Consider the following 268,283-nt stretch of genomic DNA (forward strand, 5'->3'; position numbering starts at 1 on the left):
CAAAGGGGGAAATGGAAAGAACAAATGAGTTTATATGGCTGTGAGTCTCCAAAAAGAGCCAGGAGGTTATCAGAGGGGTTGCCCTTATGCACACCTCAGCAGAGTCCCAGAGACAGATAAAGTAGATACAACCCTGAGTATTGGTTCTTCTGAGGGCTACAGAGACCCACAGGTTCTATGGTCATGGCAGATGGAGTTCAGTGCCATGTCATTTGGCCCAACTTTGGAGTTTGTGTTTCTGTGTGATGGAGCTGGACTCAGATGTGATCTTTGTTCACAAGCCTCTCCTGTTACTTTTACCAGAACTGTAGTTGGTGCTGGGGTTTAATATATACCCAGGGGACCTGAATCTCTGAACTGACCATGTGATAGCCAGGCCCTGAGCCTCAACAGACTTCAGCTCCTACAGTCTGGTTTATTGGACTTACCCCACTCAGGTAACATGGAGTTGAAGAAAGTCAACCACCACACCAGGGAGCCAAGAGTGCCTACAGCTGAAAGCAGGAGGATTGCATCCAGCATCCATGTGGAATCTAAGGCCCCTCTTGATATAGAAGTGGAGTGGACACAACCATTCCAAGGACCACAGGATGGAGGAATAGAGTATGGATTAGAGTGGACTTACTGATATTCTATTCATGAACTATTGTGATTAGTAATTGAAGAAAATGTGGCATTGGTGTGGAGAAAGTGGCCATGGTGGCTGCTGGGGGTAGGAAATGGGAGGAAGAGATGAGATGTGGGGGCGTTTTCGGGACTTGGAGTTGTCCTGGGTGGTGCTGCAGGGACAGTTACTGGACATTGTATGTCCTCCCATGGCCCACTGGGTGGAATGTGGGAGAGTGTGGGCTATGATGTGGACCATTGACCATGAGGTACAGCAGTGCTCAGAGATGTATTCACCAAATGCAATGAATGTCTCATGATGATGGAGGAGATTGTTGTTATGGGGGGAGAAGTGGGGTTAGGGGGGTGGGTGGTATATGGAGACCTCATATTTTTTAAATGTAATATAAAAAAACAAAGACAAAAAAATAAAATAAACAATAGAGAAAATCAACAGAAGCAAAAACTGGTTCTTTGAGAAGATCAATAAAATTGATAAAACCCTAGCTAGACTAACAAAGAAAAAGAGAGGACGCAAATAAAATCAGAAATGGAAGGGGGGAAGTTACAACTGATCCACAGAAATAAAAAGGATCATAAGAGGATATTATGAGAAACTGTATGCCAACAAACTAGACAACCTTAGTCATCTATGACAAAGTCCTAGGAATGCACAAACAATCTACACTGGCACTACAAGAAATACAAAAACTTAACAAACCAATCACATTTAAAGAGATTGAATCAGTCATCAAAAATCTCCCAGCAAAGAAAAGTCCAGGACCAGATGGCTTCACAGATTTTTTCAACCAAGCATTTCGAAAAGAATTAACACCAATCCTGTTTAAATGCTTTCAAAAAATTAAACCTGAGGGAAAATTACCCAGCACATTTTAGGAAGCCAACATCACCCTAATACCAAAGCCAGATAAAGACACTACAAGTAAAGAAAATTACAGACCAATCCCTCTAATGAGCATAGATGCAAAAATTCTCAACAAAATAGTTGCAAATAGAATCCAACAGCAAATCAAAAGACATACATCACAACCAGGTGGGATTTATTCCTCGTACGCAAGGCTGTTTCAACATAAGAAAATCAATTAATGTAATATACCACATTAACAAATTGAAGGGGAAAAAAAACACATGAGCATCTCAATCGATGCAGAAAAGGCATGCAACAAAATCTGCATCCTTTCTTGATAAAAACACATTGAAAGATAGGAATAGAAGGAAAATTCCTCAATATGATAAAAGGCATATATGAAAAAAACCACAGCCAACATCATACTCAATGGAGAATGGTTGAAAATTTTCCCTCTAAGATCGGGAACATGACAAGAATGCCTACTGCCACCATTGTTATTCAACACTGTACTAGAAGTTCTAGCTAGAGTAAGTAGACAAGAAAATAAAAGGTATTAGGAAAAGAGGAAGTAAAATTCTCAATATTTGCAGATGACATGATCCTATATTTAGAAAATTCTGAAATATCTACAACAAAACTACTTGAGCTAGTAAATGACTTCAGCAAAGTGGCAGGATTCAAGATCAACACGAAAAATCAGCAATGGTTCTGTCCACTAGTATTGAAGAATTTGAGGAGGAATACAAGGGAAAATTTTCAGGTACAATAGCAACAAAAGGACTCAAATACCTAGGAAATCAATTTAACCAAAGAAGTGCAGGACCCATACTCACAAAACAATAAAAAATGCTCAAAGAAATCAATGAAGACCTCAACAAATGGAAAGATATTCTGTGTTCATGGATTAGAAGACTAAATATCATGAAAATGTCAATCCTACCCAAGTTGATTTATAGGTTCAATGCAATACCAATCAAAATTCCAATAGCCTGCTTTACAGACATAGAAAAGGCAAAAACCAAATTTATTTGGAAGGGAAAGTGCACCCAAACAGCCAAAAGCATTCTAAAAAAGAAGAGTGATATGGGAGGACTTTCACTGCCTAACCCTGAAACATATTTCAAAGCTACAGTGGTCAAAACAGCATGGTTTTGGCATAAAGATAGACATGTTGACCAGGGGAATCAAACTGAGAGTCCAGAAGTAAGCCTTCACCTCTACGGAGAACTGGTTTTCAACAAACCTACCAACTCCATGTTAATGGGGCAAAACAGTCTATTCAACAAATGGTATTGGGTAGCAGATGTGGCTCAAGTGGTTGAGCACCTCCTTCCCTCATGGGAGGTCCAGGTTCAGTTCCCGGTGCATCCTGAAAACAGACAACAAGCAAACAGATGAAAAAACCAACTCAGGGGAGCTGATTTGGCTCAGTGGTTGAACACTGGCTTCCACATATGAGGTCAATCCCTGGCCCCAGTACCTAAAAAAAAAAGTGCAGGGAAAACTGGATATCCATAACCAAGAGAATGAAAGAGGAACCCTATCTTATTCCCTATACAAGAATCAACTCAAAATGGATCAAAGGCCTAAATATAAAAGTCAGGACCATAAAGTGACTAGAAGAAAATGTAGGGAAACATCTTTAAAAGCCTTGTGGTAGGTGGTGATTTCTTGGACTTATACCCAAAGTCCAAGCAATGAAAGAAAAAAATGGATAAATGGGACATCCTCAAAATTAAACACGTTTTAAATGGAAAAAATTTAAAAACAAACAAAAATTAAAAAAACAACAACAATGCTTTCACTGTTGCCATATTCAAAAGATCACTTAAACTATCTTAAGTGGGTTTTTTGCCCTCTTAAACCAAAAGTGTATGGACTAATGTATTCCTTATTTGTCGCTTTAAAATTCCTTACATACACTAACATCAAACCATTAAATTAAAAGAAAATAATCTAATAATTGTAAGTGCTTATAGTTAAACAGTATGCTATTTGATTGATTCTAAATGATTTTTTAAAGGAACATATACTTTGAAATAAACTTTTTGATTTGCTAAAAAAAAAAAAAATTAACACTTTTGCACCTCACAGGACTTTGTCAAAGGGTGAAAAGGCAACCAACTCAAAGGGAGAAAATATTTCGAAATGACATATCTGATAAGGTTTTAATATCTATAATCTATAAAGAAGAACTGAGAGCAGGAACATGAAAAGACATCTGCACACAAATGTTCATAGCAGGTTTATAAACACAATTGGCAAAAGATGGAAACAACCCAGGTGTTCATCAACCAATGAATTGTGGAATATTATGCAGCTGTAAGAAATGAAGTCATAAAACATATGACATCATGGATGAACCCGGAGAACATTATGTTGAGTGAAGTAAGCCAGACACAAAAGGACAAAGACTGTGTGATTGCACTACCATGAACTAAATATATTGTGTAAACTCATGGAGTTAATAATTGAATATGGATCATCAGGAAATAGAATGGGGTTAGAGAATGGAAAGCTGTGGGTTAACTTGTGCAGAACTGGTTTAAAAAGGATGTGTGTTAATCTTTGGAAATGAGTAGAAATGGTGAAAGCCCACTATAATGTCTGTAACTAGCAGTATTATTACATGGGTAGGAAAGGTGTTTAAATGGAAAATCTAAGGTCATGTATATTACTAAAGGAAAAGCTAAAAAATATAACATGGAAATGTATAGCATAGCAAAACCTCATGTGAAATGTGAATATGGGTAAAATTGCATATATAAGATTGTTTTTCTTTGAAGTTGAAGAAATGTATGTTAATACTACAAGATGTTAATATCAGACAAAAAATATGCTAAGTGAAAGAAACCAGACATCAAGTACTACATATTGTATGACTTCACATATATAAATTGCAAATATAAATCAATTTATAAAGATGAACTTAGACTAGTGGTTATGTAGGGCTGGGGAAGGACTGGTAAGTGGTGTGGAGATTTTGTTTCTGGAGTAATAAAATTGTTCTAAAACTTTTTGTGGTTGATGAATACACAACATTATGATTATACTAAAGGCCATTGATTGTGCACTTTGGATAGTTCATATAATCTATGAATATACCTCAATAAAACTTGCATACCAAATAAATAAATAAGTAATTGGGCAAAAATAGCCAGAAATAGTGGCTTTGTACAGAAGGGGAAGCATAGAGATTGACAGATGAAGAATTTTCTTGTTTGATTGTTTTTGTTTTTTGATTATTATTATTAATATTGAAATAGTGAAAATGTTTTAATGATGACTGGGTGATGTGAGTATTCCAAATACCATTGATCATATACTTCATATGAATTGTATGCTTTATTAATATGAATCAATAAAATTGATTTGTTAAAAAAAAATACACTGAGCCAGTACAAAGAATTTGAAAACCTGAACAGAAAATAATAGAGCTTATGGCAATGAAAGACACAATAGGTGTGATCAAAAACACATTAGAGGACAACCAGCAAGATGGTGGCAAAGAGCTCCTAGAGTCAACTCGTGCTACAGGGCAGTTAGTAATCACCCAGAGCTTTCTAAAGCACCTGTTTGGGGGCTCCAGGAGACCAGAAGAGCATCATGCAACATCCTTGAGAGAATGGAAGGAAGAAACTGCCCACCTGCAGAGAAGATTCATGAGTAGAGCACTCCACGCCACAGAGGCCAGTTACCCATCTTCTACTGGCAGCACAAGCTGGCTCCGGATCTATTCCACTGCTGGAACTGGAAGCTCCACTTCCCAAAATTGGGGGAGGAAGAAACATTCGGGCACCAACTTCAGCTACTGATTAGTAAACTCTGCTGGTTAAACTTTAACCCTAAGAACAGCTAAAGTTTGACCTGCACAAGTCAGAAAGAGACCAGTAGCTACCATTTTAACTCCATATCCAGCACGAGGGGAAGCAGGCAGACTGTTGGTAGGGACCAGTTTCTTTCCATCTGGATCAGATTGCAGTTCTAGCCTAAGGCCCAGCCCCACCTCCAGCAGGGAGGAACCTGGGGTGACTTGCACCAGCCTCTTTGGGAAAATACAGACCACACTACAGAGGCTGGTGATCTTTCTACTCTGGCAGTGCAAGCTGCCTTGGGAGCTATTCTGTGACTGGAGTTGGAAGCTCCATTTCCAAAAAACAGGGGAGGGAGAGACAGTTGGCCACCGACTTCAGCTACTGAAATTTGGCTGGCTGACGTATAATCCTAAGAACAGCTAAAGTTTGGACCTATCTGGTTCAGAAAGAACTGTCATTTTGACTCCACCTCTTATATGAGGGGAAGTTGGGCTGATTGAAAATCACAGTGACAGTAGAGAGCGGCTTCTTTCACCCAGATTGGCCTGCAGCCCTAGCCTAGCTTCAGCCCCATGTCTACCAGGGAGGAAGCTGACAGGTCCTGCACAAACCTCTTTGGGTAACTACAGGTACATTCAGCTGGTGCAACTGAATATTTGGAAATCTACTGGGGCAACTGTGGTCATTTTGGACCCACATGGCATAGACTCCTGCCCACACCTGCAGCTCCATCCCCGCCCCAGGCAGAGGAGGAAGGAGCATGAAGCTTCATCAGACTCTCTGGGCAACTACAGTTTAGGGCTGCATGACTTGGATTATTACATACAGTTGTGGTTCTGTCCCTGCCCCTGCCAAAGGAGAAAGTTGGAAGAATCTTCATCTGTCCCTTGGGCAATGCGGGCAGCTTGAGCCTCCACAGCTTACAGCACCAACTACATCCTTGGCTCCTACTGCACAACCAGCAAGGGAGAAAGGGCAAGAAAGCCCTAAACTAAAGAGAGAAACTGCACCCAGAATAAATACATCTAGTAAGCCAGATGTCAAGATGCCAACAAAAAATTACAATCCAGGGAAGCAGATGTGGCTCAAGAAATAAGGCCTTCTCCACCTACCATATGGGAGGACCCCAGTTCAATCCCTGGGGCCTCCTGAGGAAAAAGAAGGAGAGAAAACATGCCTGTGTGGCAAGCCAGTCCCCATGCAGCAAGCTAGTGCCCACACAGCGGGCCAGTGCCCTTGTGGCTAGCCGAGTGCCTATGCAGCAAGCTGAGTGTGCAGTGAGCCAGTGCCTGTGCAAGTGAGTCACATGGCAAGATGATCACACAACAAAAGAGAGATGAAGAGGAGAGTCAAGGTGAAGCACAGCAGAGACCAGGAACTGAGGTGGCACAAATGACAGGGAAACTCTCCCCATATTAGAGGTCCCCAGGATTGAATCCTGGTGAATCCTAGAGGAGAAAGACAGAAGACAAAAAGAGAAATAGACGAAGAAGATCACACAGTGAATGGACACAGACAGCAAAAGCAGCAGGGTGGGGGAGGGGGAGGGGAAGAGAAAAAAGAAAAAAATAAATCTTTTTAAAAATTTCAATCCACACCAACAAAGAGGAAGATATGGCCCAGTTAAAGAAAAAAGATACACCTCCAGGGAAGCAGACTTGGCCCAATGGATAGGGCATCCACCTACTACATGGGAAGTCCACGGTTCAAACCCCAGGCCTCCTTGACCAGTGTGGAGCTGGCCCATGCACAGTGCTGATGCGCACAAGGAGTGCCGTGCCATGCAGGGGTGTCCCCCACATAGGTGAGCCCCACGCGCAAGGAACGCACCCCGTAAGGAGAGCAGCCCAGCGCGAAAGAAAGTGCAGTCTGCCCAGGAATGGCGCCGCACACACACAGAGCTGACATAACAAGATAATGCAACAAAAAGAAACACAGATTCCCAGTGCCGCTGATAAGGATAGAAGCAATCACAGAAGAACACACAGTGAATGGACACAGAGAGCAGACAACTGGGGAGGGATAGGGGAGAGAAATAAATAAAAAATAACTCTTTAAAAAAAAAAAGATAAGCCTCCAGATGACATAAAGGAGTTGAGACAACTAATCATAGATTATTTCAATGAGATGGCTAAAGAGATTAAGGATATTAAGAAGACATTGGACGAGCACAAAGAAGAATTTGAAAGCATGCATAGGAAAATAGCATATCTTATGGGCATGAAAGGTGGAATAAATGAAATTAAAAATACACTGGAATCATATAATAGCAGATTTGAGGAGGCAGAATAAAGGATTGGTAAGCTTGAATAAATGGCCTCCAAAAGTGAACATACAAAAGAACAGATGAAGAAAAAAATGGAAAGAATTGAACAAGGTCTCAGGGAAATAAATGACAGCAAAAGATGTGCAAATATGTGTGTCATGGGTGTCCCAGAAGGAAAAGAGAAGGGAGAAGGGGCAGAAGAAATATTTGAAGAAATAATGGTAGAAAATTTCCCAACCCTATTGAAAGACATGGATATCTATGTCCAAGAAGCACAACATGCTCCCATCCAAATAAATCTCAATACATGAACTCTGAGACACATACTAATCAGAATGTCAAATGCCAAAGACGAAGAATTCTGACAGCAGCTACAGAAAAGCAATGCATAACATATGTATTAGTCAGCCAAAGGGGCGCTGATGCAAAATACTAGAAATCTGTTGGCTTTTATAAAGGGTATTTATTTGGGGTATAAGTTTACAGTTACCAGGCCATAAAGCAAAAGTTACTTCCCTCACCAAAGTCTTTTGCCACATGTTGGAGTAAGATGGTTGCTGATGTCTGCAAGAGTTCAGGCTTCCTTTTCCCCTCAAGGTTCCATGGTCCCATCTTCTTCCAATATCAGCAGTAGGCTGGGATAAGTCTCATCTCTCTCCTGGGGCTCATTTCTCTCTGGGCTCAGCTGCTCTGCTCTCTCTCTCTACTTGGCCAGCTGAAAACTATCAGGCAAATGGCTTATCTCTCTTCCTGGGGCCTCTGCCATGTCTAATGGAGCCTTCTCTCTTTCCTCAGGTATCTACTTCTCTGTGCATTTACTTCCCAGGTTTCCAGCATTAAAACTCTAACTTTCTCTTCTGCCATGTCATTTTCTCTGTAAGTCCCTGCCCCCTTGTGCTGAACATCCTACTTACATGGCCCAATTAAAGCCTTAATCATTACCTAATCAAGTAAAAGTGAAACTTCTGAGTCCAGTCTAATCTAATATGCCCAGGGGAACAGACCAGTTTACAAACATAATCCAATGTCTATTTTTGTAATTCATAAACAATATCAAACTGCTACAACATATAAAGGACACCCAATAAGATTAAGTGCTGAAACCATGGAGGCAAGAAGACAGTGGTATGATATATTTAAGATACTGCAAGAGAAAAACTTCCAGCCAAGAATCTTATATCCAGCAAGATTGTCTTTCAAAAATGAGGGTCAGTTTAAAATATTCACAGATAAACAGAAACAGAGAGTTTGTAACCAAGAGACCAACTTTTCAGGAAATACTAAATGGTGTGCTACAGTCTGAAAAGAAAACACAGGAGAGAGAAGCTTGAAAGAGAGTCTGGAAATGAAGATTATATCAGTAAAAGTAAAAGTGTGAAAAGTGTGGTGAAAATAAAATATGAGAGATAAAACCCAAAGATCAAAATGGGTGAATTAAGAACTGCCTTTACAGTAATAATATTGAATGTTAATGTAATAAACTTCCCAATCAAAAGACACAGACTGGCAGAATGGATTAGAAAATATAAGCCACTTTTATGCTTTCTGCAAGAAACTCACCTTAGACCCAAGGGTATCAATAGATTGAAAGTGAAAGGCTGGAAAAGATATTCCATGCATTCAGTAGCCAAAAGGAAAAAAACAAACAAACAAAACCAGAATACCTATAATTATATTATATGAAATAGACTTTTTAAAAAAGATTTATTTATTTCTCTCTCGTATCCCCCCCAGTTGTCTGTTCTCTGTGTCCATTTGCTGTATGTTCTTGTTTTTGTCTGCTTCTGTTGTTATCAGTGGCATGGGAATCTGTGTTTCTTTTTGTTGCATCATCTTGCTGTGTCAACTCTCCGTGTGTGTGGTGCCATTCCTGGGCAGGCTGCATTTTCTTTCGTGCTGGGTGGCTCTCCTTATGGGGCGCACTCCTTGCACATGGGGCTCTCCTATGTGGGGGACACCCCTGCATGGCAGGACACTCCTTGCATGCATCAGCACTGTGCATTAATTCCAAATGGCTGAAATTATACAAAGCACCTCTAGCAGTTTAGCATTGTTTATTAATTCCAAAAATAGATATTGTATTATGTTTGTAAACTGGTCTGTTCCTCAGGATGTGTTCTCCTTAGATTATATTAAGTTCAGAGATTTCACTTTTACTAGAGTAAATTATGATTAGGGCTTTGATTGGGCCACATCAGTAGGACATAAAAACTACACAGCAGAGGAGTTAGAGTATTTGATGCAGGAGCCCTGGGAAGTAAATACACAGGAGAACACAGAGGAATAGAGATGGTTCCATAGAGTCCCCAGGAAGAGAGAAAGCCTGATAGCCTACAGCTACAGCCCAGAAAGAGTTCTGGGAAAGAGCTGAGACTTATCCCAGCCTACAGCTTAGATAGGAAGAAGTTGGGATCACAGAGACTTAACAGGAAGAGGAAGCCTGCAACACTTGCAGAGACTGGCAGCCATCTTGCTCCAACACCTGGCAATAGACTTTGATGAGGGAAGTAACTTACCCTTTATGGCCTTGTGACTAAACTTCTACCCCAAATAAATACCTTTTATAGAGGCGAACGTATTTCTGGTACTTTGCATCAGCACATCTTTGGCTAATATAGCACCTTCTCAGATGATAATGTAATAAAACTAGAAATCAGTAATATATGGGAAATGGGGAAATTTAAAAAATGTGTGGAAGATGAACAACACACTCTTAAACAATTGGTGGGTCAAAGAAGAAATTTTAAGTGGAATCAGTAAATATATTGAGATGAATGAAAACAAGGACACAACTTACCAAAACTTATGGGATACAATGAAGTCAGTGCTGAGAGGGAAGGTTATAGCCCTAAACACCTATATTAGAAAAGAAGAAAGAGCTAAAAGCAAAGATCTAACTTAAAAACTGGAGAAAATAGAAAAAGAACAGAAATCACTCCCAGAGCAAGCAGAAGGAAAGAAATAATAAAGATTAAAGCAGAAATAAATGGAATTGAGAACAAGAAAACAAACAGGGAAAATCAACAAAACCAAAAGCTGGTTCTTTGAGAAGATCAATAAAATTGATAAAACCCTAGCTGGACTAATAAAGAAAAAGAGAGGATGCAAATAAAATCAGAAATGAAAGGGGGACCCACAAAAAGGATCATAAGAGGATATTATGAGAAACTATATGCCAACAAATCAGACAACCTAGATGAAATGGACAAAATCCTAGAAATGCACAAACCATCTACACTGATGCTACAAGATATACAAAAACTTAACAAACCAATCACATTTAAAGAGATTGAGCTCATCATCAAAAATCTCCCAGCAAAGAAAAGTCAAGGACCAGATGGCTTCACAGGTGAATGCTACCAAGCATTTCAAAAAGAATTAACCAATCCTGTTTAAACTCTTCCAAAAAACTGAAGAGGAGGGAAAATTACCCAACACATTTTATGAAGCCAGCATCACCCTAATACTAAAGCCAGATAAAGACACTAGAAGAAAATTACAAACCAATCTCTCTAATGAGCATAGATACAAAAATCCTCAACAAAATAATTGCAAATTGAATCCAACAGCATATCAAAAGAATCATACACCACGACCATGTGGGATTTATTCCTGGTATGCAAGGCTGGTTCAACACAAGAAAATCAATTAACATAATACACCAAACTAAGGAATTGAAAGAAAAAAAACAATATAATCATCTTGATTGATACAGAAAGGCATTTGACAAAATCCAGGATCCTTTCTTGATAAAAAACACTTCGAAAGATAGGAATAGAAGGAAAGGTCCTTCATATAATAAAGAATTTATAAGAAAAACCCATACCCAACATTATAGTCAATGTGGAAATGTTAAAAGCTTTCCCTCTAAGATCTGAAACAAGACAAGATGCCCACAGTCACCATTGTTATTCAACATTTTGCTAGAAGTTCTAGCTAGAGTAATTAGACAAGAGAAAAATAAAAGGCATACAAATAGGAAAAGAAGAAGTAAAACTCTCAATATTTGCAGGTGACATGATCCTATATTTAAAAAATACTGAAATGTCTACAACAAAGCTACTTGAGCTAATAAATGTCTTCAGCAAAAAGGTAGGATACAAGATCAACATGCAAAAATCATTAATATTTCTGTCCCTGGTATTGAAAAATTTGATGAGAAAATCAGGGGAAAAAAATCCATTTACAATAGCAACAAAAATACTCAAATAACTAGAATCAATTTAACCAAAGAAGTATAGGACCTAACTCAAAAAACAATAAAAAGTGCTCAAAGAAATCAGTGAAGACCTAAATAAATGGAAAGACATTCTGTGTTCATGGTTGGAAGACTAAATATCTTGAAGGTGTCAGTCCTACCTAAAATGATTTATAGATTCAATGCAATACCAATCAATATTCCAACAGCCTACTTTACAGAAATAGAAAAGGCAATTACCAAATTAATTTGGAAGGGAAAGTGCACCCAAATTGCTGAAAACATTCTAAAAAGAAGAGCATACAGTATAGGAGGACTTTCACTGCCTGACTTTGAAATATTTCAAAGCTTCATTGGTCAAAACAGCATGGTATTGGCATAAAGAGAGATACACTGATCAGGGAATAGAACTGAGAGTCCAGAAATAAACCTTTACCTCTACAGTCAACTGGTTTTCAACCAACATACCAAGTCCATGTTACCAGGACAAAAGAGTGTCTTCAACAAATGGTGCTGGGAGAACTGGATATCCAAACCAAAAGAATAAAGGAGGACTCCTATCTTACTCCCTCTACAAGAATCAACTAAAATGGATCAAAGACCTAAATATAAAAGTCAGGAAAGTAGATGTGGATCAACCAGTTGGGTACCCACCTACCACACGGGAGATCTCAGGTTTTGGACTTGGTGCCTCCTCAAGAGGATAAGCAGACACCACACCTGCCTCAATGAGCTAGATGCCACACCACTGCAACAAGTGGTGATTAGAGGGGTTTTTCTTTTCAGAATAATGAAATTTTTAAAAAAATTTATGTTGATAAATATACAACATTGTGATTATTCTAAAAGCCTCTGATTATATACTTTGGATAGATTGTACAGTATGTAGATATATCCCAATAAAACTGCTTCTTAAAAAAATGGGCACTAGACACTAACTTGAAGCCACGAAAAGAAATAAAGAACATTAGTAAAGGTACTACATGGGTAAATATAAAATCCTTTATTCTTGTACTTTTGAATTATAACTGCTTCCCCACACACAGGTGGCTTAAAAAACAAATGTGCAAAACAATAACTTAAAATCTATGTTAATGAGTGTATAATGTATAAAAATGTAAACTGAGCCAATATCATTATAAAAGGAGAGGGGTGGAGATGTGTGAATGTAGAGCATTTGTATACTACTGAAAGGAGGTTGGTATTATTCAAACTAAGCGGTTATTAGTTGAAGATGTTAATTTTAAACATAAGATAATGACTAAGAAAATAACTAAAAATATAGAAAAAAGGAAAGAAGAAAGGAATAAAAAGGCATACTATGAAAAAGCAACAAAACACACACACAAAAGCTAGTAATGGGGTAATTAAGGAAGAAAAACATATAAAACATACAGAAAACAAATAGCTAAATGGCTGAAGTAAATCCTTCCTTATCAGTTATTACCTTAAATGTAAATAGATTAAACTCTTCTATTAAAAGACAGAGATTGGCAGATTGAATGAAAAAACCATGATACATATTTCTACATGCTGTCTATAAGAGACTCATTTTAGATACAAAGACACAAAGAGTTTGAAAGTTAAAGTATGGAAAAAGATATTCTATGCAATTAATAAACAAAAGATAGCCAGGACGACTATATTATTGCCAGGAAAAAAATAGACTTTAAGTCAAAAAACTTATAAGAGACAAAGGAGGACATTACATATTCATAAAAGGTTAAATTAAGCAAGAAGATAAAACATTTATAAACATATGTGCACCTAACAACAGACCCCAAACTATATGAAGAAAGCATTGACAGAATTGAAGGGAGAAATTGATAGTTCTACAATAATAGTTGGAGACTTCAATACACCATTTTCAGTAACTGATAGAATATCTTGACAGAAGATCAATAAGGAAATAGAAGAACTGAAAGAATTCTATAAATTACACCTAATGGACATAAATAGAACACTCCAACCAACAAGAGCGTAGTACAAATTATCCTGAAGCTCACATGAATCATTCTCTTGGATGGACCATATGTTAGTCACAAATGAAAACTTTATAAGTTTTAAAAGATTGAAACCATTTAAACTATCTTTTCTGACCACAATGGAATGAAGTGAGAAAACAATAACAAAAGGAAAACTGGAAAATTCACAAATATGTGCAAATTAAATGACACATTTTAATACACTAATGGTCAAAGAAGAAATCACATGGGAAATTAGAAAATATCTTGAGAAGAATGAAAATGAAAATAAAATTTATGTGATGCAGCAAGGCCAGTGATCAGAGGAAAATTTATAGCTCTATATGTGTACATTAAAATAGAAGAATGATGGAGTGGGAGGAGCTCAATAGTTGAGTGCCTGCTTTGCATATGCAAGGTCCTGGGTTCAATCCCGAACTTTCTAAAACAAATAAATAAATAAGAAAAATGGTCACAAATAAATAACCTAACTTAACACCTAAAGGAAAGAGAGAAAGAAGAGCAAATTAAACCCCAAGTTAGCAGAGGAAAGGAAATAGTAAAGATCAGAGCAAAGTAAACAGAGAATAGGAAAACAATAGAGTCAAGGAAGCCAAAAATTATTATTTTTTAAATGATTAAGAAATTTGACAAAACTTTAGCCAGACTGACAAGGAAAGAGAGATAAGAACACAAATTCTAAAATAAGGAATGAAAGTAGGGCCATAACTACCACCTTGCATAGATAAAAAGGATTACAAGAGAATAGTAATAAAAATTGTATGCTAACAAATTAATTAACGTAGATGAAATTCACAAATTCTTAGAAACACACAAATTACTGACATTGACTTAAGAAGAAATACAAAATCTTGGATGTGGAGATTTCCAGGAAGATGATAGACTAGAAAAACACAGGACTCTCTTATCCAGAAAAATAGCTAGAGGGCAGCTGAAACAGTCTGGAAAAAGATCTTCTAAGATTTACGACGTCAGGCAAAGGTTGGACAATGCCCAGAGAGGGAGGACAATGGAGGGGCATCATGACAAAAGAACTGCGAGTTGAAACCAGCGGCTGCTACTGCCAGCACCCTCCCCAACACTAAAAACACTTTGAAATACTCAGGCCTCTGGGCCTGAGGCAACAGACAAAGGGGGCTCCAGGGATCCACCACCCCAGGGAAGGGGAGAAAGAGGGACACAGCCTAAGGCTGACTCGGCCTCTGACCCACCGATTTGGTCTGCAGTGTCCCAGGAGTCCTTCCAGGCTGGGTGAAGCCATGCCCTGATTTCCCCTGGGAGCCAGCACAGGAATGCAGAAATCCAACCCTCTCAATCTCCCTCTTTTCCAGCTGGGACTGATTGTGAGGACACACCTCCCCAGGAAAAGGGAGAGAGAGGAACACAGCCTAAGTCTGACTCAACTTTTGACCCATAAATTTGGTCTGCTGTGTCCCAAGAGCCCTTGCAGGCCAGGTGGGGCCACACCATTGTTTGCGGTGGGAGCCGGCAAGGAGCTAAAGATATACGACCCTCCCAATCTCCTTCACTACTAACCTGGACTGATTGCTGAGGACACAGAGGGCAGTGAAAATATTTCCTACCTGGGAAAAGGGACAGGGCTGCCACAGAGGACTGGAAAACTGTCTCTGAGAAAGTTTGAATTACAAGGCTCTTAGCCTCCAGGTGGGAACTTATGTCTCATTGATCCTGACTGTGTTGCAACAAACACTCTCCAACCAGTCATTCAACTGAAAGGGCTGCCAAAGAGCACCATCCACTGGCAGACCAAGGAAGTGCACATGAGAAAATTAAAAGTAAGAAAATTAAAAATAAGTAAGGCTTTCTCTGGCTTTTATAAACTCCCTCCCCAAGGCCCTAGGAAGTCGGTCTGCAACCAATTACTGGGTCCAGAGCCCAGTTTTGAACAACTAGTAGGGATAATCCTAATGATCCATGTTGAGCCAAGAATCAAAGAGCAGCAGTAACACAGAACCTCCTGCCAATAAATCCCTACAAAAGAAAAATAAATTGAGCATCTGAGTAAACTACTCTTAATCGGATGCCTAGACATCAGCAAAAAATTGTGAGCCATACTAAGAAGATGGAAGACATGACCCAAGAAAAGGAATATATCAAAGCCCCAGTAAAGATGCAGGATTTGAGAGAACTAATTAGTGAGATACACACAAATTTCTAAAATCAAATTAATATGTTGAAAGACAATATAGCTAAAGAGATAAATGACACCAAAAAGACAACGAAGAATTTGAAATCCTGAACAGAAAAAGTAAAACAGATCTCATAGAATGAAAGACACAATAGGTGAGATCAAAAATAAATTAGAGGGGGCAGACTTGGCCCAGTGGTTAGGGCCTCCGCCTACCACATGGGAGGTCCGTGGTTCAAACACCAGGCCTCCTTGACCCGTGTGGAGCTGGCCCATGTGCAGTGCTGATGCATGCAAGGAGTGCCCTGCCATGCAGGGGTGTCCCCCACGTAGAGGAGCCCCACGCATAAGGAGTGTGCCCCATAAGGAGAGCCACCGAGCGCGAAAGAAAGTGCAGCCTGCCCAGGAATGGTGCCGCACACATGGAAAGCTGACACAACAAGATGACACAACAAAAAGAAACACAGATTCCCATGCCGCTGACAACAACAGAAGCGGACAAAAACAAGAACACGCAGCAAATGGACACAGAGAAAGACAACTGGGGTGGGGGGAAAGGGGAGAGAAATAAATAAATAAATCTTTTTTAAAAATTAGAGGCATACAAATGACAGAAGAAAGAATAAGTGATGCAGAAGCAGAACAGCTGAAATTGAAGCAAGAAAAGAACAGAGAAAGAAAAAAATGGAAAAAATTGAGCAGGGGCTCAGATAGTTGAATGACAACATGAAACACAACAGCATATGTGTCATGGGAGTTCCAGAAGAAGAGAAGGGAAAAGGAGCAGAAAGAGTATTTGAGGAAATTATAGCAGAAAATTTCCCAACTCTCATGAAAGAAATGAATTTATATGTCCAAGAAGTGTACTGTACCCCAATCAGAATAAATCTGAATAGAACTACTCCAAGACACATACTACTCAAAATGATAAATGTCAGCAATAGAGAGAAAATTCTCAGAGCAGCAAGAGAGAAGCAAAACATCACACATGTGATTTCTCATCAGAAACCATGGAGGCGAGAAGACAGTGGTATGATACAATTAGGATACTGACAGAAAAAAATGCCAGCTGTGAATTCTTTATCCACCAAAGTTGTCCTTCAAATATAAGGTGAGTATAAAATATTCACAGAAACTAAGAGAGTTTGTAAAAAAGAATCCACCTTTGCAGGAAATAGTAAAGGAAGACTTAGAACCTGAAAGAAAATGATAGGAGAGAGAGTCCTGGAAGAGAGTATAGAAGAAAGAATAGCAGAAATATTAACGAAAAGAGTAAAAAGACAGACAAAAATATGATATGACAAATGAAAACCAAAGAATAAAATGGTGGAAGTAAATATTGCATTTAGAGTAATATCATTGAATGTGAATGGATTAACCAAAAGATACAGACTGACAGAATGGAGAGAAAAACGTGATCCATCAATATGCTGCTTACAAAAAACTCACCCTAGACCTAGGGATAAAAACTGGCTGAAAGTGAAAGATTGGAAAAAGATACTCTATTCAAATAGTAACCAAAAAAAAGAGCACAGGTAGCTGTATTAATAGCAGAAAAAACAGACTTTAAAAGTAAAAAATGCTATAAGAGATAGAGAAGGCCATTATATATTAATAAAAGGGAAAATCCACTAGGAATATATAATAGTCATAAATATCTATGCACCTAACACCAGAGTGCCCCAAAATACATAAGATAAACTCTGGCAAAACTGAAGAGAGAAACAGACATCTCTACCTTAATCATTGGAGATTTCAACACCCCACTCACATCATGAGATAGAGAAAGAAAATAAACAAGGAAACAGAACTTGAACATTATGAAATGACTTAGACCTAGCAGACATATACTGAATGCTGAATCTAAACTCAGTGGGTTATTCATTCTTCTCAAGTACCCATGGATCTTTCTCCAGGATAGACTACATGTTAGGGCACAATGCAGCTCTCGAAAAATATTAAAATTCTTAAATTACACAAAGCACCTTCTCAGATCATAATGGAATGAAACTGGAAATCAATATCAGGGAAAAAGTAAATTTGCAAATGTGTGGAGGCTAAACAACACACTCCTAAATAATCAGTGGGTCAAAGAGAAATTATAAGTGAAATCAGTAAATATATTGAGACAAATGAAAATGACTTACTAAAACTTATGGGATAAGGCAGTCCTGAGAGGGAAATTTATAGCCTTAAATGCTTATATTAAAAAAGAAGAAAGGCTAAACACAAAGATTTAAATGACCAGCTAGAGAAACTAGAAAAAGAAGAGCAAACCAATCCCAAAGCAAGCAGAAGGAAAGAAATAATAAAAATTAGAGCAAAAATAAATGAAATTGAGAACGAAAAAACAATGGAGAAAATGAACAAAACCTAAAGCTGGTTCTTCGAGAAGATCAATAAAATTGACACAACCCTAGCTAGACTAACAAAGAAAAGAGAGAAGATGCAAATAAATACAATCCGAAATGAAAGGGGGAAGCAGACTTGGCCTAATGGATAGGGCGTCCGCCTACCACATGGAAGGTCCGTGGTTCAAACCCTGGGCCTCCTTGACCCATATGGAGCTGGCCTATGTGCAGTGCTGATGCGCACAAAGAGTGCAGTGCCACACAGGGGTGTCCCCCTTGTATGGGAGCCCCACGTGCAAAGAGTGAGCCCTGGAAGGAGAGCTGCCCAGTGCGAAAGAAAGTGCAGCCTGTCCAAGAATGGTGCTGCACACACTGAGAGCTGACACAAGATGATGCAACAAAAAGAAACACAGATTCCCAGTACCACCGATAAGGATAAAAGTGGTCACAGAAGAACACACAGTGAATGGACACAGAGAGCAGACAACCGGGGGGGGGGGGGGGGGAGGAGGAGGGAAGGGGAGAGAAATAAATAAATAAATCTTGAAAAAAAGAGAGAAATGAAAGGGGGAAAGTTATGACTGACCCACAGAGAAAAAGAACATAAGAGGATATTATGAGAAACTCTATGCCAACAAACCAGACAATGTAAAAGAAATGGACAAAGTCCTAGAAATGCACAAACCATCTACACTGACACTACAAGAAATACAAAAACTTAACAAGCCAACCACATGTAAAGAGATTGAATTCATCATCAAAATCTTCCAGCAAAGAAAAGCCCAGGACCAGATGGCTTCAAAGGTGAATTCTACCAAGCATTTCAAAAAGAATTACACCAATCCTGTTTAAACTCTTCCAAAAAATTGAACAGGAGGGAAAATTACCCAACACATTTTATGAAGCCAACAATACCCTAATACTAAAGCCAGATAAAGACACTACAAGTAAAGATTATTACAGACCAATCCCTCTAATGAGCATAGATGCAAAACTTCTCAACAAAATACTAGCAAACTGAATCCAACAGAATATCGAAAGACTCATATATCACGAACAAGTGGGATTTATTCCAGGTATGCCAGGCTGGTTCAACGTAAGAAAGTCAATCAACATAATACACCACATGAACAAATTGAAGGAGAAAAATCACACATGATCTTCTCGATCAATGCAAAAAAAGCATTTGACAAAATCCAGCACACTTTCTTGATAAAAAATACTTTTAAAGATAGGAATAGAAGGAAAAGTCTTCAATATGATAAAAGGCATATATGAAAACCCACAGCCAACATCTTACTTCATGGGGAAAGATTGAAAGCTTTTCCTCTAAGATCAGGAACAAGATAAGGATACCTACCGTCACCATTGTTATTCAATATTGTGCTAGTTTTAACTAGGGCAATTAGACAAGGGAAAAAAAGGCATCCAAAAATGAAAAGAGGAATAAAAATATCCCTATTTGCTGATGACCCAATCCTGTATTTAGAAAATTCTGAGTATCCACAACAAAGCTGCTTGAGCTAATAAATGAGTTCAGCAAAGTGACAAGATACAAGATCAATATGCAAAAATCAGGAATGTTTTTGTACACTAGTACTGAACAATCTGAGGAGGAAATCAGGGAAAAATTCATTTACAATAGCAAAAAAAGGCTCAAATACCTAGGAAATAATTTAGCCAAAGAAGTACCGGACCTATATGCAGAAAACTACAAAACAATACTAAAAGAAATCAGTGAAGACCTAAACAAATGGAAAGACATTCTGTGTTCATGATTGGAAGACTAAATACCATGAAGATGTCAATCCTACTAGAACTGATTTATAGATTCAATGCAATACCAATCAAAATTCCAACAGCCTACTTTACAGAATAGAAAAGGTAATCACCAAATTCATTTAGAAGGGAAAGTGCACCTGAATAGCCAAAAGCATACTAAAAAAGAAGAACAACATGGGAAGAATTTCACTGCCTGACCTTGAAACATATTACAAAGCTACAGTGGTCAAAACAGCATGGTGCTGGCATAAAGATAGATACATAGATCAGTGGAATAGAATTGAGAATCCTGTAATAAACCCTCACCCATACATTCAACTGTTTTTTGACAAATCTACCAAGCCCATGTTAATGGGACAAAATAGTCTATTCAACAAATGGTGCTGGAAGAACTGGATATCTATAATCAAAAGAATGAAAGAGGACCTCTATATCACTCCCTATACAAGAATAAATTCAAAATGGATCAAAGACCTAAATAAAACTACTAGAAGAAAATGTAGGGAAACATCTTAAAGACCTTGTAGTAGGTGGTGGTTTTTGGACCTTACACCCAAAGCACACCCAACAAAAGAAAAAATAGATAAGTGGAACCTCCTCAAAATTAAACACTTTTTCACCTCAAAGGACTTTGTCAAAAGGGTGAAAAGGCAACCAACTCAATGGGAGAATATATTTGGAAATCACATGTCTGACAAGGGTTTAATATCCAGGATATATAATGAGATGTTATAACTCAATAATAAAAAGACAAATGACCCATTAAAAAATGGGCAAAATAATTGAAAAGACATTTGTCCAAAGGAGAAATACAAATGGGAAAAAAAAGCAAACGAAGAAATGCTCAACATCACTAATGATTAGGGAAATGCAAATCAAAACTACAATGAGATATCATTTCACACCTATCGGAATGGCCACTATTAAAAAGACAGAACTACAAGCATTAGAGCGGCTGTGGAGAGATAGGAACACTTATTCGTTGTTGGTGGGAATGCAAAATGGTACAGCCACTGTGGAGGACTGTTTGGCAGTTCGTAAAGAAGTGGAATATAGCCTTGCCACGAGACTGTCCCCTGCTCCCACCCTGCTCTACGCTTCCCTATACTTTACCCGACTGTTCTTCGTAACCTCTCTGTATTATGGCCCTTCTCAGCAGCAGCTTATGCTGCTGCCTCCCTCCACCCCTCCTCCCAGCCACTGTTATCTTCCCCCTCCCAGCCAATCGCTGTTCTCCCCACCTCATTCCAACCGCCCTCATCCCGTATCCGCCCCGGCACAACCTCCGAAACAACCCCCTCTGCCATCAATGGCTTACGTCATAAACCGCAGGTCCGCCCTTGCCTCTGCAGCCAATCCTCAGCTGCCCCGCGGACATGCCCCTCCCACAACCTCCCCGCCTCCACGAGACTATAAAACCCCATGTACTTCCCTAATAAAATCAGACCTGTGCATAGACCTCGTCTCCGTGGTTCTTCTTCCATCGAACCGTGCGTCCCCACCAAGCCTTGAGCCGCCCGCTGCCGCCCCAGTCCGGCCGTGGGCTCCGCCCGACTCCCGGCAGCGACCCGCCCGCGCGGCAGCGACCTGCCTGCGGTGCCGCAGCGGCGGCCACAGGAATATAGCCTTGCCACGAGACCCTGCAATACCACTGTTGGGTATATGCCCAGAAGAACAGAGAGCACAGACATGAATAGACATCTGCACACCTATGTTCATAGCAGTTGTTTCCAGAAGTTGGAAACAACCAGGTGTCCATCATGTGATGAATGGAGAAACAAATTGTGGTGTATACACAAGATGGAATATTATGCAGCTGTAAGAAGAAATGAAGTCATAAAGCATGACAACATGGATAATCCTGGAGGACATTATGTTGAGCAGAGCAAGCTAGACACAGAAGGACAAATCCTATATATTTCGTTACTGTGAACCAAATATATTGTGTAATATCGTATGATTCAAAAAAAATTATATGTACCCAGTATTTAATTGAGAAATGTATGTTTTCATTCAACTGTATTTTCTTTTTCTTTTTAATTATTGTTTATATTTTCAATTACTAAATGTACGAAATAGAGTTAAAAAAAAAAAAAAAGAAGGAAAATCTCAACAGACCTAAAACAAATAGAGATTGCATTGGTAATCAAAAATCTCTGTACAGGGAAGTAGATGTGGCTCAACCAGTTGGACACCTGCCTACCACATGGGAGGTCCTGGGTTCAGTCCCAGTGCCTCTTAAAGAAGACAAGCAGACGCCGTACCCACTGCAAAGAGCAGACACCTAAACAAGCTGATGCCACAAGCCAGCAGACGCTGCAGCCCACGGGGAGCAGATATGGCTTAGGCCATTGGGCACTTGCCTCCCACGTGGGAGGTCCCAGATTCAGTTCCCTGTGCCTTCTGGAGAAGGCGAGAAAACAACGAGCAGACAGATGAGAGAACTGTCTGGGGAGGGGGGAGATAAATTTTTTTAAAATAAAGTAAATAAATAAATCTTAAAAAAAACAACCAACTCTGAACAAAGAAAAGTCCAGGACCAATGGCTTCACTGCTAAATTCTACCAAACATTTAAAGAAGAATTAACACCAATTCTTCTCCAACTCTTCCAAAAAATAGAAGAGAGGGAATATTTCCTAACTCATTCTGTGAGGTCAGCATTACCCTGTGTGGAGGCTTGGATCTATATGTGCCCCCAAAAAACATATTCTTAAACTTAATCCATTCCTTGAATGTAAGCCCTTGTAAATAGGACCTTTCAATGAGATTACTTCAGTTAAAATGTGGCCCAGCTGAATCAGGATGAGTGTAATCCTATTCCTGAAGGCCTTATGGGTCATGGAGAAAGAGAAAGTCACAGGAGCACAGGAGCAGCCAGAAGCTGGAAGTCAATGGAACCCAGAAGAGAAAGGAGAAGCCAGGGGAGGCCGCCATGTGCATTGCCATATGATATGGCAGAAAAGCCAAGGACCAAGGATTGCCAGCAGCCAGCCCCAGATGCGACAGTCTTCTGGAAGAAACGATCTCCTTGATGTCACCTTGATTTTGGACTTCTCCTGGTCTCAAAGCCATGATCCAACAAATGCCCACTGTTTAAGCGAACCCTTTGTATGGCATTTGTTTTAGCAGCTAGGAATGAAAACATGTATATTTATTTTTCCACAGTAAATTTTTAGAAATGAAAAGTTGGGGAGATTTCTTCAAGACCTTGGATTTGGCAATATGCTTAGATATGACATCAAAAGATAAAAATAGATAAATTGGAATTCATCAAAACTAAAAATGTTTGTGTGTGGATGGACATTACCAAGAAAGTGAAAAGGAAACCTACAGAATGAGAGAAAATAGTTGCAAATCATCTATCTGGTAAGAGTTTAATATCCAGAATATAAAGAATTCCTAAAACTCAACAATAAAAGACAAACAACCCTATTTAAAAATGGGCAAAGGACTTGAATAGGTTCTCCAGACAAGATACACAAATTCAACCATAAAAAGATATGAAGTTCTGATACATGCTACAACATGGATGATCCTTGAAAATATTTCTAAGTGAAAGAAGCCTGACACACAAGAATAAATAAGGTATGATTCCACTTATATGAAATATCTAGAACAGAAAAATTCGTAGAGAAAGGAAGTTGATTAGAGTTCACCAGAAGCCAGGAGTAAGTGAGAATAAAGAGTTACTTCTTAATTAGTACAGATTTTCTGCATGGGATGATGAAAAACGTGTGGATAATGGATGTAATTAGCACCAATGGCTCTGAATTTTAAACTTAAAAATGTCAAACTGGACTATTTTGTGTTTATATATATATGTTACTACTATAAAATTTTAAATTAAAAAATATTGCAAGCTGTGACTTGGTGCAAAGGGGAAAGAGAAAGTAGCCTCTGACAGCCAGTAGCTGCCCTGGCACTATCATCTAAACCTTGGGGTTGATAGGAGCTAATGTGACACTCACACGTAGGTGGTCTTTTGCTCTTGATGAATAGAATACATGTTCATCAGACAAGGTCAGCTTCAGACAAGGCCACTGTGGGAGTGAAACAGATCAAGGCAAATTAAAACTACTCCATAATCATGTCTGAACACAGACAAGAACAAGAACATTTTCTGAAACCATATAAATGACCAAATATCCCACCGTCCTGGCTAATATAAAGGCCAGAAGGATCCTACTGCTTCTTCATCAAGTAGAGCTTTAGTCTTGTTCCTTTCTTCCCATCATTTAGATAAAAATTATAATACCCAATGATAGCCCCATTCCTTGAATCCTCCCCTGCATCACCTAACATAAGCCAAAATCCCAAATCAGTTCTAACAAGCCCTTATTAAGAGGCCCCACAATTCCCCATACTGTGAGTTCCCTCATTGCAACGAGTCAACAAACCCAATTATAAATAAAGTTTGGGTGACCTTTCGTGGGAAGGCTTTGACATTGGAAATTTGTGATTTCTTTAAAGGTGACCCAAAAAGAAGTTTAAACACTCTGAAATCAGACGAAAGAGGGCTTTGGGTTAGATTTGACTTGAGAGCTGCCAGTTTGCAATAGTTGTTTCTCCCTTCCAGATGTAAAGATTAATATTGTTATGAGCCCTTGACAGCCATGGAGTAACTGAGTTGCAACAGAATAGAAGCCAAGCTTTCACATACACTATTTATTTCATGTTCTTTTCTACTAAGTCATTCAGAACTTTCTGAATTCTATTCACACTGTGCCATTTGCAAGGTCACCTACTGCATCGTTGACTATAAGTGAGGTCAGATTTCTGTGTTACAGGATGATGTTGATGTATATTCATTCCCTTCTTATTGTGAGCCTGTAGCCATGGGAACTGTGACCAAGTACACAATAACACCTCCACGAACAAATCCTCAGGGAACGAAGTTCTGCTTAATGCAGCTACCTGACCACAGAGGAAGCCGGGTACAGTCTGGGCGTCTCAGCATTGTGCCAGCTCCTGCCTTTAAGCTGGCTCTGGAGGAGGAGAAAGTGGAACTGTCTCAGGTATGGGCTTCTTACTGGGAGCTGGGACTTGGTCAGGTAGAGAAAGGGTTGTGGGGACAAATTCTCCCAGACCTGCTTCCATGGTCTCTAGGAGCTTTTCTAGTCCTGCAAGCATATGAATTGAGCCTAGAGTATAGCAAGATTTCCAACATCATGTGAGACATTATCTAGCAGGTCTTTACAAATTCTTCCAGCCCTGGAATTATAGGAGCAAGGAATTTAATTCTATGATATCTGTTTTGGCCTGTGAAAATGGGAGGGATCCGGAAAAGCTTTAGGCTAAGAGATGGAGCTGTATACTCCACTCACCCACCATCCTTTCTGCATCCCTGCCATTTCCCACATAATATGTCCTCCATTCTGTTCTCCCAAAAGCCCAGTGACCTTGCCTTCCTCTGACTGCCTGAAGTGAGAGCCCTTGGCCCCCTTATGTCCGCCAAACTCTGCTTTGTCCCTATCCAAGGTTTCTGCCTCAATTTCTCTGCTTGATGACAACATTTCCCCAGGATTGGAGGTAGCTCTGACTCCCTGGCTCCCCCTGGCCAGCTCGGGCCGCTGGAGTCAGCACCATCTTCTCACACTCGTAGCTCCAGGCTGGGCCTCGCTGTGGAGGAAGCTGCTCACTCAGAGCCCCCATTCTGCATATCACCACTGCCAGGAACCTCTCCCTGGCTGCCTCTTATATACCATATTGATCTTAACAATAGCCTGAATCAAGCGTCCTGGGACAGCGTCCAGTTGGCCATGGCCTCATCCATCAAGAAGCGGCTCTGTTGGGTCCCCTGTCCAGGCCTCCAGTCCCAGTCTTGTCCCTTCTCTCACCAGACTGTACTTCTGAGATCCCAGTCTGTGACGCTGGCCAACCTGCCCATTTGAAAGCAATGGCCAAAAAGGATTAGAGAGAGATGGAGAGACAGACAGACATAGATAAAACAGAGGCTTCTAAAAAGATTAGAGAGAGAATCAGAGCTGTAGATACAGAGATAAAATAGAGAGCGACAGGCGGACAGATTATGGCATAATGGAGGGCTGAATTTCTTTCCTCCATAATCACCCAATATGCATCTTTTGTTATTTAAAGACTTTAATTACTATCAAAGAGATAATGCATATGATAAAAACTCAAACAGTAACAGAGTATACAGTACAAAATAAGATCTCCCACCCACCCATTCTCTAGAGGCAACCACTGCTTGGAGTTTTATTTATCTTTCCAGAACATTCTATGCATATATAAGCATGCATGTATTTAATTACTGCCCTTTTGTAAAACACAAATATTAGCATACAATATATGTTTTCCTACCTTTTATTGTTTCCACTTGATATATCTTGGAGTTTGGTCCACATATGTGCATGTAAAGTATTCTATTATCAATATAACAATTTGTTAAGGCCTTAAAGATGGAATGATTAGGTTGTTTCTGGTATTTTGCAATTACACACAATGATGTTATAAATACCTTTGCATTGTTTCTCAAAACACATGAATAAGTTTGTCAAATAAATTCCTAAAAGTGGAATTGCTGGGTCAAAGGGAATTCCATACAATTGATAGATGTTTTTACTTTGTCCTTCAGAGAGATTGAATAAATTTACTTTCCCATCAGCCATGGGAGTGCGCCTGTTTTCCCACACTCTCACCAACCGTTTGCAGATCTTTTAATCTTGGTGCAGCTTTAAATTTATCAAAATCATCATACATGTTTTCGGTGCCAAGCTGGCACTGAGCACAAAGGTTGTCGAGATGAATCAGACAAATCCCGACCCTTGCCCTCACCATCTGGACATGCAAATTGTAAATTGTGATGTCTTCTGGAAAATGCAGCAAGGTACACAGGTGGCACAAAGGGGGCTAATTTCACCTGTGTGGGGGAGGGCAGCGGTGGGGCTTGTTCAGAATAGAGGAAGACTTTGTGAAGAGCCTGATGGCTGAGGTCGCCTTTGAAGGATTCATTTATTTAACAAGTGTGCGTTGAGTGCCTACTATGTGCCAGGTACTGTTCTGGGTTCTTAGGATACATCAGTGAACAAAACAAAGATTCCTGCCCTAATGAAGCTTCCATTCTCGTGAGGGAGCAGTCAATAAACAATAGAAGTAATAAATAAATAAATTACATAATACGGTAGAAGACGATGGACACGGTGGAAACATAGGAAGCAGAGCAGAACAAAGGGTCAGGAGTACCAGTGGTGGAGGGAGATATAAGTAGCAATTTGAAGGGATAATGCCTTATTTGCCAGGGCTTCATGACAAATACCACAGACTGGTTGCCTTAAATATCAGGAATTTTTCAGCTCACAGCTTGGAGGCTAGAATTTCAAACTCAAGATATTGGCAGGCCCTGCCTTCTCTGAAGTCTGTAGTATCCAGCGGTCAGTCAGTCTCTGCCTCCATCACATGGCCATCTGTCTCTTTCTGAATCCTCCCATGGCTTCTACTCCTCCTGCTCAGTCCTCTGTGTCTATTATGATTTCCCCTCCTCATAAGGATTCTAGGCATAATGGATTAAGGCCCATACTGAGTCAATGGGTTCATCTAAATAGAATCTTTGAAGACCCTCTTTCAAAGAGGCAGGGGTTAGGACTTGAGTATGTCTTGTGGGGGACTTTATTCAACCCCCAACCGGTAGTCAGGTATGTTTCATCAAGCAGGTGACTTTCTTTTTTCTTAAGATTTTATTTATTTCTCCCCCCTCTCCGCCTGTTGTTTGTACTCGCTGTCTGCTCTCTGTGTCTGTTCATTGTGGGCTTGTCTTCTTTTTCAGAAGGCACCGGGAACTGAACCTGGGACCTCCCACGTGGGAGGGAGGTGCCCAATGGCTTAAGACACCTCCACTCCTGTTTGTTGCGTCTCTCACTGTGTTTTCCTCATTGTGTCTCTTTGTTGCGTCATCTTGCTGCATCATCTTGTTGCATCAGCTTGCCTCACCAGCTCATCACACTAGCTCTGTTTTACTCATCTTCTTTAGGAGGCACCGGGAACTGAACCTGGGACCTCCCCTGTGGTTGGCAGGCACCCAACTGCTTGAGCCATATCCACTTCTCAAGCAGGTGACTTTTGAGCAAAAACTTGAAGAAAGCAAGAGAGTTAGCTAAGCACATATCTGAGGAAAAGCCTTCCAGGCAGTGAAAATAGCCAGCATGAAGGCTCTAAGGCAAAAGTGGGCCTGGCATATTTGAGACACAAGGAAACCAGAGGAGTAGGGGCTGGGGTAGGAAGAGAACAGTAGGAGATGGGGTCAGAGCTTGGAGGGCCTTGGAGGCTTTTGTTACTCCAGGTGAAATGAGGAGGCTTTTACAATGGGGATTTATTATCTCATAAGCTTGTAGTTCTGAGGCCGGGGAAGTATCTAAAGCAAGGCTTCATCGGGGGTGCGTTCTCCCAGAGCTGCGGTTGGGAGCAGTCAGGCTCGTGGTGGCACCTGCTGGTCTCTGCCTTCTCCTCCAGGCTCCATGGCCTTCAGCTTCTGGCTGCTCCTTCTGAGGCTTTCTCTTGCCTGGGTTCCATTGATTTCAGCTTCTCGCTCTGGTGGCTTTCTCTGTCAGCTTCTGTGGGTTCCTCTCTGAACTCCTGGGTGTCTCTATGGTGACCCCCCTCTTTCCACATTCATCCATTTATAAAGGTCTCCAGGAAGAGGATTGAGACCATCCAGGGTCCTGCCTTACTGAAGTCATCTAATTGAAGGCTCCCACTTATGACTGGTTCACACCCACAGGAATGGATCAGTTTAAGAATACAATTTTCTGGCATCCACAAAACTTTACCCTGTTCTAGTCAGTGGGAGAGAAGTGACCACACTGGCGTTCTAGGATGATCACTCTGCAGCTGGGAGGAGTGCAGGAACACAAGTGTGGAGATGGCTTCGACAGTCCAGACAAGAGGAAGGTGGAGGTCCTGCACCAAGGCAATGACCGTGGAAACAGAGAGGAAAGGGTGGCTTTAAGAAATACCTGTAAGGACTGAAAATGGGAGGATTGCATCCAGCATCCAGGTGGAATCTGAGCCTCCTCTTGACATAAAGGTGCAATGGACACAACCAATCCAGTGTCCACATAGAAGAGGTGGCATTGGATTGGGAAAAGTGGACATAACGGACAAAGGGTATGGGGAAAGGCAGGAAGAGATGAGAGGTGGAGGCGTCTTCGGGACATGGAGCTGCCCTGGATGGTGCTTCAGAGGTAATCACCGGACATTGTAAATCCTCACAGGGCCTACATGATGGAATAGAGGAGAGTATGGGCCATGATGTGAACCAATGTATATGAGGTGCAGAGGTGCCCAAAGATGTACTTACCAAATCCAATGGATGTGTCATGATGATGGGAACGAGTGTTGTTGGGGGGGGGGAGAGGGGGGGTGGGGGGGTGGGGTTGAATGGGACCTCACATATATATTTTTAATGTAATATTATTACAAAGTCAATAAAAAATTAAAAAATTAAAAAAAAAAAAAAACCTGTAAGGTAGGGAAGTTTCAGTGACTGATGAGGAATGAGGAACAGGCAAGAATGATTCTTAGGTTTCTGGCTTGGGTGATAATATAGATGGTGGTGTCAACCATTCAGGAAACAGTGGAGGCAGAGGGGGAGCAGTGCAGATACAGTATGAGCTTATTGTGAGTCCTGTTTTGGAGGTAGTCATGGATTTGTCCACCAGGCAGTTGGTAGTTGGATACATTGACCAAAAAAGTTTGCGCTTGAGATTCTGGATCCATTACAATTTGATCCACTAGCATTAGTCATCAGGGGATAGTTAAAACCATGGGTGTAGATGTGTTTTGGCTGAGGGAAAGGAACCAGCAGAGATGAATCCTTCATTTCTTTTTTTTTAATGCCCGCCCCCTCCCCCCCCACACACACACAGCCTTGCGGCTTTTTGTGTGCTGTCTGCTCTCTGTGTCCATCCGCTGTGTTCTTCTGTGTCTGTATTTATTTTATTTATTTTCCCTCCTCCCCACCTTGCGGCTTGCTTGCTGTCTGCTCTCTGTGTCCATTTGCTGCGCTCTTCTGCGTTTTTCGCTTGTCTCCCTTTTTGCTGCGTCACCTTGCTGAGCCGGCTTTCCGTGATGCTTGTGGGCTAGGCAGCTCTCCTCAGCGTGTGGGCAAGCCTGCCTTCACAAGGAGGCCCCGGGACACAAACCCAGGGCCTCTCGCCTGGTAGGCGGGAGCCCAACTGATTGAGCCACAGCCACTTCCCATCCTTCATTTCTTTTTTTCCCCTATGCCTACTTCTGTCACTGTTTGAGGTTTGCAATAATTAACAAGCTATAGCTCAGTTTCCCCTGATATGCACTGGGAAAAGGCTAACCCCATCCCCCATAAGCCTATGTGTCCAAGGGCATGGCGCTTCCCCACAGGTTAAATAAAGAAACCACATAGAGATGGGAGTAAAGGGAAATGGAAACCTTCCCAGCCTGCATATCAGAGGGAGATAAAATTCCTACAAAACAAAGAAACATCTGCTCCTGCAGCATTCCGAGAAACCATAACTCCCTAACCCACTATCTTCCAGTCACTATCAGGAAAAGTTCCACCTCTAAGGGCTTCCCATTGGCCCCTGCACTTCACTTAGACCCTCAACCCCCTCCCACCAACTATCATTCCCCTGCCTAAGACAGCTCTGTATAAATTCAAGTCCCCCCTTCCAGGAGTGGGCTGAAGTCTCTCTTCAGACCCCACCATGCTGGTGGGGGGACTGAAGTCTGTTCTTCTGACCCCCTCCATTGGGAGAGCTTCTCAATAAATCTTTGTCTATAGTCAGTCAGTCTCCGTGTCCCAGTAAGCGCTGCATTTTCTCCAACAGTCACCAAGCCTGGTTAGCTCTGCCCTCCACCAGGCATCTTCAATTCTTCCACTTTCCCCAACTCCACTGCACCCACCCTGGTCCTCTTCCCTGCACTTTGGAAATTGTTCCTAACTAGTTTCCTCTCTCCCACTTTGCTCCCTTTCAGCCCATTCTCTAGGTAGTAACCAGAGTAATCTTTTACAAATGCATATCTGATCATGTTATTTCCTCCTTTAAAATCTCTGTTGGCTTCCCATTCCTCTTTATAATAAACTCAAATCTCTTTACCATTGTTACACAGCCCAGGATTTTGGATCTGCTCTCCAACCTCTTTTCACAGTGCTCTCCTCTCATTCATAGGCCCCTACAAGTCAGCCCTTTCCTCTCTGGATCTTTTTTTTAAATTTTATTGTGGTAATTTATATATCTGTATATATATATATGTATATATAAAATTGACCATTTTACCATTTTCAAGTATGCAATTAAGTGGCATTAATTACATTCACCATGTTGTGAAATGATCACCACTATTTACTACCAAATGTTTTAATCACTGCAAACAGAAACTCTTAATACCCATTAAGCGATAACTCCCCATTCTCCCCTCCCCACATCTCCTGGAAACCTCTATTTTACTTTCTGTCTCTTTAAATTTATGTAGTCTAGATATTTCATATAAGTGGATCATACAATATTTGTCCTTTTATGTCTGGCTTATTTCATTTAGCATAATGTTTTCAAGGTTCACCCAAGTTGTAGCACATATCAGAACTTCATTCCTTTTTATGATTGAATAATATTCCAGTGTGTGTACATACCATACATTTTATTTATTCATTTGGGTTGTTTCCACTTTTTGGCTATGTGATTAATGCTGCCATGAACACTTACATAAAAATATGTGTTTGAGTCACTGTTTACAATTTTGGGAGGTGTATACATGAGAGTGGAATTGCCATATCATATCTTAATTCTATGTTCAACTTTTTGAGGAACTGTCAAACTAGTTTTAATAGCAGCTGCACCATTTTACATTCCTACAACAGTGTACAATATCATCACATCATCATTACACTTATTTTTTTCCATTTTTGAAAAAAATAATAGCCATTCTAGTAGGTGTGACGGGGTATCTCACTGTGGTTTTGGTTTGCTTATCCTAATGGCTAATGATCTTGAGCACATTTTCATGTGCTTTTTGGCCATTTGTGTATCTTTTTTGCCCAGTCTTTTCAAGTCATTTGCCCATTTTTTAACTGGATTGTGTTTTTCTTGTTGAGTTGCAGGAGTTCTTTATATATTCTGTATACCAAACCATTATCAGCTATATGATTTGCATATTTCATATTTCATATTGCATATTGCTATATTTCCTCCAATTCAATAGGTTGTCTTTTCTTTTTTACTTTTTATTTTGAAATAATTTCAAATATATAGACAGTCGAAAAAATAATACAAATACAGAGAACACCAATATACTCCTATCCAGATACCCAGATTTACCAATGTTTAACATCTTGCTACATTTGTTCTATCATCTATCTATCTATCTATCTATCTATCTATCTATCTATCTATCTATCTATCATCTATCTCTCTAACTTTGAAATTTTAAGAATTAGGTTGTAGGGAGTGGGAGTAGCTCAGTGGTTGAGCTACTCAAGTTCAATCCCCAGACCTACTTAATAAATAAATGAATAAGTGTAGGTTGTATGCATCATGTTCCATGAACACTTAACACTTCCATATATCTTTACTAAGAAAAGTACAGTTAAGAAATTTCAGAAATTTAATATTGATATAAAGCTGCCAGTCTAGCTAAGGGTTTGTCAATTTTGTTGATCTTCTCAAAGAACCAACTTTTGGTTTTGTTGATTCTCTCCATTGTTTTTGTTGTTCTCAATTTCACTTATTTCTCTCTGATCTTTGCCATTTCTTTCCTTTGCCTTAGTTTGGCATTAGTTTGCTGTTCTTTTTTTAACTCCAGGTATGCAGTTAGACCTTCAATTTTAGCTCTTTCTTCTTTTTTAATGCAAGCATTGAGGGCTATAAATTTCCCTGTCAGCATTGCCTTTGCAGATTCCCATAGGTTTTGATATGTTGTGTTCTCATTTTCATTTGTCTCAAGATATTTACTGAATTCTCTTGTGATTTCCTCTTTGGCCCACTGATTATTTAAGACTGTCTTGCTTAATCTCCATATATTTATGAATTTTTCCTTTTTTCCATCCATTATTGATTTCCAGCCTCATTCTGTTATGATCAAAAAAGTGTGCTGTATAATTTCAATGTTTGTAAATTTATTGAGTCCTGTCTTTTGACCCAACATATGGTCTATCCTGGAGAAGGACCCAAGAGCCCTTGAAAAGAATGTATATCCTGCTGTTTGGGTTGTAATGTCCTATAAATGTCTATTGGGTCTAGTTCATTTATCATATTATTCAAGCTCTCTGTTTCTTTATTTATCCTCTGTCCAGATGTTCTATTCAATATTGAGAGTGGTGTATTGAAATCTTCAACCTTTATTGTAGAGACCTCTATTTCTCCCTTCAGTTTTGCCAGTGTGTGCCTCATGTAACTTGGGGCACCTAAGTTAGGTTCATAAATATTTATTATAGTTACTTCTTGGTGAATTGCCCCTGTTATTGATATAGAATAACCTTCTTCATTCCTTATATTAATAACAGTTATTCATTTAAAATATATTTTGTCCAATATTAGTGTTGCTATTCCAGCTCTTTTTTGGTTATTATTAATATTTATGTGGAATATCTTTTTCCAGCTTTTCACTTTCAACCTGGTTGTGTCCTTACAGCTGAGGTGAGTCTCTTGTAGACAGCATATAGATGGCTCATATTTTTTTTATCCATTCTATCAGTCTATGTCTTTTGATTGAGAAGTTCAAGCTATTAACATTCAATGCTATTACTGTAAAGGCATTACATACTTCATCCATTTTGTCTTTTGGTTTTCCATTGTCATAGCTTACTACTGTCTGTCTTTTTACCCTTTAATTTACCCTTCCTAATAAATTTTATTTCAACACTCTTCTTCAAGTCTCTTGACCTTGTTTTTTCCTTTCAGGCTGTAGCCCTCCCTTTATTATCTCTGGCAATTCTGATCTTTTGGCAGCACACTCTCTCAGTGTTTGTTTGTTTGTGGAGACATTAAACTCACCCTCATTTTTGAAGGACAGTTTTGCCAGATACAGAATTCCTGGCTGGTAGTTTTTCTCTTTCAGGATCTTAAATCCATCATACCACTTTCCTCTCACCTCCATGGATTCTGATGAGAGGTTGGCACTTAATCTTATTGAAGTTCTCTTTTACCTTGTACTTGATGCTTTGCTTTTCTCTTGCTGCTTTCAGAATCCTCTATCTCTGATATTTGTCATTCTGAATAACAGGTGTCTCAGAGTATGTCTATTCAGATTTATTCTGTTTGAGGTGTGTTGTCCTTCTTGGATATTGATATTTATGTCTTTCATAAGGCTTGGAAGTTTTCAGTCATTATTTCCTCAAATATTCTTTCTGCCCCTTTTCCATTATTTTCTCCTCCTGGGACACAAAAATGCATATGTTTCTGCACTTTGCATTGTCATTCAATTCCCTGAGACCCTGTTCCATTTTTTCTGCTCTTTTCTCATTCTGTTCTCCTGTGTTTTTCCAGTTCAGATGTACTGTACTTGAAATCACTAATTCTGCCTTTGAGCAATTCAGATCTCTTTTATGTACCTCTAATCCCCAGGGATTGAACAAGGGACATCATATATGGGAAGCAGGTGCTCAACGACTGAGCTACACCTGCTCCCCTCTATTGTATTTCTTAATTTCATCCGTTGTGTCTTTCATTCCCATAAGCTCTGTTACTTTTCTTTGCAGGTTTTAAAATTGTTCTTTATGCTCACCCAGTGTCTTCTTAATATCCTTTATCTCTTTAGTCATATTTCTCTTCAGTTCTTTGAATTACTGTAGTAGATTTGTGGGATTATCATTGATTTGTTGTCTTAAGTCCTATATCTTTTCAGGATATCTGGTTTGTTCCTTTGGCCAGGCCATCTCTTCCAGTTTCCTAGTGTGGCTTGTAATTTTTTGCTGATGTCTAGGCATCTGAAGATGCTGGCAAATTTATTGTCGGTTTCTCTCTCTTGCCTAGTGGTTTGTTTTTGTTTTTGTTTTTTTTCACAGCTTTTCTTGATTTTTGGTTCAATGTGTTCTAAGTCTTTAAAATCTCAGTCTAAGTTATCAAAATCATGCCAGGGACTCACCAATGGGCACAAATTTCCTCCCAGGGTGGAGTAAAGAGAGACCTAAAAGCAGTTTTTCTCCTTGCAATTTCCTGGCTGGCCAACAGATGGCACTCATCAGCAAACCTTTCCATGGAGGTGTTTCTTTCAATCTTTGCTTTCCCATGTTTCTGGTCTGACCAGAGCCCAGATTCAAAGAGGACTCTGCTGGCCAAATTCATTGAAGAGAAGCCCTCTGGTTCACCCTCCCTCAGCTGACAGGGAGGAAGACACTGTTCCCCTCATAGTTGACTGCAGTGAGCCAGGGGGTTTTCCCAGCTTAAAATCTTGAAGGGAGGGGATGGGAGTCCTTCCCCACTGCCATAGGGGTTTAGTAACTGACATTTGTTGTTTTGGGTTCTTCATTGCTCTGTCCCTCACCCTCCTGGGAGTTGTGCAGCACTGTCCTGGTCTGCTGACCCCAAAGCAGGTCCCTGGTCAGCATTTGGCCATTTCTCCATTGTTTTTATGAAAGGGTTGAGCCCTACCTGCCTATTCTGATGCCATCTTCTCAGAACTCTTTGTCCATTTTTTAAAAAATCAGTTTGTTTGTCTTTTTGTTGCCAAGTTCTAGGACTCACATATATTATGGATATTAAACCCTTATCAGATATGTGATTTCCAAATACTTTCTCCCATTGAAGACATTGTCTTTACATTTTCCTCATGAAGTCCTTGATATACGAAGTTTTAAAATTTGATTAAGTCCTGTTTATCTATTTTTCTTTTGTTGCTTTTGCTTCTGGTGTAAAGTCTAAGAAACCAATGCTTAACACAAGGTCCTGAAGATGCTTCCCTATGTGTTTTCTTCTAGGACTTTTGCAGTTTTGGTTCTTGTGTGTAGGTCTTTGATCCATTTTGAGTTATTTTTTGTATATGGTATGAGGTAGGATTCCACTGTCATTCTTTTGTATATGGATATCCACTTTTCCCAGCATCATTTGTTGAAAAGACCATGTAATGGACTTGGCACTCTATCAAAAATCAATTGGAAACTTCCAGGAAGATGGTGACCAGAAAGACACAGAACTCGCTCTCAGCAAAATAGCTAGAGGACAGGCAGAGAAGTTCTGGAAAAATCTTTTCTAGGGGTTAGAACACCAGGGGGATGACTGGATATACTACCCAGAAGAAGGAGGGGCAAAGAAAACTATGAGTTAAAAGCTGCAGCTGCAGCTGCTGGCACCCTCCCCCACTCTGGAAAATTTTGAATTCTCAGGCCTTCATCCAGCAACTACGAACAAAAGGGACTGCAGTGATCTACCTCCCCAGGAAAAGGGAGAGAGAGGGACACAGTCTAAGGCTGGTTCTACTCTTGACCCACAAATTTGAATTGTTTGTCCCACAAGCCCTTCCAAGTTAGGTGGGGCCATGCCATTGTTTGCTTTGGAAGCCAGCATTGGACTAAAGTAATCCAACCCTCTCAGTCACCCTCTCTATTGACCAGAACTGTTTTTTGTTTTGTTTTGTTTTTTAGGAGGTACAGGGGTTGAACCCAGAACCTTGTACATGGGAAGCAGGCACTCAACTACTAAGCTACATCTGCTCCCCAATGACAGTTGTTTTTTCATTTGTTTTTGTTTGTTTGTTTTGTTTTGTTTTTTAGGAGGTACTGGATCAAACCCAGGACCTCATATATGGGAAGCAGGTGCACAACCACTTGAGCCTACATCCACTTCCCTCAGGATGGTTATTGAGGACACAGAAGGGAATGGAATTATTTCCTTCTAGGGAGAAAAGAGAGGGGGCTGCCAGAGAAGGTTGCAAACCAACCTCTGAGAAAGTTTGAATTATCAGGTTCTTAGCATCCAGGCAGTATCCTCTATCACACTGATCCAGTCTATGGTGCAGCAAACACACTCTGACCAGGCTTTGAAATGAAAGAGTTTCCAAAAAGCACCATCTCCTGGCTGATAAAAGAAGTGCACATGAGGAAACTAAAGGTAAATAAGTAGAGGGAAGCAGAAATGGCTCAACTGATAGAGCATCCTTCTACCATATGGAGGGTCCATGGTTCAATCCCCAGGGCTTCCTGACCCATGTGGTAAACTGGCCCATCCACAGTGCTGCAGCATGCAAAGAGTGCCATGCCACTCCGGGGCACCCCTGCTTTAAGAGTGCCCCATGTGCAAGGTGTGTGCCCCACAAGGAGAGCCATCCTGTGTGAAAAAAGTGCAGCCCATCCAAGAGTGGCGCCACACACACAGAGAGCTGATGCAAGATGATGCAACAAAAAAGAGACACAGTTTCCCAGTGCCACTGGATAATGCAAGCAGATGCAGAAGAACACATAGCAAATGGACACAGAGAGCAGACAATGGGGGGAGGGGGGAAAGGGGAGAGAAATAAAATAAACCTTAAAAAATAAAAAAAGTAAATAAGTAGAGAGCAGATGTAGTTCAAGTGGTTGAGAGCCTGCTTTCCATATATGAGGTCCCAAGTCCAATCTCTGGTGGTCTTAAAAACAAAACAAACCAACAGACTCTCATTGGGGACCAGATGTAGGTCAGTGGTTGAGCACCTGCTTCCCACGTACGAGTTCCTGGATTCAATACCTGGTACCTCAAAAAAAAGTTAATAGTAAGAGGCTTTTTCTGGCCTTTATAGATTTTCTCCCCAAGGCCCTTTGAAGTGGGTCTGCAACACATTACTGGGTCCAGGGCCCAGATTTAAGCAATTAACAAGGACAATCCTAAAAACTCAGAATAGGTTTAAACAAGAATCAAAGAACAACAGTAAAATAGCTTCCCACCAATAAATCCCTATGAAAGAGAGAGGAATTGAGCATCTGAGTAAACTCACCATCATAATCAGAAGCCTAGACATCAGCAAAAATTTAAAGCCATACTAATAAAATGAAAGAAATAGTCCAAGAAAATGATTATATCAAAGTCCCACATAAGACACAGGATTTTAGACAATGAATCACTGAGGGTCATACAAATCTCCTAAATCAATTCAACAAGTTGAAAGACAATATGGCCTAAGAAATAAAGGACATCAGTAAGACACTAAGGGAAGCAGACTTGGCCAGTGGTTGGGGCATCCATCTACTACATGGGAGGTCCGCGGTTCAAACCCCAGGCCTCCTTGACCCATGTGCAGCTGGCCCATGTGCAGGGCTGATGTGCGCGGGGAGTGCCCTGCCATGCAGGGGGGTCTCTCGCGTGGGGGAGCCCCATGTGCAGGGGGTGCACCCCGTAAGGAGAGCCACCCAGGGCGAAAGAGGGTGCAGCCTGCCCAGAAGTGGTGCCACACACACAGAGAGTTGACGCAGCAAGATGACGCGACAAAAAGAAACACAGATTCCCATGCCGCTGACAACAACAGAAGCAGACAAAGAAGACACAGCGAATGGACTCAGAGAACAGACAACAGGGGCAGGCGGGGGGAAGGGGAGATAAATAAATAAATAAATAAATAAATAAATAAATCTTTTTTAAAAATAAGACACTAAATGAGCACAAATAAGAGTTTGAAAACATGAATAAAAAGTGACAGAGCTCATGGGAATAAAAGACATGATAGGTGAGATCAAAAACATATTAGAGGCATACAAACAACCACTCAAAATGATAGAAGAAAGAATAAGTGATACAGAAGACAGAACAGATGAAATTGAAGAGAGAAAAGGACAGAGAGAAAAGAATGAAAAAAAATTCAGCAGGGTTTCAGGAAATTGAATGATTAACATGAAACACAACAACATATATGTCATGGAGTTCCAGAAGAAAAGAAGGGAAAGAGTATTTGAGGAAATAGTGGCTGAAAATTTCCTAACTCTCATGAAAGAAATGAACTTACCTATCCAAGAAGTACAGCATACCGTAATGAGAATAAATCTGAACAGACCTAGTCCAAGACACATATGACTCAGAATGTCAAACATCAGTTATAAAGAGAAAATTTGAGAGCAGCAAGGAAGAAGCAAACCATCACATACAAGGGAAGCACAGTAAGACATAGTGTGGATTTCTCATCAGAAACCATGGAGGTGAAAAGACAGGGTTATGATAATGTGATTAGGATACTGAAAGAGAAAAACTGCCACCTGAGAATTCTTCATCCAGTAAAATTGTCCTTCAAATATGAAGGTGAGTTTAAAATCTTCACACTTGAAAAAAACCAGAAACTAAAAGAGTTCATAAAAAAGAATATGCCTTTGCAGGAAATACTAAAGGGAGCCTTACAGCCTGAAAGAAAAAGACATGAGAAAGAGGCTTAGAGGAGACTATGGAAGGCAAGAATTGCAGAAAGTATATCTAAAAAGTAAAAAGATGAAAATAAGATAAGACATATGAAAATGAAAAAATAAAATGGTGGAAGTAATTAATACATTTACAGTAATATCATTGAATGAGAATGAATTTAACTCCCCAAACAAAATATATAGATTGACAGAATGGATGAAAAAACATGAGCCATCCATAAGCTGCCTACAAGAGACTTACCTTAGACCCAGGGATACAAACCAGCTGAAAGTGAAAGGCTGGAAAAAGATATTTCACACAAAGAGTAACCAAAAAAGAGTAGCGGTAGCTGTACTATTATCAGACAAAACAGATTTAAATGCAAAAAAGTTGTAAGAGAATGCAGAAGGCCATTGTAACAGTTTGATATAGTTATGAATTCCAAAAATAGATATTGGATTATATTTGTAAACTGGTCTGTACCTGGGCATGATTAAACTATGATTAGGGCTTCGATTGGGCCACATCAGTAGGGCACTGAGTCCCCGCCCCTTGGTTGGTGGGAAATCACAGATAAAATGCATGGCAAAGGACAGAGTTGGAGCTTTTCGATGCCAGAGATTTTGATATTGGAGTTTGATGCTGAAGTCTTAAGCTAGAGCCCCAGAAAGTAAGCACACAGAGGAAAGAGAAGCAAGACCCAGGAAGAGTGGAACCTAGGAAACCTGAACCCTGGCAGATGTTGGCAAATGTCAGCAGCCATCTTGCTCCAACACATGAAAATAAACTTTGGTGAGGGAAGTAATTTATGCTTTATGGCCTGGTATCTGTAAGCTCCCACCCCAAATAAATACCCTTTATAAAAGCCAACAGAGTTTTTCTGGTATTTTGCATCAGCACCCCTTTGCCTACTAATACAGCTATTTTATGTTAATGAAACAGACAATTCACCAGGAAGAAATAACAATCATAAATATCTATGTACCTTTAAAAAAAGACAACAAAAATAAGAAACATTCTTTTAAAAAGCTCATTTAACTCTCCCCCCTCCCCCAAAAGAATCTATGCACCTAGTTCAGGTGCCCCAAAATATATGAGGCAAGCTCTGGGAAAACTGAAGGGAGAAATAGACATCTCTATAATAATAGTTAGAGACTTCAACATATAGCTCACATCATTAGAACTACTAGATATAAAATTAACAAGAAAACAGAGAACTTGAACAATATGATAAATGAGCTAGACCTAATAGATGTATACAGAATGTTGCATGCCACATCAGTGGGTTATACATTTTTCTCAAGTGTTCATGGATCTTTCTCCAGGATAGACCTCATGTTAGAGCACAAGGCTAGCCTCAATAACTATGAAAAGATTGAAATTGTACAAAGCACCTTTTCAGGTCATAATGGAATGAAACAGGAAATCAATAATAGATGGAAAAGGAGGAAATTCACAAACGTGTGGAGCTGAACAACACACTCCTAAACAATCAGTGGGGTAAAGAAGAAATCATAAGTGAAACCAGTAAATATATTGAGATGAATGAAAATGAGAACACAACTTATGAAAACTATGGGATACAGTGAAGGCAGTGCTGAGAGGGAAATTTATAGCCCTAAATGCGTATGTTAAAAAAGAAGAGCTAAACTCAAAGATCCGACTGAACAAATGGAAAACTAGAAAAAGAACAGCAAACCATACCCAAGGCAAGGAGAAGAATAATAAAGGTAGAGCAGAAATAAATGAAATTGAGAACAGAAGAACAACAGAGAAAATCAACAAAACCAAAAACTTGTTCTTTGAGAAGGTGAATAAAATTGAAAAGAGAGAAGCAAATAAATAAAATCAGAAATGAAAGGGATGAAACTATGACTGACCACACAGAAATAAAAAGGTTCATAAGAGGATGTATCAGTCAGCCAAAGGAGTGTTGATACAAAGTACCAGAAATCTGTTGACTTTTATAAAGGGTATTTATTTGAGGTAAAAGCTTACTGCTAGAAGGCCCTAAAGAGACCAACTCAAGGTTGCTTTCTCATCAAAGTCAGCTGCCATATGTTACAGCAAAATGGCAGGTGATCTCTGCCTGGTCTTGCCTTTCTTCCTCTTAAGGGTCCGTGGGCCCAGCTTCTTATCTCAGCTGTAGGCTGGCATAGAACTTGTCTATCAGAACTTGCTTAGCTGTTAAGCTGCTTTGTTGGCTTTAGTCAAATGACTCATCTCTCCCCAGGCCTTAGCTTTTTTATCCTACTCTCCTCTGGCATCTATGGCACTCTCTCTCTCTCTACCGTGTGTCTTCTTGAGTGAGTGTCCATTTATATTAGCCCACCAAGAGGTCAGGAGTCAACCCTGAGTCATGGCCTACTAAAATGGTCTAATCAAAGCCCTAATCCTTTATCAAATAAATTTAAAACCTTTGAATTTTCTTTTTAAGATTTTTTAAAAAATTATTTCTCTCCCTTTCCGCCCCCCATCCCACCCTGTTGTCTATTCTGTGTCCATTTGCTGTGTGTTCTTCTTTGTCCGCTTGCATTCTTGTCAGTGGTGCTGGGAATTTGTGCTTCTTTTTGTTGTATCATCTTGCTATGTCAGCTCTCCATGTGTGTGGCACCACTCCTGGGCAGGCTGCGCTTTTTTGCGCAGGGTGGGTTTCCTTGCAGGGTGCACTCCTTGCGTGTGGGGCTCCCCTATGTGGGGGACACTCCTGCATGGAATGGCACTCCTTGTGCGCATCAGCACTGCGTGTGGGCCAGCTCACCACACAGGTCAGGAGACCCTGGGTTTGAACCCTGGACCTCCCATATGGTAGGTGAATGCTCTATCAGTTGAGCCAAATCTGCTTCCCCCTTTGAATTTGATACAATCAAAGGGTATCACACTTAGAGGAATAGACCAGTTTATAAACATAATTTTCCTCTTTCTTGGTGAGTCATAAAGAATATCAAACTGCCACAGAGGATATTCTGAAAAACTGTTTGCCAACAAACTAGACAACCTAGAAGAAATGGACCAATTCCTAGAAATGCACACACAACTATACTGATGCTACAAGAAATACAAGAACTTAACAAACCAATCACATTTAAAGAGACTGAATCAGTCATCAAAACTCTCCCAATAGACAACCAGCAAGATGGCAGCAGAGTAAGGAGCTATCAGAGTCAACTCGTGCTACAGGGCAGTTAATCATCACCTGTTTGGGGGCTCCAGAAGACCAGAAGAGCATCTTGCAATATCCTTGAGAGAATGAAAGGAAGAGACTGCCCATCTGCAGAGAAGATTCATGAGTAAAGCACTCCATGCCACAGAAGCCAGTGCCCATCCTCCACTGGAGACACGAGCCACTTTGGGATTCGACTTCGGGAATTGGAAGCTCCATTTCCCAAAAATGGGGGAAGAAGAGATGGTTGGGCACCAACTTCAGCTACTGATTAGTAAACTCAGATGGTTAAAGTATATAATCCTAAGAACAGGTAAAGTTTTGAACCTGTCCAAGTCAGAAAGAGGCCGGTGGCCACCATTTTAACTCTACTCCCAGAAGGAGAAGCAGGGCAGACTGAAAATCACAGTGATAGTAGAGACCGACTTCTTTCCATCTAAATTGGACTACAGCTCTAGCCTAAGCCCCAGTCCCACCTCTGGCAGGAAGGAACCTGGGCAAGGAACCTGTACCTTCCTTTCTAGGAAAATACGGGCCATGCCACATAGGCCTGTGATCTTTTTACTCTGGCAGTACAAACTACCTCAGGAGCTGTTCTGCAGCTAGAATTGGAGGCTCCAAATCCCAAAAACGGGGGAGGGAGAGATGGTTGGCAGCTGACTTCAGCTACTGATTGGTGGGTTTGGCTGGTTGGAATATAACCCTGGAAACAGCACTGGTTTGAGCCTGTCTGGACCAGAGGGGGCTAGTAGCCACCATTTTGATTCTGCCCTCAGCATGAGGCGAAGAAGGGCTGACTGAAAATCACAATGACAGGAGGGACTAGCTTCTTTCACCCAGATTAGACTGCAGCCCTAGCCTAGGCTGCAGCCCCATATCTAGCAGGAAGGAGGCTGACAGACCCTGCACTAGCCTCTTCAGGTAACTGCAGGTGCCCTTGGCTGGCACAGACTGAATAGTTGGAAGACTACCAGGTTAACTGTGGTCATTTTGGTATAGATTGCTGCATGGTATAGATTGCTGCCCCCACCTGCAGCTCCATCCTCACCCCAAGCAGAGGAGGAAGGGGCATGAAGCTTCATTGTCTCTCTGGGCAACTACAGTCTAGGCCTGCACAACTTGGATTATTCCACACAGCTGTGGCTCTGTCCCTGCCCCTGGCAAAGGAGAAAGTTAGGGGAAGCTTCATCTGTCCCTTGGGCAATGCAGGCAGCTTGAGCCTCCACAGCTTACAGCACCAACTACATCCTTGGCTCCTACCAAACAACCAGCAAGGAAGAAAGGGCAAAAAGCCCTAAACTAAAGAGAGAAACTTCACCCAGAAAAAAATACATCTAGTAAGCCAGATGTCAAGATGCCAACAAAAACTTAAAATCCACACCAAGAAACAGAAAGATATGGCCCAGTTAAAGGAAAAAGATAAGCCTCCAGATGACATAAAAGAATTGAGACATCTAATCATAGACATTCAAACAAATCTCCTTAATATTTCAATGAGAGAGATTAAGGATATTAAGAAGACATTGGATGACCACAAAGAAGAATTTTTAAAGTACATAGAAAAATAGCAGATCTTATGGGAATGAAAGGTGTAATAAATGAAATTAAAAATACACTGGAATCATATAATAGCAGATTTGAGGAGGAAGAAGAAAGGTTTGAAGAAATGGCCTCTGAAAGCAAACATAACAAAAGAACAGATGAAGAAAAGAATGGAAGGAATTGAGAACAAGTTCTCAGAGAACTAAATGACAGCAAGAGATATGCAAACATATATGTCATGGATGTCCCAGAAGAAGAAGAGAAGGGAAAAGGGATAGAAGGAATATTTGAAGAAATAATGGTAGAAATTTTCCCAACCCTATTGGAGGACATAGGTATCCATGTCCAAGAAGCATAACGTACTCCCATCTGAAAATCCATATAGACCAACTGTGAGATACATACTAATCAGAATGTCAAATGCCAAAGACAAAGAAAATTCTGAGAGCAGCAAGAGAAAACAATGCATACATACAAGGGATACCCAATAAGATTTTGTGCCAATTTCTCATCAGAAACCATGGAGGCAAGAAGACAGTGGTATGATATATTTAAGATACTGCAAGAGAAAAACTTCCAGCCAAGAATCTTATATCCAAGAAGATTGCCTTTCAAAAATGAGGGTGAGTTTAGAATATTCACAAATAAACAGAAACTGAGTTTGTAACAAAGAGACCAGCTTTGCAGGAAATACTAAAGGGTGTGCTACAGTCTGAAAAGAAAAGACAGGCAAGAGAGACTTGGAAGAGAGTCTAGAAATGAAGATCATATCAGTAAAATAGCTAAAAGCCTCAAAAGAGTGGTGAAAAAAAAATATGACAGCTAAAACCCAAAAGTCAGGGTGAAATAAGAGCTGCCTTTCCAGTAATAACATTGAATGTTAATGTATTAAACTTCCCAATCAAAAGACACAGACTGGCAGAATTGATTAGAAAATAGGAGCCACCTATATGCTATCTGCAAGAGACTCACATTAGACACAAAGATACTGTATTAGTCAGCAAAAGGGGTGCTGATGCAAAATATCAGAAATTGGTTGGTTTTTATAAAGGGTGTTTATTTGAGGTAAAAGCTTTACAGTTACCAGGTCATGAAGTGAAGTTACTTCTCTCACCAAAGTCTTTTGCCATATGTTGGAGAAACATGGCTGCTAACATCTCCTAGGGTTCAGGCTTCCAGGGTTCCTCCTTCCCAAGGTTTATTCCTCTCTGGGCTCAACATCTCTGTTTTCTCCACAAGGCCAGCTGTAGACTATCAGGATAATAGCTCTGTCTCTCTCCCCGGGGCTTCTGCTGTGTCTAAGGAGCTGTCTCTATTCTTCTGTGTTCTCCTGTGTGTTTACTTCCTGGGCTCGAGCTCAAAACTTCAGCATCAAAATGCCAACATCAAAATGTCCAGCATCAAAAAGCTCCAACTCTGTCTTTTGCCATGTCTTTTATCTATGAGTTCCCACTCACCAAGGGATGGGGACTCAGCACCTTACTGAGGTGGCCCAATCAAAGCCCTAATCATAATTTAATCATGTCCAGGTACAGACCAGTTTACAAATATAATCCAATATCTATTTTTTAAATTCTTAACTATATTAAAGTACTACTGGTACCAATAAATTAAAAGTGAAAGGCTGGAAAAAGTTATTCCACACATTCAGTAACAACAACAACAAAAAAAAAAACTAACAAAAAACCCTGAGTACCTATGCTTATATTAGTTAAAATAGACTTTAAATGACATTAGTAATATGCAATCTGGGGAGGAAGTCAGGGGGAAAACATTCCATTTACAATTGCAACTAGAGGAGCCAAATATTTGGCAATAAACTTAACTGACAATGTAGGGCACTTGTATTCAGAAAACTACAACCCCTTGTTAAAATAAATTTTACAAAGACCTAAATAATTGAAAGGAAATTCCATGCTTATGGGTGGGACTAAATATCATTAAGATGTAAATTCTACCCAAATTGATATACAGATTCAATGCAATCCTGATAAAAATTCCACCAGAATTTTTTTAATTAATGGAAAACAAGATTATAAAATTTATTTGGAAGGGTAAGGGATCCTCAATAGCCAGAAACATCTTAAAAAGGAAAAGTGAAGTTGGAGGACTCTCACTTTCGGACTTTAAATCATATTACTTAGCTACAGGGGTAAAAACATCATGGTACTGGCATAAAGACAGAGACATAGGTCAATGGAACTGAACTGATGGTTCAGAAACAAACCTTCACATCTATGGTCAAGTGATATTTGACAAGCCTGACACACCACCCTTCTTGGGCAGAATAGTCCAGTCAACAAATGGTGCTGAGGAGAACTTGATATCCATAGCCAAAAGAAGGAAAGAGGACCCCTATCTCACATCTTATCCAAAAATTAACTCAAAATGGATGAAAAACCTAAATATAAAAGCAAGAACCATAAAGCTTCTAGAAGAAAATGTAGGAAAATATCTTCAAGAGCTGGTGGTAGGTGGTAAATTCTTAAATGTATGTAGAAGTTTTTATTAACTTTATTGTAAAAGTACAGAATGTATAGAATTAATGGTAACACATTAGAGTAACAGCTGGTTTATAAATCAGGATGTGGCTGAAAAGGATAGTCTAGGTATGTAAATGCCAACTGAAAGAAAGCTAGAGATTAATCTAGGGACTGAAAAACACAGTAAACCCAGAGGTGGTTGAGAATTGTGGCTGATGGCACAGATGCTAGAGTGTCCTTTGTGAGCTAGAACAGATGTACATCACTATTGCAGGTGGAGGAAATGTGGAGATGCATGGGGAAAATATAAGTGAAATGACCTATGGACTGTGATTAACAGTAATAATGTAATATTCTTGCATCTAAGCCAAAGATGTACTGTGTTGATAATGGCAGAGTATGGAAAAAATGTGCCAAATGTACACTATTGCCCTGGTAATAGTTTGATGATATTATCTCCTAATCTGTAACAAATGTTCCACTATAGTGCAGTGTGTTGATAGAGTGTTGTATGGGAATCCTGTACATGTGCATGATTGTTTCAGAAGTTTACAACTTCTGTCATAAAAATATTTTAAAAAATAATAATAGGGTGAGTTGGGGGAAAATACACCAAATGTAAGATAAGGACTATAGTTAGTAGTAATATTTTGATGATATTCTTTAATCATTTGTAACAAATGCCTCACAATAGTGCAAGATGTTGGTAGTGGGTTGATGTATGTGACCCCTGTATGACGTTATACATGCTTCCTTTGTAAGTTCATACCTTTTACTATATACTTATTGTTAATATATGTTCATATATAAGTTATTTTTACAAAATAATAATAAGGTGACTTGGGGGAAAATACACTAAATGTAAGATACTTTGATTGGTAGTAATATTTTGAGGATGCCCTTTAATCACTAGTTAAAAATGTTTCACATAATGCAAGGTGTTATTGGTAGGGTGGGTATTGTTGATATCCCTATATAATGTTATGTATGTTTGTTTTGTAAGTTCACAACTATTACTATACACTTACGGTTTTTTAATTTCTTGCACATTTTATTAATTAATCAATTTATTTATTTATTTATTTCTCTCCCTCCCCCCCCATTGTCTGTTCTCTGTGTCTATTTGCTGCATGTTCTTCTTTTGTCCGCTTCTGTTGTTGTCAGTGACATGGGAATCTGTGTCTCTTTTAGTTACATCATCTTGCTGTGTCAGCTCTCCATGTGTGTGGCGCCATTCCTGGGCAGGCTGAACTTTCTTTTCGCACTGGGTGGCTCTCCTTATGGGACACACTCCTTGCATGTGGGGCTCCCCTATGCGGGGGACACCCCTGCACGGCAGGGCACTCCTTGCATGCATCAGCACTGCTCATGGGCCAGCTCCACACAGGTCAAGGAGGCCCGGGGTTTGAACCGCAGACCTCCCATGTGGTAGACAGATGCCCTAACCAATGGACCAAGTCCGCTTCCCTACACTTATTGTTTATGTATGTTTATGTATGTGTGATATACTTCAATAAATTTTTAAAAATGCAAAAAACAAACAAACAAAAACTTTCCCAACAAAGAAAAGTCCAAGACAGATGTCTTCACATGAGAATTCTATGAAGCATTTCAAGAAGAATTAGCACCAATCCTGTTTAAACTCTTCCAAAAAATTGAACAGGAGGGAAAATTACCCAACACATTTTATGAAGCCAACATCACGCTAATACCAAAGCCAGATACAGGCACCACAAGAAAAGAAAATTACAGACCAATATCGCTAATGAACATAGGTGCAAAAATTCTCAACAAAATACTTGCAAACCGAAACCAAGAGCATATCAAAAGAATCGTATACCACGACCAAGTGGGATTTATTTTGGTATGCAAGGCTGGTTCAACAGAAGAAAATCAATTAACTTAATAAACCACACTAACAAATTGAAGGAAAAGCCACATGATCATCTCGATCGATACAGAAAAGGCGTTCGACAAAATCCAGCATTCTTTTTAATAAAAACACTACAAAAGATAGGAATAGAAGGAAAGGTCCTCAATATGATAAAAGACATATATATGAAAAAACCCACAGCCAACATCATATTCCATGGGGAAAGGTTGAAAGCTTTCCCTCTAAGATCAGGAACAAGATGAGGATGACCTCTGTCACCAGTTATTCAACACTGTGTTAGAAGTTCTAGCTAGAGCAATTAGACAAGAGAAAAAATAAAAGACATCCAAATGGGAAGAGAGGAGTGAAACTCTCATTATTTGTAGATGACATGATCTTTTTTTTAAAGATTTATTTATTTCTCTCCCCTCCCCCCACCCCAGTTGTTTGTTCTCTGTGTCTATTCGCTGCGTGTTCTTCTTTTGTCCACTTCTGTTGTTGGTGGTGGCACAGGAGTCTGTGTTTCTTTTTGTTGCATCATCTTGTTGTGTCAGCTCTCCATGTGTGCGGCACCATTCCTGGGCAGGCTGCACTTTCTTTTGCGTTGGGCGCCTCTCCGTACAGAGTGCACTCCTTGCACGTGGGGCTCCCCTACACGGGGGACATCCCTCCGTGGCAGGGCACTCCTTGCGCACATCAGCACTGCGCATGGGCCAGCTCCACACGGGTCAAGGAGGCCTGGGGTTTGAACCGCGGACCTACCATGTGGTAGACGGATGCCCTAACCAGTGGGCCAAGTCCGCTATATTTAGAAAATTCTGAAATATCTACAACAAAATTACTTGAGCTAATAAATGATTTTAGCAAAGTAGCAGGATACAAGATCAACATGCAAAAATTGGTAATATTTCTGTACACTAGTATTGAACAATCTGAGGAGGAAATTAGGGGGAAAGTTCTATTTACAATAGCAACAAAAAGACTTAAATACGTGGGAATCAATTTAGCCAAAGAAGTTCAGTCCTATCCTCAGAAAACTATAAAACAATACTCAAAGAAGTCAACAAATACCTAAACGAATGGAAAGACATTCCGTGTTCATGGATTTGAGGACTAAATATGACGATGTCAATCCTACCCAAACTGATTTATAGATTCAATGCAATACCAGTCAAAATTGCAATAGCCTACTTTATAGGAATAGAAAATGGCAATTGTCTTTTTTAAAATTTTCCAAATAAATTTTACCAGATAAATTTATTTGAATGAAAGTGCACCTTTCATACTTATTAGAATGGCCACTATTAAAAAGACAGAAAACTACAAGTGTTGAAGAGGATATGGAGAGCTAGGAACACTTATATAATGTTGGTGGGAATGTAGAATGGTACAGCCACTGAGGAGGACTGTTTGGCAGTTCCTAAAGAAGTTGAATGTAGATTTGCCATGTGACCCAGCAATACCACTGGCGGGTATATGCCCAGAAGAACTGAGAGCAGTGACATGAACAGACATCTGCACACTGATGTTCACAGGGGCATTATTCATGATTGCCAAAAGATGGCAACAACCCAGGTATCCATCAACCAAGGAATGGATAAACTAACTGTGGTGTATACACATGATGGAATATTATTCAACTGGAAGAAGAAATGAAGTTTAAAGGATATGACAACATGGATGAACCAGTAGGACATTATGTTGAGTGAAGCAAGCCAGACACAAAAGGATAAAAATTGTAGAAGTTCTCTCTTATGAACTGAATATATTGTGTAATTTCCTGGAGTTAATAACTTGAATATGGGTCAACAGAAAATAGAAGAGGGTAGAGAATGGAAAGTTGAGGGTTCACTTGTGCAGAATTGATATAAAGGATGTGTGTTAGTCTTTGGAAATGAATAGAAAAGGTGAAAGCACCACATAATATTTGTAACTAGCAGTACTATTATATGGGTATGTATTTTTTTAAAAAAGTACAAATATAATAGCATTATATGGGAAAGTCTAAGGTCATGTACACTGTATTAGTCAGGCAAGGGGGTGCTGATGCAAAATACCAGAAATTGGTTGGTTTTTATAAAGGGTATTTATTTGGGATAGAAGCTTACAGTTACCAGACCATAAAGCATAAGTTATTTTCCTCACCAAAGTCTTTTGCCACATGTTGGAGAAAGATGGCTGCCGATGTCTGCCAGGGTTCGGGCTTCCTGGGTTCCTCTCTTCTCGGGGTTCATTTCTCTCTGGACTCAGCACCCCTGTTTTCTCCATAAGGTCAGCTGTAGACTAGGAGGCTCCCTAGGCTTTGCCCCTCTCACAAGGCCAGCTGTAAACTATCAGGCGACCAGCTCCATAACTCTCCCCAGGGCTTGTTTCTCTCTGGGCTCAGCTGTAGTTGTAGGCTATCAGGCTCATCTCTACTCCTGGGGCCTATCTCTGGAGCTGTCTCTTTTCCTCTTTTCCTGTGTGTCTACTTCCCAGACTCCAGTTCAAAACTCCAGCATCAAAACTCCAACTAACTCCTCTGCTCTGTCCCCAACCAAGGGGGTGGGGACTCAACATCCTACTGATGTGGTCCAATCAAAGCCCTAATCATAATTTAATCATGCCCAGGTAGACCAGTTTACAAACATAATCCATATCTATTTTTGGAATTCCTAAATCATATCAAATGGCTACATACATTATTAAGAAGGAAAGCTAAAAAATGTAAAATGGAACTGTATAGCATAGTAAAATCTCATACGAAATATGAATATGGGTAATAAAAGACTTTTTCTTTGAAACTTAACAACTGTATGTTTTTTTTTTGTGAAAACATTTTTTAAATTGACTTTGTAATAATATTACATTAAATATATATATATATGAGGTCCCATTGAACCCAGCACCCCAACCCCACCTCTCCCCCCCCCAGCAACACTCCCTCCCATCATCATGACACATCCATTGCATTTGGCAAGTACATCTCTGGGCACCCCCGCACCCCATGGTCAACGGTCCACACCATGGCCCACACTCTCCCCCATTCCATCCAGTGGGCCCTGTGAGGATTTACAATGTCCGGTGATTGCCCCTGAAGCACCATCCAGGGCAGCTCCATGTCCCAAAGACGCCTCCACCTCTCATCTCTTCCTGCCTTTCCCCATACCCATCAGCCATCATGTCCACTTTTCTCAATCCAATGCCACCTTTTCTATGTGGACATTGGATTGGTTGTGTCCATTGCACCTCTATGTCAAGAGGAGGCTCAGATTCCACATGGATGCTGGATGCAATCCTCCCACTTTCAGTTGTAATCACTCTAGGCTCCATGGTGTGGTGGTTGTCCTTCTTCAACTCCATCTTAGCTGAGTGTGGTGAGCCCAATAAGTCAGATTGTAGGTGCTGGAGTCTGTTGAGGCTCAGGACCTGGCTATCACATTGTCAGTCCAGAGATTCAAATCCCCTAAATATATCTTAAACCCCGACACTAACTGCACCTCCAGCACATTAGCATGAAAGTCTTATGAAGAGAGATCCCATCTGAGTCCAGATTCATCACACATAAACACCAGTTCCAAAGAGGGGCCATCTGACCTGGTAGTTAACCCCATCGGCCATGACCATAACTCCCATGGGTCTCTTTAGCCCTCGAAGGAACCGATATCTGGGGGTTGTATCTGCTTTATCTGTCTCTCAGACTCTGCTCAGTTGTGCATAAGGGCAATCCTTCTGACAGCCTCCAGACTCTTTTTTAGAGACTCGTAGCCATATAAACTCATTTCTCCTTTCCATTTCCCCCTTACATTAGGTCAAACAGCATTTTAAAGTCATGTTATTTTATGTAGACAGGGATATTCCGCTGATCCGCGTTGAACCTTCCGTATGAGGTCATTTTCCAGTTGCATCATCAGTTGGTAGTTGATAGTGGTCCCTCGGTGCCAGGGAGGCTCATCCCCGGGTGTCATGTCCCACGCTGGGGGGAAGGCATTGCATTTACATGCTGAGTTTGGCTTCGAGACTGGCCACATTTGAGTAACATGAAGGCTGACAGGAGGACTCTACTCTTATATTCTTATCAGAATTTTTGTTCTTGGCAGATGAGACAAGCTGAGGTTATTTATTTCATATGATGGCTAAAGCTTTCCCAACGTAATTGGTAGAGGAGACTTTTAAGATTTTCTTTGCCCTGATATGTTATCTTACAGAAACTTTGCTCTATGTCTCAGGCCTATGTGACTCTCAGATTTACTGTGTAAAGAGGGATTTTGCAGGTACCTTTCTGTGCCACTCCAACTAACTTTTGCCATCTAGGATTTAGCATCTGAGCTTCTGACCAACATGTGTACAAGCTAATATAAGTCAAGTGGCACCCCAAAAGAATTCTAAATTCTTCTATGAATATTTGTTGGCCCTGTTTGGGGCCTCTTTAATTCTAGTTCTTAATTCTGGACCAAGGTTTAAATTCTACTCTAGCAGGAGCCAGGTTCCTTCATCTTTAAGGGAGCCTGGACTATATCATTTTCCCCAGCGGGTTAAGAGAAAGAAGTTAGGGCAGCTGTGGGGGAAGGGGTAGTGGTACAAGAAGATGGGGAAGCAATAGGTTTGGTTTGGAGTTGATTCCCCTTGGTTGCTTTTGGCCTTTTCCTTTTCTAATGAACCTTTAAGTGAAGTTATTGTGGGGGCCAATTGCCCTCCAGCAGCCTCCAAGTACCAGTCTTAGAAGAGCTCATTATGTTGTGGTTAGAGGAAATGTCTCTTAGGCCCCTGGCCTTTTAGCTCAGCTACTCAGATACCACTCTGATCTTGGCAGGTGTCTGGAACTGAACACAGGCAGCATAATGGGTAGAAAAATAGGCTCTCTGCACAGCAGTGAGGACTGGTAGACTAGCCGTTTGACCCAGGTAAGGAATCAGCCTTTCAAACCTCATGGATTCCAAAAACTTAGTCTCTGAGAAAGACAGAAAATTAGAGAGCTAGAGGGAAAAATGAAATGAAACCAAATGGAAGGTCTGACAATAGAACTGAAACCAAATCCAAACCAAAGGTACCTAATCCAAAGACCCAAATAAAAGGGAATTGAACCCGATGCAAATTGAGATGTTCAGATATAGGAAGGGTTAAGTGGGGGATGCAGGGTCTCAGCAACTGGACAGCAGACCCAAAAATGTCTGTCATGGGCATCTCACCTGGCTAGTCAACAGAGCCTGCATCACCAGAGGAAACCTCCTGTATCTCACTGGGGCCTCCAAACTTGTCAAAAGACAAATCCAAGCCAAGTCTGCAGACTAAAGAATTTCATTCTGGACGCCAGTTTTGCTGCAGCATAGGAAGCCAGATCACCTGCTCCAGGTACGGAGAACGTCCGGAAACCACCTGCCTCCATCGGTGCTCGGGCCATTCCACCAACAACTGTATGTTAATGTTACAAGATGTTAATGTCAGACAAAAAACAAGGGAAACGGACTTGGCCCAGTGGTTAGGGCTTCCGTCTACCACATGGGAGGTCCGCGGTTCAAACCCCGGGCCTCCTTGACCCGTGTGGAGCTGGCCCATGCGCAGTGCTGATGCGCGCAAAGAGTGCCGCGCCATGCAGGGGTGTCCCCCGCGTAGGGGAGCCCCATGCGCAAGGAGTGCACCCATAAGGAAAGCCATCCAGCATGGAAGAAAGTGCAGCCTGCCTGGGAATGGCGCCGCCCACACTTCCCGTGCTGCTGACGACAACAGAAGCAGACAAAGAAACAAGGCGCAGCAAATAGACACAGAAAACAGACAACCGGGGGAGGGGAGGAATTAAATAAATAAATAAATCTTTAAACAAACAAAACATTATGCTAAGTGCAAGAAATCGAACATCCAGAGCAAGGGGAAGGGATGGACTTTGGGCTGGAGAAGGGATGCATTTTCCTCTGTGAACAGAGGCAAGGTAGAAAGTTTGAGTGAGTATGCAGGTAAATGGATATGGGATGTGGAGTGGGTTGAGGATTTCATGGGTCATGACTTTTTTTCTGGGCAAGGTCACATGCTGACCATTCAGATGGAAGTTGGAGAGGTTGAGTAAAGGGTTTGAGCAGAATGGGAGACGTTTAGAATAGCTGCTGAAAGGAATGAAGAAGGAACTCACCAACATTTTGAGCCTACCATGTGTCAAGGACTGTGTTTGGGGCTGAGGTTATAGAGATGAGAAAGGTGCAATGCAGTTTTTGTCTTTCAGGAAATCACAATCCAACTGAGATGGGTTTTCTCCAAGAGAGTTAAAATCCAGGGCATCAAGTATTGTAATGGATGGACTATTGTAGAAGCAGGACAGGGACGGGCTCCATCCTGAGAGCAGGGAACAGCAATGCAGAGGCATTTGAGGTTGGTCTTGAAAAAAGAGTAGGAACATACAAGACAGAAGAAAGGAGGTAGAAGTGTTGCATGACGAGAAACAGTGCCGGTCAAAAATACGGAGGTGTAGAATTGCTAGAACTGCAAGATGTTTATGTGGCCAGAGTGAAAAATCCAGGTTGTGAAATATCTTATATGTACCAGGAGTTGGAACTTTCTCCTGGGAGTCAGGAGAGATCCTTAGGCAGAGCAGCAGAATCTTGAGATTGTTATTTTAGGAAGCAATTTCAGTAGTAACTCTGATGATGTTTAGTTCCTAGGCTGCTTAAAGCAAATACCATGGAATGGTTTTATTTGAACAATGGGAATTTATTAGCTTTCAATTTTGATACTGAAAAAATGTCCAAATCAAAGCATCATCAAGGTGCTGCTTTCTTCCTGAAGACCATCTGCTGGTGATCCTTGCCTCCTCTACCACTTGGCAAAGCACATGGCGGTATCTGCCAATCTCTCCCTTCTCTTCTGGGTTTCGTTGATTTCACCTACTTACTTTTATGGCGCACGTATGCTCACTCTCTCTCTTTCTCTCTCTGGATTCATTCTGTTTATAAAGGACTCCAGTAATAGAATTAAGACTGTCCTGAATGAGGTGGGTCACACCTTTATTGAAGGAGCCTCATCCCAAGATCCTAGTTTCAATGGGTTTATATCCACAGGAATGGCTTATATTTAAGACCATATTTTTCTGGGGTACATACAGCTTCAAGCCACCTCAACTGGATTGAAGGGAGGGGAAACTGGAGGCAGGGAGAGAGGTTAGGACACGCTGCAGTAGTCCTGATGAGTGACAATGAGAGCCTGAAGTAGGCAGTGGCAACAAGAAGGAGGGGAGGGGAAGGATTTCAGAGACATTTTTGAGGATGGATGGAATGTGTGAGGAAGAGGAAGAGTGGAGTCAAGGTTGACTCCAAGATATCTTGCTTGGTTGACGAGGTGATACTGTCACCTGAGATGTAGATACAGGAAAAGAAGCAGATACCAGGGAAACATAACTCTGTTTAAAACATACCAGGTGAGGTACCAGTAGGACACCAAGTGTAGACAAATTCATAGGAGCTCATAGAGATCGGTTGTGAGGTTCACTATTGGGTTCCCAGTGCTTGGAACAGTGCAGGGCATGCAGGAGGTACTCAACAAATATTTGTGGAAAGAATGGAGATTTCCATAAACATCTGAAAATGGGCCTTAAACATGACTTTAGTGTACGGCCTAGAATATGGATTTTTGAGTCATCAGTGTATAGATGGTACTTCAAGACCTTGATGAAAAAGAAATTGTTTTCAAACTACATTAGCAAGTTCCTCTTTAGAATTGTACAAAATGATTTCTGCCGCTTGCCTCTCTAAAGTTAACCTTTTACTATATATATACACACACACATAAATATAGGTTTTTATGCTTTTTAAATACATAAATAAAATCATAAACATGGATTGCTTTGCAGACTGCTTTTTTTCCCCACATAATATGTCTTGGTGATCCATGCTAGTCAAGATTGTTATATAGCCCTTAATAGATTCAAGATATTATCCCAGACACAATGTACCACAGAAGTTAAAATCACAGATTAGATTTAGGCTGCCTCAGTTTAAGTCTTTGCTCCACCACTTAAGTAGATGTATGACTGCAAATTACTCTGATTCCTCGTTTAGAAAGGGGGGCAGTGGTAACAGCACGTTTCTTGAGGAGTTATTTGGGATTTAAATGAGCTAATCCCTGGAAAGCACTGCGCCCCACGCGTGGTGCTGTGAGCCATCATTAAACGTTAACTCTTGGGCGATAGATAGTGGGTGCCTGGGGGAGCGAGGAGGCAGAGAACGATTGGGAGAGACATGGGGGCAGTTACTGCAGTGAAGAACACATTTCAAGTCTTGATTGGGGCTGTGCCCACGGAGTGAGGGGCCGTGGGGTGGCTGGGGCCGTGGGGGCAGCACGGTGGCCGCCGCTGCTCCCAGCCGCTGTGTGTGGCGCTGGGGAAACTGAAGGCCGTGGGAAACCCAGCCCCTTCCAAGAGAGGGCTTCAGGAAATCCAAAAGGAAGTAAAAAAAAAAAACAAAACAGCAAGTAATTGGCTTCAACAGTGTGACAGATGATAAGAATTACAAACTGGGGAGGATCCTAACAAAACGGCTCTTTGAAATAGTCCCTGTAGACACTGAAGGAAAAGGCAATGTTCAGCAAGCTAGAAAGAGGGCACCCCAGGAGACAGTCTTCTTAAAGCAGGGCAGCAGGACCCACCCCACGCCCACCGGATGGAAGTACAGAACGTGGTTAAGGAAGCCAGTACCTCATGAAAGGGAAGATTGTGCCCTTCCATAGCGGAGGCCACTGTGTGTGATGAAGTTCAAGAAAGCAGCCAGGCTGTCATTCTCAGGCTGACAGCCACTAAAACCTCATGGCGGAAAGCAAAGTATCACACTTGAACTAAAATCTGTGCAGCGCAAGAGATAATTGAAGACTGCGTGAAGAAGCAGCCTTCCCTGACAGCTTTCCAAAGATGTCCATCCTTCAGTCTCCAAATTTAACTCTGATGTGTGACATTAACACGGCTGGAGGCACGCTGATTGCGCTTCTGATGGGACTGAACAACCACGAGGCTTGCAGCCTCTTACCCTGTGTGCTGTCAGGGTTGATAGTGGATCGAGATGCTTTAGATGTGTGCGAAGGTTCAGAAATCAGGAATTATCCCAGAGAGGTAGTGGAAGATAACAACAGGTTATTGAAATATTTGGATTTAAAGGAGGAAGCAGACACTACATATGCATTTCCCTGGGACAGAATCATTCCAGTTTAAAAATAGAAAAGGTCCTCAAGAGAATGAGAAAAATAAACGAACTTCTTCAGGCACAGAATCCTTCTGACTTGTACCTGATCTGCAGAAACAGAATTGCAGGGTTTGATTGGCCAGTTGGACAAGGTAAGTCTTAGGAAAAACAACAACAACAAAAACAAAAACAAAACACTCTGTATTCAAGAAGCCAGGAAAAGAGCTGGCATTGAAGTGAAAACTGTTATAACTTAACACTGATGTGAAGGAAGCCCTTGAGAAAAGAAAGTTGTTTGTGAGGAGCACCCATCAAATAGAGCAGTTTGCAATGTCCTTGGAAACGTGTCAGATCCAAGTTTGGTGAAAATCGGACTGATATGAACTACGTCGGGCTGGGAGAGCTGCTCACCAAACAGCTGTTTGCCCTAGATGCGGTCAACCCACAGGGAGAGGAGCACAAGGCTGCCAGGAAGCAGGCGGTGAAGCTTGCCCAGATTATTCTCAGCTACCTTGCTCTGAAATCCGATGAATGGAAGAACTAAAATACCCCAGGCCTGATATTGCTTGTTTTGCACTTTGTACATACTTTTATGTAGTTATACAGAGCTTTCAGTTCATTGAGCCTAAACATGATTTTTTTAAAGATTTATTTATTTATCCGCCTCCCCGCGTTTGCACTAGCTGTCTGCTCCTCTTTTTAGGAGGCACTGGAACTGAACCAGAATCTCCTGTGTGGTAGGGGAGCCCCAACTGGCTGAACCACATCTGCTTTCCCTAAACATGATTTATACATGCATATTTCACCCTCCGTATTTATGATTTAAACAAATTATATTCAGTATCTCTGCTCCTTCTGATGTTGCAAAACAAATATTACAGCACATTAACTTTTCAATTTGAGTGCTTATCTGTATGATTTTGTTTGTTTGATTTTGGTTTTAGGGTGTTTTCCTCCTATTATCAAAATATGAAGGAGCAGATGTGGCTCAAGCATTTGAGCCCATGGGATGTCCTGGGTTCTGTTCCAGGTGCCTCCTAAAAAAAACATAAACAAACAACAAGCAAAACAAATGAAAAAACCAACTCAGGGAATCTGATGTGGCTCTGTGGTTGAGCACCAGCTCCCCACATAGGAGGTCCCAGGTTCAATCCCCGGGCCCCCGTACCTCAAAAGAAAAAATAGAGGCAGCTTTTGTAATTAATTTTTTAAATGCCCAAGCATTAAAATGTAGATATTTCATGAATATGGGTAATATTGCATATAAAGACTGTTTTCTTTGAAACTGAACAAATGTTATATATGTTAATTATACAAGCTGTTAATATCAGGCAAAAAGAAACCACACAAAATATTATGCTAAATGAAAGAAACCAGACACAAAGTATTACATATTTTGTGATTCCATTTATATAAAATATAAATATAAATCAATTTATAAAGATGGGATTAGATTAGTGGTTACATAGGGCTGGGGAAGGATAAAGGGATTGAAAGGATAAGGGATATGGACTTTTTCTTTTTGAGTAATTAAATTGTTTTATGTGATCATGCTAAAAACTATTGATTTTACACTTTGGAGACATTGTAAAGTATGTGAATATATCTCAATAAAACTGCTTTAAAATGCAGATGGGGAGCAGCTATATGTAGTTCAAGTGGTTGAGCCCTTGCTTCCCATATATGAGGTCTTGGGCTTGCTCCCCAGTACCTCCTAAAAACAAACAAAAACAAACAAATGAAAAAACCCAACTCTCACTGGGGAGCAGGTGTAGCTCAGTGGTTGAGCACCTGCTTCTTTGTACAAGGTCCTGGGCTCAATCCCTGATACCTCCTGTGGCATTTTATTTATGAATTTCAAAAAAAGAGATACAGATTAATTTATAAACTGGTCTGTTCTTATGGGTGTGATACCCTTTATTGTATTAAATTCAAAGATTTTATGTTTACTCGATTATGTTAAGATTAGGGTGTGCACAGTTGAGTCCCCGAGCCCTTGGTGGGCTATATAAACTGACACTCACCCAAAAACACAGAAGCAGATATGCAAGAAAAGAGAGAGCGCTCCTTAGACACGGCAGAGGAGAGAATTTGTCAGCTTTGATACTGTGGCCCTGGGATAAGATTTGAGCCGTTCACCTGACAGTTTACAGCTGACCTGTGGAGTGAACAGAGCAGCTGAGCCCGGAAAGAAACGAGCCCTCCAGCCTACAGCTGAGATCGGAAAAAGCTGGGCCCATGGAGCCTGAAGAGGAAAGAGGAAGGCTGACCCCTTACAGATATTGGCAGCCATCTTGCTTCAACACGTCGCAAGAAACATTTGGTGAGAAAGTACCTCTTATGGTACTTGAGTTGGACTCTAATTAGGGCCTTATAACTGTAAGCTTCGACCCTAAATAAATACCCTTATTAAAAGCCAACAGATTTCTGGTACCTTGCACCCACACCCCTTTGACTTACTAATATGCCTCCTAAAAAAAAAAGGCAGGTATTTCACAGTCTCAAAAAACAGATACAGGGGAGCGGATTTGGCTCAACTGAGAGAGCGTCCACCTACCACATGGGAGATCCAGGATTCAAAGCCAGGGCCTCCTGACCCGTGTGGTAAGCTGGCCCAAGCACAGTGCTGATGCACGCAAGGAGTGCTCCCCGTAAGGAGAGCTGCCCCACGCAAAAAAAATGCAGCCTGCCCAGTAGTGGCACTGCATACACAGAGAGCTGACGTGGCAAGATGACGCAACAAAAAAGAGACACAGATTCCCAGTGCCACTGACAAGAATACAAGCGGACACAGAAGAGCACACAGCAAATGGACACAGAGCAGACAATGGGGGGAGGCCAAGAAGGGGAGAGAAATAAATAAAAAATAAATATTTTTAAAAAAAACAAAAAAATAGATATAATTTTACACAATACTAGGAAAATTATGAGAAAAGGGGAAATTTTTCATTAGATAGGAGTAAGGTCCATGCACAAAGGCAGTACAATGATATATGTTAATATGCTGAGTAAAGGGAAAGGATCTCTTTCATTTAGAATCCTGATTTGGTCCCACCCAATATAATAGGGTGGAATTTGTTCATTGGATGATTTTGATTGAAGGTCTGTTTCTTTTGTAAATGATTTTCGTTTGAAAAAGTATCTGTTTCACACACACACCCTTACACTGTATTTAGAGGGGGGCTATCTCATTTGTGTGTGTGACATAAGAAAATGATGAAAACTAATAGGAAAAAAAAATTCCATGAAATGGGAGTAATACCAATTTTGTTTCTTTATTGGCATGGTTGAACAAAGTAACATTTAAAAGCCACTAAATCCATGATCCATTTAGAAGGTATTCAACAGAGGGTAGCTATTGTTATTAATATCTATCATATTAATAGGTAGCTATTATAGTACCTGACACTTTGTATCATATTTTTACTATAGTAAAATAAGTAGAACATAAAACTTGCCATTTTAACCACTTAAAAATGTACTGCTCAGGATACAGATGCAGCTCAACTAATTGGGCTCCCATCTACCATATAGGAGGTCCAGGGTTCACAGCCCAGGGCTTCTGGCGAGTGCAAGCTGGCCAACGTGGAGTGCTGGCCCACATAGGAATGCCACCCCATGCAGGAGTGCCGCCCGGTGTGGGAAAGTTGCCCTGCGCAGGGGTGCCGGCTGATGCAGAGAGCTGGTGCAGCAAGATGATGCAACAAGAGACACAGAGGAAAGAAAATAAAAAGATATAGCAGAACAAAGGAGTTGAGGTGGCACAAGAGAGTAATCACCTCTCTCTCCACTCTGGAAGGTCCCAGGATCAGTTCCCAGAGCCGCCTAATGAGAAGACAAGCAGACACAAAAGAACACACGGTGAATGCACACAGAGAGCAGACAATGGGGGGAATGGTGGTGGGAGGGGAGAAATTTTTTTTAAATAATAAAAAAAGAAAATGTACAGCTCAGGGACATTAGTACATTTACAATATCATGAAACCATCACCACTATCTAATTCCAGAACATTTTCATCATTCCAAAAGGAAACCCCATGCCCATTAAATGGTCACTCCCCATTCCTCCCTACCCCAGGCCCCTGGCAACCACTAATCTGTTTTCTGTCCCTGTGGATTTATTTATCCTGAATATTTCATTAAAAGGGAGTCATATAATATGTAGTCCTTCGTGTTTGGCTCCTTTCACTTAGCATAAAGTTCAAGGTTCATCAATGCTCTAGCACGGATCAGTATTTCATTCCTTTTTATAGCTGAATAATATTCTATTGCATGGATATAGCACAATTTGTTTATCCATTAATCAGTTGATGGACATTTGGCTTTTTATCCACCTTTTGGCTATTGTGAATAACACTGCTATGCCCATTCCTGCACAAGTATTGGTTTGAACAGCTGTTTTCTGTTCTTCTCAGTCTGTTACCAAGAGGGAATTGCTGGGTAATTCTGTTTAACTTATTGAGGAACCGCCAAAATGTTTTCCACAGCAACTACACTATTTTCCATTCCCACCAGCAATGTATGAGGGCGTATCATAATTTTTTGTTCATCTGTCTTTCACTAAAGCTTTTCAGTGGTAGGAAATATGGCTTCCCTCAGTGCCTATCCAGGTGCCTGTAGGAAGTGTTTATAATAGAAAATTTATAAGTTTGTTGAATGAATTGGTTGATTGAATGGATGAACAACAAAAGATAAGAACCTTGTACTAAAGGCAGGAAGGAAGAAGTAACTATACCAAGAAGTTCTGATATGAAACCAAACACAAAACTGAACTCTAACTAGGGCAGAAGGTAAATATCCACAGGTTCTTGTTCAAGGATAGACTCCAGAAGGACTGAGGTCCCACTGATTGAAACTGCACATAGAAGTTGAGGTGAACTTGTGTTTTTCTAGGAAGAGGGTGCATAGCCAGACTGCAGGTTCCCAGGAGACAGCAATCTTGTATAACTTGTCCACTATTGTATCCCAAGTCTGCAGAAGAGAAGCTGGCAACCAGGAGATGTAAACTGAATGATTACTGAATGAATGTTAGACTGATGAATGAAAAGTTTTCATCAGATTCTCAAGGGATCTGCAACCCTAAGGAGTTTTTTTTATATATATATTTTTATTACAGAAGTTGTGTACTTATAAAACAATCATGCACATGGGTAGAATTCCCATACAACCTCCCTTCAGCAACATACCATACCATTGTGGAACATATGTTACAGAGTATGAGATAATATCAGCAGACTATTACCACTAACCAAGGTACATAGTGTATATTTGGCATATTTTTTCCATACCCCCCCTCATTTATTAACACAGTACATCTTTGGCTTGGATGCATGAATATTACACTACTCTTAATCACAGTCCATAGGTCACCCCAGTTGTATTTTCCCCATGCTTCTCCACATTCCCACCACGCTGCAATAGTGACGACACCCACTCTAGCTCACAGAGGGACATTCTTGCATTTGTACTATTAACCTCCAAGGAGTTATAAGACTCTAGAAAGAGGAAATGGGACAGATCACTAGAAGAAGTTTTATCCAGAGTGGTGAGAGGAATGGACCAGCATGGAATGACTGAGGAACCCCACCAATCTTCTCAGCTGGCTTTCTATTCGCACACGCGGCAGCCTGTAGCCAGGTCTGAATTCTAAACCAGATTCTGTCACTGACCATCTGCGTGACCGCGGCTAAATCGCTCTCCCTGCCTAGGCTCGGGTTTCCACAATAGCATCCCTTTAAGGGCCTGCTGAGTGGATTAAACCAGAATGCTGACATAATGCTGAAGCGCTATATTGAAAACCACTTTTGTTTCCTCTCCTGCTCTCCTCCCTTCATTTCTGCGTATGTTGTTTGCTCACACCCAGCTTGGGGCAGCTCCTTGCCCTAACCAGTTTGCCTCCACTTGTCCACAGAACTGCTTGGTTTGGCCGTGTTAAGAATCAACTATGGTCATTGGCAAGAACTGCTTTCCTAACACTCACATGTGTTGAACTCCTGTTGTGTACCAGCACTGTGCAGGGCACTTTCATGCCTTATCTAATTCTACAAATTAGACTTATCGTTAAGTAAATGCACTGGCCAAGTTTCTGCGTGGCCTGTGCAAAGCTGTTTTGAATAAATTGACCAACAAATGTTTATGCAATGGTGCCTGTGGGCTCGAAATGTTGAAAAGATCTGGATATCCTGATATCATCCCGAGGCGCTGGCCTTAAGCTTCCCATGCAACCAGGAAGGGTAAACTGAGTCTCCGGGAGAGCACGGTCCGGCTTCTCCCAAGGGCACGGGACCGAGTCAGGCTTTGAACCCAGGGTGCTCTCCAGGTAAAACTGGACCTCCGTGTTGTCAGCCCTACAGGGGGGAGAGATGAGATCGTCACTGCTGAGCAGCTCGCAGTTTTAGGAGCCTGTGCATTGGAGAGACGTTAAAAGCCTGGGTCAAGCGTGAGGTGTAGACAGGAAATACCACCGGGCCGCACAGAAGAGCGGAGCGCAGGGCCCACAACTCGCTGCCAAGGCCAGAGTCCGAAGGCTAGAGCCCCGCCCCCGGGCGGACCCCAAGTCCGTACCCGGAACCTGGGCGCGGCTGGGCTGTGCTACTGGCGCGGGTGGGGGACGAGAGGCAGAGAAAGGCTTGCGAGGAGATTCTCGAGGGAGCGCCCCTTCGGTCTCTCCGGAGGAAGCACCGTGATTCTGCACAGTCTCTAGGAGTAGCTCCCCTCGCCCCTCTCCCTTCGACTCACCCCGCGCGAAGCTGCCTCTGCCTGTCGCCCCTTCACGGGTTTCCTCTTGGTACGCCCCCACCCTGACTCGGGCAGGCCGGGCGGCCGCCGGCGAGAGCACTGCGCATGCGAGTCCGCGCCGAGGGGTGGGTGGGCTGGGGCAGAGCGGAGCGGGGCGCGGACCCCGCCCCTGCGTGGCTCCACGCGTGACGTCGCGGGGGCGCCGGCCTCCGCTGGGCTCCGAGCGGTGAGAGCCCGCGCTGGGCGGGCCCCACGCGGCAGGGCGCGGGCGGCGCGCGGGGCTCGAGTTCTGGCAGGAGGGGCTCTGGGTGGGGAGCGCGGGGTCCGGGCGCGCGCCGCCGCTGACCCGCGGGCTCTGCGCTCTCGCCGCCTCTTCCCGCTTCCAGATGTCCGGGGGGCAGGCAGGGCAGGGGCTGTGCCTTTGCGTGCCCGGCGCCTGCCTCCTCCCGCCTTCCAGGTGTGCCTTTTCGCCGGGCTGTGGCTTCTCGCGTGGGATGGATGGTGGAGCGGAAAGCGCGCCCTGCGTGGAAGCAGGAGGCAGGTTTCAGACCTTGGTCAGAGCACTCCTGTGTTCAAGTCCCCGAGCCTTGGTTGCCCTCGTCAGGTGGCTTTGAGGATCGGTATGACACAGAGAAAGAGAAATGACATTTGTTGCGTTCCTGCTTGGCCAAGTACCGTGCAAGGTAGCTTTATCTGCCACATTTGAGCCCCATTACGTGGTGGTCTTAGCATTCCCAGTTCACAGATTGAGAAGCGGACAAAGGTTAGCTGACTTGGTTGCACATAGCCAGTGAGTAGCAGAGGAAGATTCAAACCCAGCAGTGTGGCTACGAATCAGAGCTCTTTTTAACTCAGATAGCCTTCTCTGCGGTCGCCGCGACTCTGGCTGGAACTGTGCTTCTGTCAAACGCTAACTCCCCAACAGCTGCTGCCTATTTCTCCCTCTGAGAATTCTCGCTTTTGAGTTCTCTACCATAGGGCTTTCTGCTCTGCTTCCACCTCGATTACCTCAGAAATGAAACGCAGGGAGCATCTATTGAGTAGTGCAAGGAGATGAACACTCCAAGAATCCAAGGAACCTTGGATTCTTGTCCGGGCTGGGTCACTAAACTGGCTGTTGGGTCTCGGGCAAGTTCCTTCCTTATCTGCACTTCAGCTTTCCTTTGAATGAAGCGGTGAGCCTTTCTGACTGGCAGCCTCTCACCTCTTCCTCTTCTCTGTTTCCCAGCAGGCTCTCCACGGAGGCCCAGACTCCTCTGCTCCCCATGGGCAGCTGCCAGGCAGGGCACAACCTGCAGCTCTGTCTGGCTCACCACCCACCTCTGGTCTGTGCCACTTTGATCCTGCTGCTGCTTGGCCTCTCAGGCCTGGGCCTTGGCAGGTTCCTCCTCACCCACAGAACTGGTCTGCGCAGCCCTGATATCCCTCAGGTAAGTAACCTGTAGCCCATCCTTCCGGTTCTGGCCTGTTCCAGCTGCTAATCTGCTCTCACCCCTCTCTCACCCTCCTTTTGCACACAGGATTGGGTCACCTTCTTGAGGTCTTTTGGCCAGCTGACCCTGTGCCCGGTGAATGAGACGGTCGTAGGGAAGAGGCATGGCTCTCACGTCGTGGGCTTACTGACCACCTTGAACTTTGGAGATGGCCCAGACAGGAACCAGACATTCCAAGCTACAGTCCCAGGTAGTCAGATGGGACTGAAAAGTGAGATGCAGGAGGACATGGGACGGGCATTGGAGCACTGGGACCTTGGGTACCTCTCTGGGCCTTAGTAGATACTTTCAATGAAAGTGCTGCCCTCAGTGTATAGTGAAGCTGCTCTATACATGTTATCTCTTAACCTTTCCAGCTCTGAAGTTGGTTTTTTTTTTGGTTGGTTGGTTGGTTGGTTTTAAGGAGGTACCAGGAATTGAACCCCAGACTTTAGCTGCACCCACTCCCCTTGAAGATCTTTGATTCTTTTCTTAGAGGTGTGATGGGGTGGGCAACATTTAACCCAATGTCCCTTCTCACCCCTTTACATCCCTCAGCTTTCTCTTAAAGAAGAAATTAAATGTCAGAGAAGCATGTCCTGTTCAATTAAATGTGTATCTTTAGAGCCATCTATGTTCTTAGCACAGAGCTATGTGCTATGGAAGATACAGAAAAAATTAGACATTGTCCATTTCCAAAGAGCATATAGTCTTCTAGGAAAATAACGAGTGAGAGAGAGTCGGAGCACACCATGAATTCCTGTGTAAAATTTGGTCTCAAGTTCCTTAACTTATAAATGGAGAGATGAAGAGGGAGGAGGGAAAGGTGGAATTCCCTGACATCTAAGGTCCTTTTTAACACTATCCTGAGTTGCATATTTACATTTGTGCGTATTTGAAGGGAGGGGGAACTCCTGCCTGCCCAGGTCAGGTGTACGTAAGTACATATATGAAGAAAGCACAAGAATAAAGGACTGTGTCTGATACACAGACTTGGAAACTTTTTTTTTTTTTTTTTTTTTTGTGGTGCTGGGGCCAGGGCTTAAACCCAGGACTTCGTATGTGGGAAGCTGGCACTAACCACTGAGCAACATCGGACCCCCTAAGTTAGTTTTTTTGGTTGTTTTCTTTTTGTTTTTGTTTTTGCTTGTTGTTTTCTTTTTGTTTTTAGGAGGCACCAGGAACCAAACCCGGGACCTCCCATGTTGGAAGCAGCCATTCAGCTGCTTGAGCCACATCCACTCCCCAGACTTGGAGCAATTTTGATTATTCTTTTTACTCTTTTAAAAAGATATATAACACCTTTATTGAGAAATAATTCACATACCATACAATCCAGTCATTTAAAGTGTACAATTCATTGGCTTTTAGTATATTCACAGAATTGGGCAGCTGTCATCACAGTCAATTTTAGAATATTCTCATTGCCCCCAAAAAGAAACCCTGTACCCAATAGTAGTCACTCCTCTTTTCCCCCAACCCCCAGCCCTGTGCAACCACTAATTTCTGTCTCTGTAGATTTACCTCTTGTGGACATTTTATATAAATTGAAGCATATAACATGTCATTTGTGACTGCTTCTTGCACTTAGCATAATGTCCACAGGTTCATCTATATTATAGCATGTATCAGAAATTCATTTCTTTTTAGTGCTGAATAATATCCCATTGCATGGATAGACCACGTTTTATTTATCCATTCATCAGGTGAGGGACATTTGGCTTGTTTCCACTTTTTGGCTATTATGAATAATGTTGCTATGAACATTAGTGCACAAGTTTTTGTTTTTTATTTTTTATTTGAAGTGTTTTCAAACTTACAGAGCAGTTATAAAAATAATACAAACCCTGTACAGAGAACTCTGACATATCTCTACCCTACCTCCACATACCCAGATCCACCAATTTTAACATTTTCCCACATTTGCTGTATCATTTTGTCTAGCTATCCATCTAGCCATCTATGTCTTTATCAATACATTTTCTTAGTACTTGAGTGTCAGTTGTATACATCATGCTTCTTGAACACTTAATACTGCCATGTACATTTTCTAAGAACAAGAATATTCACTTATATAACTACCTTAAGTACACTTATCAAGTTCAAGCAATTTAACATTGATCTAAAGCTTACAGTCTATATTCTAATTTTTTCATACATCCTAACAATGTCCTTTCGAGGTTTTTCTCCTTCCTTGCAAGATCCCATCCAGGATCATATCATGTATTGCATTTAATTGTCCTTGTCTCTTTCCTCTCTTTTTTTTCTTTAATTGTGGAACCATATATACAACATAAACTTTGCCATCTCAACCTCTCCCGGGCATACTATTCCGTGAGATTACTCACATTCACAATAGTACCCTGACCACCTTCCATACTAAAACTTTCCCATCTCCCTAAACAGAAACCCTACATCCATTATGTATTAACTCCCATTCTCCCTTCCCTCCATCCCTGGCAACCTATACTCTAATTTCTGTCCCTATGAGCTTACATGTTTTCCAATAGTTTCTTTATAGTTACTATGGGGCTCAAATTTAACATCATAAATCTAAAAGAATTTCATTTGTTTTGATGCCAACTTCAATAGTTTACACAATGTTCCTATACTACTTTGTCCCCCACCTTTATGTAGTTCTTGTCACAAATTGTTTATACATTTGGGTTCAAAACCACTGATTTATCATTACATTTTATAAGTTTGCCTGTTAGATCCTATAGAAAGTAAAAAGTGGGCATAAAAACCAATTTATATTTACCCATGTTGTTACCTTCACCAAACAGCTTGATTTCTTCATATGGCTTCAATCTATTGTCTGCTGTCCTTTACTTTCAATTCAGAGAATGGTCTTTAGCATCTGTTATAGGACCTGTCTAGTGGTGATGCACTCCCTCAGCTTTTCTTTATTTGGGAATGTCTTAATCTCTCCCTCTTTTTTTTTTTTTTTTTTTTTTAGGTACTGGGGCTGGGGATTGAACCTGGGATCTTATATGTTTGTATGTGGGAAGCCAGCAGTCAACCACAGAGCCACATAGGCTCCCCTGAGTTGGTTTTCTCCTTTGTTCGCTTGTTGTTTGGTTTTGTTTGTTTTTAGCAGGCACCAGGAACTGAACCCAAGGACTCCTATGTGGGAAGCAGGCACTGAACTGCTTGAGCCACATGTGCTGCCTCTCGTGCATTTTTACTTTCTTTATTTTATTTTTGTTTGTTTGTTTTTCTCTCTTTTTGGGGGGGGGGTTCTCACATTTTTGAAAGACAGTTTTGCTGGATATAGAATCCTTGGTTGGCAATTTTTTGCTTCCAGCACTTTAAATTTTCCTTCCTACCACCTTCTTGCCTCTAGGGTTTCTGATAAGAAACCATCACTTAGTCTTATTGAGACTTTCTTGCACGTGACACATTACTTCTCTCTTGTGGCTTTCAGAATTTTCTTTATCTTTGGCTTTGGCAGTTTGGTTTTATTTTGTGGCTTGGGTCTACTAAAGTTCATTCTATTTGGAATTTGTTGAGCTTCTTGGATGTGTGTATTCATGTCTTTCCTTAAATTTGGAAAGTTTTCAGCTGTTGATTCTTTGAATATCCTCTCTGCCCTTTTCTCTCTTTCCTCTCCTTCTGAGACTCCCACTATATGTATATCAGTATGCTTGATGGTGTCCCACAGGTTCCTCAAGCTCTGTTGACTTTTCTTCATTCTTTCTTTCTGTTCCTTAGATTTGATGACTTCAAATGTCTTAGCTTCAAATTCTCCAATTCTTTCTCCCCCCAGTTTCAGTCTGCTGTTGAACCCTTCTAGGCAATTTTTAATTTCTTTTTCTGTGGTCTTCAACTTTGTTTGGTTCTTTTTCATAGTTTCCATCTCTCTATTAATAGTCTCTTTGTGTTCATCTATAATTTTCCTGATTTGCTTTGGTTCTTTTTTAAAATCAATTTCATTGATACATATAAATAAAGCATACAATCCATCTAAAATGTATAATCAGTGGTATTTGGTGTAATCACATAGTTGTACATTCATCAATTCAGTCATTATTAGAGCATTTTCATTATTCCAGTAATAATAATAATAAGTAAAAAACAAACTCATCACCTCCATCTTTCTGTGCTTCCCCTGCCATACATAGCTGCAAATCTGTTTCCATCTCTCTAGTTTGTTTGTATTTATATTTTATACAGATGGAGTCAAGCAATATGTAGTATCTTTTGCTTAGTTTCTTTCACTTAGTACATTTCTTTTTTTAAAATACTTAATGGAAGAATATCAATATATTACTATACACTACTGTCCATAGTTCGCTTTGAATGCATTTTTGCCTGATATTAATACCTTGTAATATTAATGTACATTTGTTTAGTGTCAAAGAAAATGTCTTATATATGCAATATTACCCATATTCATATTTCACATGAAGTTTTACTATGATATACAGTCCCATGTTAAATTTTTCAGCTTTCCTTCTAGTAATATTCATGACCTTAGACTTTTACTTTCAACCACTCTCATACCCATATATTAGCACTGCCAGTTATAATCACTATGATGTGCTTTCACCATTTCTATTCATTTCCAAAGATTTACAAACAAGCTTTTTACCAATTCTGCACAGATTAACCATCTGCTTTCCAATCTCTAGCCTCATTCTCTTTTCTGGTGACCTGTATTCTAGTTATTAATTCCACGAGTTTACACAATATATTTAGTTCATAATAGTGCAATCACATAGTATTTGTTCTTTTGTGTCTGGCTCACTTCACTCGATGTAATTCCTACAGGTTCATCCATGTCGTTATATGCTTCACAACTTCATTTCTTATTATATAGCTGTATAATATTCCAATACACCACAATTTGTATTATCCATTTATTGGTTGATGGACACCTAGGTTGTTTCCATCTTCTGGCAATTGTGAATGATACTGCTGTGAACATCAGTGTGCAGATGTCTGCTCAAGTCACTGCTCTCAGTTCGTCTGGGTATATACCTAATATATACCAGGTCATGTGGCAGCTTCTTTAGGAACTGCCAAACAGTCCTCCACAGTGGCTGTACCATTCTGTGTTACCATCAACAGTAAATAAACATCGCTATCTCTCCATATCCCCTCCAACGCTTGTAATTCTGTCTTTTTAATAGTGACCATTCTAATATGTGTGAAATGATATCTCATTGTAGCTTTGATTTGCATTCCCTAATTGCTAATGATGCTGAACATCTTTCATGTGTTGTTTTTAGGGTTTTTTTTTTTTCATTTTGTTTTTTTTTCCATATGCTTTCTTCTTTGGACAAATATCTATTCAAGTCTTTTGTCCATTTTTTGAATCAGGTTGTCTTTTTATTGTTGAGTTGTAACATCTCTCTATAATATCATGGATAATAAACCTTTATTGCATATGTAATTTCCAAATGTTTTCTCCCATTGAGCTATATCTGCTGCCCAATACTATCCTGTTTTGATCACTGTAGCTTTGCCATATGTTTCAAAGTCAGACAGTAAGAGTCCTCCACCCTTCTTTTTTAGGATGTTTTTGTCTACTTGGGTGTCTTTTCCCTTCCAAATAAATATGGCAATTGCCTTTTCTATTTCGGTAAAGTAGGCTGTTAGAATTTTTATTGGTATTTCATTATCTCTATAAATCAGTTTGACACTTCGTGATATGTAGTCTTCCAGCACATGAACACAGAAAGTCTTTCCATTTGTTTAGATCTTCTTTGATTTCTTTTCATTGTGTTTTATATCTTTGATTAATTGATTCCTAGGTATTTAAGTCTTTTTGTGCTATTATAAATGGAATTTTTTCATGATTTCCTCTTCAGATTGTTCAATAGTAGTGTACAGAAAGATTACTGATTTTTGCATGTTTATCTTGTATCCTGCCACTTTGCTGAACTCATTTTTTAGCTCAAAGCTTTGTTGTAGACATTTTAGAATTTTCTAAATGTAGGGTCATGTCATCCACAAACAGAGTTTTATTTCCTCTTTTCCTATTTGGGTCCCCCTTTTTTTTTTCTTGTCTTATTGCTCTAACGAGAACTTAGAGCAAAATTTTGAAAAACAATGGTGACAGTGTGCATCCATGTCCTGTTTTTCATCTTAGAGGGAAAGCTTTCACCATTTCCCCATTGAGTATGATGTTGACTGTGGGTTTTTCATATATACCCCATATCATATAGAGGACCTTTCCTTCTATTCCTATCTTTTGAAGTGATTTTATCAAGATATGACACTGAGTTTTGTCAGATACCTTTTTTGCATCGATCAAGGTCATGTGGTGTTTTCCTTCAATTAGGTAAGGTGGTATATTACATTAATTGATTTTCTTGTGTTGAATCACCCTTGCATAGCAGGAATAAATCCCACTTGGTCATGGTGTATACTTCTTTTAATATGCCGTTGGATTCTGTTTGCAAGTATTTTGTTTAGAATTTTTGCATCTATGTTCATTAGTGAAATTGGTCTGTAAATTTCTTTTCTTGTAGTGTTTTTATCTGACTTTGGTGTTAGGGTGATATTGGCTTCATAAAATGTGTTGGGTTCAGTTTTTTGGAAGAATTTAAACAGGATTGGTTTTAATTCTTCTCAAAATGCTTTGTAGAATTCACCTATAAAGCCATTTGGTCCTAGACTTTTCTTTGTTTTTTGTTTTTGTTTTTGTTTTTGTTTTTGGTTTAAAACAACACAAGTTTATTCTCTTAAAGTTACAGAGGTCAGAAGTCCAAAATGATTCTCACTGGGCTAAAATCAATATGTCCACAGGGCTGTGTTCTTTTCCAGAAGCTCTGGAAGAGAAGCCATTTCCTTGCTTTTTCTAGCTTGTAGAGGCTGCCTACATGCCTCATCTGGCCCAAGTCCTCCTTCCTCCATCTTCAAAGCCAGCCATGGTGGGTTGAGTCCTGCTCACATTGAATCACTCTGACACTCCGGCTTTTCTTCTGCTCCCTCTTCTGCTTTCAAGGACACTTGTAATTCCATTGGGCCCACCCAGATAATCCAGGATAACCTCCCTATTTAAGGTCAGTTTATTAGGAATCTTTTTTATTTATTTTTTTTAATAGACTTTTCTTTGTTGGGAGATCTTTGATGACCAATTCAATCTCTTTTTTTTTTTTAAGATTTATTTATTTAATTCCCCCCCCTCCCCCGGTTGTCTGTTCTCTGTGTCTATTTGCTGCGTCTTGTTTCTTTGTCCGCTTCTGTTGTTGTCAGGGGCACAGGAAGTGTGGGCGGCGCCGTTCCTGGGCAGGCTGCACTTTCTTTTGCACTGGGCGGCTCTCCTTACAGGGCGCACTCCTTGCACGTGGGGTTCCCCTACGCGGGGGACACCCCTGCGTGAGGCGGCACTCCTTGCGCACATCAGCACTGCGCATGGGCCAGCTGCACGGGGGTCAAGGAGGCCCGGGGTTTGAACCGCAGACCTCCCATGTGGTAGACGGACACTCTAACCACTGGGCCAAGTCTGTTTCCCCAATTCAATCTCTTTAAATGTGATTGGTTTGTTGTAGTCAGTGTAGATTGTGCGTTTCTAGGAATTTGTCCATTTCACCTAGGTTGTCTAGTTTGTTGGCATACAGTTTCTCATAATATCGTCTTATGAACCTTTTTATTAATATTTTTGTGGGGGTAAGTCATAACATCCCTATTTTCTGATTTTATTTGTTTGCATCTTCTCTCTTTTTTAATTTGTTAGTCTAGCTAGGGGTTTGTCAATATCTTCTCAAAGAACTAGCATTTGGTTTTATCAATTTTCTCTTCTTGTTTTTTTGTTCTTAATTTCATTTATTTCTGCTCTAATATTTAATCTTTATTATTTCTTTCCTTCTGCTTGCTTTGAAATTGGTTTGCTGTTCTTTTTCTAGTTCCTCCAGGTATTCAGTTAGATACTTGATTTTGGTCTTTCTTTTTTTAAAATATAGGCAGTTAGGGCTATAAATTTTACTCTCAGCAGTGCCTTCACTGTATCCCATGGTTGTGGTTTATTTTTTGTTTTGCTTTGTTTTCTTTTGTTTTTAGGAGGTATTGGGGATTGAACTCAAAACCTCCTACATGGGAAGCAAACTCTCAACCACTGAGCCACATCTGCTCCCCAGTCGGAGTTGGTTTTATCGTTTGTCTATTTTCAGGAGGCACCGGGGATCGAACCCAGGATCCCGTACATGGGAAGCAGGCACTCAACCACTTGAGCTACATCTGCTCCCCTTCCATAGGTTTTGATAAGTTGTGTTCTCATTTTCCTTCATCTCAAGATATTTACTAATGTCTCTTACAGTATCTTCTTTGACCCATTGATTGTTTAGAGTGTGTTGTTCAGCCTCCACACATTTGCAAATTTTCCCCTTTGCTGGCTATTATTGATATCCAGCTTTGTTCCATTATGATCTGAGAAGATACTTTGTATATTTTCAATCTTTTTGTTTTTTGAGACTTGCTTTGTGACCCAACATGTGGTCTATCCTGAAGAAAGATCCATTAGCACTCGGAAAGAATGTATAACCCGCTAATTTGCAATGCAACATTCTGTATATGTCTGTTAGGTCTAGCTTGTTTTTCATATTGTTCAGGTTCTTTATTTCCTTGGTGATGTTATGTCAAGTTGTTTTATATAGTGACTGAGCGGTGAGTTGAAATCTCCAACTGTTATTGTAGAGATGTCTATTTCTCCCCTCAGTTTTGCCAGACTTTGCCTTATATATTTTGGGGCACCCTGGTTAAATACATAGATATTTATGACTGTTACTTCTTTTTAGTGGATTGTCCCTTTTATTAATAAATAATGGCCTTCTGCATCTCTCATAACTTTTTTGCATTTAATGTCTCTTTTGTCGGATATTATATGCTAATAACTAGCCCTGCTCTTTTTTGATTACTGTTTGCATAGAGTATCTTTTTCCAGTCTTTCACTTTCAGCCAATTTGTATCCCTGGGTCTAAGGTGAGTCTTTTGTAGGCAGCATATGGATGGCTCATGTTTATTTGTATCCATTTTGTCAGCCTGTTACTTTTGTCTGGGGAATTTAATCCATTCACATTCAATGATACTACTGTATATGCATTTAAAGTCTGTTTTGTCTCCAATATTAGTATAGCTACCCCTGCTCTTTTTTGTTTACTGTTTGCATGGAGTTTCTTTTTCTATCATTTTACTTTCAGCTGATTTGTATTCCTGGCTCTCAGGTGAGTCTCTTATAGACAGCATATGGATGGCTCATGTTTTTTTTATTCTTTCTGTCAGCCTGTTACTTTTGTCTGGGGAATTTAATCTATTCATATTCAGTGATTTGCTATAAATGCATTATTTACTTCCCCCATTTTATTCTTTGTTCTTCATATGTCATATATTATTTTTGTCTGTTGTCTTACTCTTTTGGTTATCCTTTCTGAGAGTGTTGCTTTCTATACTTTCCTCCAAGCTTCTCTCTCCTGTCTTTTTGGGAGCTGTAAGGCTCCCTTTTAATGCTTCTTGCAAAGCTGGATTCTTTTTATGAACTCTCTTAGTTTTTGTTGATTTGTAAATATTTTAAACTCACCTTCATATTTGAAGAGGAATTTTACCAATAAAGAATTCTTGACTCACAGTTTTTCTCTTTCATTATCCTAATTATATCATATAATTAGGTCCACACTAAGAGCCACACTAAGTCTTAATGGTAACATATATTACCTCATATGTTTGCTTTTTCCTTGTTGCTCTCAGAATTTTCTCTTTATCTTGGGCTACTGACATTCTAAGTGTTATATGTCTTGGAGTAGTTCTGTTCAGATTTATTCTGTTTGGAGTACATTGTGTTTCTTGGACATGTAAGTTCATTTATTTCGTGAGAGGAAATTTTCAGCCATTATTTCCTCAAATCCTCTTTCTGTCACCTTTACTTCCTCTTCTCCTTCTGGAACTCTGTATTAGTCAGCCAAGAGGGTACTATTGCAAAGTGCCAGAAATCTGTTGGCTTTTATAAAGGGTATTTATTTGGAATAAAAGCTTACAGTTACAAGGCCCTAAATAATCCAGCTTAAGGCTGCTTTCTCACCAAAGTCAGTTGCCACATATTGAAGCAGGATGGCTGGCAGTCTCTGCCTGGTCTCTTCTTTTTTTTTTTTTTTTAAAGATTTAGTTATTTATTTCTCTCCCCTTACCCCCCGCCCCAGTTGTCTGTTCTCTGTGTCTATTTGCTGCGTCGTCTTCTTTGTCTGCTTCTGTTGTTGTCAGTGGCACGGGAATCTGTGTTTCTTTTTGTTGCATCATTTTGTTGTGTCAGCTCTCCGTGAGGGCGGCACCATTCCTGGGCAGGCCGCACTTTCTTTCGGGCTGGGCGGCTCTCCTTATGGGGTGCACTCCTTGCGCATGGGGCGCCCCTATGGGGGGGACACCCCTGAGTGGCACAGCACTCCTTGCGCGCATCAGCACCGTGCATGGACCAGCTCCACATGGGTCAAGGAGGCCCAGGGTTTGAACTGCAGACCTCCCATGTGGTAGACCAACGCCCTAACCACTGGGCAAATCTGCTTCCTGCCTGGTCTCTTCTTCCTTCTTCTTCTTAAGGCCCAGCCTTCTTCTTATTTCAGTTGTAAACTATCAGGTAAATGTCTTATCTCTCTTCCTAGGCAGCAGGATCAAAGTTCTCTCCTCTGCTTTGTCTATGGAGCTCTTGCTCTTCCTGTGTCTTCTCCCATTTTTGTCCATTTTTATCAGCCCACCAAAGGGGCAGGGACTCAACCCTGAGTCACACCCTACTGATGTGGTCTAACAAAACCCTAATCTTTTATCCAGTAAACTTAAAACTTTTGATTTTTGTTTGTTTGTTTTGTTTTTTCCAGGGGCACCAGGAACCAAACATGGGACCTCCCATGTGAGAGGCAGGTAGTCAGCCGCTTGAGCCACATCCACTCCCCAAACCTTTGAGTTTGATACAGTCAAAGGGTATCACACCCAGAAGAACAGACCAGTTTACAAACATAATTTTTCATTTTTGGGGGGATTCATAAATAATCTCAAACTGCCACAAACTCCATGACACATATGTTGTTGCACTTCGTGTTATCAATCAACTCCCTGAGCCCCTGCTCAATTTTTTATTCCACACCCTGTTGTCTGCTCTCTATGTCCATTCGCTGTATGTTTTTTTGTGTGTCTGCTTTTCCTGTCTTTAGGCAACACCAGGAACCAATCCACAGACCTTTCAGAATGGGAGAGAAGTGCTCAATCTCTTGCACCACCTCAGCTCCCTGGCCTGCTGTGTCTCTTACTGTCTCTCCTCTGTGTCTCTTTATTTTTTATTTTTTTAATATATATATTTTTAAAGATTTATTTTTATGTATTTATCCCCCTCCCTTGCAGCTTGCTCACTCTCTGCTTTCTGTGTCCATTCGCTGCGCATTCTTCTGTGTCTGCTTGTCTCCCTATGTTGCATCATCTTGCTGCACCAGCTCTCTGCAGGCATGGGCCATCAGTTCTCTGAGGGTACAGGCCAGCTTGCCTTCCCAAGGAGGCCCTGGGAGGCAAACCCAGGGCCTCCCATATGGTAGACAGGAGCCCAGTTGGCTGAGCCACATCAGCTTCCCTGTGTCTCTTTTTCCTGCATCATCTTGGTGCACCGTCTCTCTGCTTGGGCTGGCTCACCATGCAAGCCAGCTCGCCTTCACCAGGAGGCCCCAGGAATCAAATCCTGGACCTCCCATATGGTAAATGGAAGCCCAATCGCGTCAGCCATTCTTTTCTCTCACTGTTCTTCTCTCTTCAATTTCAGCTGTTCTGTCTTCTGCATCACTTATTCTTTCTTCTGTCATTTCAAGTCTGTTGTTATATACCTCTAATGTGTTTTTTATCTCACCTGTTGTGTTTTCCATTACCATAAGCTCTGTTATTTTTCTGTTTATGTTTTCAAATTCTTCTTTGTGCTTGCCCAGTGTGTTTTATTCTTATCTGGTTGCATCATCTTTTTGGAGCATTGCTTTGCCATGCAGGCGCCTCGCACCTCTCTGTGCAATTGTGGAATGCCTTCTTTCTTTTTTTTTTTTTAATTTATTGAAGTATATCACTCATACATAAACATACATAAACAGTAAGTATATAGTAATAGTTGTGAACGTACAGAACAAACATATATAACATCATACAAAACTCTCGTCCCTTACCCTACTGTCAATAGCTTGCATTGTTGTTAAGCATTTTTAACAATGATTAAAGAGCATTGTCAAAATATTACTACTGACAAAGTATTTTTCACCCAACCTGCCCCATTATTATTATCTTTATATCATTTATATATGAACATACATAAACGATAAGTGTGTAGTAAAAGTTGTGAACTTAGAAAGCAAACATGCATAACATCATAGAGGGATCTCATACATCAACCCTCCATCAACACCTTGCATTGTCGTGAGACTTTTGTTACAAATTATGAGAGAATATTGGCAAAATCTTACCACTAATTATAGTCTTTATCTTACATTTGTTGTATTTTTCCCCAAACCCACCCTATTATTATTTTTGAAATATATTTTTTATGACAGAAGTTGTAAACTTATAAAACAATCATGCACATGTATAGAATTGCCAAACAACACCCCTTTATCATCATACCACTCTGTTGTGAAACATTTGTTACCGATAATATAATCTCTGATTGTTACCATGTCGGTACTTATATTTGGCACATGTTTCCACCCTGCCCCATTATCAACATAGTACATCTTTGGCATAGATGCAAGAATATTATATTACTGCTAACCACAGTCCATAGGTCACTCCAGTTGTATTTCTCCCATGCTTCTCCACACCCCTACCACCCTGCAATAGTGATGTAAATTTGCCCTACCTAACAAAGCACACACTTACAGCTGTAACCCCAGTTCTCATCCACCTCTTGGTTTTCTGGGCTGTTCAGTTCCTAGACCATTCTCTAGTGTTCTGTCAATTGGCATTTATATACCTAGACTACCATTTTCAGCCACATCCCCATTTATAAACTAGCTGTTACTCACTTTGTGTACCATCCACTCTATACATTTCCATACTTTTACCATAAAGCCAATTAAACCTTCTACATATATTAAACATCAGTTGTCCATCTCAGTCCTCCTCCTATCTCCTACCACCAGCTCTTGAAGATATTTTCCTACAATTTCTTCTAGAAGCTTTATGGTTCTTGCTTTCATATTTAGGTTTTTGATCCATTTTGAGTTAATTTTTTGATAAGGTGTGAGATAGGAGTCCTCTTTCCTTCTTTTGGCTACTGATATCAAGTAGCTATGTGGGCTTGACAGGCTAGTCAAAAATCACTTGACCATACATGTGAAGGTCTATTTCTGAACCATCAGTTCAGTTCCATTGGTCCATGTATCCGTCCTTACGCCAGTACCATGCTGGTTCCACCACTATAGCTAGGTAATATGACCCAAAGTCTGGAGATGAGAGTTCACTTTTCCTTTTTAAGTTGTTTCTGGCTATTCAGGACCCCTTACCCTTCCAAATAAATTGGATAATCGTGTTTTCATTTTTTTTTTAATGCTAGTGGAATTTATATTGGGATTGTATTGAATCTGTATACCAATTGAATAGAATTGACATTTAATGATATTTAGTCTTCCAGTCCATGAACATGGTATGTTCTTCCAGTTATTTAGGCCTTTTAAAATTTCTTTTATAATTGAGTTGCAGTTTTCTGAATACAAGTGCTTTTCAAGGTTGGTTAAGTTTAATCCTGACTGAGTTTTACCTGTCATATTTTATTTTCACCACTCTTAAGATACTTTGTTACTTTTATTGATATGATCTTCATTTCTAGACTCTCTTCCAGGCCTGTATCTCCTGTCTTTTCTTTTCAGGCTCTAGCAAACCCTTTAGAATTTCCTGAAAATCTGGTCTCTTGGTTAGAAATTCTCTCAGTTTCTGTTTATCTGTGAATATTCTAAACTTGCCCTCATTTTTGAAAGGCAATCTTGCCAGATATAAGATTCTTGGCTGGAAGTTTTTCTCTTGTAGTATCGTAAATATATCATACCACTGTCTTGCCTCCCTGGTTTCTGGTGAGAAATCAGCACTTAATCTTGTTGGGTATCCCTTATATGTTATGCATTGCTTTTCTCTTGCTGTTCTCAGAATTCTCTCTTTGTCTTTGGCATTTGACATTCTGATTAGTATGTGTCTCAGAGTTGGTCTATTCAGATTTTTTCAGATGGGAGTACATTGTGCTTCTTGGACAGGGATATCTATGTCCTTCAGTAGGGTTGGGAAATTTTCTACCATTATTTATTCAAATATTCCTTCTGCCCCTTTTCCCTTCTCTTCTCCTTCTGGGGCACCCATGACACATATGTTTACACATCTTTTGCTGTCATATAATTCCCTGAGACCTTGTTCAATTTTTTCTATTCTTCATGTCTTCTTTTGTGTGTTCACTTTCACAGGTCATTTCTTCAAGCTCACCAATCCTTTCTTCTGCCTCCTCAAATCTGCTATTACATGATTCCAGTGTTTTTTTAATTTCATTTATTGTGCCTTTCATTCCCATAGATCTGCTATTTTTCTATGTATGCTTTCAAATTCTTCTTTGTTCTCATCCAATGTCATCTTAATATCCCTAATCTCTTTAGCCATCTCATTGAATTTATTGAAGAGATTTGTTTGAACATCTTTGATTAGTTGTCTCAACTTCCTTTATGTCATCTGGAAGCTTATCTTTTTTCTTTAACTGGGCCATATCTTCCTGTTTCTTGGTGCGGATTATAATTGTTTGTTGGTATCTTGGCATCAGGCTTACTAGAGTATTTATTCTGGGTGCAATTTTTCTCTTTAGTTTAGGGTGTCCTGTTCTTTCTCCCTTGCCTGTTGTGCAGTAAGAGCCAAGGATGTAGTTGTGCTATAAGCTGTGGAGGCTGAAGCTGCCCTCATTGCCCTAGGGACCCATGAAGCTTCTCCCAACTTTCTCCTTTGCCAGGGGTAGGATTAGAGTCATAGCTGTGTGGAATAATCCAAGTCATGCAGGCCTAGATTGCAGTTGCCCAGAGAGACTGATGAAACTTTATGCCCTTTTCTCTCTGCCTGGGGTGGGGATGGAGCTGCAGGTATGGGCAGCAATCTATGCAGTGCAGGTCCTAGATGACTGCAGTTGCCCTAGTAGACTTTCGATTGTTCAGTCTGTGCCAGCCAAAGGTACTTGCAGTTACCTGGATAGGCTAGTGCAGAGCCTGCCAGCCGCCTCCCAGCCAGAGGCAGGGCTGAAGCCTAGACTGGAGCTGCAGGCTGTTCTAGGTGAAAGAAACTGGTTCCTACCATCCCTGTGATTTTCAGTCCTGGCCTCTCCTCAGGCTGGGGATGGAGTCAAAATGGCGGCCACCATCCTCTTTCTGACTTGGACAGATTCACACCCCAGTTGCTCCTAGAGCTATACCTTAGCATGCTGAGTCTACTAATCAGTGGCTAACTCTCTCCTCCTCCCTTTTTTGGGAAATGGAACTTCCAATTCCAGCCACAGAATAGCTCCTGGGGCAGTTAGCGCTGCCAAAGTAGGATAATCGCTGACCTCCGTGGCTTGGCCAGTAATTTCCCAAAGAGGCTGATGCAGGTCACCTCTGCTTCCTCCCTCCCAGAGGTGGGCCTGGGGCCTAGGCTAGAGCTGCAATCCAATCTGGATGGAAAGCAGCTGGTCCCCACCAGCACTGTGATTTTCAGTCCGTCTCATGCCAGGCACGGAGTTAACGTGGCAGCTACTGGTCTCTTTCTTACTTGGACAGGCTCAATATTAAGCTGTTTTTGGATTGTACTTTAGCCCACTGAATTTACTCATCAGTAGCTGAAGTTGGTGCCCAACCGTCTCTTCCTCCCCTGTTTTGGGAAAGTGGAGCTTTCAATTCCAGCCGCCGAACAACTCCCAAGGTGGCTTGTGCCTCCAGTGGAGGATGGGCACCAGCCTCCGTGGCGTGGAGCACTCTACTTAGAAATCTTCTCTGCAGATGGGCAGTCTCCTCCTTCCATTCCTTCAAGCCTGTTGCAGGGTCCTCTTCTGGTCTCCTGGGGCCCCCAAACTGGTGCTTCAGCTAGTTCCAGAGAGCCTGGGTGTTTACTACCTGCCTTGTAGTAGGAGCTGACTCTAGGAGCTCCTTAGTCTGCCACCATCTTGCTGATTGTCTCGCCTTTTTTCTTTCTTTTTTTTTTTACCAGTAGGTCCTGGGGATCAAACCCTGGCCCTCCAGATGGTAAACAGGAGCTCATCTGAGCCACAGCCATTTCCCCAGTGTGTTCTTGATGGCCTTTATCTCTTTTCTTTTTTTTTTTTTTCCAAAGATTTATTTATTTATTTAATCCCACCCCACCCCACCCCCCGGGTTGTCTGTGCTCTGTGTCTATTTGCTGCGTCTTGTTTCTTTGTCCGCTTCTGTTGTCGTCAGTGGCATGGGAAGTGTGGGTGGCGCCATTCCTGGGCAGGCTGCGCTTTCTTTCGCCCTGGGCGGCTCTCCTTACAGGGCGCGCTCCTTGCGCATGGGGCTCCCCTACGTGGGAAACACCCCTGCATGACGCGGCACTCCTTGCACGCATCAGCACTGCGCATGGGCCAGCTCCACACCGGTCAAGGAGGCCCGGGGTTTGAACCGCAGACCTCCCATGTAGACGGACGCCCTAACCACTGGGCCAAGTCCGTTTCTTCTTTTCTTTTTTTAAATATGTTTTTTTATTTTTAAAAGATACTTAGATTACATAAAATGTTACATTTTTAAAAATATAGGGGATTCCCAAATGCTCCACTCCCCACATCTCCCACTTTTCCCACATTAACAACTTCTTTCATTGTGTGGTACATTCATTGTAAATGATGAACACATTTTGGAGCATTGCCACACAGCATGGATTATAATTTATCTTGTAGTTTACACTTTCTCCCACTCCATTCTGTAGGTTATGGCAGGATATATAATGTCCTGTATCTGTCTTTGCAGTGTCATTCAAGACAATTCCAAGACCCAAAAATGCCCCCATATTATACCTCTTTTTCCCTTTCTCTTCCTTCAGCAACTCCAGTGGCCACTGCCTCCACATCAATGATATAATTTCTTCCATTGCTAGAATCACAATAAGTCTGTAGTAGAATACCAGTAGGTTCACTCTAGTCCATATTTTATTCCCCAACCCTGAGGATTCTGGGATGGTGATGCCCACTCCACCGCCAATTGAGAGGGAGCTTCAATCCCATATGGCTGATGGATGGGACTCTCTTGCTTGCAGTTGTAGACTCTCTTGGTTCCTTGGTGTAGTGGTTGTCCATCCTCACCTCCTTGTTAGCTGTCCTGGGTGAGTCCTATATCTCTTCAGCCATATTGTCTTTCAACTTGTTTAATTGATTTAGGAAATTTGTATGAACTTTGTTAATTAGTTGTCTCAAATCCTGTGTCTCATCCAGGGTTTTGATATAATCTTTTGCTTGGGCCATATCTCCCACTTTCTTAATATGGCTTGTAATTTTTTTACTTATGTCTAAGCATCAGATTATGATGGTGAATTTACTCTGATGCTCAATTTCTCTCTTGCATAGGGATTTAGTGGCAGGAGTCTGTGTGTTACTGCCATTCTTTGATTCTTGGTTCAACCTGGTCTAGCCTTAGGGTTATCCCTGTTTAGTTCTCAAATCTGGACTGTGGACCCAGAAATGGGTTGTAGACCTGCTTCCAAGGGCCTTGGGGAGGGAGACTGTAAAGGCCTGAAAAAACCTTTCTTATCTATTTACTTTTCATTTCCCTGCATGCACTGTCTTAGTCCACCAGCCAATGGTGTTCTACCACAGACCTCTCAGCTCAAACCCTGGTCAGAATCTGTTGGCAGCAATACAGACACAACAATGAGACAGAGATTCCTGCCTCAGGCCGATTCAGAGCCTCACAAATCAAACTTTCTCAGGGGCTGTTCGCCAACTTTTGCCAGCAACCCCCACCCTTTTCCCAGGTAGGAAATAATTCCACTCCCTTCTGTGTCCTCAACAGCCAGTTGCAGTCTCTGGGGAGGGTATTTGTGAGAATTGGACCTCTTTTTTTTTCTGCCAGCTCCCAGGGCAAGCAACGGTGTGGCCCCACCTGACCAGGAAGGGCTCATGGGACTCAGCTGACCAAATTTGTGGGCGGAGAGCTGAATCAGCCTTAGGCTATGTCAATCTCTCTCCCTTTATCTGGAGAGGGGCCCTTGACAAGCCCCCTCTGTCCATAGCTGCCTTCCAGAGGCTGGAGATTTCAAAGTTTTTTGCTCTGAGGGTGGGGAGACGGGCACTGGCAGCTGCAGCTTCTACTCACAGAGCTTTCCTATTGAGACTCTTTTCCTTTACTGTTCTCTCTTCTGGGTGGTGTCCAGCCTTCCCCTGGTGCCCTAAACCCTAAAACTTTTTTTTTTTTTTCCAGGCCGTTTTTGCCTGTCCTCTAGCTATTTTTCTGGGAGAAAAGTAAATCCTGTGGCCTCTAATCCTCCTTCCTCCCTAAAGTCTCTGACCACTTTTAAATATCCTTTTCCTTGATTTGGCACTTGACCTGTTACTACAGTCCTTTAACTGTTTTCTGGAGCTTTGAGAAAAACTTTTCTCTTGGTTCTTCCTGGTTATTAAAAGCTTACATGAGGCACTGTTTATGCCTTGGCATGGACTGTATACTTTTCTCATTTTCTTGTGAGGTGACAGAGCCCCAAAGCTTCTTACACTTCAAATGTAAAAAGGTTTTGTGCGGACATATGTTTTCAGTTCTCTTGGGTTTATTCCTAGGAGTGAAATTGGTGGGGCATATGGTATCTCCATGTTTGTTAGCCTTAATATATATTAATAATAAAATAATATTTGTTATTATTAATATTAGAGAAGTTGTGAACTTACAAAAAAATCATGGATAATGTGCAGAATTTCCATACACTACTCCTCCACCAATACCTTACATTGTTGTGGAACATTTGTTACAGATTATGAAAGAATGTGATCAGATGGTTACCACTATGGTCCGTAACATACACTTGATTTATTTAGCTATCCTAGTGGATGTGAAGTGCTCTTTCATTATAGTTTTGATTTACATGTCCCTATTAGCTAATGATGTTGAGTATCTTTTCATGTGCTTATTGGCCATTTTTATATTTTCTTTGGATAAATGTCTAAGCCCTTTGCCCATTTTAAAATCGGGTTATCTTCTTATTGAATTTTAAGAGTTCTTTATATATTCTAGACAAGTTCCTTATCAGCTATATGTTTTGCAGATATAGTCTCCCATTCTGGGGGTTGCTTTTTACTTTGTTTTGTTATCCATATAAAACCCAATCTTATTTTAATGAAGTCCAGTTTATCTATGTTTTCTTTTGTCACTTGTACTTTTGGTGTCAAATCTAAGAATATGGCTTACCTAAGGTCATGAAGATTTATATGTATGTTTTCTCCTAAGAATTTTATAGTTTTAGCTCTTGCATTTAGGTCTTTGATCCATTTTGATCCAATTGTTGTATATGATATGAGGAAGGGTCCACCTTCGATTCTTTTGCATGCAGGTTTCTATTGTCCCAGCATCATTTGTTGAAAAAACTTCTTTCCCCATTGAATCGTCTTGGCACCCTTCTTGGTAATGAATGTGAGAGTTTATTTCTGGACTCTCAATTCTATTCCACTCACCACTCACCTATGTGTCTGTTCTTATACCAGTACCATATTGTCTTGGTTACTGTAGCTTTGTGATAAGTTTTGAAATCAGGAAAATGAGTCCTCCAACTTTGTTCTTCTTTTGCAGGACTGGCTTATCTGTTCTGGGTCCCTTGCATTTCTATACACATTTTAGGATTAGTTTGCCCATTTCTACAAAGAAGCCCTATTCTTTTTTATACATGTTAGAAACAATATAAAACATGGAAGATTATTTTGGAGAAAATAAAACAACAATAACCTCTGCTTGCACTATCCAAGCAACAGATAATGAATACCTACCATGTACCAGGTATGAGGAATACAGAGATCCGTAAGATATGACCCTATCCCTCAAATTGCTCACATTCTAGCAAAGACACAAATGTGAACAGAAATAAATACCTCTTTGATTTGTGAAATAAAACACAAGGTACAGTGGGAGCACCCAAAATTCTGTAAAGCAAGGATGGTGAGGACAGGCTTTACCTAGGATCCATTGCCTGAGCTGAGGCTTGAGGAAGGCTTAGGAGTTTGCCATTCCAGCCAGAGGGAACAGCATGTACAGAGGCGTGGAGCAGGGAACTACAGTGGCATGTTTAGGGACTTCTGGGTCTTCACATTGACTGGTGCAGGGGAAGGAGTGTTGGGTGAGTTGTGGAAGACAGGTCCGAAGCAGCAGGCAGGACTCCATGGTGGTTCCAAGCCAAGACATTTGAACTTTATCCTGTACATTGGACAGACTCAAAGATTTTATTCAGAAAAATAATTCTATTTATTTTGGTCTTTTTAAAAGGCTACTCTAGGAGAGCAGATATGGCTCAAACAGTTGAGTGCCTGCTTCCCATATGGGAGGTCCCAGGTTCGGTTCCCAGTGCCTCCAAAAAAAAAAACAAAAAACCAAACAATAAGTGAACAAATGATAAAACCAACTCAGGGGAGCCTATGTGGCTCAGTAGTTGAGTACCGGCTTCTCACAGACAAGGTCCCAGGTTTAATCCTTGGACCGATACCTAAAGAAAAAAAAAAGGACCACTCTGTTGACTGACTGCCTAGAGGGAATGCATCCAGACACAAGAAGACCCAAGGAGGTAATCACAGCCCAGAGGTGATGAGAACCTGAGCTAAGACGGTGTGAAAGAAGGGAACTGATTCGAGAGTTTTGTTAGCAGCATGGGATTGACGGGACTCCCTGGCAAATTCCATCTTGTGAAGGTAGACAAAAGGGGAGCAGTTCTCTTTAAGTTTGCCATGTACGTTTTTCAGAGCTGTCCTCCTGGTATATATATCAATTTGTATTTTTTTTTCTTTTATGACGTGATAAGTGTTTTTCCATGTCATTACATGGTCTTCAACATTATCATTTTTTTAAAGAACGTTTAGATTACATAAATGTTACTTAAGAAATATAGGAGATTCCCATATACCCCACCCCTCCCCTCCCACGCTTTTCCCCATTAACAACATCTTTCATTAATGTGGTACATTTATTACAATTGATAAACACATATTGAAGCACTGCTACTAACCATGGTCTATAGTGTTCTTACACTTTGCCCCACATAATTTTATAGTTTTTGAGAAAACGTATAATGGCCTGTATCCATCATTGCAGTGTCATGCAGAACAGTTCCAATGTCCCAAAAATGCCCCATGTTACACCTATTCTTCCCTTTCCTTCCCCTCAGAACCTCTGGTGGCCACTGCCTTTATATCAGTGTTAGAAGGTCTTCCGTTATTAGAATAATAGTAAGCCTGCTTCTGTCAGTTGCCATGTGTTGAAGCAAGATGGTTACTGATCTCTCCCCTCTGGCTTCCTCTCTCTCGGCTGCAGGCTGGCATAGGACTTGTCCTTCAGGGCCTCCCCTCTCTCCTGGCATAGGGCTAGTTTCTCTCCAGGCTTTTCTATATCAGTCTTGGCTCTCTTCCCAATGTCAGCTATAAGCTAGCAGTTAAATGGCTCATCTCTCCCTGGGGCCCCAGGATCAAAAATGACAGCTCGTGCTCTTCCCTTGTGTCTCCTTGAGTGATTTCCTCTATATATCAGCCCACCAAGGGGAAAGGGACTCAACCTGAGTTACAATGCCTTACTGACGTAACCCAATCAGAAGCCCTAGATTGATTTTATTAAGTAAACTTAATCAGAGGCACCTCAACTGAATCCAATCAAAGGCTGTCACACCCAGAGGAATAGATTACTTTATAAACATAATCTTTCTCTTTCGGGGATCCACAAAAATCTCAAACCATCACACCTTGAGACACAACTATCCACAGTTTAGTGACCATCCTCTCAGTCACTCTATGTGCCATTTAAAATTTGATAAATACACCCAAATTGTCTTCTAAAAGGTACCACCAACTGAGATCCTCAACAACGTTTGTTGTTATCAATATTTTTCATTTTTACCAGTCTCATGGGCAAAGGACTTGGCAGAGGAATTACCAGATTATTTTCACTTGTCTCCTCATTGCTACTGAGGCTGAGCATCTTCTTATAGGTTATTGGCCTTTCACTTGTGAGTTGTTCATATCCATTGCCCATTTTTGTTTTCAGTTGTCTGTTTCTTCCTAACTTTTAGGTCTTTATACATTCTGAATAGTAAGACTTTTGTCAATTAAATATATTGTAGTTCTTTTCAACCAACTTGTTACTTTTTAAAAAAATTTACCTTTCATTGCATAGAAGCCTTCGCATTTTATGAGGTCAGATTTATCCATTTTGTCTTTTTTTTTTTTTTAATTTATTTCCCACCCCTAACCCCTTGTCTGCTCTCTGTGTCCATTCGCTGTGCATTCTTCTTTGTCTGCTTGTCTTCTCTTTAGGTGGTGCGGCGGTTTGCTCGGTCGGTAGAGGTGGGGTCTGGCTGCGGACGAGGGGTCGGTCCCGCTTGGGACGAGGGGTCAGTCCGGCAGCAGATGAGGGGTCGGTCTCACAGGGGTTGCGCGGTTCGGCTGACGGGGTCGCCCGGCAAAGCCGGCGACGAGGGGGTCGCCCGGAGAAGCAGGCGACGAACTGGGGACAAGGGAGGCCAGGCCCTTGTCGGGGGCTCTCAGGACTGGAGGACGCACGGCAGAAGAACTACCGCGGAGATAAGGTAAACACACAAGTCCAACTTTATTGAGGGAGAGGCAACAGTTTTATAGGGGCTGGGGAAGGCTGATTGGTCGAAGCCACGCCCTGTTCTGATTGGTTGCCGGAGAAAGGTCAGTGGGAGGTACTGGAAGGGGGAGGGGTGGTGGTTAGGGATTGGCTGTCGCTGTTGCTGGGGGAAGTGGCAGGGTTTAGGGATTGGTGGCTGCTGTTGCTGGGGTAGAGGGCAGACCTGAGTTTCCCGCCCACACCTGGCTGTTGCTGCTGTCGGGGGGAGGGGAAAAGGCGGACTGGAATTTTACGCCCTGCGCCTGCGCAGGGAGAAAGAAGAAGAAGGGTGCTGCCCCACAAGGCATCGTGTGGCGCCATCCGGGAGGAGGGGCGGCCGCGGAAGCATGGCTGCCGAGAAGGGGAGACCCGAGGGCACTCTGCGCCCATGCCGAGCTTCCTTCAGGGGTGGCAGTGGGCCCGACCAACCACCCTATTATGGGGGCAGCGGTTTGGAATAGGCCTACCACGGCCGCCGCCCCTCGCCAGGCCAGCAAACCACACTTCAGCCTGAGGGGTGACCGCAGGTGGCACTGGGAACCAATCCTGGGACCTTCTGCAGTGGGAGAGAGGTGTTCAATCTCTTGCCCCACCACAGCTCCCTGGTCTGCTGCATCTCTTACTGTTTCTCTGCTGTGTCTCTTTTTGTTATATCATCTTGCTGTGCCATCTCTGAACATGGGCAGCATTCCTGCACAGGCCAGTGTTCTTGTGTGGGTCAGATCTCCACGCGGGCCAGCTTGTCTTGCAGGCCTGCTTGCCTTCACCAGGAGACCCTGGGAATCAAACCCTGGACCGCCTATATAGGAGACAGGAGCCCAATCACTTCAGCCATATCTGCTTCCCCATCTTGTCTTTTATTAAGGCTCTTTTTTTTTTTCATTTTTAAAAAAATGTATTGAAGTGTATCACTCACACATAAACATACATAAACAATAAGTGTATAGTAATAGTTGTGCACGTACAAAACAACATACATAGCATTATACAGGACTTTCATAACTCACCCTACCACCAATACCGTGCCTTGTTAAACATTTTAAACTAATAATTAAAGAGCATTGTCAAAATATTACTACTGACCAAAGTATTTTCCCCCAACTCGCCCTATTATTATTATCTTTATATCATTTATATATGAACATACTTGAACAATAAGTATATAGTAAAAGTTGTGGACTTAACAAAGCAAATATGCATAGCATTATACAGGAGCCCTGTACATCATCCCTCCACCAACATCTTGCATTGTTGTGAGACGTTTGTTACAGATTTTGAAAGAATATTGTCAGAATCTTACTACTAATTATAGTCCTTATCTTACATTTGTTGTATTTTTCCCCAAACCCACCCTATTATTATTTTTGAAATATATCTTTTATGACAGAAGTTGTAAACTTATAAAACAATCATGCACATGTGCAGAATTCCCAAACAACATCCATCTATCTACACACCACACTGGTGGAACATTTGTTACAAATATAATAATATCATCTGATTGTTACCACATCCATAGTATACATTTGGCACTCATTCTCCATAGTGCCACATTATCAGCACAGTATATCTTTGGCATAGATGCAAACATATTATATTATTACTGTTAACCACAGTCCATTGGTCATTTCAGTTGTATTTTTCCATGCTTCTCCACATTCCCACCACCCTGCAGTAGTGATGTACATTTGCTCACGAAGGACACTCTTGCATCTATACCATCAATCACAATTCTCATCCATCTCTTGGTTTAATCAGTTCCTAGATTATTCTCTAGCATTGTATCAATTGGCACTTACATCCTTAGACTATCATTTTCAGCCACAACCCCATTTATAAAGTAGCTGTTACTATTTGTTACTATCCACTGTATACATTTCTACACTTTTACATTAATGCTAATTAAACCTTCTACATACATTAAACATCAGTAGTCCATCTCAGTCCTCCTCTTATCTCCTTTAAGAATCCATCATCTACAATAAGGTCTTAAAGATATTTCCCTACAATTCTTCTAGAAGCTTTATGGTTCTTGTTTTTACATTTAGGTTTTTGATCCATTTTGAGTTAATTTTTGGATAAGGTGTGAGATACAGGTCCTCTTTCCTTCTTTTGGCTATGGATATCCAGTTCTTTGAGCACCATTTGTTGAATAGACTGTTCTGTCCAAGCTGTGTAGGTTTGACAATCAAAAATCACTTGACCATACATGTGACGGTCTGGTTCTGAACCATAAATTTGGTTCCATTGCTCTAAGTGTCTGTCTTTATGCCAGTACCATGCTGTTTTTACCACTGTAGCTACTGTAGCAGCAATGAATTCCAAAAATAAATATTGGATTATGTTTCTAATCTGGTCTGTACCTGAGTGTGATTAAGTTATGATTAGGGCTTTGATTGGGCCATGTCATTAGGGTGTTGAGTCCCCGCCCATTAGTGGGTGGGGGCTCAGAGATAAAAGGCATGGTAAAGGATTGTTGAAGGTTTTTGATGTTGGAGTTTGATGCTGAAGCCTTAAGCTGGAGCCCCAGGAAGTAAACTCACAGAGGAAAGAGAAGCAAGCCCCAAGAAGAGAGGAACCCTGAGCCCAGGAAGAAGCATGCCCTGGGAAGATAGGAACCCTGAACCCAGAGAGAAGCAAGATCCTGGAAGAGAGGAACCGAGGAAGCCTGAACCCTCACAGACATTGGCAGCCATCTTGCTCCAACATGTGAAAATAGACTTTGGTGAGGAAAGTAACTTATACTTATGGCCTGGTATCTGTAAGCTCCTACCCCAAATAAATACCCTGTATAAAAACCAACCAATTTCTGGTATTTTGCATCAGCACTCCTTTGGCTGACTAATACAGCTAGGTAATATAATTTAAAGTCTGGGGATGAGAGTTTGCTTTTTCTTTTTAAGATGGTTCTGGCTATTCAGGACGCCTTACACTTTCAAATAAATTTGATAATCGTGTTTTCAATTTTTTAAAAAATTCCTGGTGGAATTTTTATCGGGGTTGCATTGAATCTAAATGTCAATTTGAGTAGAATTGACATTTATGTCTTCCAGTCCTTAAGCATGGATTGTTTTTCAGGTTATTTAGGCCTTTTTAAAATTTCTTTTAACATTGAGTTGCAGTTTTTTGAATACAAGTGCTTTCCATCATTGGTTAAGTTTATTGCTATTTGAGTTTTATCTGTCATATTTTATTCTTCTGACACTTTCAGTTACTTTTACTGATATAATTTTCATTTCTAGACTTTCTTCCAGGCCTTTCTCTCCTGTCTTTTCAGGCTCTAGCACACCCTTTAGCTTTTCCTGAAAATCTGGTCTCTTGGTTAGAAATTCTCTCAGTTTCTGTTTATCTGTGAATATTCTAATCTTGCCTTCATTTTTGAAAGACAGTCTTGCCAGATATAAGATTCTTGGCTGGAAGTTTTTCTCTTGTAGTATCGTAAATATATCATACCACTGTCTTCTTGCCTCCATGGTTTCTGGTGAGAAATCAGCACTTAATCTTATTGGATATCCCTTATATGTTATGCATTGGTTTTCTCTTGCTGTTCTCAGAATTCTCTCTTTGTCTTTGGCATTTGACATTCTGATTAGTATGTGTCTCAGAGTTGGTCTATTTGGATTTTTTCAGATAGGAGTACATTGTGCTTCTTGGACATGGATATCTATGTCCTTAAATAGAGTTGGGAAATTTTCTACCATTATTTATTCAAATATTCCTTCTGCCCCTTTTCCCTTCTCTTCTCCTTCTGGGACACCCATGACATGTATGTTTGCACATCTTTTGCTGTCATTTAATTCCCTGAGACCTTGTTCAATTTTTTCCATTGTTTTCTTCATCTCTTCTTTTGTGTCTTCACTTTCATAGGCCATTTCTTCAAGCTCACCAATCCTTTCTTCTGCCTCCTCAAATCTGCTATTATATGATTCCAGTGTTTTTTTATTTCATTTATTGCACCTTTCATTCTCATAAGATCTGCTATTGTTCTATGTATGCTTTCCAAATTCTTTGTGCCCATCCAATATTATCTTTTTTTTTTTAAGATTTATTTTTTATTTATTTCTCTTCTCTTCCCCCGCCCCCCAGCTGTCTGCTCTCTGTGTCCATTTGCTGTGTGTTCTTCTGTGACCACTTCTATCCTTATCAGCGGCACCGGGAATCTGGTTTCTTTTTGTTGCGTCATCTTGTTGTGTCAGCTCTCCGTGTGTGTCACCATTCTTGGGCAGGCTGCACTTTCTTTCGCACTGGGTGGCTCTCCTTACGGGGTGCACTCCTTGCGTGTGGGGCTCCCCTGTGCAGGGGACACCCCTGCATGGCAGGGCACTCCTTGCGCGCATCAGCACTGCACATGGGCCAGCTCCACATGGGACAAGGAAGCCCAGGGTTTGAACTGCAAACCTCCCATGCAGTAGGCGGATGCCCTATCCATTGGGCCGAGTCCACTTCCCTCCAATGTCATCTTAATATCCCTAATCTCTTTAGCCATCTCATTGAATTTATTAAGGAGATTTAGTTGAACATCTATGATTAGTTGTCTCAACTCTATTATGTCATCTGGAGGCTTATCTTTTTTTTTTTTTTTTAAAGATTTATTTGTTTATTTAATTCCCCCCCCTCCCCTAGTTGTCTGTTCTTGGTGTCTATTTGCTGCGTCTTGTTTCTTTGTCCGCTTCTGTTGTCGTCAGCGGCATGGGAAGTGTGGGCGGCGCCATTCCTGGGCAGGCTGCTCTTTCTTTTCACGCTGGGCGGCTCTCCTTACGGGGCGCACTCCTTGCGCGTGGGGCTCCCCCTCGCGGGGGACACCCTTGCGTGGCACGGCACTCCTTGCGCGCATCAGCGCTGCGCATGGCCAGCTCCACACGGGTCAAGGAGGCCCGGGGTTTGAACCGCGGACCTCCCATATGGTAGACGGACGCCCTAACCACTGGGCCAAAGTCCGTTTCCCTGGAGGCTTATCTTTTTTCTTTAACTTCCTCATTCTTGGTGTGGATTGTAATTTTTTTGTTGGTGTCTTGGCATCTGGCTTACTAGAGTATTTATTCTGGGTGCAGGTTTTCTCTTTAGGGCATCCTGTTCTTTCTCCCTTGCTGGTTGTGCAGTAAGAGCCAAGGATGTAGTTGGTGCTGTAAGCTGTGGAGGCTCAAGCTGCCCTCATTGCCCCAGGGACCCACGAAGCTTCTCCCAACTTTCTCCTTTGCCAAGGGTAGGGTCAGAGTCACAGCTGTGTGGAACAATCCAAGTTGTGCAGGCCTAGACTATAGTTGCCAAGAGAGACTGATGAGGCTTTAAGCCCCTTTCTCTCTGCCTGGGGTAGGGAAGGAACTGTAGGTATGGGCAGCTATCTATGTAGTATGGGTCCAAGATGGCCGAAGTTGCCCTAGTAGACTTATGATTATTAAGTCTGTGCCAGCCAAAAGTACTTGCAGGTGCAGGGCCCACTGGCCTTCTCCCTGCCAGAGGCAGGACTGAAGCCTAGGCTAGGGCTGCAGGCGTATCTGGGTGAAAGAAACCGGTTCCTACCATCACTGTGATTTTGGTCCTGGCCTCTCCTCAGGCTGGGGGTGGAGTCAAAATGGCGGCCCCTGGCCTCTTTCTGACTTGGGCAGATTCACACCCCAGCAGTTCCTAGCATTATACCTTAGCCAGATGAGTCTACTAATCAGTAGCCAAAATCAGTGGCCAACCATCTCCTCCTCCTGTTTTTGGGAAATGGAGCTTCCAATTCCAGCCACAGAATAGCTCCCAGGGCAGTTTGCGCTGCCAAAGTAGGACAGTCACCAGCCAAGAGGCTTGGCCGGCCATTTCCCAGAGAAGCTGGCGCAGTTCTCCCCAGCTTCTTCCCTCCCAGAGGTGGGACTGGGGCTTAGGCTAGACCTGCAATCTGATCTGGATGGAAAGCAGCTGGTCCCCACCAGCACTGTGATTTTCAGTTTGCCCTGCTTCACCTCTTGCCAGGCACCCAGTTAAGATGGCAGCTACAGGCCTCTTTCTGACTTAGATAGGCTCAAACTTTAGCTGTTCTCAGGGTTATACTTTAGCCCGCTGAATTTACTCATCATCAACTGTTTCTTCCTCCCCTGTTTTGGGGAAGTGGAACTTTCAATTCCAGCCGCCGAACAACTCCCAAGGTGGCTTGTGCCTCCAGTGGAGGATGGGCACCAGCCTCTGAGGTGTGGAGCTCTCTACTTACAAGTTTTCTCTGCAGATGCTCAGTCTCTTCCTTCCATTCCTTCAAGGCTGTTGCAGGGTGCTCTTCTGGTCTCCTGGAGCCTCTAAACCAGTGCTTCAGCTAGCTCCAGAGAGCTCTGGGTGTTTACTAACTGGCCTGTAGCAGGAGCTGACTCTAGGACCTCCTTACTCTACTGCCAATTTGCTGGTTGTTTATTAAGGTTCTTTTTTAGGAAGGTCTTCTTCACTCTAACATTACAAAAACATTCTTCCACATTTTCTTTTATTACTGGCTTAGGGTTTTTCTTTTGGTTCCCATACCTCTTAAATCTGTCTGGATTTTAGTTTAGTTTATAGTGTGAGGTCAGCATCTAATTTTATTATTTTTTTCTAAATGGAAATTGTCCCAAGGCCATTTACTACACTTCTCCCACTAATGTGAAATGGGGTGAACCTTCGATGCCTTTTGGTATCTAATGGAAAACTGCTCTCCTCAAAACGATGTACCACTTTACACCATCTGCATCACAGTGTGTGTCTTCCTTAGTTTCCCTGTCAACCTTGGCAGAACTGGTACTATTGATGTGTAAGTTAATTAAGTTACTTTTTGTTTAAATCGGTACACAGTTATTTTCACTTCTCGGTGATGTATATGATGCTATATAGAGTACTTTATTGAATAGGATCAACACCAAAATGCCTAGTATTGTCAGAAGCCTTAAAAATGGATAGAAGTTGATGGTGCGGATGGTAGCAAGCCATTGTGAACCATGTTAACATTGCAGAATTGTACACTGGAAAGTGGTAAAAATGGGACATTTTATGTCGTATATGTGTTACCACAATAAGAATGTAAAGACGGAGAAAGGGATGACTAGAAGTCTGAAGAGGGGTTGCTCTCAACCCACCCTTCACTTTCTTCCATGTCTTCTCCTGGGCCTTTCGCAGGATCTTCTGCAGGAGGGCTGGTCCTCGTTACCGCGCGGGGAGCCCCAGAGAGGACCCCGGGAACCTGCCTGTATTTTAGCGCTGCTCCAGGAGTCCTGCCCTCTAGCCAGCCCCCCATACCCTGCTCAGAGGAGGGCGCAGGAAATGCCACCCTGAGCCTGAAGATAGCTGAGGAGTGCGTCAGGGTCTGGAGCCATGAAGGCCTTGTGCTCACCAAACTCCTCACCTCGGTAAGTGCCTCAGCAGGGAGGGCCACGCCGACCACCATGCGGAAGCCTGTGTCCCGGGGCTCCGGGGGGCAGCATGGCTGCAGGGTGAAAGCACGTGCTCTGCAGTCCTGCCCTCCCAGGCTTTGTGACCTTGAACTAGCAGCTCAGCCTCACTGAGCTTCAGTTTCCTCATCTGTAAAATGGAAAACATGATTCTATCTCCTAATTCCAACAAATAAGATCTAAATGAGAATGAAATGGCATGTGCCCAGCACAAGGCCTGGTACATAACACAGATTTGATAAATGGCAGCTATTACTTTGAATTATTGTCTTTAAATACGATAAAACATGATCTCTACCTCAAAGGAATTCAGAAGCTCAAATACGGGGCAGAATGAACTAATGGCTTTCGCAGAGATGTGAGCAGAGAGTTATCCAAGCACAGAGTAAGGAGCAGTTAGCCCTGACTTGAACATTTATGGAGAGTGCTGCACAGAGAAGGTGGCATTTAAGAAAGAGAGTTGTGTACAGCGTTTTTAATGTGCAGAGGGCTTTCAAGTTCGTTATCTTATTTGATCTCAAAAGAGACCTTCGAGAGAGTTATTGTTTATCCTACTTTACAGATGAGGAAACAGGCCAAGAGATTGGGAATGAATAGCCCAAGGCCACCCTACTGTTAAGTGGCAGAACCAGGATGGCAACTCAAGTCTTCCAACTCCAAGTCTCAGGCTTGCTCTGCCATGTCAGGCTGCTCTTGAAGAATGAGAACGATTTGGTCAGGGAATGCAGTAGAGGGGCTTCAGGCGGGGGACAATACATTCGAAGCAAGGGAGACAGTGTGCTCACGGGCCTGGTGACTGAAGGATACCCAGCCATTGAGGGGACCCCATGATGAAGGGGTTGGAAATGGCTTAGGAATCGAGGGGAGAGAACCCACAGTGGGATTACTGTGATGCACTGTGAGGGCCCAACCAAAGACACTAAACCTTGAAACTGCAGGCAGTGGCAACCACTGCAGGGCTTCGAGGAGGCAAGAGAGGCCCTCTGCTGGGGCCAGGTGGAGATTGGAGGGAGACCAGTTGGAGGATGGCCGCACACACTTCCTTAACAGCTGAACTGACCCAGCGAGGAGCCGGCCCCGGAAGCTCAGAACCGGGAACCCCAGGCCCTCCTCACACAGCTGTAAATGTGGAGAAGAGTGACCTCTCCTATTCCCCGATGTCATCACTGAGGTTCAGGTCAACCGGGGCACAAGAAAGCAGTTTGTATACTATCAAGACAGGTTAGCTCGTATAAACAGTACATTTTCCCTCTAACTGCTCCCTAGATGTAGAGATTCCTTTCTCCCTCAAGGTGGCTTATCTCTGTAGACTTGCACTGGGGATAGGATGTCTTCCCAAGGGAAGATGTTGCATTTCCTCTCCCTCTCTCCATCACTCCTCCCTGTGCCCACTCCCCAGGAGGAGCTGGCTCTGTGTGGCTCCAGGCTGCTGTTCTTGGGCTCCTTCCTGCTTCTCCTTTGTGGCCTTCTGTGCTGTGTCACTGCTGTGTGTTTCCACCCACGCCGGGAGACCCTCTGGTCCAGAACACGGCTCTGAGGGCCCCGGCCAGTTCCTGACTCATTCTCAGGTGAGGTGCTCTGCCCTAGTTCTTGGGGAGTAGGGGATGGGGTAGGATGGCAGTTGTTAGGAGGTGGGAGAGCAGGCACTTGGGATCCATTCTTGGGTCCCACTTCTTCAGCTGCCACTATCCCTGGGACTGAAAACAGTTTACACCATCAGCAGTCAACATTTTTCTTTTTAAATTACAAAATATTTAAACCCTTAAGTAGAAAAGTCCATAAAACATACAAGTATGGCTTGGCAAATTATTATAAAGTGGACAGGCTTGTAAATACCTGTCAGGCAAAAAAAAAAGTTGGAAATTCCCTACAACCCAGAAGCCTCTCAGCCTGCCTTCCTTCCCGACAGCACCCTCTCTTCCTCTAGAGGTAGCTACTATCCTGCCTTATAGTTCATCACTGGTATGCATTCCTATACAATATGGTTTAGATTTGCTTTCTTTTTTCAACTTCATGTAAATGGTATCATGCAATGTATGCTTTCTAATGACCTCTTTCAGTTAACATTCCCATTTTAAAATTCATCCATAGCTGTGAGTCACATGCAAGTTTTTTTTTTTTTTTAAATCATGGATCCTCAATCTTAGAGATCCATGAACTGCACACACAAACTCTTTTTTTATTGGCACAATGGCAAGTTAAGAGGGCTCAAGTATGATTGATGATGGGTCATGGATATGAATCAGGCTTATCTTGCTCTTGTGAGATCATGATACCCAGCTTTATGATACAATTTTGTCAACACCTTGAACAACTCAAACAAATTAACTGATGATTTAATAATAAAAGCTACCATTTACTTTATAAATGGTACTTTATACTTTACATGTACCTTTGTACTTCCCTCTACCTTTTTTTTTTTTCCATCTAGCTGTCATTGCATTTAGAAAAAGTCGATCCTGCTAACAGAATCCTTGAGAGGGGAGAGTTGCACAAAGGTAGCCATGGGTTGGGTCATACTGGCTACATGGTTCTTGTTTCAGCTCATTAAGAGAGAAGTATTTTTGAGTATTTTTGTTAAGGATCCTCACCCTGTCAGGCAGGTCTCATGTCACTGGAGAACCATGAAGTATGTGTCCAGCCCTTAAACTGTTCTCAGCTTCAGCACCCCGGTAGCCAACTGTATGAGAAGTAGAAACAGTTCAGGTCTGGGGTAGGAATCCTGCCAGAGGAACTGGAAGCACAGATCAATTTTGCTTATTTCACCATTTGCTTAGGATTAGGCATTTTGCCTAGGACAGGAAGTAGTGGATGTCTCTCAGTCTTTCTTAGATCTGAGTTGACTGGAAAAGAGAAGCTTTCTGGCTCCTGGCTGATTCTGACACCCTGAGGCCATCCCAACTGGGACAGTACCTGCTCCTCTCTCTAGGTGTCACTTCTTCTCTTTCCTCAATTTCTGCAACCATCCCAGAGCTTCCCTCAAGGGCCTAATGACCTGCCCTGGTTTTTTTTCTTCCCTATCTCCTCCAGGTGTGCATCAACATCTCGGGCCTTGGTTCTTAGTTGGAAGAGATGTTCCAAAGAATGAATGAAGTGCTGAGACATGGAAGAAAATAAATTACGTTTTTGGCCCAGTGCTGCCTGGGGTGTTTATTGGGAATTGTGTTGAGGTGGAAATTTAAAAATAGACAGCTTGGGAGGCTTGGGGGAATTTTTTTTCCCTGTTGACTCTTTGGAGTACAGGTTGGCATAGGGCATATGGTACGTCATCCCTTCCCACTGTTGTGTCTGGTCATTGTGTGTGTGTGTGTGTGTGTTTGGGGGTGTCTGCCAATATTTTCCCCCCAGCTCTACCACTTTGTTTTGTTTTCTACCATGAAATGAGATTGATCATCCCAGCCAGTTGGGAGGGTCAGGTGGGTATGAACGTAAAAGCTTTGACCTAAGTGCTGTGTGACCTTGGGCAGTCATGCAACAGCTCAGGGTCTCGGTTTCTTGGCGGGATTTGATAAAGCTTTCCCAGCATTGACGTGTGAAGATTCTTCGCACGTGGGAGCCCACGTCCAGGCTGGATGGCCACCAACCTCAAAGTAGTACATTTTCCCGCCTTTTGCGCACCCGGCTGCAGCGTTCCCTTACCCCTCCCAACCTCTACCCTGCACGCAGGCGCAGATCGCGGCTTCTCCTTTTCTTCCACCGGTGCCCCCCCAAAGCTTGCCCTAGCAACAAGCGCCGGCTCAGAGATAAGGCGGGGCGAGCGCATGCGCCAGGGTCCTCGCCGCCGCCAGTTGTCGGTCGGCGCGCTAGGCTCCTCCCCCTACTAGCCTGGCCCTTCTCCCCGCCTCCTCCCACCTCGGGTCCGCGTGGCGGGGCGCGCGCGCACTCGGGCTCGGCGGCTGCCGCTCTCCCGGGCCGCCACCGTGAGGAAAGAGGGGCGGGGCTATTTCGTTGGGCCCCGCCCCCTTGGGCCCGGAGTCCCTAGCGCGCCTGCGCGCTCCCGCCCGGTCTCCATCTTGGAATTGGGAGGAAGAGGGAGAGGGGAAGGGAGATCGGGACGAGATCTGGGCTGTGGTGCGGAGAGAGGTTGAGACCGAGAAGAGGAAAGGGAGAGAGTGTGCGGGCACCACCGGCAGAGTCTTAGCTACTATCTTCCCGCTCGCCTTGGGAGAGAGAAGGGGAAAAGGAGGAGGCCAGGGCGAGAGTGGGGGCTGTCACCCTCGGACCCCGGCGTGAGAGGGGCCGTGCGGCCGGACGTCCTCGGGGTGGGCCCTCTGCCGGTGGCCGAAACCCTGCACTCGGGCCTCTGGGTCCCGAATTTCCGGCGTTAGCCTTCTCTTCTTAAATATCCGGGTACCAGCCCCTCAGAGTCCTGATATTCGGGACTCGGGTCCCAACCTCTCTAAACCTGGGGCTCTGGTTCAGAGGATTTCAAATATCTGGGGTTGAGGCCCCTCCGTTCACCAGTGTCTGGGGTTCGTTACCCAGGCGTTCAAATATCGGATTTAGCCCCCCGCACTCAAATATCCGGGGTTCGGACCCCCACAATCAGAAATCCGGGATTCAGCGACTGTCGCCCTCAAGGAGGGGGAGGACTGGACCCGAGGTCAGATCAGATTGTCCCCCCCTCCCCTCCAGGGGAGGCTTTCCGGGCCCGCCTCTCAGGAAGGGCGAAAGCCGTGGAAGAGGTGGCAAGGGGAAGGGTCTCCTTGCCCCTCTCCCTGCTTGGCAGAGCCGCTGGAGGACCCCAGGAGAAGGCGGAGGCGCTGGGGCACCATAGTGACCCCTTCCAGGTGAGAAGCGGGGTGCAGGGGCGCGGGTCCCTGTGTCTAGCACTGAGAAGAAAGGGTGCTGCTCCTTTCAGAGAGGCTGGGCCTGGGTGGGCCCTCTCCTCAGGATGGGGAAGCCCAGCTGGGCCAGTGGTCGGTCATCCTCTGGCTAGCCTTGCCTTCTGTTGCCACCCTCTTCCCCTTCCTCTTCCTTTCATTGTGTCTGGTTGGTAGGGGAGCCTCAGGTGACAGGGTCTCCGATGTCACTGAGGGTCACACCCTAGGTTTCTTGAGCTCCTCAGATGGATTTGCACCCTTCTGCTTTTCCCTGTTCACTTTCCCCTCGTAGCCACCGCTCCTCCAAGATTGTACCCCTTTTTCTTGACTGTTTTGGGGCATTGATTTCCACGGTTTTGATTCCCATGGTGGGGCTGGATCTGCTTTGCAGCCTGGTCTGATTGGGTTTCTTGTCCTTGCAAGGATATGTGTGTATATGTGTGTTTGGGGGTTACAGCAGTTACCTTCCAACCTCTTACTGTGAAGGTATAAATAATCTCAGACTTTTGTCAAGCCATCTGCCACTTATAAACTGCTTTTATATCCATTCACTCTTGTGGCACCTCTCTCCCTCATTCAACCTGTGGTGGCTCTTTCATTGCTGTCTTCCCATTTTACACTTGAGAATATTGGGGCCCAAAGAAGTTGCCCAAGGTCATACAAGTGGCAGGATCAGGATTTGAACCTAAGTCTTGAATCAAGTCTTGCCCCTTCTCCATACCTGTCTCTTGCCATCTCTTTTTTTCCTGAGCCTGGGGTTGGCCAGGACTCCAGAGGAAAACGAGTTGGGGTGAGGTTTAGGAATGGGGGTGAGGTGAACTTCCCTGCCGGAAGGACTGTACTCAGAAGCCCTGGCTTCTGCCCTCTGGCTCATGGATTTTTCTCTCTACCATGACCTTCATCTTTAATCCCAAACGGTTGCCTGGGTTCCTCAGAGGGCTCTCCCTTCTGACAAATAATGCAGCCAGAGTGGTTCCTCTTAACAGTTAAAGCTAAGCTTCTAGGGTAGAATGATCCCCCAAAGGATTAAAGCGATTTTCTGGCAACCCAGGAGGCAGAGAAGGAAAAATCCATATGTTGAGTATCTGCTAAGTGCTCCTAAAATCTCACAGCCCCTAGTTGTAATCCATTTTACAGAAGAGAACACCGAGTGTAAGGAACTTACTTAAAGCCCTGTTGCTGTGCATTACTGATGGGATATACTGGCAGTGTGTAGACTCATCTGCAGACTGGAGATAACATTGTCCATCTTAGAAGGTTGTTATGATTTAGCACAGCTCTAGGTAATCACTCAATAAATATTCATTGTTACTTTGAGGATGTGATGCTTGGCCAGTGGTTGACACCCGCTCCACATGTGGCTTGGGGTCCTGGTTGGCATTCTTGGATTGGGTGCTGAGGATCAGGAGGGTTCCCACTGGCAAGTTGTGAGCACCTGCCTTTGTGTGTGGGCGGATGGTGGGGGTTGAGGGGTGCTTGGTTGCTGGCAGGATTGGGGAGAAAGGGGCCTGCTTGGAGCAGCCTCGAAGCTGCTGGGGGCTGGGCCGAAAGCAATCAATCAAGTTTCCAGGCTATTCTGAGCCCTTTGCACCATGGGGGCCCACCAGAGAGTTGGGCTCCTTCCTTGCCCTCCAGCTTCCAGTTGGGCTGGAGAGACAAAATTAACGCTACAGGAAACAGTGCTCAGCAGAATCTAATTACATACTAAATTGTTAGGTACTTTTAAGTAGCTAGAACTCTGCCCTGGGAGTCCAGCTCTGCTAAAGGCTTTTTGTGCCCTTGACCTAAGCCAGAATTCCTGCAGGTGCTTAGCCAGGGGCCTGGGCTGTAGGAGCTTTCTCTTAGCTGGCTGTTCTGGGAGCTCTCCCTAGGAACTGGAGTGATCAGGGGCTGCTTCCTCCAGAGGAGGGAATGAGTTTGGGCTGAGAGAGTAATGAGCACATGGGCCTGACTAGAAAGAAGGTGCTGTTCTCTGACCTTGGAGAAGTCATTTTTCTCTGCCTCAGTGGCTGCATCTGTGAAATGGTGATAATGATCCCTTGCCCTACTTGTTTCATAGGGCTTTTCTGAAAGCATGGTGGTGGAGAGCCAGCTTTGGGCAAGTCATTTAACCTTTCTGAGTCCATTTCCTCATCTGTAAAATGGTAGTAATAGTAATATTTAACTCCTAGAGTTGTGGTGAGGATTGAATGATAATGCATCTAAAGCACTTAGTATACATATAATAGTATGTGTAGTACTATATATTACTATATATTATTTGTATCCTGCAAACACCCCATACTTGTGCTGTGGTGCTTATGCAGTTGGACTGGAAAGTAAGGCAGCACAGATCACAAGAAGCTCCCATAGCCAGACTCCATTTATATCTCTGTCCTCCCTTCCACTGCTTCCCTACCCCCCTTTGAGAGTGAGTCCCCTGGCCCCTCTGGGCCAGTACCCACTTCTAACAATGGCCGGATTTCCACTGCCTCCGGCCTGGCCATTTCCTGCCCTCTTTCAGGGTGTGAGAGGCTGGGGGAGGAGAGGGCCTCGGGTGCTAAGGGGAACAGGAAATAGTTGGAGTATGGGACTTGTGAGACAGGACACTTGGAGAGCTGGGACTCTCGCTGGGAAGAACCTTCCAGTCTTGAGGAGAGGGGCAGGTGTTGGTAGGGAAATGAGTGAGGATGCTTACCTTCCCAGTCTTCCTAGCAGTGTTAGGGACTGCAGGGACCCAGCCCCTGTGCTCCGGTTGCCAGGGCAACTTCATTTTTTTGAAGCTTTGATGTTGTTCCTAATCTCCCCCTGCCCTTCCTTAGCAATGCCTCCCCCTCATCAGGGAACTAGAGGAGGGAAAGGCCGAAACTTGAGGGCCCCTTTCTCTCTGAGAGCATTGTCCTTGCTCTAAGGGGCTCATCTCCATTCCCCAGGCCAGGCCCCACTCTCAGGGCCCCCGGGGGCCACCATGCCGGCTGGGGGCCGGGCTGGGAGCCTGAAAGACCCCGATGTAGCTGAGCTCTTCTTCAAGGATGACCCTGAAAAGCTCTTCTCTGATCTTCGAGAAATTGGCCATGGCAGCTTTGGAGCCGTGTACTTTGTGAGTTGGAGTTTGGGAGGGTGGGGCAGGGCTGGGGAGTCTGTTCTTCCCCCTCTAAACCTCCGAGCAGCCCTCTACACTGTTCCTACCATGCCAACCTCTCCTGCCCTCCACTTCCTGGGCTAGCAAGTCTTCCATGGCCCGATTCTCACAGAAGCTTCACCACCCTCCGGTCTGGTCCCCTAGGCCCGGGATGTCCGGAACAGTGAGGTGGTGGCCATCAAGAAGATGTCCTACAGCGGGAAGCAGTCAAATGAGGTGGGTCAGTCTCGGCAAGACTGGATGAGGCAGGGGACCCCAGTCTTGAGATGCAGGCTGGACAATCTCTCCCTCCACTGCCTTCCCTCAGAAGTGGCAGGACATCATCAAGGAGGTGCGGTTCCTGCAGAAGCTCCGGCATCCCAATACCATTCAGTACCGGGGCTGTTACCTGAGGGAGCACACAGCTTGGGTGAGCTGGCACCCCTCCTCCCCTTTCCCCCCAACTTTGGCTTGATCTTCACCCCTGCTTGGGCACCTCTTTATCCCAGTTGAGTCGCTTAGCTGGGCCCTGTGCACAATACTGTTGGGGAACTTGGGAAGGAAACAGTCTTCCCCCAACTTCTCTAGTCCTCAGATAAACCCATGAACAGCTGTGTCAGTCCAGAACGAGAGGCTGACTTGTAGGGTGACACAGACTGTTAGCGGTTGGGAAAGGGCACAGGACTGGAGGAATGGGCCTTTGAAGGAGTCCCAATGGGAGTGGTGGTGTCTTGGGCTCTTTCTAGAGGAGTACGTGGTTTCAAGGACTCTTGTTACCAGTCATTTTCTCCAGTTGCCCCTCCTCCCTGTTATTACCCTGGGGGTGTGCCTGAGTTGAGGATAGGCAAGGAAACACCGTTTTGGGTCTCTGCCTGAGGGAGCTGGGTCAGGGGTGGTAGGATCTGTTGACCTCTGACCCTTGAACTTTCTTCAGCTGGTGATGGAATATTGCCTGGGCTCAGCTTCTGACCTTCTAGAAGGTAAGTGACTCCTTAGCCAAGGTGTAGGAAAAGGGAGAAGAGTAGAGAAGCTATAGAGGAAAAGTTAAGGGGAGCTTGCTTCAGTTCCACCCTTGGGCTCCCCCTCTTTGATGTTTTTTTCTGACTCCCCAGTGCACAAGAAGCCTCTTCAGGAGGTAGAGATTGCAGCTGTGACCCACGGGGCCCTTCAGGGTCTGGCTTACCTGCATTCCCACAACATGATCCATAGGTAATAAGCAGCACTGACAGCCACTGGGGGTAGGGTGGGGGATAGAGCGGTGCTGGCTACGTGGCTCCTCATTCAGCTGGGCTAAGCTGACTTCTTGGAAACTGCACTGAAGCTGCTGCCCAGCCTTCCGGAGACATGTCCCATCCCCATACCTTGCCTCTGGCAGGGATGTGAAAGCTGGAAACATCCTGCTCTCAGAACCAGGCTTGGTGAAGCTGGGGGACTTTGGCTCTGCGTCCATCATGGCACCTGCCAACTCCTTTGTGGGCACCCCATACTGGTGAGTGGGGGAGCAGTGGAGAGAGCTCCTGGGATGTTGAGAACAGGATGTTGGCAGGGTCTGGGCTCATGACAAGCCTTTCTCTCCTGCCCATTTTCCCAGGATGGCTCCTGAGGTGATCTTGGCCATGGATGAGGGGCAGTATGATGGCAAGGTGGATGTCTGGTCCTTGGGGATAACTTGTATTGAGCTGGGTAAGGACACTCCTCTGTGCTCCCCTGTCCTCTCTCCTCCCCTGATCTTTTTCTTCCAATTACTATTGCCATCCCAGCCCATCCTCCTAGGCTGCCAAGCTCTTATGCATTTTGATTCTGCTCTTGATCACAATACAGGCAGCTCTCAAGCCCTGCCAGTTCTTAGACCTAAAGATTTTTTAGAATTTACCTATTTCTATCTACTACCCTAGTTCTAAGTCCTTTTTGAGTGCCCACTATGTGCTATGCACAGTACGGAGTTCTGGGCATAGCGCAGTGAATGAAGGAGGAAGATACTGTCCCTGCCCTCATGGAAATTACATTTGAGTTGAGGACACAGGTATGTTTTCTCTCAGTGTGATGAAAGCTGAAGGGAGAGATTACAGGGGCAAAATGAAATATAACAAGGGACTTGACCTAATTGAGGCACTGAGGAAGGCCATACAGCAGAGCTGTTTAAACAGATCCAGAAGACAAACAACTGTGTGAGTAATGTAGGGAAGAGCATTCCAGACAGAGAGGACTGTACATGCAGAGAGAAGAGCAAGCCTGGGAAACTGAGACTAGCTCCAGGTGTTTGGTATATAGCCGGTAATACAAAAAGCAGTGAGTGACAACCAGAGAGTTAGGCTCTAGCGAGTTCCTGAGGCGTTGCCGCCAGGTCAAGGTTCTCATCTGAGCCACACTACACTGTTGAAACAACTCTTTAGTGTACAAATGCCCAGTTTTTGGTAGCAACATGGGTGCATGGCCCAATTATAAACAGCAACTGATACAGGGCACTAGAAGATGGTAGAGGCTGTAGCAAACTGGAGGTTGCTATCCCCATTTGAAGAGGGCCATTGTTGCTTGACTTTAGCCCTTTGTTTTGCAGGAATACAGAACCTCTTTAACCAACTCTAATTTTTCAAGAGAAACTAGAAATTTAGATGGTAATTATTTAATTGTTATTGGCAGCCAATTTTTAAAAAGTCACTGGTTTAGTCCAGAAACATAAAATAAAACATATGTATGGCCTCAAGAGGCTCCTGGCTTGCAACTTCTAAGGTCTCCTCTGAATCTCCTGCAAATGTATCAACTTGGAGGCCCACCCCCATCCTCAGCTTTCAGCCATATTTACCTATCTCCCTCTTGTGCCAATTAGCACTTGAAACTTGATGTTGTTTGCTCAGTCCTACTTAATCTTCCCTTTTAGACCAAATGTTCCTTGAGAACAAGAACTGTCTTTGGCTCTCGGAATAATAATAGTTTACCAAGTGCTTTCATATATGTTATTTTCTTCTATCCCTACTCCACCCCTGTCTGCAGTGTGGAGAATGGGTGTTGAATTTTACAAAGGAGGGAATGAATTGGCTCTCAGGATTATGGGAATTGCTCAAGATCATACAGCAAGGAAGTCAGGGAAGTGCAGTTTGAACCCAGGTCCTCTTGATTTCCATTCCTGTCTCCTGCCTACCTGCCACCTCTCACCTTCTCCCTCTTGACTTTCTCTACAGCTGAACGGAAGCCTCCGCTATTCAACATGAATGCAATGAGTGCCTTATACCACATTGCACAGAATGAGTCCCCCGTGCTCCAGTCAGGACACTGGTAAGGACTGGGATTGCTGGGCCCAGGGCTTAGGCCATGGAGTAAGGCTGTCTGGCTCATGCCTCCCTTCCCTGTCCCCCCTGTGACTTCCAGGTCTGAGTACTTCCGGAATTTTGTCGACTCCTGTCTTCAGAAGATCCCTCAAGACAGACCAACCTCAGAGGTCCTTCTGAAGGTGAGAGTTCACAGACCTAGATTCTTCTCAAACTATAGCTTGTTAGAGCCATAAGAAACCCCCCAGTAAAACTGGTGGTTCCCAATTCTTTCTCCACCAAGACCGTAATTTATAACACCCACCCCTTCCCCAGTACCTAATGAACTCTGTGTTTTACAAGCTTTTATCTATTAGACTGCCTTAATTTATTAAGTAATAATTTGTTTTCCATCTTTTATTAATCAAAGATGTATGTAATTGCCAGCCAGAGCTTCTGGTCAGCGTGCGATAACCAGGTTTACCACACTGATCTGATGTAATTCAAGCCAGAAGCCTCTGTAGCCTTGTCGTGGGTAAATGTATGATTTCCCTTAGGTGTTTTTTGAGTTATCAGAAATACAGGGGTCCCCATTTCCTTCATTACCATGGGAGCCTAAGGAGCCCCAGTTGGGAACTGTCTTAGATTGTCCATTTGACTTAATTGTTTTATAATTGTGGGATATCTTATAAGGCCTTGTGGCATGTCCAAGATGACACAGCACTTTGGTGGAATATCTGGACTAGAACCCAACTCTCCTGACTGCTCTTGCCTGTTTGCCATACCTGGAGAAATAAGGGATTAGGGAGTAGAGATGGGGTGGCAGAGAAAATGATTTTGAGTGGAGGGTTGGGACAAGGCTGGTGTCAACCCATGGTGGGCATGGACCTCAAGGGAGTGCCTCAGGCCAGAGAAAATGCTTAGACCCAGGGGTTATTGGGTAGGGGTAGGGGGACTTGGCAGCAGTCCTCAGTGTTCTCTTCCCCTAGCACCGCTTCGTGCTCCGGGAGCGGCCACCCACAGTTATCATGGACCTAATCCAGCGGACCAAGGATGCTGTGCGGGAGCTGGATAACCTGCAATACCGCAAGATGAAGAAGATACTGTTCCAAGAGGCACCCAATGGTCCTGGTGCTGAGGCCCCTGAGGAAGAAGAGGTGACCCAGCCTGCCCTACCACCCCTTTTTACCCCTATGCTGCATGTGCCTCCCAGGAGCTGCTTGGCCCCCCTTTCCCACTCTTCCTCTTACTTTCGATTTGTGCTGCCTCCCTGCACACACCCCTTGCACACCCCTTGTCCCTGTCTACAGGAGTCAGAGCCCTACATGCACCGGGCTGGGACGCTGACCAGTCTGGAGAGTAGCCACTCAGTACCCAGCATGTCCATCAGCGCTTCCAGCCAGAGCAGCTCTGTCAACAGCCTCGCAGATGCCTCGGACAATGAGGAAGAAGAGGAGGAAGAAGAGGAGGAAGAAGAGGAGGAGGAAGGCCCTGAAGCCCGGGAGATGGCCATGATGCAGGAGGGCGAGCACACAGTCACCTCCCACAGCTCCATTATCCACCGGCTGCCGGTATGTGGTTCCCCCTGAATAAGCCTGACAGACGCCAGGCCCAGGCCCAGGCATTCCTGCTCAGGAACCACCTGGGTGTCCTGCATTCCCTCCCTCAGCCTGACTGCTTCTTCCCAAAGAATGACTGCACGTCCTCCAGTAACTCCCTTTAGGCTCAGTAACCTCTGAGCCTTGGACATCCCTCCACTTTCCCTTCCTCTAGGGCTCTGAAAACCTGTATGATGATCCCTATCAACCAGAGATGAACCCAAGTCCTCTCCAGCTGCCTGCAGCCCCAACTCCCACCTCCACCACCTCTTCAGCCCGCCGCCGGGCCTACTGCCGCAACCGGGACCACTTTGCCACCATCCGTACTGCCTCCCTGGTAAGTGTGGCCATCCCCACTCTGCCTGCTCACGGTCTTTTCATAACACACTTGGATGACTTAAACTGACTTTCCTAAGTCCAGAAATGATTTTCTCCCTGTTGGCACATGATAAGTCCAGATTTGACCCTCATTTTCTGTTGCTGGGTCTTGTCCTCTCTTCACCTCAGCCCTCCCTCTTCTCTGTCCACATACTGTTTTAGTCCCATTGTCCAAGCTGGTTGTTCCTAATTTGGCAAACAATCCATTTTTGTGACCCGGCTTTAACCTGGGTGTTCGCCCGGGCTCTGGCTGGTCAGGTGTGTCACATCCCTGTTCAAACATAAAACCTCGGATGAGGACATCCAGGCCAGTGTTGTTGCTATTCTAGCATCTTGTGGCCCAGATCCTGGCTCAGTCTCTGGGAAATAGAGTCCTCAGTGTTTGCCAAAGGAGAAAGAAGCCAACACTTGTTGCTTCAGGGGAGCATTGTAGACATTTTACTAAAGTATCAAACCCATTTACACACCCTGACTGAGGGGAATTATTGCCCCATTAACAGGTGAGGAAACTGAGGCTTAAGAATTTGGCCTGAGACCACATGGTTAGTAAGTGGCAGACTTAGGATTTAAACCCAGGTCTCATTTCTCTGCTCTTTTGAATTAATCTGAATTGTTTCTACTTTTGTGCCAGGCCCTATATTCAGTACCTTTTATCACCTCATTTGACCACACTGGTCTGTGAATGTCTGCATTACCCAATTGAGGAAACAGGCCCAGAGTGGTTAAGGGTTTGCCTTATGGTCACACAGTGAGGAAAGTACCAAATGAAAATTGACTTTTACTCTCTGGAGTCTAAAACCCGTGTTCTTCCTCTTGGAGCATGACACCCTCTCCTCCACCCCAGGTAAGCCGTCAGATCCAGGAGCATGAGCAGGACTCAGCCCTGCGTGAGCAGCTAAGTGGCTATAAGCGGATGCGACGACAGCACCAGAAGCAGCTGATGGCCCTGGAGTCTCGGCTGAGGGGTGAACGGGAGGAGCACAGTGCACGGCTGCAGCGGGAGCTGGAAGCACAGCGTGCCGGTTTTGGAGCAGAGGCAGAAAAACTGGCACGGCGGCACCAGGCCATCGGAGAGAAGGAGGCACGAGCTGCCCAAGCTGAGGAGCGTAAGTTCCAGCAGCACATCCTTGGGCAGCAGAAGAAGGAGCTGGCCGCATTGCTGGAGGCACAGAAGCGTACCTACAAACTTCGGAAGGAGCAGCTCAAGGAGGTAGGATAGCGTGGCAGTGGCGGGGCTGGTGATGGGCAAGGCAAGCCCTTACCTCTCCGCCTTCCCCACTATCCTGGCCCAGGAGCTCCAGGAGAACCCCAGCACCCCCAAGCGGGAGAAAGCTGAGTGGCTTCTGCGGCAGAAGGAGCAGCTACAGCAGTGCCAGGCAGAGGAGGAGGCCGGTTTGCTGCGGCGGCAGCGCCAGTACTTTGAGCTGCAGTGTCGCCAGTACAAGCGCAAGATGCTGCTGGCTCGTCACAGCCTGGACCAGGACCTTCTGCGAGAGGTAGGCCACATTGTCCCTTACTCCCCTCCCTGAACTCAGTTCATGGATCCCAGGCACCTCCCTTTTTCCATTTGCTTCACTTGTGGTTTTCTTTTTCTTCTGTCCTCATTTGTTTTGTCACTTGCTTTCTCTTCCACAACCTTTTGCGTCCCACCCCTACCAGATCCCTGCTAAAATTTTCTTAGGCCTCTCTGTTCTGGTCCAGCCAGGAGCTTGTGGCCCCAGTACATCCCTCATCTGCTGTCCCACCCCCTAGCTCCCTCTGCCAAGGTATTCTGGGGTTTTCACCTCCTTGACACCAACAAGGCTCCCTGACCAGGCCCCGGGCCCTGCCTCCCTTCTGCCTCAGGACCTGAACAAGAAACAGACACAGAAGGACTTGGAGTGTGCATTGCTTCTGCGGCAGCATGAGGCCACACGGGAGCTGGAGCTCCGACAGCTCCAGGCCGTACAGCGCACACGGGCTGAGCTCACCCGCCTGCAGCACCAGACGGAGCTGGGCAACCAGCTGGAGTACAACAAGCGGCGGGAGCAAGAGTTGCGACAGAAGCACGCGGCCCAGGTTCGCCAGCAGCCCAAGAGCCTCAAAGTACGTGCAGGCCAGCGCCCCCCGGGCCTCCCGCTCCCCATTCCTGGGACTCTGGGACCACCCAGCACAGGCACCCCTAGAGAAGAGCAGCCCTGCTCATCTAGCCAGGAGGCAGTCCTGGACCAAAGAATCCTGGGAGAGGAGGAGGAAGCAGTTCCAGAGAGAAGGATTCTGGGAAAGGAAGGGGCCTCTTTGGAGCCAGAGGAACGGAAAATTTTGGGGGAAGAATCAGGAACCCATGGTCCCAGTCCACAAGAACATAGGAACCTGGTGGAGGAGGAAATTTGGGGTCTACCCAGGGAGGAGATAGAGGAGCTTAGAGTCCCATCCCTGGCATCCCAGGAGAGGAGCATTTTGGGTGAGGAGGAGGCTGGGGCATGGAGGTTGTGGGGGAAGGAGGATGAGAACCTCCTGGATGAGGTGTTTGAGCTTGGCTGGGTCCAGGGCCCAGCTCTGACCCCAGTTCCTGAGGAGGAGGAGGAAGAGGAGGAGGGGGCTCCAGTGGGAACCCCTAGGGATCCTGGGGATGGCTGTCCCTCCCCAGACATCCCCCCTGAACCTCCTCCGACACATCTGAGGTCTGGCCCAGGTAGTCAGCTCCCTGGCCTCCTGTCCCACGGCCTCCTGGCAGGCCTCTCCTTTGCAGTGGGGTCCTCTTCGGGCCTCCTGCCCCTGCTACTTCTGCTGCTGCTCCCACTGCTGGCGGCCCAGGGTGGGGGTGGCCTGCAGGCAGCACTGTTGGCCCTTGAGGTGGGCCTAGTGGGCCTGGGGGCCTCCTACCTACTTCTTTGTACTGCTCTGCACTTGCCCCCCAGTCTGTTCCTCCTCCTGGCCCAGGGCACCACTCTGGGGGCTGTCCTGGGCCTGAGCTGGCGCCGGGGCCTCATGGGCGTGCCTCTGGGCCTCGGGGCTGCCTGGCTCCTGGCCTGGCCAAGCTTGGCTCTACCACTGGTGGCTGTAGCAGCCGGAGGCAGATGGGTGCGGCAGCAGGGCCCCCGGATGCGCCGGGGCATCTCTCGACTCTGGTTGAGGGTCTTGCTGCACCTGTCACCCATGGTCTTCCGGGCCCTCCAGGGCTGTGGGGCTGTGGGGGATCGGGGCCTGTTTGCACTGTACCCCAAGACCAACAAGGACGGCTTCCGCAGCCGTCTCCCTGTACCTGGGCCCCGGCGAGGTCATCCCCGCACTGCTCAACACCCGTTAGCCTTGTTGGCAAAGGTTTGGACCCTGTGCAAGGGCTGGAACTGGCGCCTGGCACGGGCCAGTCAGGGCCTAGCCTCCCACTTGCCCCCTTGGGCCATCCACACCCTGGCCAGCTGGGGCCTGCTCCGGGGCGAACGGCCCAGCCGCATCCCTCGCCTGCTACCACGCAGCCAGCGCCGGCTGGGACCCCCTACCTCTCGCCAGTCACTTCCAGGGACTCTAGCTGGGCGGAGGTGCCGAGCCCGCCAGTCCCGAGCCCTGCCTCCCTGGAGGTGACTGACTCCAGCCCTTCCCCAGCCCAGATCCAGAGCATTGAGCACTTTATCGCCCACTTTGAAGTGAAGTTTCTCCAGCACCCAACCCTTTCCTCCCCTCCACCCCTTCTTCCTCTGTATGCTGCCCCACCCCAGCCCTGCCCCTTCGGACCTCGAGACAGGCTGCCTCCTCCACAGCGGGGTCTGGAAGTCCACCTTGTGTTCTCCGAAGCTGCTCCCCACCCTAAGTTATTGCTGTCCTCCACTGTGTGTGTGTTCATCCTCACCTCATCGACTCGGGCCTGGGGCCAGGGGTGGAGGGGGTGGGAAGAGTTCATGTGGTTTTTTCCCCCTCCTCTTTGATTTTGTTTTTCTGTCTCCCTTCCAACCTGTCCCCCTCCCCCCACCAAAAAGAAAAAGATAAACACAAATAAAATATCTGAGCGGAACTGTACCTCTGGCCCAGGCTGCCTCTGTCTGCTTTGTCCTGCCGCCTAGCCTCCCTGGATGCCCCCAGTTTGGACCCTTGGCCCCCAGTTCCCTGATCTCTTCATCTGCGTTATCTCAACCACTTTCACTCACTCCTCAGTTGCATTTTCTCTGCCTTCCTAGTTTCGTGGCACCATGACCTCCACCAGCTCCGGGGTCTGGGCCCAGGGTGACCAGTCACAGAACTTCTTGGTCCCACAGCTCCCCTGTCTGTGGGCTCCTTCCAGAGACCCCTTAGGTTCTGGGGACTTTTGTCTCCTCATCCCGTGCCTTTTCTCCAAACCCATTCCCTGTGCAGTTCCCTTTTGTCTGGGAGCTGAATTTCTCTCTTGGCATCGGGCATTATCCTAGTGGGTTGGGAGATGAGACTGCAAACTCTCCACAGTAGGGGGTAGGCTACGCTTGGGGGGCCATGCAGAGAGTGGGGGCAGTGGGAATGGGACGGATTGGGGCTTGGGGTGTGAGCTGAATATGTAGGGGGCTGGACTGGAATATGGATTCAGTCAGGGTGGTAGCTGCTGGCCTGTTGAACTTGTTGGGCCCTTTCAGGCCACTTCCCTTGCCCTTTTCCCTTACGTGGCCTGAGATGGGACAATCCCTTCTTATCCGTTTCTTAGCTCGGTGCTTCCCCCTTCCCCCCCTTCCTCCCTGAGGTGCCGAACCCAGGACTTCCTCTTTCTTTAGTTGTGTTGCTTTCTTCCATGGGTGTTTGGTGTGACTTGTTTTCTCATTCTTACACATTCTTATATTTGCTCACATGCTTCTATCTCTAGGTCATATTGTCACCCTCTTTGCATGCTCAAAGCTTCTTGTGTGTGTTCAATACTCCATACAAAGATTCTCAGTTGCGTGTTTGTGAACACACTCTCTGGTACTTCTTCCAGTGGATATTCCACATAGCTCTGTGAACATGCTTTTGGAACCTGTCTTGTTTTCTCTGCATCTCTTGCCTTTCGAGAGCCTTCCTGGTCTCTCAACCCAATCCCATCTCTCTGTCTGTCTGTATACAGCTCCCCCCGCCCCCTCTGTCTAACATGTTTTCTGTTTCTCTCCCTCTCCCTGTCTCTGCTTCTGTCTCCTCTCTCTCTCTTCTACCCCTCTCCCCTGGTTGTTGTTCCTCCTCCTCTTCCTCTTCCTCCTCCTCCTCCTCTTCCTTCCCTCCACCCCCATCTCCCCTCGGTCCATCCACTGCATAGTCTAAGGAGCTGCAGATCAAGAAGCAGTTCCAGGAGACGTGCAAGATCCAGACTCGGCAGTACAAGGCTCTGCGGGCACACTTGCTGGAGACCACGCCCAAAGCTCAGCACAAGAGCCTCCTTAAACGGCTCAAGGAAGAACAGACCCGCAAGCTGGCAATCCTGGCCGAGCAGTATGACCAGTCCATCTCGGAGATGCTCAGCTCACAGGCGGTGAGGCCGGGGGCTAAGGAGGGAGCGTGCAGAGGCCAGCCTCCATCTTTCCAGCTTAGTTACAGGCAGTGGACCTGGCAGAGTATGGGGCAGGGGGGAGTATTGTACTTGGGAAAACAGGCAGTATTTTCTGCAATGGGTTTATCTTAGTATTTTCTTAAAATCTTGACTTTTTAAAAGTCAGCCTGTCTACTCTACCAAGAACTACCAAGGAAAAGAGTAGCAATCATTTTTTCCTGGACCTGAGTTTGTTCAACGTGTGAACAGGGAGCAGTCAAAATGATGGTGGCCCTCAAGCTGATTTGAAGGTTGCTTTTCTATAAAGGATCACACATAGCACTGAGAGTGGCACTTACCACCTACAGACAGTGCAAATGTATAAAAAGGACAAGTGCCCTCCTTGCCCTTCTCTCCCTTTCTCACATCCACCTCTCAGAGGTAACTATTAGTAATTGTATATTCTATGCATAGTTCCTATGCATATGTGGCAGATTATATAAAACTTAATAATGGAATCATACTTTACATAGTTTTTCTAACTTTTTCCACTTAATATTCCTTGAACATCTTTTCACATCAGTGCTCCTATCTCAGAGTTTTCCATGGTATGGATGCAGTATAGTTTATTTAACCAGTTCCTTACTGGTGAGCATTTAGGTAGTTCCAGGATTTGCTCTATTACAAGGCTTCATGAGCACCATACACATTGCAAGTATACCTAGGGGATAAATTCCTAGGAGTGTAATTGCCGTGTCACATCAAATCCTCTTTAATTATTAAAGATAGATGTTGGTCTGGATGCTTCTGGGAACCTTAGGGTTTGTGGAGTGGGGGAGGAGGTCCCTGAAACTGTTTTCTTCTTTTTCTCCAGCTGCGGCTCGATGAGACCCAGGAGGCAGAGTTCCAGGCCCTTCGGCAGCAGCTTCAACAGGAACTGGAGCTGCTCAATGCTTACCAGAGCAAGATCAAGATCCGCACAGAAAGTCAGCATGAGAGGGAGCTGCGGGAGCTGGAGCAGAGAGTAGCTCTCAGGCGGGCCCTCCTGGAGCAGCGGGTAAGGGGGCTTGGCCTCCAGGGTGGGATAGAGAGGGCAGGCTCCCCACCCCTGGACTCTCTAACATCTGTTCTGGGTGCCCCAGGTGGAAGAAGAGCTGCTGGCCCTGCAGACAGGGCGCTCCGAGCGAATCCGGAGTTTGCTCGAGCGGCAGGCCCGTGAGATCGAGGCCTTCGATGCTGAGAGCATGAGGCTGGGTTTCTCCAGCATGGCCCTGGGGGGCATCCCCGCTGAGGCTGCTGCCCAGGGCTACCCGGCGCCACCCCCTGCCCCTGCCTGGCCCTCCCGTCCTGTTCCTCGTTCAGGGGCGCACTGGAGCCACGGTCCTCCCCCACCAGGCATGCCGCCCCCAGCCTGGCGTCAGCCCTCTCTCCTGGCTCCCCCAGGTCCCCCAAACTGGCTGGGGCCTCCGGCACAGAGCGGGACACCCCGCAGTGGAGCCTTGCTGCTGCTGAGAAACAGCCCCCAGCCCCTACGGCGGGCAGCCTCAGGGGGCAGTGGCAGTGAGAACGTGGGCCCGCCTGCTGCCGCAGTGCCTGGGCCTCTGAGCCGCAGCACCAGTGTGGCTTCCCACATCCTCAACGGTTCCTCCCACTTCTATTCCTGAAGTGCAGGGTGGATGAGCGGATGAGTGGATGTGTGGGAGAGAGGGCAGGGGTAGGGGTGGGTGGAGTCTAATCCTGGAGGGGAGTAAGCTTGAGGCCCACCCAAGAGTGGGGGATGGAATGTCGGCTCCAGCTCCCCTCAGACCTCCTCATCTCACGAGCTTCTCGGGGCTGGCCAGTGGCCCAGGGTCAGCTTGGGCATAGGTGCCTCCCCACAATGGTGCCAGGATCTGTCCCCATCACGGCCTCGGGAAAGGCGAGTCAGCTATTCATCTGGTCCCCTGGGGGTGGGGAAGGGTGGGTCTAGATATATTATATTCAGAGAACTATACTACCCCCTGCAGTGGGGCCATGGACTGGGGAGGAGGGTCCCAGTGTCCCCAGGTCTGGGGCCCAGCAAAGCAGGTCTGGGGCCCAGGGCCGGGAGAACGGGAGAAGGAGGCCTTCGTAGGAAAGAAGAATCAGACTGGGGTCTTGGGGTCATGATGCCTGGGTCTCTCCATTCCCCCGTTACTGTCTGACGTTCTGTGCCGTCTTGTCCTTTTTTTTTTTTTTTTTAAATTGGGATTAGGGCTGGGGCAGGGGAACAAGGGAAGGACCTTGGAAGGGGCTGCTCTTTGGCATGGGGCAGTCATGGGAGCCCCTTTCAGTTTAGGGGGCTGGCACAGAGGCCCAGGGCAAGCTTTTAATAAACTGTTGGTTATTCTAACAGACCCCAGGACTCGCCCTTTCTGTCTAAGCTGGGGGTTAAGGACGGTTTCAATGGCAGGTGATCATTTATTTGCATTTTAAAAGAAAATTTGTTGGGCTGTGTCAATTTTCAGTGATTTTGTTGACTTCACACATAACCAGATTCAAGGCCTCCATAGAGGTCATCAACCTCCTGACCTTTCATTCCCCTGCTTCCCTTTGCTTTGCTTCAAAGATACTCAGAAGGTTCACTTCACACACAGGTCCCTGGCAGCTCCAAGCTTATGTCTTATCAACAACCTCAACAGAAAGAGTGCCAGCAAAGTCCTGAGGTGACTTCCTGGGCTCTATTTGTGGCCATGGGCATGGGATGCTCTGACAGCCTGTGGACTAAGTGGCTGTTTCCAAAAGGGGAAAGGAAGGTGCAAAGGCCAGCTATCTCCTCTGTCATTTGTGCCTCGCATTCTTCCTAAGGCCAGTTGTTCAGACCCTCCTCTGCTAAGCAGTCGGTCCCACAGAGCTAAAGGTAGGGTCACCAAAGGGCCCCCCAGGGCAGGCTGCTGCAGTGGAGGAGGTGGCTACACCCTCCCCCTGTAGTGCCCTGGGGCAGTATGGATGGCAGCAAGGTAGACTAGGACTTCTTTGGAGAACCTGGGGAATGAACGGGAACCTACTCCTCAAGTCCTGGCTCAGAGCACATGTTAGGAGTGGGGGATCAGTTTTGATAAGATGAATACGAACACTCCTTTATTGAGTCTTAAGAAATAAACTCCAGTGAACACCTTAAACTGAGAACATGAAACTAAGTAGGGTCCCAACAGCTTATGTCTCTGGGAGCTACAAATCTCAGGAGAGAGCTACTTCCTTCCACTGCAGGGGCTGCTGTACACGCTTTGTACAAGTGGGCAGAGGCCTTCTTGGGAAAGGGGAGCTCAGTTACTGTCACCATCACTACTGATGATGCCACGCATGTGTGACCAATCTGGGGGTGGGGGGTGGGGCAGCTCTTCCTCTGAATCCAGGGTCCTGCGGTATAGCTCCCCTGGAGGGGCTGCTTCTCTTGAAGGGTTCCAGGCCGTGCGTCTTCGTGGCCGGCCTGGGGGAAGGGGAGACAGGAGAGTAGTCTAAGAAAGCCCAAGCCCCATCTGCTCCTGGGGAAGTGAGAGGAAGCCCCTCACCTGAACTGCTGATGATGTTGGCAATGTCCAAGGAGGCTACCTCGGCTGCCTCTTCCCGCTGCTCTTTCAGAACCCGACACTTCTCCAAGGAAGGGTTACCTGCACAGAAGGGGTAGTAAGCCTCTCTTCCCCTGCAGCCAAGGCTACCCCCTGTGGCCCTCAGGGCACACCCATCCTCACCCTTCATGCCCAGAGCTTCCAGCTCTGCCCGGAGGACACTCAGGCGCTCCTTGTGTGAATGACAGGAGCCCAACAGCTTCTTGTAGTTGCGATGGGCACCACAGGCTCGGATGTAGCGCTTTAGCCTCATCACAGCTGGGTGGTCCTCACCACGGCGACCCGCGTCAGCCTGACAGGGAAAGGCAACAGCTGAAGGACAAGCCTGCTGGGCCTATGTTGGGCTTTCCCTCTTCCCTGATGACAGCCTCCCCCCCGCCCCCCATCCTCACCCTTACCTTTCCACCTTTGGGCTCTGGACTTCCATCTGAGGAGGAGGAAGAGGAGCTTCGTGTCCTGCCTTTCTTGGAGCTCTTCTTGGAAGAGCGGCTCTTCCTTTCCTCCTTGGGGCTCTCCCCTGCCTCACTGTCACTCACCTCCCTCTCCAAATCACTGTCCTCCCTGTTGACACTGCCCACTTTGGCTGTCTTTCTAGTCCCTTCTTCAGCAATTGGTTTCCCCACCTTACAACCATCATCCCCATCCTCCTCACTGCTTCCACTCTGCCTTTCCCCAGCCTTGCACTGGGCCCCAACCTTGCTCTTCCTCCACACCAGGGGCTTCTCATCTTCCTCGCTTTCATCCCCACTGTTGGTTGCCTCTTTTTTCTTCTCTGCCCCACAGTCTCCCATCAGCCTCCCCACCCTGCTTCTCTGCTTACAGCTCCTCTCCTCCTGTACTGGCCTTTTTCTTCCATTGCTCCTGGCTCTAGGTTTCCAGGCCTCCTCCTCCTCCTCTCTGTTCTCTTTCTTCTTGGCTAGGGTCTCTTCCTCCTCACTCTCACTTTTCTGATGGCTTTTAGTGGCTTGCTTTCCCTCCCCCTTCTTTCCTGCCCTCTGGGAAGGTGTCTCCTCACAGTCTTCATTCTCCTCCCTGGCCTGCTTCCTATTGCCTGAGGCCTTGCCCAGTGCCTGCTTGTTCTTGGCCACAGCTTTCTTCCTAGACCTGCCCTTGGACTCCTCTTCCCCCTCGTCTTCCTCCTCTTCCTCACTGCTCTTTTCCTTCCAGACCTTACTCTTTCTGGCAGAGCCTTCCTGCTCCTCACTGCTGTCCTTTACCACTTCCTCTGATCCTGTCTGTGCAGTCAAGTCCCTCTGCTGTTTTTCCTCCTCACTGCTCTCCTCAATTGCTTTCTTTGAGGCTTGCTTTGGCCTTTGCTCCCCAGGTGGGCTGACATCTGCTGCCGCCATCCTGGTCTTTGCTGGGGAGCCAAAGCACTCTGGACTGGAGGCCGTGGAGCTGGGCTCTGGAATGTGGAGAAAAGGAAGGGCTAGGACAGATTCCAACACTTGGGATAGGATGCCTCTAGCCCTGCTCTGACAGATGGAGAGAAGGGCAGTAGGAAACATAACTCCAGGTCACAACCAGTTCCTGGTTTCAGGCTCACGGCCTTGCCAGTCACTTAATACCTTGGGACGGACGTAGTGCCTGCTCAATACTTTTTGAAGGAGCCAACTATGCAGGGAGGAAGCGCTGACCTGACTCTGAATTGAAGCGGAACCTTTTACTCTCTGGATCGCTGCAGGGGGTGGACGGCCTCTTCGCCTTCTTCCTAAGGTCTAGCTTCTCCTCCCTGGTACCGGCTTCATCCACCTGCGTGTGCATCAAGAAGGCAAAATATGTACCCAGGTGGTGTTCTGGCCACAGCCTCCCAGACTCCTCCTCCTCGGCAATAAGCCCCGCCTCCCGTGGCTCAGGCTCGTGCCGGCACCTGCATCTTCAGTAGCTCCTCCTCCACCAGCCGCTTCAGCGCCTGCTTCTCCTCGGGTTCCAGGTGGTCTCGGCCCGCGTGAGCCAAGAACCTCCGCCGCACGATGGAGTGCGTGAGCGTGCTGCGAGGACATGGTGTCAAGAGCGAGTCCTCGTCCCGCCCCTGCCCTTTCCAGCCCCAACTCCAACCCCCAGAGCACCTGAGGTCCGGGCGGCCTCGGAAGAGGCTACGGGTGAACTCCTGCATCTCGCTCTCCCGCGCCATTTTACTCCACCCGGGATTGGTGGCTCCCGCCTTTTTTCCTCTCGGCCTTCGTCAGCGCGTTTGACAGAAGGTTGCGCAAGCGCAGTGTCCCGGCACCGTGGGGCAAGGGACCGTTAGGTCGTTGTCGCGGGCCGCTTGGGCCGAGAACTTTGTCAGGCAAAACTTGCCTCCTCCGGTCAGTTGCAGGGTCTCGCGGCTCCTACCCTTTTCTAGAACGAATTTGTTAAAGGGTCTTGTTAGAAATCGCTTTGGCGCCGGCAACCTTAGGTGTGACGTCAACAACTCGCGACGCTGCTTCTATCCGTGGTTTCGGACACCTAGACCGCTCTTATCGAAAGGCAGAAGAAAGGGGATCCTCGCCAAGAGACTTGGACTCCCTACGAGGGGGGGCTGTCTTTCCGTGGCTTCAAATTTCTTAAGTACGGCAAGACTCAATAACGGCAGACCCCGGCATCCGCCATCTTTGTGACATCATCGCGCTGCTGCCACGCCATCTTCAGCGTAGGCACTGGAAGCGACGCTCCTTTCCCGGGATGCCCCAGGAGAGCAGCCGGTGCGGTTAGGCTCCGTGGGCGCGAGGTGCGTCGGGAGGTGTAGTCCAGGCGCGCCACCCTGCAGAGGCTCCGGAAATCGAGGCGTGAGGGGCCGGGCTGAGCCGGCGTGCGGTAGCGGGACTCTCGACGCTGGGACCTTGCTCCGCGGGCCAGTCATGAACGGGCCGGCGGACGGCGAGGTGGACTACAAGAAGAAATACCGGAACCTGAAGCGCAAGCTCAAGTTCCTCATCTATGTGAGTGGTGGGATAGGGAGGTTGTTGGGGTTGGGGCCTGATCAGACCTCCGTTTACCCAAGTGTGAAGAGGTCGGGGCGAGCTGTTGGCGAGTTTCCAGAGCCCTTAACGGGTGGTCGTTGGCTCAGCGCCCGCCTTGTCCATGACACAGGAGCACGAATGTTTCCAGGAGGAACTGAGGAAGGCGCAGAGGAAATTGCTGAAGGTGTCCCGGGACAAGAGGTGAGACGTCGGGGGAGAGGAAGGGGATGTGAGACGTGGATCTACATCCGGACCCCCTTCTGGAATGCCCCAGATTTCTAGTGTCTCACTTGAGGCTGTTCCAAGTATTCATCGGGTCATCTGGGTGGGAGGAAGGCCCAGGAGAGCACTGCTGAGATGGGAATAAGCAGTTTTGTTCTCCCCGCCTTTCAGTTTCCTCCTAGACCGACTTCTGCAGTACGAGAATGTGGATGAAGACTCTTCTGGTGAGCACGATCATGAAAAGGTGGTGGAGGACATGGCTTCTGGTGCATCAGGAAGCTTCCTGGGCCCCTGCTTTTAGGCTCTGGAGGCTGCTGTAGCCTCCAAAGAATCCTTAAGTTTAATTGCTTGCCTTCCACCTTTACCATTCTTTCGTTCAAGTATTTATTGGTCATCTGTTTCAGGTACTGTGCTTGACCCAGGGAATGCAGTGGTAACCTAAATGGACAAGGCCCATAGTCTTTTATAACTTATATTCTAGTTGGGGGTGGGTGGACATGGGACATAAACAAAGAAATAATCTAGAATTTAGATACTGTTAAGGACTTTGAAAGGAATGAAAACAGGGCTATGCAGTAGTGATTGGAGTAGAGCAGGAATTGACAAACTTTTTTTTGTAAAGGACCACATAGACTGTGCTTTAGGTTGTGCGGGACATAATCTGTTTCACAGCTCTTCAGCTCTGCTCTTGTGGCGTAAAAGCAGCCGTAGACGATATGTAAATAAATGAGCATGGCTGCATTTTAATAAAGTTTTATTTACAGATACTGAAATTCAAATTTCATACATAATTCTCACAGGTCATGAAATGTTATTTTGATTTTTTTCCAACCATTTAAAAATGTAAAAGCTTTTCTAAGCTTGTGGACCATACAAAAGCACGTGGCAGGCAATGTCTCAATAGAATGGCCAGGAAAGCCTTTTTGAGGGAGTAATGTTTGAGCCGGGACTTAAACTATAAGAAGAAACCAAACCTGTGAAGATATGAGTAACAGCTTTCCAGGCAGAGAGAAATGCAGATGCCCTGCAGTAAGAACGAGCCAGGCATGTTTAAAGAGCAGAGGGGCTGAAGCATATAGTGTGTTTTTCAAAGTAGTCAAACACTACTTACCATTAATGGTATGTCTTACATCACCACTGAGTCCCCACATAACATATATATTTATAGAATAAAGTTCAACAAAACATTGTTAAGATGACTACATGCAGTTCATCCTGATACTCTTTAAACTGTTGGGGTTTTTTTTATCTTTCCCTTTAATGCTGGTTGCAAAGCACTAAGTTGATTTCATGACTAATTGGTTGAGACCCAGTTTGAAAACACCCCTGAGGAGGGTGTCTGTGGCCCTCATAAGCTGGGTCACATATAGTTCTGTCTCTGCACAGTGCTTCTAAACACTAGTTTGGAGCAGTTAGTCAGCAAACTACTAGCCAGGCTGCTTGTTTTTATAAATCACTTTTCATTGGAACATGCAACATCCATTCCCTGGCATCATAGGAAAACAGTAGGTAAGATCAGAAAGGTAGGTAGAGGCCATGCCACACAGGCCATGGCAAGAGGTATGACTTTTATTCTAGCCTTTCCTTTCTCCTATGTTCTTCAAGTTACCTTCCCATTTGAGGGGAAATTCAGGACAGGTGGCCTGAGAACCTAGCAGCTTCATGGTCAGGGTGTGAGCCCACACTGGGGAGCCAGAGCTAGGGACGAAAACCACCGCATACATCCTGGGGAAACCTGCAGTCAGGTTGGAGAGACACCCACACACAGGACTTCTCAGCATAGTGTTGGGAGAGGCATGACAAGCGAGAGTAGAAAGCTTCAAGGAGCCAGCAGTCACCTGGGCCTAAGGGGTTCTGGGAGACGTAGCAGAGGAGGTGACTTCTTAAAGGATTATCTGGGTAGAGAAATTGGGAATGGCATATATTATGCATAGCAAACATTAAATGAATGACAGGCTTTCTAAGTAGAAGCACAGAATTGGGAAGTCTCTTTTGAGGAAGTAGGTTGGTGTGATGTGAACAGTAAATGTGTTGGGAGACCAGAAAGGTAGGTTGAAGCCAAATTAAGCACTTCAGGCAGAGTGGGCATACCTCAGTGATTGAGCACCTGCCTCACATATCTGAGATTGTGGGTTCAATCACAGTATCTCCTGGGCGGGGAGGGAAACACTTCAGGTGCTTACAGGGAGTGAGACATCATCAGGAGATTTATGCTTTAGTTCATTCTAGGGATGGAACAGATGGTGTGGCAGGATGATGCAGCCATTTTTGACGTCATGGTGGCCTGATTGTGGCAGTTAGAATAGGGGTGGGGGAGTCAGTGGATAAAGATAGGAGAGATTTCAAGGGTAGACAGGACTTGGATATGGGAAGTGGATCAGAGGCTTAGAGGCAGATGAGAGTGTAGTAGACAGCTCATAAGTCACAGAGCTGGACTGGAGCCTGACGCCACACCATACTTTCTGAGCCTCAGTGGCTTATCTGGAACCTGGAGGTATGCCCCTACCTTCCTCTTAGATGGACAGATGTGAGAATGAGGAGAGGTTGTAAACATAAGCATCCCACCTTGAGCCCAGCACACAGGAAGTGCTTGACAAATATATTATCATGGAGGACCCAGCAGAAAATTGGTTTATAAGGGAAAGAAGTTGGGGAAGCTGTGGATACCCCCAAAATAGCAGATTCCCCTGGAACCATTCTGTAGAACTGGGATTATACTTCTCTAGGTAGACTGGAACCCCCACCTCTGCTGACCAGCCCTCCCCCCTCACAGACTCAGATGCCACTGCATCTTCGGATAACAGTGAGACAGAGGGGACACCCAAGTTATCATCAGATACGCCAGCTCCCAAGAGGTGAGACGAAGCCAGCATTCCTCTCTCTCGGGGAGGGCAGGTGTTGGGGACACCTGAGCCTCCTAGCTGCCTCTGACCCCCTCAACTGTCTTTTCTCCAGGAAGAGAAGCCCTCCGCTGGGGGGTGCCCCCTCCCCCTCCAGCCTCTCCCTGCCTCCTTCAACAGGGTTTCCCCTTCAGGCCTCTGGGGCCCCGTCCCCATACCTGAGCTCGGTGAGTTGGGGTCAAGGGTGGGAAGTGGTGAACTAAGATGCCTGGGAAGAGGCAGCGTCATCTGGGCAGAGGGGTCAGGCCTCGGGTGAAGCCAGCCCAGCTCCAGGACACCTGTCTGGGTGTGGCCAGCAAGCGTCCCTCTGAGGGTGTGCATTGGGACTACCCACTTCTTCTTTCCGGTGTACGAAAGGGGGGCTGATTTGACTGGAGAGCAGACTCCAGGACAAAGTCCTGCTGCTCGCCCCTCCCCTTCTGTTCTCTCTCGAGCCAGGGGGAGCCACACTCATCACCATCTCTTTTGTTTTTCCATTCTTCCTCCTGTTTGCATTTCTCCCCTCACCCCAATCCACCCCATTTTCCCATCTCCATCCCCCCATTCCCACCACTGCAGCTGGCTTCTCCCACCTACCCCCCATTCCCTTCTGACTACCTGGCCTTGCAGCTGCCCGAGCCCAGCCCCCTGAGGCCCAAGCGGGAGAAACGGCCCCGCCTGCCCCGGAAACTCAAGGTATCCTGACTTGGGGACACTAGGGAGGGGCCAGAACAACAGGAGGATAGCCATGAGGGAGGCTCAGGACAGGGGTGAGAGGCCAGAGGCTTGTCCCAGAACCTTGAGTGGTTGATTTGGAACTGCTGGAGCCCTGCCCAGCCCACCCTAAGGAAGGGTGCAGAGGGATGGGTCAGGGAAGTCCTGGCTCACAGGCTCATTGTCAGCAGCATCGGGGGGCAGAACAAGCCCTGGGGGGTTCAGAGTGAGAGGGCCTTCTACCCTGCAGCTCAGCCAATGGCAAGGCTCGATGTTCATGTGTCTTGGATGTTCTGTGATACCAGGCAACCCAGACAAGGGAAGGGAATCTAGAACCAAGTCAAGGCTCCACCAGGTAAAAGCCATGTGGCCCTGTGCAGGACTCTTTGACCCCGTAGGTCTCTGATTCAGCATCTGTATAAAGTAAACGGTCAAACTGGATTTCACCAGCAGGTGTTTACTGAGCACCTACGATGTTCCAGGCACTAGTCTAGGTGCTGCAGATGCAGTAGTGAACAGACAGATCAAAAGCCCTGTTGCCATGGCGCTCACGTTCTGGCAAGAAAGGCAGAAAATAGACAAGATAAAGAGGTACCCATGGGAAGAACTGGAGTCAAGGCAAGAAACTGGGGCACACCCAGGTTGTTGGGGGCTAGTGTTAACGATTGGGGGTGGGGCTGATATGTTGTTTAATCAGAGGCTTCAAGGAAATGAGAACCAGCTGTGTGGCTCTCTAGGAACGTGTTTCAGTCAGAGGAAACTACCGTTGCAGAGACCCTGAGGTAGACATATGTCTGACCTGTTCAAGGACTGGGAAGGAGGCCCTTGTGGCTGGAGGGAAATGAGAGGGGAGAGCAGAGATATGACTGGGGGCAAGACCGGAGAGGGCCTTGTGAGTATGGTAAGGGATGGCTGAAAGGGAGTGCCACTGGAGAAGTCTGAGCAGCGGAACCCGCGGATCCCGTTTACCCTTAGCACCGGCATTGCTGAGACTGCTGTGTGCAGAATTGATGGGGCAGAGAGCAGGGAGGAGCAGGGAGCCCAGGGAGGAGGCCACAACAGTACACCAGGTTCCTTGGAGGGGTGGAAAGTGGTTTGTGGATCTGTTTCTAAGAATGAACTTTAGGATTTTCTGAAAAACCAGCTGTGGGCTGTCAGAACGAGAAGAGCCAAGCATGACTCCAGGGTTTTTAGCCTGAGCAGCTGAAGAAGCAGCATTGTCTTTTTCCGAGATGGGGAGGACTGTGGGAGGAGTAGGTTTTGGAGGGAAGATGAAGAGGATTTTGATTCTGGAGATGTGGAGATGCTATCTGGAAACCTCAACTAGACAGCAGGATATGTGAGCCGGGGGTTCACGGCAGAGGAGGAGAGGGCTGAGGACCGGCCCCAGGGAGATGAGGAGGACCAGCTGAGGACAGTGAAGGCACAGTGCATCTTAGTTGGAAAGGGGCCAGGCTGGGCATCTCTCAGGTTGGCAGGCTGTGGGCTCAAGGCTCTGGAGCCAGCAGTGAACTGGGAGCCATGTTTGTGGGTCCTGGAGTGCACATCCCAGTGCTGCTCCTTGCTCCTTTCTGTGACCTTGCCCTGTGATTTAACCTCCCATACCTGGAAATTGGGGTAATGATGCTGGCTCTTCTCAGTCATCAGCACCGTCTTTTCTTTTGGCCAGTAGGGGAGGATGGTAGGGGGTCAAGCAAAGCCTGGAGTAGTTGAGTGGGAGTGTGAAGTGTGTGAGTATGAGGAGTTTGGGTTGTAATCAGGTCCCAAAGTAGTGGAGTGTCAGGGAGCTAAGTTCTGGACGTGCAAGGGAACGGGGCCCAAATCAGTTGCTATGCATGGGCGAGGACCAGGGAAGGCCTCAAAAAAGAGGTAATGTTGAGCCTAGGGTCAGTGAGGTTTGTATATTCCAGACTGAGGGGACATGTGGGAATGAAGACAAGGGACGTGGTAGAAGTGTGTGTTTGGGCCAGAGTAGGAGAGAGGAGAACATCCTTGGAAAGGAGGATAGGATGGGGCCAGAGTATAGGAGGCCTCGGTGCCCAGAATCAGGAGTTGGCCTATTAGTGGAAGGGGAATGGAAGCCACTGGAAGTTTCCAGGTGACTCGCTGTGAACAAAATGGAGGTTGCAAGACTGAGCAGAGGAAGAAAGACAGAAGCAGGTTTGGAAAGAACTTGGGCCTGAGCCAGACCTGGCTTTGAATCCCAGCTCTTCCGCTTTTGCACCGTGTGACCTGGGCCGTGGCCTTTAACTCCCTGGACTTCAGCTTCTTTCTCCATCATCTGGGCTCACCTCACTGTGAGGGTAAAATGAGCCCATGGGTGGGAAACACTCAGCCTAGGACCTGCTCCCTGTCAGTCATGGGTGAACCCCAGCTACTGTTGGTCACATGAGGCTCCGTGAGGGGGCCAGTGAGTAAACCCAGGCAAGGATAGGACGTGGGGCGTGGGGCGGGGATGCAGAGGTGGTGGCCAGAGGAGGGAACAGTCCTCATGCAGCTGTGCTTATGTGTCTACTCCCTTCCTACGTGGAAGGGTCTGGCATTAGGTGCAAGGGTACTTGCTCAGAGAGGGCCTCCTATCTGTCCTCGGTCCTCTTAGAACCTCCATTGCCAAGCCTCAATGTCCTCATCTGGCAAATCTCTCCTCCTTCCCAGCATGGTCAGAAGGACTAGAGATCATTACAGAAATCTCCCGGCATACAGTAGGTACACAGAACACAGTCTGTACCCTCAGGCCAAGCCTGAGGACTGTCACTGAGGCCAGAGAGTGCTCCATGGGGGGTTGGGGAGGGCTTGGACTGACTGGGACAGGGGTGGGGGCAGGTTGGACAGGACCACTTCCCAGCCTCAGAGGATACAACAGGACTTTGGCAGATAGAGGACACTCCAGGTGGAAGCCCCAGCCTCTTGACAGGCCCACTACACTGCCTGTCCCCAGGGCAGCAAGGAACCTGAGGGCCGCGAGTCGGGGAGTGACATGCTCAGATTTGTGTTTTAGAGAGATCACTCTGGCTGCAATTTGGAGGAGGAGCTGGCTCTGGGAGAGGCTGAAGGCAGGGAGTCCAGTTAGGAGGCTGGTACCATAGCCCAGGTGAGCTGAGAGGAGGACCTGGCCTAGGCCAGTGGCTGCGGGGATCCTAAGGAGGGGCCGTCCAAGACAGAAGAGGTAGAAGCCTCAGAAGGCGGGGGGTGAAGAGGCTGCCCAGACCCCAGTGCGGGCAGCCTGTGATACCTTCCCCTGGAGCAATTAGTCCTGCAGGAGGAGGAGGAGGAGGGAGAGGAAGCCGGCGGGTACAGGCAGTCTCTGTGGGCTGACTTGATTCCTCTTACAGAGGCAGCCACAGGTGCCTCCCTGGTGAGGGCAGGGCCCAGCCTTTCCCTCCCATTTCCTGTTAAGACACCCCCATCACCGCTTCCATCACCACCCCTCACCCCGGGCACGCACTTGTTTGGGACTCTGAAGGGGTTGAGGAGGGGACAGGCCCCAAGCTCCAGCATTGGCTGGCCAGGTTGTGTCCACTGCCCCTTGAATGTCCCTTTGTCCTTCTGCCCTGGCCCCCAAAACTGCCTTGAGGGGGCAGCACCCACCCTCCCAGAGCCTCCCTGACCAGCCCTCCCTCTCTCTTCCCCTCCTGCTGCAGATGGCGGTGGGACCGCCCGATTGCCCTGTGGGAGGGCCACTGACCTTCCCAGGTCGGGGTTCTGGGACTGGGGTGGGGGCAGCCCTGGCCCCGCTGCCTCCCCCCAAGATGCCTCCCCCCACGATCCTGAGCACCGTCCCTCGGCAGATGTTCAGCGACACCGGCAGCGGGGACGATGCCTTGGATGGGGATGATGACCTGGTGATCGACATCCCAGAGTGACCACCACCTGCCCCCCCATCCCCCAGCCCTATTCCCACACACACGCACACAACCCAGCTTCCTCAGAGGCATTTATTGACACCCAGTTGCCATGCTGTGGCCACTGACACAATCAGAAAAGCCGTAAACATGCACAGATGTCCCCCGAGAAGGTGGGCCCCTCACCTGGGACAGCAGGCCCTGTCCCACATCCCAGCCCCAGCCGGGGGACAGTTATTAAGGGAGTGCCAGGAAGCATCTGCTCCCCACCTTGGGGAGACAAGAGACCCTGCAGTGGCACCCCTTTAAGAGGGCAGCTGTACAGGGCTAGTTTTCTTAATGAAGACTGTATTAAAGAGGTGGTTCTTTTCTGGTTTTTGTCATTCATTTTTTAGAAACATTCTCCTCCTCCAAACCCCCCCTAATCCGACCTCCTCCCTGGGGGGGAGGGGCACGGGCAGCCTGGAGAGGCAGGAGGGAGGAGCAGCAGCCAGGCCTGGGGTGGGGGCACTGAGGACGAGGGATTTGCATATTTGCATATGATAGCAAGTCAGGCAGGAGGAAGTTTGCATATGTGAATATAGCTCTCCACAGTCCCTCACGAGAAGACAGGCCCACAGTCACGGAGACTCTCACAAAATAAGACAAGAAGTGCGGGGCAGGGGCCTCCCACCCCGTGTAAACGTGCAACACTGGACTCGGGTGAAGGCTCAGGCCAAGGGCAGGGCAGCAGCCGCGGGGGGCAGCTCGCTGGTCAGGGTGTGCCAGCGCTCCAGCGCTGCGTCGGGCTGCTGCAGACAGTCATTCCAGTGTTTCCGGGCCTCCCCTCGGGCTCCTGGCCCCAAGGACACACCACCTGAGGAGCAGGCGGAGGCCGCCAGGTCAGGGCCCGGCTGCTGCCCCTGCTGCCCTCGGTGCCACCCAGCTGGGCTCCTGCCTCACCAATGAAGTCGTTGGACTTGCCGATGTCATAGTCCCAGACGGTGACCTCCAGGGTCTTGGTGGCCAGAGCAGCGAGCTCCATCTCGTAGAAAAACTCCTGGGAACAGGGCAAGCCACACCTTCCGGCAGGCCCCAGCCCCCTCCTCCAGCCCACCTCCTTTCTGGCCCCAGCCGCAGCCCCATTTACCTCATTAAATTCTGGATTTAGGGTCTTCTTCTTTACACACGTTTTATGCTTAGATTTCTTATCCACATCCGGTCGCAGGTACCTGGTGGGGTGGGGATGAAAGGTTCAAGGACTGGCCAGGGCCCAGAAAACTGCCAGGCTTCCGGACGGGGCAAGGGCTCACGTCTTGACGTAGGGGTCAGAATAGCCGTTGACATCCATGGCAGCCAAGTGGGCGCAGCGCACGATGCCCACCAGCAGCCCCCGGCGCCGAGAGAGGTAGCTGAGGCTCAGCAGGATGCGGCCGCGCTCCTCCAGCAACCCGAGGCCCTGCTCCGCCTGCTCCAGCTGTGGGGGGGGTGGTCAGCCCAAGTCCTCCAGCACCCCCCAACCCAGCTGTAGTGCCTGGGATGTGCCTCACCTCCTTCAGGTAACAGGAGATGCCCCTCAGTGCCGCAGACATGGAAGAGGGTGAGGCCAGCTGTGGGTGCAGAGAGAAGGTTCGGGAAACATGGTCCCTCCAGAAACCTACCCCCCCCCTCCCCCAGGCACTCCTGCTGCCCCACCCCCACAGACCGGGACTTGGCGCTCAAGGCAGATATTAAAATGCTTCTTCTGTGAGGGCTTGAGGCGGCGGAGAGGCACACGGATCTCCCCGATGAACTCATTGTGGCTCAGCTTGTCCTCATCACAGACGGAGATCCTGGTGGGGTACAGCAGGGTCAGGGCCAGGAAGGACCCTTAGGGTACCTGAACTGTGCTCCGGTGTGAAAGGACAATCCTCAGAACGGACCAAGGACCCAAGGCTGGTCCCAGCTCTGCCCTCCACATTCTATAGACATCTCTGTGAAACGGGCTTCCTCACGGGCTGTGGGTGTGCTGGGCCTGGGCTTGGGAAGGGCAATGTGCCTGTTCCTCTGCCCTTCCCTCTCCAGCTGCCCAGACTTCCCTCAGTTCTCCTGGACGCCCTCGCCGACCTTGGGAATCACCCCTCACATGCAGGGCCTGGGGGACAGCATGTGACTGGCGTGATGGGGCAAGTCACAGATTTGGGACACAAGCCAGAAGGGCCTTGAGGGGCATCGGGCAACCAGATCCCCAGATTCCAGACAAGGATACTGCAGCATCTCTAGCATGCCTGGGGAGACACGGGAGCCCTGAACCTGAGAAACGGTTGCTTTCACTTCCCTCCATCCCTTTCCACAGCCTCCTGCGCTTCCTTCTGCTGTGGCCACACCATTGAGCAGCTGTGCAATTCAAGGGAGGCCAATGTGGCTCTGCCACCTGATGAGCACTCCATGTGGTCTTGGGCGGGCCACCGACCCTCCCTAAACCTCGATTCCCATTGAGAGAATGGAGGTGAGGAGCCACCTCTTAAAGCTATTGTGAGGATCCAGTGAAATCCAGGCAGTCAGGGGTAGCTGGAATATGGTGGCAGCCCCCCTGGTTTCTGCTTCGCCTGCCCCCCAGCCAGTCTAGCCCCATGTCCAACACCAAAGAGAGGTCTCTAGCACCAACCACGGCCACATCCCCTCCCTGACGCACACCCTTTCCCGGGTCTCTGTTGTCCTTGAATTGTTAGGAATGCTCTCCCCACAGTTCTAGCTCATGGGAGGTGCTAGCGAAGAAGACTTCGCTCCCTCCAAATGTGAGGGAAACACAGGGCACAGGATGGGCAGATGCTAAGCTTCATAGATCTGGCTTCAGATCAGGTCTCTGGGCAGGGGTCTCAGTGACCAGGGAAAACTCTCCAGAGCAGGCAGAGCTTGGGCTAGCCTGGCAGGAGGAGCAGGACTTGTGCTGGCAGAGAGGAAGCAGGGAGCCGTGGCCAGTGGGAAGAAAGGAGCAGCAGGAGTGTTTCGGGGACAGGAATGCCGGTCTGCTGTCCAAGGGACCGGGCGATGCCAACTGTTCTCAAGCAGCAGCAGGGCAGGGAGACCAGGTCCCTGGCATGGGCTCTCCTTGGGACGCGCCGAGCCTGAAACCTCTGTAACAGGACAGAGCCCTCACCTGAGCACCTTGTGGGTGATGTCATCGTCCGTGATGCCACTGTACATCAGGTCCTCATTCCACACGGGGTTGAGCGTGTTCCTCTGAGTCTTGGTTTTCAGCTTATTGGCCTGTGGGGGAGTGACAGCAGGGGCAGGGGTTAAGGGGCAGACCCACGGGCTGGGCCAGGCTGGGAGAGGGAGGACACCGTTACCTTGCAGGCCCCAGGCAGCAGGTGCAGCTTGACGTAGGGGTCGGCCAGGCCGTTAAAATCCATGGGCTTGAGGCCCTGGTGGGGAGGGGAGAGGCCTGTGAGGTGCCAACCTCGCCCCCTCCCTGGGTGGAGCTGGACCCTTGAGGTGTGGCGAGCCCAGGAGGGCGGGCGGTAGGAGGCAGCAGGCAGCAGGCCTGGGGAAGGGAAGGAGGACAAGGAAGCCCCCCTTGCCTGGAGCACCCACCTTGGCCCTGAGGATACTGCAGTGCAGGGTGCAGGAGGCCTGGTCGTAGAGAAGGTCAAACTCCAGCATGCCCAGGGCGGCTGGGGGCAGAGGGGAAAGGTGGTGTGTTGAGACAGGTATGGGAGAGACACCCCCGGCAGGCAGTGGAGGGGGAGGGGCGGGGGGGTGTGTCTGCGTCTCCACCAGCGTGGGAATGTGTGTGCAAGAGGCTGAGTGGGCCTGTGCGTGTGTGCGTCTGGGTCCCTGGCGCGGCCACGACTCGGGCTGTGTGGGTGGCTGAGTGTCTCAGCAGAAATATTGAATATTGAGCCTGGCTGAGCGGTAATCGCCACACTGACTGCAGCTGTGGCGGCAATGCACGGCCACCTCCCCCCACACACACCCAGCAGGGCTCAGGGTTCTCCCTGCAAGCCCAGGGGCCCCTGGCACCCCACCCACCGGGCCCTTCAAGCCCTCAGACTCACTGGCATCGTCGGAATCATAGCTGTCCACCTCAGCTCCGTCCTCAGGCGTGGTGGCCCCCAGGAGGGCCGCAGGGGGCGCCAGGGCCAGGGGCGCAAGATGAGCCGGGGCCTCCCCACCCGCCCCGCCGGCCCCTTGGGGTCCTGGTCCCCGGCGGGGGAAGTAGTCGGAGATCTGGCGAATGGGCCGAATGGGCCCGGGGCACACGTTGATGGCCATGTGCTCCCGGATGTTGATGGCCATGCGGTCGCCCCTGCGGCCCCTCATGCAGCACCCCTGGCTGGGGGAGGGGTGCGGGAGGGCGACAGGCCTGGGTGAGTCCTCCCGCCTGCCTTACGCAGGGCCCTCACCAGCATCCCAGGGTGTCAGCAGGAGGGTGGCCTGTGCCCCCCCGAAGCTGTCTTGCTCTTGGGGTCTGGGCTGCCAGCCCTTTCCCCCAGACAGACCCTGGCTCCACTTCACCTCTAGACCGTCCCTTTGCCCATCTTCCCACCTCCTGCCTCCTTTGGGGCTTCTGGCTCTCCCCGGCCCTGGCGAACCCCCCAAGCAGCCCCACAGGCCCCCGAAGCTCTGTCCGTCCCTCTGCACCAGACACTGCTTGGCTGGCTGGGTGTCACCCACCCCGTTAGACTCCATCCAAACCCCAGCATGCCTGATCCCCTCCACAGCCCACGGCGGGGACCCCGGCCTCAGCTGCCTCCTCCAGGGGAGCCAGCAGTTGCCGCCGCGGGAGCGCTCCACACCCCCGCAAGCACACGCAGGCTCGCACTCTCGCTGGCCCTCGCCCTCACGCCCGGCCCAGCCCCCCGCACCTGTCAACGTGCGTCCAACAGGTGCCCGGGCCCCGGGGGGACGGCGGCTGCAGGCGGGGCGGCGGCGCGGGCGAGGCCCGGGGCGGCCGGCGACGAGCGCGCAGAGTCCGGCTGTGCGCGCCGCCAGGGAGGGCGAGCAGGAGAAGTGCGGGGAGGGGGGAGCGAGTGGCGGCGAGGAGGCGGCCGGCGCCGGCGGCGCGCGGGGGGGGAGGGGCGGCCCCGAGGCTGGGGAGGGGGCGCCCCCCGCCCCCCCTCGCTCACCCTCGGGGCCGCCCGGGCACACCCAGGGAGCGCACAAGCAGGCTGCCACACACTCGTGCGCACAGACACTCCCGCGCTCACACGCTTGTGCCCACGTGTGCACGCTCACCCCCACCCAGGCACAAACCCAGACCCGCGCCGACACACTCACCCCGGAGAACTTGGCGTGCACACACTCGCAAAGGCACCGGCTCCCTGCGCCGCCAGCAAGCAGCACTAAGAATTGCCGGGTGTTTCCCAACTCCTCCCGGGAGACCCCGGCCCCCGCGCGCGGAGCCCGCACTGCCTCCCGCCCTCGCCTGCTCCCTCCTTTGCTCTGGGGTCTCCAGGGCCCGACCACCGGCCTCGTTGCCATGGCGACGCCGGCTGATCCTACCCCCCCCCCCCCGCCCCTCCAGCGCATCCTCACGCCCCTCCTCCGCAGAGAGCACGCGGTGCGGGGAAGGGGGGACTGGTCTCCCCCACCCCAGTCGGCAGGGGCGGAGCCCGTGGGCGGGGTTTAGAGATCCGCAGTGACCCAGGGGCGGGCAGTGGAAGGGGGGTGGTCTCCTCTGCCCGCGATCGCAGACCTGGGATCCCGGGATTCCCCGAGCGAGCTTGGGGAACCTCACAGTCTGCAGAGACAAGTCCGAGGCTGTGGCTTCCCCTACGCTTCCTCTCCTTGGCTGTTCAGGGTCTCTCCCTATGACTCAGCCTAGCCCCCAGGGGCTCATGGCCCCTTCTCAGGGATGGCTTCTCCTTTGGGATGTCTGGGCTTGGACATCCACCCTCCGGCACACGCCACCACCGTCTCCAGTGGGGAAGGAGTCGGGGCTTGGCTCCCCGGTGCGTCAGAGCCCCCAGCCATTCCACCCTGCTGGCCACTCCCTGCCCTCCTGCCCTGCCCCACACCTTCCGCCACCTGTCTAACCGCAGCACTTGATCTTTGCTTTCCTCTGCACCAAACTGACCAGCAAGTCCAGGAAGCAAAGTCCTCACCTGAGGCTTTCCATGCCCTTCAAACAGACCTGTACTCTGACTTCTCTTGGCTCATCACTCTCCGTCCCCATTGCACACATAGAGTTACCTGCAGTTCCTAGAACTGTTCTCGGGCTCCTGAGCCTTTGCTCACACAAGCTCTTCTACCTGGAATTACCTTCCCTTCCTTCAGGGGTCAACCCCAGTCACCTCTTCAGAGCAGGCTTCCTGGAGCACCCCTACAAATGCCCTATCCCTCATCTGCCAGTGCCATCCCAGCCTCAACTCTGCTGGCACTGTTTGTCACTCCCTTCTTGCATTTCTGTCTCCCACTCCATTCAAGGAGCTCCGTGGTGGTCAGGGGCTGATTTACCTCTGAGTCCCCAGTGCCCCCAACTGGGCCTGGCACTGTCGGCATTACCAAGTATTTGTGATTTAAAAGCAAGATAAATGCTGAGAGTCAGAATACATTTGTCACCTACCAAATGGGCAAAAACCAAAGCGTCTGTTGGCAAGTGTTGGCGAGGCTGTGGATAAATGGGCACCCTTTTATCTGCTGTGAGTTGACAGATGACAAAGAAGGTTCTCTTTGACCCAGAAATTTCACTTCTAGGATTTTATGCTAGAGATAAGCTGGCCCTCATGCAAAATAATAGAAGCTAGCGATCTACAGTGGCAGAAGATTGGAAAACCTAAACACCTGTAGGTAGCAGATTGGTTACATCTGTTATGACACGGTCATTCAGTGGCATAGTATGCAATCATGCAAAAGAGGGGCTTTTTGTGTTCTTGTAGAGAGTCATCTGTGTGATCTCATGCTGAATTTAAAAAGCAAGGTGCACATTATTCACAAGAGCCGAAAGGTGGGAGCAACCCAAGTGCCCACCCACAGCTGGATGGATCAGCAAAATGTGGTCTCTCCGTACCATGGAACATGATGCAGCCACAAAATGGAAGCAGCTCTGAGACCTGCTACAAAAGGGATGAATCTTGAAAAGGTTATGCTATGTCAAAGAATCCAGACACAAAACGACACATATAGTATGATTCCACTTACAGGAAATATCTAGAATAGGGAAATTCATAGAGATGGTAGATTAGAGGTTATCAGGGCCTGCAGGGAGGGAGGATGGGAAGTTAACGGATACAGAGTTTGTTTGGGGAAATGAACAACTTTTGGAAATAGTGTTGATGGGTGCACAACCTTGTGAAGGTAATTAATGCCACTGAATTGTGGTTAAAATGGCTATTTTTATGGTGCGTATATTTTACCACAATTTTTTTAAAAGCAAGATGCAGACCAGCATATATGGAATACTGCCATTTGAGCAAAAACAAATAATTTATGTTTGTTTTATTTGTGCATAAATTATTTCTTGAAGGCTGCCCAAGAATGTCAGAATTATGGTGGCTCCTGAGGAGGTGGCTGTGGGGAGGATTAGGGCAGAGATAGCAGGGAGGCTTATTTTTCAATGTATATTTTTCTGTACCTTTTGAATTGCATAACTTGTCCATATGTTCCCTCTTCAAAAGGATACATAAGGTGTATGATTGTGTTACTATGAACCAAATATATTGTATAACATTGTATGATTCAAAAAATTTTTATGTATCCAGTACATTTAATTGAGAAATATTTTTACTTAACTGTGTTTTCTTTTTATTTTTAAATATTGTTTATATTTTCAATTATTAAGTGTACAAAATAAAGTTTAAAAAATAAAAAATAGAAAAATAGAAAAAAGAATACATTAGGGGAGTGAATGTGGCTCAAGCAGTTGAGCACCCACCTCTCACATGGGAGGTGCTGGGTTCAGTTCCCAACGCCTCCTAAAGGAAAAAAAACAACAGATGAGCCAAAACAACAAGCAAACAGACAAGAGAGGCATCTGGGGCAGAGGGAAGAATACGGTAACATTTTAAGAAAAGGTGACCATTAGGTTTCCTTCTGGATTCTTTCGGGTAAAAAAGGAGGCAGGACTAAAGGAAACTGTCCAGGACTACAGCTGGGATTTTGACCAGAGAGTATCCTTGAGGTGAGGGTGACAAAGCCCCGGCAGCCATTGCTTTTGTCTCAGTGCTCAGCTCTGGGGCCATCCCCACATGCCTCTAAGTCTCATCGAAGGGAGGTGAGAATGAGGCTGGAGTGCAAGAGAACCTGGCAGACAGTGCCCAGTCCCGGGTCATCCAGAAGGCTTTTCATTTGTCTGGTCATCCACCTGTTCATTCAAAAACTATTTCTTGATTGTCCCCTATGTATTGTGGTGATGACACGGTTATGACCCAGATTGATGTCACCCCTGATTCCCAGCCTTGTCAGAGAGATAAAAACAGGTGCATGGACAATTTCATTTTGGTGTGATGGACACTGCAACAGGAGGCGGTCAGGAGGCTGTGGGAGCTCAGGGAACTTCCCAGAGGAGGCAGTGCTTCAGCTGGCACCTGAAAGACAAAGAGGAGTTAGCCAGGTCAGCATGAGGGCAAGGGAATCCTAGACCAAGGGGACTGGATGTGGAAAAGCTGGGAGGCAGGCAAGAGCTTAGCCTACTGAAAGAATGGGCAAAAGGCCCACGTAGCTGGAGTGTAATTGGCAAGGAGAAGCATGGGAAGGGCTGCGGTGGGTAGCTGGGCAGGGGCTGGCCAGCAGTCTTCCAGGGCAGGCCGAGAAGTTTGGAACTCAGCCCAGGAGCAATGGGAAGTTATTGGAGGGTTTTAAGTCGTGGAGCCACATGTGCTGATTTGTTTGGGCTGATGGTTGGGGAGTGGATCTTAGTGGGTAAGTGTGCCCAGAGGGGGCTCCGCCAGTCCAAAGGCTGTTGCAGTCAGACAGAAAAGGCACGGGTTTGGCTTGAGCAAGGAGGCGGCAGTGGAGGGGGAGGAAGGTGGACAGAGTGGAGACGGAGGTTGGAGATTGGACCAGCGGTATGTTGGGTGGGAGGTGGGGAGAGATCTGGGAGGAGTCCTAGTTTCTGTCTTGAGGATAGTGTCTGGAGAATGGTGCGACCATTTGCTGAGATGAAAAGGCTATGGAAGGAGAGGATTGGCGAGAAGCCCATCAAGAGCTCCATTTGGGCTATACTGCGTGTGAGAAGTTTCGGGACATACAAACAGAGCCATCACGCAGGAAGTTGGATAGAGTCTGGAGCGCAGGGGAGAGGTCCAGGCTGGAAATATACATTTGTGAGTCACCAGCATATAGATGGTATTTAAAGCCAGGAAATTATGAGATCACCTAGGGAGAGAGCACAGAGAAAGCAAAGAGCAGGTCCAAGGCTGAGCTGGTGGGAGGAAAAAGAGCCCCGAAGCCTGGGAAGTACGGCTTCCCGTACTTGAAGCCAAGCAAGCTGACTCCAAGACAGACACAGATGGAATGAGCAGGGCAGTAACCTTGAGATTTGGCAAGTTGAGGTCACTGATGGCTTGACAAAAGTGCCTTCAGTGGAGTCGTGGGGACAAAGCCAGATCAGAGAGGAGTTGAAGAACAAATTCAAAGTTAGGGAGTGGAAACAAGTGGAGGCATCTCCCCAGAAGTCTGTCCTTCTAGACTGTAATGAGTAATGACGGGTATGCCTGTTGTTATCCCCCATGATTCCCCGAGGGCAGAGGCGAGCCCCAGTGATTTTTAAACTAAACCTTTAACGGAGCGCAGCTCAGCACCTACGGTGAACTCCATACTTGTATCTAATGGTTGCTGGTTGTGTGGATGGATGACTGATAATTCACTGCTTGAGCCTAAAGGGACTTTTCTGGTAGAGGGAGCAGCCAGATACCTTTTTCAGGCAGCTGAAGAAGCTAAAACATCATGAGACATCAACCCCTAAGGCTGTGGGCTGGTTTCCTCCCCACCCACCTGCCCATGTCAGGAATCAAGTGCTCAAGTCCCTGCTTCCCTTTGCTTGGTCCACGACTTCGGGCAAGCCACTTCCTCTTTCTTAGAAGCAATAGGGGAAAGCTGTCCCAATGGAGGCCCCAAAGATCTGAGTGTGTGAACCCCCCTTCCCATTTTCTGTCTCTCCCACTTGTGTTGAGGGATCATGACTACTTCTTCCTGGGGCTGCTGTGAGGCGAAGGGGTGGTCTAGTGCTTTGGGAGGGTGTCCAGCAGAAGGAGGAGCCTCCATCCCAGGACAGAGGACCTCATGCTCCCCGTAGACTCACCCCAGGCTTTGGGGGAGTCGTGGAGGCGGGCCTCCCCAGGCCGTCCAATGGGTCACGTCCAGGCTGGCACATCTTCTATAGTCACACCAAGGAGACCCTGAACTGTCCGTGGGCTTGGCTGGGGTGGAGCATATCTCTGATAGGCCCAACTGCCAATCAGAGGGGAGCGAACTCTTCCGAAGCTGAGTCAGGGGCACCAGAGTGGAAGTGAATGTTGCAAAGTGACAAAGAGGGAAAAACAAGGACTAGAGAGGAAAAGTGGAATGGCCCCTAGTGAGTCCACTGGCTGCAGAAGGGGAAACTGAGACCCAGAAAGAGGAGCGAGCAAAGGCTGTACAGACGGCCAAGAGCCCTACCTCAGGATGGACCGGGGGGCTTCCTGCGGACAGCCCCACTGCCTGCCATTCCCCCATGATCCCTTTTCCTGCAGCACCGGAGGCAACCTGTGGGAAGCGGCCAGAGGAGGGCCTGGAGAGGGCGAGCTAGGCTTTCCCAGGGTGAGAAGAGGTGAAACCTGCAGGCAGACCTGGCCGCTGCTGCCACCTCGTGGGGAAAGCCTGTTACTTCCCTTGATTCCTAACCCCAGCGCCATCCTCACCTGAGCACTGGGGGATGGGGGCATCCCTCTGAATCTGGGGCCTAATGCCAGGGGCAGTCTCAGAGAGGAAAACACCCCCCCCCCCGGGGAAGTGTGCATTGCCCACATTACTCTATTTACTTCATGGTGCTGTTGCCAGAAGAGAGCCAATGTCTGTCAGGTCCTTGCCATAGTAATAAGTGCCCAATAAATGTACCTGTGGCTGACCCCAGGGCTGACTGGAGACGTTTAGCCCCGTCCCGCCAAAAATGCGCCTGCTATACCAATGTGGCTTCCCTTATAGTCCCAGCTTCCAGCCAGATGGCCCCACCAAGTCCTTCCTGTAAATTCTGGGGCTGCCACTGTGACCGTTTTATCATCAGCACCATCCCAATGACACTTCTGTGGGACCCAAGTCTTTGACTCGGGTTTGTGGGGAAGGTCCCAGTTCCTAGCATATTCTCTCCCGCTTCACCCCAGAGTGTGTGATCAGAAGGGCTCTGGGCTGTGTGACATCACAGAGCCCCCGCCCCCATGATGGGAGTCCAGGGTTCATGAGGCTGTGGCAGTGGGCATGGCTGTGGCTGGCTGGGCTGGGGGCCGTAGAGACAGGTGGGCAGCTCTCTGGGGAGCGTGGGGAAGGAAGAAGGCTGGGGGAAAGGGTCAAAGCATCCTTGGGGCTGGGGGGCACACCCCGGGCCTGGCTCTTTTCTCTCCACCCTTCTCTTCCACCCACCCCCGTCCCAGGCCTTCTCACGGACTGCTCAGCTGGCACTCAGTTCCTGGGGATAAAACCAAGCCCCTCCAGAGCCATGCCAAGACTCACAGCCTCTGCCCTTCCGGCTGGATTGGGCAGGGGTCTGCTCGGCGGTTGTCACCATCTTTGTTCTGCTTTCCCAGCCCCCAGCCCAGGGCGTGCCGAGATCTCGGCCCCAGGAAGTGAGTCGTGGCTCTTCTTGGAGGCACCTGACTTCTTTGATTACCCAGACTCAGACCAAGCCAGGATCCTGGCCCTGTCCGAATTTATTGGAGAGGAACCCATCACCTTTGTTGACTCAGGTAGGAACCACCTCAAGGAGGGGCTCGCTCCCTCCTTGCCTGGAGGATGGCTGCCTGGGGCGATGAGTCGAGGGTCCCCTCCTTGTCTGACAGACTCCGGCTCCGGGTTCTTCCACCACATCCTGGTGGCCGCCCTGGTGGCCGCCGTCTTCTTCCTCCTTTTCCAGTTCTGCACCCACATGTAAGGCTTGCCCCTCCCCCATCCCCAGCCCCTGGCCCTGCCCCCTCCGCCTTCCCTGGGAGAGGCTAAGGGGCCTGAAAACCTGGGGGACAGCGAGTGACCTCCCACCTCCAATCTCCATCCCCCCTAGGAGCTGCCGGAAAGGGGCCTAAAGAGACCTGCCCTCGGCCCCTGAGCAGCCCCATGCAGCCGCCTCCCCTGCCAACAAATAAAAGTCCTGCCTGCTGTTTCCTTACGGGCCTCTCAGGAGCCAGCCGCGGGCACCTGCCCTTCCTTGGGGTATCCCAGTCCCCCCCAGGCGGCCAGCTTCTCATCCCCCCAAAGAACTGTGGGAGCAGACGGCCTGGGTGGTGTTCACGCAGGTGGTCTTTATTAGCGTCTGTAAAGCGCCCCCCAGGGGGCCCCCCCAACCCAGATGGGAGGAAGCCTTGAGAGGTCTGTAGCACCAGGGACATGCCAGGGCCTGAGGGTGAGATGTGCGGCCCCCGGGCAGGGGCCTGGGCGCCCCTCACCTGCCCCCGGGGTTGCTCAGCTCTGGGAAGGCCGGTAGGGGGCAGCCATCTCGGCCCCTACCCCTAACAAACTGGTTGGAATTGGGGCAAATAAATGAAGCTTCCGCAGGCTGGCCTCCCCTGGAGAGGGCCTGGGAGGGGGGTGCAGCCAGGCCCTGTGGAGGTCCACAGGGGCCAGTCAGGGTGTCCTCCCCACCCAGGTGACCGGGGAGCAGAGGTTGCAGCAGAGGGACAGGGATATCCTTGGCAGCGGCACCAGCCCCGGGTTCTGTTCCCTCCAGTCGGCCCCACACGAGCGCTAAGCGGATGTTAAGGGGCGCTGCCTTCCTCTCCTTCCTCTCCAGGGCCCCCCAGGCTGGTGGTTGGAGAAGGGGCTGCCCTCCCCCTGGCCTGGTCCCTGCCGAGGGCCCCTCACCCTTCCGAGTCCATCTGTCTGTCCTGGGGCTGGCCGGGCAGGAGGCCCCTGGCTCCCGACCCCCACCCCTCAGTTCCAGAGCCCTGTCCCCACGGTGGGGGTGGGGAGTGGAGCGGGGAGGGTCCCCAGACCCCACCCTCAGTCCTGGGTCTGGCAGGGAGAGGGCGGCGGGGAGCCCCGGGGCCGGAAGAGGCGGCAGGCCCCGCGGCAGATGAGGAAGAACCAGTAGAGCTGGGGGGCCAGCAGCAGCGCGGCGCCCAGGTTGACGTGGGCCGGGAGCGCCAGGGGCACGGCGAGCAGGGGCAGCCCCGCGTGCCGCCCGTAGGCCCAGTACAGGTAGGGGAAGAGCAGCACCCGGCAGCACAGGAAGCTCAGCAGCATCAGCGCCCCGTTCACCTTGTGCAGCAGCGTGTGCTGCTGCTTGTACTGCGGGCGGATCAGAGCCGGGCTGGGGCGGGCAAGGGGTGCCTGCCCCCCCGCTGCTCCCCCTCTGCCCGCCCCCCCACTGCCAGCGTCCCCACTCTGCTCTCCCCACCACCCCACCTCCCCCCTCTGCCACACCCCCCTGCCTTCTCCCCTTCCTGGGCAGGGGCCAGGGTCAAGGCTGCAGAGCTGGCCCACCCCCTCCACCTCCTCCCAGGCCTGAAACTTCGCCTGTCCTTTAGACACTCCCTGAAGGGTTCTGCAAGTGCCAATTCCCTGGGCAAGGCTCAGCCCCTGCCCTTCCCATGCCCTCTTTCGGACCTGCTTGCCCTTAGGTGCCCCCTCACCTGGATGAGGATCTTGCCAAGGCAGACAAAGGGGGTGCTGACCTCTGCCATCAGTAAGCAGCCTAGAAAGAAATCCCCCTTGCCCTGACGCCACACCTGAGAGGAGAGGAAGGGAGGTGAGGGGGCTGGGCTCACCCCCAGGGTCCCAGGCAGCCCCTGGCTTTCCTCTCTCCCCTCTATCTCTTTTGGGGATGCAAGATTCCAAGCACATGTATACAGAAGCAAAGTTAGGTGTACACCTCACTGTATCCCTCCACCAATCCTGCTGGTAAGATTTTATACCTTATGGTGTCACAGAAGAGGAAACTGAGGCTCAGAGACATGCAACAGCAGCTCCAAAGCACCACAGCAGGGTCTGAACCAGCCCAGCCCAGGCTGACCCCACACCCTCTTGCTGAAGGCGGCTGGGCTGGTGCTTAGTAAACTCCCCAGGGGAATAGCTTTCTCTGATCCCATCTCGGGCCTGCCCTGCCACCAGGCCCTAGACCCAGGGCCTCCCCCACTCTGCAGGGCTGGCTGGGCAGGACAGGGAGGGCCAGGCGCTCGGAGGCATGTGGCTCTCCAAGGACTCACCACCGAGAGCGGGAAGCACACCAGCACCATGACGGCGTGGTGGAGCACCATGAGGAACTCCTTATGCAGGTAGCCGCGTGCCACGGCCCAGGTGCTGCCCGGGGGGCTGGCCCCCCCATCGTCCCCACCATGCCCTTTGACCTGGTGCTTATGCCAGTGGCAGAGGAACATGGCGTAGATGTCGTAGATGAAGTAGGGCACTGCGAACTGTGTGTAGGCAGAGGAAAGCCAGTGTCTGTTGGGCAGAGAGAGAGAGAGAGTGCTTAAATAAGAAGGAAATGGACAGTTAGAGATGGCCCCCAGGTGCCCAGGTCAGTCCCAGCTGCCCCAGAGGCAGATCTCATGTGATCTTCACAGTGACCCTGAGACCGAAGTGGAGTGTCCTGTTACAGGTGATGGAACTGAAGGGGAGAGAGCAAGGGACTTGCCTAAGGTCATGCAGTCACACAACTATATGTGGGAGAGCTGGATTCAAACCCAGGACAGTTTGACTTTCAAACTCATCTGCTTTTCCTTTTCATTCATATCTCTCTCCCTTTCATGTGGTAGGATAGAAAGGATGAAAGACCAAAAGGCAGTGCCAGGGACCAAAGGGCAACGATGGTATCAGCCAGTAGACTCAGTCAAGGTAAGGGCAATAGCTGAGGTCAAGACAGTGGCTGCGGAAGAGGCGAAAGTGGTGAGGAGAGATGATATTGGTTAATATTAATTGCTTACTACGTGCAGACACAGTTCTAATATTCTAAGCCTCCTCTGTGCATAAATTCATTTACTTTCCCTAATAAAAACTATAAAAGGTAGGTCTGATCATCATCATTTTACAGATGAGGAAACTGAGTCATGAGCCAAGTAACCTGGACCAGGAAGATTCGGGAGAGGTGTCAGAGGCAGGCCCAGTGGAGTAGGTACTGGCAACATCACTGCTGCTTGTTCTGCCCGAAAATGGCCCAGGCTCTTGCTTTTTCAGGAACAGCCAAGCATTAAAGGGAAAACGCTGAGCCCAAGGAGCCAGGAGCAGAGAAAGTTCTATGTACTTTGAGAGTAAACAAAAATGGAAAGCGCGTGCATATGCAACACTGCATTTATTCTTCTCGAGTCAGCACATTGGGCACTGTCTTAAACCCTGTCATCCTGTGACATGTTGGGAGTAGCAACGGGGACTCAAAGGGCTATCTGGCCCAGCTGGGTGGAGGGACCAAAGAAAAGTTAGCTGGGAGCTGCCCGGAAAGAGCTGAGACCAAATAGAAGCTGCTGAAAGGGAGAAATGAAGGGGGACCAAGGGCTGAGGGCAGCTAAAGAACGGAGGGTGAGACCAAAGCAGAATGCAAGCCCTGCAACGGGGAAGGCTGGCCTGGAAGGGGAGAAGCAGCCCACTCTCTAGAAGAGATAATTTCAGGGGAAAGGGAAGCTGGCAACCATGGGGCAAGAAGGGGTGACTGGGACAGGGGGAGGTGTGAGAGGAGAAGCAGCCCAGGTTAGAAAAGGGTCAGGAGTGCATGGAGAGCTGTGCGGAAGAGGCCCCACTGGCCCAGAGAGCGGCAAGGAGCAGCCCATGGAGCCAGGACCGGCAGACATGAGAGACCCCTGGGTACTGGGGAGAGGGGACCAGGAGCCGCCAGGCTCTGGGGGGCAATGGGAAGTGTTAGCGCCCACCCCAACCCTCTCAGCAATTGGGTGCTCAGAAGCAGGAACAGCTGTTGTCCCTGGATTAACTGTTATCCTCCCCTACCCACCTGGGGATTAAAGGGAGGGGGAGGGGGGCAAGAGGCAAAAGGTGACCCCTGTGTGGGAAGGCATGAGGAGAGAAGGTGTGGTGGGGAAGTCAGGCTCATTTTGGACCCCAACGATAGGGGAAGAGGTGGGTGAAGAGGGTGAGAAGAGGGCAGAGTTCTGAAGAATTAGGCATCTTCCAGGTACAAGCCAAGAACAGTTCGAGGCATTTGGCTCGTCAGTTGGAGTGCTGCTCCCTGCGGCCCTTCCGGGCAGGGAATGCTACCTCAGTCTATGGAGGAAAGAACCCATCTGGACGAAGAGGGTGGGCAAATAAAGCATGGGGGTGCCTCTAGATCAGGGTCAGCCTGACGACCTGCCCTGGGGCTTGGGGGTCACCACAGAAGCCAAGAGGGAGGGGCGTCCCAGCATCCTCACAGGCCACTGTGCAGCAGCCCGAGGGTCACAGGAGCTGGCCGGTCAGCACCATGGACAGCGCCTACTCCTCCCTCCAGCCCCACCTCTCAGGCCCGGGCTCCTGGCAGGCACCAGGCACTGCAGCGTCTGCCAGTGCCAAATTTTGGCCTCTTCCCCCCCCTTCCCCTCCCCCCACTAGCCTGACCGTCAGTGGCCTTGTTTGTGTCATCTCCTCTCTCCTCTCTTCTCCCTCATGAGCGGAGCTGGGGCTGCACACCTGGATTCTGGGAGGAGGTGAGGGGTGAGCCCGGCATGGGGGGTGGAGCACCCCAGTTGAGTGCTGGTCAGAAATGGGGTCTGAGGGAGGTGAGGTTGGGAGGAGGTAGGGAGGGAAGGACATCTGAAACCTACTACAATACCACAGGCCAGGAAGCTGGGTAGGAGCTACTTTGAGAATTTCTCGTCTGGCCCTTAAGGACAAGATGTGGTTAAACATACCCCTGGGTGTTGAGTTGCAGTTATGGCAGTGAGCTTGCTCAGGCCCAAGTTTCAGGGCTTGGGGGAACACTGAAGGGGTTCCCTAGAAGATTCGGGGTTGGCTGGGCCAGCTGCTATACACGGTCTGTGGGGCCTGGAGTGGAGGTAGCCTAGTGGCACTTACTGGTCATCAATGATGTGCTTGCAGGAGGTGGAGACAATGTATCCAGCCGTGGAGGCCATGATGGCTTGGACAGAGGACACTAGCCTGGGGAGAAAGAGGGAGGAGTGGATAGAGTGAAGAGTCATGTGCCTCGGTTTCTCCTCTTCACTAGTCTAATCACTGCGCTTTGGAGCTGGTCACTTCTTGAGGACATTCCTTTGCCCTCATTTCCAAACTGGGTTGGACCAGGTTCTTTCCCTCCACCCGCACATCTTGGACTTGCCCAGTTGCAGCGAGGTCATCCTGAGGTGAGACAATGCTGAGAATGTGCGCTGGTAACAAGGCCTCTTTGGGAGAAGGAAGAGGACGGCACACAAGGAGAGAAGGGGGAGCCCTGGACCTGTTCTTGCACCAGTCATGACATTGGGGTCCTCACCCTGGTCCGTCGGTGGCCTCAAATTCCCCCTGGCTGCTTTCCCACTCCTTGACTCTGCCACACTCCCCTCCCTGGGCCAGGCCCTTCTTCCAGGGCTGTTAGGAGTTCTCCCATTCACTCCTCCATCCCTCGTCCCCTCAAACACACCCCCTGCACAGTGCACAGCTCCTTGCCCCTTCTTCCCTAATCTCTTAGAGGAATGTTTTGGTCACATGCTGGCCCTATTTTGGAGGGTGGGAGGGTGAATGGGAGCAGGAAGGCAAAGCAGGCTGAATACTAGTAGACCAGATGGCTGGGTTTGGACGCGGTCTCCTGGGACAGTGAGTAAGGCAGTGAGGAGGGAAGGAAGGTCGGAGGGAAAGCCCCCCAGCCACTGCAGGGCCGGCCCCCCGGGACCCCGCAGGGCCAAGGGCCAGGGAAGGCCTGGGGTCCTTGGCCATCCCTGCACTACGGGGAAGGGGAGCAGGGGCTGAAGGGAAGGGAGGCAGTTTACCTGGCTGAGACAATGACCGCGTCGGCCTCCTCCCAGCGCAGCTGGGGCAGCCGCTGGAGCGTGTTCTTGGAGAGCAGGAAGAGTCCGGGGAACACCACCCCCCCAGCCACCATGGGGGTCAGCATGGTGGCTTGGGACTCGGGCAGGGAGACAGGTGGGCTGGGAAGGGACAGGGCGGCCGAGCTGAAGGGAGTTAGAGGTGGTAAAGGGACGCCAAGCCAGAGAAGGAGAAAGAAAAAGAGAGGAAGGGGCACAAAGGGGACAGGGCGGGGACGGGATGGGGCAAGGAGCCAGAGGGAGAGAGGCAGCCAGAGGAGAATGGGGAAATAGGGAGAGAGGGCAAGCTGGATGGAGAGAGGCAGGACTGGCGAGAGGGAGCAGAGAGCCAGGAAGAGGCTGGGCAAAGAGAGGAGGACTGGGTGAGAGGACAGAGAGGGAGAGGGTACAGAGGGAGGAGGATGCCGGTGGGGGAGGGGAGGGAGACGAGGCAGGTGGGGAGGGGGGGCTTACGCGGAGAGGCTGGGAGGGCCCAAGAAGGCGGGGTGGGGGGGTGGGACTGTGATGCCAGCCCCGACTGGGAGGGAGGAAGGGAGGGGAGGAGGGAGGGAGGCAGAGCAGCGGCCCCCAAGTGGTCAGCGGTCACCTCTGCTCTCCCGCCTCCGCTGCCTCCTCTCCTGGCCGCCACAGTCCCCGCTGCCCACTACACATGGCATTAGAGAGGGTTCGGGCCCAGCCCCCAGCCCCCTGCCCCCTCTGTGGGGAGGGGGAAGGGGGAAGGGGAGTCGCCAGTTTGGGGAGGGTGGGGGAGGGGTGGGGCAACGATGGCACCGACCAGACCAGACACCAAGAAACCGGACCTGCAGCAGCGTCTCCCCATGCAGCTCTGAGCCACAGCAGCAGCAGTGGCTGCGACAGAGATGGGGGGAGCAGAGAAAGGGGGAGGGGGGGAGGCCCTTAAAGAGACAGTGGCTGCGGCACCGGGGTGGGCCGCCAGAGCCCAGGGCCAGGGCAGGGAGGGCTCTTCCCTTGGGGACGAAGGTGGCCAGCTGGGAGGGGGCACTGAGGCCCCTTCTGGGCCTGACCCTATTTCCCGTCAGCATTTGGAAAGGCCCAGCATTTCCTCCTCTGCCTACACCTCCCAATGACAATGTGTGTCCCAAGGTTGCCTGCCTGGGGACCCAGCCTCCGAGCACCAGCAGGGGAGCTGGAATTCCCTGGGGGGAGGAAGGAGGAGGAAGTGGTGCAGCTTGCTCTCTCTGAAGCAGGAGTTGGAGGAATGATTAGGAATAGAATTACTCCACCACAGCATCCGCCACTTCTGGGACAGCCCCCCCCACCATCGCCTGCTTCACCCCAACGGATTTAAGGGAAACCCGCATTTAGGAGGCGCCTCATGTATGCCACTGACTGCTTGTCCCATGACCTCATCTAACTAGCAGCACTGAGGTAACCGCTACAGAACCAGCAACCGTCCTGAGGCGTCATGCAGGGTTTGAAAAGACCAGAGAAAAGCTGCCTGTCGGGAAACCCAGCTGGAGCCTGAGGCTGCCTTCTCTGCGCCGCTCCCTCGCTCCCTCGGGTCTTTGGAGTTTTATTATGTTCTGGCTCCCCTTTCTCTTCACAGAACAGCCCAGTTACGGAGCGGGAGAGGCCCTGAGGGACGGGCTGGTTGCAGCCAGCTCAGCCATAGGAGAGAGAAGCCCAGTGACTCCGCCAGGGTCACCGCAGTCCAGAGGTCCCAGCCAGAATCAGCACCCACCTCCTCCGGGTTTGCACCCCCTCTGCTTCCTCGCTGGGATTCCTTCTGCCTTCCCGCCCTCAACCCAACAGTCCTGAGACTTCTGCAGGCCGGAGAGCCTGCCACCCACACTGTGCTCTGGTCTCCAGGCCTGCCCTTAGATCCACCTCTAACCGTGGAATTTGCCTTTCCCGGCTCAAAGCCCACTCTCCATCTCCTCCCCCAAAGAGGCAAGGAGTTGGGATTTGCTACTACATGCTGCCCTCTAGTGGCACACTCTAGGAACAGCTCCTGAGACATCAGAGGCCTTAGGCAGAGGGAGTTAGAGACACAGGGACCTGCCCTCCGGCTTCCCTGAAAGCAAAGGCACTAGACTTCCGAAGAGTGTGCTGTGGGCCGTGCCTGTGGGAGGTGATTAATGTTGACTCTTATTTAATCCTCCTAGATATGGTATCTCTGTTTAACAGGCGAAGAAACTGAGGCTTAGCAGAAATAAACTTGCCCAGCCATAAAAATTGGTAATGCCAGATATTCACATCCATGTTTGTGTAACTCCAAAGTCAAACAAAAGCAAAACTACCAAAAGGTGCTGAGTTGGGGCGGGGAACGTCAAAGCCAGTCACGTTGGGTAATGTGAATTAAAGCAGGTTAACTTAGACACCCAAGTGAATTCTGCCTTCTGCCCTCTCCCACGCCTACCTTGTTCCATGGTTTGATGACAGCTCACATTTGTATAAACTTTGTCAAATCAGTCATTAATTTGCAATCCAAGGGCCCAGCCCAGCCCATAGAAGTTTTTGTTTGGCCAGTATATTCTTACCAGTTAAATTGTAAGTTATTTATCAGTGCTTTAAAATGGAGATTTCATGTGAAAGCTCAACATGAAAGAAGGAAGGAAGGAAGGAAGGAAGGAAGGAAGGAAGGAAGGAAGGAAGGAAGGAAGGAGGGAGGGAGGGAGGGAGGGAGGGAGGGAGGGAGGGAGGGAGGGAGGAAGGAAGGAAGGAAGGAAGGAAGGAAGGAAGGAAGGAAGGAAAGGGAAGATAGGAAGGAAGGAAAGGGAAGATGGAAGGAAGGGAAGGCAGGAGGAAAAGAGAGGAGGGGAGGGGAGGGGAGGAAGGGAAGGGGAAGGAGAGGGGAGAGGGAGGGGAGGGAGGGAGGGCAGGCTGAGCAGTCACCGCCCCCAGTAGAAGGTGTGGTGAGAATCCTCCAGCTCCCCCCCATCCCCACAGAGCCTGCGTCCCTCCTGTTGCTTGCAGGTGTTTGCAATCCCTACTTTAAAGACAGGAATTCACATGATATCACACAACAGCTCCAGAAAGAATGGAAGGTGTATATTCTTATTAAGCCCAATATCAAAGGAGGGCTCTGAAGTTCAAAGACTTGCAAAAGGTCCCTCAGCTGGTGTCTTTTGACTCTTAATCCTCCCCCCACCCCCACCCCCACACACAACCCTGCTTCTGTTTTACCTCCTGAAAGGAAGAATTCCACTCCACCAGCCCTGGCCCCAGGAAGAGTACCCTCGCCCTTGTCTTCTTACTTGGATGCCACCAAAACAGCCTCTTGTCTCTCCATCCGCAGACCAGAGTGGCGCTGCAGGCCCCAGCAGAAGACAGCGAAGCACAGTGGGAAGAAGATGCAGCCTAGTGCAAAAAGCAGGGTCATGCCTGCCTGGGGTAGAGAATGTTTAAGAAGATAGCAATGAAAACACCCCAGTGCTGCATCTTTCAGACTCAGACACGCACATGTACACGCACACACCTGGGCTCCATCCCAGAAACTCCACTGACCCATGGGATCCAGCCATGCTTTTTATTTGCAGTTTAAATATCTCTCATCCAGGGCAATCAGACATCCTAATGTGTCGTTGGAAACTCAGTTCCAACAATTTCATTTTTCCTGTAAGGTTCGTTATGTCCCAGTGAGCCTTACACCTTAAAATGCCTTCTCTTTCGCCTTCAAGCCTGATGATGTGTCTGCCCTACTCTAACCCCGCCTCACCCCGGCCTCTGCACCCATCCCCCTAATTTTTCATGTCCACGCCCCCTTTTCCCAGGTCCTCAAAATTCTCCAAAAGCCTCACCTCCGGCGGGCAAGGTGGGGAGAATGAAGAGGGAGGCTGAAGTTTCAGCTCAGCGCCCCAATTCGGAAAAAGGGGGGGAGGGGTTTTAATTTTTAAAGATATTTGAAATTGAAAAATATTTCTTAAAAAGGAATAAGAAAAGGATAAGCCAAAGCAATTATTAGCCCAGTAAAAAAAGGAAAGTGGGGGAAATCTTTTTTTTTCAGACTCATGTTTTCAGACTATATTTACATATACGTAATTTTTATCTGTAAAAGCCTTCCTCCCCTCCACCCCAGGGAGGAGAGGGGTGGGGAAGGCCCAGGAGGGGCATAAGGGAGCGGGGCCTGCCATCCTGCGCCTCAAACTGCTTGGAGGGAACCTCCTCAGGCTGCCTCCAAGGTGTCAAACTGCAGGGGCACGCGGAAGTTCGCCTGAGGCAGTTGGAGAGGGCGGGACTGTCACCCTCCCATTGGCAGACTGTTTGGAATATGCCGTCCTCCCATTGGCCAACCTCTGGACACGTGGACCCTACCACTGGTTCTAGGTGGGCCCAGGGGCGGGGCGGGTGGGAGGAGCCTTCCAGCACCTTGTGCAGGGTTAGCCAGTTAGAATTCATTGATGATTTGATGGACAGCTCCATTTCAGGGGCGGAGCTGAAACAGAACAACCTTCTCACTAGCGGGCGGGTGGATACCAACTGGGAGCAGACGCCGTGGAGGCTTCCCAGGGGCTTGGAAGGTTCCTATATAGATCTCAGGTGTATACATATGTAGACGTTCTCGAGGTTGACTCGTAAGATGAGTGCACTTCAAGTTAAACTGCAACTGAAAAAATGTTCGACAAATTTAGGCTCTTCCATTCACTGATTGATGGTGGGCAAATAACCTGTGGGCCTGAGAAGTTGGGATCGTCATGGCAGCTCATAAAATGCTGCTTAAATACCATTTACCATGGCCAGGGACTGATTTGAGGGCTTAAAAATATCGAGCTATTTCCTCAAAAGCAACCTGGCGCCGCAAGGAGCCCCGACAAGCCCCAACGAGCTGAAGTGGCTCGAGGTAGGCCACTTGCCTCCCACACGGGAGGTCTGATGTTTGCTTCTTCCCCGTGCCTCCTGAGGAAGATGAGCAGGTGGAGGAGAGAGCCATCGCGCAGGGTGAGGGAATTAAAAAAAAACAAAAAAGCCTTGTGGGCTGGGAATTATTATTGTACGCATTTTACAGATGAGGAAACAAAGTTTTAGTATCTTGCTCAAGGTCACACAGCCAGGAGATGACTGAGCTGGGATTTTTTTCAACCATACTTTATGGATATATTGGTCTCTATAATAGGATGCATGGAAAATTAATAAACTTTCCCTAAAGGAACTGAAAATAAAGGGAAAAAAATGATACAAAACACCACTGAAGACAACTTAGACAATTTGGTTATGTTTTCAGAGTTTATAGCTGGTGGCTCTTGCTTTCTTTAGCTACTTCATTCCCCCACACACATACTCCCATGGGTCTCTAAAAATTAAAGGTGAAACCAAGAGCAAAATAAGATTATTAAAATAGTAATAATAGGAGAGTAGCTGTGGCTCAAATGGTTGAGCACCTGCTTCCCACATGGGAGATCCCAGTTTGTTTCCAGTGCCTCCTAAAACAAACAACAAGCAAAACAAATGAAAAAATGAACTCAGAGGAAGTGATGTGGCTCAGTGGTTCAGCACCTGCTTCCCACATCTGAGATTTGGGGTTCAATCCCCAGTACCTCAAAAAAATTTTTTAATAATAATAAGATCATTGAAGGTGTGGCTTCTAGTTGCTTGACCAGTATCCATTCTCACCTTTCTTATTTTGTTGGAGACTGAAATGTGCCTATTTTTAAATTATATTCCCCAGCCTCCCTTGTGGTTAGAGGTATAGCCAATATGATGTAAACTGAAGTTATGATGTGTGTGTTTGGTGGGGGGGGGGAGTTATAAGGAAAGGTAGACAAGGAAGGACAAAAAGAAATACAGATGGCCCTTAAGCATATGAAAAGATGCATAGCTGGGATTTGAAACCAGGCAGCTTGTCTCCAAGTCTGCACTCCAAGTCTGCCACCTTCCCAGCGCTAGCGTAGGCTTGGTGTGAGGATTTGAGATAATGCATAGAAACTTCTTTACATGGTGTTCAATACCTGTGAGCTACTACAACGAGCAGCTGCTTGTAGACCAGGCACGGCGCTAAAATACTTGACATGCATTCTCTCCTTTAACCTTCATATAGGCTCACAAATTATCTCCACATTTTACAACTGAGAAAAGTGAGGCTCAGGGAAGATACAGGGTTGGGCTCAGGACATGGAGTAAGTGGCAGAACTGGGACACTCTGCTCAGTGTGACCGCTGCCTTCCAAGTTGGGAGAAGAGGAGAGGAAGGGAAGCAGAGGACGGAACAAGGAGAGGCAGTCTTGGAGCAGCAAAGCGGGAGGCGTTTCCCCTCTGTGCTGACGGATGGTCATTTTCCTACGTCCCTGTGGCTTACCCTGGAATACGGGATGAGCAAGGGAGGGAAGGTCCTGGGCCATGAGCTGATAAAGGTCAGAGCCAAGTTGCACTGAAATCTGGAGTCTCTCCTACATTTCCTTCTTTCATCATCAATTTCTTCTCCTTTAGAGCAGAGCAGCTCAAAGTTGCAGGGGCTTGTCTGAGAGAGAAAAGATGAAGGGTGGAAAAAGGAAAACTGGTTTAGAGCAATTGCCTTCAACTTATTTTTTTACAGTGACCCACAAGACATACATTTTATTTTGTGACTCAGTACATGAACACACATAGTGAAATGAAACCAAAATTTTCTCATACTACTTACTGATCCTTATTATGTGCAATGCACGGTGGCATTTTCTATTTAATTGTTTTCCCAAAATGCTGCTCATGACCCATTAAGTTGATTTCATGGCTTACTAGTGGGTAAGGACCCAAGGATCCAAGGTGGAAAAACCGTGGTTTAGAACAGTGTTTCTTGACTTTGTCATCATCGTCCCCCTGAGGATCCTTTTCAGACATTTCCCCCCCCAAGTTGCCACCCCCTATGAAATTTTTAATTTTAATTTAATTGTTTATTAGAGAAGTTGTAGGTTCTCCCATGAGATTTTACTAGCATAGATATACTGTATATCTGTTTATGTTCTTACTATATGTCTGGGCCAAAGTAAGACTTTTTTCATTCCCCACGTCCCACCCCAAGAACCAATTTTTACCTCCTTGGAAGCGTCATTGCCTCTGTTGAGAATGCCTGCAAGGTGTCATACAAATTCTCACCTGCTGAGCCACCTGGACACACACCTTCCCAGCATCCAAGGAGATACAATAAGTCCTATTTTTCAGATGAATAAACTGAGGCTGAAGGGGTTATATGAATTGTCCAAGATTGGAACAACTGGTAAATGGATTGGGAATCCAGTGACCTACCAAGATTCCAGCGCAGTCTCTTAATGATCTTCTCCAAACCTTTGCTTTCCCATGTGGAAAATGATGGAATTGGTTCAAAGAGTGTTCTCCAAAGCTCAGTTATGGTTTTTTGCCCTATTCGACCTAATATGAACAAGCATTTATACTGAATTTACTAGATGCTGATACCGAGCAAAAGTGGGTTCTTTTCTCTCGATGAGTCTTTAAAGCCAATTCTTGAGACACCCCAGTTTCAAAGAGAGAAAGAGTTTATTTAGTTGCACAATCAAAGGAGCACAGTGGCCTCATGACCCCAAACTGCCTCACTGATCTGCAGAAATTCTAATATTTTATAGTATTGGAGTGCCAGTGAATGACTGGGGTGGAGCTGAACACAGGTTCCTTCATCAATAAACATTAAGGAGCTGAATAGGACAGAGGTGCGGGTATAGTAGCCAACCCGGGTCAGTCACGAGGATTTGGGATAGGGGTACACAGAACAAAGGTCTATTCCAAGGCTTTTCATATGGATGTTACACAGAGGTGGGTGGAGTGATTACCAGCCCAATAACAAGCAAGGTACCGTCAATCTAGAATACTAGCATACAAGTGTGAGCTTAAGTCTAGAGTAACCTTAAACAGGGGTGAGTCCACTCCAGCCAGCTCCCGTAGTTCCAGGTATCAACCTTTGCTGTTTTATGACATAAAGGCATCTGTATAATGACTTCGTAATCACCATTATTTGTTAATTCTTAACCCTGGGTTACAATGCCGGGCACTGATATAAATCCTTTATATTACCTCATGTAATCTTTACGGCAACCTAAGAACCACTATTGCTTCCATTTTTACAGGTGGGAAAATTTAGGCACAGAGAAGTTAAGCGACCTGCCTAAGGCACACAAGGAGGATGTGGCAGAGCTGTGATTTGAACTGGTCGTCTGGCTTCCAGCATCCCTGCTTTTAACCATAGGCTTTACAAGGAAACTGTATCACTCCCAAAAATAGAAAACGTGTTGCCCAGTAGAAGGTAACGAAAACTAAATAAAATGAAAGAACATGTTCTTACATTCTAGGTAGATACTATCATCTGCTGAGGCATCCTAAGCAGAGGCCAGTTCTCTCTTTGTTGAAAGAAAAAAGGAGCTAAGATCAGCACAGGCAGAGCAGAGAGGTGCTTAAGGGCTTCAGGCAGCAAAATGAGCCCTCCTCCTGGAGTAATAAGATGTGTTGAAAGGGAATTGGAAAGAGGAGAACTTTCTCATGGCTTTTGTTTGTTTTTTCTTGCAGAACCCCTGGACCACTTAAAATAAACCCACATGGGTTATGAGATGCATTCCACACACTGGGAACCCCATGTCTGGACGTTCTAGTAGTTTCTAAACACCTCCGCGGAGGAAGGTGTTCTAGCCTGGGGGTTCAGCCCCTAACCACCCAGGCCTCGGAAAGGCAGGGAGAGGGTGGTGTGAGGTGGCTCGACTTCCTTCCACCACCGCCTTGCCCTCCCCAGACTGGCTCCCTGGCGAGTCTCCCACCCCCACAAGGTACTTGCAGACCCAGACACACAGCTGGCCCTGGGCCTTGAGTTTACCGTTTCCCGCCCCTCCAGGCTCCTCCTCTTCACCCGGGGAGCAGCGCCTCCTCTGAGCCAGCCGCGGCCAGCCCTGATAGCATGGAAGGCTGTGAAGAAGTAAACAATGAGCAGCAGAAGAGGCCTACTCCCCACTTGACACCCAGGGAAGGGTCCGATTCCCACCCTCCCTCCCCATGCGTGATCTGGGGAGAGTCCAGGCCAGAGTGCCCAGAACATTCATTATTTAGTACTCTTATTTGTACCTGTCCCAGGTTAGGTACCGCTCCGAACAAGTCCCGCCCCTCCCCGCCCCGCCCTTTATCTGCACACCAGAAAAATTGGAGGGGCACAGCAGGTGACTGGGAGTCAGAAAACTAGAGATCCAGCAGCCCCCTCCCATTTCGACCATAGATTGGCTCTGTGACTTTGCCCACATTTCAGAACTTCTCTGAGCCCCAGTTGTTTATAGACCAAGTTCCCTGGCCTGGGCTCAGTCCTGGCTCTGCCACTCACTAGCCAGGGGTCCCTTGTGCAGGTGGCTGAACTCCTCTGAGCCTCAGGCTCCTTAGCTTAAAATGGAGACTATAAAATGGCAGAGCCTCCCCGGAGGGCTGCCGGGTTGATTCAATGAGATGATATCTGTGAAGCACAGTCCCCAGGTGGTACGTTGTAAGTGTTCGTTACCCCTCAGCTGTTATTGTTGTTATTGTTATTATATTTTAAATGAGCCCTTCTCTAATCCCAACAAGCCCTGCTAGTCTTTTATGGTCACCCCCACTTTCCAGATGAGGAAGACTGAGGCTCAGAGGGGACACCTGACTTGCCCAAGGTCACACGGACAGAGTAGCAGAACTGAAATTCAAACCCAGATCTTGCCCGTACTAAAGTTTTTTTTCAACTGGGCATTAATTCCTTCCCATCTCTAAAATTAAAATAATGGTTTTTGCCCCTCAGGTCTACAGGGAACATTAAAAAAGATAAGGTCTGTGAGGAGGACTCTTTTTTTTTCTAAGATTTATTTACTTATTTATTTCCCCCCATTCCCCTCCTCCCACCCTGCTGTTTTTGCTGTCTGTGTTGTCTTCTCTTCTCATTTTCTCTCCTCTAGGAGTCACCGGGATTCGATCCTGGAGACCCCTGATGTGGAGAGAAGTTCCCTGTCAATTGCGCCACCTCGGTTCCTGGTTTCTGCTGTACTTCGCCTTGACTCTCCTGTCTCTCTTTTGATGGTCATCATCTTGCTGTGTGACTCACTTATGCAGGGCACTAGCTCACCACACAAGCACTCACACGGGCACGCATTCAGGCATTGGCTTATCGTGTGGGCATGTTTTCTCTTCTTCTTTTTCACGAGGAGGCCCCAGGGATCGAACCCAGGTCCTCCCATATATATAGGCAGAAACTCTATCACTTGAGCCACATCTGCCTCCCTGAAGAGGCCTCTTGATGGGAACTCTACCAAGCCCAGCTCAACTTCTTTCTTCCCCCAGGGTAGTTACCTAACCATAGGCCTTTCATTTTCGTAATAAAAAGCCTACAGAACCTCTTCTTAATCTTTGGGAGGCAATATTGTCTGATGTCCCTAGGAGGGGCCTAAAAGGATCAGATTGGAACCAAAATTCCTGGGTCCCCTTCCCACACCCAAGCCCAAGGTCACTGAAGCTTCTTTCATCTTCAGGGCCTTCTCTGAATCTCACATCTTCCGCTCTCCCCATGATGACCGTGAATACAGAATCCTTTTCTCTCTTTCCCAAGCGCAGTGCAGAAATACTGCTAATATCAATCTGACATCTCCAGCTTTGAACTTTAGGCAGAACTAAATATATTTTATACTTGTATAGTACCATATCCAGCAGTGTGAAGTCCGTTTTCCCCTGTCCCCAACAAATAGTGTGACATGGGTTGGAGTGGGGCCTTGGCAAAGTGGTGTGGACACATCACTCTTTGTGCTGACTCGCCTTGCAATGAGCAGCCCTGGTGCACTGTCCACTCTCCTGCATAATGCATGAGTCAATGGTGGGAATAGAATACCATCAGAATAGTCTGGCTGCTGCAGGCCAGGGGTGCACCCAGAGGCCTGACCGAGGCTGATGTCTCTCTGTTGGCAGGAGCTGAAGAGAAGGAGGGGGTATGTGTGTCACCTGAGGCCTCTTCTGGGGTTGAAGTGGGAACTGGCCCTCGGAATCCTGCAAAAGAGATGGGGCAGATCAGAAGACAGCCCCAAGAATGGTGACATGGGGGACACTTAGACTTCTGGGCTTGGAAGCCCCCTCTGAGAGGGCTGGGCGTGGCAGAGGAGGTGACTGAGATCTTTCAGGCTGGTTGAAGGTGGGAGGAGAGATTCGGGACCTGGGGAGCCAGACACTGGCAATTTCTGTGGCTGCCTCCTGGTGTAGGAAATCCCCAGGGGTCGCAGCGAGAGTGAGGTACCTCAGGGTTGGAGAATGTGGACAAAGGTAGGCGGGTGGTGGCACTGCTTTCAGGGGGAAACGCCAGGATGTAGCAATTGTGTGTGAAGGCTGAGGCCTCCCTGGGGGAAGTGTGCTTCCGTGAGTGTGCATGTGTGCACAGCATGTGTGTGTAGAACTAAAAAGAGCAGCAGCACAAGGGCATCTGGAAAACAACCACCATTGTGAGGCTTCCTTCGGGGGTAGAGTTGGATGTAATTCATTCATGGAATTGGCAAGGACTCACTGGACACCCCCAAGTCTAGGCCAGGTGCTAGGACTTGGGGTACAGAGAGGAATCAGACCGGGCCCCAGGCACTTGCAGTCCAATTGGGCAGCCAGGCACTGAAATGGATCAGGAAAATTATCTCGCGATAAGTGCAAGACCAGCAGTCTACATATGGGCTGTGGGAACAGAGGGCAAAGCGGACCCCTCTGCCTCAGGTTAGCAGCAACCCCTCACTGAGGCAGCTTTATTTGGGCAGAGGCTTGAGGGATGAGGAGAGGGTGTGTCGGAGGAAACGGGAATGGTGTGTCTAGCAGCAGGAACAGCATCTGCAAAAGCACGGAGTTGTGAAACCTTGGAGGGTTCCTCCTTGGAACAGATTCTAGGGTGGAGGCTTGAAAGAACAAAGCAAACTTATTTGTTTACATATTTATGATCTGACCTCCCTTCCTTCCTAATAGAATGTAAGCAGAACAGAAATTTTGTCTGTCTTGTTCTCTGCTAGAGCCCCAGAGCCTACAGCCCTGCCACACAGTCCCATGTGTTGTGAATACATAGAGGGAAGGCTGGCGGGGTGCCTAGTGGATTAGTGGACAAGTGGATGGGGCTGACAGGCGGCTACACCATTTGGGCTCTATCTTGGAGGCAGCAGGGAGCCTTTGAGGTTTTCGAGTAGAGTAGGAATAAGATCTGTGGCTTGCGGGAAATCACTTCGCCAGTGATGTGAATTCTGAAGGGACAAGGTGATGAAGTCTTAAATGAGGACGCTGTCAGGGAAAATGGAGAAAAGGGGTTAAAGTTAAAATCACTGAAGATAATGCCAGGCAATGAACGAGACCTTTGGATTTTTACAATACTATTCCTGTGAGGCAAGCGTTGCCCCATTTTACGGATGAGGAAAAGGATTCAGGGGGCCTCAGTTCCTTGGCCCAAGTCATCTGACGAGTTGATGGTTCAGTTCCCCATTTGCAGCGCCCCAGGACCCAAGAGGCCCCCTCCGACCTCCAGTATATGATGAGGCTCCGATTTAGGCCGGGTGGCGGCGGAGATTCAGCTTTTCCGTTTAGTAACCGCGGGAAATCCCCGCGTACGGTGGGCAAGAAGACCGCGAGGCCCTGGGAGAGCGGGAGAGCGGGAGAGCAAAGCGAGGGGGAGCGGAGGAGTTTTGGGTCCCGGCGGCCGCCGTCAGCGCGGCGCTCCGGTCCCTATGGCAACGACCAGAAGCAGCGGGAGACTTTTGGGCGGCACTACTGCCGTGGCGGGTTGGACCCAGCGCGGCGCGGAATCCTGAACTGCCGCGGCTCTTAGTTTACAGGTGAATTGGTCCGCGGAGGGAGCCCCGGGGTGGGAACACTGAGGAGGTGTAGCCTGGCCCCGGCGGGGGCCTGCGAGGGAGGCGCCGCCCTCGGATCCTCGGATCCTGGACTCCCACAGTCCGTACAGGGGCCATCCCAGAGCCTCAGTTTCCCCGAACGGGAAATGCAAGGAAGGGAGTGGACTTCGCAGTCCAACGGCCCCTCCCAGCCTCTGAGGCCCAGGACCTTCTCTTCCCTGCAGCTCCCGGACTGGCTGGCGCTTCCCCGCCCCATGGACGTGAGTTCTCCCCCCGGGGCTGCCCCCCTCAGCGCCCTAAACTCACCCCGACCTTGCCTCACCCTCCCAACGCAGGACAAGAACAGAGAGAGAGAGAGAATGCCAGGGTTGGATTTCCCAAAGGAGGGCACCCACGGGTCCTGGCAAGAGAAGGAGGAGTTTGCCGAGTGGGCCAGGAGAAAAGGCATTCAGTGCAGAAGGAGCAGCCTGGGCAGAGGCCTGGGTGTGATAGTGAGGCAGGGGCATTTGGGGGAACTGCAGGGCTTCACTGTGACTGGAGGGCCCAGGGGGAAGGAGATAGAAGGTGGGCAGGGCTAGATTGGGGGCCTTGCCACTGAAACAAAAACTTTGAACGGATCCAGTGGGAGCTATTGATGGATTGTCAGGAAAGGTGGGAGACAATAGGACAGTTGATGTGGAAAGGGGCAAAATTGCAGGATGGAAGACAGGAAGGATGAAGCGAGTAGAGCTTAGTGGTTGAGTTGGGGCCTCACATATACGGGGTCTTGGGTTCAATCCCCTGTACCTCCTAAAAAAAAAAAAAAAAGACAGGTCCAGTAATGCAGACTGAAGGATGGTAAAGTAGGGGGGCAGTGAAGTCGGGGACCAGAGATCTGTGGGGAGAACTATTCTGAAAGGAAGATCCATAAGTTTCAGAAAAGTCTAAGTGACCAAAAAGTCCCCGATGGTGCCAAAATGGGGAGGCTACGAAGAGAGGCAGGTTTGGGGGACAAGGTAGTGAATCGGGGTGTAGTCCTATTGACTCTCTCCCCACTGTCTGGTGGTAGTTCCCTTCTCCCAGCCACCTCCTTGTGCCTCTTGGCATTCCTGTGTTCCTGTAGCCCCTCGGGTCGGTCTCCTTGTCACCCCTTCCTCCTGTGCTTGCCCAGGCCTCCTCTAGACCGTGGAATCCAACCCCGGCCCCTGTCAGCAGCCCCTCCCTGCTGCTCCCCATCCCGGCCATCGTCTTCATCGCTGTGGGCATCTATTTGTTGCTGCTGGGCCTAGTGCTGGTGATTAGGCACTGCCTGCTGGTGAGGGCCCCGGGAGGGGATAAAGGGGAGGCTCCGTGGGGAAGAGGGACCCAGTCATCCTGTCCCACCCCACTCCCTACCCCGTCTGCAGGTCCTAACCATGAGACCCCTTTGTCATTCAGTCCCTGCATCTATCACTTTCCTGCCTGGGACTAGGGGGGTCCCTCCTCTCTTGTCCCTGGCTGAAGCTTCCCCCGTCCCTCTCCCCAAAGCCAAGAGTCCTTGCTGTCCCTACCTGTCCCCAGCCCTGACGCTGAGCCCTGCTGCATCTCCTAGGCTCAGGGCTGCTGCACGGACTGCAGCTCTGCCTGCAGGAAGCAAGGTGCCTCAGGGCCACAAGACTGTTGCTGGACCTGCGCAGAAGCCTGCGACTTCCCTCTGCCTAGCCCAGCCCACTACTTAGATGCCTGCTGCCCCCAGCCCACTGAAGCCGTGAGTCACCTTCCTACCCCCTGACCTGCTGAGTCCCGATCTGGGTACCACCCATGTATTCAGTTATCTGTTGGCAACATTTATTACTGAGCACCTACTCTCAGCCAGGCACGGTTCCAGGTACTGGGTCAGGTGAAGGCTGCCCAAAACAGCATAAACTACATGTCAGAGAGTTTCCAGTGATGACAGCGAAGGAAATAGGGTGATGCTGGAGAAAGGTGATGTGTGTAAAGTGTATGGCACAGTATCAGTGCTTCTGAAAATTAATTGGAAGAAAAAGCAGACCTCCTTGCAGAGCTGTTCCTGTTCACTGGGTTCCAGGCACTATGTCAAACACTTTATCGATATTATCATTCTTCCCAATTACCCCGAGTGCTGGGTATTTTTAAAAACCTATCCTTTTTTTTTTCTGATTACAAAGTATGCATGGTAGAAGAATGTACCAGAAAGTACAAGTCACTTTACAACTTACCCCACTAACCCAAGGTAGCAATCTTTTGTGTATGCTTTCATATACTAATATGCAGTATTGTCGTATTGAGGACAAAACTGGGGTACACACACACACACATATAGTGTTCCATCACAGCTGCAGTTTGCCCTTTTGAATTTGACATCACATCAGGGCCACCTATCCATAGCTGTGTACCTCGACAGGTAAGGATTATTATCTTCTTTGTGCAGTGGAAGGAACTGGCTGAGAGAATTTTAGCCACTTCTCCAGTGTTAACACAATATTGCCTCACACAGCAAATTCTTCTGTAGCATCAGTTGAAATGGAATCCTCAGGGAGAGAGGTCTGGTTCACAGAAGACAGGCCGGTTTTGCATTTGTGGTTTAAAGATGTTAAATGTAATCGACCACCTTCCCAGGCAGCCATTATTTTAGACTCAGAGATTTCCATGGCAAAGCTCCTGCTCTCTGGAGTGACCTTGAAGGCCCAGGAGGGAAGAGTGAACAGAGAAAACCAGGCTCCAGCAAACTGCATATTTTGAACTCATTATATATAGTTGGTATAAGTTTCTGGGAGATATTTTGAGTTTCGAAATAAATTATGGGGCAAGGAGCCCTGGGGCAGGGGTGCCAGGGCTGGGGCTGAGGAGGTCAAGGGGGAAATGGAGAAGACCCTGGATTACACAAATTTATCTTATAGGAAATGCTCAATTACCAAATGGTTTCTGGCTTGCTCTTCTGGGAACACTCCCCCTTCCCTTTTTGCCTGGGTGAAGTGAATAGTCAGGTGCCCATCTCCACCCCCTTGGGTGGGACTGCTTCTCTCACCCTCCCCTTCAGGGCAGCAGGCACTTCCAAACCTGGGGACCTCAGAATGGTGGAGGACAGGTTTCCTTATAGTCACAACGATGACCACATGGGCTTGTGGAATTGTTTCAGGGTTCCACAGCTCTTGGCCATTTTTCCAGCTGTGGCAATGGGCCTGGCTTACAGAGGTTTGAGTGACTTTGCCTGATGTTGTCATATAGCTAGGCCAGACAGAAGTCAAACCCAGGTTTGTCTTCCTCCTAGGGGAGAAACCTGCCTGCTCTAGTTCTCTCACAGGCTTGCTGAGAGGCTCCAATTCATTTATTCCCTTAAGAAATGTGTGGAGTCACTGTTGAGTCAGTGAGAGATGGTGAGAGGCTGAGCCCCGCCCTGGGTAGTCAGTGGAATCAAGATAGACAAAATCCCAGGCTCCTGGTGAAGGACATGGCCAAACAAAGAGGTAATTAGGAGAAAGGGTGAGAGATGGTGTGGTCAGAAGGAGTACAATGCTGAAGAGGAAATCCAGGCACTCAGGCCCCACACTCAGCAGGACTGGGATGGTAATGTAGCTTGTGATTTTTCACAAGTTCTTGGATGATTCTGACACACACCAAGGCGGAGAATTTCTACTGAGGGAAAATGGAACCGTGATCACAAGAACAGCCCTTTTACTGAGTTTTCACCAAAAGGAGGCCTCCTGCTTCATTCTTCCCCCAACTCCCGACCCCGTGAAGGAGGCGACATATTCCTTTTGGAGGACAGGAAGCTGAGTTCTTAAGCAGTAAAGATGATGGCTGCTCTCACAAAATCAGCTAAAAAAAAAGTGCCCAGAGATCTTAAACAGCAGAGCCTCGAGAAACCCAAGGGTTAACCGTGGAGTCCTTGTTTAATATACTTAAACAGCACATTCCTTCTGGAGGAGCCACATGGCTGCTGGTGAGAGTCGAGAGGTCCATTAGCCAGTTATTAACGATTTGGTCTAAACCCTTACGGCAGACAGAGCCAAGAAATGCTTTTAATACCCTTCTCCAAGGTGCGGGCAGGGAAGCTTCTCTCAGCCACCAGTTCTGCACACGGCGTGATATGTGGTCCTCCAGAAACCCAGACTGTGACTCCCAAGAGATACACCAAACCACACCTTTTTCCAACCCAAGGAAATCACTGTACTCTCTTCCCTTCCACCAAGACACTGCTAGTATCCCCTCGGAGAGGCAATTCCAAAGGTGGAGGCACCGGCCCAATTTGAACCCCTCTCCCTGCAGAGGGCAGATCCCTTCCCCTCACCAGGGCCCCTAGCAATATCTGATCTCACCAACGTGACTCCGCACCCCGAAACCTCAGCTCTTTGAAAGGTCATTCCCCTATTTCTGGCTTGGCCCGGTCTCTGATTGAGCTGTGCAACTGTGACTGTCACTAGCTCTGCCTCCAGCCTCCAGGAGCCAGTCTTCTGTCACCCTGCCACCTGGGTGTGTCCCACTCCAGCCACTTGGACTGACTCCAGTCCATGCCGGTGGCAGCCCCAGATCAGCTCTGTCTCAGGGCTGGAGAGTGGGCTGGAGTGGGCTGGTTCTCCCTGTCTCCAAGAACATGCTGTTCCTATCCCCCAAGAGACAGACCTTCTGTTTCCCCTGGGAACTGAGAAGCCCTCTTCTTTCTTCAGTGCCTAAAGAGGAAAGAATGATACCCTTTGATTCATCCATTTATTCAACATTCATCCGTATCTCAAATACCTGCTGAGCAGGAGTCCGTGTGCTAGCTCCGTGGAGAACAGGAAATGAGCTGTCCCTGCCTTCGCAGACCCAGGAAGAAGCTGGTGTTTCTGGCCGTGGGTGAGGGGATCATGGGACTACAAGCAGCTCCATTCCCTACTCAGGTGCCTTTGGGCAAGGCACACCCCTCTCTGAGCCTCCATTTCCTCTTCTGTAAAGAGGCCTATGACTCAAGATTCTGATAGCTAAAGAGATGGAACCTTTTGTACAAAAAAAAAAAAGATTAAAATATGAAAACAACCATTTTCAAAGAAAACTAGAAAAATTCTCATAATTATTCATGAGTGTGCCCTGTGCTTTGCACAGAGTAGGGGCTCAGAAATGTCACCCAGCTGCCTGCGAAAATGAATGATGAGTGAGATCCTGCAGTTTGGTCTGGTGCCAAGGACAAATTCCATAAAACCAAAAGGTTATTTTGATGGATTGTAAAATGCATGTGCTTTGCCTGACCTCTGACTCTCAATTGCATAATGGTGTAGGCCATGAGAGGATGATGTAGTAGAAGGACCTCTGAGCTGGACATTGGGACACCTGAGTCTAGCATGTTCTAGTTGCTCTCTGGTCCTCCGTCTTATCTATAAAATGGAGGAAGAATCCCCCTGGATAGTTTTCTCTAGCTCCTGACCTCAGCTGCCCATTATGTTGCAAATCCCAACAACACAGGGATTTGCTCTGTTCCATTGGGCAAATGAGACTGTTCCCTTCTTCCTTGAGAGGGAAGCATCTTCAGGCCCTGGCTGCCCCTCCCTCACCCCTTCTCACCCCCTCTCTCCTCTCCCTCAGGGCTGGGCCCCTCGCTGCCCCCGCTGCTGCCCCCTCTGCGACTGTGCCTGCGCGTGCCAACTTCCTGACTGCCAGAGCCTCAACTGCCTCTGCTTTGAGATCAAGCTCCGATGAAGACCCAGGGTCCCTACCCTTTGGGGAGTGGCCAGCCCCCCGGGTCCTCAGGGTGCCCTTCTCCCCCGGGGGCCTCTGGACGTCTTTCTCCAGGCCACTGGGACTGCAAATGGCCTGCCCAGCTCACTGGCCTGGGAACCAGCCACAGAGGACTCAAGGACCCCTTGGCCAGTGGGACTGTAGACCCTTGGAGGACCAGAAGAGAGAGGGACTCAGGCTCTGGCAGGCTCCCTGCCCCCTCCCCTCCTCCCACCCAAGTGAACTGTCTACATTTGAAGGTGAGGGTGGGGCGCCCTGCCCACCACGAACAGCATTAAGGGAGGACCTTGGGCCTGGAACAGCAGCCATACCCCTGTCGCTGGCCGCTTGGTTATGTTGGAGGGTGAGTACTTGTCTGTTCTCCCGCTCAGCAATGCACTCCAGAGACTCACAGGAGCCTCCACCATCAAAGCCCAGGGGCCAGAGGCCGGAGGAGAGGCTCAGACAAGGGGCCTACAGGAGATAGGCAGGGAAGGTCACATGACCCGAGTCCCCTGACCCCACCTACCCTCCCCACAGATTTCCTGAGACAGCTGTGACTACAGAGGGCCTCAGTCTGGATTTCCAAGGAAGAAATTTCTTCTGAAGTGCCGGTGAGTGGGCAGGGAGCCCTCCCCCCTTCCCATAGGACAGGCCCAGGGCTTCTCCCCTCCCCACCCCCAACCTTATCCCCACTTTGGGCCCCACGCTGGCGAGAATGTCAGGGGCTTCAGGTTTCCCCTAAATATAGGTTCCTGCCAGGGGATCTGTGGTGAGGAAAGGGCAGGGGTCACAGGAGAAGGTCGGGAACATTGGGGAGGGGGAGGGCAGGAGCTGCCTTATAACCCAACCCGGGTGCTGCGGGGCGCACTCGCTGCGGACCAGGCTCTGCCGGCGCTCTCAGCCTCCTCGCAGGTGGGCCGCTGGCAGCACCCAGCCGGGGGTGGGGATGGGCTCAAGGAGTCCGCCTGGGGAGGGGAGGCCGGGCCAGCGGGAGTGGGTGGGGGGCCTCGGGTAAGATACCTGGGTGACCAGTTCGGGGACGGATTTTATTTTGGAGAAGGAAGTCAGGCCTAAGAAAAGCGTTTCGCAAGGACCTAGGCCCTGCAGTCCCGAGACTTGCTCGGGCCGGTCGGTTTCCTGGCTTGGTTTTTCTTGAGGCGGCCACGACTCAGCCTGTCCACGCCGGCCCCAGGGAGGACGCGGGCCAGATGGCATCGCGGGAGCCGAGGCCCCAGTCGGGGCGGTGGCGGCCCTTGCCCGGGCCAGAGAACGCGAGCGGCCGCCTTCTTGCGCCCCCTGGGCTCCCCCTCGCCGCCCGTCTCCGCCCCCGGGGTGGGGTGCGGTTTATTCCTCCACGTTATCTTGGGCCCTGTGCTTCTGAGCCAGCAGTGCAGCAGGCGGGCGAGGCAGACAGGCACCGACCTCTCCTTTCGGTTGCAAAGGGACACACGCGGTCTAAGCGCAGGCCAGATACTGGGGCAGTCCCGGACCTCTGGGCTGGGTCTGGGAGGGGCAGCTGCGCCTTCATCTTTACTAGTTCCCCCCCCCCGCCCCCAGTTCTCATCCCCTCGGGTGCCAAAATTCCGGCTGAGTCACGGAGCCCCTGAGCGCGCCAAGAGTGGGGAGAAGGGAGAGGGAGGGGAGGGCCCTGGCGACCCGCAGGATGTGGCGCGAGTCACGTCCGAGGGAGGGGGGAGGGATAGCCTTCTCGGGGCTTCGTCCCCCTTCCCCCCGTGCGCGCTTCCGGGCTTAGCCTCTCGGGGGCGGTCTCGTCCGCCGTCCCTCGCCCGCGGTTGGATGCTGGGCACGCCTCTCTGCCCTCGTAAAAGCCGAGCCCTGGCGGAGGGTGGAGCGATGCCTTTAAAAGGCCCGGCGCCACCTCCCCGCTGCCCGCCCCGCGCGCCGCCCCCTCGAGGCTGAATCGGCTGCGTTCCTCTCGGAACGCTCCGCGGAGCCAGGTTCCTGGTGACGACTGCCGGGTTCGCTCGCCCAGTCCACCCGCCAGCCCGTCGCCGCTCCCCCCTCCAGCCCACCCCTCTCCGGTGCCAGGTGAGCGCCCCTCGCCACGTGCGAGGGTCGGGAACCATGGAGAAGGGACCCGGGGGCAGGGGTTGGGCGGGCGTCGGTGCGGAGCCCCCCGCCCCAGGGTCTCACATACCCTGTCCCGCGCGCGCGCACACGCACGCACACTCCCAGCTCCGACCTCCCGAATGCTCTCGAGCTAGAGCCCTCTCGGTTTGCTGCGCAGTGCGGAGGCTCTGCGCGCTGAGTCATGGCGGGGGAGGAAGCCGGGTGTGATGGAGGGCCATCCGCCCCCCTTTTCCCCCATTTCTTGCAGGGACCCCTAGTGCAAACGATTATGTATGATCCTTTTGCCTCTACAAGGGACCCGAGAGCGAGGGCTGAGCGCCGGCCCATATGCGATCTCAGGGTTCCTGCAAACGGAGAGGGGCGGTTGGTCTGCCTGGGGAAGAGGGGCAATGAGGGAAAACCCCTTGGCTGCACCTGATACCCATTAACGCTTTCTCTGTCTTTCCTTATCGCGTGACCTTGATTCTGAGCCTGGAACAGCTGCAGCCGTGAGAGCAGACAGGAGTATTTTCCAGGGGAAGGGGTGGGGCCCTCCATTCCTCCACCTCGTTTCCTTGTGTGCGCGATGGAGCCTTACCCTTTTCTCCACTTCGCACCTGGCTTGCCCTGCTGTCCCTTTCTGGGCCTCTGATTGCCCCCTGCCTTTTTCCTAACACCCTCCCCCACCACGTGGGGAGGGGAGAAGCTGACCTTGGGTTGTCCTTGAGGCACTGGGGCCTGGGCCAGCCCTGGGAGCTGGGGAGGATTGGAAGGTGCACCCAATAGCAGTCAAGAGACCTGGGTTCTCATCTCCCTGGGGCCCCTGGTTGCTGTGCGAAAAGTCTGCTGAGCACAGAGTTTCCTTCTCTGGGTCCTTTCCCCTGAGGGGGTTGGTCCCTCTCTGTGACCTCTTAAATTCTAAAATATTCGGGTTTGGTTTTGCTTCTAGGCAAGGTGACCCCATGGCAAGGAATAAGCCAGAGGGGTCCAGCTTCTACATGACCCGCCTGTCCTTGGCTGTGGCCTGTTCCTTTAACCCAGATGCCAATGCCCAGCCCCACCCTCAGCTGGGCAACACCCAGCAACAGACAGAGTTAGGAAAGGTATAGGAGGCAGGCCTAGTCTAGGGAAGTCGGGCACGGGAGAGCCGGGACAGGTAGTATCCCGGGACCCACAGGATACTGGGCAGGGGAGGTAGGGAACGTTTGCCCTGACCTCTGAGCAAGGGGCCCTGCTCCATGGGGAGACCCCACTGACCAGTCCTCCCCATCAGGAACTCGCCGCCACCACCACCACCATGCCCTACCAATACCCAGCGCTGACCCCGGAGCAGAAGAAGGAGCTATCTGACATCGCTCACCGCATCGTGGCTCCGGGCAAGGGCATCCTGGCTGCAGATGAGTCCACCGGTGCGGGCTGGAAGCAGGGCTCAGGGGAGGACTCAGGGTTGGGGGTGACATGCCAATCCCCTTATTGTCCCGTGTGACATTCCCCTCCAGGAAGCATCGCCAAGCGACTGCAGTCCATCGGCACCGAGAACACCGAGGAGAACCGGCGCTTCTATCGCCAGCTGTTGCTGACTGCTGATGACCGTGTGAACCCCTGCATCGGCGGTGTCATCCTCTTCCACGAGACACTCTACCAGAAGGCAGACGATGGGCGTCCCTTCCCCCAAGTTATCAAATCCAAGGGTGGCGTTGTAGGCATCAAGGTGAGGGGGCAGGGCCTGAGGAGGTGAGATTTGAGGTGAAGCTAGGGGAATGGGGATCCTTAATAATGAGGTAGAGGGGGGTGAACATTGGCTTGGGAGCCTGTGGACCAAGGTGGGGCCTACCCAGATCTTTTCCAAAGGATGGAGGAGAAAAGGCAGGGACTTATGTGACGACCTTGGCATTTTCAGTCATCACAGTTTTCAGAGGAAGATATTACCCCATTTTACAGATGAGAAACCAGAAGCTCCAGGAAGTGAGGTATTTTGCTTATAGTTAGTGATAGAGCCCAGGCCTCCTGACACCCAAATCAGTAAACAATCTTTGCCAGGTAACAGCCCCACATGTCCATCCAGCCTCACCGGTTGAGATACTGTAACTAAACGAAAACACTTAAGGAGCTGTCACTTGAGAGATTAAGTAAAGTTGGGACCAGATTGGGGCCACATAGGAGAAAGGGGCCTGAACCATTTTCCCTGTTCCCCAACAGGTGGACAAGGGCGTGGTACCCCTAGCAGGAACAAATGGCGAGACCACCACCCAAGGTGAGAACTCTTTGGTTCCTCACCCAACCCACCCTGATCCATACCCCTTTTGTGTGCTGAGGGTGAGTGTGGCCATGTGCCACTGCCCACCCCCCACTCCCCTGACCGTGCTCTGACTCCTCTGTTTCCCCTTCAGGGCTGGATGGGCTGTCTGAGCGCTGTGCTCAGTACAAGAAAGATGGAGCTGACTTTGCCAAGTGGCGCTGTGTGCTGAAGATCGGGGAGCATACCCCCTCCTCCCTTGCCATCAAGGAGAACGCCAATGTGCTGGCCCGCTATGCCAGCATCTGCCAGCAGGTAGGCTGGCAGGTCCCTGGCAAGCTGCCTCTCACCTCATAGGGTTCCTGAGTGTCAGCCAGCCTGCCACCCATCTGCTGGGATACCCAGCTCCCCCAAGACAGCTGTTCCTAATACTCTACAGGCACAAATCAGGTTCTAGTCCTAGCCCCATGGAGGATGCTCAGAAGGGCCTTGTGAGGTTGGGAGAGCTGCCTGCCTCCTACAGTCTGCAAAAACTTGGAAGCCAGGAACCCTTGTCATCCTGGAGTTCAGATCTCTTCTAGTGGCTATGGAGGGCTGGGGGTGGGGCTCTGGGTTTTAGGAGGCCTCACGGACACCTTGTCCCCCACCCCACAGAATGGCATTGTGCCCATTGTGGAGCCAGAGATCCTCCCCGACGGGGACCATGACTTGAAGCGCTGTCAGTATGTAACCGAGAAGGTAAGTGCCCGCCAGCTGTAGTGGGTGGAGCAGTTGGGCTGGGGCCCTGGCCTGACTCCTGTCCCCCCACCACCCTTGGGGCCTGCCCTGCTCCAGGTACTGGCTGCTGTTTACAAGGCTCTGAGTGACCACCACATCTACCTGGAAGGCACTTTGCTGAAGCCCAATATGGTGACCCCAGGCCATGCCTGCACCCAGAAGTTTTCTTCCGAACAGATTGCCATGTCAACTGTCACAGCACTGCGCCGCACAGTGCCCCCTGCTGTTCCTGGTGAGGCGCCATGAATTGTCCCCACAATCTTTACGCCCCCTTGGTCTGACATCCAGGGTGGTTTCTAGGGGCTCCCACCAGGCCCCTGGGTCTCTAACTACAGTCCTTCCCATACCCCAATGTCATCCCTCCTTCTACAGGAGTCACCTTCCTCTCTGGAGGCCAGAGTGAGGAGGAGGCATCCATCAACCTCAATGCCATCAACAAGTGCCCTCTGCCGAAGCCATGGGCCCTGACCTTCTCCTATGGCCGTGCCCTGCAGGCCTCTGCCCTGAAGGCCTGGGGTGGGAAGAAGGAGAACAAGAAGGCTGCCCAGGAAGAGTATGTCAAGCGAGCCCTGGTAAGGATGGGACAGGGTGCAGGCGGGGTGCCTGGGAGGGTGGGATACAGAAGAAAGGTGGGTTCCCTGAGGCATTCTCACTCCGGGTCCTCTCCCCTTTTAGGCCAACAGCCTCGCCTGCCAAGGAAAGTACGCCCCAAGTGGTCAGGCCGGGGCTGCAGCCAGCGAGTCCCTCTTCATCTCTAACCATGCCTACTGAGCGGAGGTGTTCTAAGGCCGCCCCCTCGACACTCCAGGCCCCTGCCCCCTCCTACAGTCACTCTTGAGGAGGGGCCTCACCTGGGGCTCCAGGCTGCTCTTTCCTGTCACTCTCGCCTCCCTTGTGACATTGGCGTATGGTGTTATCTGTGAATGCTAACTCCATCACCCTTTCCAGCCCACTGCCAATAAACAGCTATTTAAGGGGGAATCTGTTGTCTGTGTCTGGTGTCTGGGGCAGCAGAGGGCCCAGAAAGGTAGGAGAACCGAAAAAAGAAAGAGCCTTTGTTTTGTGTTCCTTTTTCCTGCTCTGTTTATACTGGCCCAGAGCTTTCAGGAAGGCAGGGAGCTTGTGAAAATACTCCTCCAACCCTTAAACTCCTGTCTACCAGCAGCACATGAGAGGGCTTTCAGTTGGGGGTGCAAGTGTACTGCTCAACTCATCAGAGGCTGCAGGCTAAGCCCCAGAAGGGTGCAGAAGATTCTTGTGGCAAAAATAGCAACTTCTAAAAGCCAGGCAATGGGGAGCAGATGTGGATCAAGCTGTTGAACACCCATCTCCCTCATGGGAGCTCCTGGGTTCAATTCTTGGTGTCTCCTGAAAAAAAAAAGCGAACAAGGCAGTTGGGGGGTATCCAACTCAGGTAAGCAGATGTGGCTCAGTGATTGAGCACTGGCTTCCCATGTACGAGGTCCTGGGTTCATTCCCTGGTACCTTAAAAAAAAAAAAAAGTAATATAACAGGTGTTCAAGATGAGTAAGTACTCTTATTCCTGGCTATCTTCCTCAAGATCACAGTTTGTTGGGGGAAACAGGATTATTAATACATATCCTTGTAATCTACATTATTGGGCTGGTCCACTGCCCTATCTTAATGAGGTGGGGTTAAAATTAGCTTCTCAGTCCTCTTTAGGTCCTGGAGGCACTGAAGCCATTTAAAATTCTCTCCCACATTCCCCTGAATAATGCCTGTAACATACAGAAGCTCAGCTGTGGAGCTGAGGTTCCAGGTTAGAAACTGAGTTTTAGCAGCTGCCACATTTCATAACCCAGGAGTAAAGGCCCTGCAGCTATTCCTGTGCAATAATGTCTTGAAACTTCCCCTGTCACCCAGGCTGGGATGTTATAGTAATGACACCAGGTTCTTTCTAGCTGTCAAAGATCCTAGCCAGGGATGTTAGTCCTGGTGCCACTTCCAAACTTCCTGCAGCCCCTCTCACTGCCATCTTTTCTGCTAGGAACTTTTTCCTGAGCTCCCCTTCTATAAAAAAGGACATGACCTTTATGTCCTCTCTGGACCTAAGGGATCCCTGCACTTGTCCTCATAGAACTGACTTACCTAGGGCCTTCCCTTCTCTCTGCATATTAACACCTGGTACGTGCATTCACATACCAAACCCAGTCTTACTGCTGAGCCTCACTCAATTCTCTGGGAAACAAAACTTGAAGTAAAGCAAATAAAAGTTGAGGGTAAGTAGAAAGAGGTCAAAACGGGCTTCCAAAAGGGAACACAATGTGCAGAGTCCCATAGATGGGAAAGGTGGTAGATCATGCTTAGGTTAGAGACCAATATCTTCCTCTACCTGGAGCAAAAGAGACAAAGGGAAGCAGAGGACTACAAATGCCAACTAGGGGAGTTTTGGAAGTCTTGGACTTCTTAATCGTATAAAAACTAATTGAGTTCGAGAGAGGATAAGTGTTGGAAAGGTGGAGAAACTAGATTTGAGAATAGTTCCCGAGTTCAAATCTCAACCCTGATTGAAATCCCCAATCCCTAGGAATGCAACCACGAACAAGTTAACTTCTGCGAGCCAGTTTCCTTTTCTTAACACATTGCTGTGCCTGCAATAGAAAACAACTGAATGGGCCAAGGGGACCCATTTGTAGTGAGGGAGGCCACAGGCTTGATGAGGGAAAGGTAGATCCTTCTTTCCGCCTCTAACTTTGGAGGTCTCCATGGCAAAGGTTTCCCCGGGGACATGGAAGGAGACTTGGTTTGGGATTCCTTCGGCCATAAGCAAATATTCGTGTATGCCTACTATGTGCCAGGCAGTGTTCTTAGCGCTGGGGCTACAACGGTGAGCAAGACAAAGTTCCATCCTGCAAGAAATGTAATAGCGGAGGCAGACTAAAATAAATGAGCAAAAATAACATGAAGTTACAAGGTTTAGCCCGAGCTCCACTTCAGCTTCTCTAACCAAAATGGGAAGGAATGGGCCTGGTGTCTCCAATACCCCTCCAGCGCCAGCCGGCTTGGTCCACGACTTCCGCCCCGACGTTGCCAATAACCGGTTCCTTCAGCTCACTTCCCTTCTTAGGCTTGAGAGGTGGGGTTATGGGCGCGGCGAGGGAGGGAGGGGTGTGTATGACGCCACTTCCGGGGCGCGACGGAACTGGCTTCCCTTTGCTTCCGCGGCGGGGCCGGAAGTGGGAGCAGCGGTGGCGGTGGCGGAAAGCCGAGGGAAGGAGGGAGGCAGGTAGACTAAGAGCCGGAGCCGGAGTCGCAGCGGCGGTAATAGTTCGAGACCCCTCCAGGCTACTGTCCCCTAACGCGGGACCTGCGGGGTTCGACGGGAGTTGGTGGCGCTGCGGCCCGGGCAGTGGGACGCCGCGGGTCTGGAGGCCAATGTGAGGGGAGGCGGGTGGCGGGAGCGGGGACACGGGACTGGCCAGCCTCCGAACCGAGTTACCCCCAGCGCCCCGCACGGACACTCATATCCGCGAGCTTGTCTTCGTCTTTCCCAGGAAACCCCTGTGCGGTGCGGAGGGGGCAGTGGCCCCGGCTCTGACCCGCGCCGGGGGTGGGCCATGGCGGAGATCAGCGACCTGGACCGGCAGATAGAGCAACTGCGGCGCTGCGAGCTCATCAAAGAGAGCGAAGTCAAGGCCCTTTGCGCCAAGGCTAGGTGAGCCTGGTGACCCCGGGGAGGGGAGGCCCGGCTGCCCAGCGGTTCTGACCCGGGGCAAACCCAGCTCAGAACTTTGAACCTGGACCATTTGGGAAGCTTTCCCTGAGAGGAGTAGGATAATGCCTCGAGCCACCAGCCTTCTGTAGGAAATGCTCGAAAGTATTTAGGAAGCTCAGTGTAACAATCCTATTTTTGGGAAGAGAAGTGAAGACTTCTTGGAGGAGATAAACTTTGGGATAGGCCTTGAAAAATAAGGAGGAGACAAAGGGAGTGTCAGCAAGAACAAAGAATCAAGGCAGGAAAGTTACAAACTCTAAGGTTTACAAAACTCTTCTAATTTCACCAGCAACCCTTAAAGGTAGGTGATAAGATCTCCATGTTCCATCCTTTTTCAGGCCATAATGCAAGAAGGGGTGGAGTGGGACCAACTCTGGTGTTCAGTGCGAGGGCCTTAGAAATCATAGCAAATAAGCTAGAGAAGAATTAAACATTGGTTGGAGGGAGGCCCAACGAGTTCTGTGGGAAGTAGAATGATGTAGTGGTAAGAGCAGAGGCTGTTGGAGGATGATGGCTCAGGGTTTGAATTTGAGCTCTGCCACTTGCTAGTAATGTTTGTCATCTTGAACTCCCTGAGACTCCGTTCCATCAACTGTAAAGTGGGGATAATATACTTAATAAGAGGTTGTGAAGATTCAGTGTGCTGGTACCTGGAATGACCTTAGCATAGTGCTTTTTGGTACAATGCACATTTGACATTGTTATTGTTACTGCTATGTTAGAAGAGGGCAGTACTGGCATGGGGTGAAGTCATCAGGGAAGGATCCTGCCAGTCGGGCAGGGCCATTGAGGAAAGGCTTTCTGAGCAGGATGAGAGTAGGAATGAAGGCCTGAGATGGGTGAATGACAGTGAGGAATCTTAATCACCTTCTTCCCGCAAGAAATTGTTTGACTGTGGCTTCCCCCAGCCTGGAGAATTGTGGGAGAAGAACAGGCAGGATTACCATGTGTGTGTTTCTTGAACAACAGGCCCACTATTAGCTTGTCTCTCAACTGGCAAGAAAAAAAAGAAATTTCTTCCCAGCCATCCTGTGAGGTTGGAATTATTTGCTCCATTTTATAGAAAAGAAAGCCAGACTCCTGGAGGCCAAGTATTTTGACTGAAGAGGCAGAGCTGGGTTCTGAGCCTGTGGCCATTAGACTCTTTGCCCCACACAGACCCTCCTCAGCCTGGGTTTGGTGAACAGGCAAGGCCCCTCTAAGTGCCTGTCTGTGACTCCTGTGTGTTTTATCAGCCCAAGGAAATCACCCTGACTAGACCAGCTCCAAAGTGCTTTTAGTTGTCCCAGCCCCCTCAGTCCATTTTAGGAACTTACAGCAGTTGCTGCAAGTGCGATTGGTCACCATTGTTCTCATCATCAGGGACAAAATTTGGAAATAATGGCACGACTTAAATTGGGTGTCCATAACCAACAAAATGAGTCAACCTTGTGCTTACTCAAATAAGAGGTAGACTCTGCTAAAGGGAGAAAGCAAAGAATAAAGTCTTCACTGCTTCCTAATTAAATGTTGAAAATGCCCTCACACATCACTTTGAAGGTACATCTGATGACTGGCCTGCCCAGGGTACCCACCTGTATCTTCAGACAGTCTGGGAGGAGGGTCCTATGACAAGTGAAACTCAGCCTTGGGCACAGTCTCAGGTGGCCCTGCAGGATCCACATGGAGCCCTGTTTTCCAGGAGCAAGTGCTGGACGTGTGCAAGAGAGTAGGGAGAGACCAGGCTGGAAGAGTCAAAGGCTACTTGGAAGGTTTTTGAATGCTGGATAGGAGATTGGACTTTGTCCTGTTGGCAGCAGGGAGCAATGGAAGGGTGTTGAGCAGTGGAGGGTTGTGGCCAGCCTTTCCTGGGGAAATTGCTGATCTCATTCCAGTCCCCTTAGGGCTTAGGAGCCCCTTGTAAAAAAGGTCAGGAATTGGGCTGGGCTGGCCTGGCTACAGTGACCCTGATTTCTGTCTCCAGAGAGATCTTGGTGGAGGAGAGCAACGTTCAGAGGGTGGACTCGCCAGTCACAGTGAGTTACCCCTCTGGGGACCTGGTCTCTGAGCACTGTGGGCTCCCTGGGTCCACCCCTGGTTCCTGGGAGCCCAGAAAGCTTTTGGATCTGTCCTGTCCCCCATCATCAAGGAAGCCCAGTTATAAGCGGTGGGTATTGTAGGAAGGGTCTTTCATTGGGGGAGGGGGGGATATTCTTGGGCAGAGCAGAAGGACTACTAATTTGGTGAGTGGTTCTACTCCACATGTTTCTGTGGCTCCCCATTAGAAACTTTGTTCTGAGTACCTGGAGGGGAGGAGGAAGAGTTGGGGACCAACCTCTCCGGAAGCTGTAGATCCAGCTGGAGAATCTTGGCTGTAGCTCTTGCCCACAGAATAATTGGCACTCAGGTTGGCATGGCAGGCAATTTCAGACCAGGCTCACTTAGGGTGAGAGAATAGATTTTTGGCTCTGAGATGTAGGGACTTAGCTAAGAATGGTAATCTTCTAAAGTGTGGGTGTTTTGAAGGGTCGCCCCTGGGAACATAGGCTTTCAAGCTGTGTGAGTGAGCTCTGACCTACCTCCCCACTCCCAGGTGTGTGGTGACATCCATGGACAATTTTATGACCTCAAGGAGCTGTTCAGAGTGAGTATGGGGGAAAGTTGACTTGGGGGGATGACTGGAACACCCCTTTAATTGGGAGTGGGAGTCCTTAGTTTGGTGAGCAGAGTGGGGGCAAGGCTTCTAGTTGGATGCAGCTCTTTGTGAAGAAGGGCCTCAACTTGACATGAAAGTGGGCATCATGAGTGGGTAGGGGAGAGTATAGGACCAAGAAGAATCTCTCCCTCCCCAGGTGGGTGGTGACGTCCCTGAGACCAACTACCTCTTCATGGGGGACTTTGTGGACCGTGGTTTCTACAGTGTCGAAACGTTCCTCCTGCTGCTGGCACTTAAGGTGAGTAGCTCTGGCTTCTGAACCCCAGCCCCAGGCCCGACCTACCTGCCTCCTTTCTGTCCCTATCTCCTACTTTGACTACCCCCAAATCTAAGCTGTGCTGCCTAGAACCCTGTAATGTGATTCGCAGAACAGACAGATGGATTTTGCTTAGGTGGGAGGTGGTCAGAGAAGCCTTCCTCGATTTAGGGACCTGTGATTGGGCCCCTGGAGGGTGAGGTTAACAGGGGAAGCATCCCAGGGAAGGGAATAGAGGTGCAACATGCTCGGAAGGTGATAAGACATTGGGTCTGGCTGGATGTGGATATGGTGTCCATTGGTGGGGAGAGGAGTTGTAAGGAGCCCAATAACAAAGGGTCTGGAATGGCTTGCTGAGGACTGGGTCTGCATCTGGTAGGTGAGAGAAGAGCCATGAAGTTTGTGGGTTGACGGGGAGGAGTTAGCTTTGTTCCCTTTGCAAGAGGGACTAGAGATCTGGGAGGCAGATGCAACAAGTTCAGCCAGAGATAATGCTATGTGAGTGGGCCGGGAAAGGAACTGGGCTGAGGTGAGGCTTAGAGGAGCGAGGGGTGTTCCTGGGCCTCGGGCTCAGCCCTTTGCCCTGCTCATGTCCCAGGTGCGCTATCCTGACCGTATCACCCTGATCCGGGGCAACCATGAGAGCCGCCAGATCACCCAGGTCTACGGCTTCTATGATGAGTGCCTGCGCAAGTATGGCTCGGTGACCGTGTGGCGCTACTGCACTGAGATCTTTGACTACCTCAGCCTGTCGGCTATCATCGACGGCAAGGTGGGCAAGCCATGGGGCTTCCCAGGGTCGGTGCTGACAGAGTTCCTGGGGTGGAGCCTCCACTCCCTCCCTCCTTGCTCGCCCCTATAGATCTTCTGCGTGCATGGGGGTCTCTCCCCCTCCATCCAGACCCTGGATCAGATCCGGACCATTGACCGGAAGCAAGAAGTGCCTCATGACGGGCCCATGTGTGACCTGTTGTGGTCTGACCCCGAAGGTGAGGGTGGGCAGGGGCCAGGGTCTCTGCTCCTAGTTTGGCAAGAGCCTGAGAGGGCCCTGTGGATAAAGGAAGAGCCTCAAAGGGACAGTCAGGCCAGGTGAGTTGGGGGCGGAACCAGAGCAGGGCTGGTGGTCACTGGTCTTGTGCTCCATCTGCCGGCTGGCGGGAGCTCCCCAATGAAGGCAGGGGGAGCCTGGGTAGCTGCAGGCTTTGCATTCTGGGAATGGGTTGGGGCCTGCATGTCATGGCCCAGGGGGTGGCTAAGGACCAAACCCGTGGCTCCCCAAATGTGAAGGGACCTCAGAACCACTCAGCACCTTCCGCAGAGATCAGACTCTCAGACTGAGCCCTTGAGGACCCCTTGTTTTGTGTTGTTCCCCAGCTGGTATAAAGCAGAGCCAAGGTCAAAAGCACCACACAGCCCCATCACTCCCACCCCAGGTGCCCTTCCACCCCAGTTGGTCCTTGTTCACACTGTTAGGTCGGCATCATTGTGAGTGCCTCCTTTCACTCTCATGGACCTGCTTGGGTACCAGTTGTGAGATGGCTCTGGCTATTGGGAGGTTCTCTCTCCTGTGGCGCTTGCCTGCTTTGACATTTGCTGTCCTATCTCCTAGAACCCTTCAGAACATAGCCATGCCCCATGCCCTTGCCCCACAGGCCTCTGGTGACTTGGGGGAGGGACAGGATATTCACCTCTGAAGGGCTGTGGACAGTCAGAGAAGCCTTAAGGGTGCCCTCCCCCATGCCTACCTTCATTTGCCTCAGACACGACAGGCTGGGGTGTGAGCCCCCGTGGGGCTGGCTACCTATTTGGCAGTGACGTGGTGGCCCAGTTCAATGCAGCCAACGACATTGACATGATCTGCCGCGCCCATCAGCTGGTGATGGAAGGTTACAAGTGGCATTTCAATGAGACTGTGCTCACCGTGTGGTCAGCCCCCAACTACTGCTACCGGTGAGCTGGCTGGGCCAGGAGGGCCAGGAGGGAGTGGGGGTCTGTGCTGCCCGCTCCTGTAACTGCTGCCTTCCCACTTCAGCTGTGGGAATGTGGCAGCCATCCTGGAGCTAGACGAACACCTCCAGAAGGATTTCATCATCTTCGAGGCTGCTCCGCAGGAGACCAGGGGCATTCCCTCCAAGAAGCCTGTGGCCGACTACTTCCTGTGACCCCGTTGGCCCCCCATCCCCTCCAAGCCCTCTGGCCCTTGGACCACTGTGACTCTGCCTTCTCCCCCTGACAGAAGCTGGGCATTGGGGGGGGTTGTGTCCCCAGCTCTGCCCTTGCCCGACTGAGAGGGCACAGGAGGGCAGGAGGGTGAGGACTTGATCTGGAGAGGGTTGGAGCCTCTGCTTCATGCTCCTCCTTTCCTTTCCCCCCACTTTAACCATGAAGTTTCCAATACTTTTTTTTGTTTTTGTTTTTTCTTTTTTTTTTTTTTTGGTTTGTTTTTAGATAAAAATTTTGAGGAAAAAAAAGAAAAAAATTCTAATAAAAGAAGAAAAATGGTCTTTGGATTTGTGTCAGACTTTACTTGGGATGAGCAGTATGCTGGCCTGGGGTGGGCATTAGGGGTTTATTAGGCCCAGAGTCCTAATCTTGCCAAGAAGGCGAGCCTCTGGCCAGCTTGCCCAGGGCCTCTGGGTCCCCACTCAGTAGCACCACCGCTCCCTGAAGGTGAAGTGGCAGTCTGATTTAATTTTCAAAGTAGCTAGTGTTAGTAGATTCAGGTTGAGGAAACTGAGGCCCAGACACGTTGCTTTATGTGCATGAGGTCAAGCAGATCAGGACGCTTGTTTGCCCAGCCCTGCCCAGAGCCAAACACCATTAGCCCAGAGCATTGGTATCTTTGAAGTTTTATTAACAAAAATACTCTGGTCCTGAGAACAGACTGGTGTGGCTTGCACTGGGGCAAGGGGTTAGAACTGGCCCAAGCCTAGGGATGAGGCCCAGAGGTGGGGATGCTAGTTTGGGGCCCCATTTGGCCAGGCAGAGCCTCCCTCCATTCACACCGAGGTGAGAGTCGGGAAGGGGAAGCTGGCCCCAGCTGGACTCCCAGCAGCCTGGCCTGGGCTTTGAAGCCAGAGGGGGTGGGAGTAAAATCAAAGTGTGAAAGGATTTTGTGGGGGGAGGCCCAAGGCAGCCATTTGGCATGGGGGTGGGGCCAATGGGAGTAAGGGGGCTCCAGGACTGGGGGAAGGGGAACTGGAAGTTTGGGATGGGAGGTGGAGGCAGGGGGGACCAACGCCAGCTCAGTACATGGGTTTGGAGCCCACATCCAGGTAACCCCCTGGCCCAGGGTAAGGCAGGGGGAAGGGGCCCCCTTGGAGGAAGTGTGGGGCAAAGGGTGTGGAGGGTGGGGCTGCTGGGTACCCTGAGCCCCCGGGCCCGGGCTGCAGCTCCAGGAACGCAGTTGAGTAGGGGGCTGGGCGTCCAGAGTCGGGAGCCTCAGGGAAGCTGGGGGTCCTGAGGTGGAGAGGTATCAGGACAGGGAGAAGGACCTCTGGCCCGGCCCGGCCCAGCCCCCGGCCCTTGTCCCACTCACCTGGTGGCAAGGTGACCGGGCGCACCATGGAAAGCAGCAGGATGCAGAAGGTAGGCCTCGGCACTGGGGCCACCACGTGGAGGAACTGGGGCAGGGGCCGCTTCCCGGGGTGCTGGGGCCTGCTCTGGGTGTGATTCACGAACGTCCCCCCCAAGTGTGGAGTCACAGGGGCCACCTAGGGCATCTAGGGAGACAAGGGACAGGTTGGGTTGAAGAGGATCAACACCCCAGGGCCAGCGCCATCACCATTGGGACAACACTCACCTCCATTCCCATAGGCCTTTGTGGCTCCCTGCTCTGGGCCCCGCAGTTTCCTCTTCACACGGGCGTCTCGCTCCCTGGGGGATGATGATGATAATGATGATGATGGTAATAATTGCACTTACCAGGTGCCACACATTTCACCCACCCAGGGGCCCTATCAGGTAGGGCCATTATTATACCCATTCTACAGGTAAAGGAACTGAAGGCCAGAAAATTAAATGACTGGAAAGGGGGCAGAGGCGGGATTTATCTCAGCTTAAAACTTTTCAGTGGTTTCCTCCTCTTGCATTTAGGATCAATCAAAACTCCTTCCCAAGTTACAGACCCTGCAAGATCTGACCCCAGACCTTGTTCCTTCTGCTCCATCTACACTAGATCCTTTCTTACTTGTCATCCATCTCAGGGCCCCTCTGGAATCCTCTTCTGTGCCCTCTTCACCTGCTTAAGTCATCCTTCTTGTCTCAGTTCAAGAATAATTTCCTCAAGGTTATTACCCTTCACCTCCCTCCCTTGGCATCACACATCCTCCCCAATAACATTGTCACAGTTTCCATTTATTAAAACAATCCTTTAATGAATGTCTATCTGTTCTGACAGACTGCAAGCTTCTCACAGGCCGAGGCCCAGCTCTGAGGGAGTTGTACTAAGGATAGAAACCAAAGTCCTTACCAAGACTTACACTGTCTGATACACCCTGGCTCCCCTCACCATTCTGACCTCATCTCTCATTTGCCCCAAGGCTCATGCCACTCCAGCCACATTGCAGACACGGTTCTACCTCAGGGCCTTTGCACGGGCTGCTCCCACTCCCTAGAATGCTTTTCCCCCAGATATTGCTGTGACTCCCTCCCTTACTTCAAGTCTGTCTTCTCAGTGAGGCATTTTTACTTTCTAGCACCTCACCCCAAACCTTTCTATCCTTCTGTGCTATATTTCTTTTCCCCTTAGAATGTATCTCTAACATATTATGTAATATTTTACTCATTCCTTGTTGATATCTGCTCTGGCCATTAGAATATCAGTTCCATGAGGGTAGAAGCTTTTGTTGACCAGTTCATCCCAGTGCTGAGGACAGTGGCTGGCACATGGCGGGCAGTTAATAAACATTTGTGGAATGAATGAATGAACAGTGCCCACCTCTTACAGTTTCTGCCGTTCTCCCGGAAGCCCTTGGCAAAGGGGTTGGCTGCAATCTTCAGTTGTGTGATCTGGAGGCACACATCCAGGGTCAAAGCTCCTGCTGTCTGGGCAAGGTGCCACCACCCCCTCCAGCAGGCCACTCACCCGTGGGTTCTGGTAGGCTGTCACAGAGATGAACGTGGTTTCAGGGAAGCGGAAGGAGGCGACGCCCCCCCAGTGTTGGCTGCAAAGCTGGGCGGCCCGCACCAGGTGTACACGGGGCTGGTACTTGTGCATGGAGTGCAAGATCAGCTGGGAGGGGAGAAAAGGGAGTGACTCCCTGCCCAGGGCTCCAACCTCAGCCTTCCATCCCAGTCCCAACGCCACCCCAACATCCCTCCCGAAGCCCCAGCTTGGGCCTCACGTGGCCATGGGGGTCCAGTGTGCTGTTGGTGAGCTTGACACGATGGAAAGACACAGGTTGCCGCATCCAGTGGGCACCGGTGGCGGGAGAATCAGGGTGAATGTAGACGCGGCCGGGCAGGCGGGGCTCAGCCTTGCCGCTGGGCTCCCAGCGCCGGCCTTGCCAGCGGTAGCGGGCCCCATCCACAGGGACCACATCCAAAAGAAACAGGTAGCGGGCTTCAGGGTCCAGGCCGGTGACAGACACTCGGCAGGCAGGGAACATGCGCCTGGACAGAAGAGGGGACAGGAGAGGCCTGGAGCTACCCACTGGCCAGGGCTGGCACAGCCAATTCTGTCAGAGGAGACTCAAGGAAGGTGGAAGTAGAACTAAGAAGCAGAGACTGAGAGCTGGAAGGTCAGCTTGTCCCATTAATACAGCTAGGGAAAACGGCCAGACAGGTGAGATGATCTGACAGACCAGGTTCACAATGCAGGGCGCCTGCCTCCCATCCCCTCAAACTCCCTGCACAGAGGCAGCCTTTCTCCCTGAACTCTGCTCAGAGACTCTGCTCCCACCCTGGACTCCTCACCTGGTGACCAGCTCCAGAACCTGCAGCTGCTGGACAAATTGTTTTCAGACAAAAATACATGACCCTTGACCAGGTCCTAGTCTGACTCCAGCCACACGAAGACCCCTAACCCAGGTTGCAGACTGACCTCTAACCCAGCCAGTCTTCCTGACCCTGGCCCAGACTGACCTATGACCCCTCCCACAGATTGGCCCCTAAACTCAGCCACTGACTCCACGGACTGATTCTTGACCCTTGCCTCAGAATGACCTCCGATTCAGCCACAGAGTAACCCCTGGCCCCAGCCACCATGAGACTGACCTGAGGCAGAGCTCCACACCACCCACCTAAACCATCCCAAACCTGGTCCTATCACCAGTGACTCTGCCTTTCACAAAAGAACCCCCTCCCCTGGCCCAGCACCTCACCTTCCAGCTTTGGTGATGATCATCTCCGTCCCCACGGAGCTGAACTCCTTCCACAACTCCCGGTTCTCCAGGCTCAGGCTGACCCCAGGGAGTGAGTGAAGGACCTCTGGGGCTGGCGGGGCTGGCTCAGTGCTCAGGGCCGGCGGCAGAGGTGGGGGTGCCGCCAGGGTGCGGGGAGCAGCCTCAATCCCCGAGAGAAAACAGTCCAGTTTGGGAGTGTCCAGATCTGGAAGGGGGGTGGGGAGGAGGAGTCAGCTGAGGGCCACTGCACCCCCCCAGACCTCTACCCAGGATTGGGCCCCAGTGCTCACCTGGGTAGCGGTAGCCCTCAGCCAGGGCAGGCGGGAAGCTGGAGTCCACCCCGGGCTGGGGGTGCCCGAGGCGGTAGCCGGTCCCCAGGGAGGGGTACAACTCTCTTGGATGGTACATGGAGGAGCCCCTCCTGGCCTCAGGTCACGCTGCATAGAGTGCCCCTCTTACAGAGAGATGCCCCCTTTATAGCTAGCAGCTCAGCCCCTTCCAGACCCTGGATCACAGCCCCTCCCCTCTTTGTGGGGCCCTGGAGTTGCGCTGGGGTGGAGACCCCTGGGGCCTCGAAGGGGTCCAAGAGGAGGCCGGATACCTGGGTACCCACCCCTCCCCCCTCCGCCCCTCGGCTGCTTCATTAGCCCCGACCCCCTGCCCCCTCATTACATAATTAACTCCTCGGCCTGATTGATCCCCGGGGCCCGGACAGGGACGCAGTTTGGCGCTTCCGGCCAGCTGGTCCCCGTTCCCACGGGGGGAGCCCCGGCTGGGTATAAACTATCGAAGGGCGGGGTCTGGAGTACTGGGGCAGGACCCGGCGCCCCAGACTTTTCGGGCAGGTGACCCCCCGCCCCGCCTCCGCCCCCTTCACTTGGAGGACGGGGCTTAGGGGGAAGAAGCACGACTGGAGGGAAAGAGCAGGGCTGGAGGGACGCGGGGGTATCGGGGATCTCGAGGAATCTGTAGCCGTGGCCCGAACTCTGTGGTTTTCTCGGGTTCCCATGCCAAAGCTCGAAAGTTGAGAAGAGCCCACAGTTTAACAGCCTCTCTGACGGCTCGCGCCTCGGTTTCCCAAAAGGCCCCGCGCCGGGGGACCCGCGGAACTACACTTCCCAGAAGGTCTAGCGCCGAAGCGCGGCTCGGAGGAAACGGACAAACGGCGCTGGATCCGCGCAATGGCCGCTGGGAATTGTAGTCGGGGCATGATGGGCTGCGAAATCCGCGGCGGGACGGTTTCCAGGAGAGCTGCCCCTAGGCGGCGGCAAAACGCTTAAGTGAGACTACGCGGATTATCTGAGGTCAGGGCCCAGGGAGCCAGAGCGGCCTCAAGAATCTCCAGTGGCGCGTGACATCCGACCTGAGTCCCAGGGAAGAAGCTCGAAGCCAGGACTCAGAAGCGCAGGCTCCCAGCCTGGACGGTCTCGCCTGCCCCACACCTCCTTGGGGCTCAGAAAAGAGGTCTCTAGCAGCAGCAATCGGTTTGGGTCCCCCCCTTCCCGGATTCCACGTGAGTCTGGTGCTGTCTCCATTTCACTGTTTTTATTATTTACAAACGCTACAGAACGAGGGGAGCAGACACGCATGGGGTAAGAGGGACCTGGTGGGATAAGAATTTCACAGGGCAGTTGGTGCACTGGGGCCAAGAGAGCAGTACACGGGCCATAGCTATTGGGCAGGCGGGGTAGGAAGGGGTTAAAAACGAGATCCAAGCCAGCCAGATCGCAGGGAGAGGCAGGGGGTGTCGTTCCCCTTCTGGTCTCCCCCCAAGGTCACAGTGCATGCAATAAAATTATGTACAGGAGCTGGATCCTTCCTCCGCAGGAGCCCTGGGGGTCCAGCGCTTCGTCCAACAGAAGGAGGCCAGTGGCGCCACCCGGCGGCCAGGCCGGCCTGGAGCCACAAGCGTTAGCAGCAGGGGTCAGTCCCAGCCATTGTCTTTGATCATGTGGTTGAGTTCAATGATGTACTTCCCCTCTTTGTACTTCTGGCTGCTCTCGAAGGCCTGCTCCTGAAAGTAGGGGAAGCTCTGTCATCCTGACATCCAGGGAGCAAGAGCCTTTACCACCACGCACAGCTGCTGGGGTAGGGGATAAGGCTGCCCCCACTTTTAAAGATGAGGAAACTGTCATTCAGAGAAGCCAAGCCACCTGCCTAAGGTTACAGGGCTGGTAAATGGCAGGGCCAGGTTCCTATTAAAAAGAGGTAGAACTTGCTGAACCACAGACACTTTTTCGTACTAATCTCATCTACAATTCAGGAGATTCTACACGTGTCTAAAAGATTTCATAGACTAGGGGTTATAAACTGGTGGTCCAAGGGCCAATTGTGGCTGCATCTAATCCCATCTCCATTAACACTCTTGAGTGCCAGGCAGTGGGTGGCGTTATCCTCAAGTGCCAGATAAGGAAATAAGATGCAGGGTATTGAAATCAGCGCCTCAACAGTAGCAGTTGCAATGAGGACAGCAGAAAAGGAGACCCAGGAAAGTTCCATTTTGCTGTGGGGTCTTGGGCAACTTTTCTGATCCTTTGAATGACAATATTATCTGGGTTTGGAGTGGAAAAAAACAACAACAAAATACACACTAGGATTCTGGTTCCTGTTCTGTTACTTACCAGTTGTGTGACTTTGGGCAAGTTACCAAACATCTCTGGGCCTCCGTTTCTTCTTCTGTAAAGTGGAGCTAATAATAGACTATCTACATGATTGTTGCATGCAATGGTCAAATGAGATAATATATGCCAAGCACATAACACAGTACATGGCACATAAGCATTTAAAAAATGGTCATTCTGATTATATCCTCATCTCTAAAATGGGGATGCTAGTGGCCTGTGAGGGAAGAGGAGAATATGGTCAGGGGATCAAACAGCAGTTTGACTGGTGTGAGCTGGGCTTAGACACTTTGAAAGATCACCAGATGATTGGTTGTGAGGAGGAAGGGAAGTCAGGTCAGGTCAAAGGCTAGCTTAGGGTCAGAGGTCCCCAACTCACATATTTCCAGCCCAAAGTGGTCTTGCAGTTCTCGCAGTGGATGTCAGCGACAGCATGGAGGCCTGTCAGCAGCACCCGTTCCTCGGCTGGCCCGCAGCCCACGTTCACCCTGCAGGGACATGGGGGAGTTCCAGGGAGGGTCCCACAGTCACAAAGCCCCCCTCCAGCTTGCATCCATTGATGATCATAGCTTCCTGCCTGAACCAGGGGATTCTGGGAGCCTCAGTATGATGTCGGGGGTCACAGGTCACAACTGATCAGGGAAAGAGGGAAGAGAGGTGGAATACTCACACGGAGTTGAAGAGGTAGGCACGCCCCTGACTGCCCTGGAAGGACTAAAGGATATGAAGGGGAGAAAGAGGGTCAGGGCAACTGGTGGGGAGCTGCCAGGTAGCTTCACATTCCAGCCCCACCTGTGGCCCAGTTACCTTGGAGATGAGGTCGTCGTGGTTGGCCAGGTGAGCGCGGCAGTGGGCACAGCTATACCTCCGGTGACAATCATCCAAGTAGGCCTGAAATGTCTTGGGCTTTGAAATCCGCACCATGGCGGGGGCCGGGGGCAGTGGCCCCACGCGGGGAGCGGCCCACGGGGAACAGAGGGAGCCCAGTGCCTGCCGGGGAGGGAGTGAGTGGACTGTCAGGACTCGGGCCACATACACGCAGGCATGCCCAGGGCCACAGGGACTCTCTCTGTCACGCTTGGCTGCTGACTTCTCTCCCCAAACCCGGCACCCTCCCCAAGGGTCAGAGTCATCTCAGTTTTGACTCACTGAGGAGGCCTCAGATTGCATCAAAAGAGAAACTGAGGCCAGGAGGAACCCAAGGTGAGTCATCCACCTGCCTCCTGCCTCACCATTGGGGGCCTGGAAGTTGAAGCTGGAGGGGAAGGGGTTGTAGAGTGCATGGGCTGTCAGTTAACCAGTTTAGGGTAAGCCTGGGGGTTAGGTACTGGGTGACCCTCAGCACCTCATTTAGGTATTTGTGTGTGTGGTGGGGGGCTTGACTTGAGAGTTCACCTGGGGAGAGAATCCCTCACCTACAGGAGCAGGAGGCCTCATTGAAGGCGGAGGGTCACCTAGGAGGGGTGGGGCTCTTACCTGGGGGGCACTAATGCCTTACCTACGCCGAAGGCTCTTACCTGCATCGCGGAATCTTACCTGAGACCCGGGGGGATCACCTGGGGCGCGGGGGGTGGGGTGGGGGAAGCGGGCTCCGGGGAAAGGGGCAGTCCTCGCTGACGGCGCGGGGCCCGTGGCCTCACCTCGCCTGGGCGCGCGGGGGCCCGGTCCGCCGGGGTAGCCTGGCCTGGGAGTGGGGGACGCTCCTGGCGGGCGCCGTCCCCCCGGCCCGGGTTCGCAGCCGCCGCGACTTGTTTACACCGAGACCAGCTGCTGCCGCTGCTGCGGCGGGAGGGGGAGGGGGCCGGCCTCCGGTCCCGGCGGCCGCCAAGGCCAATCGGCGCGGAGCATGCAAATGAGGGGGCGCGTCATCCCGCACCCCGCGCAGGCCCGGCTGCCCTTCCCCCAGCCCGGGACCCTGGCCGGCCCGGAAATGCGGCTGCGGCCCTGAGCCCCGCCCGCCGCGCCCCCTGCCCGGACACCTCGTGGGCCTCCGGGGATCCTTGAAGAGGCCAGGATCTGAGGTGCCCGACCCGGCGGGATGTTAAGAGAGAATGGTGTCTGGACGTGTAACGTCGGGAAATAATCGTCATAACTACCTGTGCACCCCACTCCCGCACCCCCACCCTCGCTGCGCCTCATTCTCTTAATCCCTGCAGCAAAGGCTGTGAGGCAGTTTCTGCCATACTCCCCATTTTACCGGGGAACTGAGGCCCAGAGAGGTTTAGAATCTCTCCCGAGGTTATCCAGCTAGTAAGAGGCAAATGTGCAATTCTCACTTCGGTCTGATCCCACGCCGCCTTTTGCCAGCGCATCACGAACAGGCTCAGTTCACTTCCTTTACTGATGCCTAGAGCTTCAAGGGGCCCATCCAGGACAGACCCCTGGGGGCCACATCCTGGAAAACAGGTCAAGTCCTATTGTCCAGCACCACCTCCTCCAGGCACCTCCTCTGAGGCCTCTGACCTCCCATCTTCTCACCTCTCAACTGCTGAAAGTGTCTTTTTGAACATGTGACTGCCGTACTAGATTTGTTCACTGCTCTGGCCCCAGTACCCAACCTAGGCTAGAGTAGGCACTCAATAAATGGATCAGGTACCAGGGCTTGGAGAGCCCAGGAGTTCAGGGGAGCCAACTGCATTTGGGAAGGACAGCTTTCTGGAGTAGGACACCTGGGAAGGTTTGTGTGGCCAAGGGAGTAGATAGGTGCTGTGAACTCAGCTGTCCCACTCACACCCACCCTTTGCAGCCAGGTGAGGAGGCCCACAGCGGCAGGACATGGGACAAGTCAACTCAGGAGAATGCAACCCTCAACTGTGCCTCTCACGGAAAGGGGCTGGGGGCCAGGCCACTATAGATTGGCATTGCAAAGGGCATTCCTGAGTGGAATGGAGACCAGAGTGGCACAAGGTGTGGCATTACTCTGGGTCTGGAATGCAGTAGAACTAGTGAGTCGGGCTGGTCAGGGCCCCAGCCTCTGGCCCCAGGCTGGCCTCCTCTGCTCTAAGCTGCCTTTGCTAGTCTTCCAGGACCCCCTCCCCAAGCACAAAGACATGACTGAAAAGAAACTATTTATTGAGGAAGAGAAATAGAGGGAAAGGCAAGAGCCTCCAAATTAGGAGGCCTGGGCGGCTCTTCCACAGTTGTCCAGATAGTGCCTCAGAGCTGTGGGGTAATCAGTGATGATGCCTGTGGCCCCCAGGCTGAAGGCTGCTTCAAAATCCGACTCTCTGTTAAGGCACCAAAATATCACCTGAGCAGGGAGGAAGGGGCTTGTAAGTTTCCAGACAACTTCACCTGGAACTTCCCTTTACATCCAGAAGCCAGGAGCCCCCAGGCAGTGGTATGCTGGAGTGGACTGGTAACTTTTCAGGAATTTGGCAAATTGGTTATTAAACACCAGCCATTAAAAAAAGTTAATTTTATCAACTTATAACTAAATTATACTAAAAACAAAGGTCCTACCCTCTAAGCCTCAGTTTCCTTACCTGGAAAGTGGGGATAATATGCCTGTCTTCCAAGGCATTGGGATATAAGAATTCCTGGCCCACAGTCAGTACTCTTCCTATGCCTTCATTCCTTTTGATGAAACTAATCATTTCCTAATTATTTCACTACATTTTACTAAATCTCCTATTTTCTAAGGTTATTTGCATGCTGTTGAAGCTGTATGGTAGAAATACTACACAGTGGTGTGCTACCACATATCTCTTCCCAAATGTGTTCAGTGACTTCTTGCTGGTAGCTTAAAATTCGCCAAGGTGGGAATATTTATACCAGGGATATCGGCTCATGCTCATAACATAGTTGTTTTTTCCCCTTCCAGGGAGCTGGTTGTTGAACACTTACCAGCATGCCACTGCCTCCCAGCCTGCCTCCATCTCCAGCTGCACTGCATCAACTGATTTCTCGAGTCCCTTCTGGTGGGTGCTGAGGTAGGTGGAGATGGGATTTTAACCCAAGCAAGTCACCCAGCCTCTCTGTTTCTTAATTTCACAAATGAGGGTGACGGTCCAGCCTCATGGAATTATGGTCAAAGTCCATGGAGGGAGACAGCTGATCTGAAAGAACTCTGTCATCCCCATGGCACCAGCATCCCCACATCCAACCAGCAGGCGAGTCCCAAGTTAACTCTTCCTTCCATCCCCTGTGCAGCTACCTGAGCCCAAGCCCTGTCAGTGGCAGTACAGGCCTCCTAATGGCACTGTTTCTAGCCTGGCCCCCCACTATCTCTTCTCCACCGGGTGACCAGTCACCCTCACTTTGACAAACCAACATTGGATCAGGTTTCTTCCCTGCTTCAAACTCTCAAAGGGAAACAACAGGAAGATGGCAACAGAGGGGAAGTAGATGTAGCTCAAGTGACTGAGCTTCCGCCTACAACATGGGAGGTCCTGGATTCAGTTCCCATTGCCTCCTGGAAAAGACAAGCAAGACAGCCAGGGGCAAAACAAGATGACACAACAAAGAGATACAAACAGGAAACACAATGAGAGATACAACAAACCAGGCTGCTGAGGTGGCTCAAGTGATTGAGTGCCTCTCTCCCACATGGGAGGTCCCAGGTTTGGTTCCTGGTGTTTCCTACAGAGAAGAAAAGCAGACACAGAGAGCACACAACAAATAGACACATAGATTAGACAGCTAGCACAAAAATGAGGGTGGGGGGGAGGATAATAAAAAAATAAATCTAAAAAAAAAAAAAAAGACAGCTGCAGAGTAAGGAGTGCCTAGAGTCAGCTGGTGCCACAGGGCAGTTAGTAATCACCCAGAGCTATCTAAAACACTTGTTTGGTGGCTCCAGGCGATCAAAAGAGCAACAGGCAACATCCTTGAAAGAATGAAAAGAGGAGACTGCTCATCTGCAGATAAGATTCGTTAAGTCAAGCACTCCACGCCAAGGAGGCCAGTGCCCATCCTCCACTGGCAGCAGGAGCCACCTTAGGAGCTACTCTGTGGCTGGAATTGGAAGCTCCATTCCCCAATAACAGGGGAGGAAGAAACAGATGGCCACCAATGTCAGCTAGTGATTGGTAGATTTGGCTGGCTAAAGTATAATCCTACGATCAGCTAAGGTTTGAACCTGTCCAGTTCGGAGGGAGGCTGGGCTGATGGAGGATCACAGCAAAGGTAGGGACCAGCTTCTTTCCACCCAGATCAGACTGCAGTCCTAAACTAGGCTTCATCCCCACCTCTGGAAGGGAGGAAACTGGCAGGACCTGCACCAGCTTCTCTGGATAATTGTAGTTACACTCGGCTGGCACGGACTGAATAGTAGGAAGTTTACTGGGGCAACTGTGCTCATTTTGGACCTGCACAGCACAGATTGCTGCCCACACCTGCAGCTCCATTCCTACCCCAGGCAGGGGAGGTAGGGGCATGAAGCTTCATCAGTCTCTCTGGGCAACTACAGTCTAGGCCTGCATGACTTAGATTACATATGGCTGTGGCTCTGTCCCTACCCTTGGCAAAGGAGAAAGTTGGGAGAGGCTTCATCGGTCCCTGGGACAATGCAGGCAGCTCGAACATCCAGAGCTTACAGCACCAATTATATCCTCAGCTCCTCCTACAAAACCAGCAAGGGAGAAAGGGCAAGAATGGCCTAAACTAAAGAGAAACTGCATCCAGAATAAATACATCTAGCAAGCCAGATGCCAAGACACCAACAAAAATTTACAAGCCGTACCAAGAAAAGGGTAGATATGGCCCAGTTAAAGGAACAAGATAAGCCTCCAGATGACATAAAGGAGCTGAGATGTTCAAACGAATCTCCCTAATAAATTCAAGATGGCTAAAGAGATTAAGGATATTAAGAAGACACTGGATGAGCGCAAAGAAGAATGTGAAGACATACATAGAAAAATAGATTTTATGGGAATGAAAGCCACAATAAATGAAATAAAAAAATACATTGGGAAAAAAAAATGGCTGGTACAAATTTCCAAGAGGAAGTTTGTTGCTGATGGCATCTTTAAAGCTGAATGATTTTCTCACTCAGGAGCTAGCTGAAGGTGGCTACTCTGGAGTTGAGGTTCGAGTTACACCAACGAGGACAGAAACCATTATTCTGGCCACCAGGACTCAGAATGTTCTCAGTGAGAAAGGCTGGCAGATCCGAGAATTGACTGCTGTAGTTCAGAAGAGGTTTGGCTTCACCAAAGGCATTGTAGAGCTTTATGCTAAAGAGCTGGCCACAAGAGGTCTATGCACCATTGCCCAGGCAGAGTGTCTGTGTTACAAACTCCTAGGAGAGCTTGCTGTACAGAGGGCTGCTATAGTGTGCTGCAGTTCATCATGAGGAGTGGAGCCAAGGGCTGCAAGGTCATGGTGTCTGGGAAACTGCGAGGAGAGAGGGCTAACTCCATGAAGTTTGTGGATGGCCTAATGATCCACAGTGGGGACCCTGTCAACTACTATGTTGATATCACTGTGCACTATGTGCTGCTCAGACAGGGTGGGCTGGGCCTCAAAGTGAAGATCATGCTGCCCTGGGACCCAAGTGGTAAGACTCATCCTAAGAAGCCCCTGCCTGACCATGTGAGCATCATGGAACCCAAAGATGAGATCCTACCCACCACTCCCATATCAGAACAGAAGGGTGGGAAGCCAGAGCTGCCTGCCATGCCCAACCAGTCCCCACTGCATGAAAGGGTTTTCTTGACAGCTGGATCTGGAGTCTGGATGTTGCTCTATAAAGACCTTTAATAAAACTTTTTAAAAAAGAAAAAACCAAAACATTGGAGTCATATAACAGCACATTTGAGGAAGCAGAAGAAAGGATTAGTAAGCTTGAAGAAATGGCCTCTGAAAGTGAACATACAAAAGAATAGATCACCGTAAAAATTTAAACAAGGTTTCAGGGAACTAAACGACAGCAAGAGATGTGCAAACACAGATGCCATGGGTGTCCCAGAAGGAGAAGAGAAGGGAAAAGGGACAGAAGGAATATTTGAAGAAATAATGGTAGAAAATTTCTCAACCTTAGTGAAGGACATAGATATGTGTCCAAGAAACACAACATACTCCCATCTGAATAAATCCAAATAGAACAACTCCGAGACACATATTAATCAGAATGTCAAATGCCAAAGACAAAGAGAATTCTGAGTGGCAAGAGAAAAGCAATGCATAACACATAAGGGATACCCAATATGAGTAAGTGCCAATTTCTCATCAGAAACCATGGAGACAAGAAGATAGTGGTATGATATATTTAAGATACTGCAAGAGAAAAACTTCCAGCCAAGAATCTTATATCTGGCAAGACTGTCTTTCAAAAATGAGGATGCGTTTAGAATATTCACAAATAAACAGAAACTGAAAGAGTTTGTAACCAAGAAAGCAGCTTTGTAGGAAATACTAAAGGGTGTGCTACAGTCTGAAAAGAAAAGACATGAGAGAGAGGCTTGGAAGAGAGTCTGGAAATGACGATTATATCAGTAAAAGTAACTAAAAGTGTCAAAAGTGTGGTGAATATAAAATATGACAGATAAAACCCAAGGGTCAAAATGGGTGAAATAAGAACTGCCTTTTCAGTAATAACATTGAATGTTAGTGGATTAAACTCCCTAATCAAAAGACACAGACTGGCAGAATGGATAAGAAAATATGATCCATCTATATACTGTCAGCAAGAGACATACCCTCGACCCAAGGATACCAATAGATTGAAAGTGAAAGGCTGGAAAAAGATATTTCATGTATTCAGTAACCAAAAAAAAAAAAAAAAAAAAAAAGGCGGGAGTAGCTATATTTGTATCAGATGAAATAGACTTTAAAAGACACTAGTAATGTGCAATCTGAGGAGGAAGTCAGGAAGAAAAATTTCATTTACAATAGTGACTAAAAGAATGAAATATTTAGGAATAAATTTAACAAACAATGTAAAGCACTTCTTATATTCAGAAAACTACAATGCACTGTTAAAAGAAATTTTAAAAGGCCTAAATAATTGGAAGAACATTTCATGCTCAAAGATTGGAAGACTAAACATCATTAAGATGTCATTTCTACCCAAATTGATATGCAATCCCAATAAAAATTCCACCTGCATTTTAAAAATGGAAAACACGTTATCAAATTTATGTGGAAGGGTAAGGGGCCCCAAACAGCCAGAAACATCTTAAAATGAACAAAGTCCTCCAAAGTTGGAAGACTTTCACTTCCAGACTTTAAATCATATCTAGCTACAGTCGTAAAAACATCATGCTACTGACATAAAGACAGACACATAGACCAATGGAATTGAATTGATGGTTCAGAATCAGACCCTCACATCTATGATCAAGTAATTTTTGACAAGTTTGTCAAACCCACCCACCCCTAGCAGAACAGTCTATTCAACAGATGGTGCTGGGAAAACTGGATATCCATAACCAAAAGAAAGAAAGAGGATGCTATCTCACACCTTACACAAAATTAACTCAAAATGGATCAAAAACCTAAATATAAAAGTACCATAAAGCTTCTAGAAGAAAATGTAGGAAAACATCTTCAAGACCTGGTGGTAGGTAGTTGGTTCTTAAAGGAGATAAGAGAGAACTGAGATGGACTACTGATCCTTAATGTATGTAGAAGTTTTAATTAACTTCACTGTAAAAGTGTGGAAATGTATAGAGTTGATGGTAACACATTATAGTGAGTAACACCTGGTTTATAAATGGGAATGTGGCTGGAAAGGATAGTCTAAGGATATAAATGTCAACTGAAAGAGAGCTAGACAATAATCTAGGGACTGAGTAACACAGTGAACCCAAAGGTGGTTGATGGTACTGATGCAAGAGTGTCATCTGTGAGCTAGAGCAGACGTACATCACTATTGAAGGGTGGTGTCATATGTGGAGAATACAACTGGCATTACTTATGGACTGTGGTTAACAGCAATACTGTAATAGTCATACATCTATGCCAAAGATGTCCTGTGTTGATAATGGGGGGGAGGTATGGAAAAAATGTGTCAAATGCACACTATGGATCATGGTTAGTGGTAATAGTGTGATGATATTATCTCATAATTTGTAACAAATATTCCACTGTGTAGTATGTTGATAAAGGGCTGTTTGGGAATTCTCCACATACACATGATTGTTTTGTAAGGTCACAACTTCTGTAATAAAAATATATTAGGAAAAAATAGGCTGGGCTGGGGGGAAAACATAGCAAATGTTAGATACTTTGGTTCATAGTAGTATTTTGAGGATGCTCTTAAATCACTAGTTAAAAACGTTTTAGGGGTGCAGGTTCACACCAGGCCGGAGTCCTGCCCAGGGGAGCGGGGGCCAGGCAGCCGAGTGGGGCCATGAGAGGCGAGTAGGGCAGGGCCTGCAGTACAGCAACCTGGAGCCCTTGAGCTGCACAATCCTGCCCAAGCTGGGCCTCTGAACCTGCCTCTGACAGGAGGGGCCGCTGTTGGTGCCTGTGGCTCTTAAAGTGTTTAAGAATCGCCTGGCACATGCAGATGCAGAGATGCAGATCTTCGTGAAGACCCTGACGGGCAAGACAATCACCCTCGAGGTTGAGCCCAGTGACACCAAAGAGAATGTCAAGGCCAAGATCCAGGACAAGGAGGACATCCCGCCTGACCAGCAGCATTTAATCTTCATGGGCAAACAGCTGGAGGACGGCCACACCCTCTTGGATTACAACATCCAGAAAGAGTCCACCCTGCACCTGATGCGCACCTCCGGGGAGGCATCTTCGAGCCCTCCCTCTGCCAGCTTGACCAAACGTACAATTGTGACAAGATGATCTGCCACAACTGTTACACAGCCACGCCAACAACCTGTGCCCCAAGAAGGTGGTCAAGTGAGGGCCGGCTCTTCATGGCACCCCGGCCTCCCGCTGGTGGCCTCGAAACCCCGATAAAGTCCCCTTGGTTGACTGAAGCAGTGCGAAAAAAAAAATTTCACAACAATGCAAGATATTGGTGGTAGGATGAAGATGAGAGCCTGTATGATGTTATTATGTATGTTTGTTTTATAAGTTCACAACTATTATTATACACTTATTGTTTTTGCATGTTTATGTATGATATACCTCAATAAATTAAAACAAACAACAACTGTCAAAAGTTTCTTTTCCCTTTGGGCTTCCCTTACTCCTCATTGCCTGCCTTGGCCTCTGCTGCCATCTCTAGCTCAGCCTAAGCCACTTCCTCCAGACTGAAACCTTGTGGTTCCTGACTGCTGCTCCTTTGCTAGGCCTTCAAGCGTGCTGAGCTTTCTGCCTGAAAGACTCTGCCTTTCCCCTGTCTGTGAGCTAGCTCCCCCGCATTCTTCCCCTGGCTGCTCACGGCCTACTTTTCCTGACCCCCACAAGCCGCGGCACTCTATTTCCTTTCCATCTGCTCCTTACCCTTGCGACAGCCTGCTTCATTTCTTTCCTGGCCCTTGAACTTAGGTTCCTTGTGCTCTGCCTGGCCCCGCAGTGCCTGGATGTGGTAAATGCTCAGTAAAGTTTTGCTGGTTGAATGGCTTAGTTAAGGATGATGTTTAGTGGGCCAGGCCTGATTTTCCCTTCTCTGATCTTTCCCCAGCTCCCCTCATCAGCAATCAGGCTAGTGAGTACAATAATCATCATCTTTTTTTCCTATTTTTTTCTTTTTTTAGGGGAAAGCACGAACACAGTTCCCCACTACCACAAATTATTCAGCTGAGTTTCCCACGTATGGATGAGCCCCGCCCTGGGAAAATCACCTTCGTGATCATGGTATCTTCCCTGCCAGGTATTACCTAATCATCATCTTAACAGCTACCATTTATCAAGCCCCTATAAAGTACTGGTTCCATAGTCAAAAGAGTGAAATCCTAAAATTGCCCCCATTTTACAGAGGGAGAAACTGAGACTCAGAGGTGCAGTGACCTGTCCACGTGACCCCGCTGGTTAATGGAGAGCTGTGATGGGAACCCTGCCGCCAGTCCCAGGCCCTAACCACCTGCCTACACACTGAGGGAGTGGGGGTCAAGTCCTCACCTGCACCCCTCGCTCCTCCAGGTGTCGGATCAGACTTTTCCTCATGATGAACCTGGGGACAGCGGTGGCGAGATGGGTCAAAGGCAGTGGTGGGGATTTGATGGGGATGCTCAGCCCAAACCTTCTGGCCCACCTCACCATTTTGAAGCCACAGCCGCCAGCCGGTTCAGCCCAGGGCTGGAAAATGGGAAGTATGTCCTGTGGAGAGAGGGTGTTAGAGGGCAGCCCCATGGGGTGGAGGTGGGGTGGTAGTGACCCTCTTGACCGGTGTGACCCTGCCCTCCCTCCACAGAAGAACCTTTGCAGTTGCCCAGATGAACAATTCACCCATTGTGCAGTGAGGGCCTGCATTGATATCTTTGAATCTATGCCTTCATGTCAGGGGCTGCTCCTTCCGTCACCGCTTTTCAGATGAGGAAATGTGAGTCTCAGAGGGGCACGTGAGTGGTGGGGCCAGGACAAGGACCCAACTTGATTCCAAAGCTGGACATCAACAGTAAGAGGTCTTCCAGGCCAGGCCTGACCAAACAGGGCTTAATGGGTCAGCCATTTGCCCCAAATTGTTCCTCTTCCAAGGTGACTTCAGACACCCTTGACAATGTCCAAAGCAGGCTATGGAGTCAGGTTTTTGCAGGCAAACCTGGACTCTGTACTACTTCCAGCTGTGTGACCTCGGATGAATCACAGAACCTCTCTGAGCATCAGATTCTCCGTGGGAACATGGTTACCTCTTGGAGGTGCTTAAAGCTTAAATAAGCTGAAAGGATGTGAAAATACTTGGCAAATCCTATATAAAAAGTTATATCTACAGAGTTTTGTATTATAATGATCTCCCTGTAGCAAGAGTGTGCGGGTGCTGGCTGGGGGGCTTCCCTTAGAACAACAAAAGGGAGCAGAAAGCCCTTGGGGACTACCAGAGAAGTTTTCAGGAAACAAAAGAGCAGGAACCAGGCCTGAGAGCTACGAAGTATCCAAATACCTGATACTTTATTTTGTTCATCTTTGCCTGCCAGCAGGAAAGGATGGCCCTTGAGAATCTGAGCGTGATGCCCTATTCATTCCTCTCTCTCTCCCCAGCCAGACTGTCAGCTCGCCCTGGGCTTCTCGCCACCTCGCCCTGGTCCATTTACTAATGTAACCGCACCTGCCGCAGAGTGACATTCTGCACACATTTGTTGGAGGAACAAATGAAGACATGAATGCTTTCCCCGAAAACTCCAAATCAGTGTATATTTACCTATAATTTCAGGGGGTTCCCAGCATCCTGGGTAGGAACCCCGCTGTGAGAGGGCCTTGGGGAATATCTGTGAGGGTAGCGGGGCGTTGGGAGACAGGGGCTCCTGTGCACAGCTAGGCTAAGGGGACCTAAACAATGGGGTTTGGGGCGGCGCTTAAAGAGAGAAAGCAGCTGGAGGCCAAGGGAGGATGGAGGTGGGTGAGGGGTGCCCCTGGGCAGTACCTGTTGATGATGGTGGGCAGGAAGCAGATGAGGAACCGCTCAGGGATGGGGAAGAACGGCAGCAGCCCCAGGTAATAGAGCAGCAGCACCCAGTAGCCTCTGCTGATTGTGAAGGAGAAGGGCATCTCGGGGTTCTGGGGAGGCAAGGGAAGAGGGGAGAAGGGGGTCCGTCTGCTCCTGGGAAAGTAGAGGGCTGGGCTGCAGGGGGACAGCTTTGGAGACTCAGGGGCTTCCGACTACCTGCAGGGTCAGGTGCATCTTGGCCCAGGGGTTGAGCCTGAACACGCCCTCTTCCTGCCGCCATCATACCTTTGCTCACATACTTTCCCCGTCACCCCAGTTCTCCAAATTCTACCCTCTGAGGCTCCCCTCTGGAACCCTCCCTGATCCCTCTAGCCTAGGCCTCTGGGCTGGGCTGACTCCAGCTTCCTCCAGGAGTAGGGGGGCGCTGGGAAACCAGAGCAGGGAGGGAGAAGGGACCCACGGCAGCCTTGCATTTCTTCATGACTGAGCTCTTCTCCGAGGCCCAGATGGTGATTTCATTGCGGTCAAAGTGCCTCACCAGGTCCGCTATCTAGGAGGAGGAGGAGGAGGTAAAGGGGAGAGTCAGGCAGCCAGGCCAGTGGTCCCCCAGCCAGTGGCTGCTGCCCTCCCCTCCAGCTGGAGGGCCACCTTGTGAATGAGCTCTTCATTCTCCTCTTTGACCTCCAAACTCATGGGTGTCTGTGGGAACCTCTGGAACAAGTCCTTTAGACAGACCATGTGCCGATCTGACCCGTGAGCAAAGTGGCCTGGGAGGGGGTAGTGGTGGGAAGAGGGATCAGAGGATTGGCTGAGGGAGGGTATGTGAGAGGGAGGGGGAAGCCATGACCCGCCTCGGGCTGGGGGGTAGGAGGCCCAGGCTCAGCCCCAGCCGTGCCCTCACCCGGCGAGAAGTAAACCTCCAGCTCCTCCTTGTAGAGGGGCAGGTCCTGCGGGGAGAGAGCACAGGGAACGTCACTGGGAGCCATGAATGGAGGTGTGGCGACTCTCCAGGATAGGTGGGGGCTGGGTGGGTAAAGGCCCACCTTAAAGTCCAGGCTGCTTATATCCCGATTCACACCTGACTGGCGTGTCAGGTTCTTGTCATGGGACACCACCACCACGCCATCCCGTGTCAGCTGGCAGTCGAGCTCTAGAAGGTCTGCTCGCTGGGCCATGGAGCTGGAGGAGCCAAGGTTAGTGAGGGGCGGACAAGGGGCCAGACTGCACAGTGGTGGGGAGGTTCGGGGAACGGTGAGGGGAGAGGTCAAGGCAGGACGTGCAGGTTGTGCACTGCACAACTCCAGGGGCCTCCAGGCACCAGTCTGGGTAAGAAGTAAATGATGCCCTTTGGTCCCAGGCAGGGCACGACCCGCATCACCTGCTGAGAGTGGGGGCCGACGCACTCACTTCTCCATGGCCTCCATGGTGTTCTCCAGCCGCTCTCCAGAGCCTGTGTGGGCAGCTGGAGTGGGTCCCTGGGCAGCCTGACCTTTCCACCCCACAGTCCCTCTTGCTGACCTTGTTCCTTTCCCTCCCACTCCTACCTCATCAACCCCTTCAACCCAGAGCCAGTCTCTTCTTCCCCATTCCATGCTCTGCCCTGCCCTCTCCTCACTCGCGCCTTGCTAGCTGCCTCCTTTCCAGCATCCCACCCCTGGGACATAAGCCTGCCTTGCTGTCCACCCTAGCACCTGTCTTGCTATCTCCACTCCGCCCCCAAGGGCTGCCGAATCCTTCCTCCCCCCCTCCCACCCGGCTCACCTCCTCGGTGGGCCCCCAGGCGGGGACAGAAGACCCGAACCCGGGGCGCATGCAGCAGGCGAGGCCGGCGCAGGAAGAAGATGGAGAGCATGACGTAGCCGCCCAGGGCGGGCAGGGCATAGAACAGAGGGCTCATGGCGGCGCTGCCTCCCGGACTAAGGCTGCCGCACACTCAGCTGTCTCCAATGAACTGTGCGGTCTCCTGCTTGGCTGGTGTGGGCTGGTTGCACCACGGGCTGCCACCACACCCCTGGGACCTGCTAAGCCTGCTGCTGGCACGTGGCCAGACTGCAGGGCTCGGCTGGGGCTGGGGCAGAGGCAGGAGTGGAGACCAGGCAGCCCCAGGCGTCACACCCCTAGACCTCTCGGGCCCCAGCAGCCCTTTTTCCTTGGCCACTTTGGGGGAGCGAAGTCTCCCCCCACCAGTCAGCTACGACATTCCCCTCTCCCAGTGGTATCCAGGTATATAACATATCTGCCCCTTCCACTTCCAGAGAATCCAGGGATCAGGGGGTGTGGAGGGTACCCCTGAGTCACCCCCCAGGTCACCCCCAGCTGGTTAGACAGGAAATCATTAGAGAGGGGAGAGGCCAGTGACTAAAGGGAAAAGGGACCCCACTCTTCTCAGGAGGTGGGTCCCTTCCACCCCATCTTTCCCCTGGCCAGCTGGGCGGGGTGATGGTGGGAATCAAAGGTCACCAGGGCCTGGCACAGTCACAGCTGGTGAGTGCCAGCCTGGGGTGGGGTTGGGGCATTGGCGCACACAGACAGAGCCTGGGGCGATCATATACACATCTCTGTATTTATATATTAGATATAGGCACAGGGAGGTGGGCAAGGGCGCCTCCACTTCCGCTCACCCACACACAGAAGCAGCAGGGTGTTACATGGAGCAGCTTTGCGGGGAGGGGGTGAGGCTTGGGCCTTGCTCCTCAGGAATACTAGCCCTTGAGACTCAGGAATGTTTCTTCAGGGAAAAGGGAGTGGGGTGTTGATGAGGTAAGTGGGGCAGGGCTTGCCCTGGGTCCCTCCTGGTCATCTGTCCTCCACTCCCACCCCTCAAGTCCTCAGGCAGCCAGAGCCCTTCGAGTCCAGAACTACCAGAGACTGGGATAGCTGGGGTAGACACGGGCAGAGCAGCAGAGGGAGAATGGCTTCGGGGACACCTGAGCCCCTCCAGGCCCAGGGGAGAGGAAGAGGAAGAGAGGGGACCTTGGCCTGCCTGAAGCAGATGGCCCCAAGCAAAGCAAGAGAAGACGGCCAGGCCCACCCTCCCTGGCCTGGGCTGCCAGGGGCTGGGCTGGGCACAGAGTCCATTTTCTAACAGTCCGGCAGTGGAGGGGCAGGCAGGAAACAGGGCCTAAACCAAAAGGCAGGCAGGAGAGAAGGTGTTAGCACCCACGAGGCCCCACCGGAACCCTGGCCTCCATTTCTTTCATTCCATTCTCACAGCTGGGTAGGCACTTAACCTCTCTGTACCTCAGTGTCCTTCTCTGTAAAATGAGGATAATAATGGTACCTGTCTGAAGGTGCTGCTATAAGGATTAAATGAGTTAATGCATAGAGATCTCTAGAACAGAACAGTGCTTAGTGCTATGTATGTGTTTGCTCTTATTATTAGAACTATCTCCAGGAAACTGAGGCACAGAGAAGTAAAGCATCCTATACAAGATCCTGTATACAGCTCTTATTAAGTGGCAGAGTTGGGGTTTGAACCCAGTCTGCCCTCTGTCTATCAGGCCACAACTAGCCAAAGACAGGAAGGAGACTGGAAGAGGGATGGCGCACAGTGTGGGAGGGGGTAGGCCGTGAACTGCTGACTTGAGCTCCAGGTGTGAGGAGGCCTGGCATCTGGGTCAGGCTGGGTACTGCTGGGCCCCTCCCAAAGCTATCAATGCCCCACCCATCTCTGTCCACACAGGGAGAGCCAAAGCCTGGCTCTGGTCCTTAGATGGTGAGAGGGGGCCTCAGTGACCTCTGAGGGTCTGCACTGGCTAATGGGGCTGGAGGATGCAGTGTGTTGATGGTGGGAGGCATCTGCAGCTGGAGTAATGGGCGGGACATAACTACATGGTCGTGGCCTAGGCAGGCTCTGGGCCCTTCTCTTGCTGCCACTAACATGGATCAGGGGTGTGGGGCAAACACGTGATTGTATGAAAATGCGTGGAACACCCCAGTATCAGGGTAACTCTGGGCATGGGCAATGGGGAACACGCACCAGGCCCTAAGGGCATCTCTCCAGGTTAGGGGGCCTCCAGCCTCCCAGGCTGGAAGCGGGCTGTCTCCTGGAAGATGAGCTCCTTCAGTCGCTCCTTGGGTAGATCATCCAGCTCCATGTCAAAGGTGAAGGGCTCCTCGGCCACTGGCTGGGGTGGCAAAACAGCACAGGCTCAGGCTAGGCCCTGGGGGATGCTCACCACCCCCCAGCCCCTAGCCCTGCTGCTGGCAGCAGGCCCACCTCATCCGTTGGGTCGTAGTACTGCTCCAAGTAGGGGTGGGCCAGCGCTTCCTCCACTGTGATCCGTTTGTTGGGGTTGAAGGTCAACATCCGGTCTAGCAGTTCAAGGGCTAAGGAAGAGCCATAATCAGGGGTCAAAGGGAAGGCCCAATGAGCTCCCAGAAGCATCGCTTTGCTTCTCTGTGCTCAGGGACCTGCCTGCTATTCAAATAACTGCTGAGTTTACCCCACATCTTTCTCACCTTTTGGGTCTGACTTGGGAAAAAGTTTGGCCCAGGCCACCTTGGTCTTGGAGGGCAGAGACTGTAGGTAGTTTCGGGCTTTCAAGTTGATGATGCAGTTCAGGTCCTCCTGGGATGGAGAGCCCAAGATACCTGTGGATGAGGCAGGTGTCCTGGTGAGAGATCACAGCTCAGAGCCAAGAAGAGCCTCCTGCCCAGTGACCAGGCTCATATAAAGCCACCTGCCCAGTCACCTCTCCTTGATGGATAAGAGCAAGGGGTTTGGATTCAGGTGGCCCTAGGTTCAAGTTCTGGGTCTAGCATGTCTTAAATGTGAGGCATGGCCTTGTTTCTCCCATCTACCAAATGGGGATAGTATCTATACTGCCCTAAAATCACATGGGGTGCTCTAGGGGCTCTGCACATGGTGGAAGCCCTGACCTAAACCCCAGACTCACTGACCCTAAAGGAATCTCATCTCTGATAAGCCACTCTCACTCCCACTCTGCTAGCCAGGCCCCTCACCCAGAATGTGGTTGAGCTGGTCCAGGTAGTGCTTCCCAGGAAAGATGGGCCGGTTGGAGAGCATCTCTGCCAGAATGCAACCCACAGACCAGATGTCGATGGACTTGGTGTAGCCCTGCAGAGGAGAAAGTGGTGGGCTCTTGAGCCGTTGCTCCAGACCTAGATCCAACACCAGCCAGGGAGGCAGAGGGCTGGGACAGAAGGAGCTAATGCTCAATTTCCTTCCAGAACCCAAAGGGCGGCATAGTGATGGTACAAGGCCCAGGCAGGGACTTACTACCTGTATCATGGGGTCAGTGCCTGGCTCAGAGGTGGCCCATGGGTTGCTCTGCAGGGGTGGGCAACCCCCTACCTTGGAGTTGAGCATGATCTCTGGAGCCCGGTACCAGCGTGTAGCCACATACTCTGTCAGAAAACCAGTGTGGTCATGCTCAGGGTCAGCGATCCGGGCCAGGCCAAAATCACAGATCTGGAATTGAACCCACACTGTTAAGCCCACAGCCCCCACTGCCCACTTACTCTTATCACCACACCTTTGCTCATGCTGTTCCCTTTGGTTTAGTGCTCTCCTCCCCAAGGCTTCTACAGGCCTAGGTACATCTTTAGGAAAATTAAGAAAGGCTATCCCTTCCCCTGATGGACACAGTCCTGGCCTAGGGCAGACAGCTGAAGATGCAAAGTAAAACTTCAGCCTCCGCAAGGGGACACCCTGGTGTGGTAAACAAGCTGCTGCCACCATGCCTCTGCTAACCTTACTTTCTCCAGGAAGCCTTCCCTGATAGTTCCTGGAACTTCTGCGAGGCCTTTGGGCCCTCCAGGAACAGGAAACTCACTTCCAAGGCAGTCCTACTCCTGTTGCAGCTGTCAGCTAGGAATTCTTCCCTGGACTAAGGAAAAATCTGTCTCCCAGCCCACTAGGATACCACAAAGCCACCTGTATGAGACCCTTCAGAAATATGGGGAGTGACTATGCCTGGTGGAGGTGGGGAAACCAAAGGCAGAAGGGGAGAGGCTGGCGCCAGGACCCTGGTGGCAGAGGGGAGAGGAACTCGACCCCTGACCTTAAGGTCACAAGTGGTGTTGATGAGCAGGTTGGAGGGCTTTAGGTCTCGGTGCAGCACATTGGCTGAGTGGATATACTTGAGGCCCCGCAGGATCTGGTAGAGGAAGTAGCAGACGTGGTCATTGCTTAGCTGCTGGCTTTTGAGCAACTTGTAGAGGTCTGTCTCCATCAGGTCCTGCACAATGTAGCTGAGGATGGCACCAGAGACCCCCGGGGCCGGGGGTAGTGGGTGGCACTCGGTTAAGGAGAACAGGCCCTGGCAAGTGCGCTGCACAGCCACTGCAGCTGGGGCTTCTGGACTCAATAGGTTTACCAGCCCATTGCGTGAGCTGGGCAAGGCCCACGCTCAGCAGTGGGGTTTGGGGCCCCTGCCACATCTCAGCTGGGTGCCCCTGAGCAAGGGACTTCCGATCTGTGGCCTCAGCTTCCCTACCAGGAAAATGGGAATAATAATAACCCATGGGAGGCAGGAAAACTTCCCTGTTAAGAACAGCTTTGGACTTAAGCTGCCACCACTCAGGACTGTCAGCCCATCTGGGCCTTGATTACCTCATCTGTTAAATGGGGGAAATGAGTGTTCTTTGAAGGGTAGTTGTGAGGACTGAATGAGATGACTCGTGCAAAGCAGCCAGCCCAGTGCTTTGGAACAGGGTAATTGCTCAATCAACATGAACTCTTATTACTATGATAACTGCTTGTGCCATGTGGCTGTTTAGAGGGTTAAATGAGATAATGTATGAACACCATCTGGTATGCAAGAAATGTTTGCTTGAAAATGAATGTTTGCCTTACAGGAATGGTTTGGGCAAAAAAAAAGTGAGGAAAACTCCCAACAGCACACTCCTACTCAAAGAAGAGTTCTTGGCCATATATCAGAAGATTGAGGAACAAATGTACATTTATATTTTAAGATAAAACAAAGATTAAGTATACATAAATGAATGAATGAATAAATAAATGCCATTTGGCTTGTCTCTAGAAGATTAAGTCGGGACTGTCTTTTAGGATCAGTCTCCAAAGGGCGCTTCAAAGACATCCAGACCAACCCTGCTGTTTTACAGATGGGAAGGTTCAAAGAGAGACAGTGACTTGTTTAAGATCGCACAGCAAGTCAGGGATAAAGATGAAGATTTCCTGTCCACAGTTTATGGTGGCGGCCACAGATTCTGTACTATAAATCTCCATTCTCAGGAGGAGGGTTGGGTCAGGGGGAAGGGGTGATAGGTGTAGCAAGCTGCTGGGGACAGAAGCCATCAAACCAGGCAGAAACTGGACAACAAACTAGAAAAGTGATACTTGGGGAGGGGAGGGGAAGGCAACAAAGGCTAGTCTGTCCCTCCCTGGGCAAGGTTCAAGTCCAGAGGTACCTAGCTTAGGGCTCTGAGAGGGAAGTCACAGAAAAGGAAGATAGGTTCTCAACTGAGGGAAGGGAAGAGAAGAGGTAGCAACAAGAAGTCCTTGATTTTAGGCTTTTGAAGCCTCAGTTTCCTCATCTTTACAATGGACCTGATGAGGTCTACCTCAACATGTAGCAGCTAATAGAATAAGCACTTGGTAGGCATAGCACCTGTTACAGAGAAGGCAGTTTTCTTCCTGCCTTCCTTCCTTCCAATCTGGGGACCCAGAAAGGAAAGAATCATCAGTCTGTTAAGCAAGAATTGACTGTGGGCAGAGGCTGGACCACGTCACAAAACTGCAGATGCCAGAAGACAAAGCTCCTATACAGACCATCTTGCCCAGCCCCCCATTGAAACCCAGAGCAGGGAGGGGACTGGTCCAAGGTCACACAGCCTGGCTGTAGCAAGCTCAGAATTCCACCGAGGCCTCCTAGTCCTCTTACACTCTGGCCTCTCTTGTGCTCGGAAGTTTCACAGGGTTTGTTTTGGAGGCTGGTTGGGAAGAAGGAAACAGAAAGAAGACCAATGTTTCCCCAGTCTAGCTCCAAAGCCAGGCCTGGCCAGCCATCTGGCTGAGGTGAAGGATACACATCTCTCATGGCTTCCAGGGTGGGCGCCCGCAGAATGTCTCGGATGCCGATGACGTTCTCATGGCGGAAGCGCAGCAAGATCTGGATCTCCCGCAGTGTACGCTGGCAGTAGGTCTGATGCTCGAACGGGCTGATCTTCTTGATGGCCACTCGAGTCTTGCGCACGTGGTCGTAAGCTGAGCTGAGAGGGCCAGAGAGATGTGGATGGTGTGGACTTACAAGGGGAGAGTCGGGGCCTGGTGGCTCCACCCCAGCCTTCGTAGGGAGGGGAGGGAGCAGGAGAGGGCTATGGCCAAGTCATAAACAATGTTGGTTCCTTCCTGCCGGTGAAGGCCTGGAATCTCCAGGGAGAAGGCTGGGGACCAGCCAGGAGGCCCTTCAGTGATTTCACAAACAGAGGAAAAGACTGACCACTCACTGACTTCCCCTCTCCTCAATCCCCTTCCATTCCAGTTGCCCTGACCCCTCATTTCCTCCCCACCTTTCCCAGGATGGACTTCTTCCTCTCCAGACAGGTCCAGGGGGTGAGAGATGAGTAGAGGACACACAGTGAGGAGGGAGTGAAAGGAGGGCCTCGAAAGAAGGGCCAAGGCAGGGGCGGGTCTTCGGAGTGAAGCACCTCAGCAGCAGAGAGGTTCCCAGACGAACAAAGATCCAGAGCAAACAGTGGGGCTGGAAGAACTCATAGACCCCTCCCAAAGGATGCTGGGAGGCACTCCTGGTGCTCTCATCCCTCACTGGGCCCCTGCCCACCCCCAGCCCAAGGTCCTGCCCCACCCTGCCCAGCCCCAAGCTCTGCTCTTCTCTCCCAAACTCTTTGGCACAACCTCACTGGAAGAGGACAGCATGCTCTCCCCAAAGGAGGGTCCTTCGCTGCCCCTTCACGGAGGGTAGCACCTTCCCAAGAATGGTATCTTGCCTCGCCCGTTTCTCCAGGGCCCCCTTTCTTCCCATGGTCCCTACAGCCCCCACATACACTCAGACGACTCTCCGTTACAGAAAGGCCCGTTCAAGGTCTCCAAACCCCCTCCCCTTAGAACGCACGCAGCACCCCCCGACCCCCAGAAAGCACCCAAAGGCCCCCTCCCCGGGACGCTCCCCGAGCCTCCTGAGTCTCCCTTCCCCCGGCCTCTTCAGGGCGCTCCGGGTCTCCACATTTCGGAAAGCACGCAGCATCCCACCCCGGCTCCCCGAGCCCCCTCCTCTTCAATCGCCCCCTCCCCAAGAACGCCCCCTCACCTGACCATGCCGTACGCGCCCTCGCCGATGTACTGCAGCTGCGTGTAGCGCGGGCCCACGTCGAATGGCTGTCCCTTCACGACCTCCACTTCCCCCGAGACCCCCGGGCCGACCCCGGCAGATCCCCGGGGCTCCCTGCCCCCGCCCCCCTCAGCCGCCGCCGCCGCCGCCGCCGCCGCCATCTCCACTCCTCCCCTCCCGCCCAGCCCTCCTCCCCCCGCCCCACGGCGGCCCCGCCCGGGGCCCCGCCTCTTCCCGCTCGCCCTGTCACCCGCGGGGCCGCGCGCGCCAGGCCCCGCCCCCGCCCTGCCCCCGAGGCCGCTCCGAACCCCGCGCGCCCCCGGAGCTCGCGCAGCTCCCGCGGCCGTCACGTGGGCGGCCCCCCGAGCGCGCGCGGTTTTCCCGCCTCTGGCGCGGTGCTCCCTGGCGCCCTCCGCCTCAGCGTGTTCCGGTCCGCGGAGCAGCTCCTCCTGGCGGCCTGGGAGAGGCCCTGGCCGTGCCCACACGGTGGCGCGAACAGCCTCAGTGCGGCCGGCCGGTGACCTTCCCCGGGGCCACCCCCTCAGCGTGCGCGTGGTGGAGGCGGGGGCGGCGCTGACGGAGGCCTCACCGCAGCCCGCGCCGGCCCTGGGAGGCCGTGTGAGATGGCTTCTTTGCGGATGTGGCCTGCCCGGGACAGCTGAGGAAACCGAAGCCTCGAGAGGGGACTCGACACAAACGAGAGTCCACCCCTGGTGGACCCCGGGGTCCTGACCACCGGCCTAGTGACTTTGCCACACAGGCCTGTGGTGCGGGGCTGTGGACTTATTGTCCAGGTACAGGCGTCCTGTACCTGGGGAGCAGGGGAAAGGCAAGAAAGCTGCAGGCCAAGTTGACTGCGTTTGATTCAAATCAGCTATCAGACTTTTCTTTAGAAAAAAAAAAAAAATTAAAGTTTTTGTTGCCAATAAATGGAATTAGCAAAACTGAAATCCTGGCAAGATCTTCTTCTGAAACTGTACCAGACATTCTATTTCTGGTATTCAGACATGCAAGAAAAATAAATATGGAGAAATAAAGTTTTACAGATGGGTTGACTGATTTGGCTAAGGTCATAGTAATACTGACAGCCAAGGCTCAGAATGAGGGAAAGGCTCTTTCTAATTCCGTACTCCCTCTCAGAATCATGAATTGTTAGAATTGAAGAAACTACCTTCAGTGACCATCCAGTCCACCCCCCTCGTTTCACAGTGAAGATGTGAGCTGGAAGCTTCACAAAAACACACATCTCCTAGGCTTCAGTAAGTAATCACGCTGTTTATTTCTCCATGACTAGCTGGAAGGAGGTCCTGGTATGAGTTCCAGATCAAGACACAAAATGGAACTGTAATTATGATTCTGAAATGGCTCGTAATTAGATTGGCCGCTAGGCACTCTCAGATGAATGAGACTTAAGTTGCTGCTTTCCAATAGCCTGTAACTCAGTGAAGGTTCAAGAGGTGCTCATAAATCAGTGTCTTCTCAGTTATTCGTTTAGTAAATTATCAAATGGTAATGCAGAGTTCTGAATTGAAAGACTGCTGTGTAGTTTGGCTTAGTGATGAAGGGCTTTAGGGATCATGGTTACCGGATCGTGGTTCCCATCTTTGCCACTTCCTCCCTATGTTAACTTGGGCCCATTATCTTCTATCCTCTTTACTCCCGAAGTTTATACTCTATTGAAAAGATAAAATATCAATTTAAAACAGGGTAGATGGGTGTATACCCCAAATAATTGAAAACAGATATTCCAACAAATACATATATACTCTCATTCCTGGAAGTGTATTTACAATAGCCGCATTATTTATGATATCCAAAAGGGAGATACAGCCCAAATGTCCGTCAGTGGGTGAGTGGATAAACAAATTGCAGGATATATACACACACACACACTGGAATATTATTTAGCCATAACAAAGAATGAAGTTCCGATAAATGCTACATTGTGAATGAGCCTTGAAAACAGTAAACTAAGTGAAAGAAACCAGATACAAAAGGTCGTATGTATGATTCCATTTATATGAAATATCCAGAATAGGTTCATTCACAGAGACAGAGCAGACTGGTGGTGACCTGGGACTAGGGGGAAGAGGGAAAGGGGAGTTACTGCTTAATAACTCTGGGTGATGAAAATGTTTTGGAACTAACTAGAGGTGGTGGTTGCAAGTCATCATGAATGTACTAAATGTACTAAATGCTCCTGAGTTGTTTGCTTTTAAAACGGGGGCTCCCAGTTTCAGTTCCCAGTGCCTTCTAAAGAAGACAAACAAGATAGCGAGCTAATGCAACAGGCTGGCACAACAAGGTGACTCAACGAGGAGACATAATGAGGAGACACAATGAGAGACCAAAGAAGCAGAGAGTGGAGGTGGCTTAAGCTATTGGGCGCCTCCCTCCTACATGGAAGGTACCAGGTTTGGTTCCCAGTGCCTCCTAAAAAGAATATGAGCAGACACAGCACAAAGTGAATAGACACAAAGAGCAGACAGTGAGCGCAAAGCTACAAGGCGGGGAGAAATAAATAAATTAAATAAATCTTGAAAAAATAAAAGAAGGGGAGTTCAGGCTGGACAGGTAGGTTGGGGCTGAACCAAGGAAGGCCTTGGATTTTGTCAAGTTTAAATCTTACTCAGGAAGCAGTAAAAACCTTTGAGGGATTTTTGCCAGATGGTTTTGCAACTGCAAGAGAATATAGTGACTCAGAGAAAACATCACAGAGTTCAGCATCGAGCCTGGTTTACTGAGTGGGAGTGCGTTTCCCAGCATAAGAAAGGCTGCTGATGTTTCCGAAGGGACTGCCTGCCACCTCCTGCTACATTAATGAGTCTTATTTAAGGGAATATGACTGAGATTCCCCTCTAGTGGCTGAGGATGGTATTTCCTTGGAGGAATGGGCTGATATTTCTTAATCTATTTAATTGTTTTATATTCAATTTATATAAACTGAACATCTTTTCTGTGCCAGGCACTTTTATGTACATTATCTCCTATGATCCTCACAAGAGCCATATGAAGTAGATACTGTTGTCTCTATTTAACAGAAGAAAAAGCAAGAACTTACCAAATGAGAGAGTTGGAAGGGAATCATTTTTCCATAAGATCGTTCATTACCTTATAGCTCATTGCATTGTTAGTTTTTCTAATGGCTCCTATTTGGCTAAGCTCTATCCTCTGCTAGACTAAATCTTAAGCCCAGTTCTTATTTTTGTGTGTGTATGATTTCAAGGCCTGGCATCTTGTGGTTTTTTTTTTTCAGTACACAAATGAGTATTTCCATTTCAGTTACTCAGCAAGCCAGTACTAACCAAGAAGTAAGCAAATATGCAGGAATAGGGGTCAGAGGACATTTAAACATTTATCAAGATTTAAGTACTGACCTTTTTTTTCTAATCCAAAAACCCTTACACTATAGCTTTCCTGTGACTCCTCTTCAAATATTGTACAATAGCTTTGTCCAAACATCTCTGCTCTGGGATGGGCATTCTTCAGCTGATCCCTTTTCTGAAGTCTTTGTAATCAGCTCTGCCTGCCCCCACTGGGTCCTTCCCTGGACTGCCCTTATTACTGGCCTTCTTCCTCTACAGTATATCCCTTAGTCACATTTTATTTCTGTGACATCACCTTTTTCCATTATGTAAACTCTCTATCTTTAGCAATTACCTTTCTTCCTAGTTTCTGTACCAAATTTCCAATGTTTGCTGGACAGCCTCACCTCGAGGCTGACCCATAAAATTTTTGGCATGTCTGGTAAAGTTGTCCTTTACTTCCAAACCCGTTTCTTTTGTAGACTCTGTTGTTAGATGCATATATGTTTATCATTGCTATAATTTCCTGATGGATTTACCCTTTTATCATTATAAAATATCCCTCTTTATCTTCAGTAATATATTTTGTTTTAAAATCTATTTTGTCTGGTATTAGTATGGCTACTTTAGCTTTCCTATGTTGTTGCTGTTTCCTGATCTATCTTTTCCCATCCTCAACCTATTTGTATCATTAAATCTAAAGTGTATGTCCTGTAGATTATCCAGCCTGACAATCCCTGCGTTTTGATTGGATTGTTTAATCCATTCATATTTAATGTTATTATTGACATAGATGGATTTATGCCTGCCATTTTATTTTTGGTTTTCTATATGTCTCACCTATTTTTTTTTTAAAGATTTATTTTTATTTATTTAATTCCCCTCCCCTCCCCCGGTTGTCTGTTTTCTGTGTCTTTTTGCTGCGTCTTGTTTCTTTGTCTGCTTCTGTTATCGTCAGCAGCACGGGAAGTGTGGGCGGCGCCATTCCTTGGCAGGCTGCACTTTCTTTCGCGCTGGGCGGCTCTCCTTATGTTTGCACTCCTTGCGCGTGGGGCTCCCCTACGCGGGGGACACCCCTGTGTGGCACGGCACTCCCTGCACGCATCAGCACTGCGCATGGGCCAGCTCCACACGGGTCAAGGATGTGGTATCCTTGTGGCCATGTGGTAGATGGACGCCCTAACCACTGGGCCAAAGTCCATTTCCCTGTCTCACCTATTTTTTAAATCATTTCTTATTAGAGTAGTTGTAGGTTTCCAGAAAAATTGTGCAGAAAATACAGAGTTTTCATTTAACCTCCCACCTTCCCCCATTTTCCCTATTATTAAAACTTTGCATTAGTGTAGTACCTTTGTTACAATGGCTGGAAGAATGTTAACATAAGTATACATTGAGTACATTAGGGGTTAATGTTTGTGTTGTACTGTCCTATGGTGGTGGTTTTTTTTAAAATTCTAGTAACATATCCAACTAAAAATTTTCCCTTTTAACCACATTCAAATATATAATTCAGTGGTGTTAATTATATTCACAATGTTGTGCTGCTACTACCACCATCCATTAACAAAAGTTTTCCATCAGCCCAGACATAAATTGTATACCCATTAATCATTAATTCCCCATTCCCTACTCCCATTCCAGGCTCTGGTAACCTGTATTCTAGTTTTTGACTCTATAAATTTGCTTATTCTAATTATTTCATATCAGTGACATTATATAATATTTATCCTTTTGTGTCTGGCTTATTTTACTTGAGATGGTGTCTTCAAAGTTCTTCCATATTTTGCATGTATCAGGACTTCATTTCTATTTATTATTGGTCTGCTAAGATTATCTATTTCTTAATTTTTTTATAAGAGAAGTTGTGGGTTTACAGAACAATCCTGCATAGAATTCAGGATTCCTGTATACCACCATATTTATAATACCTTGCATTGGTATGGTATATTTGTTAAAATTAATGAAAGCACATTTTTGTAATTGTAATAGTAACTGTAGTCCAAGGTTTAACTTAAGGTTTACTATTTGTTTTATTCCTTTCCATTTTTTAAAATTTTATTTTATTCTAGAAACATATATACAACCTAAAATTTCCCCCTTTTAACTACATGCTAATATGTAATTCAGTGCTGTTAACTTTTATTTTTCTTCTTGAATCAATGTGGGTAGTTTGCGTGTTTCTAGGAATTTGTTCATTTTATCTAAGTTAGCTAATTTGTTGGTATACAGTTGTTAATAGTATCCTCTTATAATCCTTTTTATTTCTATGGGGTTGGTAGTGATGTCCCCCTTTTCATTTCTGATTTTAGTTATTTTCATATTCTTTTTTTCTGTCAGTCTAGCTAAAGGTTTGTTGATTTTATTGATCTTTTGGTTTAATTGATTCTTTTTTTTTTAATTCTTTATTTAATTTATCTTCACTCTAATCTGTTATTACCTTCCTTCTGCTGTCTTTTTTTTTATTGACTTTGTAATAATATTACATTAAAAATATATATGTGAGGTCCCATTCAACCCCACCCCCCCACCCCCCCTCTCCCCCCCCCAACAACACTCGTTCCCATCATCATGACACATCCATTGGATTTGGTAAGTACATCTTTGGGCACCTCTGCACCTCTTAGACAATGGTTCACATCATGGCCCATACTCTCCTCCATTCCATCCAGTGGGCCCTGTGAGGATTTACAATGTCCGGTGATTACCTCTGAAGCACCATCCAGGGCAGCAACATGTCCCAAAGACGCCTCCACCTCTCATCTCTTCCTGTCTTTCCCCATACCCATCGTCCACCATGTCCACTTTTCCCAATCCAATGCCACCTCTTCTATGTGGACATTGGATTGGTTAAAAATATGGAACGCTTCACGAATTTGCGTGTCATCCTTGCGCAGGGGCCATGCTAATCTTCTCTGTATCGTTCCAATTTTAGTATATGTGCTGCCGAAGCGAGCACTCCTTCTGCTGTCTTTGGGTTGTTTACTCTTCTCTTTCTAGAACATCTAGTTGTGAAGTTGGGTCTCTGATTTGAGATCTTTCTTCTTTTTTTTTTTAAAGATTTATTTTTCAATTTATTTCTCTCCCCTTCTCTGTCCCCCCCACACCCAGTTGTCTGCTCTCTATGTCCATTCGCTGTGTGTCCTTCTGTGTCCGCTTGTATCCTTGTCAGTGGCACCCAGAATCTGTGTCTCGTTTTGTTGCATCATCTTGCTGCATCATCTCTCTGTGTGTGCAGTGCCATTCCTGGGTGGGCTGCACTTTTTTTTGCACTGGGCGGCTCTCCTTACGGGCTTACTCCTTGCTTCTGGGGCTCCCCTATGTGGGGGACACCCCTGCATGGCATGGCACTCCTTGCACGCCTCAGCACTGCACGTTGGCCGGCTCCTCACACAGGTCAGGAGGCTCTGGGTTTGAACCCTGGACCTCCCATGTGGTAGACGGACACCCTATCCATTGGGCCAAATCTGCTTCCCTCTTCTTTTTTAATGTAAGCATTTAGAGCTATAAATTCTCCTCTCAGCTCTGTCTTTGCTGCATCCCATAAATTGTGGTTTGTTGTGTTTTCATTTTCATTTGCCTCAAGGTGTTTCCTAATTTACCTTCTTTTTTTTTTTTTAAAGACTTATTTATTTATTTAATTAATTCCCCCACCTCCCCCAGTTGTCTGTTCTCGCTGTCTATTTGCTGCGTCTTGTTTCTTTGTTCGCTTCTGCTGTCGGCCACACGGGACGTGTGGGCGGCGCCATTCCTGGGCAGGCTGCACTTTCTTTCACGCTGGGCGGCTCTCCTTATGGGTGCACTCCTTGCACGTGGGGCTCCCCTACGCGGGGGACACCCCTGCGTGGCAGGGCACTCCTGGCGCGCATCAGCACTGCGCATGGGCCAGCTCCACACGGGTCAAGGAGGTCCGGGGTTTGAACCGCGGACCTCCCATGTGGTAGACGGACGCCCTAACCACTGGGCCAAGTTCGTTTCCCTAATTTAGCTTCTTGTTTCTTCTTTGATCCATTGGTTGTTTAAGAGTACCTTGTTGATGTAGTATAAGATCTCTACATTCTGGCTGTGGATAGCATGAAATATTCCAAGCCACGTGTGAGATCTGGGCTCAAAATCTCCCTCACCAAGACCAAACATGCCTATTTGATACTTCATAATGAAGAGTAGCAATTTGAGAAATCTTGAGATTTCTCAACAGAAGGGTATCTGGTCTATAACCCCTAGTAATGAGCAGAAGCTAAATCGAACCTTTTGGGAAAGCAGCATGGTTTACTTGGTATTTTCTGTTAAAGGATCTGGACATTTCCAGGAATTTTCTAAGATGTCTTCTGAGATAGGAAGGGAAAAGAGCCAGGTTTGGGACTCTGCTGGATTAAAGGAGTATTTAAGGTTGAGTGGATACAAAAAGAAAGTCTTCCATTTCAATTTGCACACCCTTTACTTAATCCCTGGAATGACAATAAGAAAGTCCTAAATAAGCAGAGATGGGCAGGAACTAGAACCTCAGGTTGGTGAACAGTTGCTCCAGTTATGGGAACACCTTTCTTTGGGAGAAAAAACCACAACTGATTGAAACTCAGGTTATAGCATATTTGACTTTGAATACAGTGTCAGTATATTTGATCACTGAGAGTGCCTTTCAGATCATTTAGCTGTCTTTTTTTTTTAAAACTCTTCTAAACTCTTTGCTGGAGCATCATGCTTATTTAAAACCAGTGACTGTACTGACTTCCAAACCTGAGATGGGGTTTTTTTAATGAATGGGCTTTTCTAGGTTAGAGCATTGTCTCAGAAGTCCATGCAATTACACAAACAGAACCCGAAGTTAAGCCATGGACTAATAACTTCTCTAATAAAGAAAAGGGAAAGAAGAGTGCATTATATAATTTGCACATATTTATGAACATTCCATTTCTTCCTCTGTTATTTTTGTTTGTTTTGTTTTGTTTTTTTGAGGTACTGGGAACCAAACCCAGAACCTTGGTGCTCAACCACTGAGTCACATTGACTTCCTTGAATTGTTTTTTTTGTTTGTTTTGCTTGTTGTTCACTTTTGTTTTTTTCAGAAGGCACTGGGAACTGAACCCGGGACCTCCCACTTGGGAGGTGGGAGCTCAATCACTTGAGCCACATCCACTCTCCTGTTATTGTTTTTTTTTTTTTAGTTTCTTTTTTTAAATTTTAAAAATTAAAAAAAAAATTTTAATTCATTTTTAAAAAATATTACATTCAAAAAATATAAGGTCCCATTCAACCCCACCACCCCCACCCCACCACTCCCCCCACAGCAACACTCTCTCCCATCATCATGACACATCCATTGCATTTGGTAAGTATATCTCTGGGCATCGCTGCACCTCATGGTCAATGGTCCACATCATAGCCCATACTCTCCCACGTTCCATCCAGTGGGCCCTGTGAGGATCTGCAGTGTCCGGTAATTGTCCCTGAAGCACCACCCAGGACAACTCCAAGTCCCGAAAACGCCTCCACATTTCATCTCTTCCTCCCCTTCCCCGCACCCAGCAGCCACCATGGCCACTTTTCCCACACCAGTGCCACATTTTCTCTGTGGACCTTGAATTGGTTGTGTCCATTGCACATCTATGTCAAGAGGAGGCTTAGATTCCACATGGATACTGGATGCACTCCTCCTGCTTTCAGTTGTAGGCACTCTAGGCTCCATGGTGTGGTGTGGTGGTTGACATTCTTCAACTCCATGTTAGCTGAGTGGGGTAAGTCCAATAAATCAGAGTGTAGGAGTTGAAGTCTTTTGAGGCTCAGGGCCTGGCTATCATGTCAGTCCAGAGATTCAAATCCCCTAGATATATCTTAAACCCCAGCACCAACTACAATTCCAGTAAAGTAGCATGAAAGTCTTGTGAAAAGACATCCCATCTGTGTCCAGCTCCATTACGCAGAAACACCAGCTCCAAAGAAGGACCAACTGACATGGCAGTGAACCCCATCTGCCATGACCATAGAACCTGTGGGTCTCTTTAGCCCTCAAAAGAACCAATACCTGGGGTTGTATCTACTTTATCTGTCTCTGAGACTCTGCTCAGGTGTGCATAAGGGCAATCCCTCTAACAACCTCCATACTCTTTTTTAGAGACTCATAGCCATATAAACTCATTTCTCCTTTCCATTTCCCCCTTACATTAGGTCAAACAGCATTTTAAAATCCTGTTATTATATGTAGACAGGGATATTCTGCTGGTCCATGTTGAACATTTAATTCAAGGTCATTTTCTAGTTGCATCATCAGCTGGTACTTGGTAGTGATCCCTCGGTGCCAGGGAGGCTCATCCCCGGGTGTCATGTCCCAAGCTGGGGGGAATGCATTGCATTTACATGCTGAGTTTGGCTTCGAGACTGGCCACATTTGAGTAACATGAAGGCTGTCAGGAGAAAACTCCTAGGCACAGTGCTACTCTAGGCCTTGTTCTTATTTCAGGCGTATAGGCTCACAAGCATAGTCATTAGTATCAGCGGCTCACTGTTGGACCCTCATTCCTTCCTGGTCCTTACTGTTGCACCTGGGGGACTGCCACTACTCCCCTAGGGACCACGACAGAGCACCCCCGGCCAGGAACCCAGTAGCCCCCCAGCTGTTGTTTTTAATTGTTGCTACTATGAGTATATCCAAACATTACCATGCACCCTGGATATATGCCCTGTATAACTCCCTGTCAACCATATATCACCTGTCAATAACATCCTATACCAGTATTCCTCCACTACCACTGTTGAACCACTCTGTGATCCAAAACTTCCTGAAAAGTGAAGCCCAATATAATGTCAGGATCCCTTACTAGTAAAATGGAATATAGCGATGGGTTTAAAGGTTAGATATAGAATACATATTGATTTGGAATAATTCTGCATCCTATCTTTTTCTTTTCTTTTTTCCTAATTATTGAGCTTCTCTTCACAAGAGCCTTAGATCACAGTAATTCATATATACAATATACAGTACTCCACACATCCACCATAAAACCTTTTCCCTTCCACAGCGACGTTCTTATAACTTATTCATATCATATTTACTTAAACTGATGTACAGACTCTGAGACAATAGCTTTCAAACAAGGTGACATCTGTGCTTACATTGTGGTCCATACTTTAGGATATACAGTTTTCTAAATTTTTAGTTATCCTATGTTTTACATTATGGTTTGCATTATTAGTTTGTCGCCCCCTATATGTTTTTGGTGTAACATTACATGTTTTATATCCATCCTTGTGTACTCTTGCGAAACTCCTCTCTTACCCCCACATTTACCTTGGTTCTGTTATTGTTTTCTACCTTTGTTCCATGTGGTTGGAATAGATACATTGTGTGGTTGGAATAGATACATTGTATGGTTTCAATATTTTTTAATTTATTGGTACTTGTTTTGTGACCTAACATATAGTCTGTCTTGGAGAATGATCCATGTGCACTAGAAAAAATGTGTATTCTGCTGCTGTTGGATGAAGTGTTCAATATATGTCTGTTAGGTCTTGTTAATTTGTAGTATCATTCAAGTTTTTTATTTCCTTATTGATCTTCTGTCTAGATGTTCTATTCATTAGTGAAATTAGTGTATTGACGTCTACTACTATTAATGTAGAACCATAATTTTCTCCTTTTAAATCTGTAAATATCTGCTTTAAAATATGGGAGCTGGGAGCAGATGTAGCTTAAGTGGTTGAGTGCCTGCTTCCCATGTATAAGGTCCCAGATTTGATCCCTGGAACCAACTAAAAACAAACAAACAAAAAACCAACTAAACCAACTCTCATGGGAGTGAATGTATCTTAGTGGTTGAGCACCTGCTTCCCATAGTACAAGGTCCTGGATCCAATCCCCAATATCTCCTAAAAAATGGGGGTTCTGCCATTAGGTGCATATTTATTTATAATTGTTATGTCTTCTTGTTGAATAGACTCCTTTTTCAGTATATGGTGACCATCTTTGCCCCTTATAACAGTTTTTTTACTTAAAAGTCTATTTTGTCTAATATTAGTATAGCTATTCCAGCTATCTTTTGGTTACTATTTACATGGTATATATATTTCCCATCCTTTCACTTTCAGCCTACTTGTGCCTTTGAGTTTGAGGTGAGTTTCTTGTAAACAGCATATAGTAGGGTCATGCTTTCCTGGAGGTCTTTATCCCCCTTCAATTCACTGTGTGGTGTCCTCTCCTTTTCATCTGAAGAACTCCCTTTAACATTGCTTGTTGAGTAGGTCCAGTGATGATGAACTCCCTTAGGTTTTGTTTATCTGGGAATATCTTAATCTCTCCCTATTTTTCAAAGGAAGAGTCACTGGACATAAAATTCTTGTTTGACAATTGTTTTCTTTCATCACTTTAAATATTTTGTCCCCCTGCCTTCTTGCCTCTATGGTTTCTGAAGAGCAATCAGCACTTAATCTTATTCGAGTTCCCTTGTACATTACATGTTGCTTTTCTCTTGTAGCTCAGAACTCCCTCCTTGTTCTTGGCATTGGACAGTTTGACTACTATGTGCCTGAGCATGGTTCTCTTCAATTTTACCTTATTTGGGGTTCATTGGGATTTTTGAACATTCATATTCATGTATTTTGTTTTATCTGGGGATCAGTTTTTAAAAGACTTTGTCCAGTATGTCTGAAGTATGGTCTTGTTCATTGATGTTTTCTCTATTTTTATATTGTTTCATCGGATGGGCCATCATTTCCTGTTTCTTTGTCTTGTAATCTTTTGTTGAACATTGTACATTTTTTTTTTTTTTTTTTTAAAGATTTATTTATTTATTTAATTCCCCCCTCCCCTGGTTGTCTGTTCTTGGTGTCTATTTGCTGCGTCTTGTTTCTTTGTCCGCTTCTGTTGTCATCAGCGGCACGGGAAGTGTGGGCGGCACCATTCCTGGGCAGGCTGCTCTTTCTTTTCACGCTGGGCGGCTTTCCTCATGGGCACACTCCTTGCGCGTGGGGCTCCCCCACGCGGGGGACACCCTTGCGTGGCACGGCACTCCTTGCGCGCATCAGCGCTGCGCATGGCCAGCTCCACACGGGTCAAGGAGGCCCGGGGTTTGAACCGCGGACCTCCCATATGGTAGACGGACGCCCTAACCACTGGGCCAAAGTCCGTTTCCCAACATTGTACATTTTAATATTTTAAAGTGTTAACTCTGGGATTTAGTCCCTGAGCTATCCCTTAAGTTTGTATACAATTTCTGATATGAAAAATTTCCTTGAGTGCTAGGAGGTAACAAAAACAAATTAAGGGGAAAGCAGATGTGGCTCAAGCAGTTGGGCACCTGCCTACCACACAGGAGGCCCAGGTTCGGTTCCTAGTGCCTCCTAACGAAGATGAGCAAGGGAAGCGGATGTGGCTCAAGTGATGGAGCTTCTGCCTACCATAAGGGAGGACCCAGGTTCAGTCCCTGGAGCCTCCTGGTGAAAAAGAAGAAAAGAAAGCATGCCAGCACGGTGAGCCAGTACCCGCGTCAGTGCCCGTGTGATGAGCTAGTGCCTGTGTAGTGAACGCAAGTGCCCATGTAGTGAGCCAGTGCCTGCGTGAGTGAGTCATGCAGCAAGATGATAATGCATCAAAAGAGAGACAAGGGGAGAGTCAGGGTGAGTCACAGCAAGGACCAGGAATTGAGGTGGTGCAATTGACAGGGAGCCTCCTTCCACATCGGAGGTCCCTGAGATCAGATCCTGGTGAATCCTGGAGGAGAGAAAAGGAGAAGAGAAGACAACACAGACAGCAAAAAAAACAACAGGGCAGGAGGAGGGGAAGGGGGAAAAATAAATAAATAAATCCTTAAAAAAAAAAAGACAAACAAGACAGAAAGCTGGCATGGTGAGCTGATGCAACAAGATATTGCAATGAGGAGACACAACAAACAGGGAGCATCGTGACTCAAATGATTAGGCACCTCTGTCCCACATGGGAGGTCCCAGCGTCAGTTCCTGGTGCCTCCTTAAAAAAAAAAAAAGACAAGCAGACACAGAGACCACACAATGAACAGACACAGAGAGCAGCACAAACAATGCGGGGGGTGGGGGTGGTGGTAAAATAAATCTTAAACAAAAAAAACCAAGGCAAAAAACATCTTTCACTGTCTTTGAAAATTAGCTCTGCACTGCTAATGCTCTTTTTCAGAGTTAAGCCCTCTATCAAGATCAATCTGAGGTGAATGTGAAGTGCAGGGTTCTCTCTGTATTTCCTTGACATATATATTGTATTAGTCAGCCAAAGGGGTGCTGATGCTAAGTACCAGAATTCTGTAGGCTTTTATAAAGGGTATTTATTTGGGGTAGAAGCTTATTAGTCACAAGGCCCTAAAAACTCCAACTTAAGTTACTGTAAGAGGTTCTTTCTCACCCAAAGTCATTTGCCACTGTGTTGAAGCAAGATGGTGGGTGATGTCTGCAAGGGTTCAGCCTTCCTCTTCCTCTTAAGGCTCCATGGGCCCAGCCTCTTGTGAACTCAGCTGTAAACTGGAGGGCTCGTCTCTTTCCTGGGCTCAGCTGCTCAGGGCTCTGGTCTCTGCAGCTACAAACTATCAGGCAAATGGTTCAACTTTCTCCTTGGGGCTTCAGTGTCCAAAGCTAAACTCTCTTCTCTGCCGTGTCTTTTTTCTGTATGAGTGTCTGCCCACCCAGGGGGTGGGGACTCAACGTCCTACTGAAGTGGTCAAATCAAAGCCCCAATCTTAATATAATCAAGTAAAGTGAAACTTCTGAATCTAATACAATCTAATATGCCCAGAGGTAGAGACAAGTTTACAAACATAATCCAGTATCTATTTTTGGAATTCATAAATAATATCAAACTGACACAAACACACATACATGGGAAGCAGGTGCTCAACTGCTGAGCAAACCCATTCCCCTCTCGAGTATTTTCTGAGCCTGCATCTTGTCCTGGACTTTTGATTGCTGTGGTCTTAGGAATTCTCCCATTTACAGGAATTTGAATGCTCTGTCTACTCCCTATGAAATAGACTTTATCCCCCTCCTGGCTACTGTGGTGTATGACTTAAAGCAGGTAATCCTTTGCCCCAGCTGACTTTGTCTTAATCATTTCTTATACTGCTTTAGGTGCCTACAAGCTGCTTCTGCCTCAGGGTAACTTCTGGAAAAGCAAGCCAGTAACAGTTTCGTGGTATAGTCTTTCAGGCTGCTACCTGATAGATTTGCCCCAACATACCACAACTCGGTAGGCTCATAGGGGTTACCTTGCCCCCTCCAGAACAGGGCCAGTGACTCATAATGGCAGTGCAGGCTGGCTCCACGCTGTGCTGGGGAGGAGATGGAGGAAGGGCCAGCAAGGGCACAATGAGCTTCTACCTTTTTTACTGTTTTTTTTAGGAGATACCAGGGATTGAATGTAGAACCTCATACATGGGAAGCAGGCACTCAACCAGTGAGCTAAATCTGCTCCCCAATGAGCTGGTTTTTTTCATTTTTTTCATTTTTTGTTTGTTTGTTTTTAGGAGGTACTGGGAATTTAAACTGGGACCTCATATGGGAAGCATGTGTTCCCATACAATTTTTATTTTTTTAGGGATTTATTAATTTATTCCCCCCACCGTTGTTTTTGTATTCTCTGTCTGCTTTCCTTGTCCATTCACTGTGTGTTCTTCTGTGTCTGCTTGTCTTCTCTTTTTAAAATTTTTTTAAAAGATTTATTTTTATTTATTTCTCTCCCCTCCCCACCCCCCCCACCCCCGAGTTGTCTGCTCTCTGTGTCCATTTGCTGTGTGTTCTTCTGTGTCTGCTTGTATCCTTGTCAGCGGCACCGGAAATCTGTGCCTCTTTTTGTTGCGTTGTCTTGCTACATCAGCTCTCTGTGTATGCGGCGCCACTCCTGGGCAGGCTGTGCTTTTTTCACATGGGGCAGCTCTCCTTACGGAGTGCACTCCTTGCACGTGGGGCTCCCCTACACAGGAGATACCCCTGCGTGGCACAGCACTCCTTGTGAGCATCAGCACTGCATGTGGGCCAGTTCACCACATGGGTCAGGAGGCTCTGGGTTTGAACCGTAGACCTCCCATGTGGGAGGTGGATGCTCTACCTGTTGAGCCAAGTCTCCTTCCCTTGTTTTCTCTTTAGGCAGCACCAGTAACTGATCCTGGACCTCCCACAGTGGGAGAGAGGCACCCAATCTCTTGTGACACCTCAGCTGTCTTGTCTGCTGTGTCTCTTATTGTCTCTCCTCTGTGTCTCTTTTTTGTCATGTCATCTTGCTGCGCAAGCTCTCCATGCCAGCCAGCACTCTGTGAGGGCCAGCATTTCTGTGCAGGCCAGCACTCCTGTGTGGGCCAGCACTCCTCCATGGACCAGCGTTCCATGTGGGCCAGCCATCCACTTGGGTCAGCTCACTGTGCAGGCCAACTTGCCTTCACCAGGAGGCCCCAGGAATCAAACCCTGGACCTTCCATATGGTAGATGGGAACTCAATCGTTTGAGTCACATCTGCTTCCCTTCCCTACAATTTTTAAAGCTGCATTTTCTTGATTCAGCACTTGCCCAAGTACTGCAACCCTTTATATTCTGTTTTTTGTTTTTATAACTAATTATTTTTATTTTTAAAGAAGCTTTAGATTATAATAAACTTATGTAAAATATATAAGGAATTCCTCTATGTCCCCCTCCCTCCCCCTTCCACACTTTCCCACATTAACAACATCCTTAGTTAGTGTGGTACATTTATTGCAATTGATGAACTCATTAGCATTGCTACTAACCATGGTCTACAGTTTGCATTATAGTTTACACTTTGTCCCACAAAATTTTGTAAGTTATGACAAAATATACAATGACCTGTATCCATCACTGCAGTGTCATGCAGGACAAATCCAATGTCCCGAAAATGCTCCCATATCACACCTATTCTTCCCCCTCTCATCCCTCAGAACCTCTGATGGCCATTGCCTTTACATCAATGATATGAGTTCTTCCATTACTAGAATAATAGTAAGTCTATAGTAGAATAATAGTAAGTCTATGTTAGGCCATTGTTCATTCTTCAATCTTGAGGATTTTGGGATGGTGATACCCACTCTGCTTCTAATGGAGAGGAGGCTTAGAACCCTTGGGGCAGATGGATGAGATGGCCATTGTCTGTCATCATCTTGTTAGTTGTGCTGGGTGAGTCCAATGAACTGGAGAGTAAATGTTGCAACTCTGCCGAAATTCAGGGCTCAATTGGCATATGGACAGACCAGAGATTTAAATTTCTTTTTTTTTTTTTTTAAAGATTTATTTTTATTTATTTAATTTCCCTCCCCTCCCCCGGTTGTCTGTTTTTCTGTGTCTTTTTGCTGCGTCTTGTTTCTTTGTCCGCTTCTGTTGTCGTCAGCGGCACGGGAAGTGTGGGCGGAACCATTCCTCAGCAGGCTGCTCCCTTCTTCGCGCTGGGCGGCTCTCCTTATGGGTGCACTCCTTGCGCGTGGGGCTCCCCTACGCGGGGGACACCCCTGTGTGGCACTGCACTCCTTGCACACATCAGCACTGCGCATGGGCCAGCTCCACACGGGTCAAGGAGGCCCGGGGCTTGAACCGCGGACCTCCCATGTGGTAGACGGACGCCCTAACCACTGGGCCAAAGTCCGTTTCCCGAAATTTCTGAGACATATATTTATCAAGTATAATGCTAATTATGGGTTCAAATAAAAGGGGCAGAAGAGCCATGTGTAGAGAACCTGTAAATGAGTCTAGTTCTGTTATACTGGGGTGCATAAATTCCAAAGTAAGGCCCACTGACAGGGTGCCAAATTCCTGAGCTGTCTGCCTTGCTTATAGTTTCTGGATGTCTCTAGAGCCTTCAGGAGCCCTGCTATTTGAGACACTGTTTACTGTTGTGGCAGTCAATAAGTCCTGCTGAGACACTATTCTGGGGTTTTGAGGAAGATGGCTCTGCCAGTTTTTGCTAATTGTTCAAATTTTCTGTGGGTGAATGTTACCTTAGAGCTTCTTACTCCACCATACTGGTTGACCCAAACTACCTATCATGTCTTTTTGTTCCTTTCTTCCTCCTTTACTACTTTATTTTGCATTAAGTGAATTTTTTCTAATGTAAAGTTTTAGGTCCTTTCCTTATTTTTCTACTATATATATTTTTAAAGATTTATTTATAACCCCCCTCATAGTTTTGCACTCACTGTCTGCTCTCTGTTTGTCTTCTTTTTATTTTTTTATTTTTAAGATTTATTTTATTTATTCTCCCCACGCCTTTGTTGGGTTTTTTTCACTTGCTGTGTCTGTTTGTCTTCCTTGTTTCTTTAGGAGGTAGCAGGTGCCGAACCCAGGACCTCTGATGTGGGAGGGAGATGCCTAATCCCTTGAGCCACTTCCACTCCCTGCTTTTGTTGTTTTCTCATTATGTTTTTCCTCCCCCTGTCTCTTTTTGCATCATCTTGTTGTGTCAGCTTGCCACACCTGCCTGTTACATCAGCTCGCTGTCTTCTTTAGCAGGCACCAGGAATCTCTGCTCCCTGCTTTGTTGTGCCTCTCGTTATGTTTTTTCCTGTGTCGCTGTGTCAGCTTGCCATGCCGGCCCATTGCACCAGCTCACCGTCTTCTTTAGGAGGCACCAGGATCTGAACCCGCAACCTCCCATATGATAGGCAGGAGCCCAGTCACCTGAGCCACGTCTGCGTCCCTTGTTTGCTTTTCAGGAGGCACTGGAACCGAACTGGGACCTCCCGTGTGGGAGGGAGGCACCCAATCACTTGTGCCATCTCCACTCCCTGCTTGTTGTGTCTCTCATTGTGTTTCTTCACTGAGTCTCTTTGTTGCATCATCTCTCTGCATCATCTTGTTGCATCATCTTGTTGTGTCAGCTAGCCGTGGCAGTTCATTGCATCAGCTTGCTGTCTTGCTCCTCTTCTTTAGGAGGCACTGGGAACCGAACCTGAGCCCTCCCGTGTGATAGGTGGGCCCTCAATTGCTTGAGCCACATCCGCTTCCCTTACTATATTTTTGAGTGACTTTTTCAGTGGTTCTTTTAGGGTTTACCATATACATTATAACTTATCAGAAGCTATTTCAGACTTATACTAACTTAATTCCAATGAGATATAGAAACATTCCTCCTATATACCATTATTCCCTCTTCCCCCTCTTTGTGCTATTATTTTTATGCATAATTACATTTATGTGTGTTAAAACCCAACAGCAATACATTGCTATAATTATTTTATATAGTTTTAGGTCTTATATAAAGGATCTGAGAAAAGAAAGTATAGCAAGTGTATTTCTGTAGAATTTGTTATATTTTTCTTTATATTTCCTATTTCTGGTTTTCTTCATTTGTTCCTATGGGTTCAAGTTATTATCTGGAGTCATTTTCTTAGACCAAAATAACTTTGGTCCCACCTACTATCTTTGTACTGTTATTGTTTAAAATATTACATTTCCGTATGTTATAGATCCAACAATACATTTATACACATAATGTTCTATACAATTTATTTTTAAATCATTTAATAGAAGAAAGAAGAAAAATATTCACTTATTCTGCCTTTCATAAATAGTTAACTTTACCAGTACTCTCTGTTTTTTGGTGTGGATTCACATTTCCATCTGGATTTATTTGCTTTCAGTCTGAAGAACTGCTTATAATGATGGCCCACTAGTAATGAATTCTCTCATCTTTTGTTTATCTGGGATGTCTTTATTTTCTGTTCATTTTTGAAAGATAGTTTTGCTGGATGTAAGTTTCTTGGTTACCAATTTTTTCTTTCAGTACTTTGAAGATATCTTCCCACGCCTTCTGGCCTCCATTATTTCTGATGAGAAGTCAACTGTTAATTTTATCTGGGTTCCCTTGGACAAAACCAGTTATTTTATTCTTGCTGTTTTCAAGATTTTATTGGTCTTTCAGCATGTTTACTATGTTATGTCTGGGTGTGGCTCTCTTTGCATTTATCCTACTTGGAGTTTGTTGAGCTTATTGGATGTGTTGACTAATTTTTTTAGCAAATTTGGGGGTTTTTCAGCCATTATTTCTTAAAATATTTTTTCTTGCTCTTTCTCCTCTCCCAATACTCAGTCTGTATATGGTGCACTTAAAGTTGACACACATTTCTCTGAGTATCTTTGAATTTTAATTCCTCCCATATTCTCTCTGCTCTTCAGATCCATAGTCTATATTGATCTGTCTTCATGTTTGCTGATTCTTTCTTTTGCCAGTTTAAATCTACTCCTGGGGCCCTCTAATGAATATCATATTTTGGATATTGTATTTTACAATTCCAGAATTTCCATTTGCTTCTTTTTAAAGTATTTTTTTCTTTATTGACATTCTTTATTTGATGAGACTTTGTCTTCATCACTTCTTTGTTTCTTTAAGCTTGGTTTCCTCTAATTCTTTGAACATATTTATAGTGCCTACTTTGATGTCTGTATTAAATCTGACATTTGGGCCTGTTGTCTGCTTTTTGGCCTTTTTTTTTTTTAAAGATTTATTTTTTTTAGTTTATTTAATTCCCCTCCCCTCCCCCAGTTGTCTGTTTTCTGTGTCTATTTGCTGCGTCTTGTTTCTTTGTCCGCTTCTGTTGTCGTCAGCGGCACGGGAAGTGTGGGCGGCGCCATTCCTCGGCAGGCTGCTCCCTCCTTCGTGCTGGGCGGCTCTCCTTATGGGTGCAGTCCTTGCGCGTGGGGCTCCCCTACGCGGGGGACACCCCTGTGTAGCAGGGCACTCCTTGCGCGCATCAGCACTGCGCATGGGCCAGCTCCACACGGGTCAAGGAGGCCCGGGGCTTGAACCGCGGACCTCCCATGTGGTAGACGGACGCCCTAACCACTGGGCCAAAGTCCGTTTCCCTTTTTGGGCTTTGTATGGGTGACACTTTTCTGTTTCTTTGCAAGTCTCATAATTTTTTTGTTGAAGATTTTAGGTAATATATTGTAGTAGCTCTACATACTGATTCCCCTTTTCTCTCCCCCAGGGTTGTTGTTGCTATTATTTGCTTACTTATTTGCTTTGTCACTTGACTAGGTTATATTAGTTAAGCCACCTTCCCCCATATTATGAAGGCTTTGGTGTTCCTCCTCAGAGGAAGCAGCCTTGGGAAAATACAGTCACTGCTAGGATGGCAGTGGTTTTAGCAACTCTCTTTCACTGTCTCTTTTCCTGATCTCTTGTTATGCTGTATGCTGAATTTGGCATTTCACCCTGCCCTTTAATTACCTGCTTATTGTTCTGTTGTTTTCAACAATGCCCTGAGCATAAATTGTTCAGCAGTTTGATCCAACTAAATTTGGATAGGGCTAGTTTTTGAGGCCAGTCTTTGAGGTTTGTTCTGATCCTGGGAGTGGGGGGTAGGGGGGCTCTTCTTAGCTGTCTTTTTCCCTGGTTCCCTTTGGTGAACTAGCTGGCCTTTTGTTTAGCTTGTTGTTCTTAATTAAGAAGTGCTGGTTTTTTGTTTTTAGATAGCTCTTAGACTTGAACTTCCCCACACTCTTTCAAATAAAGTCACTTCCTTTGGGGAGAACTTCAGACTTAAAAGTTCTCTTTTCTGATGGATTGCCTCTCCCCTTGGTCAAAGCCTCTGAGCCACTACTCTGGCACTGGTGGGGTGGTAACTTGACTCATCCAGCATGGAACCTCTGCTCAACAGCAGTCTGGGGTGAGGGCACTCAGGGCCCCCACATTCTTAGCCTGCTATTTCTGGGGTAGAGTTTCTGACCTATGGTAAGGCTGGTTGGAGGAAGGGGGACCTAGCCTCTCTGCTGCACTGACTAGGAATTTAGCCTCTTAACTTGGAGTTCAGGGAATAAGACATATTGGTAGACTGCCCCTCCTGGTGAGATAGGGGTAAAACTTGATTGGGAACTGAGGGGAGAAGGAGTCCCATCTTCTTGGCTATACCAGCCTGGAGTGAAGCTTCCACCACCCCATTGGGAGGGAGATTGGCTCAGATGCCACAGATTCTCACTGTCCTTAAGTGTATTTTAGTAGAATTTCTTGAATAAATGTTTTTTCATTTGCTATATGGTCTTAGGCCAATTTTCAGAGACTTTAAGTGTTTTTTATTTATATTTAATAGTTTTTACCAACTTTGCTTATTTTGCTGGGGAGTGGTATGCAGAGCTCCTCACACTGTCACTTCAGAGACTGATCTCCCACAGCTTTTTTTTTTTTTTTTTAAAGATTTATTTTTATTTATTTAATTCCCCTCCCCTCCCCTGGTTGTCTGTTTTCTGTGTCTTTTTGCTGCGTCTTGTTTCTTTGTCCGCTTCTGTTGTCGTCAGCGGCACGGGAAGTGTGGGCGGCGCCATTCCTGGGCAGGCTGCACTTTCTCTCGCGCTGGGCGGCTCTCCTTTAGAGGTGCACTCCTTGCGCGTGGGGCTCCCCTACGGCGGGGGACATCCCTGAGTGGCAGGGCACTCCTTGCGCGCATCAGCATTGCGCATGGGCGAGCTCCACACAGGTCAAGGAGGCCCGGGGTTTGAACCACGGACCTCCCATGACCCACAGCTTTAATTCTATGCATTTTGTTAGCCTATTGTGTGCCCCAATGGCAGTCCACTCTGTCAGGCAGCTCCAAAGCTAAAACATTTACCTATAAATGTTTTCCACGAATGCCCCTAGGCAGAAGGCTTTTCTTAACTGGACAAGCACTGAGACTGGTCAAATACAGACAATCTTATAGTGCAGTCTTCCCCACAATTAAGAATTGCTTAAGGATTAAATCTTTGAAAGAGCTCCAGCTTTGTTTTGCTCCTTTCAGTGGCTTCCAGGATATATGAGGAATGCCGACTGTTATTTTTCAAGGCTGTGATGGAACTGGAAAGCAGAGGATGGGACTAAAGAAAGTTAAAATGCTACAAAAGCTCACTGTTCTTACCAAGATTCAGCTTGTTTTCTTGAATAGCATTCCTCAAGTTGCTGCAAGCCTTTGGTAATTTCCAGAATTTTGATTGTCACCATTTTTGTCAGTTTTTTGGTTGCTTTTATGGAGGAGTAAGTTTTTTGGGGGCCCTTTTGCTGCCATTTTCCCTGACATCACCAAAATTAAGTTTTAATTAATGCTGATGTTCAAACCACTATAGACCCACCAAAATACAGTACATGATTTAACATTTCTTTACATCCTCTGCAGGGATGTCCTGAAAGACTTAATTTCTTTCTTGAAATTAAGGCAGAAAGCAAGTCAAGCCCTAAAGGATCCTCTCTCTAACGCTATTGTAATGCAACCAAAAAAGGAAAATGAAGTTTAGTTAGAATGGGTAGTTCTCACTGTTCCTGCTTGGTTCTTAACAAATCATCTGAGGAATAGAGGTTCTAGAACCTTGTCAGGGGTACTAAGTACCAAAAATCACCTGTATATAGTTTTATAATTTACTTTTTTTTTTTAAGATTTATTTATACCCCCCCCCCCCCCCGTTGTCTGCTCTCTTTGTCCATTCACTGTGTGTTCTTCTGTGTCTGCTTGTCTTCTCATTAGGCAGCTCCAGGAACCAATCCTGGGACCTTCCAGAGGGGGAGAGAGATGTTCATTCTCTTGAGCCACTTCAGCTCTCTGATCTGCTGTAATTTACTTTCTTAAAAAATTTTTTATTTAATTGTCTTTTTTTAAAGATACATAGATCATAAAAAATGTTACATTAATATAATTTACTTTTAAAATTTTTCTTGAAAATCAGAAAAATACTTGCCTGTCTCCAGTCTCCAGTACTTTCCCTAATTTCTAAAATTTGTCTACAATGGTTCCGTACCATATCTACAGTTTCTTTCAACATCTTGGGGGATAGTTTGCATCCACATCTGGGGTCTTGAACATTTCAACTGAGTTAGTGTCCTCCTCATTTCCCCTCTTTTTTGGGCTTCAATTTCCTTTTAACTATAACCTTAAACCATATTAATCTTGAGCATCATTCTTTTTATAGAAAAGACAAACCAAATGTAAGTTGAGAGGTTCTGCTTTCTCTTGGTCATCTGTTAATATTACACCATCTACACTGAGCAATGGGCCTTTGTCTTCCTTCTTCTTCTTGCTTCAAATATAGCTATAAAACCCCTTTTTGTTGTCTATAGCATGTTTTGCAATCTCAACTCATTTTGAGTTATAGCATTCTGACACTCTTCTTAGAAGTTTATACCAGTCTTTTGTGTTTATCCCTGAGTAGGTGGCTTTTCTTGCATCTTCTTTTATCATAGAATTTCCTTTGCAGTCACTTTACTTCCTTTAAATGCTCCTCTCATTGCTTCTTCATAAGGATCCAAAAGGGATGGAGTGACTGGTTTGTTTGAGTTTGGTTTTGTTTTCATTGGATATTCTTGAAATAATAATTAAAATTAGAAATATTGTTTAGCATTGGAACGTAAAGAAGTAATATATATTTAGTGCATGAAGTGAGATTATTCATTAATTTAGCATCCTATGATTAATTTAGCATTCTAATAGTGATAGGCATTGTCTTGTTCAACCTGAGTACATTAATACACAATTAGAGAGTGCTTTTCCCTTAGCTTTTGTTTCAGTTTTCTCTATTACTGTGTGGCAAACGATCTCAAACTTGGCAACATAAAACAAAACCTGTTTGTATTGGGAAGTGGACTTGGCCCAATGGATAGGGCTTCTGCCTATCACATGGGAGGTCCGCAGTTCAAACCCCGGGCCTCCTTGACCCATGTGCAGCTGGCCCATGCGCAGTGCTGATGTGTGCAAGGAGTGCCCTGCCACTCAGGGGTGTCCCCCAGGTAGGGGAGCCCTACGCGCAAGGAGCACACCCCGTATGGAGAGCTGCCCAGCATGAAAGAGAGTGCAGCCTGCCTAAGAATGGCTCTGCATTCTTGGGCTCTGACACAAGATGACGCAACAAAAAGAAACACAGATTCCCAATGCCCTGATAAGGATAGAAGCGGTCACAGAAGAACACACAGCGAATGGACAGAGCAGACAACTGGGGGCGGGAAGGGGAGAGAAATAAATAAAAATAAATCTTAAAAAAAAAAAACCCAGAAAACCTGTTTGTGTGTTTTTGTGTTTTTAATGCTCCTGGATTCTGTGGGTCAGGAATTTGGAAAGGGTGTAGTAGAAAAAGCTGTCTTCTGCTCCACACTGTCTGAAGCCACAGGTGGATGGCCTGAAAAGCTGGGAGTGACTCAAATGGCTGGGGTTGGAATAGCTGGGCTGGTGGAGCCACGTCCAAGTTGGCCTGTTCATACATGTCTGTTTCCTGAGCTGGGATGGCTGAAGGACAGGCTTAGGTGGCACTGTCAACCATAGCGCCTTTATGGTTCCTCACCAGCATGGTGGTGGCAGGGTAGCTGGACTTCTTACATGGGTGATCTAGGCTCCAGGAACGAACATTTCAGCTAACAACATAGTCTTTTTTGACCTAGCCTTCAAAGTCACATAGTAACACTTCAGCTACACATGATTTACTGAAGCAGTCATAAGCCAGCCCAGACTCAAGGGGAGGGGACATGGATCTCACTTCTTGGTGGAAGAATGTCAAATAATTTGTGACCATATCTTAAAACCATCTCAGCTTTACAAATAATTGTTTATAAAGGTGAAGTATGCATCTCTGGCTGGAAGGTTGTCAATCAGTCACCGAAAATATTTATATTCCAACGATTTTTTATTTTGATCAATGAAAACGTCAAACATCTTTTATAAAAATTTGCTTTGTTTAAAAATGCAGAAAAATAGAAAATGGGAAAATCCGCTTCCATCCCAATTGGACTTTTTGCTTATCATTTTTCCTAAGTTACAACTGCACATATTTTAAGAGGTCTGTAAGACTTGTGAAAAGCCACAGTTCCCCATCACCCATTTCCTGTTCCCCAGAGACAACTACATTGAGCCCTTTTGCCTGATTCTTTTGTATTTATCTTGTATCTCTAAGTAGCATGGCCATATTGTTACTTCTTGACTTTTCGGTTTTAGGCAATACCTATTATAATTTCTTTCTCTTTTGGTCCCCTGCTTCTACAACTAACACACACTCTCTCTCTTCCTGTCTTCATTCTTCCTACATTACTATATCACAGTATTGGTTATGTAGATATCAGAGTTTACATCACCATAACTCTGTAAATACTATCCATAGCTAAGCCATGTAATTACTATTTCCTGAGCTTTTGGCATTTGCCCCATCCCCACCACCGATTTCATAGTTGTGCGGTGTTTTTATTGTTGTTTTATTTATATGCTTTGTGTGTAACACTGAATCAGTCCTAACTTGTACCTTGAGTATGTAGATCTCTCATTACTTTTATTTTCTTAAAGACCTCTCTCTGTAGCCTGCTTCAATCTGGAGTGGTTCTTCTTTTTCTTCTTTTTTTTAAAGATTTATTTATTTTATTTCTTTCTCTCCCCTCCCCTCCCACCCCAGTTGCCTGTTCTCTGTGTTCATTTGCTGCGTGTTCTTTTTGTCCGCTTTTGTTGTTGTCACTGGCACGGGAATCTTTCTTTTTGTTGCATCGTCTTGCTGTGTCAGTTCTCTGTGTAGGTGGCGCCATTCCTGGGCAGGCTGCACTTTCTTTCGCGCTGGGTGGCTCTCCTTACGGGGTGCACTCCTTGCGCGTGGGGCTCCCCTATGTGGGGGACACCCCTGCGTGGCAGGGCACTCCTTGCGTGCATCAGCACTGCACATGGACCAGCTCCACACGGGTCAAGGAGGCCCAGGGTTTGAACCACAGACTCCCATGTGGTAGACGGATGCCCTAACCGCTGGGCCAAGTCCGCTTCCCTTCTTTTATTTAGGAGGTACTGGGGATTGAATCCCGGAACCTTGTACATGGGAAGCAGGCACTCAACCACTAAACTACACACACTTTCCTGGAGAGGTACTTCTTAAGACTGCTGCATAATGGTCTTGAACTTCCCTTGGCCATCTCCTCGGTATTTCTTTCACAGTGTTTTTGAGTTGGATCCCAAGTTTCCTAGATTTCATATCTTCCTTTTTCTTGCTTTATCCCTTATTTTGATGAAACATATTCTCTAGTAAGTCGATAAATAAGGGAGCATGAAAGATCAGTTGTTGAGATTTTGCATGTCTGAATATGGTTTTATTTTACTTTCATACTTAGTTAATAGCTTGGCTAGAGAATTCAAGATTGGAAATCATGTTCCCTGAGTGTTTTGAATGCGTAGCTCCCTTGAGTACTGGTTTCTGTTGTTGCCATTGAGAAATCTAGTTGTCTTCTGATTCTTGACTATTAGAAAGCTCTTTTCCCCCACTCTGGAAGTCTGTGGGGATCTTCTCTGTTCAGAGTGTTCTAAAATTCCAGGTTTGGATCTGTTTGCATTGACTGTGTTGGGCCCCTTCAACCTGGAAACTCATTCCCTAAATTTTAATTATTTCTTCTCCTCCAACTTTTATTATAGAAATGTATATCAAATATGTATGTACAGTTTAACAAAAATTTATAAAGTGAAGATCCATGTAACAACCTCCAAGGTCAGGAAACCAAAGATGACCAGCAATCAAGCCCATCCCCATCACAGTCCTCTCCCTTCCTGGAGGGATAATGACTGTCTCACTGTTGTATTGTCCATCTCCTTGCCTTTTCTTATGTTTTTCCTCCTGAATATAAATAAAGCTCCCTGTTTTGGGCCTTGTGAGAATGGATTCATGGTCTATGTATTCTGTTCCAACTTCTTTCTTTTGTCTGTTTTGGCCTCTGTGTTTCATATCAGATTCTTTCCTCAGATATCTGGTGATTCTTGGCTGTCTGCTCATACTTAAATATGGGGACATTAGAAAGCAGGTTGGAAGCTCTGGGGTGGTGGTGAAGAGGGAGTGTTCATCCACTGTGACCTTCATTGTAGGGTCACCTAGCTGGCCGTTTTCCTAGGGAGCTCCTGTTGTCAGTGTCTTTCGTCTTTCCTCTGAGGCTGGTTGGATTCCCAATATGGAAGCTCTCTGAATCTTCTGCTGAAGCTGTCGATTTCTCTGACCTTTGTAGCTTCTGCAGTGAAAATTGGTTGACTTCTCATTTTTTCCATTGCCAGCTCAAGATTTAGCTTTCTCAGTCATTTCTAGTAAATCAGTAATCTAGCCCCATTTTGCAGCCTCTGAAAGTTTGTTCCTATTATTTCTCTCCCATTCTCATTGTCTTTTTTAGTGTGTCACATTGAAAAAATCTCCTTACTATCATTTTAGTAGGATTCAAGCAGGAACCAAGGTAAATGCATGTTTTCAGTCTACTACCTCTATTTTTAAAATTTTTAAAAAATTATTTATTTATTTCTCACCCCCTCCCTCCATTGTCTGCTCTCTGTGTCCATTCACTGTGTGTTCTTCTGTATCTGCTTGTCTTCTCATTAGGTGGCTCTGGGAACTGATCCTGGGACTTTCCAGAGTGGGAGAGAGGTGATCATTCTCTTGCACCACCTCAGCTTCCCTATTCTGCTACATCCTCTTATTTTCTCTCCTCTGTATCTCTTGTGTCATCTTGCTGTGCCAGCTCTCCATGTCGGCTGGCACTCCTGTGCAGGGCAGCTTTCCCACGCAAGGCAGTATTCCCACGCAGGGCGGCTCTCCTGCATGGGCTGCATTCCCACATGGGCCGGCATTCTGCATAGATCGGTTTGCCCTCTCACCAGGAGGCCCTGGGCATCGAACCCTGGACCTCCTATATGGTAGACGGGAGCCCAATTGGTTGAGCTACATCTGTTTGCCCCAATTAGTTTTTGACTAAATTGTCTTCTTCCTAATACAGAAATTCAGAAGAGAAAGGAATAGCTTCACAGAATTGGAAATGGGGTGGGTTTGGATAGGTAGAAGGGAAAATGAGAAACACTAAGGGCAAGAGACAGTGAATTTGCAGTAAGTGAAGGTGCCATAAATAAGCATTGTATGGAGAGGCACATTAGGGGCAGATGATAAGGATAAGGAGGTTGGGTTTTTCTGCTAGAAGGAATGAGAGCATTTTACCATGTTACCCAGCATCAGGGTGTTGCAGTAAAACATTTACACATTTGAATGTTGATGAGGACATTTACAAATATAGACAAAATGTGATAATTTGCACTGTTTCACAGTAAGATCCCCGTTTGGTGTTAGTGATGTGTCATATGATTGTACCAGTTATCATAAGTGTGGAAAAAGTAGAAGTTCAGGTGTCAGGATTGTGCCTGATATTGGAGCATCATAAGAGGATTTTAATAAAAAGAAAAATGTTATCAAGGACTCAGCAATGTTGGAAATAGGAATGTGAGAAGTGGACTTGCCCCAGTGGATTGGGGCGTCCGCCTACCACATGGGAGGTCCAAGGTTCAAACCCCAGGCCTCCTTGACCCATGTGGAGCTGGCCCATGCACAGTGCTGATGTGCTCAAAGAGTGCCGTGCCATGCAGGAGTGTCCCCTGTGTAGGGGAGCCACACGCGCAAGGAATGTGCCCCATATGGAGAGCTGCCCAGCACAAAACAAAGTGCAGCCTGCCCAGGAATGGCGCTGCACATGGAAAACAGACACAGCAAGATGATGCAACAAAAAGAAACACAGATTCCCGGTGCCGCTGATAATGATAGAAGCGGTCACAGAAGAACACACAGCAAATGGACACAGAGAGCAGACAACTTGGGGTGGGGGGGAAGGGGAGAGAAATAAATAAATAAATAAATCTTAAAAAAAAACAAACAGGAATGTGAAACTCATCTACCAACACATGGAACCACCTCTACGTTAAGTGATAAATTCAAGGGGACAGATGTGGCTCAAGCAGTTGGGTGCCCTCCTCTCACATGGGAGGTCCCGGATTTGGGTCCCAGTGCCTTCTAAAGAAGACAGGCAGAAACAATGAGCAGAGGCAATGAGTAGACACAGCACGCAAAAACAACGAGCAGACAGACAAGGGAACCATCTCCCAGGGGGGTTTAAAATGACAAATATGAGACAGAGCTTATCATGGTGTTCATTTATCTGAAAGAAGATCAGAAAGAGAAAGTATAGAACACTACATACTTTTCTCTTTAGGGCTCATCATTCTCAACAATCTATAAAAGATTATGAACAATTTGAACATTTGCCTCAAATATGTATGCTATAATATAACATCATAATTTAAATTTCAAATTAAGATACAACATTTTCTCTACTTGTTCAACTTAGAAACCTTTTTTAGGAAAAGCCAAGCTGTGCCCAAATGAAAGCATGTGCCAACTCTGCTTGACACCAGCAGATGGTATTAGTGGTTGTATGTGATCATTTCAGCATTACTCAGCATTAGCATTATTCCTTAATCTTTGATGTGTTTGCTGGATTTGTGCTTGGTTTTGAGGTGTTTCACACACATTGTTAACCCTGCCGTGTTTCATCAAGGATAAACATATAGGTATAAACTGTTATGGTAGCATTAAATAGTTGAAAGTAATTAAAAATTATGAATTATAATGTATGTGTGGGATGAATTTTTTCCCAAACCAATCTCCTTCTATAAGGAAACCATTCTGAAGAACAAAGATCTCTAATTTTGCAGCCTGCAAAAATGTGTCATTGATATTAATCATCAAGAGAGCAGGAAGAGTGATTGGGAAATGCGTCCAATGCCTATTTGCTATTTGCCTGATATTAATTAGAAAAATTTACAGGCCCAAGCTTGGTGGAGGTTCTGCTATTGAAACTTGCCACACGACTCTGGTAGTTTCATATGTGAAGTACTTTCCAAACTGCATAGCATCCAAATGAGAAACCAGGTGACAAGTGTGGTGGTATGGATTATGTATCCCTACAAACACATGTCCTTAATCTTAATCTGCATTCCTTAATCTGCATTGTAAATAAGAACATGTGAAGATATTTTTAATTAAGGTATAGCCAACTGACCCAGGGCAGGCCTTAATCCTGAAGGCCTTCTAAAGACAACCATGATGTCACAGAATTGAAAAAGAAATGAACTATGTGATGGGAGAAAGAGTTGCAAACCCCAAGGATTACAGCAAGCCATCACCAGAATGCTACTGACCCCAGGAGGAAGGAAGCCTTCTAGGTACTGAAACTGTGAGGCAATAAATTCCCATTGTTAAGCCAAAACCAGTTTGTGGAATTTTTTAAAAATTTAATTTAATTTTTAATTATCTTTTAAAAAAGTTAATAGATCACAAAAAAGTTTACATTAAAAAGCATAAGAGGTTCCCATATACCCCACTCCCCACCCCTTCGACCCCCATCAATTTTTTAAATTGTATTTTTTTTAAGATACATAGATCACAAAAAATGTTACATTAAAAAAATGTAAGAGGGTCCCATATACCCCCTACCCTCCCCCCACTCCTCCCAGTTTGTGGTATCTGTGATCACAGCTCAGGTAAACTGAGACAGGAAATGTGGGCATTGCCACTGCCCCTAAGATCATCAAGGAAGGAGCTTTCCTTTTGCCACAGATGTCAACAGTACTGTTCTATATAGTGTTCTCTGCAGGAAAGCTACGTGGACCCTCAGGGCATCAGCACATAGTCTTGTTTACTCTAAGTATATCTAGGGACTGCAAGCCTAAACCCCACTTAGGTTAGTGAGCTCCTTTATTAGTTACCGCTACTTTTTCTTCTGAATGGGACATGTAAGTAATATTTATTGAGCATCCACAGTGGATAGGGCACTGGGGAAGTAAAGAGGAATAAGACTTGATCTTCCAAGAATTTATAGTCTAAGATGGCAGTACACATACATAGACAGTTATTGTAATCCTTTATAATAATTATACACTCTGTATTATGGTAATACGAGGTTAAAAATATAATTATGGAACTATGCAGAAGACGCTATGGAACACAGAGGAATAGTGAACAGAAGAGCCTCCTAGAATAGGGGATGCTTGAGCTTAGTCTGAAAGAATGCAAAAGGCCTGCTAGGAAGAGGTAGGGAGGTGCAGTTAGCAGGTGTTTGCAGGGAAACCACCATTCAGTGGGTAATTAGGCATCTGGTGAATGAGCAAATGATGGAGGCCCACACATACCAGATAGAGTCACAACTCTATTTGGTTTTCAGCAATAGAAAGTTAAAGGGTTTGAAGAGGGGTATGACATCAGATTTATATTTTAAGTATTCAAGAAACCTACAACAACTCAAACGTGTTATCCAGATTGGCACAACTGGATTCTCTGCTCTGGCTTTCACAAGGCTGAAATGTAGGTGTTGGCTGGCTGGACTCTTTTAGAGAAGCCCTGTGAAGAATCTACTTTTTCAGGTTATTGGCAGAGTCCAATTCCTTCCAGTTATAGAACAGAGGTCCTATTTCCTTCCTGGCTGTCTGCTGAAAGGAGGTCTCTGAGTCCTTACACATGGACCTACATCTTAGCCAGCCACACACATCAAATCTTTTTGAAGTCTTCTGCCTTATCTCTCTTGCTTCTAACTGGAGAAAATTCTCTGCTTTTAAGGCCTTATGATTGGGCTCACTCAGATAATCTAGGAAAATCTTCCTATTTTAAGGACTATTACCTTAATTGCATCTGCAAAGTTCCTTTTGCCATGCAAAGTAATATATTCACAGGTTCCAGGGTATGGACATCTTTAGGGGGCCATTATTGTTATACTTTTCCATACCTCTTTAAAATCACTAAGCCAGATAAGCAACTTTGAACTTTAGATACTGATTTTACACAATATTTATATATAATACCTTGATTTAAATCCAAGAGCAAAAGTTAAGACTCTCTTCCTCTATTTTTGGTAAATGACTGCAGAGATTTTACCTGGGAATAGTTTTTTCAATTTTATATTTATTTAAACGAGGGCAAGTTTGGCTCTTTTAAATTGATGTCATAAATGTTAATATTTCTTGGGATCTGAGAAAGATTATATTCTTTTTTAAAAAATTTATTTCTCTCCCCTTCCCTCTCCCCCCCTGCCCCGCCCCAGTTGTCTGTTCTCTATGTCAATTTGCTGAGTGTTCTTCTGTCCACTTTTGTTGTTGTCAGTGGCACGAGAATCTGTGTCTCTTTTTATTGCGTCATCTTGTTGTGTCAGCTCTCCGTGTGTGCGGCGCCATTCTTGGGCAGGCTGAACTTTCTTTCGCACTGGGCAGCTCTCCTTACGGGGCGCACTCTTTGCGCGTGGGGTTCCCCTACGCAGGGACACCCCTGTGTGGCAGGGCACTCCTTGTGTGCATCAGTACTGCGCATGGGCCAGCTCCACACGGGTCAAGGAGGCCTTGGGTTTGAACTGCGGACCTCCCATGTGGTAGACGGACGCCCTATCCACTGGGCCAAGTCCACTTCCCAAGAATTATATTCTTAACAACTGATAAAGCACAGGCTGGAGCTCCTAGTGAGCCATCCTGAGATTTCTTCAGTTTATTTTGTGCATCAATTTGTGTAATAGTCTTGTTCATGCTGTTCTCCAATACCATTTTCCCCCATCACCATCTCTGCAAGAATATTATGAATCTTGTTTCATGAAAAATTAAATCCAGTTCACAGGCATTTTTTTAAACACTTATCCAATGTTTCCACAAACACTTGAATTAGATCTAAAATGCCGAGTATGTTAGAGCTGAAATACCGACATAGAAGACAAAATATAATGTGATATAATATCTATAAATCAATTTGTTGTCAGATCCTCCTATTAACCAGCTTTCACTCCATAGGTCGCGGTAAGGTACACAGCTTAAGACTGTTACCAAAATCCTCCTTTTAGGAAATTTTTTAGATACCAAATGGAAAGTCTCCTTGATAATTTGTGGTGTGTTGTGGTGTATCTTCACTGTAGGGTTGATAGGACTTCGAGAGCTGTGCCTTCCTGTGGTTGTTGAAGGTGAGGATTGCCTTAATCATGGCAAGGCTGGCCAACAGGGTGGGCACTGGGGGCCAAGGCTGGGGTTGGTGCTTGAGCCTCGTCTCAGGATCTTGCTGGTGATCATTCTTTACCTGTCCCTTCCCACACATGGGTTTTTAAGTTTTTAATCAGCTTTATTGGGATAAATATATCATAAAGTTCCCCTTTTTAAAAAGTATGAAATTCAGTGACTTTGTTTTTTTCAGTATATGCACAAAGAACATCAATCATCACCATCTAATTCCAGAACATTTTCGTCACCCCTAAAAGAAACTCCATACCCATTAGCAGCCGTCCTCCATCTTCTTCCCACCCACCCCCAAACCCCTGGCAACCACTAATCTACTTTTTGTCACAATGGATTTGATGATTCTGGACAGAATACATGTAATCTTTATATTCTTGCTTAACCTGAATTAATTAATTTATAGGTTGAATGTTAACAGGTAGTTTTTCTTGTCAGTAAAACAGAAGAGATTTAAAATGTAGTACATGATCCCCCAAAAGTTATTTTAGGTTTAAGTAATATATTTTAGTTTCCATTTAATTAAAGCTAATTTCCTTATTAAAGAGACATCTCAGGGAATTACTATTGACCTTACAGAAATACAAATGAAAAATTATACATCAACAAATTAAATTACTTTAGATGAAATGGACTAGAAAGACACAAACTACCATATTTGACTCAGGAAGAAACAGAAAATCCAAATAGACCTATAATAAGTAAAGAGACTGAATTAGTAATAATAATAAAAAATACACCCACAAAAAAATATCCAGGTCTCTATGGTTTCACTGGTGAATTCTTTCAATGGTTAAAGAAGAATTAATACCAGTTCTTCACACACGCTTCCAAAAAATAGGAGAGGAGGGAAAACATCCCAACTCTTATTATCCTGATCAATATCTCTTATGAATATAGAAGCAAAAATCCTTAACAAGATAGTAGCAAACTGAATCCAGCAACACATAAAAAGGATTATATGTCATGGTCAAATGAGATTTATCCCAGGATTGCAAGGTTGGAGTATCATATGAAAATCAATTAATGTACTACACTGTGGTGGTTTGGAATTACCTCAGAAAAACATGTTCTTTCCTGGTAAATTTAATTCATTTTCTAAGCAGTTAATGAATATGCCTATATAATAAAAGAATGGATCTCTTAAAATATTGTCTTTATTTTGCTTGTCATATGCTTGTCTTGTTGCCTATACTGTCTTTGTGAGTTTATGGCTAGGGAAGTACCTCTCTTCATACTTCTCCTAACTGTCCTAAGCATAACCACTGCTGTGGGAACTAAGGTTGGCAGTTTATACACAAATCCTGCAGGTCTACCCCACTCTTTCCCTAGAGTTAACTAGCAGTGTAAAAGAACTCAAGGAAGAATGCTATCTCCCGTCAACTGTGGGAGGATACAGCCTCTAAAGGCATATGGCCTTTCTCACTCTTGTGGCCCAGTATGTACTGATTCGCCCCCTTTTTGGGCCCATCTACCACCATCTTCTTTATCCTTTTAGTGGAACCATGAATTCTAATAAAGCTTATTTCTTACAGAATCAACACCTTATTAGTTATGTGGAGATTTCATCCAGTTCCAGTCTGGGTGCCGGACCTGTCTTCCCTCAAGTGCAATATATTAGCCAGAGGTGTTTACACCTTGTCAGGTAAGGCAGCTAACCATCAGGAAGTAATTACAGAAGAATGATCATCACCCTTCAGCATCCCCTTAAGAAAAGGGTCTAAACTCTCTGAGGGGGAAGTTGAGGCAGGTTAGTGTAGGGAAAGGGAAGACTTGGGTCACAGCTGAAGACCCGGCAGACAACATGGCTGACAGACAACATGGCCAACCAACTACATGGCTGTGAAACCCTGCCAAGAAACCTCCTGAGAAGAAAGCTGCCAGAAAGACACTGAGAGATCCTGGCCATGAGAATCTCATTTGGAATGAGAGGATAACCTCAAAAGGCCTCACCATTAGTCCCCTAAGAAATGACAAGTGGGGCAACCATTCAGAACAGCAAACAAACTTTAAAAAGCCCTGACTTAGGGTCCCACACATGCAACACTCCGTGCAGTAGGCCCATGGTCCATGCCTTGGACCATGTACTTTCATTGTTTTCTTATTTCTTAATAAACTCTTTACTCCCTTGCAGAAACAAAGGGAGGGAGGGAGGAAGGAAGGAAGGAAGGGAGGGAAGGAAAGAAGGAAGGCATGTTCTTGAACTTAATCCATTCCTATAAGTGTGGATGCATTGTAAATAAGATCTCTTCAAGATGTTATTCAGTTAAGATGTGGCCTAAACAAATCAGGTTGGGCTTTAAATCAGATTACTAGAGTCCTTTATAAACAGAGTGAAAGTCAGATAGAAAGCCACAGGGAGAAGCCAGAAGTAAATGGAACCCAGAGAAGCCAGGAGAGGCTGCATCTGCATTGCCATGTGACAGAAAAGCCAAGGACCAAAGATCTCCAGCAGCCAGCACCAGAATGCCACAGTCTTCTGAGAGAAAGCACTGCCTTCATGATGTTTGATTTTATACTTATAGCCTCAAAACCATGAACCAATAATGTTTCCATTATTTAAGCCAACCCACTGCATGGTATTTGCTTTGCTGGCTAGTACTAAAACATACACCATAATAACAAAGGATGAAACACATGTAATCATATCAATAGACATAGAAAAAGCATTTCACAAAATCTAATACCTTGTCATGATAAAAATACTCAATAGCCTAGGAACAGAAGGGAACTTCCTCAGCCTGATAAAGAACTGCTACTCAAAACCCACAGCTAACATTATATTTCATGGTGAAATACTGGAAGCTTTTCCCCTAAAATCAGGAATAAGACATAGATACTCTCACGACTTCTCTTCAACATTGTACTAAAGGTTCTGGCCAAGGCATTTAGTCAAGAAAATGAAATAAAAGGCATCCAGATTGGAAATGAAGAAGTAAAACATCTCTATTTACAGATGACTTGATATTGTGTAAAGAAAATCCTAAGGTATCACTAAAAATCAGAACTAATTAATGAGTTCAGCAAGTTTGCAGGATCAAAATTAATATGCAAAAGTCAATTATATTTCTATATACTGCAATGAACAATCTGAAAATGAAATTAAAACAATTCCATTTACAATAGCATCAAAAAGAACAAAATATTTAAGAATTAAATTAACAAAACGAATGTAAAACTTTCACTCTGAAAACTACAAAAAATGGTTTAGAGAAATTAAAGAAGATCTAAATAAATGAAAAGTCAGTGCATGTTCATAATTGGAAGACTTAATATTATTAGATGATATATTACTCAGCCAAAGGGGTACTGATACAAAATACAAGAAATGGGTTGATTTTTATAAAGTGTATTTATTTGAAGTAGAAGCTTACAGTTACCAGGCCATAAAGCATAGCATAAGTTACTTCTCTCACCAAAGTCTTTTGCCATGTTTTGGAGCAAGATGGCTGCCAAAGTCTGCCAGGGTTCAGGCTTCCTGGGTTCCTCTCTTCCTGGGCCTTGTCTCTCTCCAGGTTCAGGGTTCCTCTCTTCCTGAGGCTTGCTTCTCTTTCCTCACAGCCAAGTTCCTCTGTGTGCTTACTTCTCGGGGATCCAGCTCAAGACTCCAGCATCAAAAACTCCAACAGCAAAACTACAACTCTGTCATTTGCCATGTCTACTGATGTGGCCCAGTCAATGCTCTAATCTTAATTTAATCATGCCCAGGTACAGACCAGTTTACAAACATAATTGAATATCTGTTTTTGGATTTCATAACTACATCAAACTGCTACAGATGATAATATACCCCAAATTAATCTACAGATTCAATGCAATTCCTGTAATAATCCCATCTGACTTCTTTGTAGAAACTGAAAAACTAATCCTAAAATTCATGTAGAATAGACAAATACAATCTTTTAAAAGAACAAAATTGGAAGACTCATGCTTCTCAATTTTAAAACTTACTACCAAGTTGCAGTAATCAAGACAGTGTACTGTTGGCATAAGGATAGACATATAGACCAATGGAATAGAATTGAGAGCCCGGTAATATATCTATATAACTATGGTCATTTGATTTTCAACAAGGGTGCCAAGACAATTCACTGGGGAAAGAACAATCTTTCAACAAATGATGCTAGGACAATAGGTTAGCTGCATGCAGAAGAATGAAGTTGGACCCTTATCTCACATCATATATAAAATTTAACCCAAAATGGATCAAAAAACTAAATGTAATAAGAACAAAAATAAAAAACAAACAAAAAACTAAATGTAAGAGCTAAAACTATCAAACTCTTAGAAGAAAACATTGTAATAAATCTTTGTGACCTTTGATTTGGCAGTGGTTTCTTATTATTTATTTATTTTTAGAAGGTACCAAGAATTAAGCCTGGGATCTGGTACATGGGAAGCAGGCACTCAACCACTGAGCTACACCCACTCCCCAGCAGTGGTTTCTTAGATATGACACCAAAAGCACAAACAACCAAAGAAAAATAGATAAATTGGACTTTACTAAAATTAAAAACTTTTGTGCTTCAGAAGGTACCATCAAGAAAATGAAAAGACAACCCACAGAATTGGAGAAGATATTTGCAAATCATGTATTGGATATGAGACATGCATCTAAAATAAAAAGAAATCTTCTAAGTCAATAATAAAAAGACAATACAATTAAAAAAGGACAGGGAAGCGGACTTGGCCCAATGATAGGGCGTCCGCCTACCACATGAGAGGTCGTGGTTCAAACCCTGGGCCTCCTTGACCCGTGTGGAGCTGGCCTATGCACAGTGCTGATGCCCGCAAGGAGTGCTGTGCCATGCAGGGGTGTCCCCTGAGTAGGGGAGCCCCACACACAAGGAGTGTGCCCCATATGGAGAGCTGCCCAGCACGAAAGAAAGTGCAGCCTGCCCAAGAATGGCACCGCACACATGGGGAGCTGACACAACAAGATGACCCAACAAAAAGAAACAGATTCCCGATGCTGCTGATAAGGATAGAAGCGGTCACAGAAGAACACACAGCAAATGGACATAGAGAGCAGAAAGTGGGGGGGAGAGAAATAAATAAAAAATCTTAAAAAAAATTTTTTTTAATGGACAAAAGATCTGAATAGGCATTTCTTTGAAGAAGGTACACAAATGGCCAATAAGCATGTGGAAAGGTGCTCAACATCAAAACCACAATGGCTGTTACTTCACTTCCATTAGGGAAGCTATAATCCTAATGACAGAGAGCAAGAAGTATCGAGAGGGATCTGGAGAAATCAGAACCCTCATACACTGCTGGTAGGAATATAAAATGGCGAATAAAAGTATCTTCCATCTCTTAAAACTAGGCAGTCCTATTGCAAGGGATATACTTCTGAATAGAAGTTAGAAGGAGGAGTTTGGATTTATCAGGAAGCTATTTAAATTTATAAAGCAAGAGAGTGACATTAAAGCCATATTTTAAAAAGATGATCACATTCTGTGATTCTGAAATAGCTATTTACAGATTGCTTGTGGACTCTGTGCTGCTAGTCTTCTCTTGCTGAAGCTAAACTTCTTCCTAGTCTATAGCAGGGATTATTTGTTTTTGTGAAAATGGTGAAGAGCGCTTCCAACTCCTTCAAGTATCCAACTTAAATAGGCAAAAAATAAATTTACTGACTCATATAAATGAAAAGTCCTGGGTATAGCTGACCTCAGGAAAACCTGAATGTAGGTGTTCAAATAATGTCATCAGGAATTCATCTAGCCAATCTGTTGACTGTGTTACCTTCATTTTCAGGCAGACTCTCTTTTCTACCAGTTTGTCCACCCAAACAGAAAGAAATATCTTTCCCAATAGTTCTAGCAATACCCCTAGGTAAGACTCTCATTGGTCTACAGTAAGTCATAAATCCTTCTCTAAACTAATCACTCTGGCTGGGGCTGGGGGTGTGGTGGGGAGATGCTTTGATTGAACAGGACTTGGGCTTCTGCTTGTTCCTGAAAGCCATGGGTGAGGTCAGCTCTATGTAGAATGAGAGTAGAGAAGTTTGGTTAGTATGTCAGTCAATTAATATGCTTTTGGCTTTGCAGAAAACCTCAGCTCCAACTGGCTTCAACAACTAGGAAATGTATGCTCTCCTTTAAGGAGTTTTGAGTAGGGTTGGCTCTGGTAGTGGAACAATAATGCTTCAGCTCTGCTTCTCTGTGATTCTCTTGATTCTCTACTCCTTCATGTCAGTTTCATCCTCAGACCCATACTAAGATGGTTGCACCAGTTCCAAGCATCATATCTACATAAAATAATATCCAGGGCTTCTGGGGCGCCGAGTCGCCGGGTCGGACGCGGAGCGTGCGGGGCGGGAAAGAGGGGCTGAGCGGCCGCGCCGGCGCTAGGCTCTGTGGCCGGCCGCAGCCCCCCCAGGCTGCCATCCCGCGCCTCGCCCGCGGGCACCCTGGCCGTGGGCACCTGCGGGGCGCGCGGCGCGGGGCCGCTGGGCGGCGGCGGCATGAAGGTCACGTCGCTCGACGGGCGCCAGCTGCGCAAGATGCTCCGCAAGGAGGCGGCGGCGCGCTGCGTGGTGCTCGACTGCCGGCCCTACCTGGCCTTCGCCGCCTCGAGCGTGCGCGGCTCGCTCAACGTGAACCTCAACTCGGTGGTGCTGCGGCGGGCCCGCGGCGGCGCGGTGTCGGCGCGCTACGTGCTGCCCGACGAGGCGGCGCGCGCGCGGCTGCTGCAGGAGGGCGGCGGCGGCGTGGCGGCCGTGGTGGTGCTCGACCAGGGCAGCCGCCACTGGCAGAAGCTGCGCGAGGAGAGCGCCGCGCGCGTCGTGCTCACCTCGCTGCTCGCCTGCCTGCCGGCCGGTCCGCGGGTCTACTTCCTCAAAGGAGGATATGAGACCTTCTACTCGGAATATCCTGAGTGTTGTGTGGATGTAAAACCCATTTCACAAGAGAAGATTGAAACTGAGAGAGCCCTCATCGGCCAATGTGGGAAACCAATGCTAAACATCAGCTACAAGCCGGCTTATGATCAGGGTGGCCCAGTTGAAATTCTTCCCTTCCTGTACCTTGGAAGTGCCTACCACGCATCCAAGTGCGAATTCCTCGCCAATCTGCACATCACGGCCCTGCTGAATGTCTCACGGCGGGCGTCTGAGGCCTGCACGACCCACCTACACTACAAATGGATCCCCGTAGAAGACAGCCACACGGCCGACATCAGCTCCCACTTTCAAGAAGCAATAGACTTCATTGACTGTGTCAGGGAAAAGGGAGGCAAGATCCTGGTCCACTGCGAGGCCGGGATCTCTCGCTCACCCACCATCTGCATGGCTTACCTCATGAAGACCAACCAATTCCGCCTGAAGGAGGCCTTCGAGTACATCAAGCAGAGGAGGAGTGTGATCTCACCGAATTTTGGCTTCATGGGCCAGCTCCTGCAGTATGAATCTGAGATCCTGCCCTCCACACCCAAACCCCAGGCTTCCTCCTGCCAAGGGGAGGCAGCAGGCTCTTCATTTCTAGACCATTTGCAGACACTGAGCCCTGATGTGCAGGGTTCCTTCTGCACATTCCCTACCTCAGCACTGGCGCCTGTACCCACCCACTCAGCCATCCCAGAGCTCAGCAGGAGCCCTGTGGCCACGGCCATGTCCCGCTGAAGTGGGGAGGGGGAGCCAGCCCAGCCCCAAGAGCAACTGTGATTCTCTTTTTTAAACTCATGGACATTTCATACCTGTGCAATACTGAAGACCTCACTCGCTCTATCACACGGCTCCCGTGGGATAGTGAGTGGTCACCAGGCTTGCAAATGAACTTCATACTGACCTCGGGGACAGGTGTTCGGGACTGAAGGAAGGCCAAGCCATTATGCGAGCACAGCCTGTGCTGACTACTGTACTTCCAGAACCCCAGCCCTCTCAGGACTGCTCCGTCCTCGCACCTCAAAGTTCGCCTTTTCATTTCAAGCGCAAGGCAATAAATACCTGCAGCAACAAGACAAAATGCAGTTGCTGGACCAGGAGAAAAGGCCCTTACAAAGCCAATTCATTTTGAAGGAAGCACAATTACCACCTTCTGTTTTGAACTTTGGCAGTCTCGGTATCTGCCTTGCTTCAGGGCAAAAGCTGACCACCATCTAGTCAGGAAAGCAACCTTACTGGGTTTGTAAGGGACAGGATCCTTATGCTGGTTTGAACCCTGAAGTGTTTTTGAGATTCCCTCTTGGGTCCAGTGGAGGCAGTTGGTTGAAGTAGCAAGACATTGACTCTTCCTGGTTTCTCTTAAACTGTGGGTTGTTCCCTGACTTTGGACTTTGGCATGATTCTTATTCATACTTGAACCTCTCTCGATGAAACTCCTGTGTCATTTGGAAACAGTACTCCAGAATGCAGGCCAAAAGTCGCCCCTTGGCGACGATGACAGTGGCTGCCAGGAGAAAGGGTACCTGCTGTGTAGCCTGGGTGAGTGGTAGTGAAAACAGCCACCTCCACTTGCTGGCTGTCCTTACTTGTGTTTTGTCTCTTGTGACCCTCATTTTCTTCCCTGCCCCTAGGGGTCGTCTTCAAGCTACTGACTTCTAGGTTTGCAGATTTTGCATTGTGGTACTACTACTTTTTTTGCCTATAGATAATTTCTCCAGGGGAAATGGAAATTATTTCCTAAAACCCATGTTAATGTGAAGGAAAGTGGTATGTTACTGGTTGTTGTTTTTTTATAGTGCAAAATAAAAATTATAAAAAGAAAAAAAAAAAAAAAAAAAGAATAAAAAAAAAAAAAAAATAAAATAATATCCAGAGGAAGGGAGACCACCTCTTCCTCTGTGTGTGTGTGTGTGTGTTTTTTTTTTTTTTATGAGCAAGGAGACCTTCACTGTTCATTGAAGTCCCCTAAAGTTTTTTCCTGGTTTCGTTGGCTGGTTTGAGGCAAATGGACGTTACTGAGCCAGTCACTGGCCTGAGGTACAGGATTTCCATGACTGGCTCCGACTAATCATTTGGAGTGAAATGGGGGTTAGGCAGGCAACCATTATATTACTGCTACTGACTTCCAAAGGCCATTCTAGTTCCTGTCACTAGAGTACAGAAGAGATAATAATCTGCCACTAACTTACTGTGTGATTCTTGAGGTTACTTCACTTTTTGGCACTCAGTTTCTTGAAATGTAAAATAAAATGACTCCTTCCAGCTTTGAAATATGTCTATATATATTGATTTGTAGTAATGGAAAAAGATTCATGTGCTTTCCTGTGAGTCAGATAAGAAATAACATAAAAACAACCCTCCTAACTAGCATTCCAATTATCTTAGTATCTATGTACTATAAAATAAGACTCCTATATCACCAGGAACTTAAGGTGATTCAGTGACAATAGCTGTCTGAATAGCGCAGTTTAATCAGTGCCTTTGCCTACCAAGCCACTTTTCCTTCTTCCACTTTGAGGAACTGTAGTGGACATGGTGATTGCCTCCCAAGAACCTTTCTGTTTCACATGATTAATCTAAACCCCAGTTCTGAGTCCAAGTCATTTGGAGATGACCGACTCCACTTTCCTAACTTCAGAGTGGACACTTGACCTAGGCTTGATTAATCGGTGTATTTCACCCTCTCTTCCCTGCCACAGTGATTGATTCAGGAATGGCGATATGACCTAAACTGGTTCTAGGAGAGTCAGTGCATAGACTTTTGCTGGGAAAAAGAAGCTCTCTTTCTCCTTGAGTTACCCAGCTGGTGGATTGTAAACCTGGAGCTCTGGTGGCCATCTTTGCCACCAGTGAAGAAAACTTGCCAGAGAAACATATAAGAAAGAAGAAGGGGGAGGGGGAAGGGGAGGGAGAGAGGGACAGATTGTTGATAACATCATTTGAGCACCTAGATCCGGTCTCTGTTATGTGAGTCCTTAACCACACACATACACACCCTATTTTTTTAAAGCTACTGTTAGCTTGAACTGGGTTTCTTTAACTTTCAATCCAAATTTTTGACCTGACATAAAAGATGAATTCCTTGCTTATTGCTTGAAATACATGCTCTGACACTGTGAAAATATGGGTATAAAATTTGGATATAGGTAAAAGAAAATGGGTTCAGAAAATACTACATGCAAAATTTAAAAAATTATATATATATAATATATATATATAGTACTAATTTCACTCAAGAGAAACTGCATCCTTTTCTTTACCTGGTGGGTTTTATTTACTCTAGGGAAGGAAGCAGGACCCAAAGGATAGACACCTAAAGGATCTTTAAAAATGCCTGGAGACTCGTGTCTATTTTGTGTCTAAGCTGCAATTAGATACAGGAACCTTGTCTCAGATATAGTAACATGGTATTTGGACCCCAGATTTTGTTCCAACTCTTTCACTAACTATGGTCTCTGAGTGTTGGCTTCATCACCCATAAAAACAAAGAGGTGGACTAAGATCCCCTTTAGTATTAATGTCCCAAGATTCTGCTGCATATTTGAATGTGGTTAAAAGGGAAATTTTTAGGTTGTATATGTTGCTAGAATAAAAATTAACTGTACAACATAAATAATTAACTCTAATATAAACAATGGACTATAGTTAATAGTACAATTTTTAAAATGTTCCTTCATCAACTGTAATAAATGTACCACACTAATGCAAAGTGTTAATGTGTTAATAATAGGGTGATATATGGGAACTCTGTATTTTATACATGATTTTTCTGTAAACTTATAACTTCTTTAATTTAAAAAAAAATTCTGTTTCAGAGCTCCAAAGAGATGCTATAAAGAGGAGTTGGTATCATTTGGAAAGGTCCCACTAAATGCTGACAAGCCTTTAGGATAAAATTATCCCTGGAGGTAATGCGTGATGAATTTGGCTTGTCAACTCCAAAATGCAAGTTGGTCAGTATTGGGGTTGGTTCTTTGAAAATACAGCATCCTGGGAATGATTCAAAATAGATCCTTGCTGAATGTCTTTTGTTCTGTGTGCTGTACTCACATCAGCCACACCAGGCCCCTGAGTCTAGTTCTAGGGCTTTAGACAGCCACTCTTCATTCTCTCCTCCAGGCTCTGAGAACTGGGAAAGCCAGAAGCACACCTGGCTTTGTGCACAACTAAATCCAGGGGCTCAACAAAGTCTAAAATACCTATCTTTATATATCTCTCCCACCCCAACTCCCATACTTTATTTTCATCTGTTGGCTTCTTTCTCAAGCATGCTTTCCCCACAGAAACGGCAGCCAGCAATTCCAGAAAAAGGCTCAGGGCTGACATGGATTGGCTCTGCTTCACCTCTGTCAGGAAGGCTAGAAAGGTAGATGATGACAGATTGTGGCATTCCTTGTATACCTTGCTGAGGGAATTTCAACTTCTTCCTAAAGGTGTTGAGTTGCTGGTGGAGTTCTTTAAGGCAGGCATTTTATGATCAGATCAGACTTTTAGGAAGGTTTCTCTGGCAGTGTTGCAAAAGATGAACCAGAGGAAGGTGAGATGGCAAAGTAGATTAGTTAGGGGCTAATGCAATGGCACAAGCAACTTAACTCAGGCAGTGTGTGTGGGGGAAGGGGGTCAAGACGTCTCTCTCTGTGAAGCTCTCCATGTGGTACTCGTGGAACATCCAGGCAGAGCTACATGGTTGTCATTCAGAACTAGGGAGCTCAGGAGGCAGGAGTGGGCTGATGGTGTGGACGTAGATGAAATGGTGTGAGCAGTTTGGGTGCAGCAAGAAGGGGTGTCCCCTACTTATAACACGTTAAAAAAACAAAAGGTGCTATTGAAGGGGTTTGAGAGAGAGAGGTAGAGAGGAGAAATGAAAACCAGGAGAGAGTAGGGTCTTGGTCACTAAAGAAAGAAAAAAATTAAAGAGTATCATCAGATGAATCACCAAAAAGAGCTTGTTTGATTTGATGATTGGGAAATTATTGAGGCCTTGGCAAGGGCAAGTCAGTGTGGAATGGTGTGGCCAGAAGCCTGGCTCAAGTAGATGCAGGAGCAAGTAGAGAGATGAGGAAGTGGAAACAGTAAATGTCAACAGCACTTTCAAGAAACTTGATTGTGAACAGTAGGAGTGAGATAAGGAAGTGGTTTGAGGTTGCCAAGTTGAAAGAGGTTCCCCAAACGCACAGGAGACTTAAACATGTTTTTATATGCGAAAAGAGAGGGTCTATAGAGAAGAGAACTTGACATACAGGAGAGAGGGCTCAAGCAGTAGAATGAATCACTGAAGAAAAGGGAAGCAGTCCCAAGAGGGAGGAATCAGCTTTTGGCCTAAGGAGGACCATCTTTTCTTTGATGATAGTCTAATGGCTCTTTATAGGTGCAGGAGGTGCTGTTGCTGATGGAAACACAGGGTGGAAAGAGTTATCACCTCTTTCCTTCATAAAAGAGGAGCAATGCTCATCTCATTAAGGTTAGGAAGGGAGCCTGGCTGGCAGGGTTTGCTTAGGCTTGAGCCTGTAGCCAGTTTACATGGCATCCTTACTGCAGGTGCATGGAAGACCAGACCAGCAGAAGAACCTCTTACAGATGAGACCCTGTCACTTGTTTCCTTAGAGACTCGTGTGGGCTTCTTATTGCCCACAGGAGCAAACTCCTTCAGAAGGCACTGGAGGAGGGCCTGCCCTGTCTGCTGCCTCCTGACTGCTTGACCACCTTCCCCTGCGTACCAAGTACCTGAGGCTCCAGCCCTGGTGAAGAGGTCGCCATTCCCTAAAGTGTCATTTTCTTTGTAAACTGCTTTTCTTCCTCTCCTCTCCCTTCTCTGCTTGGCAAACTACTTTTTTTTTTTTTAAGATTTATTTCTCTCCCCCCTATCACCCCCCCCCCATTGTCTGCTCTCTGTGTTCTTTTTTTTTTTAATTTTTTAATTTTTTATTGACTTTGTAATAATATTACATTAAAAATATATATGTGAGGTCCCATTCAACCCCATCCCCCCACCCCCCCTCTCCCCCCCCCAACAACACTCGTTCCCATCATCATGACACATCCATTGGATTTTGTAAGTACATCTTTGGGCACCTCTGCACCTCATATACATTGGTTCACATCATAGCCCATACTCTCCTCCATTCCATCCAGTGGGCCCTGTGAGGATTTACAATGTCCGGTGATTGCCTCTGAAGTACCATCCAGGGCAGCTGCATGTCCCAAAGACGCCTCCACCTCTCATCTCTTCCTGCCTTTCCCCATACCCTTCGTCCACTATGTCCACTTTTCCCATTCCAATGCCACCTCTTCTATGTGGACATTGGATTGGTTGTGTCCATTGCACCTCTATGTCAAGAGGAGGGTCAGATTCCACCTGGATGCTGGATGCAATCCTCCCATTTTCAGTTGTAATCACTCTAGGCTCCATGGTGTGGTGGTTGTCCTTCTTCAACTCCATCTTAGCTGAGTGTGGTAAGTCCAATAAATCAGATTGTAGGTGCTGGAGTCTGTTGAGGCTCAGGATCTGGCTATCACATTGTCAGTCCAGAGATTCAAATCCCCTAAATATATCTTAAACCCCAACATTAACTGCACCTCCAGCACATTGGCATGAAAGTCTTATGAAGGGAGATCCCATCTGAGTCCAGATTCATCACACATAAACACCATTTCCAAAGAGGGGCCATCTGCCCTGGTAGTTAACCCCATCGGCCATGACCATAACTCCCATGGGTCTCTTTAGCCCTCAAAGGAACCAATATCTGGGGGTTGTATCTGCTTTATCTGTCTCTCTGACTCTGCTCAGTTGTGCATGAGGGCAAACCTTCTGCCAGCCTCCAGACTCTTTTTTAGAAACTCGTAGCCATATAAACTCATTTCTCCTTTCCATTTCCCCCTTAGTTTAGGTCAAACAGCATTTTAAAGTCATGGTATTTTATGTAGACATGGATATTCTGCTGATCCGCATTGAACCTTCCGTATAAGGTCATTTTCCAGTTGCATCATCAGTTGGTAGTTGATAGTGGTCCCTTGTTGCCAGGGAGGCTCATCCCCGGGTGTCATGTCCCACGCTGGGGGGAAGGCATTGCATTTACATGCTGAGTTTGGCTTCGAGACTGGCCACATTTGAGTAACATGAAGGCTGACAGGAGGAAATTCCCAGGCACAAAGTTGTTCTAGGCCTTGTTCTTATTTTGGGTTTATCAGCTCACAAGCATAGTCATTAGCATCAGGGGCTCACTGTTGAACCCTCACTCCCTCCCGGTCCCCGCCACTGTACCTGGGAGACTGTCGCTGCTCCCCTAGGGACCACGACAGAGCACCACTGGCCAGGAACCCAGTACCCCCCCTACTGTGGTTTTTAATTGTTGCCACTATGAGTATATCCAAACATTACCATGCACCCTGGACATATGTTCTGTACAGCTCCCTGTCAGCCATATATCACCTGTCATTGGTACCCCATACCAGTATCCCTCCATTGCCATTGTTGAAACACTCTGTGATCCAGAACTCCCCAAAATTTGAAGCCCAATATAATTTCATGGTCCCTTACTAGGGAATGGCATATAGCGATGAGCTTAAAGGATAGATAAAGAACTTGGATAAAGTTAGATAAAGAACTTAGATAAAGAATGTTGACTTGAAAAAATTCCACATCCTATCTTTTTCTTTTTTTTCCCCCCCCCTAATTATTCAGCTTTTCTTCACAGGAGTCCTAGACCACAGCAATGTATATATATAATATACAGCACTCCCACACATCCACCAGAAAACCTTTTCCCTTCCACAGTGATACTCTTACGCCCTATTCATATCATATTTACTTAAAGTGATGTACAGAGTCTGAGACATTAGCTTTCTAACAAGGTGACATCTGTGCTTACATTGTGGTGCATACTTTAGGATACAAAGTTCTTTACATTTTTAGTTATCCTATGTTTTACATTATGGTTTACATTATCAGTCTGTCATCTCCTATATGTTATAGTGTAATATTACATGTTTTATATCCATCCTTGTGTACTCTCAAGAAACTCCTCTCTTACCCCCCATTTACTTTGGTTCCACACATTTAACGTCCATTTTCCCTTCCACCTTGGTGTCCTCAGTGATAGCCAACCTCCGTTTCCTGAGGAGCCACTTCCAGAGATAGATGGAATAGTGTTCAGGTCCTAACTTACTCAACTGCCCCAATGCCCTGGGAGCCACCCTTTCTCTCGAGGGATACAGTTCCCTCTATTTGATGGCATTAGTCCTCCCCAGGATGTGGGTCCACCCCCACTCTCACTACTTGGGTTTCTACCCCATGGTGTCACCCACTCTGGCAGAATGAGCATTTAGACATTCCCCAGGAGTCCGTCCTGCATCAGACCCTCCCCTCCGAGCATTCTAAACAGGTAGCCCTCTTTATTATATTTTGATATGATTTTCTCGGCATTTTACTCTCCACCAACACCTGACCCTCTCCTGGTTCGTATGCTACCCCTCCCTCCCCCCACTTTTGGGCAACGTTACCCATCCGTCCCTCCCCAGCCACCCTCAAACCCGCAAAGCCCCAAGCAAAGGCAACCCCTTGCCCCCCTTTTATCTCTTCGCAAACTACTTTTTAAGACCCATTTTCAATGTAATATCATTCATCCATTCCACAAACATCTATTGAGGGTTTAACATGATTCATTCCTGGTTTGTCTGCCCTAACTTTGCTGCTCTCAGAGCTTTTTGTGTATGCCTGTGTTTCAAGGGGCCATCTGGACAATTTGGTTTAACTCATGGCACCCTTCGATTTGAATCCCAGTTTGTATGATCTTAGGTAGATCTTACAAACTTTGTGTGACCGTTGAACCTCAGTTTCTTCATCTATAAAAGGGGACAATAAAATACCTCATAAAGTTCTTGAGACTTTGAACTGATGAAATGTTCATAAAGGCACTTAGTGCAGCACTGAGGGTGTGCTGCTGTCTGTAGCAGCAGGGACTCTTGGCTGTAAGTGACAGAACTGAATTTTTAAAGAATCTCTTTTTTATAGTTGATTTGTTTGAATCAAGATCCAAAATCCACAGGTTACATTTGTTTGGCATGTGTCTCTCTTCTTTTAATTAAGACCATTTATTTGTTGAAGCCAGACCATTTGCCCAATAATGTTTTCTGCACTCTAGATTTAGGTAGAGTAATTGCTTTCTTATGATGTTATTGAACCTGTTCTTCTGTTTCTCTTACTTCCTATAAGCTAGTAGTTAGATATAGAGGCTTGATTAGATTCAAGATCAAATTTGGGGGGCAAAAATACTTCAAAGGTGCTACTACATACTTCTTATTGCATCATACCAAGAGGCACATAATATCTGGTTGTCCCACTTTTGTGATGTTAAGATTGATGAGTGGGTTCTTTTTTCAGGCATTTCATGGAAATTGGAAGATAGCCTGGGTATTAGGTAATAAGAAATTATTGCTAATTTTGTTAGGTATAATTATGGCATTGTGGTTAGATAAAATAAAAAAGTCCTTATCTGACATATAACTACACAGATAGCAAAACCTCATGCTGAGCAAAAATAGCTAGACCCAAAAAAACATAATTGTATGATTCCATTTGTATGGAACATTGTAGAACAGGCAAAGGTAATCTATAGTGATAGAAAGCAGATTAGTGATTTCTTGGCGCTCAGGATACGGATTGATTAAAGAAGGGCATAAGGGAATTTTGGGGGGTGATGGAAATATTCTATATCTTTTTTTTTTAAAGATTTATTTATTTATTTAATTCCCCCCCCTCCCCTGGTTGTCTGTTCTCTGTGTCTATTTCTATTTGCTGAGTCTTGTTTCTTTGTCCGCTTCTGTTGTCAGCAGCACGGGAAGTGTGGGCGGTGCCATTCCTGGGCAGGCTGCACTTTCTTTTGCGCTGGGCAGCTCTCCTTATGGGTGCACTCCTTGCGTGTGGGGCTCCCCTGCACGGGGGACACCCCTGCGTGGTGCGGCCCTCCTTGCGCGCATCAGCACTGCGCATGGGCCAGCTCCACACGGGTCAAGGAGTCCCGGGGTTTGAACCGCGGACCTCCCATGTGGTAGACGGACACCCTAACCACTGGGCCAAGTCCGTTTCCCTCTATATCTTGATTTCAGTAGTGATTACCTGGGTATAGACAATTCTCAAAACCAGTTGAGGGAGCGGACATGACTCAAGCTGTTGATTGCCTGCTTCCCACATGGGAGGTACCGGGTTGGTTCCCAGTGCCTCCTAAAAACAAAAAGGTGAACAACAAGCAAAACAAAATGGGGGAGCACATGTAGCTCAAGTGGTTGAGTGCCTGCTTCCCACATACGAGGTCCTGGGTTCAATCCCCAGTATCCCCTAAAAACAAACAAACAAAAAAACCCAACAAGAACAACAACAAAAACTATTATGGGAAGCAGATTTGACTCAACTGATAGAGTGTTTGCCTACCACATGGGAGGTCCAGGGTTCAAAGCCAGGGCCTTCTGACCCATGTGGTGAGCTGACCCCTGTGCAGTGCTGATACATGCAAGGAGTGCCGTGCCATTCATGGGTGTCCCCCGCATAGGGGAGCCCCACGCACAGGAGTGCACCCTGTAAGGAGAGCTGCCCAGCACAAAAAAAGCACAGCCTGCCCAGGAGTGTCACCACACACACGAAGAGCTGATGCAGCAAGATGATGCAACAAAAAGACCGGTTCCCAGTGCGGCTGACAAAAATGCAAGTGGACACAGAAGACCACACAGTGAATGGACACAGAGAGCAGACAACCTGGGGGGTGGGGGAAGAGGAGAGAAATAAATAAAAATAAATCTTTAAAAAAAAGAAAACCAAAATGAATAAGCCAACTCAGGGGAGCTGATGTGGTTAAGTGGTTGTGCGCTGGCTTCCCACATGTGAGGTCCTGGTTTCAATCTCTGGCCTTTATTAAAAAATAAAAATCTAATTGAACCATGCATTTAAAATAGGTGTAAAAAATAGGTGTATTTATTGTATGGAAATTATACCTTAATAAAGTTGGTTTTAAAAGGAAAATAAAGTGAAGTTATAACTAGAAACAAGAAAAAAATCCATCCAAAATATCCACAAAACTATAATATATCTATGGGGAGAAACCTAAACAATAGTGAGTGGGGGAGAGCATGTGGGAGCTGTACTTTCTGCACAGTTTTTCTGTAAACCTGAGATTACTCAAAAAAAAAAAAGATTAAAAAATCTAGGGGGAAAGCAGCTGTGGCTCTCTAAGCAGTTGAGCTCCAATTTACCATATAGAGGACCCAGATTCGATCTCTGGAGCCTCCTGGTAGAAAAAAAAGAGAAAAAGTCATCCCAGACCTGTGCAGTGAGGCGCAGGCCCCCACATGGCAAAGCAATGCACCAAAAAGACTATGACACAACCAGATAGGAAAAAGAAGAGCTAGGGGAGTGTATGTGGCTCAAGCAGTTGAGCGCCATCCTCCCACATGGGAGGTCCCAGGTTTGGTTCCTGGTGTCACCTAAAGAAGACTAACAAACAATGGGCAGACATCAAGCAAAAACAACAAGCAGATAATGAGAAAAGACAACAAGCAAAATCAACAAACAAGACAATGAGCAAACAATGAGCAGACAACAAGCAAAAACACATGCAGGGAGTGGATGGGGCTCAAGCAGTTGAGCACCCACCTGCCACATGAGGGGTCCCAGGTTTGGATCTCCATGCCTCCTAAAGAAGAAACAAACACACAACAAGCAGACAACGAGCGCAAACAATGAGCAAAAACAAGCAAACAGACGAGGGAGCATCCTGGGGTGCAGGGAATCTACCTGTTTGCAAGACCTTAACAGGGAAAATTAAAAAATTTTATTGAAGGACATAAATATATAGAGAAGGAAGCAGACATGGCTTAACTGATTGAGAGTCCATCTAACATATGGAGGGTCCAGGGTTCGCTCCCCAGGGCCTCCTGACCCATGTGGTAAGCTGGCCCACGTGCAGTTCTGCCATGTGAAAGGAATGCCGTGCCATGCAGGGGCACCCCGGCATAGGGGTGCCCCACGTGCAAGGAGTGTGCCCTGCAAGGAGAGCCACCCTGCATGAAAAAAGTGCAGCCTACCCAGGCATGGAGCTGCACACACGGAGAGCTGACACAGCAAGATGATGCAACAAAAAAGAGACGCAGTTTCCCAGCGCCACTGGGATAATGCAAGCAAATGCAGAAGACACACAGTGAATGGACACAGTAGACAACAGGCGGGAAAGGGGAGAGAAATAAATAAGATAAATCTTTAAGATAAATCAATATAGGGAAACGGACTTTGGCCCAGTGGTTAGGGCGTCCGTCTACCATATGGGAGGTCCGCGGTTCAAACCCCGGGCCTCCTTGACCCGTGTGGAGCTGGCCATGTGCAGCGCTGATGCGCGCAAGGAGTGCCGTGCCACGCAAGGGTGTCCCCCGTGTGGTGGAGCCCCACGCGCAAGGAGTGCGCCCGTGAGGAAAGCCGCCCAGCGTGAAAAGAAAGAGCAGCCTGCCCAGGAATGGCACCGCCCACACTTCCTGTGCCGCTGACGACAACAGAAGCGGACAAAGAAACAAGACGCAGCAAATAAACACCAAGAACAGACAACCAGGGGAGGGGGGGAAATAAAATAAAATAAATAAATAAATCTTAAAAAAAAAAAAAAAGATAAATCTATATATATATAGAAATATACCTGGTTCATGGGCAAAAGTCGACATCATAAAGATGTCTATCCTTCCAAAATTAATCTATAAATTTATTGCAATTTCATTTAAAAACTTTTAAAAGTTTTTTTAATTTTTAATTTTAAAATAATCTCAAACTTATAGTACAGTTGCAAAAGTAATACCAATTCCAGAGAACTCCAATTTACTCCACCCCAACCCCCAATCAGATACCCAAATCCACCAACTTTTTTTTTTTTCAGGTCATGAGTTGTATTCATTTATGACAACAAAAGAAGCTCATTTTTTAAAAAAGATTTAATTTTTCCCACCTGTGCTCACTGTCTTCTCTCTGTGTCCACTCGCTGCAAGTTCTTCTGTGTCTGCTTGTCTTCTTTCTTGTCTTCTCTTTAGGAGCCACAGGGAATTAATCCTGGGAACTCCGATGTGGGAGAGAGGCATTCGATCACTTGAGCCACCTCAGTTCCCTGATTTGTCATGTCTCCCATTGTCTTTCCTCTGTCTCTTTTTTGTTGCGTCCCTTGTTGCATCAGCTTCCAGCATGGAACAGCTCTCCATGGCATGGGTCAGCTCACCTTCACCAGGAGGCCCCAGGAACCAAACCCAGGACCCTCTATATGGTAGATGGGAGCCCAATCGCTTGAGCCACATCCACTTTCCAAGAAACTCATTATAATGAAGACATCAAATTCCAAGAATCATAACTTTACTTATTTACAAAGTCATGTCAACGTTTTTATTCATAAATTAAAAACAATCATTAAAATTATCTTATTTCTGTATTATCAGAAAAATAGGACTAAAAACTTAAGTGATTAATTCTGTCTGTTCTACCTCTGCTTGTAATATAGTTCGGTGATCCATTCTCTCCATTTTAGCCATTTGTGATACAAAGCAAGGGTTCCCCCAGGTTCAAATATGTGGGATAAGATAAACCCACTTTGCTTCAAACTAACAGAAATGGTAGGTATTGCAGTTTGATATTATTTATGAATTCCAAAAATAGATATTGAATTATGTTTGTAAACTGATCTGTCCCTTCAGGTATATTAGATTATATTGGATTCAGAGGTTTCACTTTTACTTGATTAAATAATGATTAAGGCTTTGATTGGGCCACATCAGTAGGACATTGCATCCCTGCCCCCTTAGTGGGTGGGGACTCACAGAGAAAAAGCATGGCAGAGAACAGAGTTTGGGAGTTTTAATGCTGGAGCCCCAGAAATAAGCACACAGAGGAGCAGAGGCCCCGGGAAGGGAGACGAACCGTTCACCTGATAGTCGACAGCTGGCCTTGTGGCCATAGCAGAGCAGTTGAACCCAGAGAGAGGCAAGCCCTGGGAAGAGCGGAACCCAGGAAGCCTGAACACTTGCAGACATTGGCAGCCATCTTGCTCCAACACATGACAGTAGACTTTGGTGAGGGAGGTAACTTGTGCTTTTTGGCCTGATAACTGTAAGCTTCTATCCCAAATAAATACCCTTTATAAAAACCAACTGATTCCTGGTATTTTGCATCAGCACCCCTTTGACTGACTAATACAATAGAAATAATATAAAATGATAAATTTTGAGACATAGCTAGTGTGTGTGTATACATATATAAATATAAATATAAATATAAATATAAATAAATATATATATATATATTTTAAGAGGCACCAGGGATTGAACCCAGGACCTTGTACATGGGAAGCAGGTGCTCAACCACTGAGCTACACCCACTGCCCTATATATATATATATATTTTTTTTTTTTTAATTTTTTTTAGGTACCAGGACTGGGGATTGAACCTGGGACCTCATATGTGGGAAGCCGGGACTCAACCACTGAACCACATCAGCTACCCCCCAGTATTTTTTAGGGTAGGAAAGGAAGGCCATGGAAGTAAAACAAAAAAAGGGAAAGGAAGGCAGATATCTAGCTGAAAAGGAAGTTAAATGTTCTTATTTCTAACTGAGATTTCCTCAAATCCCCCCCTTTCAGAATAACCAGATGGCAATTTTCACTGGTGTCTTAATTCTTATTAACTTGCCTTTTTACTCACCATTACACAACATCCCATGAACACCCTTGGAACAGGAAGTATTGATTTACCTCCTTGAATTTAATGGCTGCACAGCAGTCTATAGAAACCATCATTTACCTAACCATTCCCCTGTAATGGCACAATAATTGACTTCTTTTATCCTGTGTTAAAAAAAAATGCTGCAATGAACAAATTAGTATACACATCTGGCAGCTATATAGCTAAAGTTTTTTTTTTTTTTTAAGTTTTATTTCTTTCTCCCCCTACCCCCTCATTGTTTTGCATTCAGTGTCTGCTCTCTGTTCATAATCTTTTTTTTCAGGAGGCGCTGGGATCTGAACCCAGGACTTACCATGTGGGAGGGAGTCACCCAATCTCTTGAGCCACCTCCACTCCCTGCTTGTTGTGTCTCTCATTGTGTTTCCTTGCTGTATCTCTTCGTTACATCATCTCGCTGCATCATCTTTTTTTTTTTCCCCTCCGCCTCCCTGGCCTTCTGTTTTGCTGTGTCCATTTGCTGTGTGATCTTCTGTACCTATCTCACTTTTTTTTGTCTTCTCATCTTTCTCCTCTAGGATTCACCAGGATTTGATTCTGGAGACTTCTGATATGGAGAGAGGTTCCTTGTCAATTGCACCACCTCAGTTCCTGGTCTCTGCTGCACTTCACCTTGACTCTCCGCTTCGTTTCTCTTTTGTTGTGTCATCATCTTGCTATGTGACTCACTTGTGCAGGCACTGGCTCACTGCATAGGCATTTGGCTTTGCTGCATAAGCACTCGTGCAGACACTTGGCTCACTGTGCAGGCACTCACGCGGGCACTCAGCTTGGCACGTGGACACTCGTGTGGGCACTTGGCTCACCATGTGAGCACTCATGCGGGCACTGGACTCGCTGCTTGGGCACTTGGCTCACTACTCAGGCCCTCGGTTCACCACACAGGCACTTGGGTCTCCACATGGGCACGCTTTCTCTTCTTGTTTTTCACCAGGAGGCCCCAGGGGTTGAACCCGGGTCTTCCCATATGATAGGCAGAGGCTCTGTCACTTGAGCCACGTCCACTTCCCATAGCTGCATCATCTTGTTGAGTCATCTTGTTGCTTCAGCTTGCTGCACCAGCCCATTGCATCAGCTTGCTGTCTTGCTCATCTTCTTTGGGAGGCACTGGGAACTGAGCCTGGGACCTCCCATGTGGTAGGTGGGTGCCCAAATGCTTGAGTCACATCTGCTTCCCTGAAATATTTCTGAAAGATAAACATGTAGGACTTTATTTACTTGGTAGAATGGTTTAAGATTTTTAGGTAAATTCTACCAAATTAACCACAAATAATATTTGGAAATGTTACACTTCTGTCATAGGTATATAAGTGTGCACTTTTACCCAAGCCATAACCAAGATAATTTTTTGTGTGGAAAAGCAGATTTTTGCTTATTTGAAATATCCATGATCTCCAGAAAGGTTGATTATTTTGACATATATTTATTACCCCATTATATGCATGTGCCTTGTATGTATGTGCCTTGGCAAAGTGCCTCTTTATATTCCTTGCTCATATGTCTTTTGTGTTTTTTTTTTAAGATTTATTTTTATTTATTTAATTTCCCTCCCCTCCCCCGGTTGTCTGTTTTCTGTGTCTTTTTGTTGCGTTTGTTTCTTTGTCCGCTTCTTTTGTTGTCAGCGGCACGGGAAGTGTGGGCGGCGCCATTCCTTGGCAGGCTGCACTTTTTCTTTCGCGCTGGGCGGCTCTCCTTACAGGTGCACTCCTTGCGCGTGGGGCTCCCTTACACGGGGACACCCCTGCGTGGCACAGCACTCCTTTGCGCGCATCAGCACTGCGCATGGGCCAGCTCCACACGGGTCAAGGAGGCCTGGGGTTTGAACCGCGGACCTCCCATGTGGTAGATGGACGCCCTAACCACTGGACCAAAGTCCATTTCCCCTTTTGGGTTTTTAATTAAAAAAAAATGATTTTGAAATACTTTCAAACTTATGGGACAGTTACAAAAATAATATAAACCCCTTACAGAGAACTCCAGCATACCCCTATCCCTCCACATACCCGGGACCACCAATTTTAATATTTTGCCATATTTGCTGTATCAATCTATCTCTCCATCTATCTCTCCATCTATCTCTTTGTCCATCTGTCCATCAATCCATTTTCTGAACACTTGAGTATAGGTTGTATATATCATGCTCCTTGAACACTTAATATGACCATGTACATTTCCTAAGAACAAGGTGTTGGGGATTGAATAATGTCCCCCAAAAAGCATGTTCAGGTCCCAGCCCCTGGTCCTGTGGGGGTAGACCCACTGAAAATAGGATCTCTTGAAGTTATTCTTCAGTTAAGATGTGGCCCATGTGAATCAGATTGAACTTTAATCCAGATTACTGGAATGCTTTATGAACAGGATGAAATTCAGACAGAGTAAGAAACAGGGAGCAACCTGAAGCTGGAAGAAGAAAAAGAAGACGTTGTCATGTGCATTGCCATGTAACAGAAAACCCCAAGAACCCCAAGGATCACCAGCAGCTAGCCCTAGAATGCCACAGTTTTTGAGAATAATGCATTGTCTTGCTGATGCCTTGATTTTGGGCTTCTCCTATCCTCAAATTTCTGTTAAGCCAACCCCTGGTATGGTATGGTATTTCTTTTAGCCTCTGGGAAACTAAAACACAAGGATATTCACTTATGTAGCCACTATGGTTATCAAGTTCAAGAATTTAAGACTGATATAAAGCAAAGAGTCTATATTCTAATTCTTTTCTATATCCTAGTAATATCTCTTTTTTAAAAAGCAGTTTTCTTGAGATATATTCATATACCATATGATCTACCCAAAGTTTATAATCAGTGGCTTTTAGTATAATCACAATGTTGTGCATTCATCACCACAAAAAGTTTTAGAACAATTTCATTACTCCAAAAAGAGAAACTCCACACCCCTTAGCAATTACCTTTAAATCCCTCTATCCTTCCCCAGCCCTACGTAACCACTAATCTAATTTCATCTTTATAAATTGATTTATATTTATATTTTATATAAATGGAATCATACAATATGTAATACTTTGTGTCTGGTTTCTTGCACTTAGCATGGTTTTTTTTGTCTGATAAACTAACATATTTGTTCAGTTTCAGAGAAAAAGTCATATATGCAATATTACCCATATTCATATTTCACATGAGGTTTGACTATGCTATAGTCCCATTTTACATTTTTTAGCTTTCCTTCTTAATAATATACATAACCTTAGACTTTCCCTTTTAACCACTGTCATACCCATATAATGTCAGTGTTACTTACAAATATTATGTTGTTGTTCTTTCACCTTTTCTATTCATTTCCAAGTATTAATACATATTCTTTTTACCAGTTTTGCACAAGTTAACCCTCATCTTTCCATTCTCTAATGTCATTCTATTTTCTAGTGACCCATATTCAAGTTTTTAACTCCATGAGATTACACAATATACTTAGTTTGTTGCTGAGACCAGTTCAGCAGTAGGTTTGCACACAGGGAAGGTGATGCAGAACTGAAGAAATAAAAGGACAGAAAGAAATACACAAGAGAGAAATTAAAGATGGGACCAGGGGGCTCAACAGCTTCTGGAACTGAGAACCTCGACCCTATTTCCACATCGTATTTATTAGAAATTTCAAAGCAGTAGTTATCTATGTTTACTTTCAAGGCTGCTTACAATTAAAGCTGTAGCACTGGCGGTGCTAGGGAGCAGGCCATAACAAAGTTCAAATGTCTCCACATGCAAACAGTTTTCATGCTGACCAGACAGCGTTCCATCTAGTCAAGGCCAGTGTTCCTAAGCCCACATTTCTTATCTGCATTGTGGAGCTGTCTCAACTTGAAGCCAGGTTCCCACATTCAAATTCAAGCTATTTTCCCACAGTTTGTAGTAGCACAATTATACCATATTTGTCCTTTTGTGTCTGGCTTGCTTCACTCAATGTAATGTCCTCCAGGTTCATCTATGTTGTCATACACTTTACAACTTCATTTCTTCTTCTAGTTGCATAATATTCATTGTGTATATACACCATAGTTTGTTTATCCATTTATCAGTTGATGGACACCTGGGTTGTTTCTAACTTTTGGCAATGTAAATAATGCTCCTGTGAACATCAGTTTGCAGATGTCTGTTCGTGTCACTGCTCTCAGTTCTGGGTATATACCCACTAGTGTATTGCCAGGTCACATGGCAAATCTATTCAACTTCTTTAGGAACTGCCAAATAGTCCTCCACATGTGGCTGTACCATTCTACATCCCCACCAACAGTGAATAAGTGTTCCTATCTCTTTACATCCCCTCCAATACTTGTAGTTCTGTCTTTTTAATAGTGGCCATTCTAATAAGTGTGAAATTTTATCTCATATAACTTTGATTTGCATTTCCCTAATTACTAGTGATATTGAACGTTTTTTTCATGTATTTTTTTTGCCATTTGTATTTCTTCTTTGGACAAATATCTATTCAAGTCTTTTGCCCATCCCCCACTCACCGATGGCTCCCTTATATGTTTGCTCATTGTTTGCACTCAGTGTCTGCTCATTGGTTTGTTTTTGTTTTTGCTCATTGTCTGTTCATTACCGGTTTGTTTTCTCTTTAGGAGGCATCTGGGAACTGAAACTGGGACCTCCCATGTGGAAGGCGGGCACTCAACTGCTTGAGCCACATCCACTCCTACCCATTTTTGCGCTTTTATTGTACAGCTATAGCATCTCTTTTATGTATTTTGGATATTAAACCCTTATCGGATGTGTGATTTCCAAATATTTTCTCCCATTGAGTTGGCTGCCTTTTCACACTTTTGACAAAGTTGTTTGAGGTGAAAATTGTTCACTTTCGAGGAGGTCCCATTTATCCATTTTTTCTTGTGTGTGCTTTGGGTTTAAGTCCAAGAAACCACCACCTACCACAAAATCTTTAAGATGTTTCCCTACATTTTCTTCTATGTATGAAAATGTATGGTCCTGGCTTTTATATTTGGGCCTTTGATCCATTCGGAGTTGATTCTTCTATAGGGTATGAGATAGGGGTCCTCTTTCATTCTTTCATTTATGGATATCCAGTTCTCCCAGCACCATTTGTTCTAGAGATTGTTTTGTCCTGTCTGCATGGACTTGGTAGGTTTGTCAAAAACCAATTGGCCATAGAGGTGAGGGTTGACTCTCAATTCTGTTCCACTGATTGATGTGTAAATCTTTTTTTAAATTATTTTTTTAATTTCGCTACCCTTTCCCCTCCCTGCCCACGTTGTCTGCTCTCATGTCCATTCCCTGTGTGTTCTTCTGTGTTCTTCTGTGTCCGCTTGCATTCTCAGCGGCACCAGGAATCTGTCTCTCTTTTTTTTTTTTAAGATTTATTTATTTATTTATTTATTTATGTCTCTCCCCTTCCCCCCCACCCCCGGTTGTCTGTTCTCTGTGTCTATTTGCTGTGTCTTCTTCTTTGTCCGATTCTGTTGTTGTCAGTGGCACGGGAATCTGTTTCTTTTTGTTGCGTCATCTTGTGTCAGCTCTCTGTGTGTGCGGGGCCATTCCTGGGCAGGCTGCACTTTCTTTCACGCTGGGTGGCTCTCCTTATGGGGTGCATTCCTTACGTGTGGGGCTCCCCTACGCGGGGACACTGTGTCTCTTTTTGTTGCATCATCTTGCTGTGTCATCTCTCTGTGTGTGTGGTGCCACTCCTGGGCAGGCTGTGCTTTTTTTGCATGGGGTGGCTCTCCTTGCAGGGCGCACTCCTTGCGTGTGGGGCTCCTCTACATGGGGGACGCCTCTGTGTGGCATGGCACTCCTTGCACGCAGCAGTGGTGCATGTGGGCCAGCTTACCATACGGCCAGGAGGCCCTGGGTTCAAACCCTGGACCTCCTATATGATAGGCGGACGCTCTATCAGTTGAGCCACATCCACTTCCCTGATGTGTATATCTTTATGCCAATACCATGCTGTTTTGACCAATGTAGCTTTGTAATATGTTTCAATGTCAGGCAGTGCAAATTCCTCCCACATCACTCTTCTTTTTCTTAGGATATTTTTGGCTATTTAGGTGCCTTTTCCCTCCCAAATAAATTTGGTAATT

At 47.0% G+C, this 268,283-nt stretch overlaps 15 protein-coding genes, 1 long non-coding RNA gene, 2 other non-coding genes and 3 pseudogenes across 38 annotated transcripts; 12 read left to right on the forward strand and 9 right to left on the reverse strand.

Annotated features, from left to right (window-relative positions):
* Positions 1-24,859: 24,859 nt before the first annotated feature.
* Positions 24,860-58,043, forward strand: LOC101411162 (BAG family molecular chaperone regulator 5-like; annotated as a pseudogene).
* Positions 24,923-98,997, forward strand: TMEM219 (transmembrane protein 219). 5 transcript variants are annotated; one of them, XM_058286088.2, is made up of 6 exons: positions 24,923-25,039; positions 65,469-65,667; positions 65,758-65,920; positions 95,589-95,818; positions 97,260-97,428; positions 98,891-98,997. In XM_058286088.2, the coding sequence occupies exons 2-5, from the start codon at positions 65,503-65,505 to the stop codon at positions 97,395-97,397; spliced, it is 696 nt and encodes a 231-aa protein (XP_058142071.1). In that variant the 5' UTR covers positions 24,923-25,039; positions 65,469-65,502; the 3' UTR covers positions 97,398-97,428; positions 98,891-98,997. The 5 variants fall into 5 exon arrangements, with proteins under 5 accessions (XP_058142071.1, XP_012381806.1, XP_023445433.1 ...); XM_012526352.4 differs by lacking the exon at positions 24,923-25,039 and adding an exon at positions 64,330-64,463; XM_023589665.3 differs by lacking the exon at positions 24,923-25,039 and adding an exon at positions 64,335-64,463 and having other exon boundaries at positions 65,466-65,667.
* An 805-nt stretch (positions 98,998-99,802) lies between these two features.
* Positions 99,803-116,816, forward strand: TAOK2 (TAO kinase 2). Of its 2 annotated transcripts, XM_004461487.4 has the most exons (19): positions 99,846-100,650; positions 103,596-103,762; positions 103,949-104,020; positions 104,112-104,213; positions 104,718-104,763; positions 104,896-104,992; positions 105,159-105,272; positions 105,375-105,466; positions 106,963-107,056; positions 107,150-107,231; positions 108,018-108,185; positions 108,339-108,599; positions 108,802-108,963; positions 109,849-110,214; positions 110,297-110,500; positions 110,850-111,089; positions 114,232-114,444; positions 115,316-115,498; positions 115,584-116,816. In XM_004461487.4, the coding sequence occupies exons 2-19, from the start codon at positions 103,631-103,633 to the stop codon at positions 116,103-116,105; spliced, it is 3,150 nt and encodes a 1,049-aa protein (XP_004461544.1). In that variant the 5' UTR covers positions 99,846-100,650; positions 103,596-103,630; the 3' UTR covers positions 116,106-116,816. The 2 variants fall into 2 exon arrangements, with proteins under 2 accessions (XP_004461543.1, XP_004461544.1); XM_004461486.5 differs by lacking the exons at positions 114,232-114,444; positions 115,316-115,498; positions 115,584-116,816 and having other exon boundaries at positions 99,803-100,650; positions 110,850-113,000.
* Positions 116,817-117,523: 707 nt separating this feature from the next.
* Positions 117,524-120,238, reverse strand: HIRIP3 (HIRA interacting protein 3). The gene is made up of 7 exons (XM_012526346.4): positions 120,098-120,238; positions 119,899-120,019; positions 119,666-119,780; positions 118,427-119,433; positions 118,152-118,320; positions 117,972-118,070; positions 117,524-117,889 (listed from the first exon to the last, which is right to left on the reverse strand). Exons 1-7 carry the CDS (start codon positions 120,160-120,162, stop codon positions 117,726-117,728), a joined length of 1,740 nt encoding a protein of 579 aa, XP_012381800.1. The 5' UTR covers positions 120,163-120,238; the 3' UTR covers positions 117,524-117,725.
* A 437-nt stretch (positions 120,239-120,675) lies between these two features.
* INO80E (INO80 complex subunit E) lies at positions 120,676-136,665 on the forward strand. 9 transcript variants are annotated; one of them, XM_058286096.2, is made up of 8 exons: positions 120,778-120,952; positions 121,104-121,174; positions 121,367-121,419; positions 123,922-124,050; positions 124,117-124,262; positions 124,654-124,770; positions 127,787-127,879; positions 128,430-128,564. In XM_058286096.2, the coding sequence occupies exons 1-7, from the start codon at positions 120,872-120,874 to the stop codon at positions 127,856-127,858; spliced, it is 669 nt and encodes a 222-aa protein (XP_058142079.1). In that variant the 5' UTR covers positions 120,778-120,871; the 3' UTR covers positions 127,859-127,879; positions 128,430-128,564. The 9 variants fall into 9 exon arrangements, with proteins under 9 accessions (XP_058142076.1, XP_058142079.1, XP_058142080.1 ...); XM_058286093.2 differs by lacking the exon at positions 127,787-127,879 and having other exon boundaries at positions 120,676-120,952; positions 128,430-129,004; XM_058286097.2 differs by lacking the exons at positions 127,787-127,879; positions 128,430-128,564 and adding an exon at positions 135,473-136,665.
* On the reverse strand, positions 128,710-133,583 carry DOC2A (double C2 domain alpha). Of its 2 annotated transcripts, XM_058286091.2 has the most exons (11): positions 133,460-133,583; positions 132,650-132,927; positions 132,186-132,265; positions 131,942-132,016; positions 131,749-131,858; positions 130,315-130,441; positions 130,160-130,219; positions 129,923-130,086; positions 129,760-129,841; positions 129,573-129,669; positions 128,710-129,486 (listed from the first exon to the last, which is right to left on the reverse strand). In XM_058286091.2, the coding sequence occupies exons 2-11, from the start codon at positions 132,912-132,914 to the stop codon at positions 129,341-129,343; spliced, it is 1,206 nt and encodes a 401-aa protein (XP_058142074.1). In that variant the 5' UTR covers positions 132,915-132,927; positions 133,460-133,583; the 3' UTR covers positions 128,710-129,340. The 2 variants fall into 2 exon arrangements, with proteins under 2 accessions (XP_058142074.1, XP_004461554.1); XM_004461497.4 differs by lacking the exon at positions 133,460-133,583 and having other exon boundaries at positions 128,710-129,841; positions 132,650-133,435.
* Positions 136,666-139,942: 3,277 nt separating the features above from the next.
* Positions 139,943-140,882, forward strand: C23H16orf92 (chromosome 23 C16orf92 homolog). The gene is made up of 4 exons (XM_058286101.1): positions 139,943-140,023; positions 140,312-140,470; positions 140,564-140,651; positions 140,782-140,882. Exons 1-4 carry the CDS (start codon positions 139,966-139,968, stop codon positions 140,801-140,803), a joined length of 327 nt encoding a protein of 108 aa, XP_058142084.1. The 5' UTR covers positions 139,943-139,965; the 3' UTR covers positions 140,804-140,882.
* Positions 140,883-140,999: 117 nt separating this feature from the next.
* TLCD3B (TLC domain containing 3B) lies at positions 141,000-147,525 on the reverse strand. 2 transcript variants are annotated; one of them, XM_058286092.2, is made up of 5 exons: positions 146,618-147,525; positions 145,710-145,793; positions 142,922-143,156; positions 142,349-142,444; positions 141,000-142,004 (listed from the first exon to the last, which is right to left on the reverse strand). In XM_058286092.2, exons 1-5 carry the CDS (start codon positions 146,740-146,742, stop codon positions 141,717-141,719), a joined length of 828 nt encoding a protein of 275 aa, XP_058142075.1. In that variant the 5' UTR covers positions 146,743-147,525; the 3' UTR covers positions 141,000-141,716. The 2 variants fall into 2 exon arrangements, with proteins under 2 accessions (XP_058142075.1, XP_071067303.1); XM_071211202.1 differs by having other exon boundaries at positions 143,063-143,156; positions 146,618-147,519.
* Positions 145,146-149,011, forward strand: LOC101439145 (uncharacterized). Its single transcript, XR_009182971.1, has 3 exons — positions 145,146-145,342; positions 145,734-145,996; positions 148,242-149,011. It is a non-coding gene; the product is annotated as an uncharacterized protein (transcript).
* Positions 149,012-159,297: 10,286 nt separating this feature from the next.
* LOC139437410 (uncharacterized) lies at positions 159,298-165,444 on the forward strand. Its single transcript, XM_071211204.1, has 5 exons — positions 159,298-159,392; positions 159,635-159,670; positions 160,561-160,704; positions 160,981-161,136; positions 164,949-165,444. The coding sequence occupies exons 2-5, from the start codon at positions 159,665-159,667 to the stop codon at positions 165,060-165,062; spliced, it is 420 nt and encodes a 139-aa protein (XP_071067305.1). The 5' UTR covers positions 159,298-159,392; positions 159,635-159,664; the 3' UTR covers positions 165,063-165,444.
* Positions 165,445-165,625: 181 nt separating this feature from the next.
* On the forward strand, positions 165,626-171,147 carry ALDOA (aldolase, fructose-bisphosphate A). 4 transcript variants are annotated; one of them, XM_012526344.3, is made up of 9 exons: positions 165,626-165,694; positions 168,427-168,562; positions 168,653-168,864; positions 169,353-169,407; positions 169,544-169,704; positions 170,044-170,127; positions 170,224-170,398; positions 170,539-170,738; positions 170,842-171,147. In XM_012526344.3, the coding sequence occupies exons 2-9, from the start codon at positions 168,451-168,453 to the stop codon at positions 170,935-170,937; spliced, it is 1,095 nt and encodes a 364-aa protein (XP_012381798.1). In that variant the 5' UTR covers positions 165,626-165,694; positions 168,427-168,450; the 3' UTR covers positions 170,938-171,147. The 4 variants fall into 4 exon arrangements, with proteins under 4 accessions (XP_012381798.1, XP_012381796.1, XP_012381797.1 ...); XM_012526342.4 differs by lacking the exon at positions 165,626-165,694 and adding an exon at positions 165,911-165,995; XM_012526343.4 differs by lacking the exon at positions 165,626-165,694 and adding an exon at positions 166,972-167,132.
* A 2,177-nt stretch (positions 171,148-173,324) lies between these two features.
* Positions 173,325-179,357, forward strand: PPP4C (protein phosphatase 4 catalytic subunit). 2 transcript variants are annotated; one of them, XM_058286105.2, is made up of 9 exons: positions 173,325-173,413; positions 173,682-173,842; positions 175,866-175,917; positions 176,475-176,525; positions 176,734-176,835; positions 177,452-177,625; positions 177,716-177,842; positions 178,614-178,803; positions 178,886-179,357. In XM_058286105.2, exons 2-9 carry the CDS (start codon positions 173,745-173,747, stop codon positions 179,013-179,015), a joined length of 924 nt encoding a protein of 307 aa, XP_058142088.1. In that variant the 5' UTR covers positions 173,325-173,413; positions 173,682-173,744; the 3' UTR covers positions 179,016-179,357. The 2 variants fall into 2 exon arrangements, with proteins under 2 accessions (XP_058142088.1, XP_004461534.1); XM_004461477.4 differs by having other exon boundaries at positions 173,326-173,448.
* Positions 179,358-179,690: 333 nt separating this feature from the next.
* On the reverse strand, positions 179,691-184,159 carry TBX6 (T-box transcription factor 6). Its single transcript, XM_058286104.1, has 8 exons — positions 183,488-184,159; positions 183,177-183,402; positions 182,199-182,466; positions 181,940-182,086; positions 181,793-181,863; positions 180,656-180,729; positions 180,392-180,575; positions 179,691-180,312 (listed from the first exon to the last, which is right to left on the reverse strand). The coding sequence occupies exons 1-8, from the start codon at positions 183,603-183,605 to the stop codon at positions 180,099-180,101; spliced, it is 1,302 nt and encodes a 433-aa protein (XP_058142087.1). The 5' UTR covers positions 183,606-184,159; the 3' UTR covers positions 179,691-180,098.
* A 96-nt stretch (positions 184,160-184,255) lies between these two features.
* Positions 184,256-198,250, forward strand: LOC131275505 (uncharacterized). Of its 2 annotated transcripts, XR_009182973.2 has the most exons (5): positions 184,256-184,710; positions 189,642-189,750; positions 196,423-196,538; positions 196,644-197,207; positions 197,864-198,250. It is a non-coding gene; the product is annotated as an uncharacterized lncRNA (long non-coding RNA). The 2 variants fall into 2 exon arrangements; XR_009182972.2 differs by lacking the exon at positions 197,864-198,250 and having other exon boundaries at positions 196,644-197,598.
* YPEL3 (yippee like 3) lies at positions 184,728-187,614 on the reverse strand. The gene is made up of 5 exons (XM_058286106.2): positions 187,459-187,614; positions 186,626-186,808; positions 186,489-186,532; positions 186,198-186,306; positions 184,728-185,211 (listed from the first exon to the last, which is right to left on the reverse strand). Exons 2-5 carry the CDS (start codon positions 186,740-186,742, stop codon positions 185,122-185,124), a joined length of 360 nt encoding a protein of 119 aa, XP_058142089.1. The 5' UTR covers positions 186,743-186,808; positions 187,459-187,614; the 3' UTR covers positions 184,728-185,121.
* GDPD3 (glycerophosphodiester phosphodiesterase domain containing 3) lies at positions 188,874-200,709 on the reverse strand. Its single transcript, XM_004461475.5, has 10 exons — positions 200,031-200,709; positions 199,677-199,719; positions 199,313-199,448; positions 199,171-199,216; positions 198,918-199,036; positions 198,730-198,819; positions 198,246-198,379; positions 196,925-196,984; positions 196,787-196,838; positions 188,874-189,068 (listed from the first exon to the last, which is right to left on the reverse strand). The coding sequence occupies exons 1-10, from the start codon at positions 200,164-200,166 to the stop codon at positions 188,931-188,933; spliced, it is 954 nt and encodes a 317-aa protein (XP_004461532.1). The 5' UTR covers positions 200,167-200,709; the 3' UTR covers positions 188,874-188,930.
* LOC101434882 (small ribosomal subunit protein uS3 pseudogene) lies at positions 191,226-194,267 on the forward strand (annotated as a pseudogene).
* Positions 200,710-200,811: 102 nt separating the features above from the next.
* MAPK3 (mitogen-activated protein kinase 3) lies at positions 200,812-207,729 on the reverse strand. The gene is made up of 9 exons (XM_004461476.5): positions 207,524-207,729; positions 206,283-206,465; positions 204,296-204,485; positions 203,587-203,703; positions 203,235-203,349; positions 202,731-202,862; positions 202,489-202,598; positions 202,249-202,396; positions 200,812-201,390 (listed from the first exon to the last, which is right to left on the reverse strand). Exons 1-8 carry the CDS (start codon positions 207,703-207,705, stop codon positions 202,274-202,276), a joined length of 1,152 nt encoding a protein of 383 aa, XP_004461533.2. The 5' UTR covers positions 207,706-207,729; the 3' UTR covers positions 200,812-201,390; positions 202,249-202,273.
* A 5,969-nt stretch (positions 207,730-213,698) lies between these two features.
* LOC111764859 (U6 spliceosomal RNA) lies at positions 213,699-213,805 on the reverse strand. The gene has a single exon (XR_002797362.1). It is a non-coding gene; the product is annotated as a U6 spliceosomal RNA (small nuclear RNA).
* A 25,712-nt stretch (positions 213,806-239,517) lies between these two features.
* LOC101433590 (AP-3 complex subunit sigma-1-like) lies at positions 239,518-240,573 on the reverse strand (annotated as a pseudogene).
* A 6,319-nt stretch (positions 240,574-246,892) lies between these two features.
* Positions 246,893-249,518, forward strand: LOC101433158 (dual specificity protein phosphatase 5). Its single transcript, XM_012526321.4, has one exon. It carries the CDS (start codon positions 247,069-247,071, stop codon positions 248,221-248,223), a length of 1,155 nt encoding a protein of 384 aa, XP_012381775.1. The 5' UTR covers positions 246,893-247,068; the 3' UTR covers positions 248,224-249,518.
* Positions 249,519-268,283: the final 18,765 nt, after the last annotated feature.

The sequence above is a fragment of the Dasypus novemcinctus genome, chromosome 23 (assembly GCF_030445035.2).
Source record: "Dasypus novemcinctus isolate mDasNov1 chromosome 23, mDasNov1.1.hap2, whole genome shotgun sequence".
NCBI lineage: Eukaryota > Metazoa > Chordata > Mammalia > Cingulata > Dasypodidae > Dasypus > Dasypus novemcinctus.

Coding starts and splice junctions, on each gene's coding strand:
- TMEM219 (XM_023589664.3), top strand. CDS start 64,624: ATGTCCGGGGGGCAGGCAGGGCAGGGGCTGTGCCTTTGCGTGCCCGGC. Junction 64,695..65,465: donor TGCCTCCTCCCGCCTTCCAG/GTGTGCCTTTTC, acceptor TCTGTTTCCCAG/CAGGCTCTCCACGGAGGCCC. Junction 65,668..65,757: donor GCAGCCCTGATATCCCTCAG/GTAAGTAACCTG, acceptor TTTTGCACACAG/GATTGGGTCACCTTCTTGAG.
- TAOK2 (XM_004461486.5), top strand. CDS start 103,631: ATGCCGGCTGGGGGCCGGGCTGGGAGCCTGAAAGACCCCGATGTAGCT. Junction 103,763..103,948: donor GCTTTGGAGCCGTGTACTTT/GTGAGTTGGAGT, acceptor CTGGTCCCCTAG/GCCCGGGATGTCCGGAACAG. Junction 104,764..104,895: donor AGCTTCTGACCTTCTAGAAG/GTAAGTGACTCC, acceptor CTGACTCCCCAG/TGCACAAGAAGCCTCTTCAG.
- HIRIP3 (XM_012526346.4), bottom strand. CDS start 120,162: ATGGCGCGGGAGAGCGAGATGCAGGAGTTCACCCGTAGCCTCTTCCGA. Junction 119,781..119,898: donor AGGAGCTACTGAAGATGCAG/GTGCCGGCACGA, acceptor ATGCACACGCAG/GTGGATGAAGCCGGTACCAG. Junction 119,434..119,665: donor CCGCTTCAATTCAGAGTCAG/GTCAGCGCTTCC, acceptor TCCACATTCCAG/AGCCCAGCTCCACGGCCTCC.
- INO80E (XM_058286093.2), top strand. CDS start 120,872: ATGAACGGGCCGGCGGACGGCGAGGTGGACTACAAGAAGAAATACCGG. Junction 124,263..124,653: donor CGTCCCCATACCTGAGCTCG/GTGAGTTGGGGT, acceptor CCACCACTGCAG/CTGGCTTCTCCCACCTACCC. Junction 124,771..128,429: donor GCCTGCCCCGGAAACTCAAG/GTATCCTGACTT, acceptor CTCCTGCTGCAG/ATGGCGGTGGGACCGCCCGA.
- DOC2A (XM_004461497.4), bottom strand. CDS start 132,914: ATGAGGGGCCGCAGGGGCGACCGCATGGCCATCAACATCCGGGAGCAC. Junction 132,017..132,185: donor GCAGTATCCTCAGGGCCAAG/GTGGGTGCTCCA, acceptor CCTCCCCACCAG/GGCCTCAAGCCCATGGATTT. Junction 130,220..130,314: donor GCCTTGAGCGCCAAGTCCCG/GTCTGTGGGGGT, acceptor CTGCACCCACAG/CTGGCCTCACCCTCTTCCAT.
- C23H16orf92 (XM_058286101.1), top strand. CDS start 139,966: ATGAGGCTGTGGCAGTGGGCATGGCTGTGGCTGGCTGGGCTGGGGGCC. Junction 140,471..140,563: donor CATCACCTTTGTTGACTCAG/GTAGGAACCACC, acceptor CTTGTCTGACAG/ACTCCGGCTCCGGGTTCTTC. Junction 140,652..140,781: donor TTCCAGTTCTGCACCCACAT/GTAAGGCTTGCC, acceptor CATCCCCCCTAG/GAGCTGCCGGAAAGGGGCCT.
- TLCD3B (XM_058286092.2), bottom strand. CDS start 146,742: ATGCTGACCCCCATGGTGGCTGGGGGGGTGGTGTTCCCCGGACTCTTC. Junction 145,794..146,617: donor GCGGTCATTGTCTCAGCCAG/GTAAACTGCCTC, acceptor CTTTCTCCCCAG/GCTAGTGTCCTCTGTCCAAG. Junction 142,005..142,348: donor TTGGCAAGATCCTCATCCAG/GTGAGGGGGCAC, acceptor ATCCGCCCGCAG/TACAAGCAGCAGCACACGCT.
- LOC139437410 (XM_071211204.1), top strand. Junction 160,705..160,980: donor TGATTAGGCACTGCCTGCTG/GTGAGGGCCCCG, acceptor TGCATCTCCTAG/GCTCAGGGCTGCTGCACGGA. Junction 161,137..164,948: donor GCCCCCAGCCCACTGAAGCC/GTGAGTCACCTT, acceptor CCTCTCCCTCAG/GGCTGGGCCCCTCGCTGCCC.
- ALDOA (XM_058286102.2), top strand. CDS start 168,116: ATGGCAAGGAATAAGCCAGAGGGGTCCAGCTTCTACATGACCCGCCTG. Junction 168,563..168,652: donor GGCTGCAGATGAGTCCACCG/GTGCGGGCTGGA, acceptor ATTCCCCTCCAG/GAAGCATCGCCAAGCGACTG. Junction 170,739..170,841: donor AGTATGTCAAGCGAGCCCTG/GTAAGGATGGGA, acceptor CTCCCCTTTTAG/GCCAACAGCCTCGCCTGCCA.
- PPP4C (XM_058286105.2), top strand. CDS start 173,745: ATGGCGGAGATCAGCGACCTGGACCGGCAGATAGAGCAACTGCGGCGC. Junction 175,918..176,474: donor GGGTGGACTCGCCAGTCACA/GTGAGTTACCCC, acceptor CCCCACTCCCAG/GTGTGTGGTGACATCCATGG. Junction 177,843..178,613: donor GTTGTGGTCTGACCCCGAAG/GTGAGGGTGGGC, acceptor CATTTGCCTCAG/ACACGACAGGCTGGGGTGTG.
- TBX6 (XM_058286104.1), bottom strand. CDS start 183,605: ATGTACCATCCAAGAGAGTTGTACCCCTCCCTGGGGACCGGCTACCGC. Junction 180,730..181,792: donor AACGGCAGAAACTGTAAGAG/GTGGGCACTGTT, acceptor ATCATCCCCCAG/GGAGCGAGACGCCCGTGTGA. Junction 180,313..180,391: donor CCCGGTCACCTTGCCACCAG/GTGAGTGGGACA, acceptor TCTCCACCTCAG/GACCCCCAGCTTCCCTGAGG.
- YPEL3 (XM_058286106.2), bottom strand. CDS start 186,742: ATGGTGCGGATTTCAAAGCCCAAGACATTTCAGGCCTACTTGGATGAT. Junction 186,533..186,625: donor ACGACGACCTCATCTCCAAG/GTAACTGGGCCA, acceptor CATATCCTTTAG/TCCTTCCAGGGCAGTCAGGG. Junction 185,212..186,197: donor CCACTTTGGGCTGGAAATAT/GTGAGTTGGGGA, acceptor CCCTACTTTCAG/GAGCAGGCCTTCGAGAGCAG.
- GDPD3 (XM_004461475.5), bottom strand. CDS start 200,166: ATGAGCCCTCTGTTCTATGCCCTGCCCGCCCTGGGCGGCTACGTCATG. Junction 199,720..200,030: donor CCTGGGGGCCCACCGAGGAG/GTGAGCCGGGTG, acceptor CTGCCCACACAG/GCTCTGGAGAGCGGCTGGAG. Junction 189,069..196,786: donor TGGAGGAGCGAGGGGTGCAG/GTGAGGACTTGA, acceptor CTCCCTGCTCAG/GTGATATTTTGGTGCCTTAA.
- MAPK3 (XM_004461476.5), bottom strand. CDS start 207,705: ATGGCGGCGGCGGCGGCGGCGGCGGCGGCTGAGGGGGGCGGGGGCAGG. Junction 206,466..207,523: donor GGCGCGTACGGCATGGTCAG/GTGAGGGGGCGT, acceptor TGGCCCTCTCAG/CTCAGCTTACGACCACGTGC. Junction 202,397..202,488: donor ACTACGACCCAACGGATGAG/GTGGGCCTGCTG, acceptor TTGCCACCCCAG/CCAGTGGCCGAGGAGCCCTT.
- LOC101433158 (XM_012526321.4), top strand. CDS start 247,069: ATGAAGGTCACGTCGCTCGACGGGCGCCAGCTGCGCAAGATGCTCCGC.